Source organism: Moschus berezovskii, chromosome 10, assembly GCF_049115385.1.
Source record: "Moschus berezovskii isolate FMDL1 chromosome 10, NW_MosBer_1.0, whole genome shotgun sequence".
In the NCBI taxonomy this organism is placed as follows: domain Eukaryota; kingdom Metazoa; phylum Chordata; class Mammalia; order Artiodactyla; family Moschidae; genus Moschus; species Moschus berezovskii.
In genome coordinates, this window is record NC_142469.1 from 76,123,903 (window position 1) to 76,408,072 (window position 284,170).

Sequence of the window (284,170 nt, forward strand, 5' to 3'; positions counted from 1 at the left end):
GCCGCCAAGGCACATGTTAAGCCCTCAATAAATATTTGTTACATGAAATATAAATAAATGAAGTCCCATGGACCTTGTCTCAAAGTTCACAAAGAATTTCAATTCTTTATTGTCACTTCCATGTCTATCTTTTTTGCTGAATGAACACCTTATAACCTACTACTACCACCTGATTTCAGAGTCCTTATTTTGTGTTGACCGTTGTACTGGTGCCAAGTGACACTACTTTAATTGACATTCACTAATGAGCCAAGTTCAGAAGGGCAGTTAATAAGGGGCAGAGGCTATAGGTTTTCCAACCCAAAAGACTCACACTGAAGCAGTCGTGACTACATTTACAGTGAGCGATTCTTCATCAGCAAAACATCACCCACATAATCAAATCAGAGCACTTCATTTAAAGTGTGTCCGTTTCATTTGTATTTAATTTTTTGTATTGGTTTTGCTGCTTTATGTAATTTGATTCTCTAGATATCAGCAATGGCACTTTGGCATCCTCCATTGATGAACTTCAGAACGTTCACTGCACTATGGCATGCTGTTGAAATGAGTCATCCTTTATGACTTATTCAGATGAATGCAGAATTCAAGTCAGAGGCCTGGTGGGTTTGGTATCACCTTCAATAGGTCAGAACTATCTAAAAAAGGCTTTGTCCATCTGTCACTAAGGACATAATAGGGTGTAAAAGTCATTCTATAGAAATTTTATATCAATATCTGCAATCACTTGTGCCTTAAATTGTCATGGAAATCAACAATGGGCTCATTTATTACTAAGGAAATAACAGGAGAATTTAACCCCTAATGTAACATGTCCCTCTATTTTCACAGATATACATCTTCCAATGACATTAATGATTATTCCCACCACATGTTGAAAAGAATTTTCAATTCTTTTGAATTGAAATTTAGGTAAAGAATTTGCTCTCATTATGGTAGTAAATTGCACACTCTACTGAACCCCACCCCAGATTCTGGTCAATCAAATAGTCTGATTACCAGCATTTCAATCTCCATCCTTCTATCTGCTAGACCTACTCAGCATAACCCAAACAACCAGAGTGAATTTGGAAAATAGCCTTTATTGAAAAAAGTTCTTAAGCTCTAAATGATGTTTAATAAATCCTAATACCTAATCTTCTAAAAGTTCCCAGTGACATGATATTTTTCATAAATGAAGACAACTTTTAATACCAGCCACAATCAGGAATCAAAATTTTAAAAGCAATGTCCTTTATAATAAAATATGAAATACTCAGGGATATGTCTGACAGAAGTCCATTTACTATTTACTGCTTAGGAAGCCAACTAAGTATCCCAGAGACCCTCCTTATTCTACTGTTTTATAGATTAGGGTGAAAACTTTACAGCTGTGACAAAGACTCTGCATAGCCATATGAAACCCTTGATGAGATAATTCTGGAGGCAGTGACAACAGCATGTCCTTGGTAGAGTCTGCCAGCCACTCACTAAGGCAGGCACCAAGTGGCCATGAAGGTTAGAACATGAAAAGAGAAATCAACCCAAGGAGTGGCTACCAATCTCGTCCCCAAATTTTCCACATTCTCTAGGAGAATTTTCATTATAGGAGTGACTTTTTAGTTGCCTTTAGTTTAGTAGATCGGTGTCTTCAATTCTTTTTTTTCACTGAAGCTGAAGTGGATGGCAACTCAACTCAGTTTATGAGCCAGTGTCAACACAGTCTCCTACCCTTGCCCTTCTAGTCTTTTCTCAGAAACTTGGTCATTACCACATAAGCCACATCACTCTCATTCAGGGGGCACCTTCTACTGCCAATAGAGGGCCACAGGAATGTGCCAGCAAAAGACAGCTGAGGATGCCAACTGCTAAAGCAGCAAGCACAAGCTGATGCACCAAGGGGAGAAGGACCAGGGACCATATTACCATCCATTTCATCATCATGTCTTGTGGCCATTCTCTCCTTCTGTGTCCATCTCCACTCTCAGAGGGCAGGTACCATGGTTTTTTCTTATACATCCAGCATCTAGTCAAGAGGTTGGGTTATAGAAGAATTAAGTATTTGTCAAATAACTGAATAAACCAGAGTACTGCTTGGAAAAGCATTCAGAGCAGGAAATACTAGGAAGAGTTTTGACAAATGGAACTCCAGATGAAAGAAATTTCAGGTTTTCTAGACACAGGTACGTTAACATGGTGATTTTTTTCTTTGAAATTTAGAAAATGTAGGACAAGTTCTTTTCTATATCAGGGAATATATTGGTAGTATAAGGAAATGGCAACCCACTCCAGCATTCTTGCCTGGAGAATTCCATGGACAGAAGAGCCCCTGCAGTGTAGGGGGTTGCAAAAGTTGGACATGACTGAACAACTAACACACACACATAAACATATATACACACACACACACATATATACACACGTATATATAACAAACAGATTTGCTTGAAGTCAGGTACTTTTCAAATCAAATAAACTGAATACAAAGAAATTTAGGCCTCCTAGTGTCATTCCCAACCTCACCAAATAAACACTCATCTCTGGAATGGCCTGGGAGAATCAACTCTCAATTCCACTATACTTTGTAACCGAGTTACAGAGTAACCTGCAGCAATCCTATCAGAATTCATGGGGTTGTTTAAATAGAGCAAAGTCCACAAAAAGTTCCACCGAGATGTGCTGAGCAAAGGCCGGAGCCCCAGAAGAAAACAAGTGTAGCCTCTGAGCGAAGCTTACCTCACCCGGAGTGTAAACCCCACTGGCCCAGGGTAGGGGATCTGTGTGACTGGCAATGAGCCCTGTGCTGTCAGAGCTCCTGAGAGAGCTTCCAGGCTGGTTCCTGTTCTCTGGCATCTTCCTGCCTGTGACTTTGCTACTGCTCCTTCTCATTGCCTACTTCAGGATCAAGCTGATGGAGGGTAAGTGAGAAGCCACCCAGGGCAGGGGTTAGAGGTCCTTTCCCATGGCACACATCTGAAACAAGTCTATGGACTCTCCGTCTTTCTGGAAGGCCTGGAATCACACATATTTTGAGTGTGCAGGGACTCCTCAATAAATGCCCTCTTAAGATAACTTCACAGGGGAACATGGCAAGTTTGATCTCATCAGCAGTGTGGATGGCACACTAGGCTCTGACGACCTGAAGCAGGGATCCTTCACTGCAGCCCCCCAAAGACAGATGAACTGTGAATCAGCAGTTTGGACACATGACTGCTTGTCTCTCTCAGGTCAATGGATTCACAGACATTACACGATGTTACATTGTCTGCTGTGTCTGTCTGACAGGGGTGCATGTGTGAGTAAGTTCCTGTGAGTGTGTGCACATACAATTCTTTCTCATCCATTAAACTTCTATTAAGGAAACATGCTATCATTGTGCTATCAGAGTGTTTGGTAAATGTCAAGCTCTAATAGATATCTGATGGCTTGGTGTGAGTTTACTATGAAACTGTGGTCTTAAGGTAGAAAAAAAAAGAAACCTCAGGAAGCTTAAAGTGGTTGGGCCACAGGTTGCTGGGTCCTGGATTGAGACTATTTATTCTGCTGTAACTGAAAAGAATGAAACTGCATTGTAGTTTGACTAAGCGTTAATAATGTACCCAGCAAATGTCAGACTAATATGAGAGGTTAATAGCTATTTTAGTAATATCAGCAAAACCCAGTAATATTCCTTAAGTTGGCTGATATCGTGTTAATCCAAAAACAAATTTGAAGTCCGTCTTCCCACCCTCCTTTGCTTCTCTCTGCTCCCATCTAGGATCTGCATATCCTTTTTTGGAGTCATTCCTGATTACATTTTCCAGTGTGAGCAGACAACCTTAGACTAGGCATGCCTTCATTTTTATGTGGATCCAATCCCTCTAATTCCAAATTTCCCTTTCTTATTAAAAAAAAAAAAACACCTCTGAGAACATATAGCTTTTAAAATCATAGTTCTTTCTGAAACTGTTTTCCTAAGGGCAAGCAGTTATATATCCTCTCCAGTTTGAGGGCAAAAGAGATCACTTGGCCCAAAATAAAATATCACCAGTTTGAATCTCTATTTAGCAGCTCTCACTTAAAAACTGTAAACAGATGGTCAAATGTCATGTCATCAATCTTGCAACCAGGGTTATGGCAAGTGTAATCATTCCTATTTTGTCCTGTAAACAAAGGGACATTGACAGATTAACTAGTGTGTTCACAGAACCCCAGAGTCTTGCATTCTGAAACAGAAACTTGTCTTGCCTGCCTGCCTCATAGATCCTAGTCCATCAGGCAAGAGATGCATTTTAAGATGTGATGGAAAGCATGTGGAGGTATCGTAATCATTAATGCCACATTTCAAGCCTTAGGAGGTAATGGTGCATGAAAATTTAATTAGTATGTAGAGAACATCAATTTTTTTGCACAGGAAGAAAGGAAATTCCCTAACACCCTGCACTCCTCAATCTATTTCCATTGCCTTGAGCAAACTCTTGAGGCGGAGGTCCGATTCTTGAACTTTTCATCACCAAACCCTTCATCAGCCTCTGCCAGGGATGTGTCACCTCTCCGTGGGTGGAAGTTTTGATGATCTTACCTTCCCAAGTTCTGAGATTTCTAAACCGCTATGTTCAGTGCCACTCAAAATACCATCACCCTGATTATGAACAAATTGCTTGCTAAAATAACCAACATTGCCAAAAACAGTCACTATGAAAAACAAAGTGTGTCTCTCGAAAGCCTGAACTTTTTGTATGGAGTTAGATGTAAAATAAGGTCAGGAAAAGTGATCAGGTTCTGACGTTCAGCAACTGACATACTCAAACAGGCAACTGAAGTACTGAAAACGTACAGTGTGGCTAGGCATCTCTCTCTGAACTCTCTCTCTCTCTATATATATATATATATACACACACATATACACACGCTTTGGTGGTTAGCAATAGAAAAAAAAGAAAAGATTTAGAGAAATCAGAGTAAGTTAAGGGTTAACAGGGTGAAATTGTTAAGATCTCAGCTGAAAGGGTCAAAACAAATGGGAGTTTGAATTTCAGCTCTGTAACAATGGTCATACTACCTAACCTTTCTTGTTTGTTTTTTTAACATATGCAATTTGTCTTACAGGTTGGGCATTTAAAAATAAAACATATTTGGAAACAGTTGAAGAAAAACATAGCTAAAATTGAGGGCTTTAAAGGAAAATTGTTAAGTATGTACTCTAATCTGCAATAGATCATTACATATGCATTTGTCAAAAGATTCCATTGAGGGAGCGATGATTATTGACTGGTCTGTCAAAACATGAATAAATCAACTGTGTAAAATCTCTCTTAACATATCAACAATCTTCACAGAAAGTGATTAAAGTCCTCAGTCAGTCAGTTCAGTTGCTCAGTTGTGTCCGACTCTTTGTGACCCCATGAACCGCAGCACGCCAGGCCTCCCTGTCCATCACCAACTCCTGGAGTTTACCCAAACTCATGTCCATTGAGTCGGTGATGCCATCTAACCATCTCATACTCCGTCGTCCCCTTCTAATCCCACCTTTAATCTTTCCCAACATCAGGGTCTCTTCAAATGAGTCGGCCCTTCACACTGGGTGGCCAAAATATTGGAGTTTCAGCTTCAACATCAGTCCTTCCAATGAACACCCACGACTGATCTCCTTTAGAATGGACTGGTTGGATCTCCTTGCAGTCCAAGGGACTCTCAAGAGTCTTCTCCAACACCACAGTTCAAAAGTATCAATTCTTCTGTGCTCAACTTTCTTTATAGTCCAACTCTCACATCCATACATGACCACTGAAAAAACCATAGCCTTGACTAGACAGACCATTGTTGACAAAGTAATGTCTCTGCTTTTTAATATGCTGTCTAGGATGGTCATAACTTTCCTTGCAAGGAGTAAGCATCTTTTAGTTTCATGGCTGCAGTCACCATCTGTAGTGATTTTGGAGCCCCCAAAAATAAAGTCTGACACTGTTTCCACTGTTTCCCCCTCTATTTCCCATGAAGTGATGGGACCAGATGCCATGATCTTTGTTTTCTGAATGTTGAGCTTTAAGCCAACTTTTTCACTCTCTTCTTTCACTTTCATCAATAAGCTCTTTAGTTCTTCTTCACTTTCTACCATAAGGGTGGTGTCATCTGCATATCTGAGGTTATTGATATTTCTCCTAGCAATCTTGATTCCAGCTTGTGCTTCTTCTAGCCCAGCGTTCCTCATGATGTACTCTGCATATAAGTTAAATAAGCAAGGTGATAATATACAGCCTTGACATACTCCTTTTCCTATTTGGAACCAGTGTGTTGTTCCATGTCCAGTTCTAACTGTTGCTTCCTGACCTGCATACAGGTTCCTCAAGAGGCAGGTCAGGTGGTCTGGTATTCTGATCTCTTTCAGAATTTTCCACAGTTTATTGTGATCCACACAGTCAAAGGCTTTGGCATAGTCAATAAGGCAGAAATAGATGTTTTTCTGGAACTCTCTTGCTTTTTCCATAATCCAGCGGATGTTGGCAATTTGATCTCTGGTTCCTCTGCCTTTTCTAAAACCAGCTTGAACATCTGGAAATTCACAGTTCACGTATTGCTGAAGCCTGGCTTGGAGAATTTTGAGCATGACTTTACTAGCATGTGAGATGAGTGCAATTGTGCGGTAGTTTGAGCATTCTTTGGCATTACCTTTCCATAAAATAATCCACTTACATTTACTGTCCCATGGTGCTATTGGTAAAGAACCCACCTGCCAATGTAGGAGACATAAGAGAAACCGGTTCAATCCCTGGGTTGAGAAGATCCCCTGGAGGAAGTCATGGGAACCCACTCCAATATTATTGCCTGGAGAATTCCTTGGACAGAGGAGCCTGGTCGGCCGTGCAGAGTTGGACACAACTAACGTGACTTAGGATGCATGTCCAATTAAGTGGCATACTACCTAACCTCTTGAAGCTTCAGTTTCTTCACTTGTAAAATAGAATTTATAGCAGGATATAGCTGTAGGGTTGGTGTGGGGATTAAGTGAGGTAATACATGTAAGGTTTTTAACAGTGCCTTTTCTGAACAACATTCAGTCATTATGACCTCTACTGATTTAATAATATGAATTCTAAGAAGACAGTGTTTGTGTCATTATAATAACTATCATTAAAATATACATGTGTGTGCTAAAAATACTGGAGTGGACTGTCATATCCTCCCCCAGGGGATCTTCCTGACCCAGCGATCGAACCTATGTCTCACACATCTCCTGCGTTGGCAGGCGGGGTCTTTACCACCAGCGCCACCTGGGAAGCCAGTAGCCATATTAAACTTCAAGACAAAATTACCTTTACTTAAAAATAAAATAAATTCTAAAAATTGTACTTAAAATTAAGTAAATTGCCCAAGGTCACTCACTTAAAAAATGGTAGAGACAGGCTATCTGGCTCCAGAAATAGCCCTCTCAGCTAAAACACTACCCCTGGAATACTGAACACAGAGTAGGTGTTCAGTATGTATCTGCTGAATGGAGGAATACCTTCAGCCCAGGCAAAAAAGCCCATCCCAACACGAGAGCCAATGGTGGGAGGATTTAAAGAAGATAAGAATTTTACAAAAAATTTGAGGGGATGGATCAATCTCTTTAACAGGGTAATTATTCATGATGGTGATTCCTCAGCATGAAGATTTATCTCTGAATCAAGGCGATTACATTTCTTCACCTGTGGCCCAACAGAGACAGTCATTGCCTGCAGAATATTCTTCAGTTACAAACTCTGATGTTCTAATGGCCACTTGCCTATTCTCACCTGTCTATGATCTCCTAAAAGTTCCATTAAAATGAAATAATGGCCAAATTACAAGCTCTTTCAGTACTACAAGCCATTTCTCTTGCTCTCTGCATTGAGCCTGGCACAGACACTTGGTTTACAGGATCGATAGCTCATTGAGGAATGATGGGTTTCCTTTTGGTCTCTCCGCCCTAGTTTTCCACACTTCTAGTTCTCTTCTTTCAGTGTCATTATTCAGATCACCCATTCTCACTTCTAGTTTGTATCCTGGCTCCTCATGCAAAGCATCTTTGGTAATGAAGAATGAGGGAAGAAATTACTCATATTGCAATGAGTCTATAACCTAAGGCATGGGCTATTTGAAGCAATACCTTTGAACCAGCAATAATCTATGTGGAAAGGCAGTGAAACCGAGTGGCTGAGAGTATGGGCTCTGGAGTCAAGACTGCCTGGGATCAAATCCTAAATCCATCAGTTTCTATGATCCTGGGCAAACTGCCTCATTTTGATTTCTCTACACCTCCATTTGTTCATCTGTAAATTAAGAGTAAGTGACTACAACATAAGAATTAAATAAGACCCACAAAGGGATTTTCACAATGTTTGGCACCAAAGTGATCAACAAACATTAGCTGTTAAAACTTGAGGCTTGTGTAACCTAAGACCTGATAGCTTCCAATGCAAATGTATCCTCTCTCGACTAAGATGACAAGCAATGTGGAATCACAGAAAGTCAGAGAGAGTGCTCATGTCCTGGGGTACATGGCATATAAAGTGCCTGGCAAGGAATAAATTGCTAGGATTTGACGTGTGAGCCAAAAAGAATATTTTCAGGTTCAGTTCTCTAAACATGCATTATCTCCTATGAGATTATAAACTCCTTGTCTCTGGCTTTGATGATTAATTATAATTCTGAAAATAAACTTTTAAGAGTAACAATAGTTTCTGTTATGCGTGTTGGTGGTAGTCAGAAAGAAGTCTGTATTTTTTTTTTTTTAATGTATCAGGAAGATCTCAAAAGATAACTGTCAGGATTTCAGGGCTAAAGATCAAATTTATTATTGTGAGAGAAGTAACAGATGAAAGTACCAGAGCAGATAAGGAGAAAATGCTACATAATAAAAGCTGAGGGGAGGAGCACAATTGGGGTGGGGGTCACGGGAAGGGAGCTCATGTCAAATGCTACAGAGGGAAGAAACTGGGGATTAGAAAATGATACCAATTAGTAATTATGATGTCACTGATAAGTTTTAATATTTCAGTAGCTTTAAGTGAAGTTATATTTTAAGGGATTAAGGAGTAAGTGAAAATTGGAATCTCAGTTTTCAGTCAAAGGTACCAAAAGGTAAAGAGGAGACAAATATGACTTGTCTAAAGATTAAATGCTGAAACACATTTTTAGCGGGGAGGAGCAAGACAGAAACCCTCTCTTACTCATTTCCACATCCCTAGGCCTTACATTAGACAGGCTTAATAAATGTTTATTGAATGTGGAAGTCTTAATACATTTAATCAAAACTTAATCTACTGAATATAAAATATACTTAAGATGTAATGATTTTTATTACAGTGGTAATTTGCCCAGTCTAACCATGACCATTCTTTAGAAATAAGTATTTACATTTCTTTGGGGAGAGGTTGAGAAGCAAAGGAGAGATCCTGCAGTAGTGGTTGCTCTGACGGCCATGACTTCTGTAACCACCAGGAGAGAAGTGCTGGCCAATTATACCTTAGGAGCTGTAAATGACCAGCAGCACTCAGCTGCCTCTGAAGTATTAACTAGTATTTTTCCTTTCAGTTAATGAAGAACTGTCACAGGCTCCTGATCACCAGCACAGTCTCAACGATGGCTCTTCCCCCTACCAGAGAAAGAAGCAGACGTGACTGTCAGGAACTGATCAGTGGCCAAAGCACAGTGGATTTCCGCTGGTCAGAGAGTAACAGTCAATGGCTAAGCAATAAAGTAGGTTAATAAACCAGATCCACAGTGAGATAGAAAGAACATAAAGACGCTTGGTCCGAACTATATTGAAAAGTGGCAGCTATTGTCCGAGAGGACAGCTATGAGATTCAGCTTAACCAGCAGTTCTTCAGAGTCCCAAGATTTTGTTGGATGGTCTATGGACTGGATACTTAAAAACTTTTGTAACAAACTTTTATAGAACCATGTCTACTCTGAAGGGCATTATTTTCAAATTAAAATTCTTCAGCATCATTATTACATAATTTCAAGGAAGCTGGCATTATTCTGACTTTGGAGGTGAAGAAACTCTGGAGACAAAATGAATAGCAAAAGATGAGTGCCTGTGGATTCCCACTGTGAGTTCCCACTTCCTCTTCTTGATATACAGCAAGGCAGAAATGTCACTGTTTCAGGCATTATTTCTGGCCCTTGGTTTGCTTCTCCCCCTGTCCCAGTTGCTCTCACAAATCACATCATCATTGTGAGAACCCACAAGAGCCTCTCTTCACTGGGTATGGATCATCATGAAGGTAGTTTTCAGGATGACACCACTTGGAAATACTGGCCATTTGGTGAGAAAAGTAAAGAACACAGTGTTCATGGAACTCATACGGAGAATAACTCAAGACCTTGCCTCGAAAACCAAACATCAGGGAGCATTTCTACATATGGAAAGAAGTCAACATTTCACTAGCAGCAACCACCAAGCTGAGCCCCTGGGCTATAGCAGCTTCTCACTAGCTAGCTATTTTACACATGGTAGTGTATAAATGTCAACACTACTCTCTGTGATGATCTAGAGAGGTGGAATAGGGGTGGGGTGGAGTGGGAGGCAGGCAAAAAATAAAAATTTCACTAGCAGGATTCTTTCAGTGAGAGCCCCAAAGAGCCAAACTAGGTAATTGAGAAGAAACATTTAATTCAAAGTAGTAGTTAAAATTACTACCTTGCTCATCACAGTTTCCTAGTTAATGTTAGCAAAAGACACTTAACATGTCCTAAGTGTAAGTCTGGTTATATTCCAATGTTTGCATATGAATCCAACAGGCTATTGGACTGATTATAAAACAATGAGTTTGTTCACCTGAAAGAAATACATTTATGTAGTGACATAGAAACAGGCAAAGGATCCTGCGGCTGACCCCAAACAAGAATGCTATTCTCTGCTTCTCTCCCCTCTCCTCCCTCACTCTCCAGTTCTTCATATGCATCCAATGAGTTACTGGTCTCCACTTGCACTTATTGCATAATATGAAATTCACTGTTCAACTGGAGACACTCATTTCTGGGTTTTATTGAATTTGATTACAAGGAAAACGTCTGCTGGGGCTTCCAGACTGAGGTAATTTAGCATAAGTGTGCATACCATATGGAAGGAGTAACAATATTCTTTCAATTCTGGGAGGGATCTCGTTATAGCCTCTGGCGGAAATCAGCTTATGTAAAAATGCTTTCTTTGACAGAAGGTGTAGAAGTTTCGGCCACCAAGGTTTGCTCCAGCTTCTCTTGGAAACAGGCACTCCCGAAGCCTGACTGATGACTCTGGTGGATGCATTCCACCACCTTTGCCCTAGCAGAGAAAAAGCATCTCAACTACTATGGTAACAGAGGAGCTCTAAACATACATATTTTTAGGATAACTCAGTTGTGCAATGCAGGACCTGATTTCTTTGTTGCTGTTGGGTAAGATGAGAATACAAGGAATTTCTACTGAAATCATGAGTAGAGTCATGAATGTTTTTATATGCAGAGAGAAATAGAAACATTAGTTTTCTCATGGAGAGACCAAGTCCAAGGGTTTTACTACCATCTGCTTGAAGGCACTCTACTGGATTTGATGAGTCCCTCACAGACTGCAGCCAAGCAGCTACCCAGTCACATCTTTGCTCTCCACCTGCTAAGAGTCTAGCAGCTTCCTGCTCATGGCTGCTGTCACCGAGAGAAGGCTGGTGGTCTCCTTAATATTTCATCCTGTATTGTTTCTTCCTATGCACCAAAGCATCTCATTAGGGGCCGAACATGTTCCTAAGTGGTCTCCCTTCAAAAGTTACTAACCTTATTTCTAATGTTCTAGTATCTGAATGAACTCTCAATTCTGTTTCCCCGACATGAGACTTTCAATAAAACAATGGGTGTGGTAAGTGCTGTTACACTGCCATCTATTCAACAACAACAACAAAATTTATTTTACAGAGCGAACCTAAAGCTGTTAATATCATCCATCTTGTTAACTGTGTTGGTAATTTGCAAATGTGGCATTGGGACACTACAAGTCCATGACTATTTCTTCACATTCTAAGTTTAGACATGTTGATAAAACAGAAAATGGGGCAGGGAAGGGCACACATCATGTTCTCTACAGTGTTATTCACAATCCTTTAAAGAAAAAACTTATTTGTAAGTAGATTGACCAGGCAACAACCTCCAGTATTTTCTAGATATATTATAGTAGCAACTGGAAAATCAAGAACAGATATACACTTTCACATATCAGCAAGTTTTTCTTTGAAATCTAAGTTCTTTGGCAAAACTATAGCTCAGAAATCAGTCATAACTGTTAAACATATTTTGTAAATCAATTTTCTGACTTGTTTTTAACAGTTAGATTTTTTCCCAAACAAATGTTCCTGAGTCTTGCTTTCTGAATTTATAATTAGTGTGCTCATCAGAAGCAGCCTCCCAGTTTATCAGCATTTATGCAAAGGCATTCACCCTGGCAAATGAGTGACAAAACATAAACAGGAAGTACATATCTAAAAATTGTTATTTATAATTAGGAGACCAAACCAGATTATCCTAAAGGACATCAACCCTGAATATTCATTGGAAGGACTGGTGCTAAGCTGAAGCTCCAATACTTTGGCCACCTGATGCAAAGATCTGACATTGGAAAAGACCCTGATGCTGGGAAAGGTTGAGGCCAAGAGGAAAAGGGGACGACAGAGAATGAGATGGTTGGATGGCATCACTGACTCAATGGACATGAGTTCGAGCAAACTCAGAGAAATACTGAAGGACGGGGAAGACTGATGTGCTGCAGTTCGTGGGGCTGCGAAGAGTCTGACACGACTTAGCGACTGAACAAAACCACCACCGCCACCAGATTGAAATTCTTCCTGTTAAGAAAATTCAAATCTATATTCCAAAACCCAGATTACTAAAAGCAGAGATTCCAAACCTTTATTGAGGTAATAAAGAGCCTTTTGAGAATTTAATGAGAGCCAGGAATAATTTTTTTTTAATCTCTAGGAAAAATGAGTATACCTGTTCCGTTCCATCGCTCAGTCGTGTCCGACTCTTTGCGATCCCCTGGACTGTAGCCTACCAGGCTTCTCCATCCATGGGATTCTCCAGGCAGGAATACTGGAGTGGGTTACCGTTTCCTTCTCCAGGGGATCTTCCCGACCCAGGGATCGAACCCGGGTCTCCCGCATTGGAGGCAGGCGCTGAGTATACCTGTAAATGTGCATATATTGGGAGAAAGCCTAGACCCTTGAAGTCCATCAAGGAGTCTGTGGTAAGGAAGCCTGTAGTCAAGAATCTTAGGAAAAAACTGTGTGGCCTCTTACACTGGCCACCTTACTTACGATGGATGAGTAGACCATATCGGGTTCTTGACATTGCATGGCTCACAGGAAAGTTGGGTCTATACAATTCAAAGTCAAAACTTTCCCTACAGCTTCCCAAGTAACTTAATTCATAATGGTACAGAATTCTGTTCTGCAAAGTTCTCACAAGAACACAGCTCAGACTGGCAGAATCTCCCATTACTTACCTTTGGTGGATTAATTCACGCAGTGCTGTTAATACAGTGATAAACTTTTTGGAGGGCTTTACTGTGCCAGGAGCTCCACTAGGCACATTACACATTTTTACTTCATCTAACCATGAGAATATGTCTGGTGTGGGATGTATTACTACCCTCACTTCATAGATAAGTACCTTCATTGAAGTCACATGGTTTAGTTACTCAGCATAAGGCATTGCAATGTCCAGCTGTAGGAGTCTAAAGCCTGTGTTTCTGAAGCAAAACATTTTCTACAACTTGAAGCTACTATAAACCCAATGTGGCAGCATGACTATTCAGAGGGTCAGTGTTTTGGGCCCTGGCAAAGGATCAGGAGTTGGACACCTCAGATTTGCCAGCCAACTGTGTTCTTTTGGAGTCAGCTCCCCGCTGTGGCCTGATCCCAGCAGATACATGAACAGGTGCATGTGATGATCCATACGCAAGCCCATGTGGACTTCTGTAAATATAGTTAAGCTATTGTGTCAGCAGTGACATCCACATGTCCTGTGCAAGTGTGTAAGACTCTACTGGAAACTCACCAGAGCACCATACTCAGAAGAGCAATGTTCTCGTAACTGGACTTTGTTTTAAATTATGGGGCTTTTACGGGATTTCTTAGTCTTTCATCATGGAATATTTTAACAGAATGAAATAACCAACCCCTACTTACCATCTCCTGGCTTTACCAATTATCAAGTCACAGCCAATCTCGTTTCACCTAAAGCACAACTCACTCCTCCCTATTATTTTGAATTTTCAGATAATTATATGATGTTTCACAGACATCATACAATTTTATCCATAAGGGGAAAACTTAAAAGTCCATGCTGGGCAGTAGTTATGCTAGTTTGCTTTATGACTGGGGTCCTGGTGATGATCGCTCCATGAACTGTGGTCTATGCAGTGAGGAATGTTGTGTGCATCACAATCACAATGAGAAACAGAAACTACTCACAACAGTAAAATGCCAAAAATTCACCAACTCTATGCGTTTTTTTAACAATATCATTTTTCATCCTGCTGTGGCCTGTGGAATATGCATTAATCTGTTTCCTGTGTTCCACACAAGATCACTGGAAGGTTTATGTGATAGAGTCATAAAAACCCTATATAACTAAAAGGAATTATTGCTTGTCACCCTCAAATTATATTGCTTTTTGACTTAAGATAAACAATTAGCACCTGGATGGCTCATAGCAGTGAACCCTGTTGACCTACATTCTTATTCTACCTCTTAGGATTTTGAAAGCTCAGTTCACACGATGAAATTTTAACATTCTGAGAATTATTTTGCAAGAAACACAAAATACTAAAATAGAAGGTCTTGCTGCCATCATCACAGGTGGCATGATCAACATGATTCCCAGATGCTTCTTGGGTACCAAGCCCTCACAGATATTCTGAGTATCTCTGGGACCCCAAACTCTGTCCTTGCCATTTCAGCTGCTAAAACTGAGCCCTGACTGAACATAGTATTTCTGGAGCTGCCAGAGACATACTTAGTCTATCACTGTAGCTATCATCAGAAATTTAGAAGGATATGGTTCTCAAAAGACTCTGGCAAGATCAACCTCTGCTTTAAATAAAAATGCTACATATACACACTTTCTGATGCAAATTATATTTACAGAGTAGTATTTGGTTCCATTATATCTCTATGGCTTGGCTTGCTGAGATAGGTTTCCCCAGAGAGGAGGAGTTGTTTATGTAACAGTTCTAGAGAAAGCAAGAAAGATGTTTCACAAGGTGAGAGAGAATTTTGTGGGAACTGATCCCAAAGAAGACAGACATGCAAATTATATTTAACATGTTCACTTTAAATAACTAGGGAAAGACATTCTTCAGAATATTTTAAATGAAATATACCATACCCTGTTGGTCATTTGTTGTATAATGCTTTTAACATTTGAAAGAAAATGAGTCTGGGCAAAAGCTTCACAGTGAACCATCTTGCTTGGACATGGGTGCAGCCCTCGGCAGAGCCCATTCTGCCTGATGCATTAAGGGTCAGTGGACTGTTAAGCAAAACTGAAGCAGAGGACCAGATTTTAGATGGTGCAACTAAAATATTTCCTGAAACAAAACAAAAAATTCACAAAGAAAACAAGCAAAAATATGCCTTGGAGAACTTGTACAAGCTGGGGGTGGATTATGTAACCAGGCAGAAGGAACTGGCATTCTGAAGAGCAGATTTACAAACATTTGACATTGTTTTAGCCATTTGAAATTGGTGAAGCTGGCAGCAGCATGAAATTATAAAATATCTGAATAACAGATTTAAAAAATGCTATATCCCACAAAATACTAGAACCTGTGACTGATAGGAGGACTCGAGCTTATTTTTTAAAACCTTCATAAAAAAAGAAGTGGTAAGTTTAGAGAATAAACAAACTTTATTTTATAACAGTATTACAGAAAGCAAAATATCATTTAATACAACTTGAAGCTGCTGGAAATCTAATCTGGCATCATAACTATACATGGGGGCAAAGCAAAGGAAAGAATGTTCAATACAGTTAATACGTCCCTATCAGGTCTCTGGCATCAGCTTTACTGGTGTAACTTTCTTACAACTGTCAAAAAAAACCCCACCATGGCCCTACTCCTCCATCCCAGGATCCTCACACCTGTGAATCATCACGCTATCTGAAAGAGATATGCCTGCTTGATAAACAAAAGGTCAGTTTTTACATGGAGACAAGGGGGTTTAATACAAAGCCAAGTGTTCTACACAAGTGTTCAAATAATGGAAAGTACGAAAATATGGACATGTTAAGGAAGAAAGCACTAAGGTTTTTAAGCTGCCTGAATATTTTAGTAGGAAGGAAGAAATCGCTGTCTCTCCCCTCCTGTTTCTGGAATGCTGCCGAAGAGCCCATGTCTGAGAAGGATCGGCACTGTGGTGCGACAGGGTCTCTGAACACAGTGCGTGGTCAGTGAACTTCATCATAGTTCTCCAGTCTGCAGATTCCTGGACTTTCTGCTCCAAAGTAAAAAGTCACAGGACTGGAAAGTCAAAAGGGTTCATTATCAAAAAATAGCCCCAGTGAAATTTTCAAAACATTAGAAAATTTTCATCATGTAAGAAACACTTTTAAATCTGCATTAACATTTTCTCATACAGTGTATTTACTGCAAACTGGAAACTCTGTAAATATTGACTTCTAAGAACCCAGTGGGAAGCATCCGGAAGAAGGAAAGCCACTATCAAAATTAGTCACAGAGTCACCTTTCCGCACAACAGCACCTGTTCCAGTGAACAGCACCGTACCAGCTGTGGCTGGCTTTGTTCACTATCATTTGATCAAATGAGTCACAAAAAAGCAGGTAGTTGTACACAAAGTAAACAGGAAACAAAAAACAACTCTCTAACTGAAAAAAAAAAAAAAGGAAAGAAAAGAAATAATATTTAGAAGTGGTTATAAAACAAAACAATATATTAAAATGCGAGGGAATGGTATAGACCAGAGCTGTTAAGGTAAGGTTTGGTGTTGGCATTTTAATTCTTCAGGCTTCTGGCCATTGTAACCAGTCGTAGTATAAATTTGCTGGAGCAGTGGTGTGGCATTAAGACTTGGAATGGTCAAAATTCTTCAGGTTCACAAAGTTGAATGTTGTCTATAAGATGAATTTCTGGGAGGAAAATAAGAGAGAGAGAGAAGGCTTAAACATTACAAAGACAGAGGCTTGGGGAAAAAAAATGTAAGATTCATTAAATTCCAAATGAAGTAATAGACAATTCCTATCTGCCTGGTTCTATAGTAAATAGTACTTTACCAGAAGACAAGCATGAGAATCTGATTGGCTCTTGAGGGTCTTAAAATATCTGGAGGATTGACGAGCACACTGGAAAAAAGTGGTAAGTAAGAATCTGACCAAAAATTTAACTATAAAACAGAAGTAATTCATACAGTAAAAACTTAAAAAATAGATTTTTAAAGCCAATGTAGGTTTCAAAGTTAGCTTCAAGAAAGAAGGAAAAATAATTTTGACTTCACTGAAATGAATAAAAGGTGCCTCAGGCTGGGAGAATAGAAGGAGTAAAGACGTAAGAAAGGGAGAAAGTATATGGTATTAGTTTGGTGCCTAATTGCAGTTTTGCATTGTTGAAATTTGCCATTTGACACTGGAATATATCCTTAAATAAGTGTGGTTATGTTATACACCATTTTAATGTGCATTTCTTGCTTTATGTGTTTTGCTAATGACTTATTACTTGCTGTTTATATTTATTTTAGACTATAGAAATGATGCTAGACAAAACGCAAATTCAAGCGAATTTTTTATTCAAGTTCAAAATAGGTCATAAAAGAGCAGAGACAACTCACAATATCAACAATACATTTGGCCCAGGAACTGCTAATGAACATACAGTGCAGTGGTGGTTCAAGAAGTTTTGCAAAGGAGACGAGAGCCTTGAAGACGAGAAGCATAGTGGCCAGCCATCTGAAGTTGACAATGATCAATGGAGAGGATCACTAAAGCTGATCCTCTTACAACTACATGAGAAGTTGCCCAAGAACTCAACGTTGACCATTCTATGGTTGTTTGGCATTTGAAGTGAATTGGAAAGGTGAAAAAGCTCCATAAATGGGTGCCTCATGAGCTGATCAAAAATCAACAAAATCATCATTTTGAAGTGTTGTCTTAATTCTGTGCAACTGCAATGACCCATGTCTCGATCCAGTTGTGACATAACATGAAAAGTGGGATTGTATACCACTACGAGGAACTACCACCTCAGTGGCTGGACAGAGAAGAAGCTGCAAAGCACTTCCCAAAGCCAAACTTGCACCCCCAAAAAAGGTCATGGTCATTGTTTAGTGGTCTGCTGCCAGGCTGATCCACTACAGCTTTTTGAATCCTAGTGAAACCACTACATCTGAGAAACACGCTCAGTAAATTGATGAGAAGAACCAAAAAAGGCAACGCCTGCAGCCAGCACTGGTCAACAGAATAGGCCCAATTTTTCTCTACAACAATGCCCGGCCATACATTGCACAACCAATGCTTCAAAAGTTGAACGAATTGGACTACCAGGTTCTGCCTCATCTGCCATTTTCACCTGACTTGCCAAGTGACTACCACTTTTTCAAGTATCTTGACAACTTTTTGCAGGGAAAATACTTCCACAACTAGGATACAGAAAATGATTTCCAAGAGTTTGTAGAATCCCAAGGCATGAATTTTTATGCTATAGGAATAAACAACCTTATTTATCATTGGCAAAAATGTGTTGATTATAATGGTTCCTATTTTGATTAAGGTTTCAGCCTAGTTATAACAATTTAAAATTCAGGGTCCGAAACCACATATTACTTTTGCACCAACATAACAGTTGAGTATACAGATTATGGGGTGAAGAAAAGGAATGAATGAGGCGGGGGGGTGGGGGGGAGATAGGACAATGGAGAAATGGAAGTGATGGAGGCTAAGCATTGGTATGGTGAGTAACCAAAGGCAAGAAAAAAACACGAGCTCTACTTTTTAATAACAGACTGAGAAGTATGAGCTTGATTTACTGGGCTGGTGGCAAAGTTAGTTCAGGTTTTTCCAGAAAGGTACTTTGCGGCCAACACAATAAAACACAAAAATAATGAATTCAGAAACAGCATTCAGACAAAAAATAAAAAACAGTCAACTGTCCATCTACTGCAATGACTTCAGTATGAGTCAGGGAACCAGGGGTGGCCCAGTTGACACAAGGCATGACAAACCCAGAAGAGGAGGAGTTTGGATCTGACTGGAGACACCAGGGGAGACCAACAGGTGTGGAATCTGGGAACCTATTCTCAAAAATAGGAGAATGAGAGGCCTAGAGCCTGGGTGAGGTCATAGGATTAGGGATGTAGATCGGCAAGTTGGCACCAATGGACACATGAGACCAACAGACGGAACTAGTCTCACGTGAGTATGTCTTGAGGAAGCCAACTATCAAAGGTAGGTAGGTAGGAGAGTGGACTAAAATAAAATGGACAGGGAGGCAGACAAAATGTAAGCATGGTGAATTGTCTCTGCAAGAGAAAGGAGTTTTAAGAAGGCAATAGTTTCACTTTCTATTTCAGCTTGGTTGAAATTTTTGGCAAATGGTAGGTGATTAGAGAGGGCAGTGGAGAGCAGTAATTAATGTCCTTTCCAAGAGGCATTGGTCCCAAAGTCAGTTAGATTGTACATTCTTTTGATTAGATAAAATTGCCTTGTTTTAATGAAAAAATTCCCCACCAATTAGATTTATCACAGATATTAGTATAGCTTCTTGATTATTCAGGACAGACTGCCTAATCGAATTCACTGTTTCCCACCCTTGCTGTCTGCTCTAGGCTATTTCATTACTCAATAGAACTTCTGCTTGATTCTAGGCAGGGGAAAAATAGAATCAATAGAGAAAACAGTCTTCTTTTTTTTAGGTTAGCAATCATGAACAGAAATGTGGGAGGCGGTAAAGGGGTCAGCTAAAACTACCAATCAAACTTATTAGAGCGTAATATGACCTTTAATTGTGCTGTTTGTCTATTCCTATTTTCCTTTTTTTTTTAAGAGCTTGTAACTCTGTTTTGCTTAATGAACGTGTATCATTTGTTGAACACAACTTCCACTCTGCCTAGCTTATGTTACAGGAAATGAAACCCTGACTTGACACTACCTGGAAATCTTCATAAAGAATGAGAAGCGGTATTATATTCTCCACTTCCTTCACACATTTCCAGGACACTTTATTTCAAGATTAAAATTTTAATTTGTAAAAGAAAGCTAAAATTAAGTCTGTTTCAGTCACTAGCAGACAAATAAGAATCTAGGAATACGCAGAAACTGCATCAAAGAGATCTTGGTTTCAAAGATCTTCAACATTTCTTGAAATATATGTAGAGAAAATCAGTTACCCATGTAAATCCAAATATCATGTGCTTTCATTTATTCACAATCAAACCATTAGAAAGTAAAATAAATCCATTTTTTTCTGGTTAATAAGTATTACAAATGACAGCTTTAATGTACTCTTAGGATTCCCAACAACTTTCAGAATCAAAGAAAATTATTTTTATTGTAATTTTAATGTTCACTATATTTTTTTCTCATTCTTTAAAAAACTATAAATTGAGTAGCTCTGAGTTAATTAGATATTCAATGTGTCAGAACATCCCAGTTCTTTACTGTTCTGGATGAACAAGAAGTAATTTATAGTATGAAAGATTTTATTTACACATTCACCTATCTTTTTTATAATTTTATTTATTTATTCATTTTTGCTGGGTCTTTGTTGCTGCCCAGGCTTCTCATTGCAGTGGCTCCTCTTATTGTGGAGTGTGGGCTCTTGGGCTTCAGCACCTGTGGCTCCTGAGCTCTAGAGCATCAGTTCAATGCTGTGGTGCACAGCAGATTAGCTGCTCCCTGGCATGTGGGATCTTCCCAGATCAGGGATCAAATCCGTGTCTCTTGCACTGGCAGGCGACTTCTTTACCACTGAGCCAATCAGGGAAGCCCTCGTTTATCTTTTTTTTATTGTGTTTTGCATTTAAACACATAGAGAAATACGTTCCCAAGTACTAAACATCCAGCTTTTGAGCTGGGAAGGAGAAAAAGTGGGAATCACCAACGCCAATAATACACAAGCATCCGACATTTAAATTTTTTCTTTTTAGCAGGGGGTAAAAAAAAAACAACCTTATTATTTGGCCATTTTAAACAAACCACATTTTGGGTCTAAATAATTTATTCCATAGCACAATCAATCTGAAACTAGGCATGGTTCTTCATGAAAACCTGTGCAAGTTTTAAAAGCTTTCTTAAGTTTCAACTCTACCTCACAGACATAGAAATCTGGATTGTCAATGCAAATTGACACACATTAATTATAGCATTAATTCAACCTGCTTTCACTTTTTGACAGTGTCATTAACATTCACCTTGAGTTTGGATATGGTTCTAACAGTTAAGTACAAGTTATACTTCATGTATTTGAATTTTGGTCAAGTAAAAGCAAAAAACCAAACTGCTATTTCCTTGCTTTAGTTTCCCACTCCTGGACTATACAATGTCAGTGAACATGTCTAACTAAGTCACATTCCCTAGCCTGTGTCCCCCTCTATCAGTCAGTGAGAGAATAGACCAATGCAGCCTTTTCTTCTGATTACAGGTCTAATTCTGCATCTCAATTTTTCAAGCATACACTCTGGTTGCTTACTTTACCTTAAGTCTTTATGTAGGGTCCAGAGAATTCTTAAATTTATCTTTCTCAATGTACCTGATGAGTGTGGGCAATCAGTCGAGCATGGTGCTACAAAATTACCTGAAAAGCACAAACTTCAGAATTTCCAGAGATGGGGATTCACATGGCCTCAGTCTTGAGTGTGCTCCACTCCAGAAATGGATTCAGTACATAGCAAATATGCACTTTAAAAAGATCATCCTAAATGACAAGTGGTAAAGCACTCATCCAGAGAGGAGTCTCAATAAAAATACAAAACTGTGGCTTTTATCTAACACAAAATAATGCAAGAAAATATAAAACCTTTCAGGATAATGATGATTCATTTATTATACCATAGGGCAGGAATACAGCTGAGATTTTAAAAACATGAGTGAATTATTTCTGTAAGGTACATGCAACTATTTCAATAAAAATGAGGTGCATATACTCAAGTGTGAAAAAGTTTTAAATATGATAGTTTATGAATTTCAGTTATTTCTAAAGTTTCATTTTAGTCTTCATTGGCTCTCAATTTGCATTTTTTAATTTTAAAACAGAATTTTCATTGTAAGACTATAAAACCCTAGAGCCAAAAAACACAAGTATGATAAATAATCTATTTGGTTAGACCAAGAAATAGTCAATTCTTACAATGCTTGTATTACTACTATAATTCAGACCTACCAGTTCTCAAAGTGTGGTCTGTAGACCTTGGGGGTCACCATGATTCTTTCAGAGGGTTATAAAGTCAAAGCTATTTCCTAATCATCCTAAGACACCATTTGCCCCTTTCACGGTGTGAACACTTTCACTGATGATGCAGAAACAACGGTGAATAAACCTGCTGACATCTTAACACAGGTCAAGGGAGTAACACCAAACTGTACCCAAAGTCACTGCGTTCTTTACCACCAAGCACTCACAGTGAAATAAAAAGCAAGCCAGTCAGTTTCTCTCAAGGATGTCCTCAGTGAAATGGAAAAAAATATCACTTTTTCTTACATCTCCACCCCAGAGTACATCTTTTTAATATTCTGTGTGATGAAATGGGAAGTACGCATAATACATTCCCTCTGCATACAAACGTGCAGTGGATGTCGAGAAGGAAACTGAATTCATATGAATGCATGAATTGTGAGCGGAAACCACTCTGGCATTGGATTTCTGGCACACGTTTTCTTGAAAATGAGATGAGCCTGTCACTTCAAGGAAAACAGTTGACAGAACTTGATACCAATGATAAAATTCAAGTTTTCATGTGAAAATGACAGTTTTGGAAAACTGTATTTTGGGCCCCTTGAGCTTGATAGCTTCTCTATATTAAAGACTCTTCTAATGAGATCAGCAGCAACCACAGATCTTTTTACTGTCTTAATCATTTTGCCTTTTCCAGGATGGCATATAGTTAGAATCATACAGTATACATGGTACCTTCTCAGACAGGCTTCTTTCACTACGTGATTATTTTTAACTTAATATTTTGAAAACTATTTGATTTGTAAATGGCAAATTTTAATCAATAAAATTCACATAAAACACTCTTTGGACTACTTCAATAATTTTTGTGTGTTCTGAGACCTTTGCTTGAGAACTACATCTACGGAATCTGCTTCCTGACCTACTGCTGCTTCCTGCTCTCTCAGATATTTGTGTGACTGCTGAACAGAGAAGGAAAAATGAAATCTAGTGTCTTTTCCTTTTCAGTCAAATGGCACAAAATACCTCTTCCACAAACAATTTGCATCTTTTGGTTTGCCTGAATACATGAATGCTGTGTGGAGGCCACTTTTCTCATGAGGCTCACATGAGGGTTTTCTTCAAAGCTAACAGTAATCTTTCTGTTAGAGCCTTTATGCACATTCCAGTCACTCTCCCTAAAGAATTACTACATGTGGCAATTTTGGAATATCCTGTCAAATGAAAGCAACATCAATTCTACCTCATTTTTAAACATAATTATTCTATAAAATCTATAAAAGTCTTACTTGTTCACTTAGCCTACATATTGTAGCTGCAGCCTCAAAGACGTTCTGTCCAAAATACATTTTTCTAAAATGAGGTGTGCTTCACTTAGTGAATTGGCCAAAAGTTCATTCACGGGTTTTCCTATATCTTATGGAAAAACTCGAACAAATTTTTTGGTCAATGCAATCCACTGGTGGGAGTCTATATTTGAAAGAGTCCCATCATGAATCCCTCAGAGCAAAGCAATATGCAGGGTGGAGTCAAACTGACTGAGATCAGCTCTGGCTTTGCCAGGCACCAACGGTACGACTGGGTGAGGGACTACCTCTTCAGGCCTCAGTGTTGTCATCTACATCCTAAGTGACTGTAAGAACTAACTGAAATAATACATGGTAAAGTCCTTCAACAAAGCTCAGCATAGAGTAGGCACTCAGTAAATGTGAGCTAATAATATTACTATGGATTTTCACATATACCTTACTCCTGGGTTTACTTCCAAACTCAATTCAATTCTACTCTTAAAGACAGATGTCCAGTTCTGTTTTTCCATTAATAATTGCCTGAACCAATATAATGATTTCTTTACAGAGTACTTCATTCAGTGAAACATTCGTTCAATCTAATCCTGCACACCACTGATAAAGGATGGTGCTAAAAATGCTCTTCTTCTTTGCAAATGACCAACAGAGCAAAGTCTAAACTAAGATACTCACATGGAATACCCTTGTCATTTGCCTTTGACAATCTGTCCAGCCCCTGCTGGGAACTCAACCCCCGGCCACAATGTAGGATCTGCTTCTGCTGATGTCTGGCCCATGGTTTTCCTACGTGCTCTTTCCTCTCTGCCCAATATGTGTGCCAATCCTCCCCACACTCAGCACACAGGAAATTTCCTGCTGCCTTCATGGGGAGGTCTTCCCTGACCTGCCAATCAGAAACAGTTTCTCCTGTCAACTTTCACAGCCCTTTCTCAATGCTTCTCTTAAAACACTTATTTACTTTTCTCACAAACTATCACAGTCCCTTGAATGTGGTATGCTCCCAATATACATTAATGAATCCATGAATGAAGTAACAGGGACTAACCCACAAGGCAAAGCTGAAAGGCAAGAGCTTGGGAGGGAAAACACAGAATTGTATTATATCTCTAGGAACAAAGCATCACTGGCTTGTCCTCACCATTAGTTTCATCTGCTGATTTAAGTGGAAAATTTTCAGGCTCATTTTCCTGCTCTCTTTTGTTGAATACCTACTTCTGAGATATCCCAGCAGGACTCTTAGTTCTTTAAAAAACTAGTTTTCCTGACTCTCTGAAGCTTTGACAAGGATTTCTGAGTAGTTAGTATTTGGCCCTAAAGCGAGAGGCAGGTCTTTTGGTTCACTCTGTCGACTTCAAATCTTGTAAGAACTTGATTTGAAAGCATTCCACAAAATCTTACAGCTTCTTTTACAAGTGTACTATGGTAAGGTTACATTCAATATTGTCAATCTTAGGTTTACAAGTGGGGATGAGGAAAAACTTCTCTAATCAAATCAAACAAAATAAAAGTTGCACTTAAAAAAAAAGTAACAAAACTCTTTTATCGTTTATAAAAACAGTTTTGAAATATATATGACTAAAACTCACTTAGTATTTGTTTTGTTTTTTCCTTAAATAGGAATGTTAATGGGAATCAAAAGAATTCATCTCTAGACTCAACTCCCTCATTTATTAACATTCTTTTTTCTTACCTTTTCAGCATTCAGTCTGAAATTTTACACTTACAGGACAGCTCAATTGGGAATAGCCACGTTTCAAATGCTCAAGAGCCACATGTGCCCTACTGGACAGAACAAGACCAGATTCTCACTGTGCTCTAATGCTAACTAAAGTATTTTGATGTATGACAGTAAAATAAATGTAGACCAATATGTCCTGGGAATATAATCCTCATGAACACAGGAATATCTGAAGAACATACAGAGACTTATTACTTTATCCCCCCAGCAAAATTTCTTCCTAATCCACCCACAAAATTACATTAAAATTTAAAATTACTATTTAAAAACTAGTATCTGGGATGTCTAACATTAGATAAGTTCTTGAAACAAATGAAACTATACTCAGCTCTACACATGATGGTCTTTTATGATTCTTGCCTAGAACTGACCTATGACAAATTACTTCAATCTCTAGGATTGTGGGGGCAAAGAAGATGCTCTATGTGAAGTATTAAACATTCTTTTAATTTCCATCCTCTACAATACACCCCTGCACTAGGGTATAATAAAGTTACCACCTCCATATTCCTCAGAGGCTGGGTGGGGGGTAACATATAAGTAGTGAGACAGGTACCAGGACCCCAAAATGAAGAGATGGGAAGGAGATTTGGAAAGCCTGTTCTCCCTCTAAAGTGGCAACACCTACTGAGCCAGTATGGCCTTGAGAGAAAGCAGGCTCTGACGTTTTTAGAATCACTGGGTATCTTCCCATTTTAAGCATCAATAATTCAAGTTCTATAACATGCTAAACATTCAAGTTTGTTTGGGCTGAAAAACAAACTGAAACTCTGGGTATGGTCTGTGTGTCTCCAATTTGTTAATTTTGTCCTCACCCTCTCTTTGCAGCGCCATTTAAAATTCTCAATTATAATGAAAAACTGGAGAAAACATGCAGCATTTGTGACTAAGGGATTAATATATTGTCACCTTGTTTATTTAACTTATATGCAGAGTACATCATGAGGAACGCTGGGCTGGAAGAAGCACAAGCTGGAATCAAGATTGCTGGGAGAAATATCAATAACCTCAGATATGCAGATGACACTACTCTTATGGCAGAAAGTGAAGAGGAACTCAAAAGCGTCTTGATCAAAGTGAAAGAGGAGAGTGAAAAGGTTGGCTTGAAGCTCAAGATTCAGAAAACAAAGATCATGGCATCTGGTCCCATCACTTCATGGGAAATGGATGGAAAAACAGTGGAAACAGTGTCAGACTTTATTTTTTTGGGCTCCAAAATCACTGCAGATGCTGATTGCAGCCATGAAATTAAAAGACGCTTGCTCCTTGGAAGGAAAGTTATGACCAACCTTGATAGTATATTAAAAAGCAGAGACATTACTTTGCCAACCAAGGTCCGTCTAGTCAAGGCAATGGTTTTTCCCGTGGTCATGTATGGATGTGAGAGTTGGACTGTGAAGAAAGCTGATCGCCGAAGAATCGATGCCTTTGAACTGTGGTGTTGGAGAACTCTTGAGAGTCCCTTATACTGCAAGGAGATCCAACCAGTCCATTCTAAAGGAGATCAATCCTGGATGTTCATTGGAGGGACTGATGCTAAAGCTGAAACTGCAATACTTTGGCCACCTCATGCGACGAGTTGACTCACTGGAAAAGACTCTGATGCTGGGAAAGGTTGGGGGCGGGAGGAGAAGGGGACGACGGAGAATGAGATGGCTGGATGGCATCACCGACTCTGTGGACATGAGTTTGAGTGTACTCCGGGAGTTGGTGGTGGACAGGGAGGCCTGGCGTGCTGTAATTCATGGGGTTGCAGAGAGTCGGACACGCCTGAGCGACTGAACTGAACTGAACTGATTCTTAACAATTCTGTAAGAGATCAAAGATGATAAACACTTGAATAGAAGGGAATGCCTATCCACTCCAGTATTCTTGCCTGGAGAATTCCATGGATAGAGGAGCCTGGTGGGCTACAGTTCATGGGGTCCCAAAGGGCTGGACAAGGGACAGAAAATGGCAATTCAAAGAAATGCAAACTGTGTTCATGTGCACATATGTATACATATATATGTGCGAATACGTGTATTCCCGAGCAAAGAACAATAGTGATTTAAAAATACTCTGTCCTCACAATTTAAAAAAGGGAGGGGACAAAGGCTCTTTCCTCACCAGGTTGGCAAAGCCTTTTTAAATGTCATGTCAATGTATGGCAAAACCAACCAATATAATATTGTAAAATAATTAGCCTCCAATAAAAAAAAAATGTCAAACAATCTTTAGTGTTGGTGAGTGCGCGGGGAAACCGGGAGACTCTCAAGCTGCTAGTGGGTGTCTAACTCTGTAGAACCTCTAAGGAAGACAGGTGGGAAATAAGTCAAGAAGAAACTTGGTGTCTGGTAGCACACCAACTCTTATTTCTAAAAATTTGTCCTAGAGAAACAATGAAATTAATGGCCTCAAAATGTACATACAACTACAATCTTTGCAGCTGTGCATTTACTCGTGAAAACTGAGCAATTAGTCTAAACAGTCATTAACAAGGGTCAAGGAAGCCATCCTGTGTCCATTCTATGGCTGTTGGAAATGGATCAGATAACGATGGGCAAAGTTACCTATAATGTACTGTGAAGACACTGTGTACCATGGAGAAAAATGGCAGATAGACAGAATAGATAGACAGAATCAACAGGATTGACCTAAATGAATAGAGACATGAAAACACATGTGCGAGTGTATCAAAGTGTGTTCACACACATATACACTGTGGAAAGGGATTATCTATCTCTAGGAGCAGAGTGATTATGGGTCACTTACATTTTCTACCATCTTTCCCTTTCAAAAAATTATGATTGCCTCTCCTTTTTTATTACCAGAAAAAAACAGAGTTTCATTTGCAAAACCAACAGTCAATGATGATTCTGTCCTAGAGCAAACTCTGGGGAATCAGACTCCCAGGTGCTAATGTATGCACAATGGCAGAGGCATCCACTGCCTCCTCTGTGGGGAAGTTCAAATATACTGGAAGTAACTCATTGGTAGCACCTGCCAGATTCACAAATGTTAAATGGAACATTCCATAGCATTCCACAGTGAAAAATGGCAGTGCCTCAGTTCAGTTCAGTTCAGTCGCTCAGTCGTGTCCGACTCTCCGCAACCCCATGAATCACAGCACGCCAGGCCTCCCTGTCCATCACCAACTCCCGGAGTTCACTCAAACTCATGTCCACAGAGTCGGTGATGCCATCCAGCCATCTCACTCTCTGTCATCCCCTTCTCCTCCCGCCCCCAATCTTTCCCAGCATCAGAGTCTTTTCCAGTGAGTCAACTCATCGCATGAGGTTGGCAGTGCCTGAAACTCACTAAATCCAAACTGACTTTTCATTTCTATGTAGAAGTCTTCATTTTAGGTTTAACTTGCATTGAAAACTAAGCTGTAATAAAACGCTAATTTGGGGGTATAAGACTAGTACAACTAGGTAAACAGAATAAAATAAGAATGCAATAAATACAATGGGAACTGATATGCCTGAAACATCCCTGGCTCTTGAACTGAAGAGAGTCATCTGGAAGCTAACAGGCTGGTGTTTCTCTTTCAAGGACAGCAAGTAAATGAGTAGCTTGTGATCCGCTGGAGATCTGTTCAGCCAACACTGTCACTCTCTTGTTAAGGTAGTTAGACACTTGATGCTAATTTCAAGTTCACTTTGAAACCGTGAACATCACCCTGACTCTGAAATGCTGGTTGGAACACAATATCATCTTGCTTAGAAACTGGTGTTCATGGATGCATGCTAACCCAGAGAGCAACACCGCTCAGAGTTATTTATTGTGGGACAGTCGAGGCCTGGAACTCAGGGGCCACAGGACAGGCTCAAAGGAATGAGGCATGTACCAGGTTTTTAGTGAGCACTGGTAGGCTGCAGTCCATGGGGTCACTAAGAGTCGGACACGACTGAGCGACTTCACTTTCACTTTTCACTTTCATGCACTGGAGAAGGAAATGGTAACCCACTCCAAGGTTCTTGCCTGGAGAATCCCAGGGACAGGGGGTCCTGGTGGTCTGCCATCTATGGGGTCGCACAGAGTCGGACACGATTGACGCGACTTAGCAGCAGCAGCAGCAGCAGCACTAACTTTGGTGGCTCTGTCAGACCGACACTCTCTGTCTTCTCAGATGAAGGCAGGCAAGGTGGATGGAAAAGCAAAAGGCCCAATTACTGAGCTTTCCCGCTTCCTGAAATCACCCTGTGTAAATCCTGTTTCCTCAACCTGTTATCGGCTCCATCTCCACTATGTGACTGAAGTAGCTCTGACAAAGCCCTCAGGCTGACTCTGGACCACCAATTCCAAAGGAACGTGTACCTGGTTTCTTTGCCATATTTAATGCTTGGTTACTCTCCCCTTCTCGGAGTTAGCTTCTCTTGCAGCTTCTGTGGCACCCTCCCCTCCTTGTTTCTATATTCTTGCCATCTGACTCCTCCTCCTAGAGCTCCTCTGGTCCCCAGGCCCCAACTCTCTGACCTGGTCCTGGGTAGCGACACTCAAACCAAAGGCTTCATCAGTGGACCACACATTCAGATGTGCCCACCTCTTGTTTTGAAGCCTGCAGTGGTCTCTCTCTGTGAAAGCTCTTGGCTACTTCCTGGACCTCTCCATGGAGACAGTCCACATGCATCTCAAACTCAGCATCTCTGGGGTTGAAAATTCTAAATTTTTATTTGACTTTTTAAGAACAAAAGGGTTCATGGTTGGCCTTCTACGTTACACAAAGTTCTTACAATGTGCCTTATTAACAAATTCTCTGTAACTTCTATTGTCTCCCCCAGTTTACAGATGACAGAACTGAGACACAGTGAAATAAAATAAGCTGCCCACATCACACAACTATGAATTGGATTTGAACCCTGCAAAACTGCTGTTACACTTTCTCTTGACACTCAGACTATCTGGTAAATTTCCAATTAAGCATATTCTCTGTGTGTATGCATAAGTCAGAGCCTTATACGTTCACTTCCAAGATTCCACTATAATTCCCATGACAGTTGGCCTCTCCTAGAGTACCAGACAATGACAACAACACACGCTTTTACTTTAAGACAACTACACTGAGAGAACTGGCCATACTGCACATGACAAATGAAAAATAAAACTCATGTGTTCTATGATTAAAATTACAGGTACCACCAACCACCCATTTGCCCAAGACAGAAACCTGGGCGTTATCTGGGATTCTCCCCAGCTCCTGCATCCTCCCAACTCATTAACTTCCATATCCTCAAAAAAAACAGTCAACAAGCCACAAACTTGATCTCCTTACTCCTTCTCAAATACATAGGAATACCCCATAGCTTTTCAGGATAAACTTCAGCCTCTTCGGATTGGCTCCTATGACTGTTTATGATCAGGCCTCTGCCTCTCTGCCCTGCTCATCTCCCATGACTCTCCTACAAGTGCCCTGCAAGGCAGCTGCACAGCACTTTGCACAATTCCTGGAGTGCTGGGTTCACAGAATCGGATCACGCTGGTTCGTGGATGGCCCCCTTCCACTCCTTTCTTCATTGGGCCAATTCTGATTCACCGTGACATTCAAGAGAAGCCATCTCTGATGCCCCATCCTGATTCTGAGATCTCGTCTCTGTTCCCAACAAATCCAGTCCAGAACCTATCAGAAAACTTGAGACTCTATTCTGCTGTGAGTGTAGACCTTGTTTGATTTGAAATCTCCGTGGTAAAACAGCAGTTAACACTAATGAGCCTGCCAGCATATCTGTACAATGAACAACAACAGAGAGAAGACGAGTGAACACATGAGAGACCGCTCCTCCTTCATTTCATCCTTTGGCCATCCACTGCTGTCAGCAGAAGGGAGGCGTCATTCACTTTTTCATCCTACATCAATGATTACTCAAGGAATCGGAGAGGCTCATTTGAAGTCTGAGTTCACAGAGCTGATGGTGCCAGCTGAAGCAGGGTTGGGAGCTCCCCCTCCTGGGGCTCATTCTTTCTGAGTCCACACAGATCACCCCACCAAGTCTGGGCTCTTCTCCCTCCTCATTAGGATCAGTGTCGGATACCATTCTAGTGGAGACAAGGTCAGTAACATTGTGTATCCATCCGAAACCTCATAAATATGCATTTAGGATAAAATAGTAAGGGAGAGTAGTCCTGAAGAGGGCATAAAACAATGCAAAGATTTAGGGAAGTGTTTCTCTAAAGTATTTTCTTGTTCATGGAGCTGCATTTAGCTTCAAACGTCCGACTAGGGGAGGCAGACTAGGAGTTCTGCAGGCATGTTGTTCTTTGACCGTCTTTCCATCCTCCACACCCCACTTTCAATGCTTGATCAAGAGGTCAGACTACTCCAAAGGAAGAGGTCAGGTTAAACCAGGAGGAGAGCTTTTCACACCTGAAAAGGGAGACGGGGCCAATATATCACAAACAATACTTTCTTCTTCTCTGATGCTGAAATACTGTCTTGATCCTGCTCTTTGGCTCCACTGACCTGCTGCCTCTGTGGGATTCTGGCAGGGCAGCCAGAGGGTAGCTGAAGCAGTGGAAACACATTCTTCCTAGCCCTGACAGTCATCAGCAAAGGAAATTGTTCAGGAACAAATGGTGTGGCCAGTGGGGAATGGAGATGCAAAAATGACTGAGACACACTGAGGTAGCTCGCATTTGTCCTTCAGATTTCAACTCAAAACTGAGCTTCTCAAGTAACTGCCTAATCTGGTAACAGTTCAAACCCTCCACTCTGTTCCCTCATATTATTTCCTTCAGAGCATCTGTGAGATATGCAATGACACTTTGTATATTTGTTAATATTGACACCTCCCCTCCTGGAGTGAATTCTTCCGAAGGAAGGGAACCATGACTGTTGTCTACCAATTTGACAATCCAAACCCTCACTGCCTAAGCTCCCCTAGCACCTTTTGGCACTTGTTAAATATCTTTTGATGACAGAATGAATCTTCCTAAATTTGTCTAGCTTGCCCACCTGACATGTGAATTTACACTTTAACTGCTAAATCTGTTTAATGAGGATGCTTATAAAAGATGACCCCTGAGACAGGCTTACTTCAAAGGCTGTGTGTGTGTATGTGTGTTCACTGCACAAGTGAATACAAGGTGCCAAGAATAATCCAGAACAGCCAAGACATTCTTGAAGAAAAAGAACTGGGGGGGTGTTCCGTTCCGTTCCGTCGCTCAGTCGTGTCCGACTCTTTGAGACACCGTGGACTGTAGCCTACCAGGCTTCTCCATCCATGGGATTCTCCAGGCAAGAATACTTGAGTGGGTTACCGTTTCCTTAGCCTATCATATATAAATTCTAATTTTAAAGCTATATAGCACTGGAGTAGGGGTAGGCACAGACTGATGGAGATGAGTGTGCTCAGAAACACACCCATGCTTGTAAGAAACTTGCTCTCTGACCTGCAGACTACATGGGGCAAGGGTCAGCTCTTCAATAGAGGGCTGGAACACTGGCTACAAACAAATCACTGTTTTCTAATCACACAGAAAAAATTTCAGATAGATTAAGGATTGACTCATGAAAGGCAACATTGAAATTTCTGAAATGAAAATATCTTTAACACCTCAGGGTATGGAAAAACCATACGCCATAAAGGAAAGTTTGATGGCTCAACTACATTAACATATTAAATGCTACATTCAGTATATTAACATATTGACCTCTATTAATAATAAAAGATAAACCACAAACCTGAAGATTCTTGCAACACATAAAATTGACAGATTAGTATTCATAATCTATCAAGAAGCAGTAAAACCAAGAAAGTTATACGGCATTAAGTTATATGTCATTATATGTCATAAGTTGTACTTCATTTCATATCTATCTATCACACTGGCAAAAATGAGTAAGTCAGAAGGGAGGTTGTGCTCTGGTAGGACCCCTCACTTCCTGCGATGTGAGAGCACTTGGCCTTCCAACGATGAGGAAGACGTGGTCTGTGACACGCCCTTCCAGTGAGGACCTCTCTCTCAATTGATCAATGTATGGATCACTTTAAAAACAAAAATGCAATCTTAGTCATATGTGCTGTATAGTAAAACCTGCTTTTCAAAATCCTAATACATACACAATTAGGAACACTTACTCCTTTTTTAAGAATTCTTTAACGCAGCTTTTAACGGCAATATGTATTTCTGTCATCACATGGAAGCAGCACAATGTATAGCCACTCCCTATTGCTGGCCATTTAGATTGCTTCAAATTTCTTGCTGGCATATATAAAAATGTGACAGTACTGAAGATAAGTATTTGTATATATCTCTGATTATTTAAGAAACTCCTCACAGTAGTTTAAGTGGTAAGCAGGTTTAATATAAGGTTTTGTCAAATTGCCCTCCAGGAAATATTACTAATTACTAACCAGCGTAAGTATAGTTTCCCTCCCACAACCTCCCTAACTCTCGCTAATATAAACTTTGCCACATTTAGAAGTGAATTTTTCATTTGTACTGATTTAGGTGATAACTGCAAGGAGATCCAACCAGTCCATTCTAAAGGAGATCAATCCTGGGGGTTCATTGGAAGGACTGATGCTAAAGCTGAAACTCCAATACTTTGGCCACCTCATGCAAAGAGGTGACTCACTGGAAAAGACTCTGATGCTGGGAAAGGTTGGGGGCGGGAGGAAAAGGGGACGACAGAGAATGAGATGGCTGGATGGCATCACCAACTCTGTGGACATGAGTTTGAGTGTACTCCGGGAGTTGGTGATGGATAGGGAGGCCTGACATGCTGTGATTCATGGGGTCGCGGAGAGTCAGACACGACTGAGCGACTGAACTGAACTGAACTGAACTGAGGCTAAACACTTTTTGCTTAAGTTTCTACATGGTTTACTTGCTTAATCCTTAATCCTCTGCTTTTTTTTTTTTTACTTAAGTGAGTGAAGTGAAATTCGCTCAGTCGTGTCCAACTCTTTGCGACCTCATGGATTATACAATCCATGGAATTCTCCAGGCCAGAATACTGGCATGGATAGCCGTTCCCTTCTCCAGGGGATCTTCCCAACCCAGGGATAGAACCCAGGTCTCCCGCATTGCACGCAGATTTTTACCAGCTGAGCCACAAGGGAAGGCCTTTTTGTTTTTTCACTTTTTTACATTTTTTGATGACACATAAATGACAATATATTCCTTTCTCTGCCAAGCATACTGAACTTTATCACTTACTCTTTACTTTTGTTTTTGTTGGTTTGGCTCAAATTGTAAATATTTCTATAGTCAAAGCAATCTTTCCCTTTACGGTTCCTTCTCTGATACACAATTATTCTTAATGTCCACATTTAAAAGACTTAACTCCTCTTGCCCTTGGGCCCCTACAATAAAAGTCCCTCATCTAAGCAATGGCAATAGCATCTTTCTCACAGTGACCACTCAGGTAACTTATACTAATGTTATAAATTATAAAATATAAAAATAAATATAAATTATAAGTTATAAAGGTAACTGATACAAAATAGGACAGTAACATATAAGTGTTGAGTATCAGCAGCTCTCAACACATGGTAGTTATCAACACCACATGATGCCCATTGATCCCCAGAGTTTATAATTAACTGAATGCAGGTCACCTGAGCAGGTGACCTTGGGGACAATTTAGACTGAAAGCCTGGATGGACTGTAGGAGACAGGCACCGTGGTTCAGACATGCCTTTCCGTTCCTCAGCAGGTTCAGGGACACAGCACAGCTGACGGGCGCTTACCTTACTCTTCCCCCTCCTCCAGCTCGGTTTCTTTGTGCACCACCACCCTCGTGACCGACATGTCGGGGTGCTGCTCCCTGGCTTCCCTGATGGCCTGGGCCAGCGCCTGTGGGGTCAGGAGAGAGCGTGGTGAGCAGAGAAGGAGGTTCTTTTTCGGGGTGGCAATGCACGAGCACGCTCATCACCTGCGAGCCCGCCTCCAGCAGAAAGCAATGCTTTCACTGCTTTATCTGAGGAAGCAAGAAGATCTGAAATGGCCTCCTTGTTCATTTTGGAGAGTCCATCTCATTTCCCCAGATTTCCCATTTCTCCCATCCATTTCCAGATAACAATTCATGGAGGAGAAACACTCTGGCCCTGAATTCCACCCAACCTGGCATTGATAGCATGACACATGGAGAAAACAGATCTTCTCTGACCTCAGAATTTTCATCCACTACCTGACACTGATGCTGAGATTGTAAAGATCATGTTAAGGCCTGCTGTATGGACTGAAGGAATGACGTAAAGCCTCCAGCATGCTGTCTGCCCTCCACACTCTAGTGATACTTGTAGTTATCTAGTTGCCTCACCCCCCCACCCCCCCACACACACCCCCCACCCCCCCCACACACTCCCCCACCCCCCCACACACACCCCCCAGCACAGGACCAGGCTCAGCTCATCTTTTCCCTCTTAGGCTCTCAGTAATTGCTTGAGGAATGTTGCAGGAAAAATATCTATCAACTTCCAGGACACAGAAGGATTAAAACTGCAAGCAACAATGATGACAATCAGTTAAATGCTAAAGAGGAGAGAGACTAATCTTTAGATAATAAAATACGGCTCCCTCTTTTACATGGAAAGAGCAAAGGTGCAAAGGTTAATGGGTTCTCTCAGGGCCATCCTCCAGGGGGGCTGCAGGGCCGGAGAAGGACCTGAGCCACCACTCCATTGGTTCATGGGATCTTTCCTAGACCCGGCTATGAGAAAGCAGACAATGTTTCTCTGTGCTTGATCAGAAAGTAAACTGTATATACAGATTATATACAAAGTGGAAAGATCCTATTTTTCAGAGGGAAAGGTGTTTAAAGAGGTCTTGGGGAGAAAGTAAAAGAAAACCCACACAGAACAGTACTCTTTTAGCACAGAACTGGAAAATAAAAAAAGTCCTACTAGGAGAGAGAGTTGTACCTCATCAGGAAAACAGGCCTTTGAAAAAAGCAGCAGAATTTTCTTGTGACTCTGTCACCTGCCTTCAAGGACAACTGCACTTCTTGTTTGCAACATTGTTTCTGTCAGCTGGAAGGTTATGGAGCAACACTCTGAGCCTCTTTCCACAAAGAAAGATAAAGCTGCTGCTGCTGCTGCTAAGTCACTTCAGTCGTGTCTGACTCTGTGTGACCCCATAGATGGAAGCCCACCAGGCTCCCCCATCCCTGGGATTCTCCAGGCAAGAACACTGGAGTGGGTTGCCATTTCCTGCTCCTAACAAAAGATTATTTTTTACGACACAAGTTTTTTACTCAGCTTGGAAGGCACTTGAAGGTGCTTCAGTTCCTACTGGGGAACAAATTCTGGTGACTCAGCTGTGTTGGGACAAGAGAGAACTTAGGGGATCAGGCTTCCATTTGAGCCACAGCACAATTGCTTGTCACATGGGGAGAGCAGGCAGCCAGGAGGGTGGGAGTGGAGTGGAGACCTGGTCTCAGAGTAGGACAGAAAGTCCTGCCATGTACCGACTGCAATGTGAATGGGGAAGGAGACCCAGTACAGCAGGGGGCCTTTAAGTCTGTGTGCCTGTGCATAGGGAAGGGGGAGACTCAACAATCACCACTTGATCTACTTACTCCCGGCTGGTCTGAGGAATCCCATCTGAGAAAGGCCAACTCTGATGGGGGCCAACGTGGCTACAACCAACTTCTCAGACACTTTGAATTTATGTTCATTACAAAGGTCTGCCTGGGCTTCCCTGGTGGCTCAGACGGCAAAGAATCTGCCTGAGATGCAGGAAACCCAAGTTTGACCCCTGGGTGGGAAATGGCAACCCACTCCAGTATTCTTGCCAGGAGAATTTCATGGGCAGAGAAGCCTGGAGGGCCTCAGTCCACGGGGTTGCAAAGAATCGGATGCAACTGAGCAACCAACACTTTCACTTTCTTTCACAAAGATCTGCCTGCATTAAACACGTGCACTTGTTAAAGAGGAAATATACATGATACCCAAGAGAAAGTGGAATACACAAAACACACTTTAATTAGCTGAAAAGTAGGGAAAATGGAAAGCTGCTATTATTATCTTCAAATGCATTTGAAATCAGACTTCCTTTAGTTCCTTTCCTTCCATAACATCAGTACATATAATAAAATACTGTAAAATGTTAATGTGTTATAGCAACAATCAAGACTGTGAGAAAGCTATCACATCACACTGCCAAGTTGAGAAGTTATTTTATTAGAAAGGAAACACTCTGCCATCTTGTTTCTCCCTCCCTGGTTCGGAGCTGAGAGACATCAGGTGTAGAAACTGCAAAGCACGCCTCTTTCATTTGCCAACACAAAAAAAGATTCCTTTTTTTCCTATCTTGCTCAGATGAAGGATTTCCTTCCACTATTAAAATTCTTCTAATGTGGGCAAGGAACTGAAAAAGGTGCCAATGACATGAAAGTCACTGCATGATCAACCTCAGTTTTTGCCAGGGAAGTGATTTTCCTCCTTTACTTTTAAATAGTTTCATAGTCTAATTCACAGGTTTTAAGGGGAAAGCAAATACACCATGAGCTTTGGATAACAAGCACAACAGAAGCCACAATTATATTTACTCAGAAAAGGTTAAAACTTTTAACTTTTTCATTAAAAGTTATGAAAATTATTAAATTTCTCTTCATTTGGATATCTGACCTCATTTTTAGGGTTTTTATTTTTTAAACTGGAGTATACAGCTGGTTTACAATGTTGTGTTAGTTTCAGCTGTACAGAAAGTGATATATATCCATTCTTTTTCAGATTCTTTTCCATTATTGGTTATTACAAGATACAATATAGTTCCCTGTGCTAAATAGTAGATCCTTGCTGTTCATCTCTTTATATAGAGTTGTGTGTGTGTGTGTTAATCCCAACCTAATTTATCCTTCCCCCTCCCTCCTCAGTTTTAAAATGTGCTAAAACAGAACATCATACACACAAGGTGTGTGTCCTCACAGCAACAGCTAAAGCTGTGATGCATCATCATGACTCTTTTATAACGGAAGAGTTCTTTCGGAACCAACATTTCAGGCTGTGTTTTTAATATCTGCTGTTCAGAAGCAGTATCATCTAGATTTTAGTTTTTGCGTTAAAACAGGACAAAGAAACACACATAAAATAAAACCTGAGAGTAATCCCTCAAGAGAAAAAGTGGCATTTTAAAGTCTGAAAGGCCTAGTTCAGTGGAGAGAGAGTGCAGAAGAGACAAAGGCTCAGGGAAGGCGCCGATTCCCACCTTCCATCATGCCAAAGAGTGCAGGCTCCTGCCCAGCACACATTCAGCAAAGGCTGAGTGGGAGTCCCAGAGGGAAACAGACTAAGAATAGGGTTTATTCAAACTTAAGGTCAGAGCAATTCAACACTGTCCTAGTGAAGAGAAGTAGAATAAGTCCTCTATATGGGAAACCAGAGCTTGATCTCCACACAGGTGACTCACTTCCTAGGAGTGAAGAGACGCATGTACAGTCATATACTAGGAATCCCCACTACTAAGTCAAAATAGAGTCAGGGCAACCCTTTATACCTCTAAAAACTCTCATGGAATTTTAAAAAATACATTATGAAATATGTAAGTAAAATTATGTAGACAGTAATTTAAAAAAAAGAATAATTTTCTTTCTAGGCATAGAAGAAAATCTATTCCTCTTTGGCCACATACAGTGAGTCCTTCTTAAACGAGAAATTTTGTTCTCCAAAATTCTCTTTCCCAAGTCCAATAGTGTTCAAAGCTGGGAAACTATCATTTGTTCCTACTTCTCAGTTGAGATGGCCAATTGAACATTTCCTTTTCCTCAAATTATTGTAAAAGGAAAAAAGCTTGGTCTCCTTTAAAGTTGAGATAAAAATCACTCAGAATATAACAAGACAAAGAATTCTCATCACCACTTGGCACTGCAGTCTAAAATTAAAACAACTCTCCAAGTCACAGTGGTTTCACTCATTGCCTGCTTTCTAAAGGCATGCATTCTGCTCCACAATAGAACGGAAGCACTATTATTCTTTAAAAAAATCTTTTCTGAATACATGTAAATTTTTACTTTGTAAGAGACCTTGTATTACCTTCTCCTCAATAATGGTAATGACTGGAGGAAAACGCCTAGAGGTAAATAGCCCAACTTTTCTAATGCTATTAAAAAATACTTGATAAGTTCCTAAAGAAAGGCATAAGTCAAACTTAGAAGTTTTTCTTATTTTTTGAAGCCAAGGTCATGAAAATGCCATTTATTTTCTAGTAACTGATGACTTACTGTTAAATCAGGCCCACATGAATGACTGATGGTTGCCAAAATTTTTTATTATTTAGACGCAAAGGTGCGTATAAAGCTAGTGGGAAATGAAAAAGCAACCCATGTTTTATGCAATTCAGTGTTAGGAAGGCTGAAAGGACAGGCTGTGTCTAGGCTGTGAGGTGTCCTTATGCCAAGCTTAGGAGGTGGATTCAACCAGGAGGTACTGGGAGAAGGGATGTGACACAGGAATGTGACGTAACAGAAACTGAGAAAATAAGCATGGTCAATTTCAGAAGCAGATATTCTGATCTTTACCTGGTCATGATCAATATCTGCATCTCCTGTGATCACGATGCGTTTCTCAATTCTTGTTTCAGATATTCCACCTTTTACAGTCTAGAGGTCATAAAGGAAAAGGGAGGGAGGTTAGCAATCACTAAAACATGTTTACACATAATCAGAGAAAATACAAATGGAGCACACCTAGACCTTCTGATAATCATTAGGCAATTGGCACTGAGTGGTGGAGAACACTGATGCTCTAGAAATTTCTTTATTTAAAAGCTCAATGTACAATTCTACCATCCAATTTGAAAGCAACCTTAAAAACTCTCTTATCATAATTCAGGTGAGATCAAGATGCTATAGATGTCATTTAATCCAAACAGTTCCACTGGAACATTTCATTACAATTTCCTGACTTTCTTCATTTCCATTATTTTGAAAAGAAGCAAGCAGGGAAGAAATAGTTGTTTGGTTTATGGAGAATTTACAGGGACTCCTAATCATTTAGACATCTGGTTTAGTTAGGTTTGGAAAACTGCTTGATGTTATAGCTCTGATTGTTCTACTGGCTTCATACAAATCCATTTGGCAATTTTGTTCATTTAGTTTAGTGCAATAACAGAAAAAGAACTTGGATTTGCTTTAAGATACGTAAGATGGGTGAGGGTGATAGAAAGACTTCCATCCAATGTTTGATTTGATTCCACATGTGGTTGTGACATGAACACAGAACGTGGCTGAACAAAGGCTGGAGGGGACCTGGGAGCAGGAGCTTCTGGGTAAACTGCCGAACAGAGTCACTGGCTTGGAGCAAGGTGACAGAGCCTCAGGCGTGATGCAGGCTGAGAGATCATACGCTCTGACACTCTAAACCATGAGTAAACACCACAGCCCTGAGAAAGCACAGACCCAACCTCTACAACACTGATAAATTTACAGAGTCGTGGGTGATTACACCTAAGTATAAGACACAGGGCCGACCACAGAGATCATCAGGTTTTAATAGATACACTTTAACATGAACACCAATACCATCATGCATTTGGGGGACTTTTTTAATTTACAAAGTTTTTTTTGTTGTTGAAATATTGAGTGCAGAGGTCAAAAGGGAAACATTTGGGACCTTCAGTCTCTAGTAGAAGTAGCAGGCATTGCTGGAAAATAATGCTGGGTTAGAAACGTGATGACCGCAGCATACACTGGAGTCACCTGGAGGGCTTCCTAGACACTCCTGGGGTTTCAGAAGACCTGGACCGGGGCCACAGGACTCACACCGCTAGCAAGCCCCTGGATGAGACCGTTGCTTGCTGCCAGTGCAGAGACAACATTTTAAGAATCACTGGTCATCAGATGTTAAACACTTAAGAGAATGATGTGGAAACAAAGCCCCGAATCCACATACTAGAACCATAAATCAATGGGGGAAATTTACATTATTTGAAAAACTCGTTGAAAATTTCCAGTGGCGGTCTCCACTCATTTGCTTCAATCAGGAGAGCTACCTGGTACTCACCAAACCTATGCTTCTGTTTTATTAAGTTCCCTCTGCTCTTATCGCTCTCTCAGGTATAGCTATTTTGAACATATTTTTACCCCTTGTACTTTACAAATGTGCAATTTGGTTTAAATACAAATGTCGGTGGAGCCCAATTTCTTGCATACTTTAAATCTATGCATGTTTATTCCAGGGCACTGTGTGTAAAAATCTGAAGGGTGAATAGGAACAAAGAAACAATTCAGAAAAGATTTTGTTGGCAATGTACATTCCTCTGGATTGCTTTACCTTGGTGATGTGTGTGGTTGTTGTTGTCGACACGGACTCAGATGTGATGGTCTGTGCGGTCAGTAACGTGCCCGAGTCACCACCAGCCCCGCCATCAATCTTTGGAGATTTAGGGGGAAAATACAAAGTAATGCTTAACTTCCGTTCTGTTGTCAGAGAAGACCCCTCCCCGTCAAACAAGCATCTTTTAAGATCTATGCAGTTGGCAGAAGATGCTAGCTGCCAATCCCCTGCATGTTTGTAATGGTGATTTACTGATCAAAGTAAAGGCAAGGATTAAATGCACGTGCATGAGCAGAGAAAGAAAAAAAAGAAGAATGGAAGTTGAAGATGGGACTGAGATCTACACGGGAGTCATGAGAAAATCTGACTGAGGGCCATTTGCAGAATCTAGAAGAAGAAACCAGAGAACCAAGCGGAGAAGTTTCCACAGTGACCAGAAGTACTGGGTTTGTTGTTTTTTAAGCACAGGTGGGTAAAAATAAATGTTTTCTCATGTTACTAAGCAACAGAGCCTGACTAGGATAGACTAAGCTTAAGTGATTTGGTTAGTTGTTTATCTCTAGGTCTCTTTTTTAAATGACACTGTTCCTGTAACAGTTTGTGCATACACACAGCTACAATGCATACGGCACATATGCACACCTGTGCATGCACTCTCTCTGTATGTGTGTGCATATATCTCTCACACATAAATCTTATATCTAGACATGTGTCCAGATACGGTTTAACTTCTTTGCTTTGATACTAGAAAGTTCTAGAGTTTACCAGGGGAAATAATGAAGCACATTAATGGCCTACAAGTTTATGCTAAGACCACCAAACATATTTGTCTCCAGTTTCCTGACAATGACACAGGAAATAACTAGAAGGTTCAGAATCTTTTTTATTTTTTTTATTTTTGGTAATTAATTTATTTTTTATTGGAGGCAAATTATTTTACAATATTATATTGGTTGGTTTTGCCATGCATTGACATGAATTCGCCCCGGGTTTACATAAGTTCCCCCTCCTGAACCCCCCTCTCACCTCCCTAGAATCTTTCTTACTATAAGTTAGGAGGAAATCTTTCGAGCTCAGGTCATGCTCCTGTATTTCTTTACAAGGGCACTTACCACAATAGAAACACATGAATACAGACTCTCCCACCACACCCATTCATAAGGAACCTAGTTGTGCTTGTGGGGGAATCTATGCACATTTACAGAGAGCATATCTTAAAAAAAAAATTTTTTTTTAAGACGGTTTCGTGTGAAATGCATTACAAATTGAAAAAAAATATTTTGAGAGGACAATAATCTGCAATCCTCCACCACGGTACCTTCTAGAACACTAAATTTCTCAGTTGAGAAAAGAGTTGTCTAGGTTTCTAAATGGTTCCATTTTCAAATGATGACTATTTCCCCCTTTTTGTTACTCTTAAGGTTAAATATCTTAATTCTTACTTCAAATCTACAGAATCAATGTGTGAATACCAAAAATCAAACACACGAATGAGATAATTATTTAGACGCATAGTATCATATTTACATAAGAATGGCGACATATGTTTTCAGAAAATAATCAACTGTGAGGAGAAGCACAGGTGTGTATGTGAATATGCAAACAAAAGTGAGTTGATTGGCTCTGTCTTCATGGAGTCGGGGATGGGAGGGTGGCAGGGATAAAAGCCTAATTCGATGAATCCACAAATTACATCAGATCCAATAAACTTTGTAAGATGATGTGTTCCCCAAGTATACATAAACAGTCCTGGATATATCAAGCCAGAAATGGTTTATAAGAATACTAAGAACAACACTGGTACAGTCTGTCCTAAAATAATCACATATATGCTTCCCCCATAATTACTGGGTCAGCAATTCAACTGCAGCATGTTACGTGGCTAAAGTACAGTTGCTGCTGCTGCTAAGTCACTTCAGTCGTGTCCGACTCTGTGCGATCCCACAGACAGAAGCCCACCAGGCTCCCCCGTCCCTGGGATTCTCCAGGCAAGAACACTGGAGTGGGTTGCCATAAGTACAGTTACAAAATGAAAATATAAAAAGCTATGTCAAAGTCAGAAATGTAAACTAGGAGAAGACAGAATGAAAACAGAAACAAACTAAGTAAAAAAGAACTCAAACTGTCCAAGTCTAGAGCTTTTGTACCTGTGGAGACTCATATGTGATGGTTTTGGTCTCAGTTTGGACAATAGGGACTTCCTTGGTGGAGATTTCTGTCCTTTGTGAGGCATCAGAAATTGTTACCATCTCTGTTTTTACCACTGGTGGCTGAAGTGAAAAGGAAGGGAAACATAAATTCTAGAGATAATAAAATAAATGTGCTTAATGGAGCCTTCAAAAATAACTGAAATATATCCAAACACACACTCATACACAAATGAAAAGAGCAAAAGGAAATAATAAGAAAGACACAAAAGAAAAACACTTTCCTTCAAAATCATATATATGTGTATAGATATATATATGAAGAATAAGCTAGCATAATGGCTCCTGAAATTGTGGTAGGTTTCAAATTACGACGGTCCCAAATTACTTACGTGTCAAGTCTGGCGTACAGTGATACAGAAATTTTAGCTTTAAGCAAGTAGTGATCAAATTGAAAAAACAAAACAGAATTAATGATGAGAAGTGACCTGCCTCCATTTTTATTACAGTTTAAAGAACCACATGGTCTGTGTGAAGGCGCATGGTCTTTAATTGGCACACCTGGTCGGTAGGCTAAGCTGCACTCTTTCTCCAAAAAGCCCTTGCTGACCTGCTGATACGGAGATCCCATTTTCAGAAACAATATTTTCAAGCAGCATTGTTTTCAGTTATACTAATCTAAATCTTACAGTGTTTCTTCTGTATTACATAAGTTAAAATGTGATATATCTATTAATGCTCTGAACTATTTAAAACATCCAAACAGAGGGTCACAGGCTGTTAACACTGGAGTCTGCCGAGCATGTATGCTTAATACAGACTATACTCCTACCAAAACACTACAGTGCTTTCCTTGAGAGAAAATTCCCAAGTGTAATAATTTAAAGAGGAAATTTCTGCAGAAAGCAATAGTTCAAAGCATTCAAAGACTTTCAAAACGTCATCTGCTGAAGTGAAATCAGAAATTTAAAAGTAACATAAATCCAGTTAACTATTTCAAGATAAAGTCAGTTCAAGATTTTCCACCCCATGAATGAGAGCAAACATGGAAGACCTTCTACTTTCGGCATTTAACTTTAGATTCAAGAAACATTCACATAGATCTTTCCTCAGCATAACTTTAACTCCCAAATCAGGGACCCTGCACTTAAATGACCAAGACTTCATCTCAGAGGAGTGTGGAAAGTTCTGTTTCTCGAAGAGAAAAAGGGAAAGACTCATGCTTGATCGAGACAAGTCACAAAACATATACCCAAACTTGCCAATAATCCAGAGTTGACTAGAGGACAGAATGCAAAGACAAGGGTATGCTTAGCTTCTCGCTGCCCAGAAGGAAAGCTAAGTCCCTTGATCAGACTGTACAATCCCTGGAAGCTAAAACCTGAAATGCCAGTGGTATTCAAGAAAAAATGTTTTCATCATTGCTAGATGCTGAATTCTGAGCACCACGGTAATAGGAGCCTGCTGCCATTCCTGAAAATCGTATATTGAAGAGAGAATGAGCCAGAAGGTCAAACCCAGTCATGACACCAGCAACACTCACACTGACCATTTTTCAACAATACACACACAATTTCCTAATGAACAGAATTCAGGCATTCAGTATGAGGAGGCAGTGCAACTTAAAAGATAAGCCTTGAAAAAAATCTGAAAACGTGCTAAGAAAAATTTCAGTGTGAAATGAGAAGGGGAAAAAAAAAAAAAAACACGAAGTGGCTGCTACTGTTGGAAAGTTTACTCTATCAGGAGATCCAGTTGCAGTAAAGTTGCCAGAAACTGTGACCCCAGAGGGCAGAAAAAAATCGACAGAGCAGGGCCATCCCCTTTCCTCCCGGGAGAGATCAAATTCAGAATCTTGTTGGAAAAGCTGAAGGAGAACGGGGAGGGCAGAAGAGGAGGAGAGGCAGGTGTTCTCCACCTGAGGAACAGCTCTCGAGTTGAGCTCCCATTTACCTCTGAACAACAAATAATCTGTGGCAAAACATCAGTGTCAACATGAGCCACCTCTCCGTTAACCTTGTGCGGCTCGTCCTCTGTTTCTTCGCTGGCGTCTTGCTTAACAGAGCCTTCGTCTGCACTCTTCTCGGCGGGGATCTGGGGGGCCACTACCTGTTCCTGGGTCACCGTTTCTACCGGGCCGACACTGGCCCCTGCGTGCGTGACCGGGCTGGCTGCTGGCGCGGGGTCCTCCCTGTCTACTACCTTGGCGGCTTGGCCGGGTGCCCGCTCCACCTCTTCTCCGTCCTCCTCCTGCTCCTCCCTGATGGCGCCCTCAGTCACCCGGCGGTGGGGCCGGTACTCCCCCACATCCTCCTCCGCCTCGCTCTCGCTGCCGCCGCCGCTGCTCTCAGAAGACAGGGAGGTGGAGTCTCTCTGCATCCCTGGCTCCACCTGCCGCATCTCCCCAGGACCACGCCCAGGGGGCCGCTCTTTACCGTTCATTTCTTCGGGGGTTACTCTTTCGTCTTTCCCAACCTCTGCCTGCTTCTTCTCCTCCACTACATTCAGAGTCTCAAGTGAACTCTGCACGGAAACAAAAATGGACGAGGGGAAACAAAAATAGATGAATAAATCAAAACGACGGCAACCCAAATGAACCGATGGCAGGTTTCATGTCATGGAGAAAAGCAAAGATGATGATGATGATGATGGCGGACTGAAAGGGAAGCGGGGGGAAACGTGAGCAGGATCGGAAACGTCGGGCAATGGTGTTAACACGGGAAAGGGGAGAACCTTAACAGCATCAGTGGCTCCGGCGCAAGGCCCTTCGGACTCAGGAGCGCGTTTCTGCGGAACAAAAAGCAACCGAGGACACAAAATCAATAAAGGTTTACCTCGACACCCACCAAAACAAACATCTGACACTGCAAAGCAGAGCAGCAAGAGTCACCAGCTATAAAAACCTTTTGCTCAAGGTCACGAGAAGGACAATCCAGACAAATGCGAGCAGCTTAGGGAAGGAAACAAAAACACAAAAATAGCCAGCATCCACCCAAAGAGATCTATAAGCTCCTTCTTGTTGAAAAGGCGTGGGGGAGGGGTGGGGGTAGGGAATGGAATTATACCAAAGCTTACTCATCATTTTAAACTTTATATGTTAAGACTTTTAAAATCTATTGACAGCTTGGTTTTAATCACACTTGAGGAAAAAAAAACACAGCATGGCCTGAACACGATTCCTAAATGAATTATCAATAAGAAGATATTTTTATATTTTGCTGCTGCTGCTGCTAAGTCGCTTCAGTCGTGTCCGACTCTGTGCGACCCCATAGACGGCAGCCGACCAGGCTCGCCGTCCCTGGGATTCTCCAGGCAAGAACACTGGAGTGGGTTGCCATTTCCTTCTCCAATTTGTGAAAGAGAAAAGTGAAAGTGAAGTCGCTCAGTCTTGTCTGACTAGTAGCGACCCCATGGACTGCAGCCCACCAGGCTCCTCTGTCCATGCGACTTTCTAGGCAAGAGTACTGGAGTGGCTTGCCAGTGCCTTCTCCATATATTTTGCTGGCTTGTTTAAAAATCAGTTTTAATTGGCAAAATTATAGTTGGTCTCGGATAGTTATTAACACAAAAGTGTTAACATTTCAGAAATGGTTATTAGCATCCCAAAATGTTCAAATAAATGCTTGAAGACCAAATACATTAGCAATATCACTATACTACAGCATTGATAATCAGGGTAGAAACTTTCTTAAAAAGGACTCTGTTTTTAAAGATTAAATTTTTCCATATTTTTTGAAAAGGCTGATTTATACTGATACAAATAACTCCTAGCCAAGTTTTTGGCATTCCAGTAGCACTAATGCCTTGTGCTCTGACTTTACAAATTCAGCTAGAGACAGTAGCCCTACTTATTTAGGAAGGTATCTCGATGCTGAATGAAGAGCACTGCACCTCTGAACCCTCTGGGCGAAAACAAACCGCACTGTGAAGCTGCCAAGACACTAACTGGACTGGAGCTGCTTCCTACAGTAAATAACACAAGCTCATGTTAATCTGCTCCAGCAACATGGAAAACCCTGAGCAAAAGGTCTAAAAGGACACTTATCGACATATAGTCACAAACCATCTTTGACCTGCACTGTTATTCTTAAATGTATGGTAAGGGAACATTTTCAATGCTCAACATTAATACCATGTAAGTCATGTCACTGACAGAACAAGAGAGCCATCTTTCCAATGTTATTGAAAGCTGAGGTTTTGCACGTTAAACTGGAAACCTCTAAATTGACTTTGCTAATTAGGCAACATTCAACTGTAACTCCTTACAAACTTCTTTATAAATAAAGATATTCAGTGATCATAACACTTCTAAAGGAGATATTTTATTATTATTACTTTTATTATTGAACCTCAAATGGCCAGATGGATTCTGCCCAAGTTCAGGGAATCCCTTAGGGGTCATTCCCCCCAAAATTAAAATTGACTATGGTGAGCACTTCAATTTTTTCCCTATGAGCAGAATTTTTTAAATAATAAGCTATTTGAAGATGTTTAAAAGACATTTTGGCTTTGAAAATTTTTGCAACAAATGCTTTAGCTTCTACATGGTTGAAGGTTTCCCTCCACATAACACCCAGACTCTTTGTGACTGGTTTAAATGATTCTCTCAATTTAGGCAGACTGGAGAGGGGAGAATAGAAAGCAAGAGAAACATCCAATCAGTATCTTTTCCTCATGTTCAGATTCACTCATTATTTCTTGAATGTTTCTCCCGGGAAGAGTTAATTTCACCAATGAAAGCACTGGAGGAAAGGGTTCCTTAATACTCAAAAAATAAAAATCACTCTTAAATGTGACTTTTAAAAAATGGGAAACAAAGCAAAATGCACCTCAGGCAACTGTGAGAAGAGCGAGGAAAGCTTTTCAGAAGGTGCATTAGAGTTCACAACAGTGCCCTCTGCTGTCCAAGTGGTGGCTGAGCTGAAGGAGGCTTTCGTGCTATCAGAAAAGCCCTTTTCACTAAACAAAATGGATGTTATCTCCTCTTCTAGGCTCTGGAGAGGTCAGAAAAGGAAGAGCAAAAATTAGCAATGAGTCAGAACGGACAGCGGTGACCTAATGAAAGAAAGGGAAGGTTACGCAAGAAAGAATCACAGAGCAGCATACACTGGAAAAAGGCGAGGATTCTAAAGATGCTGCAGCAGGCATCTGTGGCCGTTTGCCTGAATGCTGGTTTTCCACCGGTTTGAGGGCTGTTGACAGCTCTAACCTTCACAAATGCACTACACTGGTTTCTCACTGAAACTTTATCACAAACTGAGCACGACTGACCCACCTGCCCATCAAACGCTACTTCGTATAATCTTGAGGGAGCTTCTGGGCATGGGCCTTTGTGCATACAACAGCCTCTTCCGGGGCCCCTCCACTTGCTACACTTATTTCAGTGTTAGACCTTATGTCCCTAACCCTCCGCCTCCAACGCTCTTAACTAGGCACTCTGGGCAATGCCAATTCCGTCATCACTCTGAGGTCCACTCCACATTCTGCGTATGGCCTTCACTATTTCAGCTCCTATGATGTCTCCCTTCCCTATACCACTCTGTCCATACAACAAGCACTGTGACAGTAACCCACTGAAGCTCCCTCAGACATGCTAGATATGCCATGGAATAAAGAAATAGTGTCTCTTTCTTTCAGTAAGAAATGGGTAAAGGAAAATATTCTAAACAGGAAGACAAACTTCAGAGGGTAAACGCTAAGCAATGTGAAAATCATCTGTCTCTGAAAAGCTACTAAGATGAATTTAATCTTCGCCTTTCTAGCCCTTAAATGATGGTCCCTAATCTGCCTGAGGGTACAACAGGGAAGCTGGGGACTATCTCAGATATTATACCTAGAATACCAATGGTAAGGGATTATCATGTAGCTTCCTCTCACGTTAGATGTGTGCAATAATATGTCCTAACAAACCCCACAGCTCAGAGATCAGAGACGAATGAATGAATGAATGAACGGCATTCTGGGGTGCCTCGTGGGACAGCGCCCTAACCGGGATGAGTGGGAGCTACAAGGAGATGCGGAGCATGCTAAGTTGCTTCAGAGATGAGGAGAGCAAGGTGCATAAGCAATTACAATAGTCAGGAGAGAAAAAAAAGCTGAATTTCAGCTGAATTAAGAGTCTCCATAATTACATCATCTCTAGGGTCAGGTAGGTGGAGATGGTGTCCTACTAGGTAAAAGATCACTGGGGAATTTAAATAAGTACCATGCATCTAAGTATTCAACAAAATATCCCCAAAAGTACCTTAAAACTACAGTCTATGCAATTTCTACTAGACTCTTGAGAGAAATTTTATACAAGTTCAAAGAAAGAAAGAAAATGAAGTCATTCAGTCATTTCTGACTCTTTGCAACCCCATGGACTGTATAGCCCGCCAGGCTCCTCCATCCATGGGATTTTCCAGGCAAAAATACTGGAGTGGGTTACCATTTCCTTCTCCAGGGGATCTTCCCGACCCAGGGATCGAACCTGGGTCTCCTGCACTGCAGGCAGGCTCTTTACTGTCTGAGCCACCAGGGAAGCCCTGTATAAGTTTAAGTATAATTCTCAATATGAGGATATATTGATACCAAAAAATTAATAATATTTAAAAATAATAATTAGCCTATATGTATGTACACCCATTGCTCAGTCATGTCCACTCTTTGTAACCCCATGGACTGCAGCCCACTAGACTCCTCTGTCCATGGAATTCTTCAGGCAAGAAGACTGGAGTGGGCTGTCATTCCCTTCTCCAGGGGATCTTCCTGACCCAGGGATTGAACCTGGGTCTAACTGCATTGTAGGCAGATTCTTTACCATCTGAGCCGCCAGAGAAGCCCTAATTTGCCTACTAAAGACTACGTAATTTGATTTCAAATTTTCTGCCCTATTCTCAAAATCATTCATAATATACTGAAGTCATTTTGAAAGTTTAATGTATCGATTTCTAAACAAGAAACAATTATTTTTTTAAATCTATAAAACCCATTATTATACACATTTGGAAATCTGGAGAAATTATACATGTGTATAATTTTTATTTTGCATTTTATTAAGGACTGCAATTTAAAGAAAATCAAGAAACTCTGAAAAATTAAGTAGCAAAATGAAGTTGGAGGAAAGACAGCAATTTAAAAGATACTCTGTTAAAAGTCAAAATACTCCAGTAGACTTACTTAACTTTCAACTAATAGTAGTGATGTATTGAGGAGTGGGAGAGGAAGTACATTGTAAGAGGTCAAAAAATGTTTATTGGGTGAATGGATGATTGCAGTTACAACAACCCATACATGTGTCAAGTAAGTACGTATTTTCTAGCATGTGCTACAGAGGAGAAGAATAAGAAAAAAGCAATAACTTCAGTTGCAGATAAACCATTTAGGAGCTTAAGAGTGGATGAATTCCAGATTTAAATTTCACATGACATCATTTTAATGTTAACTTCTACAATAATGAATGGATAGTTTTCACTGTACACGGTTTATATTGTACACTCCTACACTCCTAAGTGATGACATCCAGAAAACATGATCATTTTAAACATCTTCACCAAAATCCCAAAGTTTCCTACTGTAAGGACATCACTTTAAATTGATCAAATGATGTCATCTGACTCACTTCTCAGGAGGATAAATTTTCAAAACTATATAATATTTCAAAGCATATGATATTAAAATAATCATTTGATACAGAGTCTGATTTGCCTTAGATTTCAAACTAACCTTTCAGGTATATAAAGATGCTACTTGGTTTAACTTTATGATGTTATCTTTTGCATCTGCAGTGTTCCAAAAATATTTCATCTCACCTAGACCTCAAATCCTTTTAGCGCAAAGCTTCATCTTCCACTTATTCTGCCTCCTCCACCAGCCCAGTGTGCATTCTGATGAGTAATACTCTCCACTGATTAACAAAATCAGACGAGGTGGGAGGGAAACTCTTTCTCCTTATTCCAATCTGTGCTCTCATTCACATCCCCTATAATCCATTCCTCATTCAGCACCAGAGGGATTTTCATTAGACACGTGGGATTATATCACTACTCAGCTTAAAGCTCTCCAATGGCTTCCCCTCACTCACTCCTATAACAATTCCAACAACTCCTAGTAACAATTTCAAATTGTTACTATGATCTTAAAGATCCTGCCAAGATCTGGGGTCTGACCTCTATGACTCTTCTAAGACCTTGTCACTTGGCCTTTCAATCCTTTAAAGAAATTCCTGTCTTGGGCTGTTGCATTTGCCCTTCCTTACAGATGGAAGAAACTTCACATGTGCACCTTCTTTCTCATCATTAAGGCCTCAACTCAAATGTTATCTCTTCTCATGCCTTCTCAATGCCCCTATAATGTACAATAAGTATTTCATCTCCTTAATACTTCTTTGTACCCCAAATTTTCCAGTCACTAATTTGCATGTCTGCTGTCTCCCACACTAGACTCTAGGCATTCTAGTCCCAACAAATAGCAGATTGATCAGCTGGCTAAGCAAACTCAGTAGAAACAGAGAAATAAGAACAGAAAAGCAACAGAAAACTAACTTCCCTAGAAATGCCAGATACTTCACATATGCAGGAGTACAGAGAGATCTGAGGGGCTGCTTGTGTGCACCATAATCTTGTGTCTCATTAAAAATGGGTGTACCTATGGCTGATTCTGGTCGATGTATAACAGAAAACCACAAAACTCTGTAAAGCAATTTTCCTTCAATTAAAAATTTTTTAAAAAATCTTAAAAATAAAAATTCAAAAGGATTCCAAATGTAATTAGTAAAACAGTAATCTAAATCACACATAGTTTGTTATTTCAACACCACCACAGTGTGCGTTGTGCAAACAGTGCGTTTTCACATGAAATCATGGTTTCCCAACTGCCAGCCACATTCATTGAAATTAGGGGTCACTTATCACCTAAATCGGTTGAGATGTCTGCATTTCAAGTTGTGGAGTTTCAAATTAAATCCTTCTGCAATATGGTGATTCTCATCTAATAATCCCATGTTTCTAATCCTACATGGAGTTACCTTTTCAAGCACTCAAAAATTATTTTTAAAAATTCAGGTTGATACACAAGGGAAAAGGCGGATCTCATGGCTGCGGACAGAAATCAAGGAAAAGAGGAAAAAAGCAAGAGTAGATCCAAGGATGCAAGGTGAACACCTTGTCTGCCTCCTGGGTCTTTTCTTCAGCTGTCTGTGCTGCCACCATCTGATGCTTCTCCTTCGTGGATAAAATATCCTTGAAAAGATGGTCTCCTTTGCTCTATTGTTTTAAACAATAGACATAAATCAACAAATAAGACAAACACATTACACCCACAGCAACACAAACATAAAACGACTGTGTGGGTCAGCGAAACAAACCAGACGAAGCAGCACATAAAAGGGCGCCCCAATCCCAGCACATCATCAGTTTCCCCAGAAAACACAACACTCTAGGGTTGAGTCTGGAATATGGACATTAATATCTTCAGAAAAGCTGAAAATAAGAACTTCAAAGTAGTATACAACTTCAGAAGATGCTGCTATGGTGTTTTAAATCTTAATATTGTAAAAAGTCTTTGCATAAGGAAGTTTACCGATTTTTCTTTTGGTCATCTGCTTTAAAGATATTTGTCCCTTCCACTGTCACACAGAAATTTAAAGCAAATAACAGCTTTGCTTTTTAAGAAAAGGGTGAATAAAAAAGCATGAGAATAGCGAATTCAAATGCCTACAATTTGGCAACATTCAAGTCAGACTAGATGATGAATTTAAGGAGAAGAGAGGGGTGAAAGGAAAAGGAAAAAGAGAAACTGTAGGGTAACACCTGAACACACTTTTAAAACTGTGTATTAAACATAGGGTGATCACTATTTCCTCAAGCAAAATAAATGAGCTAATGAAGTTCTTGGTTGACAAAAGGAGAGACTTTGGAGCATCAGAAAAGATCACAGGCAGACGCAGATGATGAAATAGTTTAAGAATATATTTTAAAGGCAATGCTTATGTTGGTGGCGGAGAGAAATAAACCATGGAAAGAAAAAGGATGAGTTTGGAAAGACAAGTGAACATATTTTTAAAACATTAATCTGGATTCCATCACTAAGAAGTTTCAATATAAGTTATATAATTAACATTTTGCCAGTTTTCAACAGAGCTCAGCAGTCTTCAAAGCTAAATTTAACTCTTTATCCTCACAGTAATAACCTTCATTCTAAATATGGTCTATATTACTATATCCCTTTAATTACTAATTCTTTAATTATTAAACAACTCTTACTTCAGACGTCAATAATTTAAAAACTTATTAAATACAATATACACTGATTTTTAAGTCACTTGATGTAACATCTCATTACTACCAATTTACTCGAGTAAAATAGTGAAATTATTCTGAAAGTATTTGAAAAGTATTTTGAAACTCATACAATTTACCCAAGAACTATGTCAATAAGTATTACACGCTGTTAATAAATATTTAGTATTTAAAAAATTGTTAGCAGTTACATTTAAAAAATGGGAATATTTTCTAACTTCTCATAAGAATCAACATAACAGATTAACAACCTAAGTTTTATGAACAGCTGGAGGGAGACATACAGCCAACAAATAGCTAGTCACATACCCCTTGTGTCTGTAGGGACAGAGGTGTGATACGTCGTTTTTCCCATTCATTAGGGCGTGGTTCAGGTGTGGATTCCATAAAATTGCGCTTGAGTTCACTAATGCTAGCCTGGTGTTTCAGTATTTCCTCCTGGGCCTTATCCAGGTCCTAGCAATATGTAACGTAATAAAAGGGGGAAAATCCAAAAGGAAAAAAAAAAAAACCCAATAGGATAAAAATAAAAAATGAAACCAAAAATAAGACAAAGCAAACTTATGATTAAAAAAACATAATAAAGCAAGAAAAATGCCAAGTCTCAAAAGCCATATCACCACCTACAAATATGAGTTTGTCCAAATTTGAAAATTAAAGCCAATGTGTAATTTTTTTTTTTTTTATGATTCACGCCTTAAAGGGTTCTGGTTTCTTTGTTCGGAGTTGTTTAGGAAATAAGGAGGAGGCCATGGAATTCAACATGGTCAATAAACCTTCTTTCTCATAGTTAGATTTGAAAGGCACTTTGTTCCTGCAAATTCACCTTTCAGATTTGGGCTACTAATAGACTTGCATTCTGTGAATATAATGAAGAAAGTAAAATTAGAGAAAGGTGGACTCAGAGCATATTGGGCCTGACGGGAAATTCGGTCCAGGATCATACAAAAAAAGCAGGGAATGATGGTGGGGAAACAACGGTTGACTTTTTTCAGGAAATTCCAGCAATGGTTTTTAATCCTTATGGAATAAACATAACAGCTGTCAGAAGCTGCTTCTGTTTGGTCTTTCTCTGAAATAAATGAACGTCATCTTGGTTTCACATTCTTGCCAAGCATAAATGTGGGACCCAGCCACCCACATATCAAATGGTCCTTAAAAGAGGATGTGAGAAAAACTACCAGGTCAATTTTCATTGAAATAGGCCCTGACAAATGTTACTTGTGGGATTTTTTTTTTAGATTGGTCCTGATAAATGGTATTTGTAGGACTAAAAGGTAGTATTCAAAAAAGTTTTAACTGAACTTTAAGTGCTTTCTTACATTTCAAAAATCATGGGGCCACCTGTGGATTATAGCTTTCAATTACACTACTCCCTGAGAAATAGGTCATGCATCTGAGTAAATGAAATATTCCATATGCATGCACAAGCATAGTACGAATAGCTCATCTAGGAGCTTCTATTGCCATTTGCAAAAACTCAGGAAAATCTAAAAATCTTTGCATGGCATGGAAAAATGACTGTGGCTTGAGATCAGGCACATTTCTTGCATTTGTTCAAAGCGCTGTTATGTATTACTCTTTAGAGCATTTTAGTAAGTTATGCAAAAATACACTTCCAACAGTTATTAAAGCTGGCCAAAGCAACCCAATGTATTAGTCAAATTACTGAGGACTGGAGTTTTCCACTGAATACATTGCTATATCCTATCCTAAAAGAAGGGCGAAAAAGAAACAAAAAACCATTCTCGTGTGACATGGGGAATACATTTTACCTTCCTAATTGGACGGCTAGGCTTCTTTTTCCTCTTTTCTTTCTCACTTTATTACACTGCTTCTCTCTTTTTAATCAAAACAATCCCATTAATTAGCATCTTCTCAAAAGGAAGATTTTAAGTGGACCACATTCCTAATTGCATGGATTTTGGTATTACTTCACTTTACCAAAATAAATAAATAAATAAATTGTGGACACATATCTGGGGCCAAATGAATTAATGCCAGATTGACAAATATTTTTTGCAGTTAATATATATTAAGGATGGGATCATGTCCATTAAGAGAAAATAGGTTTACTTGCAGAACTTCACGATTCATGAATAAAAACTTTATTCATTTGATTACACAGAATCTTCTCTTTTTTCCCAGTTGTCACTTTGAGAACTTCTCATAGACATATTCCTACCTAAGCCACTTTAACAGAACAAAGTCAGAATGCTAACATGCAATCCCACGTTGAATTTTCCCCATGCATTTCGTGCACTGTGCCTGAAAGCTGCCAGCCAGCTAGCCTGTGCGTGACCCCCCGTCCACAGCAGCCTGGGCAGCCATTCGGACAGAGTTGTTTTCTTAAATTATACAAACCTCCAACATTAAATTGCTATGTCTGACATAAATATTATCTCCTTCTACTCTCAAGGAATTTTTCTGTGAAATTAAATCACACATAGGGAGGGAGGGGGAAGGCAAATAAACGTTAAGTGTATCAATCAGCAAGCACCATAAATGACCCAGAGTTGGACAGTCTAAGACATTAAAAGAAAAATAAAAAAATCATAAGACCCTAAAGCCACAATGAGCAAAAGTCACAAATAAATCCTAAATGTGCACCACCCCACCCCCGCGCAATCATAATGACAGGCAGCAACTACCAGGAATTTAACTTTGGGGGAATAATATCCACCTCCTCCAGCTGTGTTTCGTCCTCTTCCATCTTCGCCTGAAGTCACCCAGCAAGCGGCCAGAGAGAAGGGGAGTATTATTGGAAACGCTATCACTGGTGCAAATAAGCTGTATTTGAACTTAAATGGTGAACCAGCATTACCAACCTTTATTGTCTGGCCCTCAGAAGACGCAGAATATTAAGCCACTTTGGTCTTTCTTCACCTACAATGTTGTACAAATGATGGAAATGGTCCTTTGCAAAGGTGGAATAGAGAAGGGAAGCTTCACTCTTTCTCAGTCACCAGATATGTGTTGTTTTTTAATATGTTTTGACTCAGGAATGAAAAATATGAGAGTGTAAAAATGGCATAATTCAGTCTGTTCTAACCTGAAATTTTAAGTCACTGGCTGTGAGGGCAAAGTGTAATGATGAAAATTTTAGCTTTCACTTTCTATCAGGGACAAATGTTCACCCTACATAGATTTCTTTCCTTGGGGAGGAACTGGTTTATTTTGCTACTTTCATGTAAAATCGTGGATAGTAAAAACTATTCTTGAGTTTTACAGTCACTTTTCTTTCATAAAATTTTTCAAACAAGCATATTTATTCATAGTTGGACGATTCTCAGTTATCTAATGATCCAAAGAATAAATCTGTGTATTTAAAACTAACAGAAACACTGATGACTACTGACTCATGGAAGGGAATAGCGTAAAAGGAAAATATTAATTCAGATACCAAAGGAAAACAGTTTAACTTTCACATGTTGATTTAGAGAAGGATCATATACATTATTTTTCTTCTTTACTGTGCTTTTTTTTTTTTAACCATTAAAGCATTTTTGAGCGGTAAACCGGGAACTCAAGAGTATCTTTTGATCAAAAGGGAAAAACAGAATACACTCAACAATCTGTTAAGAACAATCTTCTAATTCCTTGGTCAACATTTCTCTAAAATGTCAATCTTTGGCATTCCTTGGGTAACCTTTAGGAATCAGATTCTCCTCCTATGCTTAATTATCTTCACATTTTTCCTTAGGTTTGCTCTAAATTTTGTGATTTATTCTATGTAGAAACAGTACCTACAGGATATGGGACACTAGGTTCCCAGACCACATTTAGCAAAAAAAAAAAAAAACCTACTGTACATGTAAGCACAGCTTAGTACTGCAGAGGTAGCCTTATATGGGGCAGAAATCCTCAAACCAGATACTTAATTTTAAATAAAAGGTCACTAAGAGGTCTGACCCAACCTTAGGGCTACAGAGTCTACAGAGTCAAAATGCTGTGGTTCATTTTTTCTTAAGTATTTTTTAAAGATAACAGAAGAGTATCTTCCTTAAAAATACCTGACAGTGACTCTCAGATATGATTTTGAGTAAAAAAAAAAAAAAAAAGTAAAAGAAAATAAACTACATGAACTTCATCTGGGTCCCAAATGCTACAATAATAGGGAGACAAAGAGTTTCTGAGATTAGACCTACACACATATCAGAAGTAACTCACAGGTGCATTCTCCTAAGTGAAGAACAAGCTCGGCTTTCTAACAGTGAAATAGTAACATTAAGGAATTCTACTAAAACATATCGATCAGTTATGTCCACTGTATTCGAAGTTCTATACCAAAATAAAATTTCCATCCTAAAGGAACAGCATTAACTTTTATGTGCAAAGTGGACAGACCCAAGTCAGACTATTAAGGGCAATGGAGGGCCCCTCTCCTTTTTTTGTGGCCTAGTATGGTTCAGATATTTATTTTAAAAACCTATAACTTTGCACTCAACGTAGAATGTGTGGACCTAGGCAATGAATGTCAGTGAGGGGAAATGCTTAATTACACTTATTTCTCATGCACTAAAGCTAAGTGTGTGTGTGAAAGTGTGCAGATCATACTGTTTTGAGGGCAACCCATGATGAGATTTATGCACATGTTTACACTCTACATTAGGAAGGGTATAAGATGAAGTGGAGCTTTGTTGCCCGCACAGATTTAAAGCTTACGGAGGAGAGCCAGTAACTGCTTCCTCTTCCTCTGTTTTGTCACTCAAGTCACAGTCATAAGGAACAGTCAGGGAGGCAGCTTTCGCCTCCAGATAGCAGAGGGATAGAGCCAGAGGAAGGGAAAAGGTGAGAGAAAAAGGCATTGACTGAGAAGCAGCGAGAAGGAGCCCAAAGATGAGGGTGAGAGAGGGAAGGAACGAAGGGGAGCTGATGGGGACGTAGTGCCAGACATCTGCGGGGAGGAAGGAGACCCAGACCTTGGGGAGGCTGGGGAAGGCAAGGCACCCCTTGTCATCGAGGAGCGAGGGGAAGCGAGGCAGAAAGCATCTGCAGAAACTGAAGGAGAAGGACCCACACTCGGAATCCATTTGGTCAGCCTCTTTGAGAGGCTTCTCGGGTGCAGGGGGGCAGTCAGACTCAGGAGGGGCTTCAAGAGGACCCAAGCCAGGATCACAGGGCCCCTGCTCTGACGTCTCGCTTGTGGAAAGGCGCTCTAAGCTGTCCAGGGTGATACGATCGGCCTCCCCAAAGGGGTCTTCCTCTGAAATGTCAGAGAGGAAGTCCAATTCAGGGACGGGCAACAGGTTTGGGGAAAGAGATGAAGCACAGCGGATGAGCGGTGAAGGTGGGCACAAGGAAACAGGCTGTTCCCGAAAGCAAACCCATGGCTGAATGTGAAGTTACACAGCGGACACAATCAAAGGAGAACCAAAGGTAAAAGGATGAAAGAGGAGAAAAGAAGACAGTTAGTGAAAACGTTTACTAAGAGGTAACGACTGTATTAACCGTATCATTAGAAAATTAGTTAAATGATCCATTTTTAAAAGAGGAAAACTGGACTACTAGCATCACATACAACTTAACAGGCATAGCCTGATTCAATTAGTATTTCCTGACTGGCTGCAAAGGGATCCTATGAAACTTAGACAGCATTATTACTTTTAAACCTGGCTGCTGACAAACACTGAAAGTATCTGGGAAAAGGCACGCTGAGTCAGTTGCCAAAAACAGGCAGAATTTCCCTTGGAATTTAAGAGAACTCTTTTTTTGTATCATATTAACCATGCAGAATGGAATAAAGACTTCCCGTGATGCTGAGCTCTCCTGTTTCGGATAGAAGCAGCCACTCTACTGGGTACACTGGTGGCGTGTTGTTGTTCACTCACTAAGTCGTGTCTGACTCACTGAGACCCCACAGACTGTAGCACGCCAGGCTTTCCTGCCCTTCACTATCTCCTGGAGCTTGCTGAAACTCATGTCCAGTGAGTCGGTGATGCCATCCAATCATCTCATCCTCTGTCACCCCCTTCTCCTCCTGCCTTCCATCTCTCCCAGCATCAGGGTCTTTTCCAATGAGTTGGTAGCATAATCATAAACTCTCCTGACAACTATTCAGTTATTGATGGATGTTGTTTGATGTGATATCCTTTATTTTTAGTTAATATTTAACCAAATCCTTTGTAGAATATGATAGTTAAAGACTTTCTAAAAAAGGAATGAAAAGGATTTAATGGCTTGCTCTACCTGAAGCACTTGTCCCTGCAGCATAAGGCAGGGCCCCCATGGTGCCTGAGCCCTTCTCTCTGCCGGGGTTGGGAGCTATCACTGCAGGAATTCCTGAGACACTGGCAGTTATCTCTTCTAGCAGGTTCTTTATATATTCATGTTACACAACTTTAAAATTTTCAATGTCAAAATTCTGAAAACATTATAATTTTCAAAGTTAAATTTCTGGAAATATTATAAATCCCCAGGATGATTTTCTTTTTCATGTTTACTTCCAATGTTACCTGTTTAAAAGTTTCTCTGTGGGATATAGAAAAGAGATCTGAAGGACTCAAAGTCACTTCAGATCAACTTCTAAATGACTATACTTACACTTGCCCATGGTAATATAAAATAACCCAAACAAGTCTGAAAGCACAATATAGGTTACTTCTCCATTCATTATGGCACGCGCACCGAATAAGACCGAAAGCCACACACCATCTTTTCATACAGTATTCACAAAACAATTACTTTTAGCTTAAGAATTTCTTCTTCAGTGACAGATTATTAATGAAAAACCATAAAGACCACTTTTCTTCATTTCAAAATATTCAAGTCAATATCATAATAAAATTATCAAGACATAGGCTACATCTTAAAATTTACTTGTAACAAACCAAATATGAATTCAAATCATAGCTTTTATAATTCGGTGGCTTAATGAAATAGCATGATTATAAAGATGGACAAAAGTTCAATAAACTACTTACTTGGATTAAAGTAATTTATGTTGAAATATTTTGCTTTGAACAATAACCAGAAAAAGTTTAGAGACTCAGTCCAAAAGAGCAAGAGTCTACACACATATGAAAGGTGGAAATTTTTATCAACAGAGAAAATAAAATGACTGGTTTTAAATGATACTTGAGTTCTGAAACAAATGCAAAAGACAGCCTCTGATCTAAGTACACATTTAAAACTGCATATTCCACTAATTCACCATACCTTTCCTTCAATGAGCGGCATATGCGGGGCTTTAGTTGGGCTTCTCAGGTCCCTTCTGCCATCACCATCTTGTACCACAGCAGTGCTCACAACTCCAGGGCCTTGTGCTGAAACCTCCCCAGCAGGGCCAGGAAAATCCTTCATAAGACTTTGGTCCACAGCATCAATCGGAGCTAGTGACGAGTGAACATAGGGATCACGTTAGGATGTTTAAACGAGAAAACGTTATGGAAACCTCCCTTTCCAGATAAATAGGAAGCTTACGGACAGTTAATAGAAACTTGAAGATCTTTGATCATGAAAATAACAAATCAAATAAACTCATGATTATTCTTTAAAAGAAAAATCTCTGAATTGTTAACCCATTAAATTACGCCAAGTTCTCAAGTCACAGATTTTTGAAGGAGAGATACTGATCATGGAATTGGCCAGTAGGAGGAGCTCTAAGACCAGGTGAAACAGCAGAGTCAGGGAAGTACCTCAGAATTACAATGTGAGCAGTACTTCAGTTCTCTGGGGTTTCTTTAATCTTGCCTGCACTTATTTCTGAATCTATCTATTGCAACAAATAACTACCTAGTTATTAAAATGGTTTGCTTTAATAAGTTTTAATAATTCCTCCATAAAGGAACCTTTAATTAGAATACTAGTCAAAATTATGATAAGACAGGAAAGGTAGATTTTAGAGAATTAACTTCTGTATTGATGTTTACTGTTTTTTATTTTTCTAACCTCCCTCCTGAATGCCTTGACTCGACCTGCAGCAAGCCGAATACATAGAAACCTTCTGCTTTAGCAAATCTGGCCTTTTGGGTCCTTTCATCTATCATACAGATGGGGAGGAACATGTACTGTATTGACATTTCTGTCATATGGCAGAGCAACCCAGGATGGCCTCAGATCTCAACAAGGCCAAGTGAGCAGCAACTGGCAAAAGTCTCTATCTTTAGTTTCTCCCCCGAAGAGTGGGACAACCACTGCAGTCATTTCACCTGCATTAAAAGCATCTTCCTGACACAGTATGGTTGGCTCTGGTTCCAGGCTCCCAGGGAAGCACAATAAAGACAGGCCTTTAGGCTGCAAGCTCTTGAAGGGCGAGGACTGTGTGTGACCCACCATACTGAACTTGGGCAACACCTGGACCCCTAATTCATGTGTTACAAGAAGCCTCTTAATCCATACCCCTCATATGCCCTGTCCAAACTTCCTTCTTTTCTAGTCTCACTTTCACCAAATTACTGAAGTCAGAAACCTAGAAGTCTTTTCCTTTACTCCTCAACAACCAGTACGTCCAATAGAGTCCTTGTATGTATTTCTAAACATGGCAAATTCCTTCCATCTCTATTTTACCATCCAGGTACCTTTTAAGAGTTTCATGGCTTTTAAACACTCATACTTTGGAAAGCCTGCACCAAATCCAATTAAACATTAAAACAAATTCACATCATACACTAAGTATAATTATTTTCTAGAGTTTTTTTGAACTTTTAAAAAGATTTTAATAATTTTTCCTTGAAAAGCATATGGCTTGAGTAACTCTTTAACCTAAGATTATGGTCCCTAAGCACTCATTATGCATACTCAGAAACTTACTGCAAAATGAGAAATGCTGACCTAGAAATGGTTTTAAATGTAATGATATCGAATTTTGATGAATATCAAATTTAAAGTTACATAATGAAGTTGGCAAGATGTTGACACTGCATACTTTTATTAAACAGTTACTGATTTCAGTTTGCTGCTATTAACTTTTGTCAGGTCTTACACCTTTGTAGAACCCTGAGATTATAAGCCCAAGGAGCTGAACCTACAGTGCTAAATGGCTAACTGGTCTACTACCATCTGAGACAAAACCACCGTGACTCTCCCCAGGACTATGCCTAACCAGTCGGCCTGAGCTTCCTCCCTCATCCTCTCCAATTGTTCTAGACATGGCATTAATCAAGTCACTTGTTTTTTAAAAGACAGCATTGTACACTTCATGGCATGCCAAACAGATGGGGAAACAATGGAAACAATGACAGACTTTTATTTTCTTGGGCTCCAAAATCACTGCAGATGGGGACTGCTGCCATGAAATTCAAAGACGCTTGCTCCTTGGAAGAAAAGCTATGACCAACCTAGACAGTATTAAAAAGCAGAGACGTTACTTTGCTGACAAAGGTCCCTCTAGTCAAAGCTATGGTTTTTCCAGTAGTCATGTATGGATGTGAGAGTTGGACCATGAAGAAACTTGAGCACCGAAGAACTGATGCTTTTGAACTGTAGTGTTGGAGAAGACTCTTGGGAGTCCTTTGGACTGCAAGGAGATTCAACCAGTCCATCCTAAAGGAGATTAGTCCCACTGGAAGGACTGATGATGAAGTTGAAACTCCAATACTTTTGATGTGAAGAACTCATTCATCGGAAAAGACCCTGATGCTGGGAAAGATTGAAGGCAGGAGGAGAAGAGGATGACAGAGGATAAGACAGTTGGATGGCATCACTGACTCAATGGACATGAGTTTGAATAAGTTCTGGGAGTTGGTGATGGACAGGGATCCTGGCATGCTGCAGTCCATGGGGTCGCAAAGAGTTGGACACAACTGAGTGACTGAACTGACCTATACACTGATGTGCTGGCACAAGTGTATACACATGTGTACCTATGAACACACAGAGTGTTCAGTGGTTCCCCAGAATAAAAACCACATTCCCCACTATAGCCTCCAAGGTCCTGTGTGATCTGTTCCCAGCCTACCTCTCCCCATCACTAATCAGCTCTGACTACATTTGCCTTCTTTCTGTTCCTGGAATGTATCAAGCTGTCCCCAAACGTGACCTTCAGACTTGCTACTACTACTGCTGCTACCTGGATTCTTTATCTCCTGTTCTACTCTTTCTCGTCCTTTAAGTCTCAGCCCAAATGGTTCTTCCTCAGACAGGCCTTACCCAGTCTGCAATGTCCTTGATTACACTTTCCACTTTCAGGAAATCATGAGTTCCCTGTTCTCACATGTACCCTGGGTGTTAGCACTCTCAGTGGCTGATCTGTCTCACTTCAGGTTTCACTGTGCAATCCTGGAATTTCACTGTTCTAAAACAGCTATCTAGGTTGATTTTTATTTGATATTTGATCTTTAGATATCACACAGAAAGTAAAAATCAGTGTAATCCCTAGTTGCTGCTGCTGCTGCTGCTGCTGCTAAGTCACTTCAGTCGTGTCCGACTCTGTGTGACCCCATAGACGGAAGCCCACCAGGCTCCCCCTTCCCTGGGATTCTCCAGGCAAGAACACTGGAGTGGGTTGCCATTTCCTTCTCCAATGTGTGAAAGTGAAAAGTGAAAGTAAAGTCGCTCAGTCGTGTCTGACCCTTAGCGACCCCACGGACTGCAGTCTACCAGGCTCCTCCATCCATGGGATTTTCTAGGCAAGAGTACTGGATCCCTAGTAAATTTATTCTAATTTGTCAAGCCTTAAATTGAAGGATATTTATATATCTAAATAGTCTGCTTACAAACAGAAAAAAGAAACTACGATACATGTAAATAACAATAACAAAAAAGGTACATTGATGGTGTGGTGGGGAAAATAAAGCTCAGTACCAGGTTACAGCCTAGCTTTGCTCTGAAGGGAAAAAAAAAAAAGAAGATAAGCCCTAACCAAATAGTTCCCTAGCTGTCTGGTCATGTATTGGCATGAAAAGCCTCCTATTTTTCACAATAACACAATAATCCTTTTGATGACTTGCCCATCTGATGAATTACAGTGTCCAAAACACAAAAGGAAAAATAATGGATTACTGTGCCATGTTTGCCGCTTTTACTTGTGAAAATCATTGTTTTCAGATACAGACCCACTATAACCCGCTGCACCAACTGCCCAAACAAGATGCTGGGTTTCCTTGAGCACAGTTTATACACCTCCAAGAAAAGGCACTGCGTTACTGCTCTTTTTAAACTCTAAAAACTCACAACATATGAGTTATAAAAACCTTGTAGTTTAAAAACAAAGGCCGAAACAGACAGTGTTACAGAAAGAGGAATGATTTCTCTCAAGGCATGAAACAACACTGATCGCATTTATTCAGCACTGTATAAATTCTCTGTGGCGAGGGGCAAGGCTTGTGAAATATTTACACAAGCGGGCACATTCTTCAGATTTACTTGGAAAGAAGTGCTCAGTTGTTGATGAGTTGAAAGATACTCTGACAACTATCGTACAGCAATAATTTATTAAATGTAAATCACTACATTTGGGGATGTGGACATTTATTCAAACCACAATTTATGATCCCGTTGCACATTTTTTCTGTGGCCTCATAAATTATATGAAAGATTCTCCAGAAGATTCAGTAACTATATACACCAAAATGCCCGCCAACAAATATTATTAACTATCTCTGTGTGTCTGCCCAGATCTGTTTCCTAAGTTTATTCCAGGAAAAATAGATCTAAGCCAATGAATGTCAATCCTTCACTAATGAGAGAAGATTTTTTATCTATTAGCATATTCAGCCTGCTTTAGCTAATTATATGAAACATAAGCCGTTCAAGTTTTATTTCAGAATGATTATCAGCAATATTAATAACAATCAAAAAAAGATTTTTGCTGATAAACAACAGTAAAATAGAACTTATCCAATTCAACAGTAAAGGATTTTTTGCATCTATGTTTTGAGATTAAGCAACCAAAAAACTTTGGGAAACTACTTTTGGTAGAAAAGCATCAACACCAGTTACTTGGTAGTAGGTAGAAAGGAAAAAAATTTTTTTAAATATCTTAAAAAAAAATAACCTCAGCTCTTTCATAGAAAACCTGCCATTAACCCAAAATTAGGGTAATAAGATATATATATATGAAAATGAAGGGAAGCAACATTGATTTATTTCCATGTGTAATTTATTTAAAAACTACAAATACATAGCTATTTAGAATTCAAATAGAAAAAATTTATACAAATTTGTACATGCCTCTCCTGGGGTGTAAGAAGAGATGAACACATAATATTTCCTTTCTTGTTGTTAGAACACTGTGCTTAAACTAATTCTTGAAGCTGTGAATGGTTTCCTATATGTTAGAATGTCTGTTAAGCTTTAATAAGAGTCTTTAAACCTAAAACTGTGATAATGCAATGAATGTTTTTCAGTCCCTTGAATAAAGGGTCTATATATGCTACCACACCAAAAACCCAAGTTTGCCATTAATTAATAAGTTCAAGAAATTAAATCACATAAAATACATCACAATTAAGAAGTCTATCCAACATCTCATCAAAAACTCTAACATATATGTTTTGACAGTGCCAAGAAAATTTAGGTTCAGAACGACAACTTCAAAACACTATAAAATGATTTTCATGTAAGTGTAATTAATAGTATTTTATTTACTCAGAAAAATAAAATATCTAGAGGCTATCCCTCTAGGTATTTCTAGGGGCCTTGGTAATAACTAGTTCAATATTTTCTAATCCCATTGGATGAGAAAAAGATGACTGGAATCCAGAATCCTAATACAATAAATATGTTTACCTCCATCTAGACTCCTGGAGACCCGTTTACTAGAAGTGCGTTCGAAGTATGGCGCCGGCCGGTCAATCAGGCTGCTGGCCTGGCGGGTCTGCGCCTGCGTACGGCCACTGTAGCGGAATTTGGACCCTAAGGTCAAGAACTTGGCCTTTGGTGGCTGCTCTGGAGACACAAGCCTATGAAGGTGGGGGAAGGGGAACAAAATTAGACTTCATGGATTTTTTTAACTTCAAAACTATATACTTAATATCTCACTTCATTAATATGATTATTTGGTCCAAAAAATGCTGCTTAAACTAATAAAAATGAACACTGTTTATAAACTCTCCTATATACAGAGCTTTATGATCATGGTAAGATGAATAAATCCTCATTCATGTATTCATGAGTGGTATGTTTTCCTCAACCTGAGCAAAAACGCAGCTGTTCTTTGTGTGTACCAAAGGTTATTTATTTGTATTAACTTAAATCATTTGTATAAGCACATATGCCTGAATTCTTGCTCCTAGCCTTAAGTGCCAAGCAGCAATCCATTACCATTAGCAGTTCTTAATATTTATGTCTATTTCTCTGGGAAAGAACATCTAACTCAAGAATCTGTTCCATCAAGTGATGCTCTCCCGTGAAGCACACAGCAGATCTGCAGAGATGACTAACACCCTTTATTGGCAGCGCGAGTCTACTGCTTAAACCCCGGGCCCGTAATAAATGAGGTAAAACTTTACTGATGTCAACTACTTCCAGACTTATGTGAAAACATATTTTTAGTAAATGAGTCAATCTTGTCTAGTATACAACTGAAATGATCTTGCTTTCACTGCCTGATCAAAAGCTGGCAAAGCATTTTAGTAAAACAGATAATCCCAGAGCTCTCAGAGAATGTATTAAATAAGAAGACTTCAGTTGACAGTTTCAGAATATGGAGAACTCCACCAAAATTTTTCTTATCATTTTCCAGAGCAGCATGATTTCTTAAAGGGTTCTTTGCCATATCAAGTATGTCAGGCATTTCTGCTCAATTTTTAGAAATCTTGTGCTTAACAAGCAATGAAGAGAGTTTCAAATCTAGGGTAAAGCCACATATAGTAATTCAAGAGGTGGCTTCCCATCAATTCAGAATTCTCAATCTTATTAACCCAGAAATACAACGTGTTAGAATGAAACTGATGAAAAAAGAACTGATACATTGTTGGCTTGAGTCTTGCCCTGGGGAGTGGCAGAAGTGTTTCTTGAGAACATCCATGTTATGCCAACAGATCTTCAAAGGAGATACAGATGATACTGCTGAGAAAGTAAAATCTGACGACATCGGTGCCTGAAACTATGCTTTGGAAAAAGCTCTATATCCTTAAATTAGAAAGCCAGAATGTTAAGACATTTAGACAGGAAATGAACTCTTATCTGTGCTCTGTATTCTCTTTATCTACATGGAAGAAACTGAGGCGCTGAAAGCCTACACCAACCATGAGGACCAGGGGCAAGGAGAGAAAGGTGGTCATTTCCCATGCACTGCTTTCTGATGTGCTGAATATGGCAGGTTTCCCTACCATGCAATCCACCTAACTATGGTCAAAGAATGCTATGGAAGAAAGCAGCTATGTATAGAGAAAAGGGTCACTGACAAGCTCATCGGTGCAGTAATTAACAAATGCTCATTCTCCTTGAAAAACAAGTTGACTAAATCACATTTATTTTCATCATCTATTCATGAATTATGCTCTGTAGGTACTGAGAGACCAGTACCTATAAAAAAAGAGACATTTCTAAAAACTATCTCAAATGAGAAATATGTATTGGTGACCCAAAAGGAAATACACCCCGCTCCACAAAACCTTTTAAACTAAAGACAACCAGTGCTGGAGAGAATGTGGAAAAGCCGGGACCCCTGCAATACTGTTGGTAGAAGTACAAAATGGTGCAGAAACTGTGTAAGACAGTTGGGAGGCTCCTTAAAAAATTAAAAATAGAAATATCACATGATTCATCAATCCCACACATGGGTATTTTTCTAAAAGAACTGAAATCAGGATCTCAAAGAGGTATGAGCATTTCCATATTTAATATAGCAATGGTCACAATAATTAAGATGTGGAAACAACCTAACCATCCACTGATAAGTAAATGGATAAAGGAAATACAGGATACACATAAAATGGAACACTATTCATCCTTTAAAAAAAAAAAAAAGGAAATTCTGCAATATGTGACAACAGACCCTGAGAAAATTATGCTTAGGTGAAACAAGCCAGACACAGAAGACAAGTACTACATAATTCTGTCGATATGGGGTATTCAAAACAGTCAAATTCACAGACTCAAAGATTTGAATGGTGGTTCTCAGGGGGTGCGAGAGGGGGCAATGGGGAGTTGCTAATCACTAGGGAAAAACTTTCAACTAAACAGGATAAGATTTGCTCAGTCATGTCCAACTCTTTGCGACCCCATGAACTATACAGTCCATGGAATTCTCCAGGCCAGAATACTAGAGTGGGTAGCCTATCCTTCTCCAGTGGATCTTCCCGACCCAGGAATCGAACCAGGGTCTCCTGCATTGCAGGCAAATTCTTTTAACAGCTGAGTTACGAGGGAAGCCCCATTGTACCTACAGTCAGTAATAATACTTAAAATGTGTTAAGTGACCCTGCCACTATAAAATAAAATTATTTTAAAAGGAGAAAAAAAGACTAGAGGCAAAGAGGAGGGTGAGACTGGACTATCTGGCAGCCTCTGCAGGTTCTCCTCTGCTGACTGTAACTCAACCACAGGCCACATCTTCCCAGAATGAGCAGCTCCATTTGCGCATTTTCTCTTATGTCCAGTTTGCAAAAAATATAAATCCAAGAAATACAAGAAAAATACTTTAAATCTAAGAAATACAAGATATAAGTCATAATGCAAAAGGGGGAAAGTCATTAACCAGACGATTTTTATTTTATGTCACATTGAGATAAAAGGGCTTTCCTGCCCAAATGACTGACAATGGGGACCACATACGCAAAGTATTAGCTTACAAATTAATTTCCTGATCACAAAGAAATCTTTAAGCAATTAAGCTACAATTAAACAGAAACAGACATCAAAACAAAACAAAAAAGGGTTGAACACAAGTATTTATGAGTTTTCTCCAAAAGAATTTTTTGGTGACTTAAGTCAGTGGTAACGTGACTCCTCTGAAATGAGTGTATTAGAGCAGTCTTGAAAGTAGATAAACAGCACCCTATGCTACCAAACCAAGAATAATGATGAGTGACAAACATTATCACATACCAGAAATGGGTCTAAGTTTGTTTCATGAGGGCTATACCGTTCACTTTTCAAAGCAACCCTATAATGCAGGTACTATTATTACTACCACCACATGAATGATGAAATGGAGGCTCACAAAGGGTGAGTAACTTACCCACAGTCACACATCTAGGATGTGGAGGGACAGCATTAGACCTTAAGAGTACAGAGCAGAAACTTTAAAGATGAAGGGTCAAGTACACAGCTGTCCAGGCTGCAGAGACAGGAAGCTGAGGCGAGGGAGAAAAGACCAGCACACTCTGCTAAGAAAACTGATGTTGAAAATCATGCCCATGAATAAAAGTATGACAGAAGACAGGATGAAAGCCACAGGAGGCTGCTAAGTCTAAGGAGATCTTCTGGTGTTTTTCCTGTTTGCTTGTTTCTTTGTTTTGTTTTTAAGGGAACAAGACATGCACCTATTTATTGTCCAAAAAAGATGTCAAAGGCACCCACTGAAGGGCATGATTTACAGAATGCAATCCTACATGAGGCATGGGATCAAGGCAGAGGAACGACTCTTCTTCCTTGAGACAAGAGAAGAAGAATGAATGAAAGAGAGGGAAATGATGCTTAGTTATACACAAAAAGAGAAGATGCATGAAACCAAGAACACTCAAGACCCACAGTGTCTCCTATCAGCATACCCCATGATGGAGGGCATCTGAGCAGTGGGGCCAGGGGCTCAAGAAGACCATGCACATTTGCGATGGTGGCCCTGAGGATGCAGCCAATGTAGGAAATGATCGCTCTGCAATAGCATCGATCCACAGGGCTGTGTGAGTGTGTCTAGGAGAACAGTTATGCTATTGAAAGTACTGTGTGGCAGCACAGGTATAGAAATGATGAGATCAGGACACAGGATTAATCCAGAGCCAGGAGACTAGAGGCTGATGTGCAACAATGACCGGGGTTAAGGGGGTTAGAATACTGCTGACAAACTAGCAAAGGGGCAGGTCCAGAGCTGGTTTCGTTGGGAAAGAAGTGAAAGCAGAGGGAGCTGGTAAGAGCAATTAGGTGAAACCTAAGGTGAGTGACCGGAGAAGGCAATGGCAAGCCACTCCAGTACTCTTGCCTAGAGAATCCCATGGACGGGGGAGCCTGGTGGGTTGCAGTCCATGGGGTCGCTACGAGTCTGACGTGGCTGAGCGACTTCACTTTCACTTTTCACTTTCACACATTGGAGAAGGAAATGGCAACCCACTCCAGTGTTCTTGCCTGGAGAATCCCAGGGACGGGGGAGCCTGGTGGGCTTCCGTCTATGGGGTCACACAGAGTCGGACACGACTGAAGTGACTTAGCAGCAGCAGCAGCAAGGTGAGTGACAGCGGAGGAATAGCCAAGGTGGGAGGGGAGAAGGAGGGGCAACTGGAGTTTTAGACCATGGCAGAAGATCAGTTCTAAGCCATGAGGAGCTTGGCCAGGTGACAGGAACAGACACACAAATGGGGAGCCCGCAGAACCATAAAGGTGTGGCTGTGTCTGCCACTCTATCCACTGCCACCATCTCGGATCTTGAGGGTACCCAGAGCTGCTCACATGAATCCCAAGCTGTTTTCTCAAAATTACCTGTAGAAAGTATGATGTTCCACACACACCTTCCATAGCCTTTTTGCTGCCCGATGGTTTGGCAGCTTAAAGCCAATGGTGCTCTCGAACTGTTCCAGCTAGAATAAATCCATAAGACAAATCAGCATGTCTCCTTAAGAGCTGATTAGAAGTTACAGAAAATCATGGGCTCAGATATCTCACTAAAAACTAATTGTTCCTTTTGAAAAAAAGGCAAATATCAACCACTGACATAAACCAGCTACCCTTTAATGTCCACTAAAATTCATCTTACCACCTGCCCATCCATGGATCTAGACCACTTAGCTGATTCAAAAGAAAAATGAACTTCCATGGTGTGGCAGGCGCATAGTACTTTCTCTTTTCTGTGAAATTGTGGCTGGTACTTGTTTTCTTACCAACAGGAATATATATGCAAGTTTATCATCAAAACTCTGACTTGACTTTTTTTTAACCACAGAGGAATAAATAATAGTTCATTTTCTTAAAACTCAATGGAAAAGAATTCTGCTAGCTCACGGCCATAAAGGAGAACACTGACAAAGCCCAATTAGATATGCCCAGGGCTATGTGACTTTGCTTACCTCTGCTGGCCTAACTTTAATGTAGAAGTTACTGCGCTTATAGGAGATTTTCAGGATTTTCGGCCAAGCGAAACGATTGATTCTCAGCCTGTCTTTGTAGATGAGGAGTCCATTAGCACATACACCCAGTTTGATATCCACACCTTCTGAGTCCTGCCAAGAGAAAGCCATTTGACCATGATTAAAGCTGTGAAAGTTATACAGGTTGGAAAACCAACAATCTCCCTCAAGCCATGTTCAAGAATGCCAATTTAACGGGTCTGTATTTCAATTTCAGCAACAGAAAACGTGTTAATAGAAGCAGTAAGACACATGACACATCTTAAATCTAAATACTCAACTTGAGGGGCCAGATTTTAGGTATAGCAACATGACTACAGGATGTAGTATTCTTCAAAAGGCCTAACTCATATGTTCTTGAGCTTGGCTGCAAAACCCAAAAGGGAGGAAACAGACCTCAGTTTAGACATCCTGAAGCTAGGGAGATAAAACTTGTTTTGTGAGAGGCTATTTCAGCTCCTGAGGACAGTGTGTCAGCTGGCCCTAAGGTGCAGTCAGCCATCTTACTGTAGGAAAATTTATCTCAGATGGACTGTGACAGCTAATGGCTGTTAAATAACGCCTATATTCTGCAAAACATTAACCTCTCAGACAGTTTCTATTCTAGGCTGACAGTGTTGAAATCTTTGAATTCTTTCAAGCAGTTTTCCAATAACTCTTAAGTGCTGACATCTAGTTCTCATTACAGCATTCCTTCAGCTGGCATATTTCAAAGGATGGCAGACTATTCTTAAACTTTTTAATACTGTTTTCTTTCCTCAGTGTTTTAATTTGAAAAAGATAACCATCTAGAATAATCATCAGCCTGAAAGACATTTTTAAAAATCAAATAAATTTACAGACAAAAGTTAAAAAAAAAAAAAGATTGTCTCCTTACATTTTAAGTAGTGTTGGAAGATCTAATATATATAATACTCAAGGATCTTTAAGAGAACTAGATCTCACTCAAGATTTGAAAAATCATTCAGAGATATTCACATATTCAGAAATCATTAATAACATCGAAAAGTTCTCACAAAACATGCTAAAACAAACCTCATACAGTCTAGGTTCAAGTCAATAAATGTGTAACATTTCAACTGTCTTGCTACTGAGAACAATTAAATGCAATTTTTATCTGTTTTTTAAAAACAGAAGAACAGTACTAGGTGTGTGTGTGTGAGTCGCTCAGTCATGTCCGACTCTTTGTGACCCCATGGACTGTAACCTGCCAGGTTCCTCTGTCCACGGAATTCTCCAGGTAAGAATACTGGAGTGGGTAGCCATTCCCTCCTCCAGGGGATCTTCCCGACCTAGGGATTGAATCACCTTGCAAGCAGATTCTTTACTGTCCGAGCCACCAGGGAAGTCCACAGTGCAAGGTAACTGATGCCAACTGTATTCACCACTATGATATGTGAATAATTCATATATATAAATAATATCACATTAAACCATCTGAACAGGTTTAAAAATCTCATCTATCAGGTGCTTTTATTCACCGATATCCAGACAGTCACAGTTCTCTCTAGGAACATAGTGAAAGCTGGAGTGAACCAGTCACAGGAACCCAAGCAACGTGGCACCAGACACAAAAGATGCATTTGCTCAAAATATCAATAACCAAGGCCACAGGGAGCGGGCCGGAAGATTGCCCAAGACAGCATGTTCTCTGCACGAAGAGGGAGGCAACCTTCATTTGAAACATTTAACAAAGCCATCACTAGTGTGAGGTAATCTTTCAACAGGACATTGAAGCTATTTTATCTGACTTAAAAATAAACACAATCTGGATCCAAGTTAATCAGATGATTTTCGATTGCTCTACATATTGTTTTAGAATTATCAGTATCTATATGAATAGAAATTACAGATAAAGAAGCTAAAGGTTTTAAAAAAAGCCCTAGTTCTCCACGGTTGACTTCTGCCACTCAGCAACAAAGTCAATAAAATAAACTAATAAAAAAGGAGCACTTTCCTTCCTTCCTTCCATCCGCCACGCTCACTGCCTCAGGAAGCTCCCCCAAGCGGGACATCAACAGGATCCCACGCCCACTGACTTCCAATGGGTTCAGCCAATGGGAAGTTCTCAGATAAGATCAGAGAGGAAGAAGTTGTTAAGGTCAGGGGTTTTAACACCCAGACTCCCTCCCTGTGTAGTCGCATCAGGGTGGCTCTGTCCTTGACAATCGCAGCTCCTGTCAAGCCCCCTCCACACAGATCTCTCCCCTGAGTTCTGACAGCTACTCTCTGCCTAACCAGTCCACACCCAGAGGGTTAGGAGAGTTGCTGTTAACAGCTCACAGGTATCATTCTACTCGTGATTTCCATCTGTCTTTGTCAAGAGCCCTTTTATTCAACATCCTCACCTTGTCCTGACCTAAGTGTGCCATTAAAAACTCTTTTGACAATAAAATATCAATTAAAAACTTTTAAACATGACCTCAAGGCAATGAAAAATGTATAAACACACAAAACTTTACATGAAAAGTGTTTTTAAATTGCTACAGATTTTTTTTTCAATGAGCTACAAATATCTTGCTCATCTGGTATTATCTAACAAGTCCACCAGATGATATATTGAATAACTGCACGTTATTCTGACTTTTTTAAAGTGATCTACTCCTAACCACACAGTAAGAACTGAAATTATAACAAAACCAGAAACTTTTTAACTTTTCTAACATCAGTTCCAGTTCAGTTCAGTTGCTCAGTCATGTCCTACTCTTTGCGACCCCATGGACTGCAGCATGCCAGGCTTCCCTTGTCCAACACCGACTCCCAGTGGGTGCTCAAACTCATGTTCATCAACTTGGTGATGCCATCCAGCCATCTCATCCTCTGACATCCCCTTCTCCATAACTTCAAAAACAAGAATCCCGAAACCTTCAAGGATTACCACCTAAAAACTGGTTTCTCACTAATGATCAACAGAAGCAGCAGATGGAAGATTCAGGTGTGGCAAGAATAACAGGGTTTAGAGGAGACACGGGTTCTGGGGGCCTTTAGGATACCAAATCTGCTCTTTCCTCTCTCCCTTAGTTCTGTGTGTCTGCTGAGTCCACCTGTCTCCATCATATAGAGAAATGAGCTACAGGACACCGAAGTGTGGAAAAGATCTGTTTCACCTCCTAGCAGGATTTATCAGCAGACATCCCACAGATGGGACTACTTTACACTATGTGGCTGGAGGCAACAAGCCAGTTAGTGTAACAAGCTATCTGCATTTGTCTTATGTAGTTTTTATACAAATAAAAACATCCAAACCGTAAATAAGATAGTATATGTGGAAGTGCTTTTAAAAATTAAGAGTATACAGCATTTAGCAGTTAAAAATGTTGCTGTCAGAGACTATTTACTAACATGGAACAGTGTTTTCTAAGAGCAAGTTAAAAAAATTACAAAATAATACTCATAGTATAATCCCATTTAAAAAATGTGACATTGCTCAGATTTTAATAAAACAAAATTTAAAAAAATATTAACAGTGCTTGTTTCTGCATAAACCGATTTCAGTCTTTTTATATTCTGTTCACCTCTATTTTCTATGATGAATGTGTATTTCTCTTGTAATGACCAAAAACATTTAAAGAATGAAGGAAACACAGAGGAAAAGGCAATTCTTTGCAAATATGAAGTACTATTAACGCAAAAGCAAAAATTAATAATCTGAGGCTAAGAGAGAGAGGATATCTTTGAGTGAGGGACTTTCCTAGAGATTTCTCAAATCCTGTAATTCTTATAACCTGCACTTCCTAATACAGAAGGTTTGGCAGGGTGTTTTAAAAGCAGGCAACAATAGGTTCCCGTCTCATGTTGAGCTGACTCTGGATATACTGTTCAAAACCAAATACATCTTTCACCTTATCTTTTGTACCCCCAACCCCACTCTCCATCCCAACTCTCCCTACTACCTGATCATGAAAACTAGGATCATTAAGTAGGAGATGTTTTTTAGACACGAGGCAGCACTTGGCAGAGCAAAAGCTGGGACACAGAATAAAGACAGGATGAGCACTAAAGAAGGCTAATCAGATGAGTCTTATAGTAAGTATATATGAAAAGATATATACTTAAGATTGAGGAAAGAAGGAAGAATATGGGGGAGAATCAATTGTCCCGCCCCACAACCAGAAACCCCAGGGAACTATTATAGAGCCCCTCGGGTGAAGGGGAGGAGGCTTTGCTAAAAGTGAAGTGAAAGTGAAAAGTGAAAGTGAAGTCGCTCAGTCGAGTCCAACTCTTTGCGACTCCATACACTGTACCCTACCAGGCTCCTCTGTCCATGGAATTTTCCAGGCAATAATACTGGAGTGGATTGCCATTTCCTTCTCCAGGGGATCTTCCCAACCCAGGGCTCGAACCTGGGTCTCCCACATTGAAGACAGACGCTTTACCGTCTGAGCCACCAGGGAAGTCCTAGTGAAGTAGGTTCACTTAAAACCGAAGCCCTCTAAAAACTTTAGTCAACAGACCAGGAAGAGGCACCTCCCGGTCACAATCCTGGTACCTTGGCATGGTGCAGGTCAACGCCGTACATGGAAAGCCTCTTGGCATTTTCTAAGAACTGAGAATCAGCTTGTGCTGGAGATAAGCCCCTAAGGATCAAAAGAAACAACATTATCTTATTGGTGGATGCAAAGCAAACATAGCCAAAATGGGGAAAGGCATGCATAAGCTCAGAGTTTAGGATGGAGGGATTGGCCCAGCTAAATGTGCAGACAAGGAGGAAACAGGTAAGAAGGCTCAACCCTCAACCTCCAGCATTTTTTTCCTGTTGTTGTTCAGTTGCCATGTCATGTCCAACTCTTCAAGACCCCATGGACTGCAGTATGCCAGGCCTCCTTGCCCCTCACCATATCCTGGAGTTTGCCCAAGTTCATGTCCATTGCATTGGTGAAGCCATCCAACCACCTCATCTTCTGTCACCCCCTTCTCCTCCTGCCCTCAATCTTTCCCAGCATCAGGGTCTGTTCTAATAGGTCAGCTTTTCTCATTCTCAATAGGAACCTACTCATTGCAAAGAGGTGCCCCTCCACCCTCACCCTTTTTATCTTAGAAAGTTGCTTTCATTTTTTTTTCTACTAGGGGAAAAAACCCAGCAATAATGGGTACAATATAAATTAACTTTAAAAATAAAAGAATATAAAATCATCGTGTCTTTCTAAATGGACAAATTCTCTCCTAAATTTAATTTCACTAGGACTGATCATACTAAAGATCAGAAGTACCTGTACTTGATTTTACAGCTGACATACCCCAACTAAACAAATCTTAAGCTCCCAGAAAGCAGGTTTCCGTTAATCTTCATATTTCCCATGGCATTTCAGCACCTGATATTTCAATTTCAAATTATATGATACATGTCCACTGAACAAAATTGGAATAAAGTTAATAAGAAAATAGCTTAGCTTAGCTTAAGTCGCTCAGTCGTGTCCAACTCTTTGCGACCCCATGGACTGTAGCCTACCAGGCTCCTACATCTGTGGGATTCTCCAGGCAAGAGTACTGGAGTGGGTTGCCATTTCCTTCTCCAGGAGATCTTCCCAACCCAGGGATCAAACCCAGGTCTCCCGCTTTGTAGGCAGATGCTTTACCATCTGAGCCACCAGGGAAGCTCTAATAAGAAAATGTTTAAAGTCAAATATTGCGTTTATTTTTTTAAAGACAAGTCAGTGAAGGTGGTCTGTTAAAAACCTCTTATCTCTGAAATTTCCTTTCAAGTCATTTCAATCAAAATTTTTGAAAAATTCAATTTTGCAATATGGGACAAGTTAGAACTTGGTCACTGGGAGTTGTAAAAACTTGTGCTTAAGAAAGCCATTTGTTTTCATACAGATGTAAAAGTTCTCAAACTGTAACATGGTATTTAAGTAATTAATAATCCTCAGCTAAACCAAAGTCATCTTCTGTGGACAGAGAAACCAACTGTAGATTCATTCCCTTTGTGTCCACTGCCACTCACATTTCTGATTCAAATCCTGATGCTTCACTATCTCCTTGGCTTTCACAAATATGGTGATAAAAACAATTAAAAGGCAGAAGAAATGCATAATAAATGCCAAGCAAGTACGTATATTTGTGTCAAGGGTGTGTGTGTGTGTGCTCGCACACGTGTGTATGAAGGGAAAGGACTGGGATAGGGCAAGGAGATGTCATAGGGAAATGTAAATTTTTCTAATAAATGAAAACAGTTAGACCTGTGAGCACAGTTCCTCATATTATAGTCATCAAGACAATGAATGGATATCTCAATGACTCCAAGCTGTCTTGACCTGTCCTAGGTGAAGCTTCACAAAGGCAAACTGATCAATGCTGTCAGCTATACTCAAATGTCTAGCCAGTGCTAAGGGGAGCCATCTGAACCCACCACGGCCACTGGCTCCCCAGTAAGCAAGTCTACAGACCTGTGGGTCTTATGCAGCTCTGCCACCTTCTCTTCCAGCTCTTTTGTCTGTGTAGGGGCAAACTGGAAGTCGCTGAGGTCATGACTGGCATGCTCTTCTGGGTCATAGTCTCCCAGCTCAGCCTGCAGTGTGTAAGATCCCAGGAGGGCGTGAGTCACAAAAGAGCAGGGCAGGCGACCTGAGGCAATGTCCTGCCGGAGCTGAAGGCACAAGAAGTATCTGTGAAGAACAGGGAAGGAAGAGTAGAGAGAGCAATTAGTCAAGATCGTAACACTCAAAAGTCTGACATTCCTTTGAAAAAAAAATACACAATATGGCACTCTTCAAATCCAGAGCAAAAAGTCTTCTGTAACAAGAAGCCGGTTGTCCTCCATGGATTCCCAATTTTGTGACTTATTTATAGAAACTAAATCAGGAGGACAAAGTAACAGATGGAAATTCTGAACTGCTATTCTGGCAACAGTGTATTTTTACTACTACAATAGAGTTCTGTGGCTGCAGGTGAAATTTTAATCACTTAGTCTCCTTGGATTTAAAACTAATAAAAATTAGCATGCCCTTCAAAGTTGTAGAGCTTAAAAAATTTAAGAAATAGCTGCAGTTTTTAAGCATTTGCAAGAAAAGCTAAGGTGACCCACACTTTATCCTCTCTACCCTTTTCATACTAGTTTCTTTTCCTGAGATCCTTTAATAATAATTGCAAATTAGTCTATACGTGGAAGCCCTCACCTGCCCATTTACCCCATCCAAAGAGGCAGCTAATTCAGTTTACAGTAGAAAAGGCATGGGTTTGAGAGTCAGGCAGAGCTGACTATTAATTTACATGCCTAAGTCTAACTTCTGGTCTGTAAAATGGGAAGAACTCTATTTCCCCTTGAAGGTAAGGGCAAAAAGTTGGATAATATAAATAAAACACATGACATGGTACCTGGGAATCAGCAACTAGTAGCCATAATCATAATATCACTCAAGGTTCCAAGTGGATTATTATACAGTTATAAAAAACACTGGCTTTTACCAAATAACACGCAGAAACACACTATTTATACTCTGTGAGGATCTGGGGGGTGGGGGGGTCTCCCTATCAGCTCCTGTGGTAACATTTTAAAACCCAATTTCTACTGTTAAATTTAACTACTTGCTAAGGTTATCATCAACCCCACCCAACAAAATGGCAGGATCCTCCCTCCTTCTTGAAGATAGTTGAGAGACTGCCATCCTTAAGGGCTGCTGGCTTCTTCCTGTGGATTCTTTTGCCTGGCATGAGTGTCACGGCCCTGCCTTCCTCTTGCCTCTACCCAATGCATTCAAACAGACAAGCAGCTTCTGGTCCAGGATTCTTGTTAAGTCGGAGAACATGGCCCAGTACATGGAATCAGCCATTCCCCAATTCAGTTATACCTGTATTACACCCTAATCTCCTGTCAGGCAGGGCAAGGACTCTATTTATCATTATAATAATCCCATAGTAAAGAAAGTACTTGTGCTCCTTAATTTTCTAGGAATGACAAGTGCTCCATAATTTTCTTAAGGATGAAAGTCAGCTCACTATCACGGTCGGCATGGGGTTCAGCACAGGGTAGAGGGGGGAACTGGGCTGTCCAGAGAGGAGGGCGGGGTGGGGGTGGGGTAAAAAAAAAATCATAGTTCAACAGACTTCCAAAAATAAATTTAAAAAATTTTTTCATTTTTCTACCTTTGCATCACCTTTGTAATGTAAGATCATTACACAGACACACATGGGTTACACAATAAAAACCATCTTAGTATTACAATTTGAAATATTAAGTACCAGTAATTTTTGACAGTATAACATAGGAAACAAAACTGCTGCAATAAAAAAAAAAAAATCCATTACTTGAATATAAGTGGGGAATTAAAGAAAAGTGAACAAAATTTTTGAAACTAGAAACATTTCAAAGTATTTTGGAATATTCACTTCCCAGGAAACTTCTAAAACTCTACTCAAAAATGAATATTTTTGTCTTAATGCTGAAATTACTACCATTCTCCCAGGGCACAGAAACGAGAGCTATAAGTAAAGAATCATTTTTAATATAAAGTACCTGGTGATATCTTCAGTCAACTGAGAAGGATCAGGAGGATAAAACTTCACATTAAAGCTGAATAGCCAAGGAAGATCTGTGATTATTAAAGATTATGATTATTTATCTTACCAACACAATGACAATTTACAGATAAAACTTAAAGGTCAATTGGCATTCATATAGTATAGATCAGTCCCAACATAAATCAGTTTGGAGAATTTTGGTTTTTAATTTAAAGAAAATGTCATTGACAAAGCAAAACTGAAGTAAAAAATAAAAATCATTTCCATAAATAACCCATCATTAAAGAATAATAAGGTTCTTTTTTTATAAATGTTCACTGGTACCCTCATATGTAAGGTTCCTTTACATAGTGAGCTAGAATGCAAAAATTTTAATATATCATTCACATAATAGTTTGCTGCTGCTGCTAAGTCACTTCAGTCGTGTCCGACTCCGTGTGACCCCACAGACGGAAGCCCACCAGGCTCTCCCGTCCCTGGGATTCTCCAGGCAAGATCACTGGAGTGGGTTGCCATTTCCCTCTCCAATGTGTGAAAGTGAAAAGTGAAAGTGAAGTCGCTCAGTCATGTCCGACCCCTAGCGACCCCATGGACTGCAGCCCACCAGGCTCCCCCATCCATGGGATTTTCCAGGCCAGAGCACTGGAGTGGCTTGCCATTGCCTTCTCCACATAATAGTTTAAGATCTGTTTTAACCACAGGATTTCTAGATGCCAAACCTCCACACTTAAAAACAAAAAGAAATATAGGATTTCTACATTGTTGGGGTTTCAAATGATCAATGTAACCATTCATGAAATGATTAACGGACTATTTGAGAGAGTGATAAAACATCATAATACTTAAGGATAATAAAAGTATTTCCCAGGTTCTATAAAGTAGGCTTAAAAACATGCATAAATAACATATACTTTGCTGCAGTGTGCCTAAAGAATAAAATAGTAAGCAACCATGTCATAATGACTAACAAAAGTTAAAACACTGCTATCTATATTACCACTTAACTAATGTTTGATTTATCATGCTTCAGATGGCTTTAAAAACAAAGCAACAACAACAAACAGACACACACAAGTCTGGGGACAGGGCAGGTATTATTTTCCAAAAGGGATCAAAATAATTCCAGTGGCCTGAATTTAGAGTTATACTCAAAGTTCACGGTATTTCCAAATAAAAACCAAAAATAGGTGTGTGAATGTGTGTTATTTCATACACTATTTGAAAGCTTTACAGTTGCTTTAACTTTGGTCTTGAAGAAAAATTTATTGAATCCTATTCTCTGGCTCCAGGGGTCATTTTGTTCTTTTTTCACCATAGACACACTGATTTTTCTCCCACTCAAAAGTCAATGAACCTATTTGCAGGGCAGGAACAGAGACTCAGAGAACAGAATTATGGACACAGGGAAAATGAGAGGGTGGGACAAACTGAAAAAAACAGCACTGAAATACATACATTATCACATGTATAACAGGTAGCTAATGGGAAATTGCTGGATAGCACAGAGGGCTCAGCCTGGTGCCTCTGTGACAACCTAGAGGGGTAGGATGGGTTGGGAGGGAGGTGCACGAGGGAGGGGACATGTGTATACCTATGGCTGATTCATGTTGATGTACAGCAGAAACCAACACAACATTGCAAAGCAATTATCCTCCAATTAAAAATAAATTTTAAAACAAGTCAATGAATAGTTATGGAATGTCTACTGAACACACAGCACCACATAGCACCCTTGCTGAGTTTGGGCTGAATACATCATTATTCTACTAATAAAGTCAGTCCTGCTGAATTTAAGGAACAGATTTTGCTGCCCTCTGCACATTTAAAACATCATAAAAACAGATATGGAACTTTTTTGAGTATTAAGAAACATGCCATTTTTTGGCCAGCAGCACCAGGTTGGCCATGATACATATGTACTTGTTTGAGGTCATTCCTAACCCATAATTAAGCAAAGTTATCACAGGATTATCATATCATTTTTTAATGGATCCTATTTACTTGTCTTCTAGGTATTAACACTAGCACATGCTAACCTGGACAGACAACAGGAATAAGTTTCTAATAGAACACATATTTCAGGATCTATTTTCAATTTTAAAGTTGATAAAATGCACCAACAATGCTAAGTTTTTTATTAAGTTACATACTATTGATATTATCATTAATACCTAGCTATAAAAATTGTATGCCTAGCTATGGATTGTTTACATATTAATATAGGTTCATTGGAAGGACTAATGCTAAAGCTGAAACTCCAATACTTTGGCCACCTCATGCAACGAATTGACTCACTGGAAAAGTCTCTGATGCTGGGAGGGATTGGGGACAGGAGGAGAAGCTGGATGGCATTGCGGACTCGATGGACATGAGTTTGAGGGAACTCCGGGAGTTAGTGATGGACAGGGAGGCCTGGCGTGCTGTGATTCATGGGGTCGCAAAGAGTCGGACACGACTGAGCAACTGAACTGAACTGAAGATACATATACACAGTCTTATGTATCTATATAGTCTTATTTGTGTACATTTGAGAAAATAAAGATTTTAAGGCAGTTTTTACACAGGAACTGATAGGTTGTTGGTAGGTAGTTGCTCAGTCATGTTCAACTCTTTGTGACCCCATAGGCTGTAGCCCCCAGGCTCCTCTGTCCTTCTCCAGGCAAGAATAATGGAGTGGGTTGCCATTTCCTTCTCCTGGGGATCTTCCCGACACAGAGATCAAACTCAGGACTCCCGCATGGCAGGCTGATTCTTCACCATCATGTAACCCAAAGAAAGGCAATGCCAAAGAATGCTCAAACTACTGAACAATTGCACTCATCTCGCACGATAGTAAAGTCATGCTCAAAATTCTCCATGCCAGGCTTCAACAGTTCTTGAACCGTGAACTTTTAGAAGTTCAAGCTGGATTTAGAAAAGGCAGAGGAACCAGAGATCAAATTCCCAACATCTGCTGGATCACCAAAAAAGCAAGAGAGTTCCAGAAAAACATATTTCTGCTTTATTGACTATGCCAAAGCCTTTGACCACAATAAACTCTGGAAAATTCAAGAGATGGGACTACCAGACCACCTGACCTGCCTCTTGAGAAATCTGTATGCAGGTCAGGAAGCAACAGTCAGAACAGTACATGGAACAACAGACTGGTTCCAAATAGGAAAAGGAGTACGTCAAGGCTGTATATTGTCACCCTGCTTGTTTAACTTATATGCAGAGTACATCATGAGAAACAATGGGCTGGATGAAGCACAAGCTGGAATCAAGACTGCCAGGAGAAATATCTATAACCTCAGATACGCAGATGACACCACCCTTATGGCAGAAAGTGAAGAGGAACTAAAAAGCCTCTTGATGAAAGTGAAAGAGGAGAGTGAAAAAGTTGGCTTAAAGCTCAACATTCAGAAAAGTAAGATCATGGCATCTGGTCCCATCACTTCATGGTAAATCGATGGGGAAACAGTGGAAACAGTGACAGACTTTATTTTCTTGGGCTCCAAAAATCACTGCAGATGGTGACTGCAGCCATGAAATTAAAAGACCCTTGCTCCTTGAAAGAAAAGCTATGACCAACCTAGAGAGCATATTAAAAAGCAGAGACATTGCTGTGCCAGCAAAGCTATGGTTTTTCCAGCAGTCATGTATGGATGTGACAGTTGGACTATAAAGAAAGCTAAGCGCCAAAGAATTGATGCTTTTGAACTGTGGTGTTGGAGAAGACTCTTGAGAGTCCCTTGGACTTCAAGGAGATCCAACCAGTCCATCCTAAAGGAGAGCAGTCCTGAATATTCATTGGAAGGACTGACGCTGAAACTCCAATACTTTGGCCACCAAAGAACTGACTCATTTGAAAAGTCCCTGATGCTGGTAAAGACTGAAGGTGGGAGGAGAAGGGGATGACAGAGGATGAGATGGTTGGATGGCATCACCGACTCAATGGACAGAGTTGAATAAACTACAGAAGTTGGTGATAGACAGGGAGGCCTGGTGTGCTACAGTCCATGGGGTCGCAAATAATCGTACACAACCGAGCGACTGAACTGAACTCAAAAAAGATTAATGTTTAACCTCTGCTAGTTGTCTCTTAACTGAATAAAAACTCATAGCAGAGACTGGCCTAAGACAAAATAAACAGTTATTTTGTCCATTTTAACACAAGCAGAAAGAAAGAGGTAAAAGTTCATTTCCTCAGCCTACTTCATGCTCAGGACGGTACAGAATTTCATTCAGGAAACCAGCTTCAATAGTTTGGAAAAGCCAAATCCTATGTGTTACTGTTATTCCTCTTGCTAAACCACATGGGCAAGTTCTGAAATAACTCTTTAAAAGAAAAAAGAAAAGAGTAAAACCTTCACAAATAATTAAAATGCAAGACTGCGATTCATAATCAGCAAGAAAGTCTAGGCCTCTAAAAGTTAGGATAGCTCCATGACTCTGAAATGAGAAGCACATAAAAATAGTCCAACAAAAGCCAGAACAAACCATAGGAAACAAACTCAGTAAAACATCAATCATGTTTCAGAGGTTATTCTGTTCTGTCCATGGTCTGGGTCACTTAGCAGGTCTGGCTTCAGAGAAGTCAAAGAACCAAGCATCTGTATCTTTTGTGAATTCATGAACTTTGCCAAGTTTTTTCAACTGCAGAAAGGACTAGAAAAAGCTCCAAAGCTTTCTCGTACAGTTTCTTACACAATGTAAGTATAATGTATCTATGTCTAATTACTACTTTTCTTTATTCTCTCCCTTTTCTATTATGGACCAAACATAATTGGATAAAACATCAAGCTGATAAGTGCAGGACAGAGAAATGGATGGAAAGCCAGGGGTGATAGTCAAAAGACGGGGTGACCCCAGATGACACTAAAAGTCCCACAGCCTGAGAAACCCATCAGGCCCTCAGTCCTGGGCAAATCAGGAAAATTACTCTAATCAAAGATATTTTTAAAACATGAAAAGAAAGATGAGTATACAAGGAGAGGAAATGGGAAAAAATAAATTATACACTCGGAGTGGAAAAGGAGAGTACAAAAGGAAAGAAATGACAGGGAAAACCACCCAAATGATCAATAATTTGAGAGAGAGAGAGAGAGAAAGAAATGAAGAAAACAAATGTGGAGAATCAAAAGTGAGACAGAAAGCAGATGGAAAGAAATAGAAGGGAAAAGCAGAGATGCGTTTCAGTGTTTTAAAGCTGGGAAGAAATACGTAGGGAATAGCAAGAAGGGAAAGGAACCCAACAGTACCGAGGGCACCCTGCAGACAGCGCCCAGGAAAGCAGCTTCCCCCTGGACAACTCTGGGGCCCACCATCCAAAGGGCTAGGAAGAAATCTGTTGTCGTGTCTAAACATTCCAGCTGTCTGTGGCTCCCTGCCTTTTCTGCTTCAGTCCTTCACAGGCCCTGAAGAAAATGAAGTAGCCAGATCCTCTATCAGAGAGTCATTGTGGTGCTAATGATTCCTGACGCAGGTATCACGAAACCAGTCACAGGAGGGGGCTGAAGCTGGTTAGAGAGGGACGCATCAGTCACTTAGGGAAACGGCAGAACAAATGGGAAAATGGAAGACGGGGACAGGCAGGACCAAGAACAAACCCAGACTCAGCACACAACAAGTGGTCCAAGGAGGAGAGAAGGCAGACACCTCAGAGGGCTAGCAGGATGGTTCTATATGATCTTCACCCCTCAAACCCTCACTCCAGGACATCTAGGAACAGTGTATCCACATGCCTCTGGGGCCAGAGGTCGGCTTATCAATTAAACTAACTAGCTGCTGCTAAGTCACTTCAGTCGTGTCCTACTCTGTGCGACCCCAGACCCCATAGATGGCAGCCCACCAGGTTCCTCTGCCCATGGGATTCTCCAGGCAAAATACTGGAGTGGGTTGCCATTTCCTTCTTCGAAACTAACTGGACACACTACCAAAATCAAGTAGACAAGCAAGGGTAACAGGGCTCCCTTAGGCACATTTTCTAAAAGAAGGGCAAGTTACAGAAGAGTGGCTTTCTGTTGTTTTCCCCAGAGATAAAGATCAGGTGCTGCTTCACAGTGGTAGTCATCATGAGGAAATATTTAAGACTAGGGGTCTAGAACCTCTTGACCAGTAGAGGAGTCCCTAAACCATCACCAAAATAAACAGTCATAATTCTACAAAATAGTATGAGTTTCAACTTGCTATATGATATGAAAGCAAACTAGATTCTATCATTCTATCACTATCTTACTCTAGCTTACATCCCTATGAATTTTACTAAAGATAAAAATAGACATAAATATTAACTTAATAACTTCAAAAGTATCATGATCTAATACTCACTTCGCAGCTGTCTCTTTATTTCTTTTGCAGGATCTAGCCAGTTCTGCAAGGGGAGAAAAAAAGGTTACTTAACCCATAAGAAACAGTCTCCAAAGTCCAAAATGAAACAGTCGACAGTTCATGTACTTATTTAAGCATAAACGTATTTTAACAAAGTCCTATGCTATTAGCATTCCACTAGGTTTAATACCGGAGAAGGCAATGGCAAGCCACTCCAGTACTCTTGCCTAGAAAATCCCATGGATGGAGGAGCCTGGTAGGCTGCAGTCCGTGGGGTCGCTAAAGGTCGGACACGACTGAGCGACTTCACTTTCACTTTTCACTTTCACACATTGGAGAAGGAAATGGCAACCCACTCCAGTGTTCTTGCCTGGAGAATCCCAGGGACGGGGGAGCCTGGTGGGCTTCCGTCTATGGGGTCACACAGAGTCGGACACGACTGAAGTGACTTAGCAGCAGCAGCAGCAGGTTTAATACTGATTTGCTTTTGAAAGTGTAAGGGTGTGTTATAAATAAAATACTGAAACAATTTAAGGTGGATCTCTTGGGCTTCATTTTCTAGGATGTGAAATCAAAACCTCCCCAAATGAGGAGACATAATATATCTACATACAGTCTTTATTTTGCAGAAGAACAAACAGCAAACAGTGAGCAAACAGCCCCTGCAGACACTGAAATGATAGCCCAGTCAAGGACAATGATGAGCTCTTATTCATGAAGGATAAAAGGTGAATTGGAAACCACTGATTGAAAGCACATACACCCCAATCAAACACAGTCATCTCAACTCCTAGAGCCAACTCCTCCTTAGACTTTTGCTCTTCCCTGCCACTGTACAAGGCCATGGAGAAGCACTGCCAGAGTGGAACTGGTATTTCCTTTCTAGTCTTCATGTAATATCTTTGTAAATCTTCATTCCAAGTTAAGAGTCACAATCATAAGGAACTTCTTTCTACTTCTCCTTTATTTCTACACTAGAAGAAAATTTTAAAAGATTCCAGGAAAACATTGTAATAGCTTAAAGGCAAAAAGACCAAATTTGAACTAGTAGGCTCAAATCATTTAAGGACATTAAATATTTGTCTTTCAAAGCCACAGGTGAAAGGCGTCTCCAAAAAGAATTATATATACATATATATATATACATATATATATACACACACATATGTTTATATATGCTATATGTTTTTTATATGCCTCCTATCTTATCCTCAAGTCATTATTAAAGTTTACTTTATCCTCACTAATAGAACAATTACATGAGATATATTAAAATGATTCAAACAATTGGCTTTACAAAAAAATGTTGCATGCATTCTAAAAGCATCTCAAATAATGTACTATAACATTCGTGTTTTAAATATTAATAGAATTTTATTCACATATATAAAGCAAACAGTTAAAACATTTATCGTTATAAAGAAAATGATAACCTACAATCTTAACAATACACTGAATGGGTACAACAGAACATCATCTTACACACTATTAAGTAGTAGTAATAACAGGATGCTTTGAAAGCAAAAGCATGGGTCTTACTATGCCATTCAGGGTTTACACTTAGGGCAGCAAGGATCCAAGGTGTGCATGGCTCTGTTCAAACACTGGTTATATTCAACCCTCTCAACAAAGAGCTACCAGAGCTTGGGCTAAGTTTCACAGGACTGGTGGCCCAGCTGTGTGGCCCGCTGAAGTGAAGGGCCTGCGGGACCCCCTCATGGTACCTCCAGTGCTGTGTCAGGGAGCAGCTCTCATTCTCCCCCGAGAAGACAGCCTGGCATTCAGCTTCCCGGCCCTGCAGCTGCTGTCCACTCAACAGCTGGCTCACAAATGGTGGGCTCTCATGAGGCATAAGAATGAGAAAACACATCATTTAGTCTCCAGCCCAGCCTGGGGAGCGGCTGAGGGAGAAGAGGGAAGGAGGCTGCAAAGTGTTGTGGCATTTCATCCAAGGAAGTAACCACCAGAGCGAGAAAAACTGAATCAGAGAAAACTGGTGCCAAACTGAAAAGGAAAAGTCCCTCGGAACATGAGCGCAGAGAAAGAAGAGAAGGGGGAGGAAAAACGACTGGTCTCCCAGGTCTAACCAGACCCTTCCAACCCCAGCTTCATGGTGGGACAGTTGGTAGAGATGCCACCATGGAACAGGAAAAAAAAAAAAAACCACCTCTGTTCTCAGAGGAAAATGGGGGAGGCAATACCATCTTCTGGGACCCCCAGGAGTAACCCTGTGCCCCAGCCATCTGGCACCATCCATTCCCACCTGAAGCACCAAAGCCAGGGAGAAGTAACCTGACAGTTTCTGTATAGCATGGAGACAGTCAATAACAGCTCCATAGACCCAGGAGGATGGCTGACAAGTTTCAGTGCACCAGCCAGCCACCGTCAGACCGACTCACTCTTGGGCCACTTTTCACCACACTGTCAGGCACAACATCAAGGTCAAAGTGGCTTCTCTTTATTTCAGAGCCCATTCAGAGACTAAGTGGGCAGAGTGGTCCTCATGTGATCAAACAGGGGCAGCAGAGCGGACTCCTTGCATCCACCAACCTGGTTTGCCCATTCAGTTCAGTTGCTCAGTCGTGTCCGACTCTTTGCAACCCCGTGAATCACAGCACGCCAGGCCTCCCTGTCCATCACCAACTCCCGGAGTTCACTCAAACTCACCTCCATCGAGCTCACCATCAATTAACCATGACCACTTCCACACTGTGAACTCCACTCCCACAAGGAGTAAGGAGGTCTCTGCAAGGCCAGGAGAGACCCTCCCCCCCATTTCCTGTATCCTTCACAGGACTTGGAAGCTCCAGGCAACCAGTTTAAGAACTAAATTAACACATTATTGACCAGAGACGTATTAACACGTCTTCTGTTACCCGAATGTTACTCACTGGAAATGGTTCAATGGTTACTTACACAACAAATTGCTAGCCACCAGTGTTAAGTTTCTGTAAAAATCCGCCAGTCACTAATGAGCTAATACCTGTAGGTGAGTACCTGGCCTTTGTTGGCCGCCTCCTTCCTCAAGCTGTGGTCATCTTAAAAGCCTACAGATTATTTTTCTTAGGTTTATTTTTATTTGAATAATTAGCTCCAATGAGTCCTTCAAACATGAGACTGGGATATAATTTTACTGCCTACAGTCATGAGTTCATAAAAAACCAAAGTAAAAACCAAATAAAAAACCCAAAAATGCCTTAACATGACTTTTAAAAACAATACCAAGTCTATTTTCTGCATTATCAATTACAAGTAAATAACAGACAGAAAACTCTTTAACAAAGAAATAATAAATTCTTGGTTTTGATACTTGAGAAGTGCTGGGTAGATCAAGAAGCTGATGCAAAAAGATGGGAACGTCAAAGAAAGACATGAATGCACACACATGCACACACCATGACAGACTATGGTGTATCGTTTGCATTTTTTAAAGATGTGGCTGCCACATACATAGATATTCGAATCAGAAATATGCAGAGCAAAATTCTGGCCTCCCAGCAACTCTGTGATCTTGGGCTCATTAGTCTTCTTCTTTAAGCTTCAATTTTCTAAAGTTTAAGATGAAGATCACATCATCTACCTCTTGGGGTTCTTCTTTTCAAACATTCATTCAAATGTTTTCTGAAGAGTAAGGACACATGCAAAGACTTTATCCAATGCTTTTAACAGTAGATATTTTCTGGCAATGATAAAATCAAATTGGCCTATCACCTTTCTGTGTATATACCTTTTCACGTAATTTTTTATTTCCAAAGGTGATGTAATGTATATACTAAAGAAGTTAAAATTTATGTGATTATGTCTACCCACAAAAAGTTAGTAAATCACACTCTGGATTAAAAAAATATAGTCTCTGCAGTCATGGGCCAGATGAGATAAAAAATCAGACCCCTCCCTCCTTAGAGAATCCTATCACAGGCTTCCAACAAAAGTAAATTAAAATGTGGTCCTAGAATGTCTGTACTATTAAAATTACCTTAATGAAATCAAAAGTCTATGAATCGGGGAAAAGTGTTACATCTCTATCTTCATTAACCTTTAGCTGAAATTTGACCTTACAATCAGTTATGAATGTAGAGGGGGAAAATTCTGGCTAATATCAGCAGTGTTCTTAGCTTTGTCACTCAGAGGAATCCAAACTTTTTCCATAGCACATTAGAATAGTTTCAGATCTTAAAACATCACTTATGCTCATCGATATTTTGAAATCACAGTAGGGGTTAAATATTGATGATGACTTCATCTCAATTTTAAATTGATATGTTAGAATGTTATTTACTGGTTTCCTTCATAGGCCTGTGTACTTTATTATAATCATACATTTCAAACACTGCTCTGAGAAGCAGCCCATATACTATTTTACGTAAAATTATTAATAGCTTAAGTCACAAGTCTTAAGGTTGAAAGAGGCAGTGGACTGGAAGAAATCCTAGTTATCTGTCAATGTTCATCTCTCGTTCAGTGTTTAAAACTTAAAGTGTGAAACACGCTGAATTACGAGTAATGAATACCAAATATTTTGAAATTAGCCCACTGAATAAAACTACTTCTTGAATACAAAAAGAAAAAAGAAGCAGTACATAGAATTCACCACACTATCACAGGAATCTACCACACACAAAAATGTTAGAACAAAATGTGCCTTGGAAGGTTATAGAAAAAAGAAAATTTTTTAAACTAAGCAGCAAATAGCTATACACATATTTTTTCTTTCACACTTAAGTCCTTCTGCCACTTAATTAGGAGAAGCTCCTTAATCCTTGTTGCTGTTGCTAAGTTGTGTCTGACTCTTTTCAACCTCATGGACTGCAGCACACCAGGCTTCCCTGTCCTTCACTGCCTCCCAGAGTTTGCTCAAATTCATGACCACTGAGTCGGGTGATACTATCCAACCATCTCATCCTCTGACATCCCTTTCTCCTTTTGCCTTCAATCTTTCCTTACTACTCTCTTATCTACTACAAATCTGAGGCTGTAGAACAGTTTTGGTTAATACCAAGTCGTCTGTCATTTCCCTGTGACATTTTCAATACTGAGTCTCAGAAAAAGTGTTAAATAAAGTGATTCTCATTTATTTTCTAACAGAAACACCTAGAAAAATATAAAAGCTTGATTATAAATCACCATATTTACATTCATCGGACGTTGGTGTTAGAAAAAACCTCAGAAACTGTATGGCCCAGATATCCATGTGAACTGTGAAGGGCCTCACTCCCCACCAAGAGGCTGTGAGCACCTCAACACTGAGCCACTTGGGGTTATTAGTGCCCCCTACTTTCTTGGCTTTCATGACACTCCAAACTCCAATAATTCTCTCTGCCACTTCAAAAGAGCATTTATGCCCTAGATCGGTGCTTCTCAAGCCTAAACCTATATGTGAATGACCTGAAGATCCAGTCCAAATGTAGATTACCAGAGAGTAAGCCTGGGTGAGGATCTGGAAACCCTCTCATTGCTAACAAGCTTCTGGGGGGTGTCAATGCCTCCGGGCCCTGGACCACACTTTGAGTAGCAGAATCAGAGATTTGTTTTTGTGTAGAAATTTCTGTCTTTAATGAAAGTCAAATGTAGAGAGACATTTTTCAAGTCCTTAAACTGGCTGGTCAGTAAGACCACCAGCCTTCACTGGTTCAGTATTCTAATGGATGACGGCCTCCTGCAGAAAGCCCTAGAAGGTGACTGTTTCCACAGTCCCACATCTCGGTATTTCTTTGCGTTCTTCCCCAGCACACTATACAGCTGTATCAGCGTCAAGACCCACAGCCTTTTTATTCTGTGGAAGCACTAACTGTTTTCACCTGGCACAGAAAATGGCGCCCAGGCCCATTGGTCTGCGGCGGCCTGAATGTGCAGTCAGCCTGCCTGATGCTGGCCTCTGACCACATCCGATCCAGAAAACAACTCAAGATAGAGTCACAAAATCTATCTTCTTGTGTCTTCCCTCCCGAAAATCTCTCTCTCACCTAATTCCCATTCAGGCTAGAAGCTAAGATCCCAGAGTTAGAAGTGTTTCAAAATGGCTAGTCATGCCTTAAAAACTGGTGCTTGTCAATTCTGCCAGTGAGAGAGATTAAACTTAACCCAACACACACCATATCACCAGACTGGTAAAGAGTAATTTTGTCTGAAATCTGCCTTTTCCTGTAAGAATTTATAGCACTGAAGCAGATCTACTTTACTGTACATACTTCTGTCTAAATTAAGTTTAATAGTACACTGCCATCATGCTGGTGTTAGCAGAAACGTCACAGGCCTTCTAAGCTACAGTGAAATATTCACGATGCATCTGGGAAAATGTGACTCCAACTCCTATCTGTGGTATTATAAGGTGTATCCGGATTGAACATAGAATTTTATTAAAGAACAGTTTATATATGATACATAGCTTAATACTAGAGTTTTTAGTTCTAGTTTTGGTGGGGGGAGGAAATGGTCTATCAGAGAAATGCATTAATCAATTTTCATAAATTTAGCTGTGGATATCAGCTACACTTCAAACAAGCTCCCCTTAAATATAGCTGGAAGCAAAATGACATTAAAATCCCTGGGTCAGATGCCAAATTCTATTAACATCAAAAACTCAAGACAGTATTTTCCCTTTAAAGACAATCCAAAACTCTTACTGATGGTTCCATAGAGATATGAATACAAGAACTATACAGACTTGGAATTCTGTGTATAAAAGAATAACACATTGCTTGATTTCACATATTTTTAACAAATTTTCCACAATAAAGTTTATATGGGTTTTCTGCAGACGTTAAAAAGTTCTAACATTAATAACGATAGATTTTCATACTCAAGAGTGAAGTGAAAGGCTTCCAACCATAAGAGACACAGCACTACACTAAAACATAGATTAGACTTTCCTCTCCTTGCAAAGTGTTCATACAAATAACCACAGCTTTACCTCACCTTCTCATTATATGTTACAATGATAAGTGACCGAAACATCTATAAACACATGTGATATTCAGCATTTAAAAAGTAGTTTAAATTCCTATTTCCTGTAGCATCTCATTGTTGAAACTGCATGAGCTGAGTTAGTGCAACAGTAATAAGCTTCTGTGGGGAAAAAGAGAACATGATATAAATCTACATTAGGAAAAATAAAGGTTCTTTTGCCCAGATGTCTTAAGAACTGAATTTGATCTATATAAGCAAGAAGGAATAAAAAAATTATACAACACAAAAGTTACATAGGAAAATCAGATTATATATGAAATAATTAAATATTGGCAATGTCAATTACATATGTGCATTCATTTTCTGAAAAGTATTTCAGAAAGGACACCACACTCTTTATTCTCCCACTGTTCTATAGTTAATGTCTCGATAACAAAGTGTGTGCCTAATTTTGTGGGCATTTTCATCCCACATTTTGGAAGAGAAACTATAGAGTTAAAAGTACGAGATGATGAGTTCTTGGTTTAACAGCTTTTCTTGTCCATGAGAACCCTATGGAGAACCCCTCCAAACTTAACCTTACCTTAAATCCTGCCTTAATGACCTTAACTTCTCTTTGATTTCAGCCAAACCTTATCATGGCTGAACACTCAGTCTTGTCACCACACAGAGTTCTCCACCTCATTAGAAGTCATCATTCCATTCTCAGATGCAATCGTTTCTTCTCCTAAGTCTTCTCCCCATTTATTTTCACTGTACCTGCCCTTCAACTTAGAACTTTCATCCCTTGGTCCCAGCCGTTTTCTCCCAGCCTATCAGCCCATATCGGCTTCATGGGCTTTCAGCTTTTGTTCCTTCCAGTGATCTTATGAATCAATCAGCTATATTACCTATGCATCAGAATCTCTAGCTTTCTCAACCTTTTGCCCTGTCACCACAACCACTGTGAACATAATGCCCTATTTCTCCACTATTATGCCCAGGTTGCAGACAGCAGTTAGAGAAGTACAATGTATTCTGCTGCCATCACAATTTTATGATCTCAGCTGGACTGTCAACAGCAAGCAATCCATATCTTTTTTAAATCATTTGCTTGTCTACTTTCACTACCATAACCTCAACTGAGGCTCCTTTTGTGCTTCGGGTGAACAGTCCTGCTCACACTCTCTCAGAACTTTTTAAAGGCAAGACTGGTTGTCTCGTACCACTGCATCAGCTTATCAATGCCATCATTTTTCTAAGCATAAAGGAGACTCCAAAGCCTTTAATAAATAAATATACAGCCTAGATGACCCTGTGTAACCTGACCCCTATCAACACTCAGTCTCCCCACACTAGCCACAAGAGACGTCTTTTTATTTTGCAAAGGGTCAGCTGATCCTACTCAGGGCCCTATGTGTGTGCTTTCTAAGTCCCTTGGCCCAGCCAAAGCCCACTCAAACTTCAGGTCTCTTCATCAGCCATCATTCTCTCCTAGGAAGTCTTCCCTGTTAGTAACCTGAACTCTTCTCCTATAGATCAGTAGTCAAAATTTATTAACAGAGTAAAAAAAATAAAGAAAAAAACCCAAAGTACTCAGTCTTCTCAACTGGAACTAAGTGGGGACATTCATGAAGGCAGAATATGTCTTAATTATTCACTGCCAGAGTTGCAGATGCATACTAGTTTGTACACAGGTAGTAATTTTTATGTGGTAAAAAAAAAAAAACAAACATAAAATTCATCCTTTTAACCAGCGTTCACTGTACAGTTTAGCAGAACTAACTATATCACAGTGTTGTGCAACAGATTCTAGAACCTTTTCATCTTGCAAAACAAACTCTATCCCCATTGAACAACAATTTTCCATTCTCTCCTCCCCCTAATCCAGGTAACCACCATTTTACTCTGCTTTTCCATGGGCCTGACTAGGGAGTACCTCATACAAGGGACTCACACAGTAATTGTCTTTTGTGACTAAACATTTCATTCAGTGTAATATCCTCTAGGTTCATCCATGTTACAGGATTAATAAGACTTCCTTCTTTAATACTCAAAAACATTCCATTCACTATATTCTGAAAATGCCACATTTTGTTTATCTAATTCATCCATCAAGGAACATTTGGGCTGCTTCTACATCTTGGCTATTGTGAGTGGTGATGCAATGAACATGGGTGTACAAATACCTCTTCAAGATCCTACTTTTGATTCTTCCGGATATATACCCACAAGTGGGATTACTAGATCACTTGGCAATTCTATTTATAATTTTTTGACTAACCTCTATACTATTTCCCTAATAGCTGCACCATATTACTTTTCCATCACCAGTGTACAGGTTTTCTAATTTTTTCACCATCCTTCCTTGCCAACACTTGCTATTTTCTGTTTTGTTTTTTTTATAGTGGCCATCTTAATGGGTGTGAGATGGGACACAGGTAGTATTTTAAAATATTTGATACTGTCTAGACATACAGAAGCTACACAGTATCTAGAACAATAGGGAGAAAAACTGATAAATAAGGTGTGTGCTAATCATCTAGATGGACATTTGTGCTAAATGTCTAGATGTCTACCTGGAATCAAGATTGCCAGCAGAAATATCAATAACCTCAGATACACAGATGACACCACCCTTATGGCAGAAAGCGAAGAAGAACTGAAGAGCCTCTTGATAAAAGTGAAAGAGGAGAGTGAAAACGTACGCTTAAAACTCAACATTCAGAAAACTAAGATCATGGCATCTGGTCCCATCACTTTATGGGAAATAGATGGGGAATCAGTAGAAACAGTGTCAGACTTTATTATTTTGGGCTCCAAAATCACTGCAAATGGTGACTGCAGCCATGAAATTAAAAGATGCTTGCTCCTTGGAAGAAAAGCAATGACAAACCTAGACAGCTTATTAAAAAACAGAGATATTACTTTACCAACAAAGGTGCGTCTAGTCAAAGCTATGGTTTTCCCGGTAGTCGTGTATGGATGTGAGAGTTGCACTATAAAGAAAGCTGAGCATCGAAGAACTGATGTTTTTGAACTGTGGTGCTGGAGAACACTCTTGAGAGTCCCTTGGACTGCAAGGAGATCTAATCAGTCCATCCTAAAGGAGATCAGTCCTGGGTGTTCATTGGAGGGACTGATGTTGAAGCTGAAACTCCAATACTTTGGCCACGTAATGTGAAGAACTGACTCATTGGAAAAGACCCTGATGCTGGGAAAGATTGAAGGCGGAAGGAGAAAGGGACAACAGAGGATGAGTTGATGATAGACAGGGAAGCCTGACATGCTACAGTCCATGGGGTCACAAAGAGTCAGACACACTGAACTGAACTGAAATGTCTAGATGACAGAACTATCAACTCTCCTTGAGTAGGGGCCAGGAAGAATGATGGTGGAAAACAACCAAGGAAAATCTCATAGAGTAGGGTACCTAAGCTGGATCTTAAGGAATAATAGACATTCAAATTCAAAAAAAGAAAAAAAATGAGAAGGATATTCCAAATACAAGGGACAGTATGTTCAAGCAGATATACTATGGACTGGCAAAACTTCCCTTATGAGAAAAATATGGTGTGAATTGAATACGAATTTTTGTGAGAAGTTACTGAGAAATGAAGACAAAGAAGCAGACCACAGTCACTTGACCAAGAGCTTTGTAAACCACACTAAGAGGGTTAGATTGCATCCATTAAATGGTTTTAAGCAAGGAGTGCCAAGATGAGCTATGCCTTCCTGAAAGTTCAATCGAGCAGCAGGGAGAAGAATGATCACAGAGGTCTGGGACTGGGCAGTGAAACCAGTTAGGAGGCTAATAAATTATTCAAAGCAAGAGATGACAGGGGCCTAAACCAAAGCAAGAACACTGGACAAAGAGAACCAGGAGAAGGATGTCAGCAGGTAGAAGATAGAACTGATTGGCTAACAAGCAATGAAAAGAGGTATAAAAAGTGGAAGCAATCTAGACCCACTCTTCACGGAATAGAAGAAGTTGAAGGAGAGGACTAGTTTGCTTTTAGACAAGTGAGTGTAGTGTCCAGTAGAGAGTGAAGTATATGAGTCTGAGATTCAGGAGAAAGACATGGATCAGGCACATATATTAAGAGTCAGCAAAATAAAAAACAGAGACTCCTACTATCTAAATACCACTGTTTACCATGCAACTCTAGTGTTTCAGAAATACTGTATGTCTTCATACAGCATATCATGTTTCTAACATAAGTTATTCTACATATTTTATGACATACCGTTGGTTTTCCTTCTTAAGAAAGACTAAATGCTCCTAGCCAAATTTCCATCACTTTCTCTTTTACAGCTTTGAGGGCCAACAGAAGGGCACATGGTTGGAAACATTATCAAGACTACCTTATAATTTAAAGTCTAAAAGAGCGCCTAGTTTATTTAGTTGAATGTCTAAAATGTTATTACTTCTAAGAAAAGTATTCTAAACAGAGTTCTAATAAGAATGCTTACACACTGTTCAGTGGGTAGGCATACAATTTAATTGTCATCGGTTTCAATGTGGAATTAAACCACAAATTAGGTATCAAGGATTTAAAATGCAGCAAGTTGAGAAAATTCAATTTATATATAATCATCACTGTTTGTATCCTGCATTTCATCACCAAGCCTGTGGATAAATATAACTTACAGTCTATATTCACCTACCAACTGACTGTGAGATAAATATTAGATGTTGAGAGGTAACTTCAAAGGTCACACTGTGCCCAGGCGTCCTGGGCATCCACAGAACCATCACAGTGAGTCTGCCCACAGCCACTGTCTAACAGATTCCAAAGGGCTTCCCTTTAGGGTATAACCCTGGACCCAGCCTTCACTCTTCACCCTACATCAGTATCTTCTCCACCACAGTTAAGTCCCAATAGTCAGAAAGTGAAGTAGAAAAAGAACTTCCTTAACAATGAGGAGAGTGACAGAAACTGAAGGCTTGTGTCCTTCCCCAAAATTCATATGCTGAAACCTAATCCCCTATATGACAGTATTTGGAGTTGAGGCCTTTGGGGTGATTAGGTAATGAAGGTGGAGCCCACAGGAATGCGATTAGTGACATTATAAAAGAGGCTTTGGAGAGCCCTCCTGCTCATTCCACCATGTGAGGATACCACGAGGAGGTCCATGAGCCAGGAAGGGGCCCTTACCACATACTGAATCAGTGGGCACCTTGCTTGGCTTCTCAGGCTCCCAAACAATGAGAAACACAAGTCTATTGTTTATAAGTCACTCAGTCTATACCACTTTGTTAGAGAAGCTCAAACGAACAAAGACAGAACACTAGAGGTTAAGTCTGGTTAACTGCCAGAACTGGTGAATATTTCTTTCTTTAATATGTTTAGGGAAAGGGAGAAGTCCTGAAGGTCCCTGGAATTAGCATCAAGCATTAGAGCACTCTGATGGTCCTGCTTAGCGGTGTCTCAGCAAAGTCCTGGAGCAGAAACCATCTCAGTACACTCTGGGATCAGGCAGATCTTCACAGAGTCCTGGCTGATCAAATCTACCACTTCAGGGGACTTCCCTAGTGGTCCAGTGGCTAAGACTCCCAATGGAGAGGACCTGGGTTGGACCCCTGGTCAGAGAAGTAGATCACTCATGCAGCAAATGAGGAGTTCAAATGCAGCAATTAAGGATCCCTAACTGCTACAACTAAGACGTTGTTGTTGTTGTTGTTTAGTCCCTCAGTTATGTCCGACTTTTTGCAACCCCATGGACGGCAGCCCACCAGGCTCCTTTGTCTATGGGATTTCCCAGGCAAGAATACTGGAGTGGGTTGCCATTTCCTTCGCCAGATATACCAAGTCACCTCTACTCAGAAGACAGGGGGCTCTGGCAAACTCCACTCCCTTCCGACCTGCCAGTTTGATTCTTACAGACTGGACGTCTATGTCCAATTCAAGTCACCATGGACAGGGTCCACAACGCACCATGGTGGATAAACACCACTTTGAGCTGCAGACACGTAAGAACAGGCTTTCCTTTCACCTGGAAGTAGAAGAACCAGGTTGTCATAAATCTCTTCCCTTCCTTGGTAGGTTCCTTCCAACCAGGGAAGACTGACTCTTATCACTGAGAGGAGAAGCTCTCAGCTAAACAGACACTGGCACAAAACTAGCCTGTCTCCCACCTGTTCTCCTACAGGGCCCTTATCTTTCCTAAAAGTCACTCATTCTCCATAAGTGCCTTTTCCTACCTCTTTTCCCTGTTAAGATGCCCTAACCACTTCCTGCAGTCACAGTTTTCTGTAAACTCCCACCTGCTGCTGCTGCTGCTGCTAAGTCACTTCAGTCGTATCCGACTCTGTGTGACCCCATAGACGGAAGCCCACCGGGCTCCCCCATCCCTGGGATTCTCCAGGCAAGAACACTGGAGTGGGTTGCCATTTCCTTCTCCAATGTGTGAAAGTGAAAAGTGAAAGTGAAGTCGCTCAGTCGTGTCCGACCCTTAGTGACCCCACGGACTGCAGCCTACCAGGCTCCTCCATCCATGGGATTTTCCAGGCAAGAGTACTGGAGTGGCTTGCTATTGCCTTCTCCGAAACTCCCACCTACTCACATGAATAAAACTCATCTTTTGTCAGTTTAATTTGCACACCTCCAGAAAACAACTTAAGAGGGTGTATTAAAACATCTTCCTCCGACTCCACGGGAAAATATGAGAGTAACTGGGGAAAAGTTTGTATTATTTTTTTTTCTTGCAGTTTGTACATATAAAAAGCAGGCTATTATGGGTTGTTTAATTCATTTACTAAATCAAACAGCATAGACAACTTAAGCAAACAGTAAGGATATACCCGTTTATATCATCATCCTGTGATAAAAAGGTTCAGAAACAGCATGCTAGAAAAACAGAAGTGCAACAAAATTGAAGACAATAAACTGATCACAAATCTACCTTGGTACAGCCAAATCAATTAATCAATCAATCACTCTACCACCTGAGTCAAGCTGGACTCCACCTTCTGTTTTGCCCCCAATAACCCACACAACAGGGTAAGGAACACCTTCATCCCGACACAACCACTAATCTATTCAGCAAGGCAAACACTCTCCTAAACCTCCAGACAAGTAGAGATGGGTATTCCTGTTATTTCTTCCAATATTCCTCCTTCCCTGCTTTTTGGGCTTCCCTGGTCGCTCATACAGTAAAGAATCCGCCTGGAATGCGGGAGACCTGGATTCAATTCCTGGGTTGGGAAGATCCCCTGGAGAAGCACATGCAACCCACTCCAGTATCTTGCCTGGAGAATCCCGATGGACACCTGATATTTCTTCCAATATGCCTCCTTCCCTGTTTTTTAGGCAAGCTTAACTCCTAGAATACAGGTGAATTCAAGAGCTAAAAATTCTAAATAAAAATTTTAAAACCAGTTCTTTCCGTTTCCAATAATTTGTGTAGGATAAGACATTCCACTCTGTTTAAAATAAAAGTGGAAAAGCATACACACCCACAACAGCAAAAAGTTATACATGAAAACACAAGTTTTCAACATTTCCAAATTCCTACAACGAACACTGGGGCTTCCCTCATAGCTCAGTTGGTAAATCATCTGCCTGCAATGCAGGAGACTGGGGTTCGATTCCTGGGTCGGGAAGATCCCCTGGAGAACGAAGTGGCAACCCATTCCAGTATTCTTGCCTGGAGAATCCCGTGGACAGAGGAGCCTGACAGGCTACAGTCCACGGGATCACAAGAGTCAGACACAACTTAGCAAGTAAACCACCACCACAATGAACATAAACTATCATAATAAAAACATAAAATAAGCTAATTGAAAACTAAATTTTACATCAGTTAAGAGAAATACACGGAATTTTTTTTAAGACAACATAAACAAACTTAAGATAATTTCACTTACTTTCTGCTCAGGGTTCTCCTGAAACACAAGTCCAAAGTAGTCCTTCTCCAAGAGATTGAGATGTTCACATACTTTGTCAAATAACACTTGCCCCTTCGCACGTTTCTGAGGAAAAAGAATAACATCTTTACTTTTCAAGCACTAAAGGTCCATGAGTGCTATAAATCATGGACATCATATCAGATAAAAATTATTTAGCATAAATTAATATGAAATATTTATTTTCCAATCCTCTATTAACAATACCCAAAAATGATTCATAACTTTTTCATTTTAAATTTCCCACTCCCACACAAAACATAAATTCCAAAATGAAAGCATGATTAGCCAGATGGTCTAGGCTTTACTGCTACTCCGTGTTAAAATTTCAAAAACTAAAAAAAGTAAAATGCTTAAAGAGTTCACTTATTTGCTTTTAAAATAGTACAAAAGTATGTCCAAGCTGCCTCCCTCAGTTCCTCAAAGTGGCTCATGTACTCTCCCCCCAGGAAAATCACTAAGCTCCATGTACCCTAACACGAATCATCCCATCACCACTTAAGTGTGATTTTTATTCCAAAGTATCTGTAGAGTAGAAATTATGTTTTTCAGTACAAAGTTACACTTTTTATGGAGGTTAATATGGCATTCAGGCCTTAGAACAAATCTTAAAAATAGAAGAGAATGAAACTGAGACAGTTAATCAGCTGCCTCCAAGGATTTAATCTACTATCAACAGAGATGTAAAAGCCTCTGACAGCTTCAGAAGAAAACTTCACTATTTAATCAATGTCAAAATATAAAGTGGTGACTCCAATTAAAAGGCACAGCCCTGGGAACCACCAACTGCAGAGTTGGGTCAGACACACACTCCTTCCCCTGCATGGATATAAACAACCCCTGGACTGCAAGTGAGAAAGGAACAAGCCGGAAGATAGACATGTTCATCCTCGAGACAAATGCCTCACATTATCGAAATGTCTACTAGTTAGTTCACCCAGAGTGTGAAAATGAATGCTTTCCACACAGGCATCTTTAAAAATGGAGTAGGATATAAAAGACATTTCAATTTCAAATTGGGACAACTCTGATAAGGGTTTTCAAAAGATAAAGTCTTCACAGAAACTTGATTCCAGTGTGTGTTTCTCTCCTCTGCTTGTGGAAGCAGAGGTAAGAAATCCATGCCTGAAACACTTGTGAAGGAGAATCTGCAACCTTTATTATCAAATTTTTATAGTTAAACACTTCTTTTTTAGAAAAGAAGTACATTAAATAGTAGAGGGAAGAGGGAGAAAAGCCACACAGATTACGTGATTTCAACAGTACAGTTCAGTTCAGTCGTTCAGTTGTGTCCGACTCTTCGCAACCCCATGAATCACAGCACGCCAGGCCCCCCTGTCCATCACCAACTCCCGGAGTTCACTTAAACTCACGTCCATCGAGTCGGTGATGCCATCCAGCCATCTCATTCTCTGTTGTCCCCGTCTCCTCCCACCCCCAATCACTCCCAGCATCAGAGTCTTTTCCAGTGAGTCAACTCGTACACCTTGCTACAGATTCAAACAATGATAAAGTTTACATGAAACAGATAAGTGTTTATACATCCACACATTTAAAGTACACACAGATATAGTGTAATAAATGAGAGTACTTGGCTCCAGACTCCAAATTCCAAAGTTCTAAATGCCTTTCCACTATTTATAATCTATGTGATCAGGGACAATACACTTCTGCCCTAATTTGTACACCTATGAAATGATAATAGAATCTACCATACAGGATGTGGTTAAGGGCTAAATGACTTATAACACATGATGAGAGCTTAGAACAGTGTGTGGATAGTGAGGGCTTAGTGAATATTGGCTCTTATTAAAAGCTGGAGAGTTTTAAAACATGAAAAATAATTTCACGAACATAAAATTTAGCATTAAGCTTCTAAAATGAAAGTTTCTCAATTTCATTATCTGCAAGCAATTATTAATCTATACAATTAAGACTCTGAGTTTGGAGGTATTTTAATTGACTTTATAAGGAGAAGGTGACTCATATCATGATAGTTACTTTCAAGATGACTCATATCATGATAGTTACTTTCTTAAATGTGTAGTAAAATCCATTATCTCTTCTTCATAAGTGCCTGGAATAGATATGAGATTTGGTTGCAAACAATAGCGAAAAATATTTTAAAGGTAATCAATAATCTAAGATAGAATTCCATTTCTCTGCCATTAATTTCAACAATATTGTTCAGTCTCTAGAGAGCAGAAGATTGCCCAGCATAATAGACGCTTGTTGAATCAAATGAAAATACAATAATACAGCGTACTCTATGTGACACACTTATTTTAAATGTAGTGACAGCTACCACTCAGGTTCACAGTGACTGACCATAGTTGTATTGATAATTCCAGTGACTACTTTGTAATTAGGAAATGTTCTTATCTAAGATAGCAAAGGGAGAAAACAGTTACAGCTCTTTTCACATCTGTCTGCTTGTTTATCACACACTGTGCACTTATAAGGAGGTATAAAATAGGTCACAGATTTCATCTACTATAAAGAAGAGATTATCTTATTTAGAAAGACACTAAGAACTCCTGGATGCTTATATAGGCAGTCAGCCTTTAATCAGATATAGTTTCCAAGCAAAGGTGTTACTTCTAGGAAACCTCTGACAGAATAACAACTACTTTCAAATAAGCTAACTACTGAAACGGATTACCCCTAACAAATCATGGTGAAATGTGACAGCCTCAAAGGAGATTCGTGCTATTTTATTTAGTTGGAATGTTATTTGAAATTAGGGTAAAAAGGATAGTAAGACAACTGACATCTACTAACACATACCTCAGTTCAAAGAGAAAAACACACTCCAACATTGCCTTACCATCAATTTTTATTAATAACTCACACTTTCTCACTGCGTTCCATTTCAAAAATGGAAACATGATCTCATGGACAGAATTCCCCTAAAAGATTAAGAGCAAAGTATCCACAAAGCTCACTGTCGCAGTCTGGTGCTGGCACGCTGCGCAGCACAGGGAGGCATTCACATGGGGGTTGGAGTCAGACCCAGTCCCTCCCTCATTCAACTTTCTGTAAGCACTTTACTATTATTGGACAAGTCTAACAATGGATGAACCACTTCGTCTCCTTAACTGTAAGATGAGATAGCAGCTCTCACAGCTCACTGTGAGGGTCAAATAAACCCAGGAAGATAGTGTATATTAAAGTGCCAAACCAAGTGCCCCACTCAATCACAGTTGAATTCTATTCCCTACTGTCTTCCATTAGCCCACATCCAACAAACACCAAAATATCTTCTGGATACTCAGATTGCTTCTCCACGATTCTCTTCTTCCCTTCTCCAGGAAATAGATAGTTTAAATGTTCGATAAGATCTTAATTGCATACAAGTATTACTTAAGCTTTCATTCAGCATCTCCACCCTCAAGGAACTTAACTGGTTGGGAAGACAAAAAAGCAATAAAGCCAAGAGGCATGTGCTGAAAGATGCATATACAAAAGTGCATGGGAGCAGCACCAAGAATGGAATGAGGAAAAGCGGCTGAGAGATATCATAACCTCATCATGGTTGTGGCATCTGAAATGATTCTTAAGGAAATGGAAAATAAATGATTCTCATAGATAAAATCCCAACAAGTATAATCAAAAAGATTAAAGACACATAAGGGAACCAGCTACTATTATTGAGCATTAGATGTGTTATCAGTCAGAAATTCAGAGACAGTAGACAACAGAATTATCAAGTACAAAACACAAAATTAGCATTTTTATATGTTTAAAGAAATAAATATTTTAAAATATCAAGGACAAAATAACTATCAAAAAGCAGAACTTCGGAAAAGAACCAATTAGGACATTTAGAAATAAAACTAATTAAATTATAATCCAAATGGACATGGTTTGATACAGTTAAAAGGTGGAAGATAGATCTGAAAAAACTACCCAAAATGAAGCAGACAGATAAAGACTAACCTGTAAGCTAGAAGAGGGGATCTATTCTATACATACCTTCCCAGAATTCTAGATGAAGACAATAAAATAAGAAAGAGGCAGTATTAAAAGAGTAATGGATGATAAATGCTAAAACTCTCAAACTAAGGAAACCCAATGGATCTCTCAGTTCAGTTCAGTCGCTCAGTCGTGTCCGACTCTTTGCGACCCCATGAATCACAGCACGCCAGGCATCCCTGTCTATTACCAACTCCCGGAGCTCACTCAAACTCATGTCCATCGAGTCGGTGATGCCATCCAGCCATCTCATTCTCTGTCGTCCCCTTCTCCTCCCACCCCCAATCCTTCCTAGCATCTGACTCTTTTCCAGTGAGTCAACTCGTCGCATGAGGTGGCCAAAGTATTCGAGTTTCAGCCTCAGCATCAGTCCTTCCAATGAACACCCAGGACTGATCTCCCTTAGAATGGACTGGTTGGATCTCCTTGCAGTCCAAGGGACTCTCAAGAGTCTTCTCCTGCACCACAGTGCAAAAGCATCAATTCTTCAGCGATCAGCTTTCTTCACAGTCCAATTCTCATATCCATACATGACTACGGGAAAAACCATAGCCTTGACTAGACGGACCTTGGTTGGCAAAGTAATATCTCTGCTTTTTAATATGCTATCTAGGTTGGTCATAACTTTCCTTCCACGGAGTAAGCGTCTTTTAATTTCCTGGCTGCAATCAGCATCTGCAGTGAGAGATGGGAATACCAGACCACCTGACCTGCCTCTTGAGAAACCTGTATGCAGGTCAGGAAGCAACAGTTAGAACTGGACATGGAACAACAGACTGGTTCCAAATAGGAAAAGGAGTACATCAAGGTTGTATATTGTCACCCTGCTTATTTAACTTATATGCAGAGTACATCATGAGGAACGCTGGGCTGGAAGAAGCACAAGCTGGAATCAAGATTGCCGGGAGAAATATCAATAACCTCAGATATGCAGATGACACCACCCTTATGGCAGAAAGTGAAGAGGAACTCAAAGGCCTCTTGATGAAAGTGAAAGAGGAGAGTGAAAAGTTTGGCTTGAAGCTCAACATTCAGAAAACGAAGATCATGGCATCTGTCAGATAAAATAAAACCTATTAACCTACAATCACTTTATTCCATTAATTATTTATACACATTAACATTCAAAAGATTTTGACATGTATTTAGAACAAAAACATACTACGAAGTCATCAAGACAAAAGAGGAAAAAACAGGAGCTGGGGAATAAGGAGTAGAGAAAGAAAACTGTAATAAAACTCAAGAAGTTACTCTTAAAACACCTAAAACTGATCTGCCTTGGAATCTAATTTAAAAAGGCAAACAAATTAGCACATTCTTCTAATCTCATAAAGAAAGCATACCAAATTATCAGAGCCATAGTAAATGATACATAGTTACTGTACCAAGTCATTCAGTTCAATTCAGTTCAGTCGCTCAGTCGTGTCCGACTCTCTGCAACCCCATGAATCACAGCACGCCAGGCCTCCCTGTCCATCACCAACTCCCAGAGTTCACTCAAACTCATCTCCATCGAGTCGGTGATGCCATCCAGCCATCTCACTCTCTGTCGTCCCGTTCTCCTCCCGCCCCCAATCCTTCCCAGCATCAGAGTCTTTTCCAGTGAGTCAACTTGTCGCATGAGGTGGCCAAAGTATTGCAGTTTCAGCTTTAGCATCAGTTCTTCCAATGAACACCCAGGATTGCCTCCTTTAGAATGGACTGGTTGGATCTCCTTGCAGTCCAAGGGACTCTCAAGAGCCTTCTCCAACACCACAGTTCAAAAGCATCAATTCTTCGGCGATCAGCTTTCTTCACAGTCCAACTGTCACATCCATACCAAGTCATTGCATTTCATAAATAATCTATAATCAAACTTGCCTGAGTGTGCTCTGACAGCAACACGACCAAGTGGCTCACCACTTCTTTTCTGCCTTCATGCTGTTTGCAACTCACTCCATAAGTAATAATCCTCACCGTTTGGAGAACAGGAATCAAGATACACTTCATAATACAAGTACATAAACATGTTGAGGGTGGGATTCCCTGGGGGTCCAGGAACAGTTAGGAATCCATGCTTCCATTGCAGGGGGCAAGGGTTTGATCCCTGGTCCAGGCAACTAAGATCCCACATGCCACATATGTAACCAAAAAAAATAATTGTGTGCGGGGCATGCAAAGTGAGATTGCTCCTTCTCCCCTCCTAGATTTTGGCATGCACCACCATTCATGTGAATCACCAACCTCAACAACATGCTAGTAACAGCAGCACTCCCAGAGCAGAATGGGACATGGATCTGAACGCCAGCCCTACACCTCTTAACTGCTGTGTAACCTCAGGGGTGTCTTGAGACACCTTATGCTGGTGATCAAAAAGTTAAATGTACTAAAGTACTTAATAAAATGTTTGGCACATTATGTGAATGCATTAAAAGGCAGCTGAAAACACAGAAACTTTCTGAACTATTCTAAAAAAAATAACTGATTTTAAGTATCATTATAAAGAGCTTTCAGTTACTACACTCAATCTCATTTCACAATGAGAAAACTGAGGTTATAGAGAGTTTAACTGATCTAACTTTTCAGTCTGATTTCCTGAATTTCTTTTAAAGAACTGGATTCTTATCTGCAATGTCCATAAACATTAGTACTCTACATTTGTATCCAGGAAGGCAATTTTCTCATATTATCATTGTTTTGATTTTTCTATAAACAACTTGAATTGTGGTGCATGAAGGGACTACAAACACATTTTTCAACCAAGCGGAAATACACAGATATTTTGCTTTACAATGTGCATTAAGATACTAGTATATGTGGCTGGTTCATTAGTTGTAGTAACTATGAGCAGGTGCTGCCAGTCCCACATAAAAAGGTCAGTTAACTTGCCAAGGCAAGCTCTAAACCTCTTTTCTACCTTAATTTCCAAATGTTAAAACCCTAACTCTAAGACAAAGCTCCAAATTCTCCTCCATGGAGCCTATTCCAATCTTCTAATATTTATCTTTCTCCTTCAAGTACTTTATTTCACATCTGTGGCACTTACTCTTAAGTTCTACTTCTTTTGACACTTATTACTTCTGAAGACTGGGTTCTTTAAGCAATAGTGTGTCTCACTCACTTCAGTGTCTCCAATAGCAGCGCTTCATTGAGTAACTCAGCTCACTTGTAAGCCAAAAGATACTTTGGGGGCAATGGCTTGACAATTATGCTGGCAGAATTGAGTCTAGAATCAGGTCTTCTGGCTCTCAGTCTTATGCAAGCTCCTGGCTCTAGAGCTCATGGACTACCAACCCATAGATATTCAAGGAACTAAGCTAGACACATCCTGCCAACTAGATTCTAGGAGAACAGCCACAGACCTACATTTTACTTTCACAGTTCTACATTGTACTTGACTCTTCCTTAGTAATTAGAGCACTTCCAAATACTTCTTGGGAACTAAAGGAATAACGTCAGCAGAAAAACCAATGTGCTCCTTTCTCTTAAGAGCCAGACATGTACCACCCTTATCCAAAAGGAGACAGTAGGGTTTTGCAGAGCTTACACATTCCTTCCCTAGGACATCAGTCGCTGTTATTTCTTCTTGCTATCTGAAGCATGCTTTTGCTTTATATCTCTTCTTACACTAGAATCTTTATAGAGTACAAACTGTGTTCATCTCTATTCTGATAATGTAGCACCAGTTAACTAAACAATTAAAGCCATACAACAGTTAATCAACTTGCCAAGTACAGTTCAAAAAAGAAATCTTACTTCCTATGTTAAATGCCAGCAAGCTTTACAATCAACTTTCCCCCCATCTACCTCTCCCTAACTCCAAGAATATTACTGAACAGAAGTATAAAATCAATGGCTTGAAAATTTAAACCAAAAAAAAAAAAATTAAAACAGTCCTCTGGTCTACATCCCAGGTATCAGATTTTTTTTTTCTTTAAAAGATGACATAACCCATGAGAGACATCCAAAGGACAGAGACAAAGCAAGACAATTTAGGTAGGTTTAAAATACATATTCTTCAAGGATTAGAAAAGACTAGCTTTGGGGAACTTCCTTTGGGAGGGGTTGGGAAGGCTCAGCAATCTATAGCAAGCCCAGCTGAAGAAAGGCAGGCTGGAATCTGAGACGTGGAGTTCCCCCGTGCCTGTGCTGTTATTTGTGGCATTCGCTATTGAGGCCAAAACATGACATTTCTGGAGGCCTCTTGACTTGGAAGAATTTGCGCAACTGCTTACCCGGCAGATTGCAGCTGATGCCACACACCACTGGCGTTTTATAAAACACCATCACTGTCTCCGTGTGGGCCCCTCCACACTGCAGTTATTGTGCACCCAGGAGACAGTGCTGGGAAGCATACAATGCAATCCATATATCGCAGCCTTGAGCTATGCATTCTGCGCTAGCTCAAAACTACATTGTGCAAGTATAAAAGGCCAAGGAAAGAAAGGTATACACAGAGCAAACGCAACAACTGAGACATTGTCATGGGGGTGGAGGAAATCAAAGACAACCATACAAAAGGGGAAAGGAGTGTCTTAAATAGTTTCAGGCCATCATTTTATCAGGTCATTCTTTTCCTACCCATCTGAATGACACACCTCAGTCCCAAAGTTCATTCAAATCCTGGAAAAAAGGAAGAAATCACATCCAACAACTGTGTGTGTGTGTATGAAAAATGTAATTCCAGAGTAAGTATCATTATAATAAAGGAAGATTTTTAAGTTCCGTTCATTCCCCTTATCATTAAACTTGAAAAAAGTTTTTCTGACTGCTCAAAAAATAATATGTATATATTATATGTATTTTATACATAATAAAATAAAAATTTTTATAAAACCTTCACATATGATAGGTTCCTTATAAGACACCAAAGAGAATAACAAGAAAAAAGAATCCGCCTGCAATGAGGGAGACCTGTGTTCAATCCCTGGGTTGGGAAGATCCCTTGGAGAAGGGAAAGGCTACCCACTCCAGTATTCTGGTGTGGAGAATTCCATGGACTGTATAGTCCATGGGGTTGCAAAGAATCAGACACAATTGAGTGACTTTCACTTTCCCTATACAGTATTCCTTCAAGTGCGTGCATGCTCAGTAGCATCCACCTCTTTGAGACCCTATGGACTGCAGCCCGCCAAGTTCCTCTGTCCATGTGGTTCTCCAGGCAAGAATGCTGGAGTAGGATGTCATTTCCTCCTCCAGGGGATCTTCCCAACCCAGGGATCAAACCCATGTCTCCTGCATTAGTAGACAGATTCTTTACCACTGAGCCACCTGGAAAGCCCACAATTCCTTCAAGAGCAGCCTCCAAGGGAGGAGGGAAGAAAAGTGAAAAATCCTACAAAATCTCTATTTCTTTCCATTCCACAGAATTCAAGGAATTGTGATTGAACATGGGAAATTCTGCAGTGCTGTTGACGTGAATGACATAAAACACCATTCAGTGTAGTTTTAGGAACTAGAAATAAAAATTAAAAGGCTGCTACAAAACAAAGCATAGGCTAGGCCAGAACACACTAGTAACTGTATCCTACAACAATATTAAAGGAAATTTTAATGTAGCTAGAAGCAGCATAGAGGCTCATCTTTAATAAAATCACATGCATGTCTTAATTAACTTAGAACAGAGGAGCTTGCCTTTCTCCTATTTTATAAAGCCCTATTTCATGATTCAGTGATTCCAAGTCTACATGCAGTATTGACATGGAAGGCTTCTCTACTCCCATCTGTTGGGTTTTGAAATGTTTCATAATTCTTAACAGAGCACACAAATCATCTCATAAGAAATCAGATAAGTTTAGATGGCAAATAAGATAGAAAAATGTTTCACCTTTATGGTATATGGAAAATGGCAAATAAATGCTAATTTTTAGTTTTAATAAATGAAACAAACTTTAATCTTTTGTCCATAGCCACACATCCTTTATTTCTAATCAACTAATTCAACTACAGAAGAGGAACAATTGTGAGGGATCAGAAACATGGAGATTCAGCAAGAAAGTTCAGGAGTGTCAGAGCGTGCCTCCCCAAAAGGCCACCTCGAATACAGCCCTCTACCTCCCTCACAAACCACTTTCATTTTTCATTTCCCTTGGCTTCATGAGTGAAATCCGACCACTTATGAAGCTTCAGCATGAACAGGTTTCTGTTAAAATGCTAATGTCTCCTAGAAGGCAATATCATCCACACACTGGAGTCATTCACTCAGGCTGCTAATTCTCTCGTTACTTAGCTGAGAGATCTGCTAACATTTGGGATTAGAAGAATTTTGATTCTGAATGGAAAAACAGTAGGCAGGTAGCATAGCACATTTTTGTATTATAATACTACAAAAAAGTAACGGGATATCATCATGGAACTAGCAACAACAAGAAAGTCTAAGTGGCAAAAAGCACTAAGAAACAGAAAAATAATATGGAAAAAAAAGGGACTTTAAATTTTGGCCTGAATTAGAAAAATGAGGTAGAAATTCGGTCCTTTTCCATCTGTTCCGAGATTTAGCACCCAGAACTCAGTTCAGAAACTTATATGTATACTTTTATAAATCGACTTAGAAGTCTAATCATTTGCACATTACTTCTATGGGAAAACATACACTCCAGATAAATAATTTTCTGAAATATGACGTACATATATAACCTGTTCATAAGCTGGAAATATCCTTTAGAATACTTCTCTGCGCATATGTATTCACATATTCAGATGGTCAACTCAAAGCCCTCCTACCTTACTTCTGCCCTAAAATGCAGAATGTGTAACATGTGACATCTGCTTGAAATTCAGAATCTTTTCCAACAGTAACAATATTTTTACATGGTAAGTGGGTTTCCAGTCAATCATTCCCTATCTTCACCTCCCATCCCCACCCCTGTGAGGTCTGTAACAGATCCAAATGTAAATACTAAAGTCCATCATAACTTTTCCAGGAGAATTTGGAGTTAGTTTAATATTTCCTGGGAAATCTTAAGTAAAAATAACATGAGATTGATGAAATAATCTAATTGCAGGAGACTCAGGAATAAAATGTCTAAAATGTTAGTGGAAGAAAGGGTAGGTGGATTGGTGCACGTATGTGTATCCAGCAAATCTACAGATCCAATCAGGCTTCCTGAAGCGGGAAGAACAGGATAACTAAAAGTGAGAAGTAAGCAGTATCACTAGGAAGGAGGATATCTGGCCTGAAAGCCTGCGGACAGAAGTATTCACCCTCCACGGTGGATCAAGCTACAGGAGGCGGAAGACGCCTGCTGTTACAATACTCATTACTCTGCACTGCATGCTCATAAAGATCTCTTAAGATGTAGCATCTGAAATCACCGCATGGCTTTCTTATTATGAAGGAAATAAATCTAAATGTTTATTCTTCCTAGCAGTTATCTCTCACAGTAAATTCATTTCCTGGCATTCTTATGTCTACATTCATAGGACTGGTCAGCAAAGGCAGTTTTCCTCTGCCCCCCTGTCTCAGGCACAGTGAATGAAGAGTTAAAGTGTATCCTACTGCCAAGCATCAGATCCTACACGGTGAAATTCTCTCAAGTCCATTCTTGTTGAAGGACGCCCCCCACACCCAACACTGTCACCGATGTTCAGAAATGTTTGATGAACAAAGCCACAAACTTTATATGCTGCTGCTAAGTCACTTCAGTTGTGTCCGACTCTGTGCGACCCCATAGACAGAAGCCCACCAGGCTCCCCCGTCCCTGGGATTCTCCAGGCAAGAACACTGGAGTGGGTTGCCATTTCCTTCTCCAATGTGTGAAAGTGAAAAGTGAAAGTGAAGTCGCTCAGTCATGTCCAACCCTTAGCGACCCCATGGACTACAGCCAACCAGGCTCCTCCATCCATGGGATTTTCTAGGCAATAGTACTGGAGTGGCTTGCCATTGCCTTCTCCGGAAACTTTATATAGTAAGTACCAAATGACCTAAACCAAGTGAATAAAAACTAAATCATACCTATCAATTGCCAAAAAATAATGTATTTTAAGTGGAATAGCATTTCCATTCTTTTACTCTGACCCACCTCCGCTCTGCCCAATTACAAACATACACACAATAAAATGGACTATCTAGACACCTACAGGAAATAATAAGGCAAAAAAATGAAGACTAACAAAAAAAAGCCTGCACGAAAACAACAAACAGGATCAAAACAGATGCCACTAAAGCTGCTACAACCAATTCAAAGTCTTTTTATAATGAGATATCCAGAAAACTTCCTGGCAACTTTGATATGTGCTATTCTAAGGGGGAAGAGCTCACTTCACTTTATCCTGGTGATAAAACAGGCTCATTGTTCAGATTTTCCTAAGCAGAAAATGGACTTCTAATTAGAGACAGTACATTGAAATACACATTTAGCTCTGCTCCCTATGGAAGCTATTCTAAAATGATGTGGTGTGTACACATAGGGGCACACGCACATATTCTTCCCCTCTCCCCCGACAATGGAAAGGAGAAAGAGAATGGGATTAATGCCAACAAAATTTTGGAAAGTAGACTGGAAAAGGGTAAACAAAAGTGTCCATGTGGTTTTTTTTTTTATATTTTATGTTTTCTTTGCAAACTTTCCTATGGGTGGAAGCCCAACTCTTCTTAATATTTGGCAGAAGTGAAGAGATTAATCCATTTGAACACCAATGGTATTCAGGCTCTGCAAGATGAGAGAACTCCTAGTGAAAGCCCATCCACAGAGAGGCCAGGCCAAAAATGACAGCACTGGCCAGGCAAAGCATGGCTTGCCCTTAGCAAAGTTTAATTTTATTATGTTTTCTTGACATAGAAGGAAGTAGGCATTTAAGACTTTTCCTATAATCCCAAATTTCTACTTGACTTTTATTATTTAATCATTCTCAAGTGAAAAAATGTATTAGGCTAGGTATTGTTGAGTTTTCCAAAATATTATTGTTGTTTAGTCACTAAGTCACGTCAGACTCCTCTGTGATCCCACGGACGGTAGCCCACTAGGCTTCTCTGTCCAAGGGATTTCTCAGGCAAGAATACTGGAGTGTGATGCCATTTTCTTCTCCAGGTGATCTTCCCAACACAGGGATTGAACCTGCAACTCTGCATTGGCAGGCGGGTTCTTTACCACTGAGCCACCAGGGAAGCCCTTCCTAAATAATAATGATGTTGTTCAGTCGCTAAGTCATGTCCAACTGTTTGCGACCCCATGGAGTATTGCACACTAGGTTTCCTGTCCTTCACTATCTTTCAGAGTTTGCTCAAACTCATGTCCACTGAATCAGGGATGTTATCCAACAGTCTCATTCTCTGTCACCCCCTTCTCTTCCTACCCTAAATAATGGGTTGGCCCAAAAGTTAACAGAACTTTTTGGCCAACCCAATACCTCATTCTTCAAAGTTAAAGAGTCTTTCTCCTCAATGTAAGATTTGCTTACCAACTCCAGCACATAATAACTTGGCACTTCTTTTCTTGTATTTATCTAAACCAAAAACAGTACTTAAATCAACTATGTATTTTTATTTCACATGAAAAGTTTATCTCTGAAAGTAAAACGTATAAGCAATTTAAGAGGACAAATTATACCTCATACTTTTCATCTTCCCAGACAAAAAAAAAAATTCAATATTGGGGGACAAAAATCACTTCTAAACTCACAATATGTATTTAAATGACTACTACGAGACCAAATTCATAAACACTGTGGAAATATGACATCCTTAACTTTCTATTTTTCTTAGAAATTATATATCATCACTAATGGGGGTCCCTGGAGGAGGAAATGGCAACCCACTTCAGTATTCTTGCTGGGATAATCCCATGGAGAAAGGAGCCTGGCAGGCTACGGTCCATGGCATCGCAAATAGTCAGACATGACTAAGCAACTGAACACACACAATGGAGGTCAGTAATCAGTCAGTAAAATAACTTTAAAAAGTGAAAGCTTTAAATTCTTTTTGTCCAGCTTTTCCTATTATTCACTTTGAATACGTAACTTAGCATAAATCTGTGAAAACTATAACCTCTTAAAAAACAACAGTGATTAAAACTGGAAGATTATAGAAAGAGGCTGGCCAGAGAAGCACGCCACATTTTTTCTAAGTATTATTTTAAGAAACTGCCAAGTACCGTTTGCATTCAAACTTATTTCAAAACGTGTAAGCAGCAAACTTCTATAGGCTAGCAGATTCTCTGTAAACTATTTGCCTAGAATGAATTTTGACATTTGATTCAGACAGGCTTTCTGTGCTATAGAAAAAAAAGCTTATTAGAGCATTCCTATTTGACTCACTTTAAATTGTTGCTGACAGAAATATGAAAAGAGATCAATGGATATAACAAGCAGATCCTGGTAAGATTTAGATTAAGTTTCCTTCCTATGTTAATAAGTAGATGGTGCACAAACTCAGACAACTTCAAAACAGGTTAAAATGCCAGAGCCCGCAAATGTAACACACAGTTATGAAAAGCAGTTCAGTTGGTAGTTTTGAGGCTGTCTCTCCAGAGTTAAAAAAAAAAAAAAGAATATTCTTAATCATAACTGTTCTAACAGAGTTTAAGTAAAACTCTGCTACAGAATATAATAAATATAAAAATGGCAATCTGACAGATCATCTATAAGTACTTTAATCATTTAGCCATCGTGCCTGAAGAAACTGCTTTTCTGACTAAGCTTTGTATAGGCCACATTTTATTATGTTATATTGCCTTCAATCCCTTTAAGATCCAAATGCTAGCATACTAAATTTTGTGTGTGTGTTGTGTAATCAGTCACTCAGTTCTGAATGTAGCACACCAGGCTCCTCTTTCCATGGAATTTTCCAGACAAGAATATTGGAGTGGGTTGCCATTTTCTACCCCAAGGGATCTTCCTGACCCAGGGATTGAACCCACATCTCCATCTTGGCAGATGGATTCCTTACCACTGAGTCACCTGGGAAGCCCAGCATACTATATTACAGTGCTGTAAATAGCGATGATAAATTCTGTGCATGTTTCCCCTCAGTCACCGAGTCGTGATCCTGCTGTGGAAACGATGGATGGAAAGAACAGCCTCAGCTCGAGCTTCTGTGAAATAAATTAAATGCTCATGGGTAAAGGCCAGATTCTCAAATCTCTGTTCCCCCATTCAAGCTCCTGTACTCAATCTCCATCGAAATCTTAGTGGGAGTGGGAATAGGAAGATAGGATCAAGGAGGGGAATATCTGGCAAAATTTCCTAATGGCTGAGAAATAAAAACTTTGTCAGAAATATCTTTAATTTGCTCAGGAAAACACTGGAAAAGAGATTGGAAATAGAGTAATGAAAACAGAGGGATTCTGAACAGAATAGGTTTAACAAAAGATACTTTGTTTTTTGTTGAATGAGATATAAAATTACGCCTCATTTGATGAACTCTGAAAAGGAGTTAATATTTTTTAATACCTACTTAACCTGAGAGAGTGAGAAAATGTATCTGAACAGATTTTAAAGTACAAAACTAATTCTGAAAATGATTTTCCCCACCATTTTGAATGTTATTCAACCTTCAAATAACTGTCATTCCAAAACAGGAAAAACAAAAAAATTTCAAAGCTCTGTTGCCCAGTCTACTACCACCCTTAATTTGTGAAAGGAAGAGCCTATTAAGTAGTAAATTACCTGCAAGTCAGCTTGCCTGGCAGCATGTGTGAGAAAGGAGGCAGAAGAGGATGCTGCCCTCAAAATTACATCAGGATGGTTACTCATCGTGAGCGGTGAACTTCAAGTGTCAAGTTTAATGCTTTCAAAAGCCACTGACACAAGGGCAAAAAAGGCAATCCCCTGATTTTGAAACCACAAGTGGGGAAGACAAAGGAGAGAGCATGTGGTTGAATTCTTGACTACTGAGAAATTAAAACCATAACATTTTTTTTTAGTTTGCTCAAGAGAAAAGAGGAGTATTAGAGAAAAAGAGGCAGGGAGTAAGGTGTTAACATTAGTCTCCTCTTCAAGGTCAGGCCAGCCAGCCAGCCATCTGACCTACAGCAGTTCAGATTCACAGGAAAGACTCTGGGAGTCTGCATTCCCTCTAGGGCCAAGACCACTCCTTATCCACTTTGGCATCGCTCTCATGCCCAGTCAGTTCATAGCCTTTATAGAAATTTGATAAATCATTTTCATTTATTTAAGCCCATGAAGTGTTTCTACAAGAAGTTAGCCTACTGTTTCTAAGCACTTAAAAAGCAGTGCAGCTGTGGATAGAAGTAGTAATATGAGAGGGTGGCGCATTATCCATACACACAACAGTGATCTTTCTTTTCTAACTGTAGAGGATGGAGGGAAGAAGTGGGAACAAGCAAACACAACCATTTAGCTTAGATAAGAAGGATAAAAACTTTAAACAGTCCAGGAAAGCAGAGAGAAATAAAAAATTAACTTTTTATGAGTAGTGCTAGAGGCGAAGTCCTGTGTTAATGCCCTATGGGGAGAGAAAAGAAAGTTCTTTTTCTCAAGGAATTAACAATACAGGTAAAGATACAACACAGCGATGAAAAGAAATCAAAAAGTAACATAAAGAGCTTAACTGATGTTCAACATAACAATACAAGAGCCTCTTTCACAAGACAGCACATGATTAATTGCCCAATTATTGGTGCAAACAAGTTCAGGGGAAGAAAAAACATCCAGAAAGCTGGATTTAAGCTAGACATTAAAAGACAAGGAAGAAGCCTGTGGATGGGGAAGTCAGAAAGGCAGAGACGATCTGGGTCAGAAACCAGAAGAAAGGACAGACAATTCATCGCCTGATTAGAAGACCAATTTGGCTGGAAGAGGAAAGCACAGAATATCCTGTAGTAACAGATCAAAAGACAGTTTGAGGGCATAACAGTGTCCTAAAGCCCAGCTAATGAGCCTGCTCTGCTCCTGTGAACCCCTTGTGTCCTTCAACCTGGACCAAAGCATTAAACTACTCTCATAGCATGGAAGCCTTTTCCCATTTACTAAATAAAAATTATTAGAATCATTGCCTTAAATTCCTTTTCTGAGCTAAAGGGATAAATGGACAGCTAGCCAGAGACATTCCATCTGGACCTATGTCACTGGAATTTCAAATTGCATACAATATATGCCAACTAAATTGTTCACGGTTCTATTTAATTTGTATTTAAATCCAATACGATTTAGGAGTTTAGAGGAGGGACAACTCCTAAATATAGGAGTTTAGAGAGGGACACAATTTCCAGATCCTCTCCAAGGATGCTGCTGCTGCTAAGTCACTTCAGTTGTGTCCGACTCTGTGTGACCCCATAGACGGAAGCCCACCAGGCTCCCACATCTCTGGGATTCTCCAGGCAAGAACACTGGAGTGGGTTGCCATTTCCTTCTCCAATGTGTGAAAGTGAAAAGTGAAAGTGAAGTCGCTCAGTCGTATCCGACCCTTAGCGACCCCATGGACTGCAGCCTACCAGGCTCCTCCATCCATGGGATTTTCTAGGCAAGAGTACTGGAGTGGCTTGCCATTGCCTTCTCTGAGGATACAGATAGTTAAAACTATTTAACTAGTAAACCTAATAAGGGTCAATTATAGAAATGTGAAAGAACAGCCTTGGAGGATGACAGCAGACATAAATAATCAAGTAAATAAATAAAACACTCAAAAGCAGTGATATCAAATTGCATTTCTGAGGCCAGTACTCTACACAGGAAAGGCAAGAACACCTTGACACCATTCTACTGCCTGATAAATAGTTTTTATCAACAGAACACTGGCGAAGAGCGCCTACATTCTGAAAGCTTTATTCACAGCACTGAGAAAAAATGGCACTGACATTCCTATGTGGGCAAGAACAATGCCCTCAATTCTCAGACAAAATCAACACGTGGGAACGACTTTCAGATGCCAGAGGAAAATGTGAGCAACTCGAACTCAGAATGCACAGTCACTCATGCTTCCCAAGTCTTACAGGAACTTTCAGATTTATTTTCAGACTTCATATATATATACATATATATATATATATATACACACACACACACACATTTATCAGCTGTAGTAAAGCCAGTTCAATCCTAGAAATAGAGGAAACAAATATTTTCATTCTTAATCTGCAATCTTAAAATGAAAGAAAAAAGAGGAAGTGACCTCTCCAAGACATCCAAAGAGCCAAAAGAAAAGTAAACACAGATCTCCTGATTCTATACCCATAGTTCCAACTAAATCTTACTGTATTTTTCCTTAGAGGAAAGAGCCCTGCTGTTTTAACACGTCAAGTATGTAAATGACTTCAGTGGCAATATCACAAGAGTCCTTCTATAGGGGAGTCTCTGGAACCAGCAAGCAGAGTATAGAAGACACCCCAAAATTCTTACAATTTAAATTCTGATAACAAAGGAGTTTCTCCCATAGCATTATATTTCTCAGTGAGATAAGAACAGACATATCAGAGAATATAAATTATAAATTTTCTTCAAGAAAAAAATCATAAACTTCAATGAAAAGATTTTTTTCAAAAAGTATTTGAGATAGTTTATTATCAAGACAATAAAATAGTATAAAATGTAAATTGTAATTTTTACTAACTTTAAAAAAAATACTTCACACAAAAATTTTGAACAAATGCACAAACTCAGCCTTGCATCAAAATTAATGCATGGCTTAGGTTGCAGAAATAACATTAATTGAAGTCAAGCCATTTCCATTTTGTTTTGCACTTAAGTAAAATCATTCTCCAAAAATGCACCATCATCCAATACTTATGCTCCAAATACTGTGTGTGAAGCATTTTTTTTCCACTTAGTATTAACACACACTCTCTTTCTTCAAAAGAATGCAGACTTCAAAGATTACAGTGTTGAAAACGATGCTGCCATGGCTCCCTGGGTAGTCTTCACTTTCCTGAGGTTCAAGAATACATTCAGATGGCCCACAGGAAAAAGAATATAGAATCAGTGAGCCAAGAAAGGAGGGGGCAGGAGGGGTAAAAAAAAATGCATATGTGGAAAGAAAGAAAGTGAAGTCACTCAGTCGTGTCCGACTCTTTGCAACCCCATGGACCGTAGCTTACCAGGCTCCTCTGTCCATGGGATTCTCCAGGCAAGAATATTGGAGTGGGTTGCCATTTCCGTCTCCAGGGGAGACCCAACCCATGGACCAAACCTGGGTCTCCTGCACTACAGACAGACGATTAACCGTCTGAGCCACCAGGGAAGTCCTGGATATGTGGAGATCTCTCTATTTTAAGCAAATAATCTGAAGCAGATATTATATTAAGACACCAAACAAAAATATCCCCAAGAACTACATTTCTTGATTTTAGAAAATTATTCAGTTAATACAGTAACACTGACATTAAATGATGTAACAGTGTTGCTTTCATTAACCAAAGGTACTGACAGATACAAAAACGGGGAACTGTCTAACCTTCCCAATGCTCTAATCATGTTGATTAAACTGTATCTATAAAGACTACTGGTGTACACCATAACCAATGCAGTGGATAAAAAAGTCTCCCTTAAATTCTTATAGTCATATTCTAAAATCAAGTAGCATTCTTAATTTTGCTAGGTCCTATATACTAATAACTGTAAACCTCTGGTCCATTTCTTCTCAGCCCCTTTTCACTCTACTGATCAGTTTAAATCCTCTTATCCTGACATGTGTGGTCTTGTAGAACCTCATCCTCCTCTACAAGGTCCTTATAAGTTCAGTTCAGTTCAGTTCAGTCGCTCAGTCGTGTCCGACTCTTTGCGACCCCATGAATCACAGCACACCAGGCCTCCCTGTCCATCACCAACACCGGAGTTCACTCAAACTCATGTCCATCGAGTCGGTGATGCCATCCAGCCATCTCATTCTCTGCCGTCCCCGTCTCCTCCTACCCCCAATCCTTCCTAGCATCAGACTCTTTTCCAGTGAGTCAACTCATCGCATGAGGTGGCCAAAGTATTGCAGTTTCAGCTTTAGCATACGTCCTTCCAATGAACACCCAGGATTGATCTCTTTTAGAATGGACTGGTTGGATTTCCTTGCAGTCCAAGGGACTCTCAAGAGTCTTCTCCAGCACCACAGTTCAAAAGCATCAATTCTTCGGCGATCAGCTTTCTTCACAGTCCAACTGTCACATCCATACATGACCACGGGAAAAACCATAGCCTTGACTGGACGGACCTTTGTTGGCAAAGTAATGTCTCTGCTTTTTAATATGCTATCTAGACTGGTCATAACTTTCCTTCCAAGGAGCAAGCGTCTTTTAATTTCATGGCTGCAATCAGCATCCGAAGTGATTTTGGAGCCCAAGTTAGGCTGTTCCAACTCAAGACTTCCTGAACAGGCCATGCTTTCCTCTACTGCTGTAGGTACCCTAAGTGAGGACATTAAGGCCATCTTCAGTGGGTGTGCTATAATCTAAAATTCTAGTTGAAAATTAGATACGTGTACATACAGAAAGAAAGAAAAAAGCAAGCAATAACTATAGGCATCTAAAAGGCCATAAAAGACATAATTATCATCTTTAATGACAGTAAACAACTGGAAACAAATCTAATCTCCTTGGGCAAATAAAGTAAAAGTACGTATTTCCCACAATGTGTTCATTTCCTTAGGTACTTTTGAGTTCATTAATCGTTGCAGTTTCCCACAACATGCTTCCCCCCACACAGTCCTCAGACACCCATTTCCGGTACAGAGCTACAGAACTGAGAGATAAGCAGCATCAGCACATCACCCCATCCGTCTGAGGTCAGTGCTGGAACCAGGGAGCAAGAGCATGCTCAAGGCACGTGACAGATGCCTCCAGGCTCTGCTCCCGAAGAGGAAGTGACAGCAGTGTGATTCAGGATCAGGCACATTCTAAGGACACTAAGAACTCACAAGAGCCAAGATAGGAAAGAGAACCAGATAAAACAGAAATTAATCAAAAGAGGGAATACCACTTATAATGTCGGCATGATTACAACAACTACTGTGACACAGATGAACTATACAGCCTCTGATCATATATAAAGTTGCTGTCCAGGAGTCCAGTGAACTGTCGGTACCTAAAATCTGCTGTGGGGGTCACATCACTGAATTCTATTCAAATTCCATTTCCTTTGTAATTGACAGAAAAAACAAAAGTTTACTCAACATTTATATGCTGTAAGCTTTTTCAGATTTATCTACTGTCCTCAAAAACTCATTCTTATGATGGTATATTTACTAATTAGTTATTAACTGAAAAGACAATCTGTAAATTAATACAGTCATTGAAATAAAGACTCCCCTACTTCTCTAATCAATTAAGCTAACCCATAATGGGATGAGAAAATATTAGGAATTAAATGACAATTAAAAGTACAGTATTTTAAAACTTGTGCACCCAACAAGAGATACCTGAAGGGAATATTAGAGCCCTGAAAACATACATTTTTTTTTTTCAAATATTCAATTCAAGAAATTGGGGGTAAAAAAACAGAATAATTCCAAGGGAAAAAACAAAGAATAAAATTTACAAAACAGAAAAGAAAAAAAACCAAACTGTTTCTTTGAAAGAAAAGATTTAAATAGTTAACTCTATATCAAAAATAATCAAGAAAATGCAAATAACACAAGAAATTAGAAAGAAATCAAAATCAAAAATACAAGATAAGAACACTATGAACAACTTCATAGGTTTGTCAAGTTACATGAAATGGGCAGTTTCCACTAAAAATATGAATTACTACAACTGATTAAACCAGAAACAGACTACTAGAAAATCAAATCAATGATTTAATAAAACAAAAAAACCTCCCAACTCCATTTTTCCCAGAAAAAGGTCACCAGCCCAAGACAGTTTTAAAGGCAAGTTCTACCAGATCTCCAAAGAATGGTTAAATCCCTAATTTATCAAAACTTTTTTTTAGAGAATATTAAAGGCAAGCAACTCTAAAAGCTAGTACATAATCCAGATAACAAAATCTGATGAAGACAATTTGATAAAAGAAAGTTAAAAATAATATATGCAAAACCATAGGTTAAAAATACAAAATCAATGTCAAATGATCACAAGTATCTATGTTAGGAATTCAAAGATAGCTTCACATTAGAAAACATTAATATAAATTACATTAACAGATTAAAAAAACACGATCCTCTCAGTTGATGCAGAAAATACATTAGAAAAGATTCACTACCTAGTCATGTCTTTTACCATCTATTCACGAAACTTTCTAGTTTAATCTTAGAAACTAAGAAAATATGCTGAATCTGAAAAAGAATCTTTTTTTTTTTTAAATCCTAGAGCAATCCTAGAAAACTACACTTACAAAAAGATGCTCAGCCTCTTGAGTAAACTGTAGGATTATTTCCACGTTTTCAATTCTTTACCAAGCTCTTCCTGTGATGGGCTCAGGCTTGCCCACTCACTTATTAACCACAGGACTTGCTTGGCCAATGAGATATGAGTAGTATATCTTTATATCTATATATATAAAGATATGAGTAGTATATCTTTATACTATATACTATACTATACTTTATACTATATACTATAAAGATATATAGATATATATAGATATAAAGATATACTACTTCCAGGCAGAAGATTCAAGGACCACAGTGTAGTTACACTGTTTTCTTTTCCCTCTATTGTGAGAGCATTGTTCCCCATATAGAGGATACACCTTTAGTCTTGATTCAAAAATCAAGAAGACATGGAGTAGAGCCCACACCCAACCCATCAAGGGCATATAACATGAGCAAGGAATAAACCATTGTCATTTTATATCCAGAAGATCTGGAGGCTGTTATTGTAGTATAACCTAGTAAAAGTTGACAGTAATCAAGTAAGTGCTAACCAAAATTTTGAGATATTTCATATCATTATGGTAGGTGGAAATTAATAAAAAGTGAAGATGACAATGTGGAAAAATCAAACAGTGGTTGCTGGTGGGAAGTTAAACTGGCACAACCACTTTGCCAAATCTAGGAAAATTGAAGAAGTAAAACTACATTTTATCAATTCTACTCCTAGGCATTCTACCTTAATAAACTCTTACACAAGTAAACAAGGAAACATATATAATAATGTTCACCGAAGCACTGATTGCTAAAAATATATAAAAGAGATAGTTCCCCAGTGGGAATGGATAAACTGGGTTAGTCATTCAAAAGAACACTATATAGCAGTTGAAATGAATAAAGTAGATTTACACATGATAAAACAAATGCATAGTAACAAAGAGATGGGACACTTTAGCAACATCTTCAGTGTTTTATTTATTTTTACAATATCTAAAACACATGGCTAAATGATGAATCTGTTTAAAACTTTTATGGTGAATATACAACTCTATTATTACTATATTTTTGTATTTTTTTAAAAAGACAGAGAACAAAAATAGATTTAAACCACAAAGCACACTGATCAATCACAAGGTTTGATGATATAAAGCACATCAGAGACGACAGGGGCCTTTTAGACTATCTAAGTAACATTATATTCTAAAGATGAAGTCAATTTCTGGGCCTCAGTTTGACACACAGAGATGGAGTAAACGATTCAAGGTGACAAAACATGATATCAACAAGTTCATTCTTAAAATCTAGACTTCCTAACTTCTAGGATAGGTGGGAAAAACGAGGGACATGTGATCAAATAGTGCAACTGAGTCAAGTTCAGAACACCATTCTTTTGTTTCTTATTGTCCCTACCCCTACTCCTGAGACATACTGTATTATTCTCTCTGTGTGAGCTCTAAGGATTTTTAATCATCTGTTGCCATTCCTTTTCTTCTCAAAACTATTAAAATGTGAGAACAATTGTAGGTAAATGAGTAAAATAAGTTCTACCTAACTAATACAAAGGTAAGTAAGGACTATGAAGCGCTGATCTTAAGGGTTCAGTGGTCAGGTCCAAAACTTTCACAGTCAAGGTCTGGAATCCTCAATCACTAATTAGCTATGAAATTTGGGTAAGTTACTTAACCTCTTTAAAGTCTTGTATTCCTGATGTGAAGAACGGACTCATTTGAAAAGACCCTGATGCTGGGAAAGACTGAGGGCAGGAAGAGAAGGGAATGACAGAGGATCATATACTTGGAGGACATCACCGGCTCAGTGGGCATGACTTTAACTAAACTCCAGGTGTTGGCGATGGACAGGGAGGCCTGGCAGGCTGCAGTCCATGGGGTGGCAAAGAGTTGGACACAACTAAGCAACTGAACTGAACTGAAGATAGGGAATATCCATAACAATACCTATCTCATATAGAGTTTTGTCAGTATTACATGAGACAACCCATTTAAAGCTCTTGACATAATTCCTAAACAAACATTAGATGTTAGTATATGCCATATATGACTTCCCTGGTAGCTCAGCTGGTAAAGAATCTGCCTGCAATGCAGGCAACCCCAGTTCGACTCATGGGTTGGGAAGAACCCTTGGAGAAGAGAATGGCTATCCACTCCAGTGTTCTTGGGTTTCCCTGGTGGCTCAGACGGTAAAGAATTCGCCTACAATGCAGGAGACCTGAATTTGATCTCTGGGTTCGGGAAGATCCCTGAGAAGATATGGCAACCTACTCCAGTACTCTTGCCTGGAGAATCCCCACGGACAGAGAAGCCTGGCAGGCTACAGTCCATGAGGTCACAAAGAGTTGGACACGACAGAGCAACTAAGCATAACATAGCAAAGTACACATCATGTAAATAAAGTAATTTAGCTATGAAAAGTAACAAATTTTGGATTATCATAAACTTATAAGGCATTAAATGCTTTTAAAAAATTACACTGACTTTGGTCAGCATCAGTGCTAATCAACTATATGTTTTGCAAATCAAGAGTGTCTTTTAATTAAATGAGCTAGATTTTAAATTATTACCTGTCTCGGGATGAAAACACTTGAGGTTAAACTGCTGAAATTTCATTACTCTGAAATTTCAACCTACTGCAATGTTTCTCCTCAAGTGAAATACTTATGGCCACAGGTAATTTCAAGCTATTTAATACCCTTTCAGAATAGACACCAGCCAATACACATGATCAATACAGCCTGACAGAACATCGGTCCGTTTTATCTTAAAGGGTCAGGAACTACTGTTTATAATAGAAATAATGACCCTCTTCTGTGTTTTCTCCATTTTTTTTGCTTTTTAACGTTAAATTTTGACAAACTAGTTCATAGGAACACAGAAATCTAGTCACAGGGCCAGGCCACAAATGAAGGCAGAGGATACTTTTGCTGTCATTCCACACATCCAGATAGCTCTCCAGCCAGCACCCTGACTCACCTCCAGGTCGCAGCTGTACTCAGTGCCGTCCAGGAGGGTCACTTTACACTGGACAGTTTTGGTCTTCTTGGGGGCTTTCAGAGAGGCCTTCTCTGCTCTTAGCTCATTGGTCTGCACTTCCTTTGTCTCCCTTTTTGCCGCTTCATCCATAAATTCTGCTTCCTGTATTTCCTTCACCTTCTCTTCTTCTCTCTCCTTACTTACTTCTTCAACAAGCTGCTGAGGGGGAAAAAAAAAATTAAGTCCATAGAAAAGGTGACCAATTTGCAGAAAATGACACACACTATAAAAGAAAGATCTTTAGCAAGAACTGTGATCTATGGTAAACACTGTGAGCCTAAGATTTTAAAAGATTTTGAAACTTTGTCAGAAAGGGTATTTCACCACATCTTTCCCCCAATCCACTGCCAATTTTCTTATTTTGCCACTTTGGCAACGTCAGCATTAAATGAGTAAAAGAAACTATGTCCCAGTAATGACATTTAAATATCACGTTAAATAATAAAACTCCTAATTATAATTACATAACCATGGCAAAACTCAGGCTTCATAGGCAACCAAAATGCACACACATACAAATCTACTCTTCCTACCCCTTAAACACTTAAATAAATCAAAGATACAAAAGCATGTATTATTTAAGAAGCGAGATGATCCTTGCCTGAGAGTACTTGTCTAACGCTAAAATGAATAGATATGACTTTTTCATGATCTGCCTTTACAGGGGATTTTTTTTTTTTTTTTGCTTTATTTTGAAAGCTTTAAAAGGAATAACAGGAGAATGTTGTGGTAGACCCTCCAAGATCCATATTCCAGATACAGTAAGCCAAAGCAGTATCTGAATACAAGAAATCTGGAAATGGTTCAAAACAAATCTTTTCTGTTAACCTGGTTATGCCATCAAAGCCTTCACTTCCAGACAATCACTTCTCAAAATACTTGTGTCTCCTGACTACTCACCAGAGGTTTCTCTTCCTTGACGTCAACCTTAATCTCCTGTTGTTTTCTCTGAGCTGTTTCTTCAGCATCACCCTTGGCCTGCCTTTCTTCTTCAGCAAGAGATTCCTCCTTGTCTAAAACCTGTTCTTCCACAACAGGTTGGGTAGGCTCTTTTTTATCTCCTCCATCTTTGGCCACTACTAAGTTATAGGACTTTTGTTTCTTAAGCCAAGGGGGTATGAATCGAGAAATCCCCCGGCTCTCAGATGGATCTTTCTCTTTCTTCTGGCGGCGTGGGCTACTTTGGCTTTCAGCTGGAGGAGATGATTGGGAACCTTTTTCCTCCTCTGGATCAGATGTCTGATTCTGCTGATTTTCTGCTACTTCTTTCGGTTTCTCCTTGGTTGAATCTGCTCCAAACTGGTCAGATTCCTTCTTCACTTCAGATGCAGAGCCCACTTCAGTAGTCATGGTCACAGCTTATTCTATAAACAAAACGAAACCACCAATAGTTATTTTACAAACTCTACCCATTTTAGTTTGGAGGCAAGGGCAGGGTAAAGAAGGGTGGGGAGGGGAATGGCAGAAAGATGACAGGAAGAAAACACATTGTAAAAAGAAGCTTCAGAAGCATAAGAGAAAATGGAGACTGCTATCCTTGATGTATAGAAATCTCTATCAGAATCAAAGAACCATCACTAGCGTCACAATAGAATTAACTGTGGTTAATTCTACAGTACAAAGAAAACTTCAAATCATCAAGAGTTCTAGAAAAAGTAATTATTGTTCAATTTCATCTAGCTATGAAAAAATAATCCACTCCCCAGATTTTTAGGGAAAATTACTTTTCTCTATACTTAGTTTTCCTCATTCACAATATTAAAGCTACTGATATTAAGCTACAATATTAAGCTACTGATAATGCTAGAAAATCCTGAGACATATTTCACTGCAATTTCACAAATTAAAACCAATATCTAAAGAAATGTTAGGTATAATAAAAATGAACTTTACTGGGTACCTAATTGTGAGAAAATTAAAATGAACACAAATATCTTTTTTTTTGTTCCAATATTAAACCCCATAATTCACCATCACTATTCCAATGTAAGTTAGTCTTTAAGAAAGGCACTAAAACTATAATCAAAACTCCAAAACTCCATACCACCCAACCTCATACACAATTTTCTTAGTATATGTGATTATAGAAAAATATCTAGGGGTCCCAATCTAAACCAAATGAAGACATCATAGGAGTGAAGGAAATGCATCTAATATTCAATCCTATCACAACTAATGAAAACAAAACTGAAATTAAATCTAAAAGTAACTGGTTGTCTAAAATTTACATAAAGAAAGACGGACTTTCAAAGTATCATAGCACCACTGACATTGAAAAAAAAAAAACAGGCAGGCACATGAAAAGATGCTCAACATCATTAATCAAAGAAATGCAAACTAAAAGCACAATGAGACATCACTTTACACCTGTCAGAAGGGCTATCCTCAAAAAGAACACAAATAACCAATGTTGACATGGATGCTGAGAAAAAGGAACTCTCAAACACTGATGCTAGGAATGGAAATTGGTGCAACCACTGTGGAAAACAGTACAGAGGTTTCTCAAAACTCTGAAAGAACTACTGTGTGATCCAGCAATTTCACTTCTGGGTATATATCAGAAACAAACAAACAAACACACTAATTTGAAAAGCTATACACACCCCAATGTTCACAGCAGCATTATTTACAATTACCAAGTCACGGAAGCAACCTCCATACCCATCAATAGAAGAATGGATAAAGATGCTGTGTATATAGACAACGGAAAACTCAGTCACAAAAAATAATGAAGTTTTTCCATTTGCACCCGGGGGGTACTAAGCTAAATGAAATAAGTCACACAGAGAAAGATAAATAATGTATGATATCACTTACAAGCAGAATCTAAAAAAACAGATTAGTGAATATAACAAAATAGAAACAGATGCACAGATACAGAGGACAAATCAGTGGTTACCAGTGGTGAATGTGAAGACGGGGGTGGGCAGAATAGGGGTAAGGGATTAAGAAATACAAACTACAGAGGACAAAATAAATAAGCTACAAGGATATATTATACAACAGTGGGAATATAGCCAGTATTTTATAATAACTGTTAATGGAGTATAGACTTTAAAAATAGTGAATCACTATGTTGGACACCTATAACTTACATAATACTGTACATCAACTATACTTCAATAAAACATTTTTTAAATAAAAAAAATTAGGCAAGGACAGCAGACACAGCACACTCTCCTTTCTTGCCAATGATGAAAGTACTCAAAGGCCTGGTGCCTTGACCAATGGAAAATTTCACAGCTGTCTTTAAAAGTGGTACAAACTTGAAAAGTTCAAACAACAAAGTACACTGGATTCTTATTTTTTTAAGATTTATTGAAGTACAATTGACATACCATAAAATTCACCCTTTTAAACTATACAGTTAATGATTCTAAGTATATTCAAAACGTTGTACAACTATCACCACTCTCTAATCCTAGAACATTTTCATCATCCCAAAAAGAAGCCCTGTGTCATTAATAGTTACTCTCCAACCTCCCCTTCCTGCAGCCCACTGAGATCACTGAACTACTTTCACTTTGTATAGATTTGCCTATTTGACATTTCAAATAAATGGAATAATGCAATATGTTGCATTTTCGCTTAGCATAATGTTTTTAAGGTTCATCCATGTTGTAGTACCTATCAGTACTACCCGTGTTTCTTTAATTATTCACCTCTTTTGCAAATCATATATCTGAGGAGTCCAATCCAAAATAAACAAAGAACTCTTTTTTTTTTATACAAAATATACAAACAGGAAAAGGAGTACGTCAAGACTGTATACTGTCACCCTGCTTATTTAACTTATATGCAGAGTACATCATAAGAAACGTTGGGCTGGATGAAGCACAAGCTGGAATCAAGATTGCTGGGAGAAATATCAATAACCTCAGATATGCAGATGACACCACCCTTAGAGCAGAAAGGGAAGAGGAATTAAAGAGCCCCTTGATGAAAGTGAAAGAGGAGAGTGAAAAAGTTGGCTTAAAGCTCAACATTCAGAAAAGTAAGATCATGGCATCTGGTCCCATCACTTCATGGTAAATCGATGGGGAAACAGTGGAAACAGTGACAGACTTTATTTTCTTGGGCTCCAAAATCACTGCAGATGGTAACTGCAGCCATGAAATGAAAATACGCTTACTCCTTGGAAGGAAAGTTATGACCAACCTAGATAGAATATTAAAAAGCAGAGACATTACTTTGCCAACAAAGGTCCGTCTAGTCAAGGCTATGGTTTTTCCAGGGGTCATGTATGGATGTGAGAGTTGGACTATAAAGAAAGCTGATCACCAAAGAATTGATGCTTTTGAACTATGGTGTTGGAGAAGACTCTTGAGAGTCCTTGGCCTGCAAGGAGATCCAGCCAGTCCATCCTAAAGGAGATCAGTCCTGAGTGTCCACTGGAAGGACTGATGCTGAAGCTGAAACTCCAATACTTTGGCCACCTGATGTGAAGATATGACTCATTGGAAAAGACGCTAATGCTGGGAAAGATTGAGGGCAGGAGGAGAAGGAGACGACAGAGGATAAGATGGTTGGATGGCATCTCTGACTCAACGGACATGGGTTTGGGTAAACTCCAGGAGTTGGTGATGGACAGGGAGGCCTGGTGTGCTACGGTTCATGGGGTCACAAAGAGTCGGACATGACTGAGCGACTGAACAGAACTGAACTGAACAAAGAACCCTAACAACTCAACAGTGAAGAACAAAAAAGAATTATTTTTTTAATGGGCAAAAGCTTTGAGTAGAATTCCTCCAAAGAAAAAATGACCAATAAGTACTTGAAATGATTCTGAACATTATTAGTCATTCAGTTCCGTTCAGTTTAGTCACTCAGTCATGTCCGGCTCTTTGCGACCCCATGAATCACAGCACGCCAGGCCTCCCTGTCCATCACCAACTCCCGGAATTCACTCAAATTCATGTCCATCGAGTCAGTGATGCCATCCAGCCATCTCATTCTCTGTCGTCCCTTTCTCCTCCTGCCCCAATCCCTCCCAGCATCAGAGTCTTTTCCAGTGAGTCAACTCTTTGCATGAGGTGGCCAAAGTATTGGAGTTTCAGCTTTAGCATCATTCCTTCCAATGAACACCCAGGACTGATGATCATTAGGGAAATGCAAATCAAAACCACTATGAAATACCACTTCACATCCACTAGGATGGCTATAATCAAAGACAATAACACATACTGGTGAGGTTGTTGGAAAATTGGAACCCTCAACATAGATGGAAAGAATGTAAAATGGTACAGCCACTTGGAAATCAGTTTGGCAATTCCTCAAAAAACGAAACATGAAGCTACTGTATGACTCAGCGATCCCACTCCTGTGTATACACCCAAAATATGTTTACCCCAAAACTTGTAAATGAAGTTTTCTAACAGCATAATAAACTCATAACAGTCAAAAAATGGAAGCAACCCAAATGCCTACCAACTAATGGATGGATAAACAAAATGTGGTGCGTCTATATAACAGAATATTAAGCAGTTTTGAAAAGGAATGAAGTATTGATACATGCTTCCGTATGAACCTTGAAAAAACATCACGCTAAGTAAAAGAAGCCAGAAACGAAAAGCCATTTGTATAAAATTTCCAGAATGACAAATACTCAGAAACGAGGCGTAAACTAGGGGTTGCAAAGGGCTAAAGGGAGTAGAGAATGGGGAGCAACTGTTAACAGGTACAGGGTTTCTTTTCGGGGTAATGAAAATATTTTGGAATTCGACGTGATAGTTGAACAACCTTGTGAATATACTCAAAACCACTGAATTGTAAACTTTAAAGGGGTGATATCTCAATTAAAAAATAACTTTTAAATTGTTATATACTTCTAATAGGCAAGCGTAAAAACATTCACTTAGTCAGCCTATATTTCATGGGCATAGGGCTTCCCTGGTGCAAAGAATCTGCCTGCTATGCAGGAGACCACCTACAATGCAGGAGATGCAGGTTCAGTCCCTGGGAGGGGAAGATCTCCTGGAGAAGGAAATGGCAACCAACTCTAGTATTCTTGTCTGGAAAATCCCATGGGCAGAGGAGCCTGGCAGGCTACAGCCCACAGTGTTGCAAGAGTCAGACACAATATAGTGACTAAGCCACCAACCACCACCAGAATGTGTCGAGTGCTAAGCACATGAATAAAGACTACCTTCAAGGACAGTGGGTTACAGATAAAAGAACGCCGCTCAAATAGCACAGGATGAACACTTAACCAGGATTGCTGCTGCTGCTAAGTCACTTCACTCGTGTCCGACTCTGTGTGACCCCATAGACGGAAGCCCACCAGGCTCCCCCATCCCTGGGATTCTCCAGGCAAGAACACTGGAGTGGGTTGCCATTTCCTTCTCCAATGTGTGAAAGTGAAAAGTGAAAGTGAAGTCACTCAGTCGTGTCCGACCCATAGCGACCCCATGGACTGCAGCCTACCAGGCTCCTCCATCCATGGGATTTTTAGGCAAGAGTACTGGAGTGGCTTGCCATTGCCTTCTCCGGCATTTTTAGAGAGAGTTATCAGACAAGTATTTCTGCAAAAGTCAACATTTGGGTCAAAATGGGAAACATGTGCCAGACACAGGCAAGTGTGTAGAAACATTAGAATACTCCTCCCACAGGAAACTCAAAAGAGCTGAACAATAACACACTGTACAAGTGAAGTGGGGGGTTGTGAGTGGAAGGAGGAAGGTGAACTGGTGATGATGAAGTAGGAGAAACAGGCTGAAGCCAGAACACAAAAGGTTCTGCATGTCATGCTAAGAAAGGTCTGGAGGTTGACTTAAAAGCAATGAGAAGTCATATAAGAACTTCAAGTAGAGGAGTAAAGTAATCAAATTCATATTTGGGATAGCCCAACTAAAGCTAAAACTCCAATACTTTGGCCACCTCATGCGACGAGTTGACTCACTGGAAAAGACTCTGATGATGGGAAAGGTTGGGGGCGGGAGGAGAAGAGGACGACAGAGAATGAGATGGCTGGATGGCATCACCGACTCGATGGACATGAGTTTGAGTGAACTCCGGGAGTTGGTGATGGACAGGGAGGCCTGGCATGCTGTGATTCATGGGATCGCAAAGAGTCGGACATGACTGAGCGACTGAACTGAACTGAACCTTGTTATAAGTACAGGATGAGAGAAAAGAATGAAACAGAAAGGTATCTAGGAGGCTGAAACTATAAGCATGAGAAGATAATGGTTTACACTATGGCAGAAGCAATTGCATATAGGATAAGAAATGAATCTGATGGTCAACACAAAGATTGAACATGACGTGGCATCTATCTGAAATCAGCAAGTCAATGAGAAGAAAGAGTCCAGGAAAAGTCCTAGGTCATGAGAGACTGAGATGATGTTAGAACCATTCATGGAAATAGGGAACACAAGGAAAAGAAGGTCTGGTTTACACAAACTTGATTTTTAGTTTATTGTGACTGAGGAGTCTGTGGAGGTGTTCAGCTGGCCACCTGACACACAAGTCTTACAGGGAGACCACAGACGCACTAGATGCAGATTTGGGAGCTGTCATCCCATGAGAGATAAATGAAAGCACAAGTGACAATGATATCACCGAGGGAAAAAAAGTGTAGTTTGAGCTTCGAGGGCTCTGAAGAGAACCTTTCTAACCACCGACATTTAAGGGACAGGCAGAGGAACAAAGGTGAGAAGAGACACAGTAAAATAAGGAGATTAGAGCACAGTAATGTCCTTGAGGGCAATGCTACCGAAGAGGGAATAGTTAGGTAGCTATATTAAATACATGTCCAGTCTTACATCTTATTTTTACGTGCATGAAGTTCAAAATCATGTCTTCCAGTAAGACTCTTATATGAGTACTTGAACTAGCTCCATATTGCATAGAAAATCTTTTTTCTTCTTTAAGGTACCATTTTCCTGGTACCAATTAAGTGGAAAATACTATTTACATTGATCATGAAATAAGCAAGGCTGACTTTTGGCAATACTCTCTAATTACATTTGAAGGGCCAAATCAATGTCCTGGTAAAAATTAAAACAAAAATGCCTCATACTTTTCTAAGCCAACCAAGATAATTGGCAGTTCTCTAACTACTTTAGCTGTGAGAAACAATCTGGAGACTGATCAACTAAAGCTGATTTGGGGTCAAAATATTTCAGAAGCAATGAAATATAAAACTAAAGTTTCCATTACTGTGTTAAAAGTATTCAGTTCAGTTCAGTCACTGTGTCGTGTCCGACTCTTTGCAACCCCATGGACTGCAGTACTCTAGGCTTCCCTGTCGAACACTAACTCCCAAGCCTTGCTCAAACTCATGTCCATCAAGTCAGTGATGCCATCTAACCATCTCACCCTCTGTCGTCCCCTTCTCTTCCTGCCCTCAATCTTTCCCAGCATCAGGGTCTTTCCAAATGAGTCAGTTCTTCACATCAGGTGGCCAAAGTATTGGAGTTTCAGCTTCAACATCAGTCCTTCCAATGAGTATTCAGGACTGATTTCCTTTAGGATTGACTGGTTGGATCTCCTTGCAGTCCAAGGGACTCTCAAGAGTCTTCTCCAACACCACAGTTCAAAAGCATCAATTCTTTGGCACTCAGCTTTCTTTATATTTTCTTTATATTTAAACTATTACTATTTGCATTTTAATCATAAAATCTATCACTCACTGCTTATCGGGTCAGACATCACGAATATGATTTCTGCTTCTCACAAGATCCCACAGGGTAGGTATTAGTCCCATTGTACAGTAATAAATGGAAGAGTGACTTGTTAAGTGACTTGTCTAAAGCCAATGAAGGAGGATAACACAGCTGTGTACACCTATATTTTGTAATGCAGTCACAGGTCCATTTTATATCAAAGACTGAATCAATCAGAGCCAATGGCTTAGTCCTCAAAAGAAGATTCACATCAGTCTATCAAAATGACTACAGAATAACATGAATCTAGTCTGAGTGAACTCCGGGAGTTGGTGATGGACAGGGAGGCCTGGCGTGCTGTGATTCATGGGGTCGCAGAGAGTCGGACACGACCGAGTGACTGAACTGATTCTGCGATTTGCTATAATTAGCCCAGCGTGCATATGTGTGTGTGCTCAGTTGTGTCTGTCTCTTTGCGACCCCATGGAATGTAGCCCACCAGGCTCCTCTGTCCATCGGTTTTTCCAGGCAAGAACACTGGAGTGGATTGCCATTTCTTTCTCCAGGGGATCTTCCCAACCAAGGAACTGAACCTGCATCTCCTGTGTCGGTAGGTGGATTCAGGTTCTTTACCACTACACCACATGGGAAGCCCTCCCCTCCCCCAAATAAGAAAGGTACAAAGGCATTCTCACCGCAAAGAAAACCATATCTGAAGGCTACTACCTGGCCAGGCAACCACAGTGGAGCTGATGGATCAAAACCAGAGACCAGGCGCTATACAGACACAAAGAGCACAGATAAGCCACACTGCACCACCAAGCCCCACAAAGCAGTCCTCTTCAAGCACAATGCACTCACAAGACCTGTTTTAAGAATTTCAAAGCCGAGCAGTGTTGCCCATCAAAGGGAAATTACAAGATAAATTACAATGGAAATGGCTAATTGGATTGTAAATATTCAACAATAAGGGTGGATATAATTTATGTAAATAAGTACATTCTTAAAATAGTTTCAAGAGCTCGTGTTTAGATCAAACCTAAACACTACCTTCTTTGTTGATAAAACAGTTTCTTGAACAAATTACCACCATCAAGAAAACATGATTATAGCACATCCATTCACCATAATTATCATGCCTGTACTGCTCAGAGTTCCAAATGTGCATAAGCCTTTAAATACCACTGCCCACTAAAATGGAAACTCTTGCAATGGAACACAAGCCCTCCACTAAAATGAAAGCCCCTTCAGGATTGGGATCTCGGGATCTTTCTTTTATTTCACTGCTACGTTCCCAACATCTAGGCTGGCACATAAGGGACATCAGATAAACATTTACTGAATGAGTGTTGTCTTGACTAATACCTTCATTTTATCTTATTAACAAGGAAACTGAGGTTCAGCAAGACTAGGAGATTTGCCTGAGATTACAAAGCCAGGTGGGTAAAGCGAAAACCAGAAAGCGCTCAAACTCAAGCAATGCTCATTCCACTAAGCTTTAATTACAAATACCTAAAATCCATCATTAATATAGTTACATAACATACTAAGTAAAGACCACCCTACTTATCAGCAACCAAAAAGAACACTGCTGTGAACAGTCAGCCCATTAGACAGGCATGAGCTTTTGACACAATTACCATGTTGGCAAGCTCCATCTGGGTTGACAAAAGCATTCATTATTGTAATAGCTCCATGAGAAAAAGCACACATCATTTAACAGAGAACCAAGCAGAAAACTTATCATCAACAGAGGAGCAGCACAGGTTAGGTAAAGAGCTGTGTTAAGTGAAACTACTCTTTTTTTCTGATGTTTAAAAAAGGAGGCAGGCTCCAAGGTGCTGTCACTACCACTAGCCTAAACTACCCTGTAATATTATGCTAACACCATTAGCAAAACACCAGCCCTTAAACAGAGGACAACAGTAAGCAAAGCCAAGCAAGAAGATACACAATCGAGACACTCCTACAAAGAACTTCAAGCAGAAGTTCATGTTCATTATTGGGTCCAGATGTTTCCTTAAAACCTTGAGAGAACCAGCGCTACTCTAAGAGCCCTCGCTGTTAATAAAATCCCTGTCCAGGAGGAAGAGGGCAGGAGCTGCTGCCCACTGAGTAGCTCCCATCCTCTGCTGAGATCACAAGCAACAGGAGGTCTTTGATTTCTATCGTGATCCCATTTGTTAGGGAATTCAAGATTTACAGAATGGGGAACATGCATTTCTAAACTTGAAAAATGGGGGCACAGGTATGGAAAGAGGCCTTCCTTTGAGACAGGTATAAAACTGTGCAAGAAAGACAATTAAACTTTAAAAATATTGGCAATGTGTACACAGTTCCAATTTGGTCACTTTCCAGTATGACAAATCCTGTTTTTAATCCATCCCTGTGACTGGGCAGAGCATATGGAGAGCCACTTTCTGATACACACAATCGCTTTCTTATGTTCATCTCCCCAAACAGCCTGGATCCCAAGAAAAGACCTTTTAATACACCTACTGCTGCTACTGCTGCTGCTGCTAAGTCGCGTCAGTCGTGTCCGACTGTGTGTGACCCCGTAGATGGCAGCCCACCAGGCTCCCTGTCCCTGGGATTCTCCAGGCAAGAACACTGGAGTGGGTTGCCATTTCCTTATCCAGTGCATAAAAGTGAAAAGTGAAAGTGAAGTCGCTCAGTCGTGTCCGACTCTTAGCGACCCCATGGACTGCAGTCTACCAGGCCCCTCCATCCATGGGATTTTCCAGGCAAGAGTACTGGAGTGGGGTGCCTTTGCCTTCTCCGAATACACCTACTACCTTCCTTTAATGCACTGAATGTGAGAAAGACAAAACAGCAACCCCAAAAAAGGAATGACTAAGCAGTCACCTAACTCTACTTAGGAAGTAATAAGAGCGATGCTTCTCAAATAATTGTCAACATTTCTTTTTTTAAGGGGAGGAGGGAAGATGAGGAGGAAGAAAGGGAGGAAAGAAGAAAAATATCTGGAGAGGGAGAAGGAATAACAAAAACAGGCAGGCTGAGAGCCGACTGAAAGTAATTCCTCTACTTTGTAGGTTTATTTTTCTTCAGTGTCAAAAGGTCTAGAAAATGCTATATTCCATATCCAAATACACACAACTACATTTCAAAGGGACTATTTGTTAGTTTAAATTATCTGTACGGTGAGGGTAAACAAGAGTTATTTTTTAAATAATTCAATGCTGCCCACCCTAGTTACCTTAATAACATATTACATCGCTTGTTTGGTTTCTTTTAAAGGGATAAAGGGCCTATAAGAGAGACAGAACTATTTCTATAAAGATATAAGTAAACATCTGGTTTAAATTAAACCCACATATACAAAAGATATGAACTGTAGCCCTTTGCTAATTCAAGTCTAGGCAGGATCGGATTACATTCAGAGCATGAATTTCCTCCAGCCTTTCCACTACTTTTTAACAGAACTCATATTTTGTTCAGCTTTTCTCTCTTTGCCACATACGTGCCTGTAAAGGCTGCCTCCAGGTCAGGCCACAAGGTAATGATGTGCTGGTGTAGGGTAATCATGGTAGTTCCCCATCCCTTTGCCAGGAAAACATGTAAAAGTCTGTTGGTGGGCTCCTGGGGAAGGACACCTCTTTCTAGAAAGAGCCACAAGAAGAGAAGGCCACTCTCCTGCCTCTAAACACTGTGTATGTGATTCCCAGAAATGCTGTTACCATCTTGAATAATCCATGAGGGGGGAAGGCCTGGAGACAAAGTGACATATAGCAGAAGGCACTGCAAAAGTTATAGAGAAGAGGACCAGTCTACTGTGCATGCTACCAGTGACCAGGTCCCATATTTGCGCTTCCCATAATGTGAGATAACATACTTCCCCCTATGGTTTAAACAATTAAAGCAGGGGGTACAGTTACTTGCAGTCACTATTAGTCTCTGCATATTCTGAGGCAAGCATTAGAAACTAAGCCCTAAGAAACTAGGAATACATATAGAACCAGCTCAGACAATTATTCAGTTCAGTTCAGTTCAGTCGCTCAGTCGTGTCCGACTCTCCGCGACCCCATGAATCACAGCATGCCAGGCCTCCCTGTCCATCACCAACTCCCGGAGTTCACTCAAACTCATGTCCACAGAGTCGGTGATGCCATCCAGCCATCTCATTCTTTACAATTATTTAAAACCCTCATGCCTAAAAGCCATGGTTGTCCAAATGCTCCACTTTTTCCAGATGTTCAATTTTTTTAAACCTAGTATTAGAGTTAATGGTCTTCCCTGGTAGTTCAGCTGGTAAAGAATCTGCCTGCAATGCAGGAGACCCCAGTTCGATTCCTAGGTCAGGCAGACCGCCTGGAGATGGGATAGGCTACCCACTCCAGTATTCTTGGGCTTCCCTGGTGGGTCAGATGGTAAAGAATCTGCCTGCAATGCAGGAGACCTGGATTTGATCCCTGGGTTGGGAAGATCCCCTGGAGGAGGACATGGCAATCCACTCCAGTATTCTTGCCTGGAGAATCCCCATGGACAGAGAAGCCTGGCAAGTTACAGTCCAAGGGTCATAAAAAGTCAGACACGACTGAGCGACTAAGCAAAGCACAGGACACTGGAGTTAATATTCGAGAGATAAGCCATTAATTTGTCATTCTATCAACTCTAAATAAAAATGAAACAAACTATCTTAGAGTTCAAAGTATGATTCCCCTTATTCATACACTGGACAGGAGGGTAAGTGAAAATCAAGGCATTATTCTCCACAACATCCAAGCCCCAAAATACCTAAGGTAAGTACTAACAATCTGATTTGTTAAAAGCAAGTCTCTGCTGTTCTCATTAAGAATCAAGTCAAGAAAGAAATCTAAGCAAGGCAAAGTCTTTTCCACAGGCAACTTGGGTCATCCTAGGAACTGCTGCCCTTTCCTGAAGCTCAGCATACCAGAGGCTGTGCATAAATCATTAAGGATCCCAAAGCTACATACCATCATTCTCATAATCAAAATGCACATAAACCTTGTCATTTGGGGCGCTCCAGCCTCACACCCTCATCAAGGCAATAGACATTCAGATTCTGTTGGCTCCTCGTTAATCAATTACACACACTGACTTGTGGGGTCAGAATTATCGATGAACTGTGTTTGCTCAAATTCCTTCTCTCAGATGGGGCCCTGAATTTTTGTAAAGGCCAGAGTTGGAGCTACATTCTTTGTGTGCAAAACCAACTATAATCTTTGGATAAAATAACATGATGGTTTGAAGATCAAGTCTAGGAACTGAAGAGAACAGGGTTAGGATTCCAGTTCTTGTCTCATACTTGCCACGAAACCACGGACAAGCTATTGAGACTCACTGAGTCTCAGTTTCCTCATCAGCAAAACAGAGATATTTATACATACCCACTGGGTGTCTCTAAGGGTTAAATTAGATGCTATACATAAAGTGCCTGGCACAAAATAAATTCATAATAAATGCTGGGTCACAGTCATCAAATAGGGATTCTAAAAAAGAAGGGACAATATATGTATCTTCACTAAGGATATTAATAGAACAGAAATAACAATAAATGATAATATCAGCTATTGGCTGAACACTCTTCTAGAGATTTTACATGAAGCAATTCCTTTAATACTCACAACCTTTGTGGGAGAAACTAAAATTACTTCCATGCTGCACACGATGAAGGTAAATGAGGATCAAGAAGGTAAATGAGGATCAACGGCATGAGCGGAGCCCCACAACCAGTAAGTAAATGGAAGAGCCAGGATCCAAACCCAGGACATCTGGCTCCAAAGACTTTGGGCAATCCTGCCAGCAATCTCAAACAACTTCACTGTCGTATAACCAGCATCTAGCACAATTCCTTAAAGTTTATTATTTGCTGAAAAACAAAAATCCATAAACTATTACCACCACTTGGTGGTCTACAACCCAAAGCAACATGATTTAATAGAGCCCCTGATAAGTTTTACCCTCTTTCAGGATGTGGGTTATATCAGCATCTTAGCCCCTTCTTTCAAACAAATGTTTTCTGAGGACTGTCATAACCTATGTACCAGACATCAGTAACATAGAAGAAAGAAGCCTACTCTCAGCCTAGTGGGGCACAGAAGCAGCAATATGAGCAGCAATACATATTTAAACCACTCGCCATTAACTCGGAACTTTGGTGATTTAAATTCAGAAATCACAACCAGTTTGAAAAGCTGACGATGGTTTTCTTTACAACCACCGTTGTCAGCTCTTCAGGAAGTCACACATGGGAAATCTTGGTTAAAGACTCATAAAACACAAACAGGTATCACGCTTTTTAAAGAGCACTTAATTCTCATTCTCAATTGTATTTGCTAGAAATATATTTTCTCTCTAGCAAAATTTAAGTAATTTGAATAAAAAGACGAATAAAATAGCCCTGGTTATAAATTTCTTCAACATCAAAACTCCAAAACAGGGAGTTTAAGGGACGAGAATGGACACAGGTATATGTATGGCTGAGTCCCTTCGCTGTTCATCTGAATCTATCACAACATTGTTAACAGCCTATACCCCAATACAAAATAAAAAGTTAAAGAAAAAACTTCCAAAATAAATTGTCAGCTAGGCTGACCAACCGTCCAAAAGGGAAAATAGCGATTGAAGGATGAGTAAAGAGTTAAGAGGAAAAAAAAGAAATACAAAGGACCCATGAAATGTATGAACCCATGAAAAGACGCTTACCACACTCATAGTGAAATAAATACAAGCTAAAAATTTAGCATGGAAAAATCCAAAAGCTTAATCATGTAATCACTGAGCAAGATTATGGGAACAGAGGCCATTCTCAGATAACTGCCAGTAAAAGAGTAAATTGGGACAGATCCAATGGGAGTCGGTTTGCCAACAGCTATCAAAGTTCCAAATGCGTACATAAACCAGTTACTCTGCTTGTGGGGATGTATCCTCCAGATACATCTGAATATGTACAACACTTATGCACTGATGATTCCCTGTAACACTGCTTGTAACAGTAACAGACCAATGTCCATCTATAGGTGACACTATGCAACCTTAATACAGCAGAATACTATGCAGCTATAAAGAAGAAGAGGAAGGTTTCCACCTATTACAGAAATATCTCCCAGTTACACAAGTCTAAAAAGTAAGACTCAGATAGCACATTAGACATGCTGCACCTTGTGGGCTGAAAGTAATGTGTGTGGCAGGTTAAGTATGTGAATCCACATGCACATATCTGCCTGTATAAGCATAATGAAAACAGCAGTGATTATGGGGACTGGATGACGACCGAGTCGATGAGATGCAGAGATGGAGACAAAGAAATCAGAGTGGACGTTTGCAAACTGAAGACTTAAATACTTTATGAGGAGGACAATACTTATGCATTAAAATATTTTATGCATTAAGTGAACTCAGCAAATTGGTCGGCTTTCTTGGAGACAACTTGAATGTCACACTGCCACAAGTGACGATGTCACCTTGACCTGTCACATAGCTCTGACCTCACAAATGAACAGTCTGGGTGCAAAAGCCTTCCAATCTATTCCAGCTCAGCAGTAGCATTAAGACAGCCTAAAATAAAATTTATTTCTTAGCATATGACCTTTAAGATTATCTCTACATTCTCAAAAGAATGATTTTTCCTAGCCTCCGATTCAGCATACTTTACGAACCCACACCTTACCCTGCAAAGCCTGTTCTTGAAAGCAGGAAAAGCTCAAACACCTAAGCTTTTAGAGCAGCCAGACAGACATATTTTAAGAAGTACATCAAGTATTCATTTCATAAAAATAATAATAGCCCCGAGAGTTCCTTAGGAAACCTTGCCAGTTTTTTATCCTTCTCAGAAGAAGCTAAAACAAAAACCTGTCTTTTGCTAACAAAAATATTGGTGCCTACACAAGTAGACAAAAAAAAAAAAAAAATTAGTATTCCTTATTCTCTGCTGGAGGAGTTGGAACAGAGAACTTGGAAGTAATTTCTCTGAAAGTTGAGGAAATGTTTTCAAAGGAGAGTAAAACAGCATGGGAAGATTCTTATTAAATTCCTAAGCTGGTCACACACAAACATCTCCAATCTTGGTCTGCAGCTTCTTCTTCATTTAGAGGGAAAGGCAGGAATAAAATTGGCTTAAGCAGCATGAGGATGTCGTGTTTCCTGTGCACACCGCTTCCCCACCCCGCATCTGCTCCTGTGCTTCCATGAAGGGTGTACTGTTGTGCAAATAAGTAACTGCATGTTCCCAGTGCACTGGTAGGCAGCCGGTAGCTTCTCGATAACCGTCTTTCGTGATGTTCCTAGTGTTAGGGGAACATTGCTTTGGACCATCATCATTAAACAGAATGTTCAATGGAGAAGAAAAACATACCTACTTGCAGTTTCTTCCACTGATGTCATAACTAGGCTCCCAGCAGCAAAAACACCACCAATATTCTCACTTTGTCATAAGAGATACCAGGGAGTACAATTCTGAGTCATCCCACAACCACCTTCTGCGAGGGATCCTCACCCAGCCCCAACGTAAAACTCACCAGGTACCAAGCAGTCATCTACAACCAGTCTAATATTATTTCTGTGTGAAGTAAACTCTAAATTCTTTCACTAAAAAATAACAGTGGTTCAGGAGGCTTTTCTCAAATAAGCTAACAACAAATCCACCAAGGTTAACTGCACAGGATAAATGCACAGGCTGCAGACGCTGCATTTTAATAGGTCATAAGACAAAAGCCTGTCAAACTCAATCAACTCCCCACGCTATGACAAGGCCACCAGGCTGGAGCCTACACTGATCTCACACTTTCAAATCCTCTTCTCCATAAGCTTTGGAACACTGCAGTTGACAAGCATAAATACCTAAACCTTGTCAAAAAATGGAATTCAATTTTTCAGTTTTGGTCGTTAGCTCCTCTATCATTTTACAATATTTACAGCACTGCCAAAGAGTTACGTCAATGCATAGCATGTATTCTTAAAATATGAGACTATAAACGGAACGATCTTTCTAGCTTAGGTAAGCAGATCCCAATGTGAAGGCCAGCCAGTCCTCCAGTTGGTCAGCTGAAGGTGCCATAGACCGTTAGCATATGGACCCTCCAAGCGTGATAAAAGCAACTTTCCCCAGGCGGGAAAAGCTGTAATTACAATGGAATTACAGACATGCCATCTGGAATGCTTAAAAACTTTTTCTTTTCCCCAAGTAGTTCTACTCTGAGCATTAGTACATTCAAAACTACTTAGTCAAAGTTTTAAACAACTACTTTTTAGGTCATGCTGGCTAGGGACAAGCTTTCACTTTGGTTAAATATATTTGTTTCTTTGGAGGTAAGATTCTCAAAATGCAACATCTGTAAACGTGATTTGGTAGAGGAATCTACTGGAGAATATGCTAGGTATTCCAACCCTTGGAACCCACCAAAAATTTCAAGCCAACAAAATTTCAAAGTTTAAAATTTCCCTTTCCAACTTTCTTTGTGATCCAGCTATGATGTTAAACGATAGGTCATCAATATATCATACAACATGTACTGGAACACTCCCAGAGAGACAGTTCATAGGGAAGGTGGGGGTCCTACGAATGACTGTCCAGGTCATCAGCATCAATTCCATAGACATTTATTCCCTCACCTGAGGTGTCAATAGTTTGAAGAGACAACTCTGTTAAACCTAAAAACAGAAAGCTTAAACTTCACAAGTATATATGCACCTCCCCCACAAAACACTCAGTAATTTCCTCAATGGTCTAACATTCCGGGCAATGTCAACAGTAAAGAAGGAACTTACAGATGTAATCCAGTCATCACAATGGTACTGCTTTTCATTTTGATAGAAAGTAGCAACATGGAGAATCCCAGGGAGGGGAGCCTGGTGGGCTGCTGTCTATGGGGTCACACAGAGTCGGACACGACTGATGTGACTTAGCAGCAGCAGCAACAGCAACATAACAAGTTTCTTTCAGAAGCAAAGTTGTTAGGCAGGTAAATTATATCAAGAAGAAGCATGAAGAAGACTTTTTCTAAATCTGGATGTTTGAATCTGGGCAACATGGTAGGTTTTTCACATTTCTTCAATGTGAAAACAGATTAAATATTCAGTAAAAGAAGTTGATACCTATTATTCAATTAATATTTACTTAGGCCGTGACAGCATTAAAACAATATATAATTCTTGATAGCTCTTAATGACCATTAATCTGTAGGTGTTAAAAGTAAAAAGCAAATTCAAATCTCTGCTAGCCGTAATGTTTTTTAATCAAAGGAGTTAATTTAAAAAATGTTTCATTTTCATGCTAATTGAAACCTATCATCTTTTAACATGCTAAAAAAATAACTGTATGCTATTAACCTTACACAGTCCTCATTGTGCTTTAGGAGTGACTCATTTTTGCACAGTATATAGTACCACTGAATAAATCAATTGTGAAACAGTAGAACAAATATCTAAAACCAGCTGGCTCCACTATACTTATAGGTCAAACCTAAAAAGGCAATTACAGTAAAGATAACTTGACAAAACTCAACATTTGCCTTAGAAAATGCAAACAAATAGTCTAAAATTACATACACATTTTTCACAGGGCTTGGTTCAAATATAACTGAACATATTCCCTTGCCAGATAGTGCACATAATCAGATTCCATCTACTCTGTACTCTGTACATGAGTACTGTCCAAATTTTCAGTCTCCTAGATACTGACAGTCCGAAAGGCAAACTTTTTTCAAAAGCAAAAATGAATATATACCCCCAAACCTAACTGCTACAATAGAAATTTCCTAACACTCCCCGACTCAAAATACATACGCAGTTTTACAGGAGTACATCAAGCCCGCTGCCTGCTGTTCCCTGTCATTAGAAGCCTGTGGAAAGAGGATGGAAATCCAGCTTCCAACTGCTTAATGAGCAAGACCGGCCCCACCCAGGCCAGACCCCGCTGGAGAAGGGCATGCTCAGTAGAAAAGCCCAGCGTGGTTCCAAGTTACTTCATGCCTCAGCTAGAAAACCCACATAGGTCAAAGAAAAAGTCATCCTCTTGCTGTCTCTTCTACCCACTAAGTGAAGAACACTTTACATAAAGAATAGTTTTAATGGCACAACTGTAATCCTATGATTATAACTCTTCACAATTCTACTACTGCTAGGGAATTTTTCCCTCGTTTTTTGTATCGTTTTTACATTGCTTTGAGTTTGCACCCCTCAACTCTGTTTTTATTTCTTGCTATTTTAATCCACCCTATAAACAGACACCAAAAGCATATGCACATAACGTACAGTCTACTCATCTTTCTTGATAAAACTGGTATATATATTTTGATATAGAAAAACCATTCAAATACATATACATTTCATTTCTATATATTAAAAACTGAACTATTTTGATTAATTTGTAAGAAAATTTGCTAATTCATTCACACTGTATTTAAAGGAAGGCCCGTTTCAATCTAGATTTATAGGTACCCTCATATAGTTACAAAGCTGATAAATTCTTATCTTATTATTATATTGTCATCCCAAATTGAGCAATGATGGATACAAAAGGTGAAATCCTACATCCATCTGTCATATGAATACAAATACATATGGAAGCAAAGTAAATTTATGGTCACTAAAGGGAAATGCAATTATTCTAAGATTCAGCTCAGAGAGCTTTGAAAAAAACCAACCTTCCTTAATTCTACATTACCATCCCCCTTCTCCCTTACATTTCCACATTAAATTCTGATTGGTTTTTTCCCCCAGTATAGATATTTACATTAACCAATAAGGACCAAGATAGACTCTGCATCTAGGTATACAAATTTACATCTTGACCCTGTTACCACACCACACTGCTCTCCTATCAAACAGTTCTTAAGTCAATGAGTATTATATGTTCACATTCACCTACAGCACTTTTTAAAAAAAGAATTATTACAAATAAAACATTAGATAATTAAATGAACACGATATCACTCATACCAACTAGGAGAGAAAAAGTAAGTTTTCCTTTAAAGGAACTTAATGAAAATATGTTTCAGTAGTGGCTCTGAAGAGATTAATCTCTGTCAAAATGAACAAACACAAACTTAAAAAAAAAAATCATTCTATATAATGGAACTAAACTTCACTATCCACCCACAAAGCTTTCACTGGTTCACAAAAGGGCAATTTGGTGAGTTTTTTACTAGGGCTTGATTGACTATGCCAAAGCTTTTGACTGTGTGGATCACAATAAACTGTGGAAAATTCTGAAAGAGATGGGAATACCAGACCACCTGACCTGCCTCTTGAAAAACCCGTATGCAGGTCAGGAAGCAACAGTTAGAACTGGACATGAAACAACAGACTGGTTCCAAATAGGAAAAGGAGTACGTCAAGGCTGTATGTTGTCACCTTATTTAACTTATATGCAGAGTACATCATGAGAAACATTGGGCTGGAGGAAGCACCAGCTGGAATCAAGATTGCTAGGAGAAATATCAATAACCTCAGATATGCAGATGACACCACCCTTACGGCAGAAAGTGAAGAGGAACTAAAAAGCCTCTTGATGAAAGTGAAAGAGGAGAGTGAAAAAGTTGGCTTAAAGCGCAACATTCAGAAAACTAAGATCACGGCATCTGGCCCCATCACTTCATGGCAAATAGATGGGTAAACAGTGGAAACAGTGGCTGACTTTATTTTTTGGGGCTCGAAAATCACTGCAGATGGTGACTGCAGCCATGAAATTAAAAGACGCTTACTCCTTGGAAGAAAAGTTCTGACCAACCTAGACAGCATATTAAAAAGCAGAGATATTACTTTGCCAACAAAGGTCTGTCTAGTCAAGGCTATGGTTTTTCCAGTGGTCATGTATGGATGTGAGAGTTGGACTATAAAGAAAGCTAAGTGCCGATGAATTGATGCTTTTGAACTGTGGTGTTGGAGAAGACTCTTGAGAGTCCTTGGGCTGCAAGGAGATCCAACCAGTTCATCCTAAAGGAGATCAGTTCTGGGTGTTCATTGGAATGACTAATGTTGAAGCTGAAACTCCAACACTTGGGCCACCTCATGCAAAGAGCTGACTCCTTTGAAAAGACCCTGATGCTGGGAAAGATTGAGGGCAGGAGGAGAAGGGGACGACAGAGGATGAGATGGTCAGATGGCATCACTGACTCAATGGACATGAGTTTGGGTGGGCTCCAGGAGTTGGTGTTGGACAGGAAGGCCTGGCATGCTGCAGCTCATGGGGTTGCAAAGAGTCGGACACGACTGAGTGACTGAACTGAACTTAATAGAGCAAAATTTGTTTAATCCATCTTTTATTCAGATTGTGTTTTTCCCACATTTGTTAAACGTATATTTTAAAACATAGAAACGGCAATAGAAACAGCAGTAGGATGGCAGATTTACTTCAGTATACTGACTTAAAAAAATACTGGCTATAAACCTTTTTCTAAAATGTATTGCTCCATAGGGCTTCCTGGTAGATCAGACAGTAAAGAATCCACCTACAATGCTGGAGACCTGAGTTCGATCCCTGGGTTGGGAAAACCCCCTGGAGGAGGGCATGGCAACCCACTCAAGTATTCTTGCCTGGTGAGTACCTGTGGACAGAGGAGCCTGGCAGGCCACAGTCCATGGGGTCACAAAGAGTCAGACATGACTGAGCAGCTGATTTGAAAGAAGAACAAGTCATTAACAGAGTGGATAAAAGGAGAACCCAGAGAATTTAAATGAGTTTCCAAAACTCATATACTCAATAAATGGTAGAGGTAGAGATTACACCAGTTTAGTCTGCTTCAAAACCAACACTAGTGGCATTGAAGGTACAGTGGAGAGCAGTTTTCTTCAAAGACAACACACTTTTCCACCAATGCTGCTGCTGCTGCTGCTAAGTCGCTTCAGTCGTGTCCGACTCTGTGCGAGCCCATGGACGGCAGCCCACCAGGCTCCGTCGTCCCTGGGATTCTCCAGGCAAGAACGCTGGAGTTGGTTGCCATTTCCTTCTCCGACCAATGCTGCATTACCTCAATTTCAACACCCTTGTTTACCAGATGAGTAAACTAAACCCAAAGAAGTGAAATAACTTATAAATAAAGTTACTCTGTGGGTTCCTGGCAGAGAATTTACAAACTAGGACCAGTATCATTTAAATTATTTCCAGTAAGGCTTTAAACACATTAAAATACATAAAACACATATGCTGTAAGGTCTTAAATATAAAAAATTGCTCATATAAATATGTATCTATTGCATCTGTCTTAGGAAGATCCTAAATAGCCTTGCTTTGGCAATGTTTTATTGTTTCATGAAAAGGGGAAATTAGAAGTTTATCCTCAGAATACTACTTCAGTATTCAAGGGAGCTGGTTGGGTGTAGGTGGGGATTATTTTTTCCTATATTTGCATAGTTAAGTTGATGTATAAATAAAATTAAACCCAGTAAAATGATTTCTTGACTTGTACAAAATGTCCTATTTCCCTGACTTTGAGGAAAAGGAATGTAACTGAGTAGGATGCAAGGATGCAATAACCTGCTGGTGACTCAAAGCTCCAAGACCATAGAGGACACCAACTCTGTGCAGAAAATAAAGTTCTCAGTGTCACAGAAAGACAGTGAGCAGAAGGGTTCCTTCAGTCTCCTTTCTCCCCATTATTCATCTAGCCTCTTTTGGAGAAGCATATATCACTACCAAACCAGAAAAAAAGTACAATTTTATAGCATAACCCTAAAATAACCTAAAGAGTACTCCAAAAAATAAAAAATAACCCCCCTGTTTTTGAACTCTATACTGATTTCACAGAGAATCCAACTTTGCTATATACCAATCATCATGCAAGACTATCCTTCCTAAACAAAACGTGGAGAAAAGTTTTATGATTCTCTCAAGCTGGATGAATTTCAACTTGTCTATAAAATTTTCTAACAGTCCACATTTCATAGGATCATTGCCATTGATGTCAACAAAAAGAAAAAAACAACCAAACAAAAAAACCAAAACAACTGCTACACTAGTTCCACAGCCTCTGGTTATCTTTTGACCACACACCACAGTTTAACTTCTCTCAGGTGCTAAATCCATAATAATTTGCACAACTGCACATAAGTCACTCACAAAGTTTCTTTCCTACCATACTTTGTAAAATGTAACATTAGAAAGTACTACAGATTTATGAGACTCTGGGCAAGAAAAATTTCCTATGACCCCAGCTTTTTACAGGGGGTTTGGAGAGAGACAGCAGGAGCAGGTACAGGAGGGAAGCAAAAGAACAAAGGGATGGCAGTTAGGACTCTCTAAACAACAAGTTAATGTTCTGAAACCATCTAAGAAGTGTTAGGACAAAGCAGGAACAAATGCCCACCCATCCCCCCTTTTATTTTTAAACTTCAAAAGTCAAAAGCATCACTATCAGAATTACACATTCAGACCAGTACAGAAATTCAGCATTTACTTTAAAATGTGTTATTTTCATTTCACTTACATCTGAGAAAACTTTGCTGAGTTCCCCCTTTGCCCCAGACACTGGTCTAAGCCCTCAGGACTGGAAAGTTCATCCCCACACCAGTCCTCAGGGATTTCACAGTCTAGCAGGGAAGACAGATACATAAACAAATAATTATACCACATGGGATAAGGATTGTAACAGAGGTATAGTCAGGACACAGCAAAGTGGACAAGTTCCTTGGGGAGGACAAGGAAGGCATTATAGGCTTACAATGTTTAGGCTCATTCATCTCTCATTTGAGATGAACAAATGATTCTGCTAATAGTGTGGTAATGACTCTCCTTGACTTACAGATTAAAAAAATAATTATCACAAAGCCCAACACATACAAAGCAGAAACAAAGATCTTGCTAGCACCAGGGCAATACTATCCACATGACCAAGCAAAATGGGATTCTTATAAAACAAATATAGAACCAAAAGAGATCTCAGCTCCTATGCACCTCCTGTACTTGCCTTTCATAGACGGGGAACCTGAAACCCAGAAGTTAGGTCACTTGTCCAAGTTACACAGTAAATCAGGAGCCGAACCCAGGCTGGATATCAGATTCTGCCTAATACCTCTATTTGCATTTCCGCACTGCAGACTGTACTGCCTGGATGTGAGGGTAAGGGCCAAGACACTCTTGAGAAGATACCCAGAAACAGAGAGCTTTTATGGCTGTCCAAGGGCCAGAAGAAACAAAGATCCCTGATGCTAGGCATCCAGCCGACCCCCCAAAAGCTCCCCAACTCTGCCCTATCCTCTGGATCCAAGAAAAACCCTACACCTTCCTGCTCCCCAAAAAAGTATATTTCCAAAATAAAGAAGTCATTGTCAAGAAATTATCTAATCTCCCCAATCTGCAATAACATTAAATTCACGTGTGAACAGTCTGGACATTACTCCATGTTGTCACTTAACTAAGTCTATAAAATGAAGGTACCAGCAGATAAACTACCTATATTATGGGATTCTTGAGAGCATCACAGGAGAACCTACACAAGAGTTACTAGTCCAAAGCAAAATGTTACATGAATGCAAATGACTATTAAACACACAATTTCAATCATCAAAAAATTCACCTAGGCTTTCTCCTCAAAATGATTGAATATGCCATTACACTTATTAAGTCAAACATTAACCTACAGTAATCTGCCATCATTTATTTTTTCCTCAACTTGTAGAAAGAAAACTGCTCCCCGACCCTAAAGCTACCCTCCATAGTTTCCCTTCTTTTCTTTCTTTCCCTTTAAAACAACCACTACTATTTCCAAGACCCCTACTAGAACCACATAAACAGGAAACCTGCCAACATAAGGCTCTTATCAAAAAACATGTTGTAGAAAGTTCAGCACAGCAGACAAGCCACAGAAATGTTAAGGTGCATGCAATGTACAGTGCCCAGCTATTTGTCAGGCTCTAGGGACACACAACCCCATCTGGGGTCCTCGCCTCACTTCGCTTGTGTCACTATCTTCCTCCAGCCTGCCATCTGCATAAGTTTGGGCACTTGTTTGAAGATCCAGGGTACTTCCAACCCTCCACATCTTTATTACCTCCATATTTTGAAACTGTCGCTCCACTCACTTCTTTCTTTCATTTCTACAGAAACTTACCTCTCCAAATCTGAATTATGAAAGAAAACCCTAAGCACAAGTGCTAATACACTCTCAATGCACAGCCCCTCCCCACCTAAAACAATAAATATCCAACATTAAGCTAGAGTGGGGGCTTCCCTGATAGCTCAGTTGGTAAAGAATCTGCCTGCAATGCAGGAGACCCCAGTTCAATTCCTGGATCAGGAAGATACATGGAAGAAGGGATAGGCTACCCACGCCAGTATTCTTGGGCTTCCCTTGTGGCTCAGCTGATAAAGAATCCATTCGCAACCCGGGAGACCTGGGTTCTTTCCCTGGGTTGGGAAGATCCCCTGGAAAAGGGAAAGTCTACCCACTCGTGGTATTCTGGCCTGGAGAATTCCATGGACTATATAGCCCATGGGGTTGCAAAGAGTCGGACACGACTGAGCGACTTTCAAAAGCTAGAGGACTCACCATTATCTGTACCTATGAGATCCTGAATTCTGTAATTTTAGGTTTTGCTAAGATCCGTTCATTCAATGAGGATTATCCTTTGCCTACTGACAGCTGTTCAGGATACACACCTGTATAAAACTTGGCTCCCGCAGTGCAAGAGAAGAGTATTTAAATAAATAATTACACTACAAAGAGAACAGAGCTAAAATATAGGCGTAAACATTTCAACAGTAACTGACCTGATGAGGGAAGAATGCTTCCCAAGGTGACGCCGGCGCTGACCTTGAAGGAGAAGGAGGGCTGATTGTAAGCGGGTTAAAGCACACTCCCCACCGTGGGAACAGACAGTGAAGGCACAGAATCACCAGAGATAAAAGCATTGCTGAGAACAGCAAGTCCACACCTCATCTGCCCAGAATACGGGGTGGGGAATGGAGGAAATGGGACAAGGGAGGTAGCAGCCAAATAATGAGTGCTGAGTACACTAAGCTCAGATGTTTCAACTCTGTCCCGTAGGCAATGAAAAATAAGATTCATTTTACATTTCGGGAGGATGGCTTCGGCACTCATGTGATAACAAATGCCACAGTAAAAGAACACTGGTTAAGCAGAGGCTCCGGTGTTCCAGAAAATAGCATCTAAACTGACACAGAGGCAACAGGGAAGCAAATGAAGAGATGACGTCAGTAAATATTTAGTAGTTAAAATGGACAGGATTTGATAAAAGAATTGAGCAGTGGGAGTCAGGGAGAACAAAGGTCCCAGGTTCCTGGCACTCAAAAGTCAGACACAGCATGTACATGAACCTAGAGATAGATTTCCAAAAAGAATATGGATGGAAGAAAGACGGATGGAAGAAGCCCAAGCTTCCACTTTTAACACATTTGAACTAAGTGACTGTGTGACATCTGGATGGAAAATCAGGCCAGCTGGAGATATGTGTCTGAACCACAGAGCCTAGGTTTCCATGCTAAGATTTGGAACTACTTGGTCAATCAGTGTAATTTGAAGCTATAGAAGAGACGAAACCCAAGGCAAGACAGAGGTTAAAAAAAAAAAAAAAGTGCTCGTAGTAAATAACCAGGCAGGGAGCAAAGAACCTACGAAGGAGGGTGGGAAGGACCAGAATAAGATAAAGACATCAAACCAAGCAAATATTGCCCCAAGAGAAGAGCTGGGCTGGGAGCCATGGACAACAGGCGAAGGGTACCAAATAAGGCTTTGAAGGTATCATGAAAGACTGCTGATAACCTCAAAGAGCAAGTCCAGTGGACAGGAGCAGAAAAGGACAATTGGCTAAAGGAAAAATACTTATGAAAATGGGGTAAACTAATCCCTGAAATGTAGTGCCAGAGAAGAGGCTGGAAGAAACGACAGCAATAACAAGAAGAAGTACGGCTGCGAGACAATCTGCCTATCCAGGAGATGTTTTGGTTATTTTATCTGGTGCAGGCTTTTGGTGGGAAAGACAAAGTAGGGAGAGGTTCAAGATACAAAGGAGAGAAAGGAAAATGAATGCCAGGAAGTTCGGAAGAGAGAGACAAATTTAATCTGGGATGGCATAAGGGACATCTCTAGCCCAGAGGCCAAAGAGAAGGGAACTGGAAACATACATGGACTAGGAGAGGAAGAGGTGCAAGGAAAATGAAACCAAAGAGGAAATATGGCCAATCTCCTAGAATATAGTCAATGATAATCCTCTTAGCATTCATGTTAACACAGGATTCAAAATCAGTTAAACTTAACAATTTTCAATATGGCAAGTTATTGGTATTTTAAGTTTTTCAAAATTGGGGATGCCCCGCAGAATCTTCTACCTTAACTGATTTGTAAATCAGTACCTATTAAATTATCAAGAATATCATAAAATGAGTGCCATCTTCATATCACTACAGATGCCCAGAAAAATAAGCTAAAAAATAAGTCACTGAAATTGCAAGGTTTGGAGAAGGGTATTTTGTTCTGCTTTAATCACAGCGTGTGCCAAGGGCTTGGTTAAATATATTTACAAGATACAATAACCGTAACTGTAATTCCTGTTCTCAAACTGCGAAGCCTGTGTCTCAATAAAATGCCAGTTTAAAAGACAAGACAATAAAGACCACGGTCACCACCAGAACCCCATAAGAATATGTGAAAGGTTATAAAACAAAACTCCTTTTATAGAGTTGAATCCTTTCCAGGGTGGGCCTTTAAGACATTCTGACAGTACACACAAATACTATCTCTGGAACAAAACCAAAAAGGCACAGCTGCGAGACATCTTCCACTGAAGTTGTAACTGACTCAATGGAAGTCCTTCCTTTGAGCAAGAGAGTCTATAAAAACCAGAAGCAGAGCTATTTTCCCCTACAAACTGCTGAGTGGAATCACTTTCTCCGGACCCAAACTGCAGCTTTATTAAAAAGCTAAAACAGTCAGCATGACCAGTACAACTCCATAATAAATGTGTAAAAGAAAACATACACGAAACGTGAAAAAAAAAAATATATATATATATATGTTTTTCATTAAGAAAAATCCCCAACTAAACAAACTATAATACATGGATATACACATTTTTTAAATTACAGTCCATCACCATCACAAACAGGAAATTTGGATTTGCCTTAATAGAAATTTTTCCCCAAATATCTTAATAGAAAAATTTCCCCAAACCTCTAAGGAATAGTACTAACCAAAAATATTTAGATGATTATCAGTGTTAATATCCTCAATACTGACTTGAACTTTTGATACCTAGATATTTGTGACTGAAAAGGAAAAACAAGTCAAAGACATTTTGAAATCAATTAGATATAATTCCAACATATGAAAAACAATTCAAGTAGCCAAATCAATACTTTATTTGTGATGTTTTCCAAGCTGGATTTTCACTATGTTTCTATAGCAACATCAACAAAATACTCATACACATACTTCCGCAACCAAGATGAAAACCAGTAACCACTTCTCTAGTTTATTCTTACTATGGCTTCCAACCAAAAAAGAAAAAAAAAATCAGCCTTCCTAAACTTCACTCCAGAAACTTCAAAACCTAAGGTTTTAAATAAATAACAGTTGCAGTTAACCACAAACGCCAAATATCCTCAAATTCTTCAGAAGGGAGGTTAATGACAATTTTGTTATTTCTTTGACAATAACTCATTACGAACAACAACAAAGATGAGAACGGAAGAAATTGCTAACAAATGACTTACTTGGAAAATTATCTAAATTCTAGAGAAATAAAACACCAAAAATCTGTGCCAAGATGTATAGCAAAGAGTTCAATATTCTAAAGCCAAGAGATAAGCAAATTTCTCTGTGTCAGATATACTTTCAAAATTTCTTCTGTTGGAATTGTTTTGAAAAAACAAAATATTTTACTAGGATTAATAGGCCTGCCTATTTTGTGAGCAAGCTCTCTGCCTTATTCTTTACAAACATCCCTATTTGTGTCTCAAAACATCTCTGCACAGTAAGTATTATCAAGTTCATTTAATAAGTAAATAAACTAAGGCTCAGAGAAATGAATTAACTTGCCTTAAAAAGCATGGAATGCAAAATACTAAAGTGGTTAACTGTCAGTCTTGGAATCAGACAAACCTGAACCTGGATTCAGGCTTAACCTCTGACAACTATGTATGAGACAGATGTCTGAAGTTTGAACCTAATTCTATTTTATTTGAAACATGTTCTTTACATTATACCACTATGCTTATGCAAACTCCCAGCTATACGTCACCACATGCCAAAATGCAGTCGTGACATAAACAGTCTCACTACCTATGCCTCCCATTTGCACATGGACTTCAGACATTAGGACTTACTGTAAATACACGTTCTATTCTAATACGTGTCTAGCGTTTAGGATTCCTGGTTTTCACCCAGGTGGCCCAGGTTGGACTCCTGGTGTGGGGAAGGAGATTCTTTGGGCTTCCCGGGTGGCTCAGCTGGTAAAGAATCCGCCTGCAATGCAGGAGACTTGGGGTTCGATCCCTGGGTGGGACAATCCCCTGGAGAATTCCATGGACTGTACAGTCCATGGGGTCGCAAAGAGTCAGACACAACTGAGCGACTTTTACTTCACTCTAATACATGTTCTTAAAAAATATTTTTTTAGAAATATATAAGGAAAACTTCAAAGAACAAGTGAAAAGTCTTGATCTTTCTAATTTCCAAACATATACATATAGTTCAACAGATCCTTACCCAGCACAAAATGTTAATGACTAGGTATACCACATCATGGGCTTCCCAGGTGGCTCAGTAGTAAACAATCTGCCTGCAAAGCAGGAGACATGAGTTTGAACCCTGGGTTGGAAAGACCCCCTGGAGGAGGAAATGGCAACCCACTCCAGTATTCTTGCCTGGGAAATTCCATGGAACAGAGAAGACTGGTGGGCTACAGTCCATGGGGTCACAAAAGTGTTGGAAATAACTTAGTGACTAAACAACAACAAAAATACCACATCGTGCCTTTCTTCAAAGCACTAGGAACCATTTGAGAAGACCAGAGAAGTGCAAATAAAAAGCCATCCCTATAAGCTTGTGAAAGGTGAAAGTTTAGTTGCTCAGTAGTGTCCAGCTCTTTGTGACCCCATGGACTGTTGACTACCAGGCTCCTCCATTCACGAGATTTTCCAGGCAAGAGTACTGGAGTGGGTTGTCATCTCCTTCTCCAGAGGATCTTCCCGACCTAGGGATAGAACCCAAGTCTCCCACATTGTAGGCAGACGCTTTACTGTCTGAGCCACCAGGAAAGTCCTATAAACTTGTAAGTTAACTATAAATGCATAAAATAAAGTGTATACCTATTGACACTACAAACATATATACAAGATTTCCCAAAATAGTTTCGATTTCAAACATTCCATCCTACTCTTTGCATAAGCAAACTTACACGTAATTCCAGATCACACATTACAATTTTTTAAGTGAGACAACAATCATCTGATGTAGGCATTTGGGACTAAGATAATTGCAGGCTAGAGTAGTAAACAGAAGAAATTTGAACAGAACTTTGCAAGAAAGGATATATTGTCATTGGTGGGAAAGACGGACAGTGATATTCAAGACAAGCAGGAACAGTCCTTGGGCAGAATGAAGCAGCAAAATGCACAAGATGGTCTGGACATCTGGCAAAGCAGGAAGCAGTGAGCAGGACAGTGGGCTGACCACTATCACTGGATCGGTCACATACAAAGATAAGTCAGAAGTAATGCTGAAATATGATAGCTGGAAAGGCTGTTAAGAGCTTTGAAGACAAGGAAAAGGCCTCTGGGCCAAAAAAGATAGGTCACCTTGCCTAAAGTTTTATTTTGGTGGGTTTTTTTCCTGCAGAGTAAGGGGCTAGTAAGTTTTTGTTTGTTTGTTTTTTAAAAATACCATACAAGCTACCCATTTAACCATAAAATTCAACGTTTTTTAGGGTAGTCAGTTGTGCAACCATCACAACAATTTTAGAACATTTCATCAACTCAAAAATAAATCCCAAACATCCCAACTCATTCTACGAGGTCTGACACCAAAGCCAAACAAAGATGTCACAAAAAAGAAAACTATAACCAACACCCCTAATTGAGGCAAAAGTCCTCAATAAAATATTAGCAAACCAAATCCAGCAAGGTATTAAAAAGATCTTATACCATGATCAAGTGTAATTTACTCTAGGAACATAAGGATAATTCAAAAAGTGAAATTCAATCAATATAATTGTATTACTAGAAGAAAAATACACGATCATCTCAATAGAGAGAAAAAGAATTTTACAAAATCCAACATCTTTTCAAGATAAACTAAAAAAATAAACTAAAAATAATAAAAATAGAAGGAAACTTCCTCAACATGCAAAGAGCATCAACAAAAACCCACAGCTAACATCATACTAAATGGCGAAGACTGCAAACTTTCCCCCTAAGATCAGGAACAAGACAGGATGCCCCTTCTGACAACCTCTTATCATTCTATTCAATGTTGTGCTTAAGTTGAAGCCAGGGCAATTAGGCAAGAAAAATAAAAAAGCACACAAATAAGAAAGGGAGAAGTAAACTATCTCTATTTGCATATGACATAATTGTAATAAATAAAAATCCTTAAAAATACATTTAAAAAGCTAATAGACGGGGTTCAGGAAAGTTGCAGGATATAAAATGAATATGCAAACTGAGTTGTATTTCTATACATAAACAATAAACAATCCAAATATAATATGTCACTTAGCATCAAAAAGAGTAAAATACATAGGGTAAATTTAGACAAGGAAGTATAAGGCTTGTACCCTGAAAAGTATGTAACACTATTCAAAAAAAATCAAAGACTTAAGTAAATCCATGTTTATGGATTCAAATACTTAGTATTGTTAAGAGCCCATTAACAACTGTCAAACAACTGTGACAACAGACGTGATAACACAAACATAATAACACAGACACAGAGAACAGACGTACAGACACAGGGGTGGGGGAAGGAAGGAGAGGGTGAGAGCCATGGAGAGAGGATCATGGAAACTTACATGACCATATATAAAATAGACAGCCCATGGGAATTTGCTGTATGACTCAGAGAACTCAAACAGGGGCTCTGTATCAACCTAGAGGGGTGGGAGGGAGAGGGAAATGGAAGGGAGGCTCAAGGGAGGGGACATACGTATACCTCTATGACTGATTCATGCTGACCTTTCACAGAAACCAACAAAGTTCTGTAAAGCAATTATCCTTCAATTAAAAACAATTAAAAAAAAAAAAGACAGGTAAAGAATCAGTTGGAGTGAGGGATATCTAACAGGGAGGAAAAGGCCCAGTGAAAGGAAGAACACAGAAGAAAAGATATCCTGAGGAAGTTATATCTAAATTGAGACCTGAGAGAAGAATATTGCTAGCAACAGGTACAAAAGTCTAGACATGACAGAAAACCTGATATATGAGCTAAATTCAGAGAGGCAACCTGACATCTGAAACTCAAAAGTAAGTTGAAATCCAAAACAGCAAGGATAAAAGTGATGTTACAAAGTTTGAGGCTCTTCTGAAAAGTAAAGTGGTACCATGAAAGGATTTTAAGTTTAAAACTAAAAGACTTTAAAACTACAATTCGGACTACAACATGAAGAACAAAACTTTTTAAACTGTGGGGGGAGGGGTGACAGGAAAACCAGACAGAACATTACATATCTATTCAGTTCAGTCGCTCAGTCGTGTCCGACTCTCCACGACCCCATGAATCACAGCACGCCAGGCCTCCCTGTCCATCACCAACTCCCGGAGTTCACTCAAACTCATGTCCACAGAGTTGGTGATGCCATCCAGCCATCTCATTCTCTGTCGTCCCCTTCTCCTCCCGCCCCCAACCTTTCCCAGACATAGATATTATATGTCTAAGAAATGCTGCTGCTGCTGCAAAGTCGCTTCAGTCGTGTCCGACTCTGTGCAAACCCATAGACAGCAGCCCACCAGGCTCCTCTGTCCCTGGGATTCTCCAGGCAAGAATATTGGAGTGGGTTGCCATTTCCTTCTCCAATGCATGAAAGTGAAAAGTGAAAGTGAAGTCAGTCATGTCTGACTCTTCACGACCCCATGGACTGCAGCCTACCAGGCTCCTCTGTCCGTGGGATTTCCCAGGCAAGAGTACTGGAGTGGGTTATCATTTCCTTCTCCATCTAAGAAATGATAGCTGCATTAAAGTTTAAAAAATAAAATATTAGCAAATAGGTAGCCAGTCTCTGCTTCCTCACCTCCAAAGAGAATTTTGCCATTGTAATTTCAATTTTGAAAGCAACTTGACTGATTCATTGTGGAATGGGCTGAGAACAGATCCATAAAGAACACAGGAGAGACTCAAAACTGAAACTGAGAGAGTTGGTGTTCATTCTTTGGGAGGAGACTGGTTGAAAGGAAAGAGTATGAGAGCTGTTGTGAAACTGTGATGAGGAAGAATAAGAAAAATTCATAAAGTGATACAGAGAAACTTTAAGTTTTGCAATTATTATAAAACCACATTCTGGTTTTTCAAGAGACCAGAGTAAAAACATAAGTGGTTTGTCAATTCTCTGTCAATGTTAAGACCTGTATTTCTTTGACTACCAAAGTTAAAACTGTTCCCCAAAAGAGCTCAGCTTTGTGCAGGTTATAGTATCTGACTAGAGAAGGTATCAGTGGAAGGAATGGATAAATTCAAGTAATATTCAATTGGTAGAATAATAAGAATTTGGCAACACATCGGAGTTAAGCGAGAAAGATAAAGACCAATTAATTGGGCAGCGAAGTCAGTCACTGAAATAGTCATAAGAGGATGAACAGAGGATTTGGAGACAAATTTAATAAGTTAAATTAGGCAACAAAGAGGTACATAAAAAATATAAAACCAAAATGAAAAAAAAAAGAGGTATAGATGAATAAGCCAATAGTAAAAATAGAATGGACTCAAAGAAAAATAACTCAATCCAGACAAAGCCAGAAAAAGAAAGAACAGATAGAACAAACAGAAAACAAAGAACAAAATGGTGCCCAGCAACAATTAATTAAATGTAAATGGCCTAAATGTACCAACTAAAAGACAGGATTGTCAGAATAGGTAAATGATCCATTTCTAAGTAAGTTGTGTACAAAAAAAAAATCTACTTTAAATATTAGGAATGGGCACAAGAAATGGCATGAAGAAGCAAACTGTGCTTTACGGAATCAATCGTGATGGCAAATCAAAGAGATGGCCCTAGACAGCAGAAATGAGGTGTTTTATTTACTATAAGATAGAGGTGGGGAAAGGTCTAGAAAAAGAATTCATAATATTATAAATAACTGTGGCCCCTATACTATGTTAGGGTATAAGGAAGTGTCCTGAAGGTGCTTAAAATCTAATTATATAAGCAAATTTTTGTTACTAACCTGTATAATGGGCTTCCCTGGTGGCTCAGAGGTTAAAGCGTCTGCCTCCAATGCGGGAGACCCGGGTTCGATCCCTGGGTCGGGAAGATCCCCTGGAGAAGGAAATGGTAACCCACTCCAGTACTCTTGCCTGGAGAATCCCATGGACGGAGAAGCCTGGTAGGCTACAGACCACGAGGTCGCAAAGAGTCGGACACGACTGAGCGACTGAACAGAACAGAACAGAACCTGTATAATCTTGGTTCAAAGTCCATGACATGAAACCACCAGAGGCTTTGAAACTGAAATATATCAATTTTAAGCCTGTGATACTTCTTTACTACTATTATTTTCACTTTCTCTTATTAGCTAACCTAGTAAAATGCGCACCACCATGGCTGTGTCTTCTCCCACACCAACACAAACCATGAAGACAGTCATATTGGGTGGGGGGGGGGGGGGTGGTTGCAGTTTAAGAAATCTGTGTACGATACCAAGTATTGTCACCAAATGCCAAACCTACACAGCACATTAAAATGCAGAGACATTACTGTGCCGACAAAGGACGGTATAGTCAAAGCTATGATTTTTCCAGTAGTCACGTATGGATGTAAGAGTTGGACCATAAAGAAAGCTGAGCGCCAAAGAATTTATGTTTCTGAACACGGCACTGGAGAAGACTCTTGAGAGTCCCCTGGACTGCAAGGAGATCAAACCAGTCAATCCTAAAGAGATCAGTCCTGGGTATTCATTGGAAAGAATGATGTTGAAGCTGAAACTCCAATACTTTGGCCACCTGATGCGAAGAACTGACTCATTTGAAAAGACCCTGATGTTGGGAAAGATTGAAGGCAGAAGAAGAAGGGGATGACAGAGGACAAGATGATTGGATGGCATCACTGACTCAATGGACAGGAGTTTGAGCAAGCTCCGGGAGTTGGTGATGGACAGGGAAGCCTGGTGTGCTGCAGTCCATGGTGTCACAAAGATTTGGACGTAACTCAGCAACTGAACTGACTGACTGACACCAAGTATGCATTTACAGGGGCTTTACAGTTTACAAAGCCTTTAGCACTTCCCAATTACACTCTTATTTAAATTTAAGCTAAGAGGCTTCTGATGCATCTAATTTATATTTTGTATAATAAAAAGCTCTTATTATTGCATACCCACATTCTATTTTACTAGGCTTCATAAATCTAATGCTATAGTAGCATTTTTATTCTTTGACTCCCAAAACACCTACATTATTTAAAACAGCAATGTCCAATGTTATTTGAACTTCACCATATATACAGACTGCAGCCATGAAATTAAAAGATGCCTACTCCTTGGAAGGAAAGCTTTGACCAACTTAGGCAGCATATTAAAAAGCAGAGACATTACTTTGCCAACAAAGGTCCATCTAGTCAAGGCTATGGTTTTTCCAGGAGTCATGTATGGATGTGAGAGTTGGGACTATAAGGAAAGCTGAGCACCAAGGAATTGATGCTTTTGAACTGTGGTGCTGGAAAAGACACTTGAGATACCCCTGGATTGCAAGGAGATCCAACCAGTCCATTCTAAAGGAGATCAATCCTGGGTGTTCATTGGAAGGACTGATGCTAAAGCTGAAACTCCAATACTTTGGCCACCTCATGCGAAAAACTGACTGAAGACTCAGAAGAATCAGAACCTGATGCTGGGAAAGACTGAAGGCAGGAGGAGAAGGGGATGACAGAGAATGAGATAGTTGGAAGGCATCACTGACTCGATGGACATGAGTTTGGGTTAACTCCAGGAGTTGGTGATGGACAGGGAGGCCTGGCATGCTGCAGTCCATAGGGTCGTAAAGAGTCGGAAACGACTGAGTGACTGAACTGAACTGAACATATATACTTCTTTCTATCAAGTTCTAAGATTCAAAATTACAGCCAAAAATTCTCAATGAACATTTTGAGGTGTTGTGCTAATTACAAGGAAGGATGGGAACAATATGAATACCAAGTATACTTAACATGTTATCTTTGCTTTATTCCTCTTTAGAAAAGGGTATTAGTATTTGCAAGAGGGAAGCATATTTTTTCAAGCTTTTACTTTGAGAAGACTGTGAAAAGTTCACATCCATGGTTATAATTTGTTTCTCTTGGATCTAAACATACACCCACCCATTGGCTTCAGAAAAGTGCTTGGCCAGAAACCCTAGGACAGTGATACTTCCTGGAAATTTCAATGGGAAAGAAAAAGTATCCTATCCATGAAGGGATCGCCAGTAGCAAATAATGCAAATGTTCTTTTGTGTTAATACCAATTTGTAAAAACCTGTTCTGACACAAAAGATACATTCATTCATTCAACAACTATTAAGAAGGTAATTTACAAAAAGATTCTCATTTACTTGATACATGGTATGATTTTATTAATTATTAAGCAAAACAGTTAAAAAATGTTTTATTTATCCAGTTTTCAGGGGCAATTCCCAGTTCCCAAAATGCCTCTCTTTGCTATTGACTGGCTGTCTCTCCAAGTGAACAATAGATTCCCAGGGGCAAAGACTGCAGTGTTACATCTATATCCCCCACCACCCAATATAACACCTGTCATACAGTAAAGGAAGCCAAAGGAATGTTTGGATGAAGGGACTGATGGGTCATACTCAATTAGTAGTACAAACAAAAATCCCAGTAAAAAATAAATAAATCCAGGACAGTTGTCACTCCTGACCCTTTCCTCACTCTTCATCCAGGCTCACAGTGTTGTTCTTTTTCTCTATAGGTAGTTCTACTGCTGAAATGACCGTTTTTGAATTCTTGGCATCAGTCTTCCTCACTGTGAAGTTATCTGCAGCTCAGTTTTCGTCCTCATCTTTGAATGCCCAGCCTCGCTCACAGTAAGACTGAGCACAAATTTGTCTTATAATAAAGAGCAACAAATACCAAAGACACCCACTTAAATCAGTACTGCCAAGCTTCAGGTTACTACTCTGTAGTAAAAACAAAGTTACTTAACTGGTAACAGTGAGATTTACTATTAAAATTAGGTTAAGTAAATATTTGATCCTAGTTACCGGTACAATAAATACCACCCAAAAACCTCAGCACCAGATTTTATTGCACAGAAATACAAAAGTGTTACTGGAGTTGGAAATTTCACTGAGAAGCCATAAATAAAAGAAATACAAAAGGAGGCTTCCTTGGGTAGATGCCTTTAACTGAGGGTAAAATTCACTGGCATAGGTACCCAGGGAAATCCTGTAATTCCCCATGAAACCTGGCATGTAGTATTTCTGCAATACAGATATTTGCAACTATGCCTCTTCCTTCAAAGAAATAATAGCAATGAAAACTTCTGAAAGGCTTCCAGTAGGATCTGCAGGGAGTATGGAGACCAAACTGCTCAGTATAATCTCCTGGGTTCTGCACTGACTGACTCCAGTCCAGATACGAGGCTCATCTGCTTCTCATGCTCTCTCACACATCCCGAGCTCCAGCCACACCAGCCTCAACGAGAAACACTTCCGCGTCCTCATTAATGCTGACTCTCCTTTGTCTAGACTGTCCACTTCCCCTGTCTACACTTGAGGGGAAAAAAGTCTAACCCCAGCTTCCAGGTATAAGGTTAAAAACAAGCAGTTTGTGACCAAACCCAACAATAGCTCTGTTACTGACTTTTAGAAAACAGAATAAAACATGGGGGCGGGGGATGCAATCAAGTTATTTGTGAGTTTATGGTGCAAAAAGACTCTCACAAATCACAAGGCTCTCAAAGGGAAGTCTAGTAAACTAACCCAGCAGGGAGTGTCTACCACTCTAGTAGGACCCACTGGCAAAGGAAGCAGGATGCCAAGAATGGCAAAGTCAGACTTAAATGGAGAGTAACACAGCCCCTTCTCGGAGACAGCCCTGAGATATACATAGTGAGTGAAGGCGATCCTCAAAATGGACAGAACCAGGGGCAGTAAGATCTGATCAGGAATTACATTTCAAGGACAAGCTATCCCCAGAGCAACCACTGCTCTTAACCTACCTAATCATACACCCCACGAACCACACAACTTGGTGATCCAAGAGGGTAATTTACGGCTACGCGACAGGACAGGGCAGGGCAGAGCACTGTCCGGGGGAAATCTCAACAATGCAGCTGATCGCTGACATCTGATCTGGAAGGAACTGAAGCCAAAGGGATGGACATAACCGGTACACCGTGTTCTATGAGACAATACTCTGCCTCTAGATGCAGCAGGCCAACAGAACCTTACATGGTCTGTCCTTGGAAGAGGGAAGGACTGTACCTGCAGTTGACCTGTGTAAGCTGAACTAAACACAATTATACATTATACATAAATGTATGGAACTGTGTATATACATATATATATCAGACAAATGGTGGAGCACTCCTAATAATCTATTTAGCAGCCACATCTAACTTCCCCCTCTGTCACTATCCCCCTGATATTTTCTTCCCACCAAAGAATTTGCCTGGATCTATTCAAGCCATTTGGGTTCAGCCATAATCCGAGCATCTCATATCTTCCTCAATCCCTTTTTTATCTCCTCCCATTATCACCTATAATTCCATGTTAACCATACCAGAACATCTAACTCAATAAATGCTGAATGAAACAACAGAACAGCACAGATACAACAAGATATAGAAACTTGCTCCTGCTGGCTTATCATAGATATATCGAAAGTAAATATTCTTCCCGTTGGATCCTAGAATAATAAGAGCCAGGCTTGAGATGCTTTTCTCTTCTGGAAGAAAACTGGTCGAAGTATCTACCAATCCCCTGGAGAGGATTTCCTCTCACCTCAACCTTTAATGTTGCTGTTGTTGTTTAGTCAATCAGTCGTGTCTAACTCCTTGTGACCCCATGGACTGCAGCCCACCAGGCTCCTCTGTCCACAGGATTCTCCAGGCAAGAATACAGGCATGCATGTGTTACCATTTCCTCCTCCAGGGCATCTTACCGACTCAGGGATCGAACTGGAGTTTTCTGTGTCTACTGCACTGTCAGGCAGATTCTTTACCACTGAGCCACCTGGGAAGTTCATTTCTGCCATGGAGTTTAGTGTAACAGGATCTGTCCCATACCAACTGTATATTTATCTTAAAAAGAAACAGATGAGATGGCATGACACAGGGCTTGGTATCATTGTCTAAAACCAGCCCAGCTGATGGCTAGACATATACAAACACCATAATCCCTGGGTACCTCTGCCGCAGATGACAGGAGTCGAGCTACCACAGAATCAGCTCTTGTTGGAAATCAATGATCCAGCTGTCCAAGACGAGGTAGGGCTTATGTGATAGGATCTTTACTTGTTTTAAAGGCTTCTTAACAGTTCTAATATGACCTATTATGCTTTTGTGATCCTGGAAAACATCCAAAATGATTAGCCTACCCTTTTCTGACTCATATATCTTTAGGCAATAAATGTACACACTTTCTACTAATTGAGAACTTTCAAGTGAGTCCATCTAATGAATGAGTGCCCTATGGAGTAACATTTCTAAAATTAAGCACTACTATCTTAAGAATTTGCAGATACAGAAAATAAACTCACAGTCACCAAAAGGAAAGGGAAGGAGGAATAAATTGGCAGTATGGGACCAACAGACGCACACTACCATATATCAAAGAGAAAAACAACAAGGTTTTACTATATAAAATTATATATATGCAGAGAATTATATTCAATATCCTGTAATAAACTCTAATTGAAAAATAATATACATATAATCGAATTACTTTGCTATACACCTGAAACTAACAATGTGCTGCTGATGTGCTCAATCATGGCTGACTCTTTGTGACCCCATGGACTGTAGCCCACCAGGCTCTTCCGTCCATGGAATCTGCCATGTCCTTCTCCAGAAACTAACAATACTGTAAGTCAACTATACCTCAATTTAAAGAAGAAGAATTTAGATATACATTCACCAAGGGCAAACAAGCATGTTTAAAAGGATAATGCTGTTTTTCTGCCTCATATGTCAATTCACAGATAAAACACTGGAAATGCTCAGTCGTAATGGTAACAATTGCTGTTCCTGAACGTGAACAATGGGAAATTTTGCTTTATTTGTACTTTTCTATATTAACAAGCTTTTCCCACTAAACACACAGTAATTAAGAAACGTTTTAATAAACTAAAATCCACTAAAACAAAGAAATACGAGGTTTCCCCCTTCATTTCTGTACCCCTACTTTAGCAGTTTTAAAAGCAGTATAAAACAAGATGGCTAAGTCCCAGCAAAGCTATAATAAACTGGTCGTGTGCCATGGAGTATAGATTTACCTGAAACACAGGGATACATTCACGCTACTCCTCTTTGAGCTTGGCACTATCTACAAGAAATTACTGGACTCTAAGAAGCACATGCTTGCAGACACTGTTTCATCAGAGGCCTTTTTTAAAAGTTAGATTTTAACTGGATTTAAAAGAATGAAAGGAATTTCCTGGATTTTATCAGGGCAATTTCCCAAAAGATTTTTGCCCCCACTTCATAGCGCAAGGATTAAAGCCACTGAGCAAAGTAGAGGGTATACTTGCCACTTAAAATGCTATTAAGAACATATAAATTAAGAGATCATTAAAAAGCAGTACATGTTCAAAGAAGCTGTTTTAACAGTTTTCTATGAAGTTACTCAAAAAGTATCAAATATCTGAATAAAGGAGGAATCTACTTTCCGACCACACAACACTAGGGAGAGATGGGGACCACACATCTACAGTCAAGAAAGAGCCTTTCTCTGTTTTATCATCACGTGGCAAGTTATCACTGTCAAGTTTTCACTACAACTTCATTAAAAGACCAAGCCATACACACACAGCATAACACAGCACAGGGAGGACAGCAACATATTTTTCAGAACTGCAAAATGGCATCTGCAGAATGTCTCAAAGGCATGACAAAGGCACTTCTTTAGCCCAAACAAAGAGAACAATGTTTCCACTAGGACACTACAGGACTATTGCATTTCAGGGGGGAGAGGCAGTAAAAATTAACACAAAACAGAGCTGCAGGTGTAGAATGACAGTCTGTGGGGAAGAATTACAAGAAACTATTGAGAATACAAGTTTCATGTGTTATAGTACACAAAATTAAAAGAGGGCTTGAGGTTTTAAAAGTTGGGTGATTTCATTAAATTTGAAAGGAAAATTAACTTTAAAATTCAAAATGTAAAATTACTTATCAGTTGAATCAATTGAGTGTTTTAGATTCACAAACTCCATGCATCTGTGTTGTTTAGAAGATGGCTTACAAACAACCTATGCCAGCACATGGATCATTTCTCTTCATTTCCCATGACCACTCTATTAGAAATGTACTATCGATGTCTCTGTTTTATAGATAAGGAAACTGAGGCTTGCAGATACAAAATGATTCAGTAACAAGCAGATCGGAATTTCAACTGTAACTCTTTCACTTATTAGCTACAAGACTTTGACTTTCTTTCCAAGATACTTGACTTGCGAGACTATCAACACCAAATAATGTTCACAAGGATTAAAGACAAACTATTGTCAAAAATAGGACAAGAAAATTCCTAAGATAGCATACTAAAATGGAACTAAACACTTATTAAATGGAGGTGGAGGTGAAGTTTTGATATACCCACTCAATCATGTAAAATGTCTTTAAAACACTGATATGAAAAGGACTTAAGAAATGCCTTCAGGGGGAAAAAAAAGGCTGTGAGAGAATGCCAAGAGTCAAGGTTAATTACAAAATACAGTAAATAGCTGAGTATATTTAACGCAAAAATATCACAAGACAAACCGATTGTCCCTCACTTTTATCTGAAGGGTGTATACTTAGTTATCTTCAGTTATCTAAAAATACAATTTGATGACTTTTGTACTGTAGGAAAAAAACAAGCAGTAGACTCTGATTCAAGTCAGTAAAACCAGTAAATAAGTTACCGACAGGTAAATTTTTCTCATAACTAACATTTTCTTGTAAATTTGTTAGCCCTACTGTGACTCTCTATCCACCTCATTTCCTACACTCCAGTACTGATCACATCATTCACCTGTTTGGAAAACCTCAGTAACTGCAGAAAGAAAACCCAAATTCTTCCACCTGAAATGCAGTCTTCTAGTCTCTGGCCACACCCTCCTTTCTAACTTTCCTGCTCAGTAGGATGCATGATGATTTCTAGTCTTGAGTGAAGAAAAAGCCAAGAGTCTCCAGGTTTATTCCTTCAGCTTCTTCTCAGAAGTGAGCAAGCCAAGAAGCATGCCCATCACAACCACCACCATCAGGCAAAATCCAGCCACTGGCTATGCCCTGGTCCAAAGACTGCCATCCCTTTCTCCTCCAAGTGCCCACAACACTCCCTTACCCCCTTCCAGAGCTCTGCACTTTCTGTAGTACTGACCCTATGAGCACATCTGAGCCACCAGACTTAACAAGCCTGTCTTATCTCTGGATCCCCCAAAGCAAAACACACACTACTTTGCACAAAGTTATGCTTAGTACATCTGAGGAGAAAGAGATGAGATTATAAGAAAACACTTTTTAAAAAACAAACTGTGCACCTGTTTTTTCAGACAATTCCTGGCACTGTCATCTTATTTTTCTATTATCCAAGATAATCATCTTAACGATTCAATAAAGTAAGCCTAATATTAAATTAAATGGCCCCCCAATGGAATAAACACTATTTTGGCACATTTATGACAAGAAATGTCATGCCATCTTTTAAGATTCATACAAGGAAAATGTGAGTAGTGTGAAACAACTATCTTCACCTGTATGATTGGTTCTCGTAGGTTAAGACTGACCTAAAGGATCATCACCTTCAAAAAGGTATTGAATTCTAAGAGAAGCAAGAAGAAAACAGAAATGGCTCTGAAATAAGTCCTACAACAATACGTTTGGGGATATACAGTCCTCCTGAATCATGAGTCTGGGAGGGGCCTGAAAAAATAATGTAGCTAATCCTTTGCATCACAGACACGAGAGAATCTAAGAAATTCAGAGCTAAGTGAATATTGTAAGAAAAGGCAGAAACCTAACTTCCCAGCCAGGTTTGTTTTTCCAAGACATGTTTTCCTCTTGGTTTTTCTTTCCCCAGTGTACCTCACACTTCAAAACTTCCAATTCCCCACAGGTGTAAAAACAGTAAGAAAATGCAGACTAGTGGTTTTTTTTTTTTTTTTAATCACGGCATTTCTATAATCTCTCCTTCATGCAGAGCATTCACCAGAGACAAGTATGGAAGATATTGCTCCTTTCTCCACTCAGGGTAACACAGAGGATCACAGGAGAAAGCAGGAACAAGGGAAAAATGCAGGGGAACGTGCAGGAAAGCAGCAGAAAGCTCTCAGAGCCAAAGCCACAGACAGGAGATGTACTATTTTATTCTTCTGGAACACTCAAATACAACTGTATAATTATACAGAACTTTTAGGATGTATCTATGTAAATACAATATAAGCTTATCTTCCAGGAAAGCTGGCCAACCCAAATACCCAAATCTGGACTGTACCACAACCAGCTCCGCGGCTGGTACCTCACTGGCCATCATCCTCTACTTACTTTAGCTGCATAACAGGGCCCTGTGAGAGAATTCAGGGCTATTCAGTCCATCCCAGCAGAAAGACACAGAAGTAACTTAAATACCACAACCCCTCATGAGATCAAAAATAGAGCATCTAAAGAAAAATACCAACTCACATTCACCAGGACTGGATTCACCGGGTAATCACTGAGCTCCTCGGAGCTCACACCAGCAGCCCAGCTCTGCGATCACTGCCACCACTGTGCTCATGGGCACAATCCAAGGACGCCTGGATTAAGATAAACGCCTTAAGAAGCAGTGCTGACACAATTCAGTTCCTAACGCTTATGTCAGGCGCAGCCCAGCCCCGGGTCAGGAAATAATGCGACTGATACTAGAACCCAATGGTAAACATAAATATCTTTTAGGAGGCAGTGTTCCTTTTCCAATCAGAAAATTCATTCCTAAATTATTTTCCTCTTTTCACTGACCCAAACAGAAACATATGGAAAAACAATTCACAATAGCCTGGAGAGTATGCAGAGCCATTATTACTTAAAAATAATAAAGAAAGAAAAAGACTTCAAAAGAAATAAGATCACATTCTAGCATCACGAGACTTCTTTAAGGGAAATGAACACGTGTGCTCACATGAACATCACACACGTGTACTGGGTCCCTAGAATGATGTGGCTGCTGTCCTGCGGTCAACGCGTGGAATCAGTCTCCTTTTGCAGCGTATCTTCTGTCCTGACAGTTTTCCACAGTAAACAAGCTGAAAGAGGGAGAGAGCTCGACACCTATTCTAAGGCAAGCAACCCCACAGGAAAAAAAAGGAGTTGATTAAAAACGAGACTCTTTACACAATACTGAAAAACTTTTTGGAATAAATTAAGCACAGAAATGCAGAGCACTGCCAGAAAACAAAAAAAAAAAAAAGAAGTTTCTTAATTCTGTTTCTTCCTACTTCAGTCACTCAAGCTATTTCTGTCAATTCCTCATCCAACACTTAAGCTGTCATCTCTAGTGGAGTTTCCCCACCCACTACAATCATTTGAAAAACTTTTGGGAAGAAACCAAAACTATAAGCATCTTTGCCAAATGACATTCAGACTTTTGTCCCCACCCTAATAGTTGGCTCGATCTCTTTCCATTCTTACTCTTGCCTTCTTCCTCCACCTACAAATGGATCCCAGTCATTATTCCCTTTCTTCTCCACTTCCTACTCCTGAGATTTCAACACTACATTTCTTCACACCCCTCACCCCATCTTCCATTGCTTCCCTCAAGATACAGAAAGTTCACAAATGTACAAAATCTTAAGTTCTTCAAGATGCAGAATTTAAAATATGCTGAAGACTTCCTGTGGAGGAATTTTTCCAAGAAAAACAAAAACTGAGGATTCTCCATCACCTGTTTTTCAGACAGCCCTGCAGTAGCCCACCCATCAGCTGTTTTATAGTTTCTTCTAGCCTAAGGCAATGGCAAGCCACTCCAGTACTCTTGCCTAAAAATCCCATGGATGGAGGAGCCTGGTAGGCTGCAGTCCATGGGGTCGCTAAGGGTCGGACACGACTGAGTGACTTCACTTTCACTTTTCACTTTCACACATTGGAGAAGGAAATGGCAACCCACTCCAGTGTTCTTGCCTGGAGAATCCCAGGGACGGGGGAGCCTGGTGGGCTTCCGTCTATGGGGTCACACAGAGTCGGACACGACTGAAGTGACTTAGCAGCAGCAGCAGCCGCCTAAGTTCAAACAGAGATGAGGGTGAGTCTGAGGCTATGTGTGCCAGTACATTATATGAATCCATAACAACTGCCTCAGAAAGGACATCTAACTACTTGTTGACCAAAACAACGTGCAAATCATACTAGACTTGCTTTTTCTGCAGAGATATTCCTGAAATCAGCAGTACAGCAGGACTACCAAACTCACAGAGGAGGCCATGTTCTCTGATTTGCCCTAAACGCGCTCAGAACTTTTTTAACAAGTTATAGTAATAGAGTGAACTCACAGGTGCTCTGCTAGTGCTATGGGGAGGAGGCAAAGTGAAGGGGAGAGAAGTGGAAGGAAGGAAAATGACAAGACAACATCCTGTCCTTGAGGAGCCAGGAGTCTCATGCACACAACCTCATGGAAAGTTAACGTTCATAAAATGTTACTGTTTTCAAGACAACAGATGAAATGCGCACACAACCTCATGGAAAGTTAACATTCATAAAATGTTACTGTTTCAAGACAACGGTAGAAGAAATGCCCTAAGACTATGTGAGTTGTTGCCAAAGGAATTATACAGCCAAGAACTCCTATGGGAATTCAGCAAAATAAGAAAACAGAATTCCAGAGAAGAGGAAATTTGGCAAAGGAGATGATAATTAACAGTTTGGCAAGACCACTAAAAAGTTTGAAGAGATTTATTGGTTTTAACATGACAGAAAGAAACACTTCAAATATGCTTGTGCTAAGTGTAAAGCATACATTTTTAAACTTCATTTCTTTCAGGGTCACATCAAATAAACCTAAAATAGCAACAATCCAGCCACCTCATAATGGTTTCTAACATCTCCAAAGCACTTGGGGCGAATTAATTTAACTACACAGGTGTGTTTGAGTAGTCTCAAAGTTTCACTTTTTTTCATACTCAGAGTTAGAGTGAGATGGATTAAATTACCTGGGGCAACAATCTCTAATTTATCCTAGAGATAATTATTCACAAATTTTTGCCAGTAAATAAAGTAAAATAGGCAGAACGGGATAGTTAAAAGTATACTGGAATAGATGGAACCAGTTCTAATTCCAGTTCTGAAAGTAACAGGAATTTAGAGCAAGTCATTTAACTTCATTTTATTAAATTACCTAATCCATAAAATATAGGGAGGATTCATTACCTCTTAAAGTACCTCAGAGTTCTAAAATTCTGCATTCTAAAAAAAAACTACTTGGCGTGGCAAACGCGACACAAAGTTAAATGAAAATAAACATCAAAACCATAGTATGAGCCCTACTTGTGAAATGTACATAAATATGCATTTACTGAAGTATTTATCCTATAACCTCTGAATGTATTCTATCACCTCCAAATGCATTTTATACAAAATAATATAATATAAACAAATTATGTCTTAAAGCGGGAATGAGGCTGGCTTTTACTATTTACGTTTCTCTGTATTGCAAGTTTTATTCAACAAACACATACATTTATCATTAAAAAAAAAAAATCCAATCCCTTGAATCCACGCTTGACGTTTGGAATCAGAGCTCTTCAGCCTCTATGAAATACACTGGAAATCAGAGTTCTCTTGGAAACACTCCAGGCCAGTCTTGGATTGGGGGAAAGTAGAGAGAGCAAGCCCCTCAACCTTGTCTTTTCACAGCTACTTTTCTCATCTAGTTGAACCCCCTCCTCCATCCCACCCTTCCCCATCAAAATCTCCTGGGAGTGATTGAACGCAAGTAACCTAAAACTGGAATTTCTGGGACTGAGTGATCTTCCAAAAGCACTTTATTTTCATCTCTCTACCTACACACACATACACACACACACCCAGAATTGGATTTCATACTTATTCTGCAGCAAATCCTCACAGTAGTGCATACTTAAACGTCCTTTAAGAAAAAAAAGGCGTGGGCAGGCTATATTGGAAAAAAAAAAAAGAATGATCTGGCACCTGTGGTGGTGATGTCATTACCAGCCATGGCTCTGAACTGTCTCTGGAATGCAGCTGTGGCTAGAATCACTTAGGCCACCCAATGCTATTTAACATAAAAACACAGTCTTTCCTGGCACAAGAAAAACCTCACAGTCACACGTGACTTACTCTGCTTAGGAATCTGACACTCAGAACTTTATGGCTTTAAACACTTGGTAGAGCACAGCCATCACTGGCAGGATCATCCCTGAAGGTCAAACTTCAGCAGCTCTAAACCGCTAACTTCCAGTAGGCCTGAGAAGGACTAATTCTGCATGCCTGTCTATAGGCAGTCCAGAAAGAACTGACTCATTGGAAAAGACCCTGATGCTGAGAAAGATTGAGGGCAGGAGAAGGGGACGACAGAGGAGGAGATGGTTGGATGGCATCAGCGACTCGAGGGACATGGGTTTGAGCAAACTCTGGGAGTTGGTGATGGACAGGGAAGCCTGGTGTGCTGCCATCCATGGGGTCACAAAGAGTCGGACACGACTGAGGGACTGAACTGAACTGACTCATGACAGGCCAGATTTTGAGTCACTGCCTTGGAAACAGGAGAAAACATACATACAACCAGATGAAGTGAGGACTTGGTTGGGGAAGGAGTGAGCACAGCGAGGAATGAGATAAGGATGACAAAAGTGAAGCTGGGGATGGGAGTCCATGGGGTCACAGAATCGGACATGACTTAGCAACTGAACAACAACAAACTCTAAGTAAGTAAATGTTAGTTGTTATTACTTTTTCCCCACAGAAACAGCCACCAAAGGGAATACTAACTCCCCAAGACTACTTAAGATGGTCCAATTAATCCATAAAGCTCAACTGCAAATTTTAAGGAAAACACACATAAGGAGTTTCCCCTAACACACATTTGCTCCCCAGAGGAATGAGTGGGGGCTGACCCTTTCTGTCACCCTTCATTCACACTAAGACAGTCCAGTGAAGAATCCAGACTCTACTACTTCTCCAGCAGTGACCAGCCCAAAGATGTGGTACCTGACCAGGGGGTTGACATGGCAACTCTTGGCAACTGGGGATGAAGAGCCACAGGAACCAGAGCCTCCACCCAAACTACCTAACTCTTCACTCCACCATGCCTTGATCCCTTTTTTAAAAGCCATGGAATTGTGGCCTGCTTGCCACTTCCAACACCTGAGCAACATGGCCCCATAGAAAGGGAAACGAAACTCTCCACCTCTCAAGTTCAGACTAGAAAGCTACACAAGGCCTTACAATTTACTGTCAAGATTTTACTACTCAAAGAGCACGGGAAGAGGGACAAGGAACATCCAGATGTGTTTGTCTGTTCTTACTTACATTCCAAAGGCAGAGCCAAGAAGCACACGGGGATGCTAATGCTCATTTATTTTTTTTTTTAAAGTCAACAAGACAGCCGAAAAAGAACGAAGCCAGTACTTCTAACTCACAATTCCCACGACTGTCCACATAAACTTTTACAGGGCTTTGTCACCCTCACAACCCTCTAAAAATCAATTTTCAATTGTCTACAACTGACTATATGTTACATGGTAAACCCGTGACTCTAAGTTGCAGAAAGCTCTCTCCCTATGACCCAGAACACATTAAAAGCCCCCTCTCTTCACCACTTAGCTTTTACGGAATCACAGGATCTCAGCTGTGACCCACACTTTGACTTTTTTCCAGTCTAATTCCCTCAGTCTGACAGAAAAGCTCCCTAGACCCAGGGTTGAGCGAGAAGCTCAACCAGCATCTGGACCATACTTCACCACCACCCGACCACGTATAAAGCCTCTGCTAGAAGACAGGGGACTGAATCCAAACCTAGGATGCATTCCAAATCAAATCATTTTCACTGTCAGTACTCCCCTACTCCTTTCTGTAAGGCACAGAGCAGAGGGTATGTGTGTGTGTGTTTGTGTGTATGTGTGTGTGTGTGTGTGTGTTGTTTCCTACTTTAAAAGTGAACCCCATGATCCTGCCCTCTGTACCCTCTGTTACCCGTTCCCATGGTTCCCAAACACTGTCTTTCCATTTTTTTCTGTGACCCACAGTAAAAGAGTAAAACATTTTACATCCCAACCCAGTTCACAAATACACAGCAAACACACCCTGTTTTAATGGAAACACAGTTTTCAAGTGGCCACTCTGATCAGGCCTAAAGCCTAAACGTTTTGTGCTAAATCCAGCTCCAATCCCAGTGAGCCTTCTCCCTGCCAGCGGGCTGCCTCAGCCAGGAAAGGGGGCACCTCCTTCCTCCCACCTCCCTTTCTCTTCCCCTTCCCCAAGGGGAAGCTCTGCGCAGTGGCAAAGCTCTACTCTAGTCAGTGAGGTTCGTCCGAGGTGTGATGATTGCTAATGGAAAGTTTTCCCCAAAAGGGGAAGTCTTTTTTAAATTCACATAAAATTCTGTATAGACTAGATGAGGCCCCAACTCTCATGTTGTTTATGCCATTTCACTTTCTAAATGCCAGTCGTGGCCTTCTAAAATGATTTCTTGAAAAATCCTGCCCAAGACCCATATATAAGCCTACGATTATCTCATTTTCACTCGTCCCAACCTCTGATTATCTTCTGTCCTTCCTCGTGAACCGCAACTCCAACAACTCTGTGACCCTGAGCAGCCTGTGCCCCCAGCCCCTCCCCACGGCTCCATCTTCAGAAGCCTCTCACAGCAGCCCGACTTCCGTGGGCCACCAGCAGACCTTTCGTTCCCAGCCCCTCTCTCTTCCAGTATGTCCACGTCCTCTCTGGCTCCACCTAAGGTACAGCCTTACTTCAGACTTGCACCCAAGCCACCGACAAAAATAAGTAACGATGGTAACTTTTCTCAATTCAAAGTCATGGCCACAAACTTTAACTGGACTCTCAGAGAGCTCCAGAAATCCTAAGACAGTCCCCTAGTCAACCCACACCCCCACTCTCCTAGACGTAGACTTCACATTTGTGCATAAGCCCAAAAAATGACAGACCAAAAATATATGACACTAGATATTGGTTCTTCCTAGGATCTCAGCCACAATCTAACTATATTTGTCCTCCAACAGGGAAAACCAGATAGTGTTCAACACACTCGATGGTGTAAGTAAATGAAAAAAGTTACTAGCATTCATCAAAACAAACAAACAAACAAAAATCTGCCTGGTACAAGGCTGACTTACTATATTAAGTTTAAGGGCATTTAACTGTTAAAGAATAAAAAGTCTTTTTGCTTTCTCTTATAAAAATGTTTGGTAATACTCTCTCCTCAATTCTCTTACCAAAGTAATCCATGTGCAGCTCTGCCCTCCCTTTCTAATCACTGTCAGGCATGACAGTTTATTGTCCAAATATAATTTGTTCAACCATGCAAACACCTGTGCAATCAGGCATGTTCAATTTGCAAGGGACAAGTGCAACGACATGGCCACAGTGGTAAGCACTGGTGCCTGGCTAGTGAGCCTTTCACTCAAAGAGACAGCTTTTCTCATAATTGTCTCTATTTTAAATCAAAATGTCTAATGCTTTTATGTAATTCAATAGAAAAACAAAACACATGCCTTACAGAGTTTCTATTTATTCCAACCCAGGTCATGAATGGTGACACTCCGGCACATAATAAACCCCGGAGTAAAATGAAGCTGTGGCGCTTGAAATTCAAGGACCAGATGAGAAAGCAAAGGAAGCAAATCTGCCCAAGGAGACAATAAAAGGTTAAGGCCAGAACTCTATGTGCCCTAAGAGAGCAGCCACAGCGAAATCACTGCCCGGTTTCAGGGATCATTTCTATCACTTTAAAACTCAGTTCTTCCTGGAGGGGGGCCGGACATGACCTAATGCAGCTGAGAAATCCAGATTGAAATAACATATGCCAGCAAACAGGCAGATTTGAGAACATGCAAAAGCTATAAAAGCCCTTCAGAGCAAGAGAGTAATATAGCCTGGAGGAATTTCAGGTAAAAGACATGACACCACTTATACCAGCAGATACGCAGAAAGGGCCAAGGTCACATACTAGCCTTCCTGCCTCAGCCACCTAGACTGCTAACATTTAAAAAAGAAAAAAACATGCCCAGCACAAAAACACCAACAAGGTGATGCGAATACAATTCCTACTCTTCACTTACTTAGGCTCCTTTTCCAGCACCCTGAGTTTCAAAAGCTCCACCAACCGATTTCTGTTACTCAGTTTTAAGATTAAGGTGTGTTTCCTCCTGGCTCTGCCTCCTCCATTCATCCACTCCAAGTGGAGGCGATGGCCACTATATACCCAGCACTGTGCTAGGACACATAACCTACTAAGGGAGCAGGGGAGGAAGCCAATGATTACAATCCACTTAGTCATCTGCACAACAGTAGATGAGCAGAGAACGATGTAAAATTAGAACCATCTCTGAAACTGTGGTGCTGGAGAAGACTTTTGAGAGTCCCCTGGACTGCAAGGAGATCAAACCAGTCAATCCTAAAGGAAATCAATCCTGAATAATCATTGTAAGGACTGATGCTGAAGCTCCAATAGTTTGGCCACTGATGCAAAGTGGTCAAAGTGCACTTTAGCCACTCACTGGAAAACACTCTGATGATGAGGAAGACTGAAGGCAATAGGAGAAGGGGGCAGCAGAGGATGAGATGCTTAGAGTGTATCACCGACTCAACGCATACGAATCTGAGCAAACTCGGGGAGATAGTGAAGGACAGGGAAGCCTGGCGTGCTACGGTCCATGGGGTCACAGAGTCGGACACCATTTAGTGGCTGAACTGAAGGATGCAAAGAAAGGAGGGACAGCATCCCAAGTATTTGCAAAGACATCAAGAGACTCGTATACGTTGCTCCTTTCAACTTGTTACATTTAATCAAAATCACAAAGGTTAGGCCCAAGAATTCACAAGGCAATAAAATACAAAAGTCAATTTCCCTACTAATATGGTAGGCTAAGTGATAGTTATTGGACCCAGAGATTGCTTCTTTTTTAGCCTATCTGAAAATTTTATTCATCCCTTGTATGTGTTCTCAGTTTACAAAAGCTAATCAATAGTTGCCACTGTCGTTATGTGTGGACCTGTGAAGATCACTCACAGTTGCATCACCTGAACTAACATGTTGGCAAGAGGCACGCTATGACGTTCATCCCAGTCCAAACTTTGGGGCATATTCCTTTCATTCTTTTGCTTTTCTGCCACCTCAAGTCAAGGTATTTCATGTACCATTCTTAACAGTCTACTAATTGTGACTAAGATAATGGCAGATAATTGAATGTGTGATCTCATCTAGGTCAGGAGAGGGGATGAAGGTAGAAAACAGTTAAAAGAATCCAGTGTAAGGTCAACTTCTGTTATCTGGCTTAGGGCTGGGTGAGCAGACTGAGAGCCTCTTTCTTAACCTCTAGAATGGAGAATAAAAACTTGCCTAGTGACCAGAGTTGTTTTGTTATTTAAAAAAACAAAACAAAATCTTACAAAGAAACAGTGTCCAATTAATAAGATTTGGTTTGGTCTATGCCCTGTGTTAGCTGGGGTTACCTGTAAACAGTAAAGAATCTGCCTACAATGCAGGAGACCCAGATTTGATCCCTGGGTCAGGAAGATCCCCTGGAGAAGGGAATGGCAGCCCACTGCAGTATTCCTGCCTGAAGAATTCCATGGACAGAAGAGCCTGGTGGGCTACAGTCCATGGGGTTGCAAAGAGTAGGACACGTGAATGATGAACACTTTCACTTTTTCTTTCTGTGTTAGCTAGGTCAGGGTTTTTCAACCTCTGTACTCCTGACATAGTGGCCAAATAATTCTTTGTCATCCAAGAAGCTGTCCTGTGCATTACAGGATTTTTAGCAGCATCCCAACCTCTACACAGAAATACTAGTAGCAGTTCCTTAAGTCATGGCAACCAAGAAACCGAATCTCCAGACATCGCCAAATGTTTCCTAGGAGACAAAACTCACCCATCCACCCCTATCTCTGTAAAGAATCATTGTGCTCAATTATGAGCACCAGCCCTATTTACTAAATAAAGAAGACACTGATGTTGATGAACAGGGCAAAATCTTAAGGGTCATGCCTCAATTAACTATTGTCTGTAGTTTAATGAAAAGCTAACAGATATCCCCAACAGAAGGGGAACGTCAAAATTAAGGTCAAAAAAAGTAAAGCCTGGAGCATTTAAGCAATAATAAGTATATAGATGCTCAGGAGCGGTGAAAGCTGAAACTGAAAAAGAGCTTAGTGAAAACACTGAAACTAAATCAAACCAAGTCTATATTTATCCAAAACATGTTAGTTGCTCAGTCATATCCAACTCTTTGTGACACAATGGACTGTAGCCTCCCAGGCTCCTCTGTCCATGGAATTCTTCAGGCAAGAATACTGGAGTGGGTAGCCCATTCCCTTCTCCAGGGATCAAATCCAGGTCTCCTGCCTTGCAGGCAGATTCTTTACTGTCTGCAAGTAAACATACACCAGGGAAGCCCGTTAATCTTTATACAAGCCCAACCAAAAAATTTAAAAAAAAACAGATGTTAATTCTACAAATTAAGATCTGAAATAGTAACTATTTTGATATCATTAAGAAAGCACAAACCAGACTCCAAATCCTGGCCCGTTCCAACCATTTTCTAGCTACTTGACACTTGCTGCTAAGTTGCTTCAGTCGTGTCCGACTCTGTGTGACCCCACAGATGGCAGCCCACCAGGCTCCCCCGTCCCTGGGATTCTCCAGGCAAGAACACTGGAGTGAGTTACCATTTCCTTCTCCAATGTATGAAAGTGAAAAGTGAAAGTGAAGTCGCTCAGTTGTGTCCTACCCTCAGCGACCCCATGGACTGCAGCCCACCAGGCTCCTCCATCCATGGGATTTTCCAGGCAAGAGTACTGGAGTGGGGTGCCATTGCCTTCTCCTGACACTTAGCCTAAGCGTGTTCCCTCTTCTAGAGAAGTAAACAACGTAGCCTATATAGGAACATAAGCATGGCACCTGGCACACTGTCAGTACCATTAAGTGACAATTACCAATAGTTTCACATGGATATTTTACAAACATACATCTAATACAAAATGCAACATGACACCCAAGTTAACTAAGAAAACACACTTCAAATGTGTTAACGGAAAAAAAAAAAATCCATTACTATAGAAACACACTCCATAGATGCCAAGATTTACCTGCAGGAGACAAATGGGTAACCCTCTCCAGACCCATGATTACAATAAAAGCAAAATACAAATGGCTGCCCTTTTGTAGGTACCAAATTATGCACCGCTTGGGCTACCTCCAAATATATTTCCCCAGGTTTTTATGCAAACCAGCCAAAACACCATTTTAAGCATTTGAGTTTGAAAACTCACTGTATAAAATTTCTATAAAGCCAAACAATCAAGTAGGAAAGAAGAGCATTTTCTCACACATACCCAGAGCCAGTTTGCAGTTGCTGTTTTTGCCTCACAGAAGTTGTTTTCTAGCCACAAGCTACTACAAATTGTTCAGACCTTTTGGCAGCAACACAGGAAACTGCCCTTTTCACCCGTTCTCCCACAAAAATGTAGTCAACTTCTAGGCAGGCCCATCTCTCAAGGCTACTTGCTTTATGGAGCCAAATGCACACCATTTTTCATTTAGCAATATGAAAGGGCCCCAAATATTTTGCATTTTTGTGAAGAAAGCTGAAAGCAAGTCACCAGAAGACCTGTGGGCAAAGATCTCTATTAAGTCAGCTCATAAACTGTGCTAACCCTGCGCTTTACACCAGCATTTGAAATTTATAGGGCATTTGGCATTACAGCTGTTTCTGCTTTATCCAAATCATCCAGGACGCAACAGGCAACATGTGAAGCCATTTCCTGATGCTTAATTATCCTTGGCTTCCCACTATTCTCAACTTGTCATGTTCGAAATAAGTATTTAAAGTAGGCACATCTGTCTTTTGATTAAAAAAAATAAAATCTCCTATCTTCTCTTTGACTCTAGGCTTTTTCCACAGTCTTAAGGATCACATACAGGTACTTGGGCAAGCTACAAAGATGAAGTTGAATATTCAGCTTTATATTCAGGTATACAAAATCAATCTGTATTTTTCTCCTTCAATTATTTAAGCAGAGGTGAGGACAGGAGGGGGTGAATTACTCAACAGCTGTAACATATTTAACTTCTAAAAATAAAGGCAAAAATGCCCTTTGAATGCAAAATTAAAGAAGAACCTTTGAAAACTAGGATTTCCTTTGTATCCCATTTGGCTTAAAATTTCACAGACAGATCATTTATAAATAAACAAACAAACCCAAATGGCAAAAAGGCAACTGCAGTTACTCACAGCATAAAGCTGGACACTACTCTGCCCTGGAGAGTTAACTTCCAAAATGCAGTCTGGTGAACCAAGCTCATAATTCACAAACTGAAAATTAGTCCAGTATTTTCCAGGGAACACTTCTGTCTCCCCAAAACGACATGCAACCTCAAACAAGTTCCAATCATGACTCAAAGGTAACTTCTCCAAATGGTACAATGTCAGAAACTCCAGAAACCACACAGACAAAAATGATAAGCCAAGGAAACTCAATTCAATTACATACACTCATCACTTTGATTTAACAACAGATAACTTTATTTTTCAGAGTCCAATACTGACCCTAATTTAAAATATTTCAAGTTCAGAACCCTTTTCCAAAGGCACCTGAATTTTTCCAGCAAATAAATCCTATATACTGGGAAGAAAACTAGATGGAAAACCAGGGAATCAAAATTGAAAATTCAAAGGCAGAATCTTCCGTGTGGAGTTGGTAAAGGGACCTGGCTTGCTTGAAACTAGTAAGCACAGATGGCATGCTCTGTTACTGTAATCTTTCCAATTTAAATAGATAAATCGCACATATCAAACAAGCACTAACTGCAAGCAAGCTTTCATTCACTGCTTGCCTTAAACTTAACCAGTAATAAACCATCTTTCATCTCCAACAGAATATCAAAAAGATTTCACATTACTGTTAATCAGCTTAACATCTTCAAAGTAAATATAATTGTTAATATTTCTGAGAAAGTATCCATAGACGGAGCAGGAAGATACGGCCTCCTTGTTAAAGACTTCTTTACTCCAGGTTGGGGGTGAGGGGGTGTCCTGAGATAGTCAGCATCAACGTGAAATAGTCTATAAGATAATCAGCAAAGAAAGACGTGTTCCTTAACTGTCCACATCTTCACATGACTTATTTTCAAATAAGTAAATAACAACAGAGGAACAGCTGCCCAAGGTTATCCAGAGGTCTGGCATGAGAAGTCAGAGCACTCAAGTTCACTGTTCAAACATGGGTTTTCTGGCCCACGTTAGACAAATTCAGCCTGGGAAAGTTTACTTCAAATTTGAGCTAAATGGGTAATTAAAGAACCTCTTTGCTACTGTTACATTTTTACATTTCTCACACCACTAGAAAAACTCATCTTAAGGACTTTTTTAAACAACAAAAGAGATGAAAAGTGTAGATTTGGTTTTCATTCCTATTGGTTTGCATCCTACTTTCACTGTGTTCAATTAGTATTTATTCTGCATTTACAATGTTCAAAAGCACAGCTAACACTGAGACGGACGGGTAAAGAATGCACAAGACAGAGGTGTATTTCTTACCAACAGGAGATGTCTGCATGTGCACTGACACACAGTAAGTTGAGGGTGTTTTGTTTGTGTGTTTTTGTTTTTTTCAAGTATCTGTATGTGGTTTGCTTTCTCTATGGCAAGAGTGCTGGAGGCCCTTTCTGTGTCTAAATGAAAAACTCTATACCCATTTGGCTTCAATAAAGCCAGCAGTCTCTTGAAGATAGGTTCCAGCCATGAATCGTCTACGTTTGTGTTCTGGAAAGGGTGAAAAGGGCAGTTTTCTGTGCTGCTGCCAGTGGGCTGAACAATTCCCAGTAGCTTGTTAGGGAACAACTTCTCTAAGGAGAAAACTTTCAAGCTGGCTTGCTATACTTGTGCAAAATAACATCATTTTTCTCCACTTACTCTGATTTTGTTACAACTTTTTCAGTAAAAACCTTCCCTCGCCTTTTATAGTCATGTTTTTAAATGATCTTGCTAAGGAAAAGTGTGCTTGAAAATAATACTTAACAGGTTACCTGAAAACCAATTTCAGCACACACCTAACTTCTGAGTATTAAAATTCTTTCTAGTCTTCTCCACTCACAATTAATACAGTACTAACTTTGTCCAGGTATTCACTTTTGGAAAGTGCTTCCTGAATTCATCCTACAACCATTTATTAAGCACTTAATAAGGAAAGATACACGGGTTTTCCTGGTGGCTCAGCCAGTAAAGAATCCACCTGCAATGTGGAAGACCTGGGTTCAATCCCTGGATTGGGATTATCCCCTTGAGAAGGGAATGGCTACCCACTCCAGTATTCTAGCCTGGAGAATTCCATGGACAGAGGAGCTTGGCAGGCTACACAATCCATGGGGTTGCAGAGAATCAGACACGACTGAGTGACTCACTTTCTTCTCACGGAAAGACACACAACCCCCAGCAGGCTGTTATGCACCAAAATGAATGAGAACAGCCCTTAAGAAACTAATCTAGTAATGCAGAGAAAGAGAAAGGGCAGAATTCTGAGGCTGGGGGCAAGGAGGGAGGTGTCAAGAATTTCTGTAAATTTACTGTAAATTTTCTGTAAATTCTTGTGTATATTAAGATTTAAGAACTAAGGTTTAAAAAGGTTTAAGAACTGTATCAGCCCCCCAAAAGCAATAAATCAGCAAGTCATTATTTACTTAAAAACAGAACGACTCCACACTAGACCACTCCAATTAGACAGTCATTACAGTTATATTTAAAATATTACTTGTTATGCTGCATAAATGAAATATACCTAGACATTAAATTATATATTGGAAAAACTATAAACTATGATAAAAAGAACTAAAAATCAGAAAGCTAAGACCAACTAATGCCACTTAACTTGGACAAGAATTAAAATCCTGCCCATTATCTCAGAAAGCAATTACTATAATTAAGTGAAAATACACATGCAAATATTTTGCAAAGTGCTTTAAAAGCTTAACAGTGTATCATATCATAGGCCAAGGAGTAGCTCTGGTCATAATATCCTCAGTAAAGAAGACCCTGTCAGGAATAAAAGAGGCAATGAACCAATATATTGGTTGGATTTTAAAAACTTACTTTAAAAAAATTTTTTAGGAATCCAGAACCTTTACTGATGAGTAGAAAATATTTGCCAAGGTTTGCATCTTTCAGTAGCCAGGTGGTGACATTATTTGACATAGTTTCAATGAGTGTGAGTGTGCGTGTGTGTGTGTGTGTGTGTGTGCACGCGCTCAATATGTCCGACTCTGTGACCCCATGAACTATAATGGAATTTTCCAGGCAAGAATACTGGAGCGGATTACCATTTCCTACTCCAGGGGATCTTCCAACACAGGGATCTATTGTCTCTTGTGTCTCCTGCACTGGCAGGAGGGTTCTTTACCACTAACGCCACCTGGGAAGCCCATAGTTTCAATACTACTTTCATATGTTATATATTATCATCGTATTCATAGTCACTTGCATTTTTAGTTCAAGACTATGTTTTCAGATTCATCTATGCTCATATATGTAACTTTACACTAACATTTGTAAGTCATAACATCTCAAGGACCACTTCTTTTGTATCTCTGTGCAAAGGTACAAGAATCTCTAGGAGACCTATCTACTGCAATGCTGGCTAGTGTAACATCGTCAGTTTTACCTGATACCGCTAAAATGTTTTCCCAGGATGGTTCTCCCAATTTATATTCTCACCAACAGTGACTGATGATAATAATTTATCTACATGTTTGCCAACATTTAATATTTTTAGTCTTACAGTTGTGGTTATGGAAAGCCTCTGTTTTAACTTGCACTTCCTAACTATGTGAGATTCATATGCTTACTGGCCATTGGGTTTCCAGTTATGTGAACTGCCTCCAATTGCCCTCAATTTTTCTATTAGATTGTCTTCCTTTTTCTTATCGATTTATAGGAATTGTTCACATACGCTAGCTTCTAATCCTTGCAGGATGCAGGCTATTTTCAGTAATCCTACCTGAAAGCCCAACTACAACGGCTAGAATAGACCATTTTTCTCATATTACTACAAGTATGGGAATAGGCGATTCATGACTGACATGTCTAGCTGAGAATGTCTTCAATGAACAAGGCTTTTAACCTCCTGCTCTGCCATCCTTAACCAGTACCTTCAGCTTCTTCACTGCAAGACAGTTGCTGAAGCTCCAGATATTACATCCACATTCCAGGCAAAAGGAGAAGAAAAAAAAAGGAAAGAGAAAAACTAGACCACCATATTCAGAGAGCAAAGATTTCTTAGAAATTTTTAGCTTGAATTTCATTGCTCACAACTGATGACTTTTGAAGGACATCAGAGAAGACAGTCATTTTTAAATGGGTATAAAATTAGTAAAGTTAGAAAGAAAAAACAAGCTAGGCAACTAGTAATGTCTTTCACACATCCATTTAAAACATATTTGTAGCTTTGTCTTTCTTCTGCAGTACACTTCCCTGGTGGCTCAGGTGGTAAAGAATAAATGTCTGCAAAGAAAGGAGACCCATATTTGATCCCTGGGTCAGGATGATCCCCTAGAGAAGGAAATGGCAATCCACTGGATTCTTCTATTCTTGCCTGGAGAATTCCACGGAGAAGCCTGGTGGGCTATATAGTCCATGGGGTCACAAAAAGTTGGACACAACTGAGTGACTAACACATGTCACATACCTAATGGAAATTTAAATAGAGTAAACTTCTCAGTCGTTTTCTTTATCACGTGTATTTTGTTTCCTACTCCCAAACAATGCTTACATCTTCTGCTGCTGCTGCTGCTGCTAGGTCACTTCAGTCATGTCCGACTCTGTGCGACCCCATAGACGGAAGCCCACCAGGCTCCCCCTTCCCTGGGATTCTCCAGGCAAGAACACTGGAGTGGGTTGCCATTTCCTTCTCCAATGTGTGAAAGTTAAAAGTGAAAGTGAAGTAGCTCAGTCATGTCTGACTCTTAGCGACCCCATGGACTGCAGCCCACCAGGCTCCTCCATCCATGGGATTTTCTAGTACTGGAGAGGCTTGCCATTGCCTTCTCCTAACAATTTTATTAAAGACTGACGTTCAACCTTTAAGTCTCTCTATAACACATCTATAATGAACTTGGGGGATGAAGCAACAAAACTTCATTTTTTCCATATAAACAAATAAATTTACCAACTCTTTCTTTCATCTCTCCACATTGATTGAGACCATCTCTATAATATAACAAATTCCCTTATACTGGTTTATATGGAGTTTCTGGTTTCTATCAGGTCTAATTATTACTGGTCTAATTATCTATCCTATTATTACTGGCCTAATCATCGATCCTTGCCACAGGAGTGTGGTAAGGCAAGTCTTCCCAACGCTCTTAAGATTATTTTGACTATTCTTGAACACCTGCTCATTTCCACGTGAATTTTCCAATCAACTCTTCCATAAAAACCTTGCCTGGATTTTGAGTGGATTTTCACTAAAATTACAGATGTATTCAGGGAGAACTGCTAGGTTTATAATAACAAGCATTCCCAACCATGGACAATGAACAACTCTCTGTTCACTTGGCAGCCATTCTTTTACATCCTTCCATGTTCCATAATTTACCCAACACACATCTTGTTAGATTTGTTCATTGATATTTTGCATTATTAGGAACTAGAAATAAGATCTCTACACAGCATTTTTAAATTGGCAATCCATGATTCAACTGAGTTCTGCACACAGAATATTACATAAACCATGAAAAATAATGTTGATTCTTTTCTAATACTTATACAAACTTTTTTCCTTATCATACTGTATTGTTTAATTTCAAGAACCACATAAATGACTAAAAGTAATAATTTTTTACTTTGAACTTAAAAGACTGTTATATCATACTGTTAGGTATAAAGCCCAATATTATTTTGAAACAATAGGGCTTATTCTTGGTTATTTCTCTATTGTCTTAAATGTAATGGTTAGTTCATTTCAAGGTTTTTTTTTCTTTTCCCATTGAATATGACATTAAAGCTATTAATTTCTGGTTAGAGCTTTTGTGGTCTCTCTCAAATTCTGCTCTATAGTGTTTCGCTCATTCAGTTCAGTTCAGTCGCTCAGTAGTGTCGGACTCTTTGCGACCCCATGAATCACAGCATGCCAGGCCTCCCTGTCCATCACCAACTCCCAGAGTTCACTCAAACTCATGTCCACAGAGTTGGTGATGCCATCCAGCCATCTCATTCTCTGTCGTCCCTTTCTCCTCCCAACCTCAATCCCTCCCAGCATCAGAGTCTTTTCCAGTGAGTCAACTCATCGCATGAGGTGGCCAAAGCATTGCAGTTTCAGCTTTAGCATCAGTCCCTCCAATGAACACCCAGGATCGATCTCCTTTAGAATGGACTGGTTGGATCTCCTTGCAGTCCAAGGGACTCTCAAGAGTCTTCTCCAACACCACAGTTCAAAAGCATCAGTTCTTCAGCGATCAGCTTTCTTCACAGTCCAACTCTCACATCCATACATGACCACGGGAAAAACCACAGCCTTGACTAGACGGACCTTGGTTGGCAAAGTAATGTCTCTGCCTTTTAATACATTATCCAGGTTGGTCATAACTTTCCTTCCAAGGAGTAAGTGTCTTTTAATTTCATGGCTGCAATCAGCATCCGCAGTGATTTTGGAGCCCCAAAAAATAAAGTCTGACACTGTTTCCACTATTTCCCCATCTATTTCCCATGAAGTGATGGGACCAGATGCCATGATCTTTGTTTTCTGAATGTTGAGCTTCAAGCCAACCTTTTCACTCTCCTCTTCACTTTCATCAAGAGGCTTTTGAGTTCCTCTTCCCTTTCTGCCATAAGGGTGATGTCATCTGCATATCTGAGGTTATTGATATTTCTCCCGGCAATCTTGATTCCAGCTTGTGCTTCTTCCAGCCCAGCGTTCCTCATGATGTACTATGCATAGAAGTTAAATAAGCAGGGTGACAATATATAGCCTTGACGTACTCCTTTTCCTATTTGGAACCAGTCTGTTGTTCCATGTCCAGTTCTAACTGTTGCTTCCTGACTTGCATACAGGTTTTCTCAAGAGGCAGGTCAGGTGGTCTGGTATTCCCATCTCTTTCAGAATTGTCCATAGTGTATTGTGATCCACACAGTCAAAGGCTTTGGCGTAGTCAAAGTGAAGAGGAGAGTGAAAAGATTGGCTTGAAGCTCAATCCCTGCCTTTCTCACCCACTGCATGTGGTTTAGAGAATTTTACCTGGAAAACTACCCTTGCATTAGTGAAGCTCACCTAGAAGAATAGCACTTCAGCAAGCATCCTCAAGATTGGAGGACTGTAATATACTGATGGTTCAAACTATCTGTTAGAAGGGAGAGCAAGCAAGAATAAATGAAAAAAACACTAAAAATCCTATACAGACTCAAAGAACCACATTCAATACCCTCCTAAGCAAAACCCTGGTGAAAACCACCAAATTGATACAAAACAAAAAAATCAAGAAAGTACAGATGACATGCGCTCAAATATAGAGCAACTTTTTTTTTTCCTAAAAGAAAACCAACCAACCAATTCTCATGAAACATGGAATAACTTTTATAAATGGTAATAATAAAAGAGCATCAATTAATACGTCCATGCACCATGCATTCTACTAAGAGTTTCTGCATATACCAATGGGCAAATAAGCAGGACCACTAGCCAAAGCACTCATGTCAACTATGAGCACACAACAACTTATTAATGCTTTAATAACCAAGTTCCTAGAGGCTGAGAGGTCTCTGATGTCTTATTATGGCTTATATCCCAAATATCTACTGCTGCAATTCCTTTACTTAACAGATATTAAAGGCCTATAATGCAATAGAAATTATAATAAGCACTGGATACTGATCCCAACTAACCTCAGGACTTCTCTGAGAAAGTGATATTTCAGATGATACCCATGAATGAGAAAAAGCCAGTTTGTAGGATTTTCAGTTCCTATCCTCTACTTATATCCTCTGTTCATGTTCAACAGTAAATCATCTCCTTCTGAATATACTTCTGTTTGTATTCAAAGCCATCTTGGAATTCTCCAGTTTCTTGGTCCACTTTCTCTATATTCCTAAAATGAGATATTATTCTAAAACCTCAATCGAAATCATTTCCTTCTCTACTGGTGGTCTTGTTCTACTCTGCTTATCTCAACTTTGTTTTGTTTTTAAAGCCTTACGCTTTTTTGATTGCTTTCATATAAATTATCTAATTAAGAGGCAATATGATATAGTGGTTAAGAGTGTAAGCTCAGGAGTTAAACACCTACAAGTTCCAACTCCACCTCTGCTATGATTTTAGGTGCCTCTCTATGCCCGTTTCCCTCCCCCACCCCCACCCATATGATAAGTATCTAATTCCTACTTGTTTTGAAGATTACATGAGATACTGTACACAGTAAGTAGCATTATACCACAGTAAGTAGCATTATACCACAGTTAGAGATATTAACATTGTTAATCATTAACCAACATTGTAAAGAACTTAAGGAACTTTTTAAAACTTCAAGATAAGACAGCCACTATATTTCTAATGGAGACTGCCCAAATGTACATTTCTGACCTTAATCAATCACTAGTCACAATATCAAACCACTGACCCACACTCATCTCCACTTGGATGATCTATAGTGGCTTTGTCAAAAATCAATCATCTTCCCACAAAATCAACCCCTTCTTATGCTTTCACTTCTAACTCCACCTTCTCCTTCACTCATGTTTGTCATCATCAGCATATGCCATTTATTCTTTCCAAAGTTCAGTAGCCTCATCCCTTTGCCTTCATTTCCATAGCCAACCCTCTTTTCAAGCGCTCTGCTGCTGCTGCTGCTGCTAAGTCACTTCAGTCATGTCCGACTCTGTGTGACCCCATAGACGGACGCCCACCAGGCTCCCCTGTCAAGCACTCTAGGTTGTAGAAATACTATGTAAGTAGCAACGTAGCTCAGAGCCGGAATACCACTGTGGGTAGAAGCTGAACCCGAGCTGACCTCCTGGTTGACTTCCCTGGCAGCAATCTTGGCATATTTCATACTGTATGTAGTTCATGGGAGCTAAAGGAAACCTAAAGATAAGACTGTCCTTTAACAGCACACACACACAAAAAAAAAATTATCATAAAATGAATCAAAGCTGTGCAAAGTCAACTAAAAGGTACCAAACAGACCCCAGGTCACTAAGACTTGAGTATGGCAAGTCTTGACAAAGCAAAAGGAATTCAGAGGGAGAGAGGATGTGATCAGACTGACCCACATACTTAGTCCCTACTAGCAAAAAGAGCTTTATTGTGAGGATGGATGAGCGCAGGGACTGGATCCATTCTGTTGACACTGTATGAGTAAGACAGCATCTAGCCCAGGAACAGGAAGGTAACAGATACAGAAAATACTAATGAATTCCTTGTAAGCCTTCTCTTATCATTATAACCAACATCCAGTTCTTTCTTCACACTCACACTCACTACCTGACAGTTGCATGACCAACAAGTAGAAACTCACCTTAGACAGAATGATGCAAATTATTCCTCTTATCCATTATATTTCCTTCTATAAGTTAATAAATTGGTATTCCCATAATCCAGAACCTCCCATCTCTTAAAAAAAAAGTTCACTATTTACCCGTTTGTAGGTACTAAGTTTGGGATTTTTAGTTTTCTTGCTTGGCAAGGGGAAGGAAGAAAATCCTGGTTCCTCTTTCCCAAACCCCGTTTTTATTAACAAGATACTGACAAGATCAAATTTGTTTCCCTAAGGCAGAGGATCAAACTCTAAGCTAAAGAAAACTGAACAACATAAATGTCATGCCATGAGGGAGGCCCTGCGCATCAATAAACTTGCTTCTCTTGGTGTTTAACACGAAAGCAGGCGTTTCACACAAACCACCCAGCACATCTCTGCCAAGTCCTATTCATCTTTTATAGATCTTAGTTACATCTTGCCACGGTTTAGCAGCTACAATGGATCCCTACTGTCTTTCTGATCAAATTGTAACTCCTCCAGCTGCACTGAAGGCCTCTCCCGGTCCTCTGGCCATAGTCTGGCCTGTCTGCATTCAGCCCACTGAAGGCCTCTCCCAGTCCTCTGGCCATAGTCTGGCCTGTCTGCATTCAGCCCAGTCGCAGCGCAGGTCGTACCCCTTTCACCTCCATTCTTCTCCACTCCTCCCTTATAATCTGATTTATAAACTCTTCCCAAACCTCCTCCCTTACTATCAGTTCCTTTAGATACCTTATGTAACACATAACGCTGATCTTAAAATTACTATCAGACTTCCCTGGCAGCCCAATGGATGGAATCTGCCTGCCAGTGCAGGGGACTCGGGTTTGATCCCTGGTCCAGGAAGATTCCACGTGCCTCAGAGCAACTCGGCCTGTGCACCACAACTTGCTGAAGCCCAAGCTCCTGGAGCCTATGCCCCACGACACACAGGAGCCACCACGCCGTTAAGTCCTCACACTGCAACCAAAGAAAAGCCCAGGAGCAGCAAAGAACGACCCAATGCAGCCAAAATGGAATACATAAATTTTTTTAATTACTGTCTTATTTTATCTAATTAGCTCATTGTTAATGCATAAGTTCAAGTACAAGAATTCTTATCGCTTTTATATCCCTCATTCCAAGTATGTATGGGCTAAAATACATAGGAAAAATGCATGTTTTCCTAATGAATTACAATACGTGATAATAACCAAATTCTAAAAAGTTAAATGTCTTGTCTGATTCAGGTTTGGGTTTTTAATTTATTTTTCCTTCCCTCTGTAAGCCAGAACCATTATGTGTAAATGAATTTTTTAAATCTGAGATACACTTAACATGAAGGCCTACAATTCAGATTCTCATCTAAGTGTGTATCACTCACGTTCAAGTATGTATTTTAATATAACAAAAGTTGACAATAAGGCAAATAAGCCGCCTCCTTTCCACACAGCCAGGCTATAACCATCATAGCTCCCTCTGGAACATGACACACTGCGTCTGAGCAGGCTGTTGCCTAGGAAGTCAAACAATTATTACCCATTACTTCACAAACCTGCAGAGATGCAAATGTTTGCCAAAAAGATACAAGGCCAATGGTGAATGCAGCCAATGACCAATAGTGGCTCCATGAGCCAAACGTCACAGCAGTAGAACTGGCATCACTCTGAGAAGTTTATATGGACACTGTTATATCAGCAAAAATGAAATTCCAATGTTTATCTCAAGATAACACTTCACTAAGGATAGCACATTGTTCATACTTTTAAAATAAATGAAGCATAATCTCTGGGGACCATTAGCCTTTGTTTCCAGGGCCTATAGTGACCCTGTAGGTCATTTCTCCATCAGATCAGGAAACCATGAAATGCAACTCTGACAATTTCTCATAATAATTGTTTACAAAAGCTGTGTCTATACATGCAATTTCCTGGGTAAATGTACATTTAAAATCATCATTGCCTTCAGATAGTTGCTAAAGTGGGAAAATATCAACTTATTACGCCCTCCCAACAACAACCAAAAAACCATTCATTCAACAAAAAAAAGTACTCAGTTCCTAACCTAGGAATTAGAAATTTAATGATGACCATGATCTTGAGTTCCTTAAAAATTTAAAGAAAAAAAAAAATTTAAAGAAGAACTACCTAAAAAGTATGTTTCTAAGAGTCTCTCATTTCAAGGCCAATTCAACTTTCTGCTGAATTTTAAAGTTTATCCAAAACTGCCAGGATTTGAAGCATTTCCAAGGAAGGCAAAGCGAAACTTCTACATCATCATTTACGTCATAAGTGCCTAAGCAAAATACAAGCATCCACCATGTTGTATATTTATTTGGTGGCTGCTGACATAATTTCAAAAGATCAGACAGAAAAAAAACGGTAAGGGTAAACAGAAAGCCAGCATTCCAACATGTTTTTATAAATCAGGTATCTGAGTTTAAAAACTCTTATTCATGAGGTAAATTTGTCCTTCATTACTACCATGAAAAAAGGTCATATCAAATCACCAACTCATGTAACCAGTCACTCTAGAGCAACAGCAGGCTTATTGACACCTTTGGAAAATTAATACTCCTTTTAAAAGTGAAACAGCAATTGTGAGGCTCCTAAGAAAAGTAAAAGCCTTAATACTCCTTTTAAAAGTGAAAAAGCAATTGTGAGGCTCCTAAGAAAAGTAAAAGCCAAACAAGTCCTTCGTGAAAGGCACAACACGGCTTTCTGTTCTGTGTGCAGCACTCATTTTCCCCTTCTGAGATTACCGAATCATGTGCTATTTGTCACTAATGGATTGCGTCATCCCTCAGTGTGACGCTTTTGCTCTCTAGAGAATAAAGCCATGAACTAAAAATATCCCATTGTCTGATGCTCATGACTTACCAGACTACACAAGTTGACTCTATTGGTCTATTATTTAAAAAGGGAAAATATTAACTATAAATGTATGATGGAATCCTTATGTCTGATCCAGTACTCTGAACATTAAAACATTATCTCGTCTAAAGAACATGTCCCTTCTCATAGTCACCCTCAGACAAATGAATTTTTTATGTCTCCGTAATCAGAAAAACAGAAAAGAAGATCATGCGGTCTCTAAGCCATACACCAAATTATCCAAAGGGATCTCTCACACTGCAGGCAGATTCTTTACTATATAGTCACCAGGGAAGCTCAAATTATCCAAATCAGATACTAAATTATATCAGTTTCATGGAAAGGTCTTCGGGGGACATTACCTACTACAGATAAATACATACTTACATATATATTTTTCTCTTCATTCAGTTCAGTTCAGTTCAGTCGCTCAGTCGTGTCCGACTCTCTGCGACCCCATGAATCACAGCATGCCAGGGCCTCCCTGTCCATCACCAACTCCCAGAGTTCACTCAAACTCATGTCCACAGAGTTGGTGATGCCATCCAGCATTACTGCTCTCCAATCATCCTTGAGTAATCAGATGACTCAAATATTATAAATAATAATAATTGAGAGTAAGTTTCTCGCTCTGAAATAATCTGAACTTACCAGGTCTTTATTCCCCATGGCCCCACTTCTCCAACCATCTGAAAAAAGTCTTGTCACATTTGTGAATGCTCAAATTACTGAGAAGACACCATAATGACTGTTAAACTTGGCTGAAGAGGACTGCAAAGCAGAAAGAGATCTCCTTGTCAGGAGAAGCAAGCTCTCCCTGGGAGTTTTGAGGATCAGTTGCTTTTGCTGCTGCTGCTGCTGTTTTATGCACTCAGTCAAGTCCGATCTTTGTGACCCTGTGGACTGTAGCCTGCCAGACTCCTCAGTCCATGGAATTCTCCAGGCAAGAATACTGGAATGGACTGCCATTTCCTCCTCCAGGGGATCTTCCCCACCCAGATAAGGTCTAGCCCAAACCCGAGTCCCTTCCATCTTCTCCATTGGCAGGCGGATTCTTTAACATTGCACCACCTGAGAACCCCTTAGTTGCTTTCATCAAAGAGCAAAGGTTTCAACCTTCCAATCTTCCAATCAGCATTCTCAAACAAGAATACTAAAAGGAAAAAGAAAATCCTAAACATTCCATATTTACATGGGAATTTTCCTCCCTAGAAGTTTTCCTTTCCAAAATTCTGATAAGGGCATATAAAACTTTATCTCCTTAAGATTAACTTCCCTCTTTGGTGGTCTATATTTGGGAAAAGTATCCAGTGAATGCTGAGGGTGTAGTTTAGGACTGAAAAAGCTTAAAAGTTTAGTGTTTACTTTGCCAAAATCTGAAAATATCACCGCACCCCACTCCTCACTTGAGCATTTGTGTAAAGGCATTTTTAGTAAATTCTACTAATCAAATTCTAAAGAGTCACCTGGGTAAATAGTACGTTAATCACGTTTTTCAAACTTTAAATTTACATTCTATAATTTCATTCTATGCAAATATTTTTTTAAACATGCAGAAAGGATTAGTTATCATAGCTCTATTTTTAAACTGCCAAATTAATTCTAAAAGTTAAAAGGGCATTTCCTTCCATGGAATCCTGACTATGATTCCCATGTCAAAGAACGACTTAGATTTTATACATTTACTCTGGAAAATCTGAGATGCCTGTCAAATTACAAAGCAAGTGCATAAACATTCCAGTGACATTTAACTGCTACCAAACTGCTGAAAGTTGATCTTTAATAGACCACAGCTGTTGGTGGCCACACTGCCTAAAAGTCTGAACCAAGCTTTGACTGTTTGGAGCCCTTTATCCAACACTGAAATCCTCAGGGGAGGATTTGCTTTGTTTTGTTTTTCCCACAGAGCACCCCGAACCCAATGAGGAGAACATGTGGACTGCAGCCATCGACAAACACACATACATACACACACACAACATGTGGACTGCAGCCATCGACAAACACACACACACACACACACACAATATGTGGACTGCAGCCATCGACAAACACACACACACTATGCAGAATCATTGTTTGTGGTTCCTCAATCACCTTAACAAAAACTATTTCTCCCTTAACTAAATAGCCAGGAGTTACTTGCATAACACTCTGCTATATGTCATATCAACTGAAAGAGGAAAGTAAGTGGCAAGTAATTTGTCTTCTATAAGCTTTTTTTTGTATAGCAATAACATCAGAGTAAAATATACGGCCTCCCCTGCATATCCTAGATCCACAGATATCAACAGTATCGCTTTAAAATGCACCGCCTTTCTAAATAGACAAATTCTCAAGCACTTACCTCAGTGGTCAATAATTTTCTTAATCTGGATCATTTATATAATGATTCTACCAGACTCATCTTATAAAAATGCACTTGCAGTCAAATACAATCACATGTATATAGCAACAGCTGCTAATAAATTAAATGACATCCTTTGCCTAGAGGCACCAAATGCTCTGATTCAAGTTTACGAAGAGTAATAGAGAATACTGAAATGCATCATAGTATTAAATATCTACTGGACAACTCAAAAAAAAAGGCAAAAATGATTGAACTGTCAGTGTAAGTACTTCAAAAGCAGAATTATCTAACTGTTCATTTAGACTACTAGGTAGAAAAGTAAAAAAACAAGTAAGATGAGAAAGCATGCAAAGATCAAACAAAGAAGGTACAACAATTAAACAAAATTTAACCAACAACAATGAACAAAATAAAATAATTCCATAGAGCTGACTAGGTAACCAAAGTGGCTCCAAAATAATCGAAAATACAGGCAGCAAATTCAGTATGTTGTGCCAATAAGCAGGTTGAAAGAATAGATGCTAAATTCTAAGCATTAGAATCATCTGCTTTAATTCACTGGAAATCTTACTAGTCACAAATTAAATCCAACTTATGGTCAATGTTAAACTTTCTAATTTCTTCATTCAGTTCTTCCATTATATGAATTACCACAAAAAAAGAAAATAACTTATAAACATACTAAAAATTCAGCAGAATTAGAAACATTCATAATCAAAAGAGTAAATAATCCAACCCACGAGTTATTAATTACATTAGCTCTAAAATGAACCATGGAAATTATGGATGTGTTTTCCAGAATTCTGACAATGACGGTCTAATAATACATCTTCTATCTCAACCTTTCTCCAACTCTGAAGGCAGCATTTAATAAAATATACCAATGAGAATTAGAAAAAAAATTCTATTTTAATATTCACATTGAAAAGTCTATTTTCCTCTTTGCTGTTGCTGCACTGCACAGTCGTGTACGACTCTATGTGACCCCATGGACTGTAGCCCACCAGGCTCCTCTCTTCATGGGATTTCCCAGCAAGAATACTGGAGTGAGTTGTCATTTCCTACTTCACAGGATCTTCTTGACCCAGGGATCGAATACGTATATGATTTCTTGAGAAAGAAGAGGGCGTAACCACATCCACAAATGACAAGGTCATTGACTCCAAGAGAATAATGTGTACTGGGGAAGAGGAAACCAGCATCTGTTTAAACTATACAGCAAGGCTCAAAATGGCTTCAACTCTGAGAAAGATGTCCCTAAAAACAATCTGAAAAAGAAAACCACTCAAAGAAATGCTGACCAGATAAACTCATGATCAAATGGTTTTGTATATGTGATCACATTAGGAACAGCATAAGAGGTGGTGCCTCAGGACAGCACAATGAAGCCTTGCTTAAAGAGAGTTGAGCACCAGCGCTTTAGAAAGCTGTGGAACAGCGCAAGGGATTTATCCTTGCTTTGTTTTCTTTTACACATCAAAATACACTAGTGTTCATCTCCTTTCAGCTCCTGAGAATGTGAGGGGAATAAAGAAAGTAATTTGGGATCTTTTGAAGAAACTGCTTAGCTACCTTCATTTTTTTCCTCTCATGCTTCAAAAACTGGCTTACACAGATTGCAGAGTCTCAACGGGCCAAAAGTAAAAACTCATCAATGGAAGTATCCACTTTACAAAGTACATTCAGATTCATACTTCAGTCTCAAGGACCAGTAGTGAGGCAGCACAGCCCTCAACTCAGCTAGTCCTCCTGCCAGGCTAACTTGCCCAAGGCAAGGACTCTGGTCCTGAACTTTAAAAACCAAGTTCTGTTTACTTCATATCACTTAAGATCCCAAAGCACAAAGAATTTGTATTTGTGAGAAACTGTATGAAAGAGGATGCTTTCTTATCTACTAACCAGGGCAAAATAATTACAGTAAGGTAACAACTTAACATTACCAATATTGAGGTAAGTATCATCATCCCCATGTTTAGTCATTCAGTCGTGTCTGACTCTTTGCGACCCTGTGGACTGTAGCCCGCCAGGCTCCTGTGTCCGTGCGATTCTCCAGGTAAGAATACTGGAATGGGCTGCCATTTCAATGGTGGCTTCCATATTCATAATATATTTAAAAGTCAAGGTCTAACTACTCAACAGCTACAACAGCAAAAAATTAAAAGCAGGCAAAGGTATGGAATGGAAATTTCCCCAAAAATGCTCAACATCACTCAGTCCTTAGGGAAAAACAAGTTAAAACTACACTGAGACCCATTAGCATGGCAGTTATAATCTTTTTTAATGGAAAAAATATGAGCAGAAAAGGATGCAGAGAAATTGAACCCTTTGAGAACTGCTAGTGAGAGCATGTAAAATAGTACAGTCACTGGAAAAAACAGTGTGATGGTTCCTCAAAAGTTTTAAGAATTACCGCCTGACTCAGCAATTCCACTCTGAGGTATACATCCAAAATAATTGAAAACAAGGACTCAAACAAATATCTGCATATAAATATTCACAGCAGTATTAAACACAATAGCCAAAGGGCAGAAACAACACAAACATCCATCAATCAATAAATGGATAAATAAAATGTGGCATAGTTTCTAGAATAAAAATGTAACCTTAAAACAGAATGGAATTCTGTCACATGACACAACATAGATGAACTCTGAAAACATGCTCAGTGAAATAAGCCAGGCATAAAAAGACAAATATTGTATGATTCCACATACATGAAGTACCTAGAATAGGCAAATTCAGAGACAAAGTAGAATAAGAGTTTCCTGGGGCTAGGAAAAGGGGAGAAGGAGGAGCTACTGTTTAATGGATATGGAGACACTGCTTGGGAAGATTAAGGAGTTCTAGAAATATATAGCAGTGATACTGACAACATCGTGAATACACTCAATGCTACTGAATTATACACTAAAAAGTGGTTTAAATGCTAAATTTATGTACATTTGTATGTATTTTAATGTGTATTTTACCACAATAAAAATAAAACTCAAGGGCTAAATTTATACTCAGCAACCATTACTTGAAGACATAAGCACAGAAAGTACTCATGACCACCAAATCACCTCCTAATGAATATGGGGAACCATAAAGCCAGATTTCCAGCTTCTGAATACACGTCAGGATTAATACTGTTGCAAATTGACACTAGAGTCATATTTTCCCAAATAAATTAGAATATTACTTATGGTTTCATATATATCAGAAACAAACTATGAATCTGACATCTGAAGTAAATGAACATGATGGGGGTGAGTGGTATATACTCCAACTCATTAAAAACGAGAAATGAAAAAAATGAAGCTCAGAGTTACTTTTCCAAAACTATACCACTGGTTAATGACAAAATAAGGACTAGAACAAGTCAGGTGTCCTATCTATAGTGCTCTTTCTACACTTGGTTTAGCTTATTTTACTTATCCTCCTTCTCAAGATATGGACAAGCATTCATTTTAAATAAGGTTATTCAAATGTCCTGAAAAGTATACTTCACTTTTACAACCCTGTAACCCTTAAATCTACCTCCCTTAACTGAAAGCAGTTCATTCCCATACTCCTGATCACTAATGAATTAAGCTGGCACATTTTTCTATGGGGGAGGGGAGCAGCATTTCAAAAGAACAAAGACTACGAATAACCTCAAACCCTAAAAAATGGAAAGCCAATATGCCTGAAAGCTTAAGGGTGTCACTTTGCTAATAGGAAGAAGGCGCAAAAGATTTTTCACACCTAACTGCCTTACTCCTTGGAAGGAAAGTTATGACCAACCTTGATAGTATATTAAAAAGCAGAGACATTACTTTGCCGACCAAGGTCCGTCTAGTCAAGGCAATGGTTTTTCCCGTGGTCATGTATGGATGTGAGAGTTGGACTGTGAAGAAAGCTGATCGCCGAAGAATCGATGCTTTTGAACTGTGGTGTTGGAGAAGACTCTTGAGAGTCCCTTATACTGCAAGGAGATCCAACCAGTCCATTCTAAAGGAGATCAATCCTGGATGTTCATTGGAGGGACTGATGCTAAAGCTGAAACTCCAATACTTTGGCCACCTCATGAGACGAGTTGACTCACTGGAAAAGACTCTGATGCTGGGAAAGGTTGGGGGCGGGAGGAGAAGGGGACGACGGAGAATGAGATGGCTGGATGGCATCACCGACTCTGTGGACATGAGTTTGAGTGTACTCCGGGAGTTGGTGATGGACAGGGAGGCCTGGCGTGCTGTGATTCATGGGGTCGCGGAGAGTCGGACACGACTGAGCGACTGAACTGAACTGAACTGAACTGAACTGAACTGAACTGCCTTACTACAAAAGGGCAGTCATTTGTGTAACCCACATCCATAATCAAAACATACCTGCACAGTTTAAGGATCCCACAAGTTCGGAAGTTCTCAGTTGAGAAGACAAAGTTCAATAAATTCTTTAAAAGAAGAGCCAGAGACCTCTCTTGGTTGTTGGTTTTTTTTTAAACAATCATATTTGGAAAGATATTTGCTCATACCCTGGTTGAGAGAGAAATTCAAGACTATTCAAGAAGGCAACAGCCAATAGAAAGAACAAAGCCAGAGAAAACAATATGCCACTGAGAGGCTTTTGCAAAATCTCACAGGTAGATAAAGGTATAATATCTCATTACAGCCACTAAACATGGAAAGTTATAGAGCTCTCTTGTCCTCATCATTCCATAGAACCTTCAGTCAACCCACACCTACAGCCCCTTCTTAGATCTGGGGCCTAAACTTGAGAAAAGCTTCACGGGCCACCTGTTCCTCCCCATAGCACATAAATACTTTGACGTTCAGAACATAGCCACCAAGTTATGATCCTCCCAACTGAAATCACTAAGTATTTACTGAATTCTTCTATGATAGATGTTATAGGAAATACAGGCAAAACAAAGACACTAATGACCTGTTCCCTGTTATCAAGATATTTCCAAACCAGTGAAAAATAAAAGATATTTACCACCCTTAAGAAAAAATAAAAGATGTTTACCAGTAAAAAAGACTATAAACACCACAGATGGGCTTGGCTTTGGGATAAAACCCATCTGAGCTCAAACCTAAGCCTTGACCTTTCCATGAGAGGTTGGATGGCATCACTGACTTGATGGACGTGAGTTTGAGCAAGCTCCAGGAGTTGGTGATGGACAGGGAAGCCTGGCACGCTGTGGTGCACGGGGTCGCAAAGAGTTGGACACGACTGAGCTACTGAACTGAACTGATACCTCAGTCTCTTCTTTCTATAATGTGGATAACAATACCCACCCTGTCGTGTGGTTGTAAAGTAAAAATGAAATAAGCGCTGAGTTAACTAGTTGACTAGTGTTCACAGTTCTTCAACTAGTAATCACTCGTAAGTAAGCACTCAGGTCAGCAATGTCATTGTTAATTATTATGAACACAGAAGCACAAATGCTGCCATGAGACAATAAATAGCACTAAAACTGGAGGTCAGAATAGACTCTCTAACTGAGGTGATCAAAGAAAGTCTGAGAGAAATGCTAGAATGAGCAGCATCTTAGAAAAAGGTCTTGAGAAAAGTGAACAAAGAAACCTGAAATATAACCCGGGTCTGAGGCTGATCTGTTGTGTGGCCTGGGTAGTGGTAGTAATTGAACATTTCAAAGTCTCAGTTTCTGTATCTACAAATTAAAAGATCTGAATCAAACGACTGCTAAAATATTCTGAAACAAAGATTATATGATTTGGTGTAGGAACCAATGGGCAAAATGAAAGCAGTAAATAAGTCTAGGTACAGTTTATGGAATTTTCTTTTAAAAAGTCAGATATGTGACTGTACAAAAGGCAGGGAAGAATCCTCTGGCTAGAGCATACAATCCAAAGGAGGGTGGTGGGGTTGAAAAACTGCTAATTTCAACTCCACTTATAGCAAAAGGGAACTACTAGAGGTGCCTAAGCAGGAGAGCAGCATAAGAACAAAGAATAGTAAAAGAACATGGGAAAGGAAAGGACAGAATAAACTGGGAATTGGAGATTAAGGGTACAAAAACCAATTAGGAGACTGAAAGTGAAAGTGTTAGTAGCTCAGTCACGCCTGACTCGTTGCGACCCCATGGTCTGTAGTCCATCACGCTTCTCTGTCCGTGGGTTTCTCCAGGCAAGAATACTGGAGTGGGTGGCCATTCCCTTCTTCAGGGGATCTTTTCAACCCAGGGATCGAAGCTGGGTTTCCCACATTGTAGGTGGATTCTCTGCCATCTGAGCCACCAGGGAAGTCCTCAATTAGGAGACTAAATAGATGGAATTCAATGATTCTGGAGTGGAAAGATGGAAAATGGCAGCCAAGGAAAGGATTTACAAATCCCTGAGTTCTTCCCTCATCTTTAATTAGAAGTATTGGGCTAATTAATTAAAGTAAAACAAAACATTTATTTCTTTCAACTCTACAATTCTAGGATTCAAAGATTCTAATACAATTGATCTCTGTTGGAGCCCAGGCTTTTTTTTCCTACAGGTCCCTAGGTGACATTAATGTATCGCCAAGGTTAAGAACCACTGTCTAGAAGAAGGGAAAACAGACACAGAACAGTTTAGCAGTTAATTCATAGAAGGGTATCTCTGAGACAGCCAAAAGTGACGGGGATAGGATTCTAGGGTGCAACTTGGAGCTTCCTTATCCACAGAATAAAAGGAGGCTATTCTTTCTACTGAGGGGAGGAAAGAGGAAAGGATGGGTAAGTCAGTGCTGCATAGAAAACCAGTTGTTACCAGCTGACCATCTTCATCTTCTCCGTATAAAAATCTGTTTCAAATTCTCTATAAGTCAATTCACATTACTATCAGCACTTCAGAGTTTTCTCTACCTTAGAAAGATTATCAAACTCAGTCAAAATAGTCACTTCTTCCAAAACAAGCAAAATATTTAATAGTATAAACTCTATTAAAACTTTAATTTCACTTACTGGTCTTCATTTAATCCACAAACATCTATATAATGCTTTCCTCTATGTCGGTCACTGGGAATACACAAGTAATATAGGGTTGTTGCCCAGGAAAAATTTATATAATAAGAAAAACTGACCTTCTGAGGATTTTGAAATCTAATCTGGTAATTGCCAACAGATTTCTTGGGAGAGACAGGAAAAAGAGATATTATTAACTGTACTTGTGGAAATTAGAAAAGACTTCACAGAAAATCTGACATATGAGCTGTACCTTGGAAGAAATGACTCACTTTCACAGGGACCAGGGTTTAAAAGAACTGTCTCATAAGAATATAAATGCTTGACATTTTTTAAAAACTTAAAATATCAGGTTCACCTATTAAGTATCATGACTTCCTTTTTTCAAAAATGTTATTCATCTTTATACTTTAAAATGCCAAAACATTTAAAGATAATATTCATGGAAAAGAATCTTCAATAATTTCCAGTAGACATTTCAGAGAAGAGTAATGACCTTATCATTATATTCTTTAAAAATACTTGTGTAAAAACAAAACATATACAAATATACCCAAAAACAAAACATCAATAAAAATGTATGCCTGTTGTTGCTATTTAGTCACTGAGTCCTGTCAGACTCTTTTGCAACCCCATGGACGGCGGCCTCCCAGGATCCTCTGTCCATGGGATCTCCTAAGTAAGAACACTGGAGTGGGTTGCCGTTTCTTTCCCCAAGGGATCCTTCCCATCCAGGGATAGAACCGACATCTCCTGCATTGGCTGGCAGATGCCTTACCACTGAGCCACCATGGATAGCTACAGGAATAGGAGGTGTGTGGAGGATAGGTTTAAACACACACACACACTTTTTATTTTGTATTGGAGTACAGCCGATTAACAATGTTGTGACAGTTTCAGGTGAACAGCAAAGGGACTCAGCCATACATATTTTCATTTTGACATTGTCTTTTTATTTCTAATTTACCAGACTTCAATTTGTTTTTTACTTAAGCAATTTAATCATACATTCCCTGTATAAGATATCTCAAATCCAGTTACAATGGTGGAGAAAAAAACTAAATCTAAATACATACACTGGGTATTTCTCATGCAAGCCTCTATGGTCTTATACAGACAATCCAGTACAGATTACAACTGCACTAATTCACAATTCATTAATATTATGAATGAGAAGAAATGTATCAAATTCTTCCAGTTACTCTCACCATCTGGAAAATTCACAGAATGAACTTAATTTACTAGATATAACAATATTCATAGTTTCTGCAACTAAAGCAACTGAACACATTTTTAAAGGGTTGCCTTTCTTTGAAAAAGTTAATGATCTTCTCATACATATAAAAATGATCTTAGAGGGTTATTGTACAAACCAACCACGCTTAACACTGAAAAGAAATATTTCTAACTAAAATACAGTATAGTCTTTTATTTAGATAAAAACTAAACTCACTGATGAATAAATACAGAATTCCATAATACTTCTTTTTAGGAGAAGAAACTGTTTTTCAAGGCAAAACATTTTGTTTTTATTAGTATGGTATGCAGCTGTATTATTTGTACTTCTGCCCAACATTCAGTATGTGTTCAAAGTATTCCAAAAAAAACTGGCAATTCATATCCAGTTCCTAACCAAAAGTCGTCACAGTGACTACTGGGGGCATAAGGATAAAACTGAGCCACACTTATTCTGGAAAAGAAAACAGAATGGAAAAGAATTACTGCTTATGGGATGACCATTATCCACATTACACTGGGAAAAGTCAATTTTCAAAACCAAAAAGTTTTTTTTTTAATGTTAGATGGTATCTTCCAGAGGTTTGAAAACATGATACAAGTATTATGATGTTGGTCTTCACAAATTCAGTTATACATTTAAACTCTTGATAAAACCTCTTCTGTTCACTCAAATGAGAGGAAATACAGCTGTCTGCAGGAAACAAGACAGCAGCTTATTGATCGAGCATTATAAGGTTGACCTTCTCTACGTGGAATGTTTAGCCACATTTTACTGGAATAAAAGGCAAAGGTTAGGATGCAAACCCCTTCATGCTTCCTCTGAGGATGGACTTTATAACTGTGAAACATGCGTGTGAAACCCTCACATTTCCAATGTACAGTCCTTTAATCCATGGGCCAGGAAGCTGACTATCAGAATAGGAAGAAAGTAATAAAGATGTTATTTAAGGCAAAACCTAACAACATTCAAACTCTTGAAATATTTTGTTCCAATAATAACAAAATGGTAAAACAACCTCCTATATGGTAAAAGATCACACAATATAAAATGAGAAGAGGCCTTAAGAGGTCTTCTAACTTCACCTTATTTCTCCTCATGTTGATGAATTAGGACCTTGGTATTTTACTCTGCTCTATGGCACTTTTCTATAATAACGATGCTATTTGTGCTTTGGCTAATACAGGTTTGACCCTATTCTCCAAAGAAAATTTTAGTGCCTTTAAACAAACATATCCCTTACTTTCAAAGCCTGATAGGGTCATACCAAAAGGATTAAAGAGCCAACTTGAAGGGACTCCCACTGGCCAAGCTTAGAACAATTTGAACATCAAAAAGAACGACTATACTTGATGGAAATACATTGAATACATAAAAATCCACAAACCAAAAAACCTTGAGATTACTATTATATATTAATGGCTCATTTTAAAATTTGATAAAGGGAAAAATTAAGTTTTTAATTGTTTACTCCTACATTTTAAATTAAAAACTATTTCATGGTAATCAAATAGCCTCCCTTGATGAGAAAAAGCTATTTTTCACAGAAAATTGCAAGCTTACAAAACTGAAAGCATGAGAAAACTCTTAGGGTAAAAAGTTCCAGTTCTGCAAAATGAAAACAGTTCTGGAAATTAGTTGTGCAACACTGTCAATGTATTAACACTACTGAAATATACACCTAAAAATGGCTAAGATAGTATATTTTCATTATGTGTATTTTACCATAATACTTTTAATCCCATTTTATCACCATTTTGCAACTCCCTGTGATAAAATTGATTCAGGACCATCAACAGATATTAACATTATTAGATGAACAACTGATAAAGAACTAAAATATCTGTATGGTGCTGAAGTCTCACTCCCCCCGGATTATCTGCCCACCACAAAGGGGAAAATATAACTCTAAATGAGGAATTTAGTCACCATCTTAATCTTAGCTTCACCAATAGTGGGATAACTATATTATGTGGGTCTTGATTTGATGTGATAGGAAATATACAACTTGGCTATTGAAGACTTTTACCAAAAATGTTTATTCTGAATCTAATCATGCCTTTAGATTTAAATTCTACTTTGCAGAAAATAAAGAGTACTGAAAACTGAGATAAATATCACCACATGGAAACAATCAGACAAACCCAGAAAAAAAGAAAGATTCTACAAGACCTTAGGCAGCCATCCTGCATCTTTCCAACAGGTCATTGTCAGAAAAAGACGGTGAAAAGAGAAAGGAGGAAGACTGTTTTAAATCACGAGACTTAAGTGACATAACTATACACGTGCTCCTTCAGCCTCCTAGTTTGATAAATGAGCTATAAAGGAAGTCATAGGGATGATGGGAGAGATTTTCATATAAACTCAATATCAGATAATATTAGAGAACTATTGGGAATTGTTATACACGATAATAGTCTCCCAGTTAAATGCGAAAACTTTCATTTTTTACAAATATATAATGAAGAAATTGGGGCAAAATGTTATGAGTTCCATAATTTAAGTAATTCATAAGGAAAAAATACACGGTTAGAAGGTAATGTAATGAAACAAAGTATCTAGGCAAAGATTATCAGCAGCTGCTAAAAACCACTAGGCAAAAACTCCATAAGAAACTACAGTGGATGGATTGAGCTGGCTGACAATACCTGAGCCCACTGATCAACCTTCATATCAGAAAGCGAGCCAACAATCTATGGCCATACCACCCTGAACGTGCCCTGATCTCAGAAGCTAAACAGGGTTGGGCCTGGTTAGTACTTGGATGGGAGAAAGGGGCCAACCATATATTGCCATACATCTTGAAGTGGTGCAATAAGAAATAAACACCAACAACTATGATGCAAACCACTACCACCACCACCAAAAATCAACTTTGAGTCTTATTAAGCATCAGATCTAGCTAACAAATTACTGAAAATTCAGACAAGAGAAACAAATTAAGCTCTATCACAGGAACGCAATCAACAAAATTCAGAAGGCGGGAAATTCTAAAGAAACAACCTAGTTTCTTCAACAAATGAACTGAAAAAGAGGAGAAAGAAACTACATATGAGATATTTAAGAGACATTATCAACTGTAATGTGGACCTTATCTGGGTCCTAACTTGAAGAAACCAACAAGAAAAACATTTATGAAATAAATGGGAAGACAGGAACAGTCACTGAATATTTGATGTTAAAGCAGTGTTAAATTTTTTAGATGTGACAATGGAATTGTGGCTTTGGTCTTTTTTTTAAATGCTTACCAAACATACAAAAAAGCATTTATGGGTAAAGTAATATAATGTCTGGGATCAGCTTTAAAACAATCCAGCACGACAGGGTGAGAACACAGGGATTTGCGGGTACATAAATGAGACAAAACTGACCATATGTTGATAATTACCTAGAAGATGGGCACATGGGAATTCATTATTCTACTCTCTCCATCACTCTACATTTATGTTAGCTTCCATTATAAAAAAAAAAAAAATTTAAAACAGAAGGCAGAGAATAAAGCCTAATCACAGCATCTTCATCAAATAGAATCTTCTTCACCCACCACCTAACATAATAAACATGAACCAAAATAAAATAAAATCCAGCAAAAGATTTACCAACAGGAACAAAACAAAGAAGAAAAGATGTAAGGCCTATGATGCAAGTCTTACAATAAATGAAACAAAAATTCTGCTGAATTACAGCATGACCCCTGACCCAATTTTGGAAAACGTGCTAAACATGAGAGGGGGGGAAAAACTATGTAATGGAAACTATCTTCTCTATTTGTACATTTGAAATTTCCCATAATAAAAAAATAGGAAGAAGATTTCCAATATCCTTCAAAAGGATCACCAAAGAACACAGTTATTTGATTCCTCACATACATACCGACTCACTGGAAAAGACCCTGATGCTGGGAAGGACTGAGGGCAGGAGAAGAAGGCGATGGCAGAGGATGAGAACTGACTCAATGGACATGAGTCTGAGCAAGGTCCAGGAGATGGTGAAGCAAAGACACAGGAGCCTGGTGTGCTGCAGCCCATGGAGTCGCGGCGAGTCAGACACGACTTAGCAACTGAACCACGATACACTCCTTTCTGACCTGCCATCTTCCCATTTTTATTCTTTTACTTCCAACTGCCAAGGAAGAAGGGATGGGGAATAACCACTGACAATACTTACTTACTGAGTGGGAAATTTAACCAGCAAAACTGCAAGGTTTCCATATTGTGCTAGAATAATCAAGACTGACTTTACTGTAAAATGTCTCACTTTAGCTGAAAACCTGATTTGTGGTCTGTAGTAATTACCAAGGCATCTGCTTTCTCCCTTTCTTTTTTGGAAATGAAGCTGGACAAGAAACTTGTAATTTGTATTTGGATGTGGTGTTTGTGGGATTATCATCTTCCCGAACTTCTAAGTGGTTCCAACTGTTTTTATGGGGAACTGGGCTTAGAATGACTTTGAAAAATGAACTAAAAAACCAAACCAATCATCCTTACAATTAAATCTGGTATACCCTAAGCAATTTTAAGAAAGAACAGAACTAATGAAATAGTCATGCCAAAAAATATTTTAAAATTTGAACCTCTAGCTGATAAAAGCTTCTGGATATGACTCTCAATTTATGGGACAGAGGAAAAGATCAAACTAAACCACAGGGATGGAATCAGCAAAATCAAAACTGTAGAGAATGAGAGGACAAACCCAATTTCTTCAAAAAACTAGATTACAAGGAAATACAAGAGACAACGTATTGATCAAAAAGAATCACTAATTGCAATGTGTGATTCCTAACTTGGATCCCCATTTCAGCAAAAAAAAAAAAAAAAACTATGAAAGAAAATAAGAACAAATGGAAACTTGAATGCAGTTAATATTTGATATTAAAGATTTGCTGTTAACTTCTTAAGTGTAATAATGGTATTGTGATTTTTCTAAAAGTCTTATATTTGAATGATCAGATGCCTGGGATTTGCTTCAAGATAATACAGTTGGGGTGAAGGCAACAGAAATGTAGATCAAACAAGGCTGGCCATGAGCTGATAAACTATTAAAGCTGAGTGATAAGATTGCACGGGTTCGGATGAGGGGTGTCATTATACTATTCAGTTTATTTCTGTATATATTTAAAACTTCCCAAATAAAGCTCTTTGTTGAAAAAACATGGAATAAAGTTAGCTTATCAAACAGAAAATTTTATCATAATGGGAACCAGAAAATCTTAGACTTGGGGGACACCTTAATGGTCACAAAGTCCCATCCCTCACCCAAAGACTCTTTCCCACACCTTTTAAGAGATGATTATCGGCCCTGGGGTCTATTTATTTATTTATTTATTATTGACGGATAACTGCTTTACAAAATTTTGCTGTTTTCTGTCAAACCTCAACATGAATCAGCCATAGCCCTGAGGTCTTTCAAACCCTGGAAAAGTCACTCCCTCCTATGGCAATCCATTCCATTCTCTGCCTGCTTCAACTGTTAAAAAGTTCTCATAGTGGGTAGGAAACTTCTCTGACTCTCTTATTTTTATCCATGTAAAAAGGATAAACAGATCACAGCTCACTGGTGAGTTGTGAAATCTAGTTAGTGATTTGTTAACTGACATTTTATCATCATTATTTAGAAAAGAAAATCTGAGCACACAGCACATAAGTAAGGCTAAGAACTAAATCTACAAAACATGTCTGTTATTCACATATACACACACATAGACTTCTACACTGAATAAAGGGTCAAAGTACAAAATCTATTTTTAAAGTGGATCTTGTTCTAAGAAAGTTAGAAAGCCAGTGTTCAAAAGACAGTCTCAATAGGCTGCCCACCCCAGCAAGTCTTACGCTTTCAGCTGTTTCAACATCTAGTTCCTCATGTGCTATGTTTTCTCCTAACTTCAACATTCCAGGGACCCTTCCATGGACATGGACTCAGTATGTCTATGCTTCCACTCATTCTTACTGAACAAATACATACTTAGTGCATACAACACACCCCTTAAAATGTAGTACCTAAAAATGAACAAATTATTCCAAATTAAGCACAAGATATTTCACATATTCACTAAAAAATAAAAACTTTTGAGATATTGGTAGATTCCTCTAAGTCATATAAGAATTCAGAGCTGAAAAGAAAGACAGGCTGGAAAGAGACTTGAATTAACAAATTACAATTGTAGGTGAAGTCATAAGTGATATGAAATTAGTCAAGGCTAAGAATCAAAGACTGAGAACCCTGGGAAACAGAAAATAAATGAAGAGGTAGTCAGAAGAAAAGAAAGAATAGAAAGAATATATAAATCTTGCAAAGAACAGAAGGAATATAGAAAAAGAGCCCTAACATGTCAGAAGAGAATTTCAAAGACAATATGGTTGGTCACTAATATCAAAAGTAATATAAGAAAAATGCGTTCAATGGACTTGACAACAGAGCAATCTCTGTTGTTTCCAGAGCAACATGGAAAAGAACAATTCCACTGGAGTGGTGAGGCCAGAAGTCAATAAAAGGAATAAAGATATCTACTACTTTTCAAGTAGAAGTATTGAAAAGAAGGTCAAGCTATCCTGTTTCTCTTTCAGAGACCTTATAATAGACAACCTTTACCTCCAACAACTTTCATCTTCTTTACTTCAACCCATTTTGTAGCTAATAAGACAATCTATATAAGCCTTATTTGGTTTCCCTACACACTTCCATGAAATCTGTAAATCTGATTAGCAGTCCTTGTCTGTCATCAGGAAGATTACAAGCAAAAATATTTTAAATAGAAGATGACAAAGATTAAAATTTCAGTAACAAACACCACCACAGATTCCCTCTAATACACAGTTTTTCCCTAATGCTGCCATTCAGACAGCATGAAAACATTATCAAATGTTTTGCCAAAATTCTGTCTGTTTTTCCTATATGGAAAGGCATCTTAAATGACTTCCTCTACAAACAGAGACGAATGAGCCACAGACAATATCTTAAAAGGATTTGGACCTATGACAACTGAACCACTTAAAGAGAAAAACAGACACAAGAACAATGTCACTTGCCCAATGTCACACTTAGTAATTGGTGAACTATTTTCTTCCTATCCTCTGCTACTTTCAGAAGAGGAAAAAAAAAAAGTGGAGGGAGAGGGGGAAGAATATCAGATACCTGGTCTGTTAAAATTCCAGTCACTGTAGACCCAGGACAAACCCCGACAAAAGTCTACACTTTTCAGGACAGCCCAACGAAGACCAACGTTCCAACAATATACCTGCCCTTCCAGGCACTCAACTGAAGGTTCAGCGCTACTCTGAAGTACTGGCTTCAACAGCCCCTTTGTGACCTGTCAGCATTCCAGATGGGCTCAACGTTCTACTGGGGCGGGGGGGCTGGGGGAGTAAGCCACCTCAGTGGTTACCACTCTACTTCCCACAAGCTTCCACTTTTCCTCCCTTCTCCTTTACAACTAAAGCCAGTAAAGGAACATGAGTAGAACCTCATTAACAGCTTTCAGGTTTCTCAATGAAAAATACCCACCCAGTAACCAAATTATAATCTCACACTATGGTGTAGCATTGGCACTGGTTCAAAATGGCTCCTCTGGGGAGGGGAATGCAAGCACAAATAGGGTACGAAGAGGAATTCACATATTCTCAGGGATAATGTAGGACAGTAGTTATGACTTTAGACTCAGACGGCCTGGGTCAAATCCCTACTCTGCCATTAATTAGCTGAGTGACCTTGAGCAAATTAGTTAATCTTATGGTGCCTCAGATGTCTTAAGAGGCAAACCGAGAATAACAGTACCAACGACCCAGGACTTCCGTGAGGATTAAATGAATAATATGTGTAAAAGTACCTATAGGGTAGTGTCTGACACATACAAAGTATCCAAGAAATGTTATCTATTATCTATCATTATCAGCATTTTCTAATTCAATATGTGATATCTTTATAAAATATATATTAAACTATGTTCTAATTTTAAAAAATTAAAATATAAAGTAAACTATCTCCAACATAAAAGGCATGCTTATTAATTAGGAAAAGCACTTCAACTATTAAGTGAGTGTCAGCTTTGGCTATTATGACAATGTTCTACATGTGATTTCTCAACGAATATATGACCATTGTTTAAGGCATATACTTTCCCCGCTGTACTGCCAGACAGAACTACACATATGGCAAGTTGCTATGATTTTATAACCGCATAGTCCCATTAAATTTCAGTCAGCTAAAAAAAAATGTTTCACCTGGTCTTATTCCAACACATTGTCACGAAACTATGCTAAGCAAAAGAATGAAAGGTGGAAAAAAGAACTGAGAGGGAAAGAAAAAAGAAAAATCTAAAAACAAAATCACTGAATCACTTTGCTGTATACCTAAAGCACAGCACTGTAAATCAGTCATATTTCAGTTAAATAAAACACAGAAATAAAAATAAATATGAAACATTAAAATCTAGCATTAACATAGAAAGGAGCCATGGAAAAACAATTCATAGAAGATCAACATTACCCTGAGAATGCACTAGAATTTGAAAATCCATTCAGATTTGGTTTAGAAATTACGTTTTTGAGCACTGGCTAAAGCATTTCCTTTATGTCCATGGCACTGCATTTAGATGAAACTGCTTTCACTGGTTAAAACTCAGATGAAATTGCTTTTACTGATCAAAACAATATTCAGATATTTATTCCAAAAACATGACAACTGAATATGACGTAAACGGAACTAATTTCTGTAATTCTACAAAATCAGTAATGAACATGAACTTTATTTTGGAGACCACAGGCCAATGGAGGGGGAGGGTGGGAATCTTACCTACTTACAAATGAAATTATATAGTATCCGGAATTTGCTTCAAAGTCATGAGAGTGGGGTGCGTCAACAAGACTGGCCAGCCCTGTGCTGGTAATTGTCAAAGCTGGGTGAGGTTTCTCTATACTTCTGAATATTTTTAATTTTTTCCATAATAAAAAATTTTAAAAAGAGAAATACTTTTCTATTGCTGACAACAGTACATTTTTTCTCAAAAAAAAAAAAAAAACCACCACTTCAAAACATAATCAGATACAGTAAAAATGTGACTTTAAAAAAAACCTAACAAAAAGTGAAAGTCTTAAAGAGCCACACTGGGGAGTGGAGGGGGAAAAAAAAAAGAGCCATATTATCCTTCACTGTTCCATGTGTGCTGCGCAGAGCAAGTGACACAGATCACAGATCTACAGAGTGCTCTAGATTCCACCCTCAAGTCTCTCCAGTTAAGTCAGCCCCACTGAGGATGAAAGTGAACTGGCCTCAATCAGGAGCAAAGCTGGAGCCACGTCTGCACTGCACATGCGGCCCGCAGCGGCAGCCGTTCACGGCAGAGCTGCTCTAGTGGAGGCTATCTTCCCCGCACCTTTAATTTTCTGTTTGGGAGTGGGGAGAGAGGGCGGAAGGAAGAAAAATGTTCACGTTCCCTTCAGTGCGTAATTTAAAACAGACAATGTTAGCATTAAGGAAATTAGGACTCCGGCTTTACTGCTGTTGATTTTAATGGCCAAGATCCAAAAACAGTTCTGGTTACAAGCCCATGGATAAACTCTTGATTCCTTTGTCAGTGGAGAGACCCAACTCATTACTTGGCACTCTAACCTTTCCCATACACAATTTGGATTCATTTTATTAAGAAAAAAAGAAGTCTGCCTTCTTCTCCCTAAGAGAAGTGAATTAAAGAACACTTTTTAAGAAAGATGTTCATTTAGCAGCTTTCCTCCCAGAGTCTAAAAGCAATTAAACAGAGAATACTGGGGAAAAGTAAAAGATTATCATATAAAAATGGGCTCCCAAATGAAGGCTGAATATGTACCATTGTCTAGCATATGACCACCGAGCCACATTTGCTTTTCAAATTCTTGTGAAAGCATTTGGCACCGTTCTCCAATAATCCCATAAGACTTCCACTTCCTTGTTTTTTCAATAGTATTTCAAAACGTTGACACATTTATTGAACTATTTTTGGAAGATCTAGCTCTGTCTACCTTCAGGGCTCAAGATACAAATATATAAAAGCTACAGACAGCTATAAAACTTGGCAGGCTTCCTAAGTTCTCCAAGAAAACTTCAATTGGCAACTCCATTAACATCAAAAGAACACACACACTAGAGGGAACAACTCTGGACACTGGGAGACCTTGGCTGTGCCTGAAGCTCCATTACTAAATTGCTGAATGCCTTTGAGAACGTTTAACTCCTTCCTAACTCACTTTCCCTACCTGAAACAGAAGTCTATGCCACAGTCAGCATACAATTTAATGTTGTTACCTATTAGAAGAAATCTTATTTTAAACCTGCCCAAAGTTTATCAAACTTTAGTAATCAGACCGACTTTATAATTTTTGCCAAATCCAAACAGCCACTGTATTATTACTGATGTGACACTTATCCTTATTTCATCACTTTAAAATATCTTCTTTAGCCTTATAGTACATAATATCAAAGAAATCATAGTTTTGAGTACTTGGATATTTTTCTGATAAACACTGACATGTGTATTTAACCATTAAAAGAAAAAGATTCATCTGTGTATCACCTCAAATCATTTTAACATACTACCACATTTGGGGGAGATACTGCCCTTATCTATTTGCCTATAACATTCTCTACATTAATGTATAAAGTATTTGAATTAATAAACTGCTAAAACCCACTCAGCAACTTAACCAACACTAATCACATGTACTCATGAGCCCTGGGATCATCCTAGAGCTTCTCAGACTTCTCAGCCACTACCTTATTCAGAACCTCCATTTCTGTTTCACTTTTCCCAAAAGTCAAGCACAAAAACCCCTAATGTGTGTGTCTTTCCATTAGAATAAGTCCCACTCTCTATTTATGCTCTAGTAATGAAATTTTTCACCCTTAAATTATTTAACCGAACCCCCATGAGTTCAAAGTTTCCTCTAATAACCAAAGAATATTCAAATAGCCAAATATTCAAATTTATGTATGACAATCATGTGTCAGTCTAACGACAGACAAACTAAGATATTCAGTAAATTCCATAACAAGGTTGCCAATTCTGATACATACACATCAAATTGGTTTCTATTGTGTATTGTTAAATCTAGATTCAAATATATAACATTAAGTGTGTGTACTGAATTAATCCTTGAAATATCACAAGAGAAAAATACAGTACATTTTCTGAGCTCTTCCTAAGAAGCACTTTCTTATTTAATGACATATCAGTCACCCACTCCCACCCACCCTAGATTTTGACTCAATCGCCTGACTTTTCTGTTTTTCTCTCTATATATAACTGAAGTTCAACTCAGCTTCTGGCATGAAAAAAAGGACAATTTTATTATGGCTGCAGTGCTTACCAACTGTGAGCACCACAATAATCTTGGAAATTTATTTTTATCAGTTGAAAACCCTAAAACCAGTGGGTTGTACATGAGCTAATTTCTGCTCACTTCCAAAACCACACTAAATGACAGAAGGAAAATTAAAGGAAAAAAAAAAAAAAAAAGGTACAAACCCACAAAAAGAAAGAAAAAGGGAGGGGACAGGCCAGCAGATGAGATATATCAATAGAATTTTAGAAGATGGAAAACAGATGTACAAAGTAACTGACTTAGCAGAGTAGAGAAAGTCTAAACTTGAACTGCCATTCTGGTGGGAACCTACCAAAAACAATGTGATTGCTGGAGAAGCCCTGAAAGCCTTAGGAATTGGAACTTCCAGAAACTTCTGAGGGCTGAGATACGAGACAGAGTTGAAGACAGGGACCTGTTGGAAATAAGGGCAAGGAATGTTTAAATCACACATACACTCTCATCAAACCTTGGCAGCCAGAAGACAAGAGGTTCACTCTATAGAACTTAGAAAGGCTTTGCACTCAGAGGGCAGAGGTGAGGTTCTATACAGTAAAACAGGAGGTCCAATTCAGTCAACAAATATTTACCAAGTGCCTACTCTGCATAGGAACTGTTGCAGGTACCAGAAATACTGGACAAAAGAAGACAGAAAGATTTGCCTTTATCCAGCTGACATTCTGCTGCTGCTGCTGCTAAGTCGCTTCAGTCATCTCCGACTCTGTGAGACCCCACAGACGGCAGCCCACTAGGCTCCTCTGTTGCTGGGATTCTCCAGGCAAGAATACATTCTAATGAGAGGAGATTCAATAAACAAAAAGTAAAATATAAGGGTATCAGATGACAGCAATACACACTGCAGAAGAAAAAAAACACAAAGAAGGGATTCAGGGCACACTGCGGTAAAGGAGGTGGGAGCTGGGTGGTAGTTTCAAATAAATGATCATGGAAGCCAAACTCTGATGGAGCTAAAGCAGTAAGCTGTGCAGGTATCTGCGGGAAGTACATTTCAGACACAGAGAAAGCAAGGGGGGACATCAAGATGGGCAGGACTGGAGAAACAATATACACGGAAGAATATTCAGTAGCCAAGGAACAGCTCTGAAAATAGGAAAGCAAAGAAGTTCAGTAGAGAGATTAGAAGAAAACATTGAAATAATTTCCGAAAAGAGGGAACAAAAGGACAAAGAGATGACATCAGAGAGAAAAAAGTAACAAAACTGAAGGCACTGCAGGAAATTCAACGTCCAAATTAACAGGAGTTCCAGAAAGAACAGAGAACAAAGAGGAAGTCATTATCATAGTGGAATATTTCTGAAAGACAAGAGTTTCCAAGCTGAAAGGGCCCAGTGAGAGCTCAGCACAATGAGTAAAAGACTCCCACATCATAGTGCATCATCATGAAATTTCCAAACACCAAGTTCAAAGACAAAAATCCTGAAAACTTCTAAAGAAAGCAAACTAGGCACATACACAGAATCAGAAACTAGAATCTAGTCAGTCTTCCCAAGAGAACATTGGGATGCTCTAAAATATTAATACGATGAAGCAACACCTTCAAAATTCAGAGGGAAAGTAACCACTAACTTAGAATTCTATACCCAGCCACACTATAAATGCATTCAAATTGAGAGTATAAAAAGGCATTTTAAGAGCGGGAAAAGTTGCTTTTAAAATAGCAAGGTCTCAAGAAATTCACCTTTTTTGCACTTTGTTGGGAGACTACTGGAGGATGTACTCATATAAAGTAAGAGATAAAGAAGAGACACACAGTCTGGCACCCTGGAGTTAGGAAGAGAGGAAAATAGAAATTTCAATGATCCTTTGGAGGGGAGCATGGCAACCCACTCCAGTATTTTTGCCTGGAAAATCCCATGGATAGAGGAGCCTGGCGGGCAACAGTCCATGGGGTTGCAAAGAGTTGGACATGACTGAAGTGACTTAGCACACACACAGGCACAGAATACAACTGCAAAGCAGTTCTAGAAATAAAGCAGCCCACGAAGGATGTCCTTCATAAAAAAAGACAATGGTTTGCAATATAGTTTTCAAAAACACAGTTTAGAGTTAAATTAAGGATAGGAACAAAGGAAACTAAACAAATGAGGAAGAAGTAGGCAATTAACTTCAGGATAAAGCAAAAAGTTGTAAAAGAAAGTACATGCAGCCAAAGCGGGATACACAGTTCGGCTGCTGACTGTATTGTAGAAAGAGAGAAAAGTGTGTATCTATGTTGCGGAGGAAGGAGTCAGTAAAGGAGAATAACCCCAACCAAGGTGGGAAGTCGATGCTGTCTAAAATGGAAAAAGCAAGAAAATCATGGTTTTAAACAAAACACATAGATAATAAAACCAAAAGAACTGAAAGCAGTTGCCTCTAAGGAGCAGAAATCTGTCATGAAGGGACATGAAAAGCAGGGGTCTGCTGCTTTTCTTTATAATTCCTACACTAGTACCTGACTTTCTAAATTATATACTGGCCCCCTGGGGAATGCCATTTGCACTGTGAATGAAGTAACAAAAACTGTAAAACTGCTTGAAAAATAAAAACTGAAAGGAAGGAGGCACACATTTTATTCTGATGTGTTTTATACTCTGGGACATTTTTCTCATATTGAAACAATAGCCTGGCAACATTACACTAATGTGAAAAACAAGATGAAGGAGGGCTCTCGCCATTCCAGTTTGAGTCAAGAATCATGCAGCTAAAAGCAGGACTCCGCTTGATAATCACACCATAACAAAAGAAACTAGAAGGCAGAAACCAGATAGAAAAACAAGCTTACCTTTTGTTAAGTCAGATACTGTAGATGCCAATAAATTTCTGAAATCTTCAAGTTCTACAGAGTAATAAGCATTAATCAAGTAAAGCAAGTAACTCACCCTCCCCTGCAGAAGAAACAGAAGTTTTAGCAGCACACAAGCTGGGTGCCCTTGAGCCAACTATTCTGATTTTAAGCCTCAATTTTTCATCTGTAAAATGAGCATACCAGCTATTTCAAGGTGCTGTTACAAGAAGGATTGGGGATATTAACATGTATAAAGCACCAACTACAGCAGCTGGCTGTTGTTCAGTCTGTGCTCCAAAGGTTAATTTCTTCCTTTTTCACCTGTTTATTATCCATGCTTCCAGCCCTTACAGATGACATACAATGAAACCTAGAACAAGGCTGACCCACAAGCATAAAATGCACTTGTCCAGCACAGACAAAGAAAACAACACAGCTGATGGGACAGCACCTCCAGCCAGGATGAAGGCTGGATGGAAGGCAAGCAAGAAGTGTCAAATAGAAGTCTACATCATGGAGGAATAGTATAAAAAAAAAAAAAAGACGAAAGAAAATAAAGAAATTGAATTAGACCAATTTCCTATATCCAACTACGTATTTAAAGAAAATACAAAGGAAAAGGAACAGGTTAACTACACAAGAGGGTTGAAATCAGCAAAATTCACACTGTGAGAAACCACATAAAACAACTAATCAAATTTCTTCAACATACAAACTACTGCAAGGAGAAAGAAAGAGATGAAGGGGAATCTAGAGCTTATCAGTCTTAGAAGATACACTAACCAAACAACCTAAATGGGAAATGAATTTGAAAAAGAATAGATATATGTATAACTGAATCACTCTGTTGTACACCAGAACTAACACACATTGTTAACCAACTGTACTCTAACATAAAATGTTAAAAAAAAAAGATATACCAATAATATACATCATATATATGATATACAATCATAACATGAGGATCTTAACCCAATGTGGATTCAAACAAGCTTTTTCAAAAATCGATACTTAAGATAATTGGAGATTTGAATATCAAAAACTGAATAGTTGATGAAATTAAGGAATTTTCAGTGTGATGATGGCACTCCAGTCATGTCTACCAAAGAGTTATCTTCCTAGATATATATACCAAAATACTGAATGATGAAATGAAAAAAAAAGGTCCTCTAAAAAACGTGAATAACATACAAACAAGGTACAGACAGCTATGGGGTACGGCAGTGTCACACTAGGCTTCAGAGAACCAGGCAATCTGCTTCGGATAAGGAGTGACGAACTCTGGGAAGAACCTCGAAAGAGCATTCTTTCCACATCTGACTGAGGATCTGCTGCATGCTAGGCTCCGGAAACCATGACTGACTGTGAGCCAGAGGTCAGTCTTTGCTAAGGGAGAGGTGGGGAAGGACCTCTGGCCCTAAAGATAGAAAAGCCCCACTGCCCGGGACACCTCCTTGAAGGTCACAGAGATTGGGTCCTTTCTGTATCTTCCAAAATTGCTATTTAGTAAAAAGAGATTCATCTTATTTTACTGAATTTACATCTCATTTACTGAAATTCATTTACTTGAGTTGAGTTTTCAACTCAATAGTCTAAAGGAGCCAGGTATTTGATGCAAATGAATGAAAAGGTCCAGTGGTAATCTGCAGGAAAATGGGAGGGACTTGGGCAAAGTAGGGAGAGCATGATCTGTGCTAGATGGGGCAGGAACTCCTCAGCACTCCAAGAGAGGAGTGTGGGCCCAGTGTTGCCAAGGTCCTCCAATTTCCCCAGAGAAACCCAAAATGAAGATATTTCTGTGACTTTCCTGGTGGTCCAGTGGCTAAGACTCCAATGTAGGGGGCCGAGGTCAGATTCCTGGTGTGGGAACTACATCCTACATGCCACAACTAAGAGTTGGCATGCCACAACGAAGACCTTGCACAGCCCAATAAATAAATAAATAAAATTTCTTTTTTTAAAAAAGATATTTCTGTGAAACCTCCTGATTTCTTAATGTTGTCAACTAATTGAAAGTTAAAACACTGTTACGGGGAAAATATGTCTGCAGATCTACTTCATGTACAAAAAGATGCACTGGATGTAAAAAGGTCATATTTTAATGCCAAATGTAGAGGTTTAAACACTATCAATAAAAATTTCATTAACAACTTTCTTGCACCAAGCTCACTGAAGATACGAGGAAGTTATAATATGATAGGATATACATACAAATTTTACAGTCCAAATCAGTTACCTCCAGCAACATAATAAAAAAGACTACAATCTGTCTGTGATACTGAAATTAGATCCAAACAGTTTTGCCACCTATATGCTTTTTAAACATTACCAAAAGCAGTGGGTAGTTCGTTAAAAAAAAAATTCTAGAGATACCGTACTGAAATTGTGAAAAAGTGGTTTTAACTTGTGATCACCATAGGAAATCACAGTTTCATATCAAAGACTGTACTTCCACACAGATAATTATTCCTGATCACTGCAAAAAAAGAGAAACTGCTTACCACATATTCCCGTGAAACCCACTAGATATTTTCCTAACTTAACAATTTTCACAGAGGCCAGGCCCTGTGTGAAGCATTTTACAAGCACTAGCTCATTTAGTCCTCTTCTAACTTTCTGAGGTAGGTTATGATTATTAATCCCCATAGTGAAGATAAAGAAACTGAGGCCTTGAAAAATAATTTACCTAAGATTCCACTGGCATAAATGGCAGTCTAACCAATACCAAAGTGTGGACTTGTCACTGATCTTGTCTAATTAATATTTTCACCAAAGAAATTTGTGAGGAAATAATGGCACATCAAGCTCAAGGTAAGATAATGAGAGGCCAATACTATATCAGAATTTAGTTTAACCTTGACAATGGGCTAAAATGGGACATCTAAAATAATTCAACTGAAAGGAAATAAGCACAATAGTGGGGGCACGAAAGTGCAATGGGGTAACACACACACAAAAAGGAAATCTCTTAAGACTTTGATTCTCCCATCTCAAAAATAAGAATAGAACTACATCAGCAGTTTTTAACATTTTCTGTTTCCCAAAACCCTTTCAAAATCTCCTCCCCAAAATCCCTCTCTCTCTGACACACACACACACTTTACTTAACAGTCTCAGGAAGTTCATGAAGCCGTGGGGCCCACTCACCCTGGGCAACACCTTCCCCACTAAACCCACACTTCTCACCTCAAGGTCAAGAATCTAAACTAAATGATTCTCACCCTCCCTTCTGGTTCTTTAGGGAGATGAAGCGAAGGTGAAAAACAAGTAGACTAACCAGACAAAAAGGAAAAGATGTAAGAATTATAGCAAAGTATAAATTACATATTAATTTAGTAGCTTCAGGATATTGGGATGTGTACATATATTAATAGACTAGAGGAAACAAAAACATGATTAAACTTAGCACTTTGTTATCATGGTGGTAGGTCCAGCTCCAACTCTCATCAGGATGTCTGGAAACCTGAATTCAGAGCTTGGAAAAAATGATTAGAGGGTTGGTAATCAGACTCATGTGAAAAGTTTTTAAAATCACAATTTTCTTGGAAAAAAGCAATTAGAGGGTAACATAAGTCTTCAAGTACTGAAAATTATTTCATACAGTAGACATAAAGGCCATAAAAAGAGCAAAGCAAGAGGAAGCTGGCTTTTTGGTAAAAGTATGAACAATTTAGTTTAAATATCAATACAATGAACTCCCCTAACTGACCTAGACAAGCTCCTACAGGTGAACACGTGACAAAATCATTTTGGAACACTTTCCATGCCCTCTGGTTCTTAACCTGGAAAGAACTAAAACCAGCCCCCCGTCAATGCAGAAGACATAAGAGATGCAGGTTCAACCCCGGGAAGACCCTCTGGCGGGGGGAATGGCAACCCACTCCAGTAATCTCGCCTGGAGAATCCCCATGGACAGAGGAGCCTGGCAGTCCACAGGGTCACAAAGAGTCGAACACAGCTAAAGCTATTTAGCACACATGCACAGTACACTGGAGTGACAAATAATAATAATACCAAAATGCAGAGTATATGTGACATGAAAACATATTTCTATTTTAAAAGTAATTAAGAATATGAATTTAGTCCAAATTCAATCTTTGGGGGAGGGGAATAAAAAGCAGAAGGGACTTCCCTGGTAGTCCAGTGGTTAAGAATCTGCCAGCCAATGCAGGGGACATGGGTTCCAGGAAGACTCCATGTGCTTCAGAGCAACTAAGCCCACAAGCCACAACTACTGAGCCTAAACTCTAGAGCCTGCGCTCCACAACAGAAGCTACTGTGATGCCTGTGCACTGCAAGTAGAGAAAGCCCACAGACAGTAACAAAGACCCAGCACAACCATTTAATAAACAATTTTTTTTAAAAAGCAGAAGCAATATGGATGTACTCATAAGCCACCTGAGGTCTACCCCATACTAAGGGGAAAGCAACATCACTTTTTTTAAAAAATGAGAAAATTGAGAAAAATCACTAAAACTCTCATTTAAATCAATGATATCCCAACCACCAGATATTTAGGGGAAAAAAGTACAGGTTATCTACCCTCCTAGACATGAAAAACATGCATCTGAGAAACGCATATAGATTAAGCCAACCACAGAACAAGAGGAAATAATAAGAGTAAGAAAACCAAATCCTCTATATGAAATATAACCTACATAACATTTCCACATGCAACCGTACCAGATTCCACAATGTTAATTCCAACTTTCAAAAAATCCTCACTAAAAGCACTTCCAATATATTAAAGTTTCAACAAATTAATTCACCAAATTATTAAGTACCAACAATGTTATAGGCACTTCACATAACTCTACAAATGGACTCCCTTTCTCATATAGAATATACATACTTTATAGAAAAAAACTTTTTAAAAACATTAACCATCACCATTTATTTCTAGTTGATATTAGAAATTATTTCCTTCCTTTTTGGCTTACCTGTAACATCTAAGTAACAACAGTTGGAAGCCATTCCCCTATACTTAAAGATACCAGGCACTGACTCCATTTTAGATTTTAATCTGGGGCACTGTGCTGTCAGAGGAATGATAGAAATCTTGTGAGTATCAGGTTGCTGGTTTATGCCAAAACATGGCATTTCCAAAGGGTACTCTGTCTGGAATCTGTGGGGGAATCATATACAAATCTTCTATGAACTGAGGCCTTCCAAAGAGGCTGGAAATGTTTGTGTGTTGAGGGGAAAGGGTTGAGAGTGGATCTGCTAACTCCTAAAGGTCCGGCCCTGAGATTCCAAGATTCTATAAACGGGCAGTAAATTAGAGTTTGGCTAGTATTTGCTGAGTACTGAAGCCAGCATAAACATTTACTTGAGGCTTTTAAATGTGTAAGGGTAGCCGGTGGTTGGGTACAGTAATTCTGAATCTGAAAAAAACAAGGCCACTGGATGTGTTTCTAAATAAAGGTGGGGGTGGGGGAGGTCAGCATATTTCCTTTGTTTTCTCCGAGTAAACAGTACAGACTTTCAGAAATGCAAATTTAGATCCTCAGCAATATTGATCCCTATAAACTATATTAATGCCTTATACAGATACTAGCAATTCGTACTTCCCCAGAAAGTCCACACATAGTCTCTAAAAAGGCTATGTCAGTTCAAAAAACAAAGGAAAAAGGCCTATGCTTTCCTATGGAAACAGAAACAAAACCAAATCTTCAAAAATATTTAGCATTCTGCTATATAAAACATAAACCCCACATTCCTAAATAAAATGGCAAAGTAGTTCTCTAGTCAGTTAAATGAGAGTAGTGATTCAGGGCAAAACCCGACCTTAAACATAACTATACAATATTACTAAATTACAGAGTAATTTTACCAATAAATATTCCAGTTAAGGACTGCTTTGTCATCTTTGCAAGTATTTTTAGTTGAAAGCAAGTGGTTGGGAAGTCCACGTGGACATGGTTCTGATTTTTAAAAAATCTATTTTTAAGATCTGGTGACTGGATAGGTTTTCTAAACTCAGTTCTTTCGAATGGGTAATTTGGAAAGGGTAAACCACAAGAACGTTACTTAAGAAGCAAAGGACCTAACAAGCTTACCAACTCAGATCAACACAAAACTAACTTAGAAACCTCCAAAATCTAATGATGGGCCCAGACATTAAAGCCTATACGCACACAAAACTGAACTGAAAGCTACCTCTCCAAATACAGCAAGGGCTATCTGAATTCTCTTGTTTTATATTTCCATAGTTGTTTGAGGGTGGGCTTCTCTTTGCATTTGTCTCCTAAATCTGCAAATCTGCTCCTTTTTACTTGGAATTAAGTTTCAGATTTCAATATACATACCCAGTTTTATATATATATATATATATATGCACACCCAGTTTAATATACATACCCAGTTGAGAATACTATATAGCAGTTTAAATTTTTCATTGAAGTTAGTAATAATTTTACTGAAATTCGTTAAATGATTTTTTTAATCACTTTTAATAGTTTTAGGCAATCCCCATCCAATATAGATATCAAGAATCTAGAGTTGGGGGCTCCACTCAACCACTTATTTTCTCTGGAAGGTCTAACTTTGACTAGAAATAAAAGATTAAAGCACTGTTATGACTAGGTCTTTCTTAAAGAGGGATGTTTTAAAAGGGAAGAAACTGTCCCCTCCTGTTACTCTAAATGAGCAGCCTCTTGTTCTCAGCAGTCCTTCTGCACACAAGACCACTACTGACTTCAGTGGGAATTCTGCCCAAGAAGTGAGGAAGACAGGGTAGGATTAAATTAGCCCTAAATCCATGCCATTGTTCCAAGCCATTACCACTTGTACAGTTCTCCAATAACCTCTATAAAGTAGACATCTGAGATTTGACGGTGATTTCTCCAATTGAATTTTAGGACTGACCCCTGGAGCTCTTGACAGGTGACACAACCTAGCTCTTTAAAAGCTGTGTCAGCCTGATGGATGTACTCAGCTGGCCCTTATCACAATCCAAGACTGTGATTTCTCACAGAAAATGCAAACGGAAACTGAATAGGATTAAGTACTATTCGTTTCCGAGTAAAACCTGTTCACAGACAGAATTTTAAACCCCAGTTCCGGAGGCCAAGGAACTGACTCAGTTTCCCTCAAGTGCTAAACCCAAGAGGAAATGTGACAGGACGAGAGTTAAAACTCAAATTCTCCATACAATATTATAAATCGAGAATACAGAAACAGCTGATTCCGGTGAAAGAAGGAAAAAAACAAGGGAAAAATAAAAAGAGAACTGAAAAAAATGCAAGAATAAAGGATAAACTGTTAAGATTCATTAAAAATAAAAGCTTAAATAACAGTAACAAGAACAAGATGCCTGGCATACACGTGCCATTTCAGATGCGAGAAGTTTAAAAAAAAAAAAAAAACCGAGAAAAGGATGTGATTCAGAAAAGAGAACATATATTCACAGATCCTCTAGGTTCTTCCTTCCCTCTCACCCAATAGAGCTCATAAAAACGGCCAGCTGTGCTGTTCTTGGGGAATGCAATTTAAGGCGTCCTAAGTCAGAGGGAAGGATCAACATAGACCCCTCCCCAAAATAATAGGCTAGGCAAGGGCTCTTCTAACCTCGCCAAAACACCCTGACCTCAAAGGAGATGAGAGATCTCAGAAATTACAACCGACGTCTTCCCGAGCTGCCCGGGGCAGGGACTCCTGCTGGGGATTTAGACTCTGATTCCAACCCTGCTCGCTCCTGGTCCTTACCCCAGCAGCGCAACGAAAAATGCTCCCAACTCTCTGCCGTCAAACAGAGGAGAAAAATAAGCCACCGCTGGTGAGACGGCCTGGGTGCCGGGACTGCAAGGATCAGAGAGCAAAACGTGCGTTTCTCTCCGCTTTGGTCCGGAGATCCGCGTCTGGAGGGACCCAGCGAGTGACGCCGCCCGAGCCCCGCCACCCGGAGCGCCCAGGCGCGCGGCCCGCCCCGGGACGCGTGGCGTCCTCGCCCGCGTTTCCTCCCCCAAAACCATCCTGATGAAGGGCAAAGCTGCTGCCGCCGCGTGCCCCCGGCCCAGAAGGAGGGGGCCGCTCCGCATCGGGACAGGCTCGCGCGCCGCGGCCCGCGCCCAGGATGGAGCCGGATCCCTCCCGCAGCCTCGCCGCGGGGCCCGGGACGCGTGACCCTGAGCCCACTGCAACCCCACGGCACCCCCGCGGGGCCGGCGCAGTCCTCGCCGTGCCCCCACCTCTCTCGGCGCCGACCAGACGCGGGCCCCGCTCTCACGATGGGAGAAGCAGGGGGACCGCAGTGCAGCGGGGAAGCGGGGATCCGGCCCGGAGCAACAGGACCGGTCCCCGGGTCGGGAACGGGGAGAAGGGCAGACAGGGAGCCGCAGAAAACCCCAACACCGGCAGCCCTCCCCCTTCCCGGAGGGACCGTCCCGCCACCGCTTCCTGCCCGGGATCCGCTTCCCAGCTGCAGCCACAGGAAAAATCCGAGCCGCCCCTGCAGATCCGCAGAGACCAGACGCTCGGCCCCGGGATTCCCCCGTCCCGGGCCAGCCATTCAGCAGCTCCGCACGCCTCCTTACCCGGACGCCGCACTCAGGAGCTCGCTCGCCGCCGGGACCAGTCCCGCTTCAGCCCCAGCCGCCGGCCCGCCGCGCCCGCCTCCTCCCTCCGCTAGGTTTCAAATTGAAATTCCCTGGCTGGGGCCGTCAGAGGACTCGCGCGCCAGCCCCGCCCCCTCGCGGCGGAAGCTCCTCCCGCACCCCCGCCGGACGCGCCCCCGGTGCGGAAACCCGCGCGGGCCACGACACGCCCCCCATGCCCAGGCCACGCCCCCCAGCTAGCCCGACAGACTCTTTCAGCGGGATTAGCGGCTCGCGGTCGCCGGGTACCCAGCGCGGAAAGGACGCGTCTCGCTCTGAGAGCTACCCTATATAATGACTGCTGATGCCTGTGTTCAAGCCGCACTTACCCGCGCATCCAGCTATTAAATGCCCTTTTATCAACTTCCAAAAGTTATTTTTAAAAGTGAATCCACTGACTAAACCTTTCTTGAGCACCTATTCGGTGGCAGACCCCAAGCTAGGCCCTGGTGAAACAGAAATAAGGAAAACTAGATTCTCCTCTGCCTAGAGTGGAAGAAGTGCTTTCACAGAGAGGACAGTGAAAGGGGACCGTTTATTCCTCCTGTGGGAGGCACGGGAGGGATTGGGGAGCCCCCTCTTCCAGGGGACTTTTATACTGAACCTAAAGTGTGGGTCGATCTCCAGGCAGGGGCCTAGGAGCCTGGACTGCAGAGCAGAATGTGTCGAAAAAAAAGGCCAGAAACCCGAGGTTCAGGCCAGTTGTGGAAAGACACACAGACAATTTCTTCTGGTTCTTTTATACAATTAGATCACTTTCTCTCAGATTCTACTCCTTTCTGCTTCTCTGAAAGTTGGCATGTCGGTCGGGCTTGTCCTGGTCGTTGCCTCCAGCGTCGGCCACACATGCATCTACGTCTTGTTCTTTGCCTCCTCCCACCTCGACTGAGATCTTTAGAGACTCTACCTTGGCCAAACCCAAGTCTTTTCGTTCCTAAACAGTCTTTTCTAAAATTACCAATGTCAAATGAAACACCAGTTATAATATCTTTCACGTGTATGATATTTTCAGTTAACAAAGCTTATTAACATTTTATCTTTTGATCCTCACAGAAGTTTTATGAAAAAGGCAGGGCAAGTGTTATCTTCATTACATCAAAGAAAAAAGTAAGAGTCAGGAAGATAAGTTACTTGCTAAGGTCCTGCCAGTGAATAATAAAAATAATAAAATCTAGCATTTATTGCATGCTTTGTGTGCCAGGGATTGTTCTCTGTCCCACACATGAGTTAACTCACTTAATGCCCCTATGCTAAGTACTCAAGTAAAACTTAATAGGGTATGTTAACTGCCACAGAGAGGAAGTCTGACTAGAAAGCAGTTCTGGTAAAGAAGACCAGGGAATATTATGAGACAATACTATTATAAACTTTCAGGCAGATTTACAATGAAATGAGGACTTGAAACTACACAGGTCTTGAAACTATGCAGACCTTGAAACTAACTTCACATGTGTCGTTTTATTCTTTTAAAGAATCCCTAAAATTATATAAGATTTAGGACCAATAGAACCTTAATCTACCTGTGATGAAACCCTTTTAAAATGTTAATGCAATATAATAAATTAAATGTAGGCATAATTTATAAAACATAATGTCCTTATCAGAGGAAATTATGCCCCTGCTATATCATCTGTTGAAGTCTGCAAATCACTTCTGTATACCACTTTTTTTTAAAAATAATTTTATTTGTTTATTTTTGGCTATTCTGGGCCTTTGTTGCTGCACAGGTTTTTCTGTAGTTGCAGTGAGTAGTGGCTGTTCGTTGCAGTGTGCAGGCTTCTCATTGTGGTGGCTTCTCGTTGCAGAGCACAAGAGCATGTGGGCTTCGGTAGTTGCAGCACATGGGCTCATTAGCTGCAGAGCCAGAGCACAGGCTCAAGAGCTGTGGCACACAGTTGATGTGTGGCATAAAGGATCTTCCCAGACCAGGGATCTAACCCGTGTCTCCTGCATTGGCAGGCAGATTCTTTACCACTGGGCCACCAGGGAAGCCCTGCACACCACCTTTTAGGAGGAATATTGACAAATTATATCTATAGAGGGGTAACCTTGATAATGTGGGAACCAGCAAATCTTAGCCTAAAGAGACAATTAAAGGTGATGGAAAGGTTGTTATCAAATACCTAAAGGCTATTATGTAGAATAATTATACTCTGTTTTGGACACAGCCTTACTTGGCCCCAACATCTCAATGGAATGAAGCAAATTTAGCAAAGACTTAGAAGGAAGTGAAGGTAGGAAGATCACAAAGTAAGAGCTATAAGGAAGTGAAGAAAACAGGTGGAACATGGTACCATACAGATGTCAGTAAACAACAGGTGGTAGTCCAGGCAAACAGAGAAGTCCTAACAGGGCAAGAAGAAGGGACTGGACAGACAGCAGGACAAGGTCCTGAACAGGTGATATGCAGAGATATAAGCAGGCTGGAACACTGGCTACACAGACAAGGCAATAATATTAATCCCTCAGAAAACAGACTGATAAGAGCAAGTCTGGGTTTTCCCACTAGACAGATTGGAGTAACAGGCGAGACTGACCCTGAGAACAAGACAGGAGTAGATACCAGATCTGAGATTCATGCTACATCCAAATTGCGCATCACATCCTTAATTCTGGGCACCATCTGCAAGCAAAGCCAGTCTGGCAATTTGGACTATAAATTCACCGAGGACTTCTTTGGTGTTCTTATTTACACACTCACTCACACAGGCATGCTCCTGAGAAATCTTGATCTCACTATGCTGGTGATTCATTCTTTTATCTTTTGCCTCCTGGGTACCAAGCCCAACCAGGTGGAAGTATCTGGGTGACTCTGAATTTGAAACCTGCCCTCTTTCCATGATGCACAGGCAAGAAGACCTGGCACTGCCCTAGCATGCTGTCTGATGGAGACACTCTCAGGCTTCCCTGTGAATGCATGCATCGCAGTTCCACTGCCAGAAGCTACAAGGACACCATGCAAATGCCAAGAGGAGTCATTCTATCACTTGGCCACTCATTGGAGCAGTTTCAGCTATCTGTGACTCCATAACTCCAAATTTTAATGACAACCATTTTATTGCTTCTGATTCTTTGGGGCTGCCATACAAGCAGGGCTCAGCAAGATGGCTCATCTCTGCGCCATGTGGTGTCAGCTTGGGAGGCTCATCCATGAATGAAGGATCCAAGATGGCCTCACCCCCATGTCTAGCAGTTGGTGCTGCCTGTCGCATGGGGAGCTTAATTTCTCCTTTACATCAACTCTCATCTTCCAGGGCCTCTCTCCCTCCATGCAAACTCTTAGCTGGATAACCCAGGCTTCATTACGTGACACCTGGCTTCTGAGAAGGTAGAAGCAAAAACTGCAAGACCTTGCAGGCCTAGGCCCAGAAGTCCTACAGCCTCACATATGTTCCCTTCTGTTGATCAAAGCAAGTCAGAGAGCCAGCCCCAATCTGGGAAGACTTCTTTCATAGACTTCATCTCTTCTTCATAGACTTCATCTCTTCTTCATAGACTTCATCTCTTCTTCATAGACTTCATCTCTTGCTAGGAAGAGTGGGAGGTGTATACAGTGATAGGAAGAATTGTTGGCAGTCATCCTGCTAAACAATTCATCACAGAAGTCAGGTTTTTTAAGCAACCCTTCTCCTTTCCATGTATAGTAAAATTTTCCACCGGTTTTTCCTCAAAAGCAACACAAGGCCCCTTTTCCATCTAAGACACACTGTGTGATGATAATCTCCTTTTGAAAGGCCATTCCCAGCTATTACTAATAATACAAATAAGCATATCAAACCTGTTAGATCACAAGGTACAAAACTGATACTAATGGAGAAGATTGCCCATTTCCCAGAGATCCTGGACATTGTGCAGGATTCCAGGACAGAATGAGACTTTCCTTTGTTTCCCTTGTGGAGGAAAGATATATGTTCTTTGTGTAGAAAGAAGGATAAAACAGGTATTTGCTGACAGAATAGACAATGGCAGAGACAAGGCTATGTGGTTACCAGACTATATTCTCTTTTCCTCTGGAGCACAAAACTATCTGCAGCTCTGAGCTTCCTTTGCAGTTAAGTGTGGCCATGTGAGTGGGTTCTGGCTAACCGAATGTGGTTAGAGTTGATGTAAACTGCCTCTAGGAATAGTTCCTATTAAAAAATCTCCTGCATGATCTTTCATGCTGCTTCTCTCTCTTCCTTTATGTGCCAGATGCAGAGGACCCAGAGAACTCTGAGCCCTGAGATGATAGATTCTCTAGTAAGTAAAGCCAAGATCCCTGAATGACTGTGTGGAGCAGAGTCCTTCCTCATCCCCATCCATAACCCACACTGGATTATGAGCAAGAAGTAGGTGCAGAATAAACCTTTATCATGGTTGCATCAATAAGATTTTGAGGTTGGTCTTTTTAAATAGCAATTAGCCTATCTACAGGACTTTCCCAGTGACTCAGTGGTTAAGAATCCACCTGCAGTGCAGGAAATAGGAGTTGGATGCCTGAGTCAGGAAGATCCCCAGGAGGAGGGCATGGCAACCCACTCCAGTATTCTTCTACAGAAAATTCCATGGATAGAGGAGCCTGGTGAACTACAGTCCACAGGGTTGCTAAGAGTCAGACACAATTGAAGTGACTGAACACAAGCCTATCCTGAAATTATAGCAATGCTAAACTAATTCTTCCAGAAAATAGGAAAAGAAGTAACATGCTTCAAGTCATTGTATAAAACCAAAACTCACTGAGAATGATACAGTAGGGAAGATCTTGAGGTTAATCTCAAAAAATAGAATAGTTCTAATAGTTCCAACTGAAGATACTAGTAATATAAGGAAAAGAATGATAAATTCTCATTAAGGGTATTCATGGAAATTGGACAAAGTGGGTCGGTAACTTTTAGGAGGAAACACATGAACAAAGGCATTAGGCTTTAAAAAGGAGCTTGAGTTAGGATTCACTGCAGGTTTTCATAAGATTGTTAGTTTATTAAATGCTTTATCCATTTATTATTTTAAACTTAACTTTCCCAGAAAGTCTTAGCTAAGCAAAAACCCAAAGCATGCCAATTCAATTTATTTAAATTCAGACTCAGTCAAATTGAGCTAATATTTTCATCTGATGCACCATGTGCTAAGTAGACTGGTGAGCCATCCCATCCCCACCCCACCCCCCAAAAAAGAGTAGCATTTGGCTTACAACTGTTTAACCCATTGTTCAATGACACCTAAGTAAGTAGTTGCTTAATGAAAGTATTACATATAAAAAACAATGCATACTTCATCTGAGAGCCTCATGTACCCTTTGTAAGAGTATAACATTCATCCTAATGAGTTGTACATGTCAAGTACTTAATTAGGGGAAAAAATGTAGATGAACTAAAAGAGTGTAACTGAGTAGAATCTTCCAAAGGTGGATGGACATGAGACTTTGAGGTAAGATCTGATTATTTGTTTGAGCTCAGTGATGTCAAGCAAAGCTGTCTTGGCAAGTTAAACTGGGTCCTCAATTGACCGGAGTGGAATAGGGACTCACAGGAAGAATTCCAGACACATGGGAGTTTTTCAGAGAACGAAAGTTTAAGATGTGAGAATAGTCTGATTGGAACACCTATTAACTAAACCACCAACCGTGATAAATCTTATCAACCTGGTCAAGCAGTTTTCCTGTTTCTGCACTGACACCTGTTTGGACTTCCAGAAACTCTGTGACCTCAGAGTACAGGTTTCCCAGTTGATTTCAGTTATAGCTTTAATAGAAAAAATAAAAGGCTTTTGGTATGTCTTAGAAAACACCAACAGACAAGGATAGACTTAGAAAAAAAGAGTAGTGTCTAATCCTTACACCACAGAGAAAATTAATAAGGTTGTCCGGTTGTCCAGAGTTAACCAAGGTGTGGTGGGGGGGGGGCAGTAAAAAAAAAACCCATAGTGAAAAAACTAAAATTTCCCCAAGAGAAAAGTCATCTATAATATATATGCAAATAAGACAGAGTGAAAGAAACCTATTAATCTGTGTCATTCTTTTTAACAGCTAAATGTTTAGGTTAAAACGTATGGAACTTGTCTCTTACCAATGGACATGTATGTATTTTAAAATTTTTGCTTCTTTATGCAATACCTACAACAAAACTAACATCCTTGTATCTATGTCTATGAGTACATGTAGGAGTCTTTTGGTCAATATTCTTTATCAAATTAAAAAATACTTTTAATCTTAAATTGCCAAGACTTTGCTTTTTCTCCTTTTAAATCATGAACAACAAAACAAAAAAAAACACACAAAAATAAATAAATAAATAATTCATGAACATTTGTTGAAGCAAGTAATTTTTTCTGAATCTATTAATATGATCATAAATAATTTCTTTCCTTTATCTGGTTGTGAGGTAAATTACATTAAATGATTTTCAAACATTAAATCAATTTTGCCTTCCAATAATAAAATTGATTTTGAAGTAGTAGGGTTTGTATTGGAGAAGGCAATGGCACCCCACTCCAGTACTCTTGCCTGGAAAATCCCATGGATGGAGGAGCCTGGTAGGCTGCAGTCAGTGGGGTTGCTAAGAGTCGGACACGACTGAGCGACTTCACTTTCACTTTTCACTTTCATGCATTGGAGAAGGAAATGGCAACCCACTCCAGTGTTCTTGCCTGGAGAATCCCAGGGACGGGGGACCCGGTGGGCTGCTGTCTCTGGGGTCGCACAGAGTTGGACACGACTGAAGCGACTTAGCAGCAGCAGCAGCCTTTGTATACACTGACCTGATACATTCAGTTTGCTAGTACTGTAGCTAGAATTTTTAAATTTTCATTCATGAGAGAAATTGTACTGTAATATTTCCTTTTTAACAATACCCTTTTCAGACCTTGTAATCAAAGTGAAATGAAGTGAAGTGAAAATTGCTCAATAAATCCAGCTCTTTCAGACTCCATGGAATTCTCCAGGCCAGAATACTGGAGTGGGTATCCTTTCCCTGAATTTGGCAATAAGGGGTTTATGATCTGAGCCACAGTCAGCTCCTGGTCTTGTTTTTGCTGACTGCATACAGCTTCTCCACTTTGGCTGCAAAGAATAATAATGAACCTGATTTCAGTATTGACCATCTGGTGAGGTCCATGTGTAGGGTCTTCTCTTGTGTTGTTGGAAGAGGGTATTTGCTATGACAAGTACATTCTCTTGGCAAAACTCTATTAGCCTTTGACCTGCTTCATTTTGTACTCCAAGGTCAAATGTGCCTGTTACTCCAGGTATCTCTTGACTTCCTACTTTTGCATTCCAGTCCCCTATAATGAAAAGGACATCTTTTTTTTTTTTTTTTTGGTATTAGTTCTAGAAGGTCTTGTAGGTCTTCATAGAACCATTCAACTTCAGCTTCTTCAGCATTACTGGTCAGAGCATAGACTTGGATTACTGTGATACTGAATGGTTTGCTTGGAAATGAATAGAGATGACTCTTGTTTTCGAAAATTGCATCCAAGGACTGCATTTCGGACTCTTTTGTTGACTATGATGGATACCTCATTTCTTCTAAGGGATTCTTGCCACAGTAGTAGATATAATGGTGATCTGAGTTAAATTGCCCATTCCAGTCCATTTTAGTTCACTGATTCCTAAAATGTTGATGTTACTCTTGCCATCTCCTGTTTGACCACCTGCAATTTGCCTTGATTCATGGACCTAACATTCCAGGTTCCTATGGAATAGTTCTCTTTACAGCATCAGACTTTACTTCCATCACCACTCATATCCACAACCAGGTGTTGTTTTTGCTTTGACGCCGTCTCTTCATTCTTTTTTGAGTTATTTCTCCACTGATCTCCAGTAGCGTATTGGGCATCCACAAACCTGGAGCGTTCATCTTTCAATGTCCTATCTTTTTGCCTTTTCATACTGTTCATGGGATTTTCAAGACAAGAATACTGAACTGGTTTGCCATTCCCTTCTCCAGTGAACCACATTTTGTCCGAACTCTCCACCATGACCTCTTCGATTTGGGTGGCCCTATAGGCTATGGCTCATATTTTCATTGAGTTAGACAAGCCTGTGGTTCATATGATCAGTTTGGTTAGTTTTCTGTGATTGTGGTTTTCATTCTGTCTGTCTTCTGACAATAAGGATAAGAGGCTTATGGAAGCTTCCTGATGGGAGAGACTGACTGTAGGGAAAACTGGGTCTTGTTCTGAAGGGTGGGGCCCTGCTTAGTAAATCTTTAATCCAATTTCTATTGATGAGCCGGGCTGTGTTCCCTCCATATTGTTTGACCTGAGGCCAAACTATGGGCAGAGGTTAAAGCATCTGCCTCCAATGCGGGAGACCTGGGTTCGATCCCTGGGTGGGGAAGATCCCCTGGAGAAGGAAACGGTAACCCACTCCAGTATTCTTGCCTGGAGAATCCCATGGACGGAGAAGCCTGGTAGGCTACAGTCCACGGGGTCGCAAAGAGTCGGACACGACTAAGCGACGGAACGGAACAGAATGAGGATAATGGTGACCTCCTTCAAAAGGTCCCATGCACACACTGCTGCTGTCAGTGTACCCGACCTTGCAGCAGGCCACTGCTGACCCATGCCTCTGCTGGAGACTCCTGGACACTCACGGGCAAGTCTGGATCAGTCTGTTGTGGGGTCACCGCTCCTTTCTCCTGGGTCCTGGTATGCACAAGGTTTTGTTTGTGCCCTCCAAGAGTCTGTTTCCCCAGTCCTGTGTAAGTTCTGGTGGCTCTATGGTGGGGTTAATGGTGACCTCCTCCAAGACAGCTTATGTCATACACAGTTCTACTGCACTCAGAGCCCCTGCCCCTGCAGCAGGCCACTGCTGACTTGTACCCCTGCAGGAGACACTCAAGCACACTTTTGGCTCCATCTCTTTGGGATCTCTGGGTCCTGGTGCACACAAGTTTTGTTTGAGTCCTCCGAGCATCTCTGGCGGGTGTGGGGTTTGATCCTAAATGTGATTTTGCCCCTCCTACCATCTTGCTGGGGCTTCTCCTTTGCCCTTGGATGAGGGGTATATTTTCTTGGTGGGATCCAACATTCTCCTGTTGACAGATGTTCAGCTGCTGCTGCTGCTGCTGCTGCTAAGTCACTTCAGTCGTGTCCGACTCTGTGTGACCCCATAGATGGAAGCCCACCAGGCTCCCCCGTCCCTGGGATTCTCCAGGCAAGAACACTGGAGTGGGTTGCCATTTCCTTCTCCAATGTGTGAAAGTGAAAAGTGAAAGTGAAGTCGCTCAGTCATGTCCGACCCTTAGCGACCCCACACCAGGCTGCTCCATCCATGGGATTTTCTAGGCAAGAGTACTGGAGTGGATTGCCATTGCCTTCTCTGAGTTGTTCAGCAGCAAGTTGTAATTTTGGAACTCTCTCAGTTCTCCGTTATCTTTTGGTAAATTTGGAAAACTCAGCAGTGGCCACAGGACTGGAAAAGGTCAATCTTCATTCCAATCCCAAAGAAAGGCAATGCCAAAGAATGTTCAAACTACCACACAATTGCACTCATCTCATACGCTAGCAAAGTAATGCTCAAGATTGTCCAAGCCAGGCTTCAACAGTACATGAATCATGAACTTCCAGAAGTTCAAGCTGGATTTAGAAAAGATAGAGGGATCAGAGATCAAATTGCCAAAATCCGTTGGATCATCAAAAGAGCAAGAGAGCGTTTGTCCCTGCGGCCGCCCCGCCCCGTAGGCAGCGCAGCGCTCCTAAGGCCCTAAGCGGCGCTGCCATGGCTGCCGGGGTCTGCGTCGCGTGCGCTACGCCGGGTCCTTACAGCCCCCCCGCCCAGCCATCAGACGCGGACCTCGACTGTGGGCTGGCAACAAGTTTGATAGCTGTGGGGCTGGGTATTGGAGCTCTTGGCTTTGCAGGTCGCTACGCATTTCTGGAAAAGACTCTGATGCTGGGAAAGGTTGGGGGCGGGAGGAGAAGGGGACGACAGAGAATGAGATGGCTGGATGGCATCACTGACTCTGTGGACATGAGTTTGAGTGTACTCCGGGAGTTGGTGATGGACAGGGAGGCCTGGCGTGCTGTGATTCATGGGGTCGCGGAGAGTCGGACACGACTGAGCGACTGAACTGACTGACTGACTGACGCATTTCAGATCTGGAAACCTCTAGGACAAGTGATCACAGAAACTGTGAGGAAGATTTCAACTCCTAGCTTTTCATCCTACTATAAAGGAAGATTTGAACAGAAAATGAGTAGGCGAGAAGCAAGTCTCATTTTGGGTGTAAGCCCATCTGCCAGCAAGGCCAAGATTAGAGCAGCTCACAGGAGAATCATGATTTTGAATCACCCAGATAAAGGTGGATCTCCTTATCTAGCAACCAAAATTAATGAAGCAAAATACTTGCTAGAAGCAACCACCAAGCACTGATGGATGCCCAAGGACCACTCTGAAGGAGAAAAAGGGGGACCTTATAAAAACTGTCCTGCAAATTAATCTAAACCATGGCCTTCATAATTTTCATACGTGTACAGACCACAGTCATTTATTCCATGACTAAGTTATGTAATAATAAAAGATGAACAGTCAAAAAAAAAAAAAGAAAGAGCAAGAGAGTTCCAGAAAAACATCTATTTCTGCTTTATTGACTATGCCAAAGCCTTTGACTGTGTGGATCACAATAAACTGTGGAAAATTCTGAAAGACATGGGAATACCAGAACACCTTACCTCCCTCCTGAGAAATCTTTATGCAGGTCAAGAAGCAACAGTTAGGACTGGACTTAGAACAACATGCTGGTTCCAAATAGGGAAAGGAGTATGTCAAAGCTGTATATTATCACCCTGATAATTTAAATTATATGCAGAGTTCAGTTAATTTCAGTTCAGTTGCTCAGTCGTGTCCTACTATTTGCGACCCCATGAATCACAGAACACCAGGCCTCCCTGTCCATCACCAACTCCCGGAGTTCTCTTAAACTCACGTCCATCAAGTCAGTGATGCCATCCAACCATCTCATCCTCTGTTGCCCCCTTCTCCTCCTGCCCCCAATCCCTCCCAGCATCAGAGTCTTTTCCAGTGAGTCAACTCTTCGCATGAGGTGGCCAAAGCATTGGAGTTTCAGCTTCAGCATCAGTCCTTCCAATGAACACCCAGGACTGGTCTCCTTTAGGATGGACTGGTTGGATCTCATTGCAGTCCAAGGGACTTGCAAGCTTCTTCTCCAACACCACAGTTCAAAAGCATCACTTTTTGGCCATCAGCTTTCTTCACAGTCCAACTCTCACATCCATACATGACCACGGGTAAAACCATAGCCTTGACTAGACAGACCTTTGTTGGCAAAGTAATGTCTCTGCTTTTTAATACACTATCCAGGTGGGTCATAACCTTCCTTCTAAGGAGTAAGCGTCTTTTAATTTCATGGCTGCAATCAGCATCTGCAGTGATTTTGGAGCCCAGAAAAATAAAATCTGACACTGTTTCCCCATCTATTTCCCATGAAGTGATGGGACCAGATGCCATGATCTTTGTTTTCTGAATGTTGAGCTTCAAGCCAACCTTTTCACTCTCCTCTTTCACTTTCACTAAGACGCTTTTGAGTTCCTCTTCACTTTCTGCCATAAGGGTGTTATCATCTGCATATCTGAGGTTATTGATATTTCTCCCAGCAATCTTGATTCCAGCTTGTGCTTCTTCCAGCCCAGCGTTCCTCATGATATACTCTGCATAGAAGTTAAATAAGCAAGGTGACAATATACAACCTTGACGTACTCCTTTTCCTACTTGGAACCAGTCTGTTGTTCCCTGTCCAGTTCTAACTGTTGCTTCCTGACCTGCATACAGGTTTCTCAAGAGGCAGGTCAGGTGGTCTGGTATTCCCATCTATTTCAGAATTGTCCACAGTGTATTGTGATCCACACAGCCAAAGGCTTTGGCATAGTCAATGAAGCAGAAATAGATGTTTTTCTGGAATTCTCTTGCTTTTTCGATGATCCAGCAGATGTTGGCAATTTGATCTCTGGTGCCTCTGCCTTTTCTAAAACCTGCTTGAACTCTGGAAGTTCACGGTTCACATATTGCTGAAGCCTGGCTTGGAGGATTTTGAGCATGACTTTACTAGCATGTGAGATGAGTGCAATTGTGTGGTAGTTTGAGCATTCTTTGGCATTGCCTTTCTTTGGGATTGGAATGAAAACTGACCTTTTCCAGTCCTGTGGCCACTGCTGAGTTTTTCATATCTACTGGCATATTGAGTGCAGCATTTTCACAGCATCATCTTTTAGAGTTTAAAATAGCTCAGCTGCAATTGCATCACCTCCACTAGCTTTAGGGGAATGCAAATTTAAATCACAGTGTTATACCACTATATGCCCATCAGAGTGACTAAAATTAAAAGAATAACTCCAGATGTTAAGAATGGTGAGAGTTGGTAAAAGCATTTTGTAAAGCCATTTGGCAATATATAGTAAAACTGGAGATATGCATATGCAGTATGCATTCAAAAGTTTACTCCAAGAAGTATAGTCTAAAGAAATGTTTACATAAAAATACCAAGACATGTATGCACATGTGCACAGCAGCATTTTTTGTAACAGCCCAGATAACAGAATATCCACAAACAACAAAATTATGGTATATTCATAAAATCAGTTATAATACAACAATAAAAATGAATTAATTATAGCTACAAGCAAACCTCAGTGTACCTCAAAAATATGATGCTGAATAAAAAAAGCCAGACACAAAAGAATATATACAGTATTCTATTTAAGTAATGTTCAGAAAAAGGAATAAGTCTTTGATGATAGCAATCAAAGTATATTTAATTTTACTGGTGGAGTAATGACCAAGAGGGGGTCTGGGTACTAGCAGTGATTTATTTCCTGATGTGTTAGTGGCTACCCAGGTATGTTAACCTTGGAAAAATTCATTGACTGATTAGCTTAAGAATGTGCACTTTCCTGTATGAACATGTTTGAAAAGTTTTAATTTTAAAAAATTCTGAGAAAAAAATGTGTATATGATCTATCTGGTGTCTGTCTGCTTTCATCTCAGGCCTCCACAGCAGAGAGAATTAAGGAATTCCTCACTTGCTGAATGTGCTTCAATTTGTCTTAACAAAATTAAAACCAGCTTTAAAATAGTATAGATATTACCCTTCACATTTGATTGAATAGGATTGATTTGTCTCCTTAATGTCAACCTGTTATTTACCAAGTGAGTAATTACCAGCTTTTATTTTTATTTCTGAAAAAAAATTTTAAAGGAGCATGGTTGTCAAAATTAAATATGCTTTTGTCCCTCAAAACTGTAGATAATTTTAGGCCTCTTGTTTAAATAAATATGTTTAATATTTATTTCTCAGTTTTGCTTTCTATTCAGGAATATCAATTGCTGACTTTAAAATAAGTACATGGTAGACTTCCCCAGTGGTCCAGTGGCTCAGATTCCAAGCTTTCACTGCAGGGAGCAAGGGTTTGATCCATTTGGAAAGTTCCACATGGTGCAACCAAAAAAAAAAAACAACATATATATATATAAGTGGTAGAGATTTATTTCTCCCTTGATTCCCAAGGTATGTACTCATTTTTTTTAGCAACGTAACAATGTGAATTAGATGTGGTTGTTCTTTTCTAGAAATTAGGACAGTATTATAATTACGTTTGTGAACATGTGCTCATCTGAATACATCCCCCATCACATATAGGTTCCAAAGTGAGAAGTGTTTTTTTTAAAAATCACAGAATATAGGACACATAGGTTGTGGGAGTATTTATTTAGGGAAAGAAAGGCTTGCCTTACTATAATCTTGTTATCCATCAAAAACCAAAAAAGGATAAAGACAAATCAAGACAAAACATAATAGGCTAAGTAAACAGTTTATGTTTTTCCAGTTTGGCGGCATGGTTCCTTTGTTGGATTACAAAACAATTTCAGCAAAGAGAATTCCCAGGGGAAAGGATATGAAAGAAGAGCCAGAAAACAATGTAATAAAAGCAACTGAAAACCACTTCTAAATAAGTATTTCACCAATTGTTCGGGATATAATGGGGTTAATTCTAAGCAGGTGGACTTTTCCATTACAATAATATGTACAATATATGCCTCCTTCACAGTTCTTTAAGCTACACTCTAAAAGCGAATTTCCTATAAGGGACTTAGTGCTATCTTGTAAATCCTTCTATAAAAGAACTGTGTGTTTTCATACACCAATTCAGATGGAAAGGATGGTGATGATCAGTAGAGAGAAGCAAGCAGTCCAACAAAGCTCCATCAGTAGTGTGAAAGTAATGCTAGTTCACCTCACACACAAAATGACAGTGGCTACATGTAACATCTCTAACTGTAGTATCACTTGTTTAAATTTCAAGTCTTTCTTTTTGTTGTTACTGTCTGCAGCCTTAAAATATTGTCTATCTTTAAAACAAAGGAATCAAATTTTTAAAAATCTCTGTCTCACTGTCCCAAGCCTTTGTTGCTTTTATTTTTAAAATCAGAACTCTTTTTCTAAACTTCAGACTCCTTGAGATTTGGAGTTTAACCGCAGCTTCTAACTAAGCATCTCATTAATATTTCTCCCTGGGGGCTCAGACGGTAAAGAATCGACCTGCAATGCAGGAGACACAGGACATGTGGGTTCGATTCCTGTGTCCAGAAGATTCCCCCAGAGAAGGACATGGCAACCCACTCCAGTATTCTTGCCTGAAGAATTCCATGGACAGAGGAGCCTGGCGAGCTACAGTCCATGGAGTCCCAGAGAGTCCGACAAGACTGAGCGATTAACACTTTCAGTTCACTTTCACCATTGTCCCAATGGATTCCTCACCTTCACTAACTCGTTAGTATTCACATCTCCAGCCTACAGATCTAGACTTTTTACTCCCCGCTGTACACACTGTCATCCGCTTTGACATTGTCTTAAGTAAACTGTTTAGCTCTGTTACCAGTGGTCTGTGGGTTGACCAGGCCCTGCACTTGACCCTTTGTACTAGGGAAAATATCCTTTGATGTCAATAAGACTTTTCAACATATCAACTTTGCTGGCTAATTGGTAAACATTGAAAGACAGAGATATGAACATGGGAAGTCATTTTGTCGTTATTTCTATTTCATTTCCTTTATAATCTTACAGAAAAGTCTATAATCCTGTATTTATTATGAGACTATAACCATGTAAATGACTTTGAAGTTAGGACTTCAAAAATGTTTTCAACATCACGAGGTCTAACAGGGTAGAGAAGACATGCTTTATTATAAGTCTTATTTAATCAGTGAAAAACTTTGATAATATACAAAGTTTCTAAACAAAATTATCTAAACATCTGGAAGCTATTAAAGAACTGAGGAAGTTAGGCCGCAGTTAAATTTAGGAAGGTATTTTTATTATAAATTCCTTATAAAGTGAGTCTATGAAAAACAAAAGTAAATTACCATTACCATTTGACCTAAATTTCTCATATTCATTAAGCCTAGACATTTAAGAATATTGTTATTAAAATAAAAAATTACCCTTTGGGAGAGCAATGACTTAGTGTTTATCTTATGATAGGTATGTAAATGCTGATTTTAGTAATCATGTTAAGGTACTAGTTGTACACATTTTGATGTACATTAAACATATTGAAATATTATGGACTTAAGAGTTCGGAGTTAGCTTTAAATTCTAGCTCCACCACATATTAGTTGCATAAACTTAGGCAAGATTTGTCAACTTGGAGTCATGATGTTCTTCTCTGTAGAGAACAGAGATATTTTTTTAGTGGAAGTATAATTGATTTACAATGTTGTGTTAGTTTCAGGTGTATAGCAAAGTGTTTCAGTTATGCATAAATATATATATTTTAAGATTCTCTTCCCTTAAAGGTTATTTAAAATTATTGAGTACAGTCCCTGTGCTATACAGTAAGACTTTGTTGTTTATTTTCTATAGTAGTGTATATGTGTTAATCTCAAACTCCTAATTCATCCCTTCTCTTCTCTTATTCTTTGTCAACCATACATTTATTTTCTATTTTTATAAGTCTGTGTCTGTTTTGTACATAAGAGCATCTGTATCTTTTTTTTTTTTCAGATTCCACATACAAGCAATGTCATATGATATTTGCCTTTCTCTGGCTTACTTCACTTAGCATGATAACCTGTATGTCCATCCATGTTGCTGCTAATGGCATCATTTCATTCTTTTTAAAGTCCAAGATGATTAAGTACATAATACCTGGAAGAGTGTAGCACAGTGCCTCACACTGAGTTCATGCTCAATAAATGTTTCCTGCCTTCCCCCGTCGCTGCTATTTTGCTTCCTCCTCTTTCACCACCGTTGCTAGTATGTTACACTGGCTTTCTACTTCAGAGTCTAAGGGGATGTTGTATAAAAGTTTTTATAAACTTCCACATATTTCATACTTTTCCATTGTGACCAACAGTTTGAAACACTAGAGCTCCTCGGGGACAGGAGTGTAGGGGGGAAAGTTGTGAGTGTATATTTTGTTTGGCAGTGACTCACAGATAAAAGAAGAAAACTCAAATCTATTGAGCCCGATGCTGAGCATGTGTGTGCTAAGTTGCTTCAGTCATGTCCCACTTTGCGACCCTATGGACCATGGCCTGCCAGCCTCCTTTGTCCATGGGATTCTCCAGGCAAGAATACTGGAGTGGACTGCCATGCCCTCCTCCAGGGGATCTTCCTGACCCAGGGATTGAACCCAAGTTGCTTACATCTCATGCATTGGCAGGAGGGCTCTTTACCACTAGTGCCACCTGGGAAGCCCAATAATACTTTATGCTTTATAATATTTACTCATTTTTATCCTCATACTAGTCACATCTGCCTGCCTCTAAAGCTCATGCTCTTTTTGCTTAAAAATGCTGCCACCTGCTTTTACAGATGTGTCTGAGGGACAGTTTTTCACAGTGTTAACAGAAAATGCATTTTGAGTTTAAATCACTGACTTATGAATAAATGTAGATGGTCAGGACAGATCTGGGTGGGAATGCTACTGAAAAACGTCATGGGGAACTTGGTGCTAAACCATTCATAGGTGAACTGCTTCTGGGTCGGGGTTTCATACGTAGCAGAGCAGCTCCCTGGCTTCCATCTATTGAAAGTCAGCCCTCGACAGAAGGATTTGTAAAAGAGGAATGATAAAGAAGGGGGGGGGGAGAAAAAGAAAAAATAGAAAGAAAAAAAAATAAAAACAAAAAACAGAAGGCATTTCTGGTGGTCCAGTGATTAGGACTCTGCGCTCCCATTGCGGAGGATCCAGGTTCAAACCCTGGTTGGGGAGATAAGATCCTACAAGCTGTGTGGTGTGGGAAAAAAACAAAAGAAGCAAACAAAAAACAGAAAGGGGAGTACACAAGACATATAAAAAAATCAAGAGCAACGTTACCTGAGAAACTGCTGATACCCTGAACTCTGGAAAAGAAAGAAAAATAATAGCTGAGAATCAGAGCAAGGCCTGAGGCCAGAATGTACCAAAACACAGGGCAAACTGGATAAGCTTAGGCTGAGCTGTCCATGGAGGATGAATGGAAAACAGTTGAAAATACATCAAAGAGCAGGGTGTGGGGTGGATGAAGCCTGGTGATTCATGATTTAAAATCTCAGAATACAGCACACCTCCCCAGACTGGGGACAGCTTCTTAAAGATCAGGCTGTACAAATTAAACCAAAAGGAAGACATTCTCCTACTTATAGTCAGTTCCCAGCCAGGTCCATTTTCTGTAAGGAGTGTTCCTACTCTTAAAAGCTCTGCCTTTAAACTGGTCCCACTTTATTATGCGGTCGTTTTATGAATGATGATAGGTAACAGAGCAGATTTATAATTCAGTGTGCATAGCTTTCTTTCTCTTGCATATACCTTTACAATGACACTTGCGACTTAAAAAAATTATTTTAAGTTAACTTAGAATATTGTTCTTATGTTTATCTAAAAGGTATATTACTAAATAGTGATTGTTAAAATGATGGATTCTGATCAGACAAATCTGGGTTTAAGCCTTGGTTCTTTCCCTTACAAACTGTGTGACTTTAGGCAAATTCCCTAATCTCCTTAACTTCATTTCTTCATCTGTAAATACTGGCATTATTGATAGCATCTATTTCAATTGGAGAGGAACAAATTGAGATGTCAATATCTTCCAGAATATTTTAATCAGACAGATTCATCTCAACTCATCACATTTTTTGCTCACCCTATATTGGATCCATAGGCATTGGCTTACTATCTTCACAATATTTTCAGACAGATTTCCTTTCATCACGTCCACTGCTCTTGTCTCGGGCCAAATTCCATCACCTTTCCTTGGATTATTGCACTCTCCTAACTGGTTTCACTATTTCTGCTCTTACTTCCTTCAGACTTAATATGTATCCAGGTTCAACCTTTTCAAATAAAAATCAGTTCATGTCAATTGTCTGCTCAAACCCTCTCCTTCCCCATAGTTTTCCTTGCTACTTAGAGAAGAACCATAAAGTCCTTGCCGTGTTATCCAAAGACACATGGGACTTGGCCAACTTCTCTGTCACCTTCCCTTGATGCCCTCCCATCTTCTTATTCCACTGCAGCCTCACTGGTCTTCCTGTTCCTTCTGGAACACACCTTCACAACTACCTCAGGTAGATACTTTGCACTTGTTGAACTCTGTCTGGAATGTCCTTCCCTCGGATACATGCAAGACTTGTTCCTTCTCCCCCTTCAGATCTTTATTCAGGTGCTGCTGCTGCTACTGCTGCTAAGTCACTTCAGTCGTGTCCGACTCTGTGCAACCCCATGGACGGCAGCCCACCAGGCTCCGCCATCCCTGGGATTCTCCAGGCAAGAATACTGGAGTGGGTTGCCATTTCCTTCTCCAACGTGTGAAAGTGAAAAGTGAAAGTGAAGTTGCTCAGTCCTGTCCGACTAGTAGCGACCCCATGGACTGCAGCCCACCAGGCTCCTCTGTCCATGGGATTTTCCAGGCAAGAGTACTGGAGTGGCTTGCCATTGCCTTCTCCTTATTCAGGTGCTACCTCCTCAGAAAGATCTTCTGGCACTACTTTAATATATGCATTCTCTCTCTTCTCTGCTTTGTTTTTATTTTCTTGGTTCTCATCACCATCTAACATCCTTTATGTTCTTTATGTTTTACTTGTTGATTTGTTCAGTTCAGTTCAGTCACTCAGTTGTGTCCGACTCTCCGCGACCCCATGAATCACAGCACACCAGGCCTCCCTGTCCATCACCAACTCCCGGAGTTCACTCAAACTCATGTCCACAGAGTCGGTGATGCCATCCAGCCATCTCATTCTCTGTCATCCCCTTCTCCTCCCTCCCCCAACCTTTACCTGTTTCTATTTTTATTCTATTCATGTAGAATATGAGTTCCACAAGAGCAACGATTCTCACCTGGTTTACATCTAGCCTGTAAAACACTGCCTGGCATATAGCAGCGATTCAGTAAATAAACATAGAAGTACACGTTGAACCAACAAATGAATGATTGGGTCACACGACTGCAACGTGGCTCAACCATGTATCTATACTTATACCTATGGGACGCAGCTCCTTGGATGACATTGCTTCTAAGCCAAAACCCATTCATGACGTTCAACTCTAACCAGTAGGAAAATACCTCCCCAAAATGTAGCCCCAGCTATTTGGGTGAAGATTTTCCAAAACCCAAAGGAAGCAAGAAAGAAAAGGGAAGCTTCTAAAACTCCTTAGCCACGTTAGAAGAGAGAAACAGAGACAGAAGATTACTCACAAAAGCCTTTGAGCTCTGAGGCAAGCTACCTTGATGTGGAAGAGAGATGCGGAGGGGAATTTACTCATGGGAGGGCAGGACTCTAAGACATCCTGTAGAAGTCTTATAAACCTGAATGCTTTTGACTATTCCCATTTCTTCCCACATTCACTCAGTCAACTCTAAACTTTTAACACAGCAAAAAACCCCACCTGCAGGAGGGGTTTGGTAAGCAGCTTGAAGAATCGCTTTCTAATGTCCTGTTTACCTCTATTCCATTGCCCCATACTGCTGATCTATAGCCAAAGACTTGTTGGCAAAAGCAAATCATGAGTTACTTATTTATTCCATTACATTCATTATGATTTCTGGGAATATGTTACCTTGAGAAAAGATTTCATATGGGAGAGAGGCAGAGAAATAAGAGAGAGAGAGAGATGGAGCTGTGAGAAAGGGATTAATCAAGTTAATAGCAAGCAAAGAAAGACACGTTATCTGAATTTGAGTAAAATTTCACATTCGTTGTCATGGAATAAAAAGGGAGCTGGTGACGGTTGATTTACAAGAAGGACATTATCTTATTACAAGCACTTCTTAATGTCACTGAAAGAACTAATTATGTGATTTTCTTTGGTCTGAACAAATCCCTTTTTATACTGCTCTTTATGGTAGACTATATAGCATGAGTCAGAAATTTCAAAAGCATGATAATCTTCATCCTTTATAGCACCTATTCCAATATTACACTAATCATTGGTTGATAACCTTTAATGCTGAGAACTATACACTTAATACTGTTGTGTCTAAAAACATAGTGATGCCAGATTAAGTTGATGACATTGTCATTACTTTCATTTTCAAACGTTAATTTTGACTTAAAATTTTTTCAGAAAAAATACATTCTAAACAGAGAAAGCATTATTTTTCTTTTAAAAGGCTTGGACACACATACTGATATTTAAAAGTTTGAAAAATGTCATGTAAAGGTATCATTTCCTAGTGACTTCAGGCTGTTGATAACATTCTAAAAAACCCTTTTTAAATGGGATTTCTCTTTCACCATTGCTGATTCTTTTTACTATTCGTGGAATGGTAGCCTTCACAATTATGCAGCAGCTTCAATTTTCATTCAGAAGTATCACCTATAAAGAAGAGGTTTTATTTTTGTCTTGTTTTATTGTGATAAAATATACATAATAAAAAAATTTACCATTTAAACATTTTCAAGTGCCCAATTTGGGCTTCACAGGTGGCTCAGTAGTAAAAGAACCCACCTGCCAATGCTGGACATGCAGGTTCAATCCCCAGTTTGAGAAGATTCCCTGAAGAAGAAAGTGGCAATTCACTCCAGTTTGATTGCCTGGAAAATCCCATGGACGGAGGAGCCTAATAGGCTACAGTCCGTGGAGTCACAAAGAGTCAAACATGACTGAGCAACTGAGCATGCGCACAAATATCCAATTTATTGACATCAAGTATCAATATAGTCACAGTGTTGTACAACCATCACCACAATCCATTTCTAGAACTTTTCCATCATCCCTAACAGAAAATCTGTTAAATACTCATTAAATACCAACTAACCATTCCCCCAAATCTATTTTCGTTTCTCTATGAATATACAATATTTGTCCTTTTGTGTCTGGCTTATTTTACTCAGCATATTTTTTGAGGTTCATTCATTTTGTAGCATATATCAGAATTTCATTCATTTTTAAAGGCTGAATAATATCCCATTTTGTGTATATACCACAATTTGTTTATCCATTCATCTGTTGATGGACCTTTGGATTGTTTCCACCTTTTGGCTATGATCAAAAATGCTGCTGTGCACATTGGTGTACTCTTTTGTTTTTAAATACGATAGTGTTTACTTTCTTTAGAGAGTTAAAGAGCTTTTTAAATTAACTATCACTTGTCCCCTTGCTATACAGTCACACATTAAACCTTAAAACTCACAGCAGGTAGTGGACAATTTTGCATAGGGCAATGTAGGATGGTAGGACCATAGTCTGCACCTCTGAGGCTGCACATTACAATTTAAAAATACTGAAGCTTCAAACCTTGAACCAAAGCAACCAAATTAGACTTAGAAAGTGGGCTAAAGCATTGGTATTTTTCACCCTTTCTCATGCCCTATTCCTGCTCTCTGATTCCATTGTGTAGACAGGGCTGAGAAACTCTGATCTATAGCAATCTGATATTAGTCATTGGAGCAGCAATCTAAGCTAGACTCCTACTAAAGTCCTCAGAAAACTAAGTCTTATTTTACAATCCATGTCCTCTACAATTAACCACAATAATATTACTCCGCTTCTACAAAATAGTCAATAGATGAATTCATTTCACTACTTATGCTACCAACTGAGGTTTGGATCAGAGCATTAAAGGACGAAAGGTGGCCTCTGAAGCCAGGATAACTGTGCGAGTAAAAATAAGCAGCAATTCCCCAGGGGAAAGGTCAATGTTTTACCCTGTGTTACAGACTAAATATTAGCATCCTCCCCAAATTCATATATTGAAGCTCCAACCCTTGGTGTGATGGTTTTTGGAGATGGGGCCTTTGTGAGGTAATTAGGTTTAGGTGAGGTCATGCAGTTGGGGCCTGGGCCAATGAGATTAATGCCTATATAAAAGAAGGTGATTACACTCCCTCTGTACACACACTAAGGAAAGGCCATATGAGAACATAGCAATAAGGAGACTATCTACCAGCCAGGAAAATAGCTCTCACTAGGAACCAACCCTGCCAGACTTTTATCTGGGACTTTCAGTCCCTAGAACTACAAGAAAATTAATGTATGTTGTTTAAACTAGGTCTTCTGTGTTTTGATATGACAGCCCAAGCAGACTAAGACACTGACTTGTTGACTGCTTCTTGATACTGTCTAGATATAAATAAATAAATATATATATATTTCCCTAATGCTTCTGTTACTCTAGGAAACCCTGATTAATATACAGGTCAGTTACTTAAACAACAATAATAACAAAAAATAGAAGCCAAGTATAGACAGTTGTATGGAAAACAATTCAACTTCCAGACAACATAAGGCTAAGAACTATGACAAACCTGAAGGGATCGTGTCTTTATTTTTCATCTTTTCACACTCAGTCGTTCAGATTCCTCATCCACCAATTGTTGAAATTACCTATCTAGGGAGAGCTGGGTCTGTTTCATGTAGATACACTGTGTCATCTTCCCAATATTTAACATTTGAAAGTGAAAGTTGCTCAGTCATGTCTGACTCGTTGAGACCCCATGGACTATACAGTCCATGGAATTCTCTAGGCCCGAGTACCAGAGTGGGTAGCCTTTTCCTTTTCCAAGGGATCTTCCCAACCCAGGGATTGAACCCAAGTTTCTGGCATTGCAGGCAGATTCTTTCCCAGCTGAGCCACAAGGGAAGCCCAAGAATATTAGAGTGGGTAGCCTATCCCTTCTCCTGGGGATCTTCTCGACCCAGGAATTGAACTGGGGTCTCCTGCATTGCAGGTGGATTCTTTATCAACTGAGCTATCCGAGAAGCCCTATTTAACATTTAGTTTTATATTTATTTTAATATTATATTGCCTGCATCCTTTTTAATCATCTACAACTGTAACTTCTTTCATCGATACTAATTTCACTGGTCAGAGATTGACAAATTATGGTCCATAGCCTATTTTTGCATGGTATGCAAGCTAAGTAGGGTTTTTATATTTTAAATGGTTTTTAACAAATAAAAAAGATAGTATTCTGTGACACATAAAAATTATGTGAAATTCATGTTTCAAAGTCCATGAATAAAATTTTATTGAAACACGCTTCAGTAGGGTCCAACTCTGTGTTAATCTATAGACTGTGTAGCCTGCCAGGGTCCTCTGTCCATGGGATTCTCCATGGACTGCAAGAATACTGGAGTGGTTTGCCATGCTCTCCTCCAGGAGATCTTCTTGACCCAGGGATCAAACCCACGTCTCTTACGTCTCCTGGATTGGCAGGCAGGTTCTTTACCAATAGCACCCCTGGGATGCCCTTATTGGAACACAGCCACATTCATTAATTTATCTATTATCAATGGCTGCTTTCACATTGTAATGGAGAGTTAAGTAGTTACAACAAAGCACAAAAGAACTGAAAGTCGCTCGGTCATGTCTGACTCTTTGCAACTCTGTAGATTGTTGCCTACAATCCGTGGAATGCTCCAGGTAAGAATACTGGAATAGGTAACCATTCCCTTCTCCAGGCAATTTTCCTGATCCAGAGATAGAACCTGGGTCTCCCACATTATAGGCAGATTCTTTACCGTCTGAGCCACTAGGGAAGTAGTTGCAACAAAGACCATATGGCCCTGAGAAGCTGAAAATATTTACAATCTGGCTGGTTTTACAGAAAAAATCTGCAGACCCCGGTCCTAGATGGCAAAAGGATGCTTGTTTAGTTTCTTTTGTGTCTTACCTGTCCTTTTTCATCAAGGTTATGTGCCACTAGTGTAGATTTTGACTAGGCCACTCAAAATCTGTTATATAGGAAAAGATTTAATAAGTTATTTCATATTCTTCACAAATCTAGCACATAGTGTATATATAATAAAGGTGTATCAGACAAATTAGTAAGTAACTCCAGTGAATCTGGAAGCATGAAGCCTTAGCAAGAAGTTAAAGAAAGGCATACTTATTCTTGCTGCATATGTAAACAGAGCTTGATGATGGATAATTGCAAGAAGCATGTCTATATCTGATATTATAACTCCTTCCCACCAGATTTATAAGATGTTAAAGCTGGGGAAATAAATATCCTATTATCAGAGACAGTATCATAGAATAACAGAACTGTTACCTGAAAACTGGATTTGTCTTTTCACGAGTACTGAGCCAAAAGACATAACCAGGGACTTCCCGGGTGGTTCAGTGGGTAAGACTCTGCATTACTAGTGCAAGGGGTCAAGGTTCTATCCCTGGTTGGGGAACTAGATCCCGCATCCATGCCACAAATAAGATTCCAAGAGACATAACTAAAACTTCTGCACGCTAATTCACTTTACTCATGTTCGACTCTTTGTGACCCCATGGACTGTAGCCTGCCATGGGATTCTCCAGGCAAGAATACTGGAGTGGGTTGCCACCCTTTCCTCTGAGGCATCTTCCTGACCCAGGCATCGAACCTGCAATTCTTATGTCTTTAGTACCACCTGATTTGGCCACCTGAGGCAAAGAGCTAACTCACTGGAAAAGACCCTGATGCTGGGAAAGATTGAGGGCAGGAGAAGAAGGGGATGACAGAGGATGAGACGGTTGGATGGCACTACCAACTCAATGGCCATGAATTTGAGCAAACTCCTGGAGATATGAAGGGACAGAAAAGCCTGGCCTGCTGCAGTCCACGGAGTTGCAAAGAATCGGACATGACTTAGCAACTGAACAACAACAAAGTGCCATCCGGGAAGCCCCAAATAAATAATAAATTAATATTTAAAAAACAAACAAAAAACCCATAGGACACATCCAAACCAAAGACTGGGAGAAGGAAGGGTTTATTATTTGCAGCAAGCAAGAAAACACTGGGGATCTTTCTTAAAACAGTGTCTCCCCAAACAGGAAAACTGAGGAAGTTTTAAACTAAGAGTATTTGAATATTCATGAAGGGACTTGAGCAGAGGAGAATTCAGAAAAGAATTGGGGCAAAGGTCAGTAGGTCAATGCTTTAATAGACTGAACTCTGGAGGGTCACAGTTATTCTGTCCTCCACTGGGTAGGGGTCTTAGTTCTTGCAGAACTCAAAAACAGTATCATATTGTTATTTATATCCCATGAGGAGGAACTAGGACTTGTGTTTTAAGGCTAAACTATTGTTTCTTGACTGCTATTCCTTTGTTCTTGCATGCCCTTACTTTGCTTAACATCAGTGATTACTGAGACCTGTTTAAGGGCAAGCATTCTGAGTGACTGATCACAGAGCACATTGAAGCCAAGCTTCAGTTCAGTTGAGTCACTCAGCTGTCTCCAACTCTATCTGAACCCATGGACTGCAGCACACCAGGCCTCCCTGTCCATCACCAACTTTCAGAGTTTACTCAAGCTCATGTCCATTGAGTTGGTGAAGCCATCCAACCATCTCATCCTCTGTCATCCGCTTCTCCTCCCATCTTCAATCTTTCCCAGCATCAGGATCTTTTCCAATGTGTCAGTACTTCACATCAGGTGGCCAAAGTATTGGAGTTTCAGCTTCAACATCAGTCCTTCCAATGAATATTCAGGACCAATTGCCTTTAGGATTGACTGGTTTGATCTCCTTGCAATCCAAGGGACTCTCAAGAGTCTTCTCCAACACCACAGTTCAAAAGCATCAATTCTTCAGCACTTAGTTTTCTTTATGATCCAACTCTCACATCCATACATGACTACTGGAAAAACCATAGCTTTGACTAGATGGACCTTTGTTGGCAAAGTAATATCTCTGCTTTTTAATATGCTGTCTAGGTTGGTCATAGCTTTTCTTCCAAAGAGCAAGTGAATTTAATTCCATGGCTGCAGTCACCATCTGCAGTGATTTTGGAGCCCAGAAAAATAAAGCCTGACACACTTTCCACTGTTTCCCCATCTATTTACCATTAAGTGATGGAACCAGATGCCATGATCTTAGTTTTCTGAATGTTAAGCTTTAAGCCAAATTTTTCACTCTCCTCTTTCACTTTCATCAAGAGGCTCTTTAGTTCTTCACTTTCTGCCAAAAGGGTGGTGTCATCTGCATATCTGAGGTTATAGATATTTATCCCAGCAATCTTGATTTCAGCTTGTGCTTCATCCAGCCCAGCATGTCTCATGATGTACTCTGCATATAAGTTAAATAAGCAGGGTGACAATATACAGCCTTAATGTACTCCTTTTCCTATTTGGAACCAGTCTGTCGTTCCATGTCCAGTTCTAATTGTTGCTTCCTGACCTGCAAATAGGTTTCTCAAGAGGCAGGTCAAGTGGTCTGGTATTCCCATCTCTTTCAGAATGTTCCACAGTTTGTTGTGATCCACACAATCAAAGGCTATGGCGTATTCAAAGAAGCAGAAGTAGATGTTTTTCTGGAACTCTTGCTTTTTCGATGATCCAACAGATGTTGGCAATTTGATCTCTGGTTCCTCTGGCTTTTCCAAATCCAGCTTGAACATCTGAAAGTTTTCAGTTCATGTACTGTTGAAGCCTGGCTTGGAGAATTTTGAGCATGACTCTACTAGTGTGTGAGGTGAGTTCAATTGTGTGGTAGTTTGAGCATTCTTTGGCATTGCTTTTCTTTGGGATTGGAACGAAAACTGACCTTTTTCTGTCCTGCAGCCGCTGCTAAGCTTTCTAAATTTGCTGGCATTTGAGTACAGCACTTTCACAGCATCATCTTTCAGGATTTGAAATAGCTCAACTGGAATTCCATCACCTCTGCTAGCTTTGTTAGTAGTGATGCTTCCTAAGGCCCACTTGAATTCACATTCCAGATGTCTGGCTCTAGGTGAGTGACCACACCATCGTGATCACTGGGTCATGAAGATCTTTTTTGTTTAGTTCTTCTGTGTATTCTTGCCACCTCTTTAATATCTTCTGTTTCTGTTAGGTCCATACCATTTCTGTCCTTTATTGTGCCCATCTTTGCATGAAATATTCCCTTGGAATCTCTAATTTTCTTGACAAGATTGCTAGTCTTTCCCATTCTATTCTTTTCCTCTATTTTTTTGCATTGATCACTGAGGAAGGCTTTCTTATCTCTCCTTGTTATTCTTTGGAACTCTGCATTCAGATGGGTATATCTTTCCTTTTCTCCTTTGCTTTTTGCTTCTCTTCTTTTCACAGCTATTTGTAAGGCCTCCTCAGACAACCATTTGGCCTTTTTGCTTTTCTTTTCCTTGGGGATGTTCTTGATCTCTGCCTCCTGTACAATGCTATGAACCTCCGTCCATAGTTCATCAGGCACTCTGTCTATCAGATCTAGTCCCTTAAATCTATTTCTCACTTCCACTGTATAATTGTAAAGGATTTGATTTAGGTCATACCTGAATGGTGTAGTGGTTTTCCCTACTTTCTTCAATTTAAGTCTGAATTTGGCAAAAAGGAGTTCATGACCTGAGCCACAGTCAGCTCCTACTCTTGTTTTTGCTGACTGTATAGAGATTCTCCATCTTTGGCTGCAAAGAATATAATCAATCTGATTTCAGTATTGACCATCTGGTGATGTCCATGTGTAGAGTCTTGTGTTGTGGAAGAGGGTGTTTGCTATGATCAGTGCATTCTCTTGGCAGAACTCTATTAGCCTTTGCCCTGCTTCATTCTGTACTCCAAGGCCAAATTTGCCTGTTACTCCATGTATTTCTTGACTTCCTACTTTTGCATTCCAGTCCCCTACAGATCACAAAATGGCTTAGGTCACAAAATGACTTAGGCTTAATCCAAAACTGAGTTCTCTTATGTCAGGAAGCCATTCTGCTTCTCTTTCTTCAGGGACTCTCTAACCATCTGCTTATAGATCTAGAAGGGAAACATGTCATACAGCTTCTGAATTTACACAGGACTGTATTTAAATTATTCTCAAAAGATGTTTGATCTATAATAATCGTAATTCATAGACACTTTACAGCTTCTTGTGGTTAGGTATTTCAGAGTGTCACAAAGAAACTCTTATAAAGTACTTCCTTTTCTTCAGCTTTATTCTTCATGTATAATAGCAACTTTTTCTTTGTCATAAAGTTTTATATATATATAATTTTATTTATTTATTTATTTTTGGCTGTGATGAGTCTTGATACTGCTCGGGCTTCTGTCTAGTTGCAGTGGTTGTGGAGTGGGAGCTACTTTCCAGTTGTGAAACCGTTACCCACAGATTGGGACTCGAACCCATGTGCTGGGACTCCAACCCAGCCAAAACGCTGCTTGGGACTTGAACCCACGTGGCTGGGACTCAAACCCAGCCAAAACCCATGGTACTTGGTTTCAGAACCTAATGAAGCTCAGGTTCTTGATGTCTCATCACAGAAAGAACTCAGTGAGAGACAAAGTGATAGGCAAGAAGCGGATTTAATCAGATACAGATCACACTCCACAGACAAGAGTGGGGGCCATTGCAAAGGGCGAGTGCAGCCATGAAATGTGACGGGGCTAGTTTTTATAGGCTGTGTAATTTAATATGCTAACGAGTGGGCGGGTTATTCCAACTATTTTTGGGAAAGAGCAGAGATTTCCAGGATTTGGGTCACTGCCCATTCCTTGGTATTTTAACAGTGCCTTGGAACTGTCATGACGCTTCTGGGTGTGTCGTTTAACTTGGTGATTGAGGATCAAGATCTAGTCCTGTCTCCCATCTTGGTCCCATTTGATTCTAATCAGTCCTTGGGCTGTGTCATTTTTTCAAAAGTTGCGCCCTGTCCCTTTCCCTCCTGTTGCAGTTGTGGTGTGCAGGCTTCTCATTGTGGTGGCTTCTCTTGTTTCCAAGCACAGGCTGTAAGGCTCACGGTCTTCCATTGTTGTGGCACACAAGCTCAGTAGTTGTGGCTCCTGGGCTTAGTTGCTCTGCGGTATGTGGGATCTTCCTGGGTCAGGGATGAAACCTGTGTCTTCTGCATTGGCAGGCAGAGTTTTTACCACTGACCCATCAGAGAAGCCCTGGCCACAAAGTTTTATAGCTGTGTCTCCCTTCTCCTAGTCATCGTATTCTCAATTTGGGGACAGGGCTTGGTATACTTCTATGTGCTAAATGTTATCACCACCACCACATAGCCATCCCCAATATTCATAATGATGGGACTTAATAAAATGTCTAGTAAAAATAGTAGACTTGGTGTCTAAAAGTCAAGATGTGCTCTGGTTTAAGGTAGTGTTTATAATAGAGTGGATGCTGTGTAAATATTTGTTCTCTTAGGTCCTTTTCTCTTTGAGGCTGGTGATTTACTGACTCTGAGCCTCAGTTTTCTCAACTATAAAATGTCAGAAGAAAATACTTTCTGGGATGATATGGATATTGAAAACACTAACCCTATGAAACATTACAAAATTGAAAATTATATGGAGAAATAAGAATTTAAATATATATTTAAAAGTACAAATGGCAGTACAAATGAAAAGATCAGAGAATCAACACCTGCAGTTGTCTTTTCACCACCTACATCTAGATTTTGGAGCAGAAGTGTTAACTCTACTTAATAAACACAGGACCCCTAGGTCTCTACTGAAGACCAGCTTCTCTTCATTCAAGTCAAAAGGCATTTCAGCAGTGACTTCCAGTGAATTCTAAATGAGGGTCCTGACTTGTGTTGAAATTTGCATTGGAGCTTTTTCAAAATAGGCAAACAAAAAACTTTTTTAATGTGCTTTATTAAAAACACTATCTGGTTGTCAATCAAATAATGCTAGTAACTTTGTTCAGCTGGGTAGAGACTATACATAGATTTTTTGCCCCTGCTGCTGCTGCTGCTAAGTCGCTTCAGTCGTGTCCAACTCTGTGCGACCCCATAGACAGCAGCCCACCAAGTTCCCCCCGGGCTTATTTATTTATTTACTTTGGCAGCACCGGGTCTTAGTTGTGGCACTCAGAATCTTTTAGTTAGCATGAAGAATCTTTAGTTGTGACATGTGGGATCTAGTTCCCTGACCAGGAATCGAAACCAGACCCCTACATTGGGATCATGGAGTCTTAGCTGCTGGACCACCAGGAAAGTCCCCAGGCTTTTTAATTTAATTTAAATTTTATTTTATGTTTTATCAGTGGTTGAAAGCAGCACAGCTCTATTTTATATGAGAATCTGAAGACTGAAAGTTCACTTAAATAGTTATTGATTATTTCAAATCTCAGAAAAAAGTATTTGGCTTTAATCAGAGAAGGCAATGGTAAGCCACTCCAGTACTATTGCCTAGAAAATCCCATGGATGGAGGAGCCTGGTTGGCTGTAGTCCGTGGGGTCACTAAGGGTCGGACACGACTGAGCGACTTCACTTTCACTTTTCACTTTCACACTTTGGAGAAGGAAATGGCCACCCACTCCAGTGTTCTTGCCTGGAGAATCCCAGGGACGGGGGAGCCTGGTGGGCTTCCGTCTATGGGGTCGCACAGAGTCGGACACGACTGAAGTAACTTACCAGTAGCAGTAGCAGCAGTACAAATACATTTTAGTATTTACTTTTTGAAGTAAACTCAATACTTTGCTGTTGTCTTTAATTTAAGGGCAATATTTTGACTGATCAGTAATGTCCCTGTTTCAACTTCTCAGTTTGCTGTTGGAAGGTCAAAGCAGCCATAGATGATGTGTAAATCAATAGGAACTGGAAGGGATCCCATCAAACTTTGTTTGCAAAACAAAAACATGGCAAGCCTGCAAGCTCTAGTTTTCTCCGATTCCCATATCAAGCTAAATAAGTGAAGACCAGAAACAGCTTAGTGTTACCCAAAAGTGCACAAGAGTCCTGTCCCACGGCAGTATGGAATCTCTAGCTCTCTGTCTTACTCTGTACTGTGCTCAGTGCTCAGTCGTGTCCAGCTCTTTGTGATCCTCTGGACTATAGCCTGCCAAGCTCCTGTGTCCATGGGATTTTCCAGGCAAGAATACTGGTATGGGTTGCCATTTCCTATTTCAGGGGAACAATCCCAACCCTCTGAGAAATCTGTATGCAGGTCAAGAGGCAACAGATAGAACTGTACACGGAACAAAAGACTGGTTCCAAATCGGGAAACGAATATGTCAAGGCTGTATATTGTCACCCTGCTTATTTAACTTATATGCAGAGTACATCATGTGAAATGCCAGGCTGGATGAAACACAAGCTGGAACCGAGATTGCTGGGATAATATCAATAACCTCAGATATGCAGATGACACCACCTTTATGGCAGAAAGCAAAGAAGAACTAAAAAGCCTCTTGATGGAAGTGAAAGAGAGTGAAAAAGCTGACTTAAAACTCAGCATACAGAAGACTAAGATCATGGCATCTGGTCCCATCACTTCATGGCAAATAGATGGGGAAACAATGGAAACAGTGAGAGACTTCATTTTCTTGGGGTTCAAAAATCACTGTAGATGGTGACTGCAGCCATGAAATTAAAAGACACTTACTCCTTAGAAGAAGAGCTATGACTAACCTAGACAGCATATTAAAAAGCAGAGACATTACTTTGCCAACATCTAGTCAGGTCAGGTCAGTCGCTCAGTCGTGTCTGACTCTTTGAGACCCCATGAATCACAGCACGCCAGGCCTCCCTGTCCACCACCAACTCCTGGAGTTCACTCAAACTCATGTCCATCGAGTCAGTGATGCCATCCAGCATCAAAAAAAACAACAACAAAAGTAAACAATTAAAGGATAAATAATTTGAACAGACACTACACCAAAATAGATATACAAATGGCCAATAAGCAAGTGAAAAGCTCTTCAACATCATTAATCATTAAGGAAATGCAAGTCAAAACAACAATGAGATACTTACCCACTAGGATGGCTCTAATCAAAATACCAACAAAACCAAATATTGGTGAGGATGTGGAGAAATTAGGAATGTCCATAATATGCATATCCATAGAAATATAAAGTAGATTTGTGGCTGGGAGTCAGGGGAAGGGATGGTGGTTTCAGGGTTTCTTTTTGGAATGTTGAGAATGTTCTAAAATTAGATTGTGGTTACGGTTGCCCAACTCTATAAATATACTAAAAATCATTGAATTGTATCCTTTAAATGGATGAATAGTATGGTATGTGAGTTATATCTCAATAAGCTTTTTATTTGAAAAAAAGATAGTAAATATTCAAAACACACTATTTTCTGATTATTTTAGTTTACCTATGTTCTCGAAATTATTTACTAAGTGCCCCATTGTACATGATGTTAAACTGGCAAGGACTGTTTATTTCAACTAAGATCTTGTTTATCTCTTTGTATCTGACAGCCAGATGGCAGTGAGTGATAATACTCTGTCCTAATCCCTTAGGAAGACTCTTTTGCTTGAGCTTTAGATGTGAAAATAATGATCTGCACCATTGTAAGCAATACAATGATACCAGAAAGGGCTTTATGACAAATAAAATTATTAGAATATGGTACAGAAACAAGATCTCTTCATTCATCCTGCTCATTCCATTGACAAATACTTGTTGAGAATTACAGAAAATACAAAACTGAATTAGATCCTATTTCTATATGCAATCAAGGCTCAGTCAAGAAAATATTGTGTTAGTTGCTTAGTTGTGTCCAACTCTTTGCAACTCCCATGGACTGTAGCCTGCCAGGCTCCTCTGTCTATGGGACTCTTCAGGCAGGAATACTGGAGTGGGTTGCCATTTCCTTCTCCAGGGGACCCAGGGATTGAACCCGGGTCTCCTACCTTGCAGGCAGATTCTTTACCATCTGAGCTATAGGGAAGTCCCTCAAGAAAATAGAAAGCAATTTAAACTTAAAGCTAAAGGTATTTAATACCAAGAAGTAGGTAGTACTTATAAACTTGTGAAAGGGTTTAAGGAGTGAAAGTCAGAGGCACTACCACCAGTTTTCAGATTCAAAAAGTTCTCAGATTCAGAAAGCGAATCTGAGGGAAGACTTCCCTGGCAGTCCAATGGTTAGGACTTCACCTTCCAAGGCAGGGAGTAAGAGTTCCATCCCTGGTTGGGTAACTAAGATCCCACATGCCTCATGGCCCAAAACACAAAACATAAAAAACAGAAGCAATATTGTAACAAATTCAGTGAAGACTTTAAAAATGGTCCACATCATCAACAAACAAAATCTGAAAAACTGAATCTGAAAGTTCCTGCTTTCATGCAGAAACAAGAAGATAAAAGGTCTGAAATCAATAATTGTGGTTGCTTCTCTCCCTGCCACTGGGGTGACAGGGTGGACAGGAAGTATGGAAGGTGTTGTAAAAGGTCCCATCTTAAATTCACATGTTCACCACCACTGCTGGAGAAAGAGGAATGGCTTCTATCTCGCTTCTACCTTCTAATTAATGCACTTTTGCATCTCACTGACAGAACCTAAGCTCTACTTTGAAGCCATCTGGCAAGTAACAATGTGGAAAATGTAGTTCTCATTCATCTGATTCCTGCAGTGAAAGAAAGGGAGAGAATCAAAGGGATTGGAAATGGTACTAAATAACAACAAAATAAGATATGACTCATTACCCTAAGGGTAGTCAGTTAATTCTCTGAGACTGAATGTAGCATGAGTTATCGATTATTTTTTAGTGATTGGGTTGTAAATTGCAGAAATTAAATCTTTCCCTTGGGTAACTTGCCATCCCTTGAGCTACTGGACTCACAGACACTTTACCAAGTTAGCAGGCCCTGAAATTTTAGGAATTTATCTCCAACACTCTGGCACATGCCTTAAGAAACATAAAGGTACTTGTGAATTCTCACTTGTTCCGATCATCATTACATTACTAATATATAGTGGACCACTGTGAAGTCCTGTGGAGTGGCAAGACTAGAAAATTTCCTGTGGACTAGATTAGGCTTCCCAGGTGATGTATTGGTAAAGAATCTGCCTCCCAGTGCAGGAGACACAGGAAACTCGGGTTTGATCCCTGCATTTGGAATCAGTTCAGTTCAGGTGCTCAGTCATGTCTGACTCTTTGCAACCCCATGGACTGCAGCACACCAGGCTTCCCTGTCCTTCACCGAGTCCCAGAGCTTACTTGAACTCATATCCATTGAGTCAGTGATGCCATTCAGCCATCTGATCCTCTGTTGTCCCCTTCTCCTCCCACCTTCAATCTTCCCCAGCATCAGTCTTTTCCAGAGTCAGTTCTTCACATCAGGTGGCCAAAGTATTGGAGCTTCAGCTTCAGCATCAGTCCTTCCAATGAATATTCAGAAATGATTTCCTTTAGGATTGACTGGTTGGATCTCCCTGCAGTCCAAGAGACTCTCAAGAGTCTTCTCCAACACCACAGTTCAAAAGCATCAGTTCCTCAGCGCTCAGCTTTCTTTATATCCAACTTTCATATCCGTGCATGACTACTGGAAAAACCATAGCTTTGACTAGATTCTGGGAGGGATTGGGGGCAGGAGGAGAAGGGTTATTATTCATTATTATTGAGTTATAAGAGTTTTAAAAAAATATATTCTGGATACAAGTCCTTAACCAGATATATGTTTTTCAAATATTTTGCTTCATTGTATAGCTTGCATTTTCACTTTCTTAGATGTGTCTGTGATGCAGTCCAATTTTGATACTTTTCTGTCATTTTTGTTTTTCATTTTAATTTAAGAAATCATTGCCTACCCAAGGCATAAAGATTGATCCTTACATTTTCTAAGAGTTTTGTACTTACTATCATTTTAAATTTAATTTATTTGACTATCATTTCTATTATTTTTAATAGTAGCTGGACTTAATCATCACCTTTCAAAATTCCTGAAGTTCAACAATTGACTACTGCAATTTGGTATAAGCCAGCTCAATGGCAGCCCACTCCAGTACTCTTGCCTGGAAAATCCCATGGATGGAGGAGCCTGGAAGGCTGCAGTCCATGCGGTCACTGAGGGTCAGACACGACTGAGCGACTTCACTTTCACTTTTCACTTTCATGCATTGGAGAAGGAAATGGCAACCCACTCCAGTATTCTTGCCTGGAGAATCCCAGGGACGGGGGAGCCTGGTGGGCTGCCATGTATGGGGTCGCACAGAGTCGGACACGATGGAAGTGACTTAGCAGCAGCAGCAGTAGCTCCAGCACACCATTGGTACCAAGAATGTACCTTGCTGGGTGGTCCTAGAAAAAAGACAAATTAAAATTTTGATAAAACTCACCCAGGGAAATCTAACCCTGCTCTGAAAACTAGTCTTCCTATAGGTAATTAGAAAAAGAATCTAAGGCTAATTCCATGAGAAGTCTCAGAATTCTGTAGTCTTAATTACAGAAGCTGTAGTTAAGACACACCAATAAGAATGGGATTCCATTGGACTAACTGGGAAGACAAGCTGGGGTGGTGGTGATGGCAGCATTAGATCGACCTGTATTTTATAAAATTCCTCAAGAGGTTAGGAGACAGGAAAGTAGGTTTTAACTGCAGAGAAAGAGCACTGACTGGTAGAAAACAGATGTGGCAGGGAGCCCAAGTCTTTCAATAGAGTCCAGAGCCAGCTTCCATACCTCATCACTGAATACATCACCAGTCTTTGCAGAGTATGAAATCAAAGTCAGATGATACTAGATATTCTAAATTACATACGCTGACTGGCAAGGAATATGAAAAACTGGAGGAGATACCAAGAAGCCAGATTTCAGAGTTAGCAAGAAAAAGGGCTGAAGGACATCTGGTTCTGATTGAGTATAACTTGATATACTCTGGATGACTCCCCTTCACAACATCAACTCCTTGATCTCCTGCTGCCAAAAACAACTAGACTTACTGCATGAACTACCTAGAAATAGTTTTAATATTTCACGGAGCTGGCAAGATAGCAAGGAATCTATAGAAACAGCAACAAAGAAAGAAAAAAGAAAAGATTCTGAAAAGATAACTGATCTGTAAAACTGATTTTTACCGTAAGAATCAACTTAAAGGACCTTGAACTTACATTTTGAAAATTACATGCTGAGCCGAGGACAGCAGATAAAGGCCAAGGATCTGTGAGAAATCACTGCAGAGATCTGAGACTCTAATGAACAATACAATCATTATAAGAATGAGCAAGGGACTTCTCTGGTGGCTCAGTGGTGAAGAATCTGCCTGCCAATGCAGGAGACACAGTTTGATCCCTGGTCTGGGAAGATCCCACATGCCACAGAGCAACTAAGGCCGTGGGCCACAACTATTGAACCTGTGCTCTACATCCCCAGAGTCATAACTACTGAGCTTACGTGACACAGCTCTTGAAGCCTGTGCTCTACAACAAGATAAACCACCGCAGTGAGAAGCCCATGCACTGCAACTAGAGAGTAACTTTGCTTGCCACAACTAGAGAAAAGCCCATGCAGCAGCATAGATCCAGTGCAGACAAAAATAAAATAAATAAATAGAATTTTAAAAAAAGAAAAGAATGAGCAAGAAATAAAACTACTTTAAAGAAGAAGATACTGCAGATTTATCAGTCTCAATTTTTGCCCCGGGAGAATGTAAAAAAAATATTTTTAACACTTCATAACCTTAAGCACAACTGAGCAACTGAACTGAACCTTAAGCGAGCCCTAACGTGAGTTTGAAACCGATTTCAAGCTACTTATGTGTATGGTTGCCGGATTTAGCAAATAAAAATAGAGGATGCCCAGTTAAATTTAAATTTCAGCTAAATGAACAGTTTGTTAGTATATGTTCCAAATATTTCACTAAAAAGTATTTGTTATCTGAAATCTAAACTTAACTATGTGCCCTGTGTTTTGTTTGGCCACCATACCTACCTGGTATGAAGAATCCAGTAACAAATGTAAATTGTTTCTGATTAATAGTGCCCCCTGGTGACATAGAAACAAACTCATATCCTTTTAGGAGGACTGTAACTTCAAGCCTTCAAGACTGTAACTTCAGCTATACAAAAAAGATCTTAATGACCCAGATAACCATGATGGTGTGATCACTCACCTACAGCCAGACATCCTGGAGGGTGAAGTCGAGTGAGCTTTAGGAAGCTTCTCTACGAACAAAGCTAGTGGAGGTAATGGAATTCCAGTTGAGTTATTTCAAATCCTAAAAGATGATGCTGTGAAAGTGCTATACTCAGTATGCCAGCATATTTGGAAAACTCAGCAGTGGCCACAGGACTGGAAAAGGTCAGTTTTCATTCCAATCCCAAAGAAAGGCAATGCCAAAGAATGCTAAAACTACCGCACAATTGCACTCATCTCACACGCTAATAAAGTAATGCTCAAAATTCTCCAAGCCAGGCTTTAACAATACACAAACTGAAAACTTTCATATGTTCAAGCTGGATTTAGAAAAGCCAGAGGAACCAGAGATCAAATTCCCAACATTCTCTGGATCATCGAAAAAGCAAGAAAGTTCCAGAAAAACATCTACTTCTGCTTTATTGAGTATGCCATAGCCTTTGACTGTGTGAATCACAACAGACAGTGGAAAATTCTTAAAGAGATGGGAATACTAGATCACCAGACCTGCCTCCTGAGAAATCTGTATGCAGGTTAATAAGCAACAGTTAGAACCGGACGTGGAACAACAAACTGGTTCCAAATTGGGAAAGGAGTACAGCAAGGCTGTATATTGTCACCCTGCTTATTTAACTTCTATGCATAGTACATCATGGGAAATGCCAGACTGGATAAAGCACAAGCTGGAATCAAGATTGCTGGGATAAATATCAATAACCTCAGATATGCAGATGAAATCATCCTTATGGCAGAAAGCAAAGAGGAACTGAAGAGTCTCTTGATGTAAGTGGGAGTTGAAAAGTTTGCTTAGAACTCAACATTCAGAAAACTAAGATCATGGTATCTGGTCCCATCACTTCATTGCAAATAGATGGGGAAACAATGAAAATAGTGAGAGACTTTATTTTCTTGGGCTCCAAAATCACTGCAGATGGTGACTGCAGTCATGAAATTAAAAGATGCTTGCTCCTTGGAAGAAAAGCTATGACCAACCTAGACAGTATATTAAAAAGCAGAGACATTATTTTGCCAACAAAGGTCCACCTAGTCAAAGCTATGGTTTTTCCAGTGGTCATGTATGGATGTGAGAGTTGTGCCATAAAGAAAGCTGAGCAGCAAAGAACTGATGCTTTTGAACTGTGGTGTTGGAGAAGATTCTTGAGAGTCCCATGGACTGCAAGGAAATCCAACCAGTCCATCATAAAGGAAATCATTTCTGAATATTCATTGGAAGGACTGATGCTGAAGCTGAAGCTCCAATACTTTGACCATCTGATGGGAAGAACTGACTCACTGGAAAAGACCCTGATGTTGGGAAAGATTGAATGCAGGAGGAGAAGGGGACAACAGAGGATACGGTTGGATGGCATCACTGACTCGATGGACATGACTTTGAGCAAGCTCCTGGGGTTGGTGATGGACAGCGATGCCTGGTGTCCATGGGGTTGCAAAGAGTTAGACACGACCTGACTGAACTGAACTTCAAGCCAGGTTTCTAAGAATTTCCTTAGATTAAAATCTAACACAAGTTCATAATTTTTTTTAAAAAATCACAAAATATGTAAGAATAAAAAGGAAATATAAGTATGAATCAGAAAAAAGCCAGGAAGTATAATCAAATCCACAAAGATTTTAGAGATTATAATTAGCACATTTAAAATATAAAATAACATGATTAATATGTGTAAGAATTAAAGAGACCTGAAAACATGAGCAACAGCCTAGAAAAAAATATACAAGTAGACGTGAAAGAAAAACAAATAGAGGTCAATGAAAGAATGAAAAATATAATGCCTGAAATTCAAAACTCAATGGCTGGGTAAATGACCTATTAGACAAAGCTATAGGAAGGATTAGTGAACTGGAGAAAACATTTGAAGTACGTATCCGAAATGAAGCCCAGAGAGAGCAAGAGATGAAAAATAATATACAGAGGTTAACACTAATTGAAGACAAGCAGGATTTCTAACACGAGTCAATTAGAGTTCCAGAAGCAGGAAAGATTATGAGGAATAGGCAATAATACAAGAAACAACGGTTGGATATTTTCTTGAATTGTTGAGTGATACCAATTCTCAGATTCAGAAAGGCCCATGTTTCCTAGAAGATAAGGAGAATAAATTCATGCCTAGATCCAGAAAAGCAAAACTATAGTGCTCCAAAGACAAAGAGATGATTTTTTAAAACTGTTGGCGAGAAGAAAGATTATTCAGTTCAGTTCAGTTCAGTTCAGTTCAGTCGCTCAGTCGTGTCCGACTCTCCGCGACCCCATGAATCACAGCACGCCAGGCCTCCCTGTCCATCACCAACTCCCGGAGTTCACTCAAACTCATGTCCACAGAGTCGGTGATGCCATCCAGCCATCTCATTCTCCGTCGTCCCCTTCTCCTCCCGCCCCCAACTTTCCCAGCATCAGAGTCTTTTCCAGTGAGTCAGCTCGTCGCATGAGGTGGCCAAAGTATTGCAGTTTCAGCTTTAGCATCAGTCCCTCCAATGAACATCCAGGATTGATCTCCTTTAGAATGGACTGGTTGGATCTCCTTGCAGTATAAGGGACTCTCAAGAGTCTTCTCCAACACCACAGTTCAAAAGCATCGATTCTTCGGCGATCAGCTTTCTTCACAGTCCAGTTCTCACATCCATACATGACCACGGGAAAAACCATTGCCTTGACTAGACGGACCTTGGTTGGCAAAGTAATGTCTCTGCTTTTTAATATACTATCAAGGTTAGTCATAACTTTCCTTCCAAGGAGCAAGCGTCTTTTAATTTCATGGCTGCAATCAGCATCTGCAGTGATTTTGGAGCCCAAAAAAACAAAGTCTGACACTGTTTCCACTGTTTTTCCATCTATTTCCCATGAAGTGATGGGACCAGATGCCATGATCTTTGTTTTCTGAATGTTGAGCTTCAAGCCAACCTTTTCACTCTCCTCTTTCACTTTCATCAAGAGGCTTTTGAGTTCCTCTTCACTTTCTGCCATAAGGGTGGTGTCATCTGCATATCTGAGGTTATTGATATTTCTCCCGGCAATCTTGATTCCAGCTTGTGCTTCTTCCAGCCCAGCGTTCCTCATGATGTACTCTGCATATAAGTTAAATAAGCAAGGTGACAATATACAACCTTGACGTACACCTTTTCCTATTTGGAACCAGTCTGTTGTTCCATGTCCAGTTCTAACTGTTGCTTCCTGACCTGCATACAGGTTTCTCAAGAGGCAGGTCAGGTGGTCTGGGATTCCCATCTCTCTCAGAATGTTCCACAGTTTATTGTGATCGACACAGTCAAAGGCTTTGGCATAGTCAATAAAGCAGAAATAGATGTTTTTCTGAAACTCTCTTGCTTTCTCCATGATCCAGCGGATGTTGGCAATTTGATCTCTGGTGCCTCTTTTCTAAAACCTGCTTGAACATCTGGGAGTTCACGGTTTATATACTGCTGAAGCCTGGCTTGGAGAATTTTGAGCATGACTTTACTAGCGTGTGAGATGAGTGCAATTGTCCGGTAGTTTGAGCATTCTTTGGCATTGCCTTTCTTTGGGATTGGAATGAAGACTGACCTTTTCCAGTCTTGTGGCCACTGCTGAGTTTTCCAAATCTGCTGGCATATTGAGTGCAGCACTTTCACAGCATCATCTTTCAAGACTTGAAATAGCTCAACTGGAATTCCATCACCTCCACTAGCTTTGTTAGTAGTGATGCTTTCTAAGGCCCACTTGACTTCACATTCCAAGATGTCTGGCTCTAGGTCAGTGATCACATTATCGTGACTATCTTGGTCGTGAAGATCTTTTTTGTACAGTTCTTCTGTGCATTCCTGCCACCTCTTCTTAATATCTTCTGCTTCTGTTAGGTCCATACCATTTCTGTCCTTTATCGAGCCCATCTTTGCATGAAATGTTCCCTTGGAATCTCTAATTTTCTTGAAGAGCTCTCTTGTTTTTCCTATTCTGTTGTTTTCCTCTATTTCTTTGCATTGATCACTGAGGAAGGCTTTCTTATCTCTCCTTGCTATTCTTTGGAACTCTGCATTCAGATGCTTATATCTTTCCTTTTCTCCCTTGCTTTTCGCCTCTCTTCTTTTCACAGCTATTTGTAAGGCCTCCTCAGACAGCCATTTCGCTCTTTTGCATTTCTTTTCCATGGGGATGGTCTTGGTCAGTTCTATGAAGACCTACAAGACCTTTTAGAACTAACACCCAAAAAAGATGTCCTTTTCATTATAGGGGACTGGAATGCAAAAGTAGGAAGTCAAGAAACATCTGGAGTAACTGGCAAATTTGGCCTTGGAGCACGGAATGAAGCAGGGCAAAGGCTAATAGAGTTTTGTCAAGAGAATGCACTGGTCATAGCAAACACCCTCTTCCAACAACACAAGAGAAGACTCTACACATGGACATCACCAGATGGTCAACACCGAAATCAGATTGATTATATTCTTTGCAACCAAAGATGGAGAAGCTGTATACAGTTAACAAAAACAAGACCAGGAGCTGACTGTGGCTCAGATCATGAACTCCTTATTGCGAAGTTCAGACTTAAATTGAAGAAAGTAGGGAAAACAACTAGACCATTCAGATATGACCTCAATCAAATCCCTTATGATTATACAGTGGAAGTGAGAAATAGATTTAAGGGACTAGATCTGATTGATAGAGTGCCTGATGAACTCTGGATGGAGGTTCGTGACATTGTACAGGAGACAGGGACCAAGAAAGATTATTAGGCAATAATAATAGCATGTAATTGAGGTAAAGTCACTGGTAAATTTCTTGCTTTTGTCAAGATTAGCTCAAAATCTTGGGGTCCATTACTTTAAGATTCAACCATAGGAATTATGGAAGGCAAGACTCTCTAATAGACCCAAGGCAAATATCAAGAAAAAGTATAACTACTCAAAGGTTTTGGTGAGGAAATCACTACATCATCAATTCAAAAATATTGCTTAAAATTAGCTGGGGGACTTCCCTGGTGGTCCAGCGGTTAAGAGCCCAGGATTCCAGCACAAGGGGTGTGGGTTTGATCCCTGGTCAGCGAGTTAAGATTCAATATATCTTTAAAGACTTTAGAAATGGTTCATATAAAAAAAAGCTTTAAAAATAAAAAATAATATTACCTGGAAATTGCCTAGATTTTCCATTTTTATAGCATAGATGAGATAAGGCTTTGGTGTGTCAGTGTGTATCAGTCAACTTGTTATTTATCTTGGAAGAAAAAACAATCAAGTATGTCTTAAGTATTAATCAAAGTGTTCAGCTTCCTTAAGGTGCTAACTATCCAATAAGATGATTATCTATCATGGAAGGTAGAATATTTTAACTATTGCAGAAGAAAATAAATTTCAGAGTATTTTTAGCGTAGAGAATATTCCTATTTGGTTGGGAATATTAGATAAAGGGGACATATAAGATGGACATTTAAGGAAGAACTGAAATAATTTCTACAGGTAACGAAGAAGATATTTTAGGTGAAGTTTACATCATACACTAGAATATAGTTGTTGGAAGTCTTCAAGGACACTTAGAGAACGGCCAATTATTACTTCACTGGATATATTTGAAAGACTTTTAAACTTTCTTTTTTTTCATTTCTTGTATCATCTAATTCTTACATGCTGCTGCTGCTAAGTCACTTCAGTTGTGTCCGACTCTGTGTGACCCCATAGACGGAAGCCCACCAGGGTCCCCCGTCCCTGGGATTCTCCAGGCAACAACACTGGAGTGGGTTGCCATTTCCTTCTCTAATGTGTGAAGGTGAAAAGTGAAAGTGAAGTCACTCAGTCATATCTGACTCGTAGCGACCCCATGGACTGCAGCCTACCAGGCTCCTCCGTCCAGGGATTTTCTAGGCAAGAGTACTGGAGTGGCTTGCCATTGCCTTCTCCGTAATTCTTACATAAGTCATAGAAAAATCTCATACTGTCAATTATACTCTGATTGGCATGCAAATAAGATTAGTTTTGCTAGTGAAGTCTTATGTACTGTTGTTTTAAATATCAATTATTCAGCTAAAAATGAGAAATACTTATGCCAAGTACGCCATGCTGCTGCTCTGCTAAGTCACTTCCGTCGTGTCCGACTCTGTGTGACCCCATAGACGGCAGCCCACCAGGCTCCCCCGGCCCTGGGATTCTCCAGGCAAGAACACTGGAGTGGGTTGCCATTTCCTTCTCCAATGCATGAAGTGAAAAGTGAAAGTGAAGTCGCTCAGTCGTGTCCGACCCTTAGCGACCCCAGGGACTGCAGCCCACCAGGCTCCTCCGTCCATGGGATTTTCCAGGCAAGAGTACTGGAGTGGGTTGCCATTGCCTTCTCCCAAGTATGCCATAAGATGACTAAATTTAGAAAGATGTGAAATCTACTAAGACAGAATATAATATATATTAATATCTTCCCGAAAATAATTATAACACACATTTAAAGTTAAAAATAACAAATTTAAAAACATCAACTACATTAATACTTTCTAGCACATTAACAGGACTTCCCGGGCAGTTCAGCTGGTAAAAAATCCCCCTGCAACAGGACAATGAAACCAACAAATAATAATATACAGCCCTTGTTGATATATGGCAGAAGCCAACACATATTGTAAAGCAATCATCCTTCAATTAAAAAAAAATACAGCCTTGATGACCCTGGAAAGTGGAATCTGACATAGTTCTTAACATTTTCCTTTTAGTATTCAGGAGGTCTTACTAGCAAGTAATAACAACATATTAATGCAGAATGCTCTATTGAAAAGTAAAATGGTGGCTTACATGGTGTGTGTGATACTAAAAATAGTCAAGGAAACATACAGCTTCAAGCTAAGAAATCTTATAAACTATCAAATGAGAAACTAATCCCCAGCACTAATCAAATTCAGGAAGCATAATTAGAGCTGTTAAATCTAATCTTCCAATTTGGCTTGTGCCCAAAATGTGGTCAGGAACACTAACTACTTTAGGGTATAAAAATAGACAAGGTCTCAAAACCAACAGTTTAAGAACATCATTATTTCTGAGTAATGATACAAACTAGCATACTCATTATGATAAGTAAATGTTTTCTTTTCACTTGACTGAAGAAGAATCATGATCTTGAGTTCTTTCTTAGAATGATTCTTTCTTATCCTTACCCAGAATGAAAGAAATGTAATAACTTGGGTTTCCCTGATAGCTCAGTTGGTAAAGAATCCACCTGCAATACAGGAGACCTGGGTTTGATTCCTAGGTCAGGAAGATCTGCTGGAGAAGGGATGGTATTCTCCAGTATTCTGGCCTGGAAAATCCTGTGGACTATATAGTCCGAAGAGCTGGATGTGACTTTCACTTTTTTACGTCCATGTAATAATCCAGGTAGTTGATGAAATGTATTTTTAAAAAATTTTCGATCATTATCACAAAGATGGTGAAAGTGTTTCAGCCATAGTCCCCCAAGTCCATACTCTCTTCCTGAATGAATAAAACCATAGTTTCAATGACATCTATAAAACTTCCAAATCACCAAAATTCTTCCTTCAATGTCATTTTCTCCTTCCAGCAAATAACTTCATCTATTTTCATTAGGAAAACTGACATCTTTAGAAAGTTGTTTCCTTAACCATATTCTCATCCAAATACCTACCCACCTACACGAACTTGCTTCCCACCTATCTCTCTTATCTAAGATCAATGCCTTCATTTTCTTCTGACTTTATACTCCTAATGTTACTCAATCGAATTTTGTCTTTATTGCTTTTTAAATTAATTTTTATTGGAGTATAGCTGATTTAATGTTGTGTTAGTTTCTGCTGTATAGCAAAATGAATCAGCTGTGCACGCAAGCTAAGTCATTTCAGTCGTGTCTAACTCTGTGCAACTCTATGGACTATAGTCGGCCAGGCTCCTCTGTCCATGGGATTCTCCAGACAAGAATAATGGAGTGGATTGCTCTGCCCTCCTCCAGGGGGTTATTCAGAACCCAGGGATCAAACTCACATCTCTTACATCTCCTGTGTTGGCAGGCAGGTTCTTTACCACTAGGACCACCAGGGAAGCCCACATATCTCCTTTACTGTATCTCTCTCTTTCCATAAGCATTTAAATGGAACCCAGTTGACTGTCACTCTTACCCCTCAAGATTCAGTGAAAGTGGCTTTCACATGAAGGCATGTTTGAGAATTCAAATTCTTAGGTGCTTGCAGCCATAGGACCAACCCTTCCAGCCTCTGAGCCCAGGAATCCTTGTGTGCTCTCTGTTCCTCAGCCTTTTTTTTTAGTTTCACAGCAAACTCACTCATGCTTAAGATCAGTGAATTCAATTATTGAGTCTCCTGAGGATGTCTGAGAGATGGAGGACAGGCCCCATCGGCCAGCACACACTTGCTGCCATCTTGCTCACTCAACTCACCCCTGTGTCCATCGTCTCACTGCAGGTCCTTTCCTGGGTTGCTTGGGAGCACCCAGTTCACCTCACTTCTACATCTTTGTGCCAGCCAATCAATTTTCTCTTTCTCCACATTGCTGATTGCGAAGCTTCACCAACTATTGTCTTGAAATCTCTTAAATCTATGATTTTTGATTTTATTTTTAGGACATCACCTTAGGTTGGGTTTCTGACCCTCACACGTGGATTACTGGAACTCCTCAGTGAACTAATGACATGGGGTTTGGACTCTGCTCTCCCTCATAAATCCTGCACAGACCTTAACGATGTGTCTTTCTAAAGTCACACTTCACCAAGTCACTTCCAAGGGCAGTTCTTTAACAAACCCCAATTCTTATGTAATAAAAATCCCAATTGCTTAGTCTGGCATTTAAGACCTTCAATAATCCAGTCCTAAACTAACCTTCTCACCTTATCTCCCAGTCCTCTGACACCTGATCCAGTCAAACTGGTAGACCCACTGTCTTTTGCATCTATTTCTACTATCTTGCCTCCCAAACGTTGAATGTGTTACTCATACCAGCACCCTCATGGTCCAGTTTTCTTAATCCACTCATTTTCACATCTGGTTTCAAATATTGCTTCGTCTTTCAAGACTTTCCTGGTTCTCTAAGCCCATAGAAATCTTTGGACATATGATCTCATTTCTTTTCACTTGTATGAGAATGATAATTGTCTCTGTTTGCCGGAGCTGAGTGGTTTCCCAGGACAAGGGACTTTTCAATGCTAAAAATGAACAGTCCTGGGTACACTGGAACAGTTGGTCTCTCTATCTGTAATATATATGGTACTTGCAATATATGTGGCAAGGAACCTGGGGCAGGAAAGGAAGGCCGTGCTTTTTGTATATGCCTACTGTGGAAATTTAGATGGCAGGACTGGCCACAAAAAACTCCAGGGAGGAAAAGGAAGGTGATAAGGACACTTTTCTCTTTTCATAAGATATATTTTTTGGCCATGCCCACCATGCAGCATGTGGGACCTTAGTTCCCTGACCTGCCATGTGCATTGGAAGCTTGGAGTCTTAACCACTCCCTCCACAAGGGAGGTCCCTGATAGGAACATTTTTTGGATCTAAGGATAGGCCAAGTGAGCTGAGACCTTCAGATAAACACATAGCCAAAGGGACTCCACTGCTGCAGTTTCCCTCATTTTCTCTCTCTCTCTTTAAGGAATTAAGAAAAACAAGGAAGAATAAAAAGATACATTCTGAGTAAAAGAGTTTTAATAAGGAGCCAACTGGGTGGGAAAATCACAAATCTTAGAACTGAAGGGAAAATTTTAACGGGTAAACAACTTTTTTCTTTTACAGTTTCCTCGGAAACAGAATCAGAGCTATTCACTACCAGGAGAATTAAATGAAACCTGGAAGTTAAGGTCAGACTTTTGGAGGTTTTCTGATGCCAAGTTGAAATCCAAGGTGAGTTATGAAGGTTTGGTAATACAGCAGCATATTAACCCGTCAGAGAATTGGGTTAGAGATTTCTAATATGTCCATGCTGTATTGTTTGAGAATATTCAGATCTATTACAAAACAATTATAATATAATCATTTCCTCTGTTACAGAAGAAAAGATGGAATGAATGAATGAAGATGTATTATGTACAGGTCAGTGGTTAGCAAGTGAAGCTGCTGCTGCTGCTGCTAAGTCACTTCAGTCGTGTCCAACTCTGTGCGACCCCATAGACGGCAGCCCACCAGGCTCCCCCATCCCTGGGATTCTCCAGGCAAGAACACTGGAGTGGGCTGCCATTTTCTTCTCCAATGTATGAAAGTGAAAAGTGAAAGTGAACTCGCTCAGTCGTGTCTGACTCTTAGTGACCCCATGGACTGCAGCCTACTAGGCTCCTCTGTCCATGGGATTTTCCAGGCAAGAGTACTGGAGTGGGTTGCCATTTCCAACTCCAAGCAAGTGAAACATGTACATGTTAAATGGAGGTGCATGTTAAAAGGAATGGAAGAACCAAGAAGTATCTAATAATCATGAGACGTTGGATGTATACCGGGAACCTGTGGCCAGGAATACTTGTCCCTGTATCTTTCCATCAGAGCAGGTGTGTCAGTGGCTTAAGGAATATGCTAGAGATTGCTTGATCCTCAATTCTGGTTCTCATAAGAGAAACCACACCATAAGGAGAGAAAGCTGATGGAGCAGCAGAGAGAGACAGCGTGCATGAATACTGCACTCTTTAAGACGCAGGTAGTTCAGTCCATCACCCAAGTCACATCCAACTCTAAGTCTATTAATGTACTCCTTTTCTTTCCCCTTGTTCTTTACGGTCATTTCAAACTGATTAGATAAACTCTGTGACATGAGCATTTTAATTTGGTTTGGGAATGTTTCTTGTTCCATGACCTCTGCGCTAGCTTGCCCAGTAGAAGACTTGAAGTCCACCTTACATCAAGATAATTTCCTGTATGACATAATTTCAGAAAAACATTCATCTTTCACAAAGGTGTCCTTCTTCAGATGGCATTCTGTTATTAAACAAGTATTCAGTTTAATAAATAAGTTCTCTTTCTGCACAAATTTGAAGCTTGAGACAGTATATAATTATTTTGATCAACAGATTTGTGGAATATTATTGGTTGCCCAGATTATCAACAACTTGTGACAATAGTTTTAATGGGATTTGCTTATTTTCTTTTCTATTCTTTTTTTTTTTTTTTGGGTTGGGAAGAAGCAGAGTGCCAATCATTAGTACTTGGAATTACTACTTACTTACTGTATTCCTGTGTTTCAGAAGTCATGCTTTGGAGGTGAATTAGCTATGTGAATGCAGAATTAATATCCAAAAATGTAGTAACTTTATGATGATTGAAGTAAATGTCCACAGGCATTCATTGCTAATCTTCAGTTCAGTACAGTTCAGTCGCTCAGTCGTGTCCGACTCTTTGAGACCCCATGAATCACAGCATGCCAGGCCTCCCTGTCCATCACCAACTCCCGGAGTTCACTCAAACTCATGTCCATCGAGTCAGTGATGCCATCCAGCCATCTCATTCTCTGCCGTCCCCTTCTCCTCCCGCCCCCAATCCTTCCCAGCATCAGAGTCTTTTCCAGTGAGTCAACTCTTCACATGAGGTGGCCAAAGTATTGGAGTTTCAGCTTTAGCATCAGTCCTTCCAATGAACACCCAGGATTGATCTCCTATAGAATGGACTGGTTGGATCTCCTTGTAGTCCTACGGACTTTCAAGAGTCTTCTCCAGCACCACAGTTCAAAAGCATCAATTCTTCGGCGATCAGCTTTCTTCACAGTCCAACTCTCACATCCATACATGACCACGGGAAAAACCATAGCCTTGACTAGACGGACCTTTGTTGGCAAAGTAATGTCTCTGCTTTTTAATATACTATCTAGGTTGGTCATAACTTTCCTTCCAAGGAGTAAGTGTCTTTTAATTTCATGACTGCAATCAGCATCTGCAGTGATTTTGAAGCCCCCCAAAATAAAGTCTGACACTGTTTCCACTGTTTCCCCATCTATTTGCCATGAAGTGATGGGACCAGATGCCATGACCTTTGTTTTCTGAATGTTGAGCTTCAAGCCAACCTTTTCAATCTCCTCTTTCACTTTCATCAAGAGGCTTTTGAGTTCCTCTTCACTTTCTGCCCTAAGGGTGATGTCATCTGCATATCTGAGATTATTGATATTTCTCCCGGCAATCTTGATTCCAGCTTGTGCTTCTTCCAGCCCAGCGTTCCTCATGAGGTACTCTGCATAGAAGTTAAATAAGCAGGGTGACAATATACAGCCTTGATGTACCCCTTTTCCTATTTGGAACCAATCTGTTGTTCCATGTCCAGTTCTAACTGTTGCTTCTTGACCTGCATACAGGTTTCTCAAGAGGCAGGTCAGGTGGTCTGGGATTCCCATCTCTTTCAGAATGTTCCACAGTTTATTGTGATCCACACAGTCAAAGGCTTTGGCATAGTCAATGAAGCAGAAATAGATGTTTTTCTGCAACTCTCTTGCTTTCTCCATGATCCAGCGGATGTTGGCAATTTGATCTCTGGTGCCTCTGCCTTTTCTAAAACCTGCTTGAACATCTGGAAGTTCACGGTTCACATAATGCTGAAGCCTGGCTTGGAGAATTTTGAGCATCACTTTACTAGCGTGTGAGATGAGTGCAATTGTGCAGTAGTTTGAGCATTCTTTGGCATTCCCTTTCTTTGGGATTGGAATGAAGACTGTCCTTTTCCAGTTTGTGGCCACTGCTGAGTTTTCCAAATTTGCTGGCATATTGAGTGAAGCACTTTCACAGCACCATCTTTCAGGATTTGAAATAGCTCAACTGGAATTCTATCATCTCCACTAGTTTTGCTCGTAGTGATGCTTTCTAAGGCCCACTTGACTTCACCTTCCAAGATGTCTGGCTCTAGGTCAGTGATCACACCATCGTGATCATCTTGGTCGTGAAGATCTTATTGGTACAGTTCTTCTGTGTATTCGTGCCACCTCTTCTTAATATCTTCTGCTTCTGTTAGGTCCATACCATTTCTGTCCTTTATCGAGCCCATCAAGAAACTCTAAATCTCTGGTAATATGGGGCTTAGTATAAGCAATTCCATTCTGGGCTTGTTTTGTTTTTAACAAAAGGAACATGCTGTATCAATGAATTCTGTAACCCTCAGAGGTCCAAATCATCTTCCTGACATCAGTCACTGTGCCCTATCTACTATGCAGCATAGTACATGGAGGATGAATTGGTCTGTTCATTGCAAGAGACTGTCACCTTGAGGACAGAGAGGATCGACCATGACCAAGTGAACCACCGATCACCTGATTTCTGGTCAGGACAGAGGACTTCTGGAAAGAAGACTGGATCACTGAGATGAGGCTTGGGCATAGGTGGCAGCCTGGAAGATTCACTAGTGATATCAGGCACAGTGTAGAACACCAGATGTATTCTGGAGGGATTTCACTAAGGGCTGGAATTCTGGTTTGAGCAAATACGTTAATTCAACTATTCAGATTTAGATATTAATGTTAATAGCAACTGATTTTTAGCCTCAGGCTAGAGGAGCCTGGTAGGCTGCAGTCCATGGGGTCACTCAGTTGGACACGACTGAGCGACCTCACTTTCACTTTTCACTTTCATGCATTGGAGAAGGAAATGGCAACCCACTCCAGTGTTCTTGCCTGGAGAATCCCAGGGATGGGGGAGCCTGGTGGGCTGCTGTCTATGGGCTCGCACAGAGTTGGACACGACTGAAGCGACTTAGCAGCAGCAGCAGCAGCAGTGAAGCTTTATGACATTAAGATTACCCATGATAATGTTTTTTTAATTCATTTGGCTGTGTTGTTTTTTATTTTTTAACAAATAGGAGCACAGATCTGATGGTTATAAAACTTTTATTCATTCATTCAACAACTATTCATTGAATAACCTCTATGCCCTATGAAATCAAACACTAAAACAGTCTGTGCCTTCAAGGGGATTTGCCTAGATCCAGTGCTTAGGACTGCCTCTACAAGTGGAAATTTATGTCAGTTTCACAAAGTAAAATTGATGCTCTGGTATTAGGCAGAAAGGGAAGGGAAGACAGTTCTTCAGTATGTTTCTTGGTTGCCTCCCAAAATAATCTTAATGCTTAAGTGGCATATTTTAAGCACATTCAACTGTTGACTGTGGATTTCTTTTTTTTGCAGCTTTTAGTTTGTTGTTTATTGCAATTATTCATGTTTGATTCTGGAGGAGGAGCCTGGTAGGCTACAGCCCATAGGGTCGCTAAGAGTCCGGCACGACTTCACTTTCACTTTTCACTTTCACTCATTGGAGAAGGAAATGGCAACCTACTCCAGTGTTCTTGCCTGGAGAATCCCAGGGATAGGGGAGCCTGGTGGGCTGTCTATGGGGTTGCACAGAGTCGAACACGACTGAAGCGACTTAGCAGCAGCAGCAGCATGTTTAATTCTCAGCTATTAGTTGACCAACTACTTGAGAAAAAGATTTGTCTTATTCACCTGCACACCCTCAGAACAGAGCAGACTTTAGTGGAATCAGTTCATAATTACTATGGGCATGCAAACCAAATATCCAATTTGCTAGAATTATTTTGCAACCAGAATAATGAGGTTTATGACTTTCTGTGTACGGTTTTAATGTCAACTATTATGACTGAGGCCAGGGCCGGTGGCCGAGAGGAGCTACCCTACGTCCAACAGGCGGTGGCTGTGCGGGCGCAGGAGGGCCGAGAGGAGCTACTCTGCGTTCAAGGTCAGGAGGGGCAGCCTTGAGGAGATACCCCTCACCCAAGGTAAGGTACAGCGGCTGCACTTTGCTGGAGCGGCTGTGAAGAGATTTTCCACGACCAAGGTAAGAGAAACCCAAATAAGACGGTAGGTATTGCTAGGGGGCACCAGAGGGCAGACAAACTGAAATCATAATCACAGGAAACTAGCCGATCTGATCACATGGACCACAGCCGAATGTGGTCCACTGGAGAAGGGAATGGCAAACCACTTCAGTATACTTGCCTTGAGAACCCCATGAACAGTAACAAAGGGCAAAATGATAGGATACTGAATGAGGAATTCCCCAGGTCGGTAGGTGCCCAGTATGCTACTGGAGCTCAGTGGAGAAATAACTCTAGAAGGAATAAAGGGATGGAGCAAAAGCAAAACCAATACCCAGTTGTGGATGTGACCAGTGATAGAAGCAAGGTCCGGTGCTGTAAAGAGCAATATTGCATAGGAACCTGGAATGTTAGGTCCATGAATCAAGGCAAATTGGAAGTGGTCAAACAGGAGATGGCAAGAGTGAACGTCGACATTCTAGGAATCAGTGAATTAAAATGGACTGGAATGGGTGAATTTAACTCAGATTACCATTATATCTACTACTGTGGGCAGGAATCCCTTAGAAGAAATGGAGTAGCCATCATGGTCAACAAAAGAGTCCGAAATGCAGTACTTGGATGCAATCTTAAAAATGACAGGATGATTTCTGTTCGTTTCCAAGGCAAACCATTCAATATTACAGTAATCCAGGCCTATGCCCCAACCAGTAATGCTGAAGAAGCCAAAGTTAATCGGTTCTATGAAGACCTACAAGACCTTTTAGAACTAACACCCAAAAAAGATGTCCTTTTCATTATAGGGGACTGGAATGCAAAAGTAGGAAGTCAAGAAACATCTGGAGTAACTGGCAAATTTGGCCTTGGAGCACGGAATGAAGCAGGGCAAAGGCTAATAGAGTTTTGTCAAGAGAATGCACTGGTCATAGCAAACACCCTCTTCCAACAACACAAGAGAAGACTCTACACATGGACATCACCAGATGGTCAACACCGAAATCAGATTGATTATATTCTTTGCAACCAAAGATGGAGAAGCTGTATACAGTTAGCGAAAACAAGACCAGGAGCTGACTGTGGCTCAGATCATGAACTCCTTATTGCGAAGTTCAGACTTAAATTGAAGAAAGTAGGGAAAACCACTAGACCATTCAGATATGACCTCAATCAAATCCCTTATGATTATACAGTGGAAGTGAGAAATAGATTTAAGGGACTAGATCTGATTGATAGAGTGCCTGATGAACTCTGGACGGAGGTTCGTGACATTGTACAGGAGACAGGGACCAAGACCATCCCCATGGAAAAGAAATACAAAAGAGCGAAATGGCTGTCTGAGGAGGCCTTACAAATAGCTGTGAAAAGAAGAGAGGCGAAAAGCAAAGGAGAAAAGGAAAGATATAAGCATCTGAATGCAGAGTTCCAAAGAATAGCAAGGAGAGATAAGAAAGACTTCCTCAGTGATCAATGCAAAGAAATAGAGGAAAACAACAGAATAGGAAAAACAAGAGATCTCTTCAAGAAAATTAGAGATTCCAAGGGAACATTTCATGCAAAGATGGGCTCGATAAAGGACAGAAATGGTATGGACCTAACAGAAGCAGAAGATATTAAGAAGAGGTGGCAGGAATACACAGAAGAACTGTACAAAAAAGATCTTCACGACCAAGATAGTCATGATAATGTGATCACTGACCTAGAGCCAGACATATTGGAATGTGAAGTCAAGTGGGCCTTAGAAAGCATCACTACTAACAAAGCTAGTGGAGGTGATGGAATTCCAGTTGAGCTATTTCAAGTCTTGAAAGATGATGCTGTGAAAGTGCTTCACTCAATATGCCAGCAGATTTGGAAAACTCAGCAGTGGCCACAGGACTGGAAGAGGTCAGTCTTCATTCCAATCCCAAAGAAAGGCAATGCCAAAGAATGCTCAAACTACCGGACAATTGCACTCATCTCACACGCTAGTAAAGTCATGCTCAAAATTCTCCAAGCCAGGCTTCAGCAGTATGTAAACTGTGAACTCCCAGATGTTCAAGCAGGTTTTAGAAAAGGCAGAGGCACCAGAGATCAAATTGCCAACATCCGCTGGATCATGGAGAAAGCAAGAGAGTTGCAGAAAAACATCTATTTCTGCTTCATTGACTATGCCAAAGCCTTTGACTGTGTGGATCACAATAAACTGTGGAACATTCTGAAAGAGATGGGAATCCCAGACCACCTGACCTGCCTCTTGAGAAACCTGTATGCAGGTCAGGAAGCAACAGTTAGAACTGGACATGGAACAACAGACTGGTTCCAAATAGGAAAAGGTGTACGTCAAGGTTGTATATTGTCACCTTGCTTATTTAACTTATATGCAGAGTACATCACGAGGAACGCTGGGCTGGAAGAAGCACAAGCTGGGATCAAGATTGCCGGGAGAAATATCAATAACCTCAGATATGCAGATGACACCACCCTTATGGCAGAAAGTGAAGAGGAACTCAAAAGCCTCTTGATGAAAGTGAAAGAGGAGAGTGAAAAGGTTGGCTTGAAGCTCAGCATTCAGAAAACAAAGATCATGGCATCTGGTCCCATCACTTCATGGGAAATAGATGGAAAAACAGTGGAAACAGTGTCAGACTTTGTTTTTTTGGGCTCCAAAATCACTGCAGATGCTGATTGCAGCCATGAAATTAAAAGACGCTTGCTCCTTGGAAGGAAAGTTATGACCAACCTTGATAGTATATTAAAAAGCAGAGACATTACTTTGCCAACCAAGGTCCGTCTAGTCAAGGCAATGGTTTTTCCAGTGGTCATGTATGGATGTGAGAGTTGGACTGTGAAGAAAGCTGATAGCCGAAGAATCGATGCTTTTGAACTGTGGTGTTGGAGAAGACTCTTGAGAGTCCCTTATACTGCAAGGAGATCCAACCAGTCCATTCTAAAGGAGATCAATCCTGGATGTTCATTGGAGGGACTGATGCTAAAGCTGAAACTGCAATACTTTGGCCACCTCATGCGACGAGTTGACTCACTGGAAAAGACTCTGATGCTGGGCAAGGTTGGGGGCGGGAGGAGAAGGGAACGACGGAGAATGAGATGGCTGGATGGCATCACCGACTCTGTGGACATGAGTTTGAGTGAACTCCGGGAGTTGGTGATGGACAGGGAGGCCTGGCGTGCTGTGATTCATGGAGTCGCGGAGAGTCGGACACGACTGAGCGACTGAACTGAACTGAACTGATTATGACTGAGGTCCTTGCTTTATCTCCATTTTAGGGTTCATTCAAGATAAGTGTTGTCTCTCGTAAAATAGGCTACATTAATTTGAGAGACACACCTGATTTTCTTACTGCAAGGTTTCTTTGCACTTAAAAGAAAGCTCCAGTAAAATTCTGATCTAAAGCTAAAAGTCTTTAAAAAAAAAAAACTAACAAGTACTTTTCCTTCCATTTTACTCATATTATTGCTTCAATCTGCAAACACAAGTAGCTGCTTTCCATTTAATTTCTAGGCATGAAACCACTGTTAAAACTTTGAGACTGGGACAATTTGTTTTTTTCTTTTCCTGTAAAGCAAATTATTTAATTATACAGACAGACAAGGTGTCGTTCCTGTATATATCTCGCTCTTCTCAAATATTCTGTAATCAGAATTCTATGTTTTGAAAGCTCTTTGCA

General features: G+C 39.9%; 3 protein-coding genes across 14 annotated transcripts; 1 reads left to right on the forward strand and 2 right to left on the reverse strand.

The window, feature by feature from the left end:
* The first annotated feature begins 2,607 nt into the window (after positions 1-2,607).
* Positions 2,608-9,599, forward strand: SMLR1 (small leucine rich protein 1). The gene is made up of 2 exons (XM_088840942.1): positions 2,608-2,897; positions 9,514-9,599. The coding sequence occupies exons 1-2, from the start codon at positions 2,771-2,773 to the stop codon at positions 9,597-9,599; spliced, it is 213 nt and encodes a 70-aa protein (XP_088697068.1). The 5' UTR covers positions 2,608-2,770.
* A 7,084-nt stretch (positions 9,600-16,683) lies between these two features.
* EPB41L2 (erythrocyte membrane protein band 4.1 like 2) lies at positions 16,684-228,670 on the reverse strand. 12 transcript variants are annotated; one of them, XM_088840744.1, is made up of 24 exons: positions 228,545-228,633; positions 171,501-171,613; positions 127,839-128,302; positions 126,879-127,097; positions 101,712-101,816; positions 86,957-86,999; positions 80,643-80,718; positions 78,577-78,795; positions 76,680-76,767; positions 72,131-72,283; positions 71,547-71,644; positions 66,696-66,868; positions 61,185-61,357; positions 56,710-56,745; positions 56,391-56,453; positions 54,336-54,482; positions 52,890-52,991; positions 46,483-46,536; positions 45,703-46,272; positions 43,750-43,872; positions 41,600-41,698; positions 39,847-39,927; positions 35,078-35,183; positions 16,684-17,101 (listed from the first exon to the last, which is right to left on the reverse strand). In XM_088840744.1, the coding sequence occupies exons 3-23, from the start codon at positions 128,286-128,288 to the stop codon at positions 35,079-35,081; spliced, it is 3,177 nt and encodes a 1,058-aa protein (XP_088696870.1). In that variant the 5' UTR covers positions 128,289-128,302; positions 171,501-171,613; positions 228,545-228,633; the 3' UTR covers positions 16,684-17,101; position 35,078. The 12 variants fall into 12 exon arrangements, with proteins under 12 accessions (XP_088696870.1, XP_088696871.1, XP_055289451.2 ...); XM_088840745.1 differs by lacking the exon at positions 171,501-171,613 and having other exon boundaries at positions 126,879-127,094; positions 228,545-228,670; XM_055433476.2 differs by lacking the exon at positions 171,501-171,613 and having other exon boundaries at positions 228,545-228,670.
* Positions 56,752-60,680, reverse strand: LOC148776335 (uncharacterized). Its single transcript, XM_088840922.1, has 2 exons — positions 60,654-60,680; positions 56,752-59,359 (listed from the first exon to the last, which is right to left on the reverse strand). Exons 1-2 carry the CDS (start codon positions 60,678-60,680, stop codon positions 58,688-58,690), a joined length of 699 nt encoding a protein of 232 aa, XP_088697048.1. The 3' UTR covers positions 56,752-58,687.
* Positions 228,671-284,170: the final 55,500 nt, after the last annotated feature.

Excerpts from the sequence above, each read along its gene's own strand:
- SMLR1 (XM_088840942.1), top strand. The coding sequence starts at position 2,771 with ATGAGCCCTGTGCTGTCAGAGCTCCTGAGAGAGCTTCCAGGCTGGTTC. Across the intron at positions 2,898-9,513 it reads CAGGATCAAGCTGATGGAGG|TTAATGAAGAACTGTCACAG; the intron begins GTAAGTGAGAAG and ends TTTTCCTTTCAG.
- LOC148776335 (XM_088840922.1), bottom strand. The coding sequence starts at position 60,680 with ATGGTGTGTGGCTTTCGGTCTTATTCG. Across the intron at positions 59,360-60,653 it reads GTGGCTTTCGGTCTTATTCG|CCATGGGTTTGCTTTCGGGA; the intron begins GTGCGCGTGCCA and ends CTTCACATTCAG.
- EPB41L2 (XM_088840753.1), bottom strand. The coding sequence starts at position 128,288 with ATGACTACTGAAGTGGGCTCTGCATCTGAAGTGAAGAAGGAATCTGAC. Across the intron at positions 72,284-76,679 it reads TTGACCTGCACCATGCCAAG|GACTCAGAAGGTGTGGATAT; the intron begins GTACCAGGATTG and ends TTCTCTTGGCAG. Across the intron at positions 66,869-71,546 it reads GAACATCATACTTTCTACAG|GCTTGTGTCTCCAGAGCAGC; the intron begins GTAATTTTGAGA and ends CCACCTTCATAG.